The sequence below is a fragment of the Ornithodoros turicata genome, chromosome 2 (genome assembly GCF_037126465.1).
Source record: "Ornithodoros turicata isolate Travis chromosome 2, ASM3712646v1, whole genome shotgun sequence".
NCBI lineage: Eukaryota > Metazoa > Arthropoda > Arachnida > Ixodida > Argasidae > Ornithodoros > Ornithodoros turicata.
The window spans coordinates 29,578,653-29,867,010 of record NC_088202.1 but is presented as its reverse complement, the minus strand read 5'-3'; the positions used below and the strand labels follow the sequence as shown (position 1 = coordinate 29,867,010).

At 46.2% G+C, this 288,358-nt stretch overlaps 6 protein-coding genes, 2 long non-coding RNA genes and 7 other non-coding genes across 16 annotated transcripts; 11 read left to right on the top strand and 4 right to left on the bottom strand.

Annotated features, from left to right (window-relative positions):
- Positions 1-6,491: 6,491 nt before the first annotated feature.
- Positions 6,492-13,918, bottom strand: LOC135383289 (protein unc-93 homolog A-like). Its single transcript, XM_064612811.1, has 3 exons — positions 13,821-13,918; positions 10,456-11,650; positions 6,492-6,842 (listed from the first exon to the last, which is right to left on the bottom strand). The coding sequence occupies exons 1-3, from the start codon at positions 13,890-13,892 to the stop codon at positions 6,634-6,636; spliced, it is 1,476 nt and encodes a 491-aa protein (XP_064468881.1). The 5' UTR covers positions 13,893-13,918; the 3' UTR covers positions 6,492-6,633.
- Positions 13,919-29,094: 15,176 nt separating this feature from the next.
- On the top strand, positions 29,095-40,950 carry LOC135383288 (sodium-dependent phosphate transport protein 2C-like). Its single transcript, XM_064612810.1, has 10 exons — positions 29,095-29,224; positions 32,200-32,386; positions 36,092-36,309; positions 36,898-37,158; positions 37,248-37,436; positions 38,002-38,117; positions 38,185-38,291; positions 39,241-39,432; positions 39,566-39,762; positions 40,388-40,950. The coding sequence occupies exons 1-10, from the start codon at positions 29,170-29,172 to the stop codon at positions 40,831-40,833; spliced, it is 1,968 nt and encodes a 655-aa protein (XP_064468880.1). The 5' UTR covers positions 29,095-29,169; the 3' UTR covers positions 40,834-40,950.
- A 97,651-nt stretch (positions 40,951-138,601) lies between these two features.
- Trnas-gcu (transfer RNA serine (anticodon GCU)) lies at positions 138,602-138,683 on the top strand. Its single transcript has one exon. It is a non-coding gene; the product is annotated as a tRNA-Ser (tRNA).
- A 1,334-nt stretch (positions 138,684-140,017) lies between these two features.
- On the top strand, positions 140,018-140,099 carry Trnas-gcu (transfer RNA serine (anticodon GCU)). Its single transcript has one exon. It is a non-coding gene; the product is annotated as a tRNA-Ser (tRNA).
- A 3,415-nt stretch (positions 140,100-143,514) lies between these two features.
- LOC135384481 (uncharacterized protein K02A2.6-like) lies at positions 143,515-144,450 on the top strand. The gene has a single exon (XM_064613683.1). It carries the CDS (start codon positions 143,515-143,517, stop codon positions 144,448-144,450), a length of 936 nt encoding a protein of 311 aa, XP_064469753.1.
- An 8,504-nt stretch (positions 144,451-152,954) lies between these two features.
- Trnas-gga (transfer RNA serine (anticodon GGA)) lies at positions 152,955-153,026 on the bottom strand. The gene has a single exon. It is a non-coding gene; the product is annotated as a tRNA-Ser (tRNA).
- Positions 153,027-155,500: 2,474 nt separating this feature from the next.
- On the top strand, positions 155,501-155,582 carry Trnas-gcu (transfer RNA serine (anticodon GCU)). The gene has a single exon. It is a non-coding gene; the product is annotated as a tRNA-Ser (tRNA).
- A 203-nt stretch (positions 155,583-155,785) lies between these two features.
- Trnas-gcu (transfer RNA serine (anticodon GCU)) lies at positions 155,786-155,867 on the top strand. Its single transcript has one exon. It is a non-coding gene; the product is annotated as a tRNA-Ser (tRNA).
- Positions 155,868-162,553: 6,686 nt separating this feature from the next.
- LOC135385266 (uncharacterized) lies at positions 162,554-167,397 on the top strand. Its single transcript, XR_010420376.1, has 2 exons — positions 162,554-166,854; positions 166,917-167,397. It is a non-coding gene; the product is annotated as an uncharacterized LOC135385266 (long non-coding RNA).
- Positions 167,398-168,375: 978 nt separating this feature from the next.
- On the top strand, positions 168,376-168,457 carry Trnar-ccu (transfer RNA arginine (anticodon CCU)). Its single transcript has one exon. It is a non-coding gene; the product is annotated as a tRNA-Arg (tRNA).
- A 203-nt stretch (positions 168,458-168,660) lies between these two features.
- Trnas-gcu (transfer RNA serine (anticodon GCU)) lies at positions 168,661-168,742 on the top strand. Its single transcript has one exon. It is a non-coding gene; the product is annotated as a tRNA-Ser (tRNA).
- A 12,919-nt stretch (positions 168,743-181,661) lies between these two features.
- Positions 181,662-213,419, bottom strand: LOC135383287 (uncharacterized). The gene is made up of 14 exons (XM_064612809.1): positions 213,310-213,419; positions 211,873-212,010; positions 211,669-211,818; positions 209,523-209,881; positions 207,616-208,637; positions 207,114-207,156; positions 202,777-202,896; positions 195,789-195,905; positions 195,621-195,698; positions 195,460-195,540; positions 195,196-195,376; positions 184,941-185,102; positions 182,964-183,101; positions 181,662-181,934 (listed from the first exon to the last, which is right to left on the bottom strand). The coding sequence occupies exons 2-14, from the start codon at positions 211,975-211,977 to the stop codon at positions 181,833-181,835; spliced, it is 2,658 nt and encodes an 885-aa protein (XP_064468879.1). The 5' UTR covers positions 211,978-212,010; positions 213,310-213,419; the 3' UTR covers positions 181,662-181,832.
- Positions 213,420-219,613: 6,194 nt separating this feature from the next.
- LOC135383286 (uncharacterized) lies at positions 219,614-225,150 on the bottom strand. Its single transcript, XM_064612808.1, has 4 exons — positions 224,985-225,150; positions 223,275-223,364; positions 220,928-221,159; positions 219,614-220,675 (listed from the first exon to the last, which is right to left on the bottom strand). The coding sequence occupies exons 2-4, from the start codon at positions 223,362-223,364 to the stop codon at positions 219,870-219,872; spliced, it is 1,128 nt and encodes a 375-aa protein (XP_064468878.1). The 5' UTR covers positions 224,985-225,150; the 3' UTR covers positions 219,614-219,869.
- Positions 225,151-237,620: 12,470 nt separating this feature from the next.
- Positions 237,621-258,118, top strand: LOC135383285 (uncharacterized). Of its 2 annotated transcripts, none has more exons than XM_064612807.1 (5): positions 237,621-237,772; positions 238,543-238,691; positions 239,505-239,788; positions 257,763-257,883; positions 257,952-258,118. In XM_064612807.1, exons 1-4 carry the CDS (start codon positions 237,739-237,741, stop codon positions 257,839-257,841), a joined length of 546 nt encoding a protein of 181 aa, XP_064468877.1. In that variant the 5' UTR covers positions 237,621-237,738; the 3' UTR covers positions 257,842-257,883; positions 257,952-258,118. The 2 variants fall into 2 exon arrangements, with proteins under 2 accessions (XP_064468877.1, XP_064468876.1); XM_064612806.1 differs by having other exon boundaries at positions 237,622-237,772; positions 257,777-257,883.
- Positions 258,119-266,003: 7,885 nt separating this feature from the next.
- On the top strand, positions 266,004-266,438 carry LOC135383284 (uncharacterized). The gene is made up of 3 exons (XR_010419792.1): positions 266,004-266,080; positions 266,143-266,244; positions 266,351-266,438. It is a non-coding gene; the product is annotated as an uncharacterized LOC135383284 (long non-coding RNA).
- Positions 266,439-288,358: the final 21,920 nt, after the last annotated feature.

Sequence of the window (288,358 nt, the reverse complement as noted above, 5' to 3'; positions counted from 1 at the left end):
CGGATGTTAGCATCCCTGTTTCGTGTGTATGTCAAAAACTACGACGCTACGTTGCTGGATGAAATTCAATTCACTGAAACAGTATTTATACGTAACTCTCAATCGACTACAACTCTCATCTGAGAATCGTCGACGGCACCAGACTGTCCATTCAAACACACACATCGAGCAACGTGCGTATATCGTTCTCAGCCGTTTACGTATGCATTTTCTTGACGAGGCGCCATATATACTTTTGTGGAGAAGCACGTCATGTATAAGCAGCAGGCACACGGGTAATAACTGTCCTCACGCACGTGTACATGACTATGGACGTTCTATTCATGGACAGAGCAGTCTTTTACGCGTGGAGTTCCTTCAAGCCTCCAGATTTTAAGAATAGCCGATCTGTTTCTAACACGTACTTCAGGTATATGTACTACCCTGCTAAGTTGCTCCTACACGCATATTTCTAGGTTCTCTGCGTTAGCAAGCTTCGTCTCCATTTTCCAATAGGTAAACTGGTGAACTCGATCGCCTATATACAAGGTGTCCCAGAAAACGTGTCATTGAATTATAATAAAAAAACTACACCACCTACAGTCATGCGGTCAATGGCATTTGCTCTTACTGGGTTTTTGCCACCTCCTCATGTGAATGTCATGTGACGTAAGTTTAATTATGTAAATTTTTGCGAGCTTAAGTCGGAAATTTGCCTAGTAAAGGTCAATTTTTTACCCCACCAATGTGAAGAGCGTGTCTAATTTAGTCAAATTAATGATCATTGACAGGGATATTCAGGAGCTATCCCATCGGAAAAAATAGCCGAACATCATGCTCTACGGAGGTCGCACAGAATAGCGCACGATGAATTTTTCAGCGCAATCTTTGTCAGTCCGACGAAAGGAGGTGGGAAACCCAGCCCTCCCCGAAATCGCAGTAAGAGATAAAAGAGGCACGGCTTATCACGTCCGACTTTCGCTGGGATAATGCATTCCCTCTCCCAATTTTACGAACTGTTACTTTTTCTACTATCACTCTGTGGGCTGGCTTCAGAACCTCCTTTCGTCGCACTGAGAGTGATTGCGCTCAAAAAGTCATTGCGCGCTATGGTCCGGTGCTCCGAAAAGCATGATATTCGGCTATTTTTTCCGATGAGATAGCTCGTGAATATCACTGTGAATTATCATGAATTTCAGTAAATTCGGCACGCTCTTCATATTGGCGGGGTAAAAAAGTAACCTTTGCTTGGCAAATTTCCGAGGTCAGTTCGCAAATATTTACATAATTAAGCTTGGAGTACATGACATTCACATTAGGAGGTGCCAAAAACCTAATAAGAACAAATGTCATTGACCGCATGACTGTAGGTGGTGTAGTTTTTTTATTATAATTCAATGACACGTTTTCTGGGACACCCTGTATGGCATAGCCCATTTCACGAATCCCAGAGAGCACAACCATTGCTCGTGTGGAAATCATGTTGAATATATTGTGCTTATTTATATTCGTATTCGTATTCAATATCGACCCGAGGTCAAGGCTGCTCCACAACAAAACATTTCATTGAGTTTGTTGGTAACCAAATCCACCATACTGAAAGCGCTGAAATTTAAATTGAAGTTGAAATAGGCTGTTCGACAGTAGGCGCTCGATGTCTTGCGTGTTTCTGTCAGTATGGTGCGTGGAAGTTTAGCGCTTCTAGCATGGTGGATGTCAAAGGTGGGTTTTACCTAACGTCTCATTGAATCAGTTGATGCCTCTTTTACAGTTTCGTCTGGATTTGCCTGGATAACATGAACGGAGCCTCGAAGATCCCACTATTCATCGCCCACAAAATTTTCACCAGAATCATTGCCGTGAAGCAAGGAACGTGCCACTAGCATTCAAATGCAGAGCGATGTCAGCCGAATACATGTGTTATATGGTGTCTTTTTATTTCTTTTTTTGCGCGGCACCTATGCCAGCATGCAGGTGAAGCCTGCTGTACATCATACAAAGATATCACGCGATTGGAAGAGGGGATCGTTTGCAACACAAGCGGTCGTTGGTGCTGCCGTCGTGTAACTTCGTGATTCCCGTTTCGGGAAGATCTTTCGTGGGAAGAGAGGGTCGATGATTCTGCATGACGTCCTGTATGCCAGGATGTCGCACTTCAACTAGCTGTTTGTCGGCCATGTGCCTGTCGGTGTCGGCCGGAACTGGTTATGCAGACAATTCTCCATCGGTTACGCACGGTATCTGCGTTCACGAACTCGCAACTGTTGAAGATCGGCTCCAGGGAGGGCTCCAGTTGCGGTCACTGTAATCATCCGGAGACTATCGCACATATCCTGACAGAATGCCGCGCATACCATGCTATGCGGGAAACTCACCTTCCCCACGCGAGACCTGGCATACTGACGGACGTCCTCTTCCCCGAAGGTTCTTATGCAGAACGACTTACAAAAACTCGCGGCCTCGTCGGTTTCTTAAAGAAACGGGCCTCGCGGAAAGACCACTCTAGCGCACCTCTCATCTACAGTGTGCCTCCGTCACATCAGTATCGGTCTACCTGCCTATGCCTCGCTCTGAAATCGTCAGCTCTCCTCTCCTCCTTTTTTTTTTTTTTTTGCTATAGTCGTGACGATGCCCACTTGAGTGCGGCCAACAACGGCAAGCTACCTCGACTCCCCCCCCCCCCCCGTTTCGTGAGCTGTGATCAGGGTAGTACCTCCCGATCGAAAAATCCATTAGGCCAACAGTCCTATCGTAATTTCGGACATTTGCAATAGCACTAAAGGTTTAGCGGTCTGATGGAACCATCCACATAACACGCCCTGCGCCAATCATTGCCACTATATGATAGGGTTATATATGATAATTGACACAGAAAGGCGTACGCCCCCCACTCTCCTCGAATCCGAAGCGTTAACCCTATCATTCGTGGCAATGGTTACCGCAGGGCGTGCCGTGCGGTGATGTTCAGTCTTGAGAGTGCATAAAACGAAACGGACGTTTTTAGTAGAAATCATAATTTTTTTCTTTCTGCCTTTTTTAAACCTCTGTTCGCACACATTTTATTCCGCCTTGCTTGCCTTCTTAAAATGAAAATGCGCGCGGCCTTTTGGAAAGCAAACATAAAAATATAAAAGTTCGAGCTTGGGTTCTGCTGATCAGCAGAACCGAAGCCCAAAACGCTTGCTTAAAAATGTGTTTTGTCATCAAGCAGGAGAACTACCTACTTACAAAGGCAGTGTTCATTTCCTTCGTAAGACATAGAGCACAGATAATATATATGGCTTGTCTTCCGAGCTGGGTGGGGTGGGGTGGGATGATGTGTGGTGTCATCCTGCTCTGAAGTGGCAGCTCGTTGTACCCAGGGGAGGAAGAAGAGGTGAGGGTGAAAGGGAAGGGAGAGACGAAGGTGGCACAGGAGAGGGAGGGGTGTGTTAATCCTCTTGCACTGGGATTTGGGTAGTCCAGGAGTACTACCCACCACAGCAAACATGCGAGCATCCCTCAGTAGACTTCATTGGGATGCTCCCTTCGGCGAATCTGAGAGTCAAGTTTGCTGTCTCAGTCAAATAGAAGAGTGAGGTGTCTAAATTTATTTTATTTACTCACACAAACAACAGGAAGTGAGGAATTGTTTGGGGTATTTACTCAAGACCAACACAACGTCTGTGTTTCTTCCTGCTTTTGGTTTGAGACATTCTGTAGGTCCATCGAAAATCGAACTTCCGCAATGCAATCACGCGTTTCTTTCTCTCTCGCAACATATGCTCCATTCCATCAGGGAATTCGGAGAACTTGGAGAAATTTCGAAACTGCTGACACGCGACATCCAGCGGATATACGGCGTGGGACATTCATCTATGAAGCTCCCAATCGTATTATGGATTCTTATTCTAATGACAAATGGCTTGCTGTAGGCTGCGTGCGTCGCGCGATGCCCGATCGTCTTTATACACACTGTCGCGGTGGCACTATCAGTTTCTGACCGCAAATCTTACAGTTTTAGAGGGGTTACATATAATGAACCGTATTCTACTGAATTCCAAAGCAATATTGGAATATTCCGAGTCGCAATGAATCAGACAGCATAGACCATTAGCAGCCTGACGGTCGGCAGTGTATCGGCCCGACAGGACAGTGCGAGCTGCCATATTAAATACTCCCAAAGCAAAGAAACACTACAGGACAAGACTAGGACAGGACAGGATGAAGTTTCCGTCTTGTCTTTTGTGCTCATTTCCTTTAGTGTTCCCTTGCATTGAATGTTTTAGCGATTTTAAGCTATTCCATTCCTCTGATTGTCTCATTAGGGTACCTGACCCACTATGAGGCGTCAGGTGTTGGACCGCCAAGCCTCGCTGATGGGCCATTGGGTTCTCTTGTGGGGCCACTACGTCCACCTGATGGACTGTTAGATGCCCTTTGTCGTACCGCCAGGGGCCCTGACGTACAGTCAATAAAGCCCACCTGACGCACTCTGGGACAGCATTTGTTGGACCGCTAACAGTCGTGTCGAACCACTAAGAGTTGCTAAAGGGCCGTCAAGCTGGCTTGATGGTCCATTAAAATATTCTGATAGACAATTCGAATTCCTGATGGAGTCTTGTCGGATTTTTCGATCGGTGCCTCACTCATGAAGTTTTCCTTCATATCTCGTTCCCGCAATGGCATCCATAATGTGAAACAAGCATCAGAACAACGCATGTGATCGGCGGCTGCCAGCGCACGTGGTTTTGTTTTGCCAACGACCGGTTGCGACATCTGGCGGACATTTAGTCAAAGACAAGCTCTGACGTGGATTGCTTGCAAAGAGTTAGTCGTCACATTACGCATGTCCAAGATATAGGTGCCTACTCCTACATTCAATGGAGACAAAATGATTCAAACCTCGTTAATATGACCGAGGCCGTTCCCGCGATTTGCGATATTAACGAGCAACATGGATGCTACTCCAGGTAAGCACACTGTTTGGCTCTGTCTCCTTTATTGAAGACGCAGGTATTGCACGCACAATTCGATTTATTTATATATTTTATTTTATATATATTTATTATATATTATATTTATAATATATATTTTATATTATATTTTACCAACACTTATTATTTACAACCTTGCAATTTATCGACGAAAGAAATCTGTTAAAAGTGTTTGTTTAGAAAAACTGTCAATATGTAGCTTTTCCTCTGACTCATTTGCACGTGCGATGGCGAATACATACAGGGCGTACGTCAACCCTGGGCCACTGGACATGTGGGTCAGGAGGATGACTCGGTAGAAGCGGAGTAGTCACTTCGACATTTACCGCGCGTATGTTTTTCAGAGACCACTGGTCTTTGGGTCAGGAGCATGACTCGGTCTGTTGTGGACGGTCATAATAACGGGGGAAGAATACATGTGTTTTCCACAGCTCGTCCCCCGAAATGTTGGTCATAGTCGCATTATCGAGGCGTCATAATAACGAGGGGCCTTTACACAGGACCTCCATTGGGAACAAACGGTGCCCCAGAAAAGTGGTCATAAAGTAAGTATGCCATATTAACGTGAGTCGACTGTAATTAGGAATGATGGTTGCCTGCGAGCGAACAGTGAACTGTGTGTTGACCTAGTCTTCCACCCAACTTCAAATGTCTAAATCCACTTCAGATCCACTTGATGAGACAAACTGGCAAAAACGGTAGAAAGGATGCAAAATGGCAAATGGCTTAGAATATTTACATATTTTGAAGCGCATATGGTAGTAGTTTAACTGGCATATCACCAGCAACGAGGTGTGCCTTTGGAGGCCCGAACACGATACAGGTGTCTACTACTCGGTCCTAACTTCGCTGTTTGTGTCGCTCGCGTGGTTGAGTAGTGAACACGAAAGTCAAGACATTTCGAGCAGAGTCCTAGCACCGGCTCGGCAAGTCGACATAGTTTCGTACGAAGCCCGCCGTGGAACTATGGTCCTCTCGAGCAACATGATGCCTCATTATAGACCCGCCTATTCGTGGAATTTGGCTGTGAAGTGGTACAGCCACGAAACCTAAGGAGGTCTCTCTACCGCGGTATGTACAGTGGTGATTTGCAAATTTCGGCCATGATAGGACAATATTGTAATGTCTGTTCGTTGAGGGTCGTCGCGTTTTTCGTGCAGCGGTCTTGTCTCGGTAATGCAGCACAGAATCCCGCGAGTTGCCTAGCATCTGCTTGTGTTGTTTCTCGCATGTGGGCTCCACTACTCGGGAGAGTATACAGGATGTTCGCTGTAACGTATCCAGAAATTATATTTAAAGCCACCGATAAAAGAAAAGCAAGTGGTACTTTTCTGCCACTTAAGTAACAGGTACTGCTTCACTAGTAGCACCTGTTCCTTAGTGAAGTAGCTGAAAAGTAGCGCTCGTTTCTTTTATCGCTCGCTTTAAATAAAATTTCTGTACACGTTAGAGCAAATACCCTGTATAGTACATAGTACAGTAGTTCAGAGTGGTTCATGCGATTAGCACCAAATAGCTAAGTAACAGCAAGAGTACTCGAGTAACGAAGCCCTTTTTAGTTTTTATATAGTGCATACGTTGCAGTATATGTGGTTACGTACATCGTAAACCAAATCGTACAAACCAAACCACCATTACAAGCCGAAAGGTGTACGGAACATTAAAAATAATGGAAAAGTCAGATTTCCAGGAAACCGTTCTCGCGATATTCAACTACGAGATATCCGATTGTGGCCACCACCAGCATTGTCATGAGTACTACTATCTTGACGTACAGGCGAAGTGTACTTTGCACCGAAAACATGACGATGAAGCCCATGGACTCCCACAGCCTGTAGTTGGAAAATGCTGCATTTCTTCTACGGGAGAATAGAACGCCGTACAACGCTGGAAAGGAACACAGAAAGGCTTAAAATATTGCACTAATGATACTGAGCATTACACAGTACTGGTGTCTGGGCGTATTTTTGGGCCATAAAGGACACATATGAGCAATTTCCTATCGAAATTGCTTGGTCCCAGGCCCAATCCAGCCAAGCAACGCTCTGCGCTCAAAGCTCTTCTGACATTTCTGGACACCATCGGACTTCGATCGTTATTGTGAAGGAGCTCGTTATTTTATTCCCCACATTCCCACAAGCAAAGTTGTTGTTGTTACTGGTGCCTGGTGTGCCGTAGAATTCAACTGCAGAAACGACATCTATGCTGCCCTCATGGCTTTTTTTTTATAAAAATTCTGTAAAAAAAAAAAAAAGTATGTAACACGTGCAATTCTCGCTTGCCCAAGAAGGCACCAAAGACGAAGAGCTTATTTGCGGCGAACAATTTTCATGCAATGTCACTGCCCTTCTTGCAAATTTCAGTATTTGCAAATTAGTAGAGTTCAAATTGCGTTTCTCACTTTTTCAAGAATCGATGAAACGCTCCTATATAGTTACGAAACTTTTAACGTTACGAGTTTTAAAATTCATGATGGGCTCCTACTTTACGGCTGTTTTTTCTTCCATGTCGACGTCGGCAGACACTCTAACGTATTTCTATCAGGGAGCTTCATTACTGGCCTGTACACACTCTAAATCGTTTTACACCTTAAAGGGTGTAAATCAAAATGTTCATGGCGCACACCTTTTAATGTGTATTTTGACACCTTCATATGGCAATTGGGGTGTAAAGGGTGTAACGCCGAATAAACTGTTGGGTTTGTGGCAATATGCTGGTACCTGTGTTTTCACAATTACCAGCATATTGCGTATAATCACATTGAGGTCCATATACGTATGCACATCAAGGTGACTAAATATGTGTGTAAACATGCACAGCCGACATACAGACAATCATGTATGGCGTGGCAGCTGTGCATGGCAATGAAGCATGGCAGCTGTATATAGCTTTTCGTGAAACTGTAGAACTTCTCATGAGCAGGCACCTCCCCCATATGCATGTTCATTGTTTAGAACGCTGCATTTATTCGCTGCATATTTGTTCAAGGCTTTGCAGTGTTGTACCCACAGATATCTAACCCAGGGATTATCAACTGCACTTTTCACATGCACGGTCATGAATGTAACTCTGAATTGCTTCTGGGGCATGTAGAAGTAGTATCTCCTTGGAACCATTAGTAGATGTGGCATTTCTCATGAAGGGCTGCGACCACACATACATTTTATAAAATTGATGTCTTCTGGCTAATGAAAGGGTTATGTTCTTAAAACGTTGATTTTTTTCTAGCAACATCTTTAAAATGCCGGTGTTTCCCTTCGAAACGCATACAACCACACATATAGGAAAGGACCAAACATCCTGATGAGTCGTGGATAATGAACAACGTAGCAATATGCTGGTAACTGTGTTTTCAAAATTACCAGCATATTGCGTATAATCACATTGAGGTCCATATATGTATGCACATCAAGGTGACTAAATATGTGTGTAAACATGCACAGCCCACATACAGAGAATCATGTATGGCGTGGCAGCTGTGCATGGCAATGAAGCATGGCAGCTGTATATAGCTTTTCGTGAAACTGTAGAACTTCTCATGAGCAGGCACCTCCCCCATATGCATGTTCATTATTTAGAACGCTGCATTTATTCGCTGGATATTTCTTCAAGGCTTTGCAGTGTTGTACCCACAGATGTAAAATGCATTACGTTGTTCATTATCCACGACTCATCAGGATGTTTGGTCTTTCCTATATGTGTGGTTGTATGCGTTTCGAAGGGAAACACCAGCATTTTAAAGATGTTGCTAGAAAAAAATAGACGTTTTAAGAACATAACCCTTTCATTAGCCAGAAGACATCAATTTTATCAAATGTATGTGTGGTCGCAGCCCTTCATGAGAAATGCCACATCTACTAATGGTTCCAAGGAGATACTACTTCAACATGTCCCAGAAGCAATTCAGAGTTACATTAATGACCGTGTTATTCACGCAGAATCTATAGTCTATGTGAAAAGTGCAGTTGATAATGATAACACATTTGCTATTGGCTTGCCAAAGAATCTTCCGAGGAAGACTTACCCGTGTTCATTGAGATTGCAGGCATACATGTTATTAACTCTGATACCATTTTTCTCATACAAACATTAACTACAGTTGAGTATGATGAGCACTATCATGTATTTGTTCTGTCTTGCAATGAGCAGCAAAGTGTTTTAAGAAATTTAAGCACTATCTCAACAGATCTTCTAAATCTGCATGCATTCCAGATGGCAGACGTGTTGTAAATCCAGGGCATGCACTTTTGTAATGTAACTTCCTGCTCCCTGTTGTTGTATATATTTACTTTTGTTCATGTGAACGAAAACAGTTGTAGGGTGTGAAAGGGGTGTGATCGTTGTTAATACACCTATTTTACACCTTTAAAGGTGTGAAACGATTTAGAGTGCACGACAGCTTATTTCGGGATAAGGCTACGCATTAAAGTAGTACAGAGGGCCATCCAAAATATTTTCAGTTTAAGACATCTGATGAAAGTATATGCGTCTATTTGCCGAAGAGCACAATAGGCTTTGATGCATGCAGTTTTTCCCAGAAAAAAAAAAAAACGTACAGAGAGCCGCCATAATGCACTCTCGACTTGCCACCCGGGGTGTAACACGAAGGAGAGGGACGACATATGACGTCATAACGTCTGCGCGGTCAGTCGAGGTCAGCCCCTGTCTTTCCTTTGTGCGTTGGTACAGTTCGTTGGTGCAGTTGGTAAACCTGTTCCCTCTGGGGAGGGGGGGGGGCAGGAATTGAAAGGGTGACCGTGAGCATGGAGGATTTCAATGTCACGCGGGAGTTTCGCTGTGGGTAATGCTTCTTCATAGCCCTGAACAGCTGACTAGCAAACGATACTCGGAACCAATCAGCGAGCCCGGACGGTGCAGAGTCTGCGCAAGATCGTATACTGGTACTGCTCTCCACCACCGTTGCGCACGGGCGCTTTTTGCGGCGTACTTTAAATTCAATTTCCACAGTAATTATGGCTCTGTGAGGTGAATTACTTCTCATGGTGCATTTTACTGACTTACTTAACAGTTCTATAGACAGAAAACAGGGTGCTAAAAATGACTTCCGTGCTACTTTAATGCAGTAAAACCTCTGACATGAACACCCACCGGACCAGGGTTCATGCCCGAACAACAGCAGCAAGTTGGGTTAGTTAGTACGTACTGAACATGATGGTAGCGCGCCAAACAGTAGACGTGGAACAGAACAACAAGAATGGGACAGCACACACCATGATGTGCGCTGTCCCCTTCTTGTTCTGTTCTGTTCTGTTCTGTGTGGAACACGATGTTCAGTTCCACGTCTACTGTTTGGCGCGCTACCATCATGTTCGGTTCATGCCCGCTGAAGGGAGATGTCCGTACCCGAGAGGTATTTAGGGAAGAGCACTGAATCATGCTTGGGGAATATTCAGCTGTTTCCGGTAGAGGAGTATTCGCCCAAGAGGTGAACTATGTAATGGAAGATGTTTCACTGTACAAAGAGAGGTGGGCTCCCTACCATTAAGTTGAGTTTGCCAGGAACTGTCAGCTATACCCCAGATGATGGCGATGACGAAGTAGTTGTGAGACTCCGTAGGTGTTGGATGCCACTTCAGCATCGCGATCATCGCGGCAGAGTTCATTAGAGCTGCCATCAACATCAGGGGGATGCGCCCCACGATCTTCACCATGAACCCGAATGTCACTGAGCCAAGGGAGTCAGCCACACCGTACCATACCATCACAAATCCAACGTAGGGCACGCCCCAGGAACAACTGATGAATGCCTGAGTGTAGTCGCTCCAAATAAACGCTTGCTGCAGACCGCTGTACACCGTCACGGGGATTAGTAGTAGTTGATTGAGATTGCCCATCTGGCCTACGCTCTCCACGAGAATTTGTATTGGGGGATTTGCAATACGAACTTCGCGTGCTGTCGGATCCAAGAAAAGCAGCAACAAGGCGATAGCAAACACAACAATGCACGAGTACAGAGCAGCGAGCATGAAACGTTTGTCTTCTGCGGCGTGACTTAGTAGGGTCTGCTCAAAAAATAAGTCCCGCGTCGGGTGGAAAGAAGCACCGCAGAACTCTGTGAATGAAGGTGAGACGGTCGCTGAATTATTCGATGGTCGGAGAATCATGTAGGAGATCAGGTTCCCCCAGACCTGAGATGTTTGGAAGACCATAAAGAAGAGACCAAAGAATCCCGTTACAATCGGAGTGGCGTCCTTAAGGTCTTCGAGATCGGCGTATTTTTGGGCCATAAAGGACACATATGAGCATTTTGCAGTCCAGAGGGGTGCACCTCCCATGCCCAGGATGAAAGACGCTGGCAGGAGGGTTATCCACATTGGCTTCATGTTGGCGAGGAAATAGGTCAGGTACATAACCATTGATGCTGCCATTGTGTACTTGAGACCCAGGCGCTGGATCATATAGCTCGGCAAGAACATGCAAGATACGACTAGAGCGACATATGTGGTGGCCAAGGAGGTGGTTCCGAGTCCTCCGACGGCATTGATGCTACTCTGGAGGATTTGCAGGGACTGGTAGGCGATGAATAGCAAGAGGAATCCCATGCTGACTACAAAAAGGTTGAAATATATTTTTCCCTTGATGTTGAGTTTCTTCTGTTCAGGTGTCATCTGCAGGTCGCGTGGAGGCCCTTCTATTTGTGGTAGTCCCTCGTCCCTCATCGGAATGTCAGTCATCTAAAAAAATGCGAAATTGCTTCATGGGCCTATTTCACATTCGCGTACTATATTGAGAGCTCTACAGCGAACCACCCACAGCGCACGCCAAAACACTCTCGTGGGCAGCACAGAGGATCAAGAACCGTCTTGGGGGGGGGGGGGGGGGTCGACGAGTTCGCACAGTGTATCATGTGGTCCCCACTCCCTTCCACTCCCACTGGCCAGAGCCCATGTTTCGCCGCGCATTATGTCGAGCACTAGCGCTCTGCCGTAAAATCGACTTTCCATTGGAATGCGTCTCTTCTTGTCGTAGCTGCTACGGAATATCTTGTGGCTGCGGCCCAGGATACTTCTCGCCGTTAGCAGTGCACGAGAAGACATGACGTTGAGCACTTGTACTTACGCTGCAGCTAAAATCAATGACGTTTTTCGCGTCTTCCGCTTTAGTGTTCTGTGGAATATGGCTGGTAAGAATACACGGAATGGTGCGTTTTGCATTTCTCCCACTATATTCGTCCACAGTAACTGTCGCGTTCTCGTCTCTAGAGCAGCCGAGACTAGTTTTCCAAAGGCTGTCTCCATCTTTTTTTCACTTTCAAACATATGCGTGAGAATAAAAAATAAAACGAGATACAGCAGAAAGAGATAGAGAAAGACTCTGCCAGTATTTTGTGTGACCTTATGGACCGGAAGACTCCTTCTGATTTCGTAGGAGTTTTAATGGTACTTGAGGGCTGTTATCGGACACGGCTTGCGCGGTTCACATGAGTCGGCAGCTAAAACCTTTGTCATGTGGTTCGGTTTCGGATTGCAAATGATATTTCTAGGTAAAGGGATCCGTACTTGGAATAAAACGTATCTCCATAACGCCTAGTATTATTTGTCAAGAAAGCCGAAATTTATTATCCCAAAATCCCGGAATTTGGCCTCGCCAAATTCCGGGATTTCGGGATGAATCCCGTCATGATTCAATGTCATGATGAATGTCATGTATTATGGCGAAATCCCGAGATATCGGGATCGAGGTAACCGAACTATATTCGAGCGAATGTCGGCGTGGACACCCTCGCTGTTCTCCGTCCGTCGTTCCCCGCTCCAAGCGCGCCCGCTCGTTAGTGGGAACGTGGCCTAACAGTTTTGAAAAAGATCTATTTTCGTACTACTCTGAGTGGTCTGGGCATAGCAACTGCTATGATTACTGCTATTGTTAATTGAAGTTCGATTTTATACTGCAAATGTGTGTACAAAACTACGGCCGTATGCAAGATGGATTTGAGGAAGGTGCGGAGAGGAACAGCTGTAAAACTTGGCAGAACTTGGATAGTTTGTGAGGCTAGGTAAAAAAAAAGATACGTTAAAAGCTGTCATGGCAGTGACAAATTGTAGCTAGGCACACAAGTTTCATATTGGTGCGTTACATACCGGGAGGAATCTGGACTAGTCCTGGGTTCCATTATACCAAATGAACCTTTTTCCATACGCGTCGCATCATAGAGGCTCTCCAGCGAACCGCGCTAGGAGCGCGTCAGAACAACTCCACGAGGGTAGCACAAGGGACTAAAACTGCGCCGTTCGTGCGGTTTCCTCACTGACCCTCACTTCTGTCATCCCCATACTGCGCCATCTAATGAAGACGGAGATAACCCTCTCTGGCGCTTCAAGGTCATGCGCATGCGCGTAAGCCGTTGTGGAAAAGTTGACGTAAAATGGCTCGTACCTTCGCTCCACCAGCGTACGTACAGTGCTGGACAAAAGTTTACGGAACAGGCTCCAGCGCATTCCTTCCTCAGAGCGACACGCTAGCAGCGAACGGGACCGTAAGGACTTATACACATGTGCCTAGGTAACCCAGTCACCTGTTCGCTGCTAGCCTGTCGCTCTGAGGGAGGAATGCGCGGGAGCGTGTTCCGTAAACTTTTGTCCAGCACTGTACGTGCGCCATTCATGTAACCTGTCGAATTATATGTGCCTACTCACAACTTATGTCTTTGATGCTTTACCAACGATAGCTGCTCGACAACCCCTACATATGAAACGACAGCCGTTCACTGTTCTAAGCGTAAATCCGCACTAATTCCTTTTGGTTATTGGTGATGATTCAGTTCAGTATTTTGAGTGCGCTGCAAAATTTTAGTGCCAGGTAAAATACAACGAATCATCAACTGTGCGTTTTGAGCCGAAAACTTACTTTGTCCACGATAGCGTCCGAGGTACTAAGAATCACTGGCGTCGGCGATCTTCTTCTTCTTCTGCAATCCATAACCCGCGCATTCGCCTGGAGCTCGCGTTCTGCTGCTTCTTCTTCTTCCTCTTCGTCCAGTGGCCTTGATCCTTGATCGTCACTAGGGATGTCGCGAACCGGCCGCGGTTCGAGTTCGCACAGGTTCGAAGAAAAACGAACTTTTTTAAAAAGTTCGTCGAACAGTTCGAATAAAGTTCGACAGGTCTGCGCATGCGCGACTCCCAAATACTTGTTACTTGACTCAAATACTTGACTCGCAAATAATTGTTATTTAAATTATTATCACCTTAGGGACACGACGAAAACGTTTCTGCTAGGCTCAGGAACCGTATACTGCACACATAGCATGACATTGCAACAATTGCAACAATATTGCAGTTGACATCAGCGTCAAGTGTTGTGCCGCACCTGAGTCCTGAAGCGTAACTCGTTCTGTACCTATATGCATTGTAGTGTACAATTTATATGTACGAAAACGTAACTGAAATGATTCTATTCCATCGTTAAGGTTGTGGCACCATCTTTGGCGTATAGCTTATAGCGTGACTGCTTGCACCTTGCCGTTTGTGTTTCTTCAGTGGCATGTGCCATGTCAGTCTCTGTATTTCACCCCAATTGCTCACATATAGGATACTTGTTATTCCGTTTTGTGTTCGTCATTGTGTAGTGTCATTTTCTTATACCCTCCTCAGAGTTTGGGCAAACTGCTATAGAACGGTGATCCCGGTTAGCCGTGATCGAACTATACTTCTGAAGTCTTACATGTACTTCGACTTCTCAACGACATCAAGAGGTCAAAGGAAGCAAGAAAAAAAAGCCAATGCTTTGTTTCTAAAAAGAACATAAAAAATAAGTCGAACTTTGCGAACTTCCGCGAACCTGTTGAAAAGTTCGAAGGTTCGTCGAACCATTCGAACCCCCAGGTTCGAAACCGAACTTCGCGGTTCGAAAACGGTTCGCGACATCCCTAATCGTCACACACTAGGGTTCTTCTGCTTCTTCTTCTTCCAAGCAAAAGATGGCCGTGAGCCACTAAAGGAGATTGGCCAGGACAAAAGGACGTAATTACGTCTGTGTAGTAGTAGCCCGCCATAGTAGTAGTGATGACATGTAAGACCAGGTTTGGCCAAATTAAGGCAAGGTTCTTCTTCTTCTTCTTCTACCAATGAGGTAATGGCAAGGTTCTTCTTGCGCGAGCTTGTCGAATAATGATCGTGCTTGCTTCTTCTTCTTCCTCTTCCTCCTCTTAAAAGACGGCCGTGAGCCACTTGAGCCGTGAGCCACTTGAGGCAGATTGGCCAAAGCTTTGAAGAAGAAGGGTCTGAACCGTGCCACAGTGAATGTCACCATACGTCAAAATGTCATTGCGTACGCTGAAAACTTCAAGCTAAACAAAAATAAATAAAACGCTCAGCTCCAAGACCATCATGGATGGAGGCTCTCAGGGAACCACAAACGTCTCTTCGTGTACTCACGCGAGCGACATTCCCCGAGGAAGCGGAAGACGCGAAAAACGTCATAGCTTTTTGAGCGCGAGCGCTCAATGTCCAGTGTTCACGTACACTGCTAACCGTGGTGAATATCCTGCGACACATCCACAAGGTACTGTCACACACACCAAGCCACAAGTCCGTGAGGATGTCGCTCGTGTGAATACACAGTTACAAGAAGCGACGACAGGATCGTTAAAGGATAAACAAAAACGGGTCACCACGCTACCTCTACTGAGGGACAGCGTTATTCCTCTCTTTTATGGTGTTAGCATAAACACAGAAATAATTGCGTCTGCGTTTGCAGACAAATATTACAGGCCTAGATTGTACGTAGATGTCTCATGAGCATCCAGACATGCTTCCAGGGCTTGGCTTTCTTGAACTTCATCCACCCCGCCTTCTCAAGAACTGTTGTTTATATACAGGTCTGGCGGTGGTGGTCATGAAGGGAACACTGGAGCAAGAAGTGCTCTACGGATTCGTCCTGCTCGCGGTGTGCGCGTGCTGGGAATGAGTGACGTCCTAGCCCAGACAACCATCAACGTCCCCAGGACATCCCAGTTTGGTCATAACGTACAGATGGATGTCCAGTGGACATCCCCTGGATGTCGCAAAATATCCATAAAGATCCTGGATTTATCCAGTGTTGACGTTGCAAGCTGGACGTCCTGTAGATGTATATTATCGGACGTGTTGTGAAACAGCCAATGAGGCTTACAGCTTGCATAACAACGAAGGTGTGGTGCACTCTGGTCGCAACTAATAACTACATGCGTAAAATTACATAGCGCAACATTTTGATGCGGGATCTTGGCAGCTATGTTTTGATTGACATCCTGCGAATAATATTACACCAGTTTCATTTACTCAATAGCTCCATAAAATAACGTGCATAGAACTGCGACAGAACTGCGAGCGAGATACCATGGGATCAAAAAGCAAGAAACGTTGCCCGCCGTTCACTTCTGAGCGTCGTCTGCTGCATTAACTTGCACCGCCGCGCAAAGGCAGAAAGCGCGATGAGCATCGACAATAGCGCACGTCATCATCATCATCCGCTCGCCACTGTGACCGTTCACATTCCGTGGAAAAACTTTAGGATCGATACCACGGCTTCTAGACAGAAAAAATAGCAACAAAACCACAAAAACACCATGCGTGGAGGCTGATGGTAAAATCCTTATATTTTTCAAGGCAAAATTACTTTTAAAAAAGTGGATTTTTAAAATTTATTATACGAAATTAACCTTCACCGTCGCAGACCTTGCAGACCAAACAACAGTAATCCCGGCATCTATTTCTCACCCCTTCCTCACTACTTCAGCGCCACTATCGAGGAAAAAAGGAAAAGTATACAAATTTTCGAGATTATTATCTAAAAGCTTCGTATTTTTGGGACGTATTTTACATCGTAACCACTAAATAAACATATATTACACAAAACAACAGCAATATTTCACAGAATATCACACTTTTATAACATTTCTAACCATAGCGACAGTAAAGCAGACGACACATCTGGAGAAGCTCCGCAAATGTCCGTCATGAACCTCTTCACTCTCAGACGAATATTTACGGACACTGAAAGAACAGTGACATGGATTCACGACAAAGGATTGGTCCCTACCACCATGATGTGCCCCCGTTGTGGCCACCAACGAGTGTCAAAGCCGTGCCAGCGCACTTTCGGTCGCTTTCGGTGCCGCCGCAACCACCCGGAATTTTGCCAGTCCACCACTATCGGGACCTGGTCTGAGAACATTCGATCGGCGCCGGAGCAAGTACTGATACTCACCTACTGTTTCGCAACAAAAATGACCTTCCGGCAAGCAGTAACAGAAGCATCCCTGGACAGTACCATGTCCGAGGCGACAGTCACGAACTGGTATTCGTATTGCAGGGAAGTGTGTATATACTGACTCCCTTTCAGACGTGCACAAGGGAAAAATCGGAGGCACAAACCACGTCGTAGAAATCGACGAATGCAAAATAGGCCGACGCAAATACCAACGTGGTCGTGTTGTGGAGGGGACCTGGATCCTGGGCCTTATCGGTGTGGACACAAAGGAGCTCCGACTTGCCATTTGTCCTGACAACAAAAGGGACAAAAACACGCTCCTTGCCCTCATCGATGCCAATGTGGAAAAGGGGACCACAATATACACTGACTGCTGGAAGGGCTACTGTGGACTATCCGCTGAAGGCTTCCAGCACATGAACGTCAATCATCAGTACCAGTTTGTGGGCCCAGACAGCGGTGTGACCACAAACCACATCGAATCACAATGGAGGCCACTCCGACACAGGCTTGCCAGAGGAGGAGTGACCAGCGACAACATGGCACACCACCTCACCGAATACCTCTGGATGTTGGACTGTACAAACAAACATGAAGACCCTTTCGACAGGATGCTGAGTGACATTAAGCGCCTGTACACACCTCGACATCACACTGAAGCCTAGAAGTGACACTGTACATATTGTAAATATTTGTACCTATTTGACGGGCCCCTTTCGGGTGACCGTATGCGGTTGGGTACTACCCTGCACCGCACTGATGAGCCCCAATTAGGGCGAAACGGTCACCATAAAGCCACTCTTTCAACGTGTGAGATACATAAAAACCTAACCTAACCCAACCTTGATCAGTCTGGACTTGAGCACATTCTTCGCAAACTGACTGACTCTCCAACGTGTGAAATACGCAAAAACCTAACCTAACCTAACCTAACCTAACCTCAGTCACGACGGATCACAGTCTACATGGGCCTTCTCGACACATGAAATACGTGTTCACCAGACCCAACCTAACCTCAGTCACGACGGATGCACAGTCTACATGGGCCCTCTCGACACATGGAATAGGTGTTCACCAGACCCAACCTAACCTCAGTCACGACGGATGCATAGTCTACATGGGCCCTCTCGACACATGGAATACGTGTTCACCAGACCTAACCTAACCTCAGTCACGACGGATCACAGTCTACATGGGCCCTCTCGACACATGAAATACGTGTTCACCAGACCCAACCTAACCTCAGTCACGACGGATGCACAGTCTACATGGGCCCTCTCGACACATGGAATACGTGTTCACCAGACGCAACCTAACCTCAGTCACGACGGATGCACAGTCTACATGGGCCCTCTCGACACATGGAATACGTGTTTACCAGACCCAACCTAACCTCAGTCACGACGGATGCACAGTCTATACATGGGCCCTCTCGACACATCCAATACGTGTTCACCAGACCCAACCTAACCTCAGTCACAACGAATGCACAGTCTACATGGGCTCTCTCCACACATGGAATACGCACTCAGCTGACCTGACCTAACCTCAGTCGCACCCATTTCCTCTGATTCATTTGTGCCTCTGCTAATAATTTTCGATATTAAATTTCAATACATTTCAATATTAAATGCTGTATTCCAGACATCTACAAACAAAGCAGCATGCAGTTTTCTGTTTTACATCACAGCTGGCTCTAGGAGCTTTAACTATTCTATAATAACCCTGTTCTGCCTTTCAATTTCAAAAGAAGATATTGCATTGAATGTCCGTATTCACACGTATCGTCTGGCAACAATGACCGTAGCGTACTCCTGCACTCCTGCTAAACCTACATCCATCCGTGCGCTTCGGGATCGATACAAAAGTACAGCCGATCATGAAGGATCGTCGGGCTGCAGAAAAAAACTCTTTACGATTTCGGCTAACGCTCTGAGTACACAGCGCGATCAACACGAGTGTCGTGCCTCTTGATCCCAGGATCAAGATGAGGTCTATAGTAAATATATTGATTGAAAGTGATGAGAATTGTGAGTCCTCAGTAGTTCCTCCAATCACCCGTCGCAGGGGAGGTTGAGGAAACTTATTGTTCAACGTCAGAGACTGCTGAACAGTTTGAAACAAAAAGTACTCAACGTGATTTCCAAGACAGAAGAGAACCGAGCCTGGTTGTACATGGTTCGTTCACGAGCGATGTAAATGAAGTACCACAGATTTTCACTCCTCAGAGAGCGTACTGTAAAGCATACTGCTACCAGTGCCATCATCTCGAATGACATGGTTCACGCCCGTGAGATGTTGAACAAGGGAGGCGTACGCCTTTTTTTGTATCACTTATAAATTTCATAATGGTACAAAAAAGGCAGCGCCTCCGGTTTTCAGCAAATCAGGGGCGAGAACTCTGTCATTCGGGATTGTGGTTGGCTAGGAGCGGGCTATCAGGTAAAGTTCGTTTTTAAGAGGGGAGGTACCCGGGTTCGAATCCCGGTGCCGGCTGTGCTGTCTGGGGTTTTTCCTGGGTTTTCCTCAGACGCTTTCAGACATATGTCGGCACAGTTCCCCTAGAAGTCGGACCAGGACGCACATTTCCCCAGGGCGTCAGTCGTGACGTTGCCCACATACGTGAGGCCGACAACGGCAAGCCCTTTCAACATCACCACCACCACCACCATCGTTTTTAAGAAAAACAAATCTTCGTCAAAAGCTGCACAAGTTTGCCTAGAAGGAAATAAGACTACCAAGAGGTACCAAACACAAAATAAAACTTAACAGTGCCAACCCTGTGTTCCTTTCTACTCTTTTTTGTCAAATTTTTGATTTGGTGTATTGTTACGTATACGACATCTTCTGAACTTATGTACGGGGTGTAGTTCTTTTAGCTTAACTTATGCCTACTGTTTGCTGTGTTCTCCAGTTCCCGACAAAAGTTAACGGAACACGCGAGCTGGATGCTTTTTCTCTGGTGCTGCACCCAAGCGGTCTTCGGAAGCGGTTGAGTTCTTTGCTGAGAGAGGCGTGGATGAGTGGGCTGCTCGTATGGCGGGCTAGAAGCTAGCCCGCCATACTGCTCGGAACTCGCTACGGTAGTTTCGGTATTGCTTCTCTTGAACGTGCCCACGAAGCCCGTTGGATTTTACTTCAGTGCTGTCCAACACCACGTCACTGAAATACTGTGTATGTAAGCTATCATCTGGTCACATCTGATATTTAATATAATCACAGCTATGTTGTGTAACGATTAATGTGTTTAGAAGATATGTAATGCGTCTTTTAATACGTGCAACACACTATCGTGTTTCCACAATGACTTATTCTTATGTCCCCAATAATACCTGAGAGCTACCAGTCTTCACAATCTTTCAGTGACGTGGTGTTGCAGAACACTGCAGTGGTTTCGAACTCACTTCGAAGCACTATCGTGAGAAGCAATACCGAAACTACCGCAGTATGTAGCTTGCAGCATGCTCATCTACCCCTCTCAAACTCACCCGCTTCCGTCTGCCGCTTGGGTGTATTGGCGGAGAAAAAATGCGCAGCTCGCTTATTCCGTACACTTCTGTCGGGACCTGTACAGTTTTAGGAAAATTTTAACGATGTTGGTTAGTACGTGCATACTTTGTTGCTCGCATTCGATATGCAACGGCCAAGGCAGCTATGCAAGGTGTGCCGGGGACATTCTGTAGGAAGGAACGCAAAGACCAGGCAATGCCAGCGAGCAAGACATGTTTACTGTGCGGGTGGGCAGCGCAAAATTAGCTGAGAACTGAGGCAAGCGACAAAGTGCACGCCCGCCCGCAGTAGTTGTCGCTCCCTTCCAGATATAACGCCCTCTGCTAACACCACCTCTCGACAACTAGGGCTTAATAAGGCCCATGCGCTCTCTGATGGTCTCGTAGTGCTGTCGTGGAAGAGGCTTCGTCAATGCGTCCGCGACCATCTCGCCCGTTTCACAATATTCGAACTCGACGTGTCCGTGATGCACCAAGTCTCTGAGGTGGTGGTGGCGAACGTCGATGTGTTTCGTTCTCGCGCTCAAACCTTCTCCAAGCGCAAGCGTGATGCAGCCTTGATTATCTTTGGCCCATTTTTGGCCCATAACCTGTAGGAAGGAACGCAAAGACCAGGCAAGCCAGGCAGGCCGCTCACGTGACCCTCCAGACAGCACGGCGCCACCGGAGCAGACGACGCGAGCTGTAGTTGTGTCACAGTTCAGATAGCAGTATTACGCTGAACGCGTGCTTGCACTTTATTTCTGTATGTTCGAATGTTTACTCTTGTATTAGAAGACCAGTCACAATGTGCAGAACGCAAAAGGAGTACGCGGGACGGGAACCATCACGTGTGGCAACGGTGACTTCCAACGTATGTACTCGGAACAGTATTAATCAGATTTGTACAAGAACAGAGGATATGAAATGAACCTGCGGCACAGTGTCAGGTCCGAAACGAACACTTGAAGATGACTCGAACAGACACAGGCGACTAAAACAACTGACCGTGTACTTACGAACAAAATGTGTTCCCGTGACAGAGCTGCTTTCAGTTCAACGAGAGTCGCAGCCGGGACAGGAACACATTACCACACGTCGTTTCTACAAGGGTGCTCCCATTTTCAAAATCAATTACTTTTGAAAAGCAAAATCATACGGAGAGCAGCGCGAGAAACAAAGCCTTGCAAAACCGAGACTCTCGAGGGGATCACGTGGTGGACAGGACGTAATGGCGATTTTGAGTCGAGCGACCGACCGCTAGAGGGTGGCTACGCTAGTCTAGCGCGAAGAGCCGTATATTAAAAGGGAGTCTGGCCATTAATGGGTCATGCCTATATCTGAAGCTCCACCCACTTTTTCAGCTTTCCGACCAATAAAGTCTTGAAATATGAAGCACTATCAATCAGCCTATCCCCACTAAGTGCCCCCTTATCCAACATGGGCAGCGCCATTTTGGGTGGCAAGTGGATTGGATAGGATTGACATGGATACCTCTCGTAATCTGCAAAAGTAGTGGATTGTTGGTGCAAATTTGATGAGCGCCACCTAGAGAGCGTAAGGCACGTCGGGAATTGTCGTCTGCTTCCGTCGTTGTACCGCTGCCGGCAGCTGGGACACATTCTGTTGTCGGTATGATTTTTAAAGAAATCCACATGAATAGTTGGAATATAAGAGGCAAGAATGTTTATATCCATGAAATCCAGCAATTAAATATAAGATTGTACAGCACAGCGCCGTTTTTGTTATGGTTTCGTTGTGATCGCCGTGTTCACTAGGCCTAACACCGGCGACAAAACGTATTATTTTCAGTTAGATATCGATGGATGAGCATAAGTTGAAACCGATTTCCGAGAAACTTATATTAGGATGTACATTTGCAGCGTAAAATCACGTTAGTCTGTGAAAAATTTTTGTCACGAAATCCCCGCTTCACTGTGTTTGTTTTCGTCGCCATTTGGGGTGGCAGTATGGTGTCATGGCGACCCCCTTGGTAAAAAGCAAACCAATCAGAGGAGCGAAACTGTGATTGACAGGTCGAGCCTCTTTTTGTGACTCCTCCCAATGGCCAGACTCCCTTTTAATATATGGCTCTGTATATAGATAGTATATGGCTCTGGCGCCAGACTAGCGTAGCCGCCCTCTAGTGGTCGCTCGAGTCAAAATCGCCATTATGAAATCCCAGAATGAAATGCGAAGCCGGCTACGCTCGCCCCGATGGAAAACTGTCGGAGGGGCCGCTTCTTGTGTTTCCTTCCTCCATGGCGAAGACGTTGTTTCTTCGAGCTGACAAAGGTCTGAGAAGGTCGAAAACGGAAAGCTGAAGAAGGTCGTTTTGAAGGCATAGGCATGCCACCCTCGTGTAAACAGGCGGCGAATGATTTTCATCTGTGACACCCAAGCAACCACTCTGAATAGAACATTTTCAGAAAAAAAAGCAAAGAAAACACCGTATTGGATTTCGGTGGTCACTGTTAGGCGACTCATTATTCCATTCACCACATTGCCGCCAGCAACGAGGTAGAGCATCGACCCTGGCGATGAAACTCCCCAATCATCATAGTTAAATAATCAATGATCTAATCATCAAATAGAGATGTTGTTGTTGTTGTTGAACGACCACGACACATTCCCAGTGGGTCGTGCTGCGCCACGCAGAGGTGATGACTTTGCACATTATCTTACGCGATACTGGATGGGCTGAAAGCGATATAAGGGGGGGGGGGTGCAGATCAAAGACGGCCCCCACGCACGCGCACAAGAGGTCAGCAACAGTCATGCCTATGTGTAAGATGATGATGATGATTGCAGTTTTTATGGCGCATGAGCAACTAGACTATAATGCGCCAAAACAGTGATGTGTGTGGAAAGATAAAAGTAACTGTTCAATTAAAACCGAATTATCTCAGAATTTGAAATGTAAACCACAGTAAAAGGTGAAAGGGCAGGTGATATTAATAAAATTCTTTAAAATGGCGACGACGGTGATTTTCGTGTAATGGACATGTGACTAGGACGTGCACCACAGAGAGTTGCTCACCACAGCAAGTGCATTGGGGAGGCTCCTCTCCACGGAGTAAAAAAACATGCGTGATGAAAGTATGACCGAGCCTTCATCGAGCTAAAATTACTTCACGGAAACGGTTTCCTAAATTGTTTGGTTGATTCCCTATGGTATCCTTCGTTAGGCGGAGTTTGTTGAGGTGCTGTTGGTTCCAGTGTTGCTGCCATTTACTATTTATTATTGTTCTTAGGACCGCCACGAGGTCCTGAGAAGGAACATCGAATGGAGTCATGTTAAAAGAAATTGCAGCTGTAGCAGCTGCATCAGCACGTTCGTTGCTGGGTATGCCCACATGACTGGGTACCCAGCAAAAGTTTAAATGGAGATGTTTGCTGATTATTCTACTGGCAAGGCATTGCGCTCTCTGTACAAGCAGGTTCTTTGACATCTGTATGCTACATATGGCTTGTAGGCAACTAAGTGAGTCAGTGTAAATGACCGAAGAGTTGATGTGATGTTCTAAGATGTAATTGAGGGCTAAGATTACACCATAAACCTCAGCGTTAAAGATTGATAACCTATTCGGTAGGCGGTAAGATCTTGTAGAAGCCTCCGTTGTCATCGCACATGAAACTCCTGTACTGGTCTTCGACCCGTCTGTATAAAAGGCTACATGCTCTCCGAAACTTTGCTTCAGTGCCAGAAATTCCTGCTGTAGCACAACAGGCGGAGTATCCTGTTCCTTATATTTAGTTAATGAAGAGTTATGCTTTGGAATTGGCTGCCACGGAGGAACTCTCCCGCTAGCTTTTACAACCTGATAACTATATTCAGAAAAACCATATGACTCAACCTCGTCTTGAATACGCATGCAAAGCGGTGGGACAACAGCAGGCTTATGAAGGAAAAGCCGTTCGAAACGAGTACCGTTGATACTCGGCAAAGCTGGGTGGCATGGGCATGACTTTTAATGCATAAGAAGGTGCTAAGTAGAATCTCCGTCGACTCAATGACCACTCGTTACATTCCACGTAGAGACTTTCGACTGGCGAGGTGCGGAATGCTCCCAGTACCAGTCTCAGACCCTGGTGGTGAATGGGGTCTAGACATCTCAGGACAGATTGACGTGCTGAGCCATAAACCACAGAGCCATAGTCAAGTTTGGAGCGAATAATTGATACGTAGATTCGGTGTAGAGTTGCTCTGTCTGCTCCCCACGACCTGTGCGACAGCACTTTTAGAAGATTTAAGGATTTCATGCATTTTGTGCTGAGGTATTTCATATGAGACGAGAAGGTGAGCTTTCTATCAAAAATGACACCTAAGAATTTGCACTCTGACATGACTGATAAATCATATCCATTCATTTTCAACGTGGGTTCGGATGTTATCCCCCTTACTCTGGAAAATGGAACACATACTGTTTTGTCTGGTGAGAACTTAAAACCATTTTCATTGTCCCATTTGCTTAACTTGCTTATGGTTAGCTGCAGCTGTCTTTCGCACCAACCAGGGTCAACGGAACTGCAAGATACCTGAACATCGTCCACGTACAAGGAATAGCTGACAGAAGGGGGGGATGACCTTTGCAATGGAATTCATGTTAACGATAAGGAGTGTGACACTCAGCACAGAGCCTTGTGGGACACCGTTCTCCTGTATAAATGGGCGTGACAAGGCCGTGCCGAGTTGAACTCTGAATGTTCTCCCTTCCAGAAAGTCAGCGATGCAGCATAGCATGCGACCACGGATTCCAAAAGAGCACAGATCTCGCAAGATACCATAGCGCCATGTGGTATCGTAAGCTTCGTATCGAAGCTTCGTAAGCTATCGTAAGTCGAAAAAGACACAGAGGCAGTGTTGCCTTCTGACAAACGATTCCCTAATAACTGTTTCCAGCCGCACGAGATGATCAGTAGTTGAGCACGCAGCCCGGAACCCACACTGGTAACGGTCTAGACATTCGTTTTTCTCAAGGTAATAAACGAGACGATTGTTTATCATACGCTCAAAAGTTTTTCCTAGACAACTTGTGAGTGCTATGGGCCTGTAGCTTGATGGATTTGTTGGATCTTTCCCTGGTTTTAAGAAGGGAATAATGGTCGCAACCTCCCAACGGGAAGGAAGGTGGCCCTCTTTCCACACGACGTTGAAGAATTGAAGAAGGCCCTCTAGTGATTCCCTTGACATTCGGCAGAGCACTGAATATGTGATGCGGTCTGGTCCAGGAGCTGTGACTTTTGATGATGATAATGCTCTTAACAGTTCAGTCATTGTAAACGGCATATTATATGCATACTTGTCACCTGTTCCCTTTGGAATATTCTGTTTTTCAGCTTGCTTTTTTATTTTTAAGAACTCGTTGCTATAGTGTGACGAGCTTGAGATACTTTGGAAGTGTTCACCGAGCGCGTCTGCCTGTTGCTCTATGCCCCGACATGGTGTACCACTTATTTGCAGTAATGGCACAGAGAAGCTCGCGTAATCACCCTTGATCTTATTGAGTCTGTCTCATACAACTTTGGAACGTGTGTTATTGTTTAGAGATTATATAAAATTGATCCACGATTCTCGCTTAGCTTGCCGTCGGGTCCATCGTGCTTTAGCCCGAGTTTTCTTAAACGTAAGTAAATTTGCTGCAGTGGGGTACCTTCGGAAGACTCCCCAAGCACGATTTTGCTCTTTGCGTGTAGTCTCACAGTCGCTCGTCCACCAAGGCTTGGAGCGCTTAGGGAGGCGACCGGATGTTTGTGGGATTGACTGTTCAGCAGCATTTATAATGGTGTCAGTGATAAGATTATTGGCATCTTCTATATTTAAACCTTGGAAAGATGGTAGGATGTTGGCCTTCTCCTTGAAGAGAGTCCAATCGGCCTGTGACAGTTTCCACCGAGGTGGACGTGTAACTAAGGTATTTGCGGTATTATGCAGTTTCGGGACAACCGGAAAGTGGTCGCTACCCCGAGGATTCTGCTCTACTGCCCAGTCAATGGTTTGAAACATTGATAGGCTGCACAAGGAGAGGTCGATGGCAGAGAAAGATTGGTTAGCGCTGCTTACATACGTAGGACTTCCTTTGTTCAGAAGGCAGATAGACCTAGAAAGTAATATGTTTTCCACCATTTTTCCTCGACGGTCGACTCTCGAGCTGCCCCATAAACAGTTATGGGCATTAAAATCTCCCAGTAAGAGAAAAGGCGGCGGGAGCTCGTCAATTAAACTTTCGAGGCTGTTCTGAGCAACCACAGCTGATGGTGGTAGGTATACGGAACATACAGTTATGACCCCTTGGAGACATATTTGAACGGCAATTGCCTCGAGTGCTGTTTTTAGAGGAAGGTGCTTTGCAGGGAGGGTTTTTGATGTGAGGATAGCAACACCTCCAGATGTACGTGTTGCATCAAACCGATCGTTTCGGAACAAGTTCCATCTCCGGAGTGTATGTGTTCGATGTGGATTCAAATAAGTCTCTTGTAGTGCAAAACAGAGTGTGTCATACTTGTCCGAAAGATCATTGACATCATCAATATTAGTGAGAAACCATAGACAGTTCCATTGAAGGATCGCCATAATATAGAAAATGAGAAACGTGTGCACAAGAGGCGTTTTCGTGATAGGGAAGATACTACTGTGTAAAGAAACTTTCATTATTTCTTCTTTGGGGGTATTATGGGCTGCCTCGGAGTTTTTTTCCGAGCAGCCGCAAGTTCCTTGGGCGATATATCGGGGAGTGAGCCACTCCCCGAAATACTGCTCTTAGGCTTTCTTTGAGATTGTGAGCTCACGCTCGCGAACGAGCCTTGTGAGCTCGTGTCATCATCGCATTCCATGGAGCTTGCCTCCATGGTTTGCGATGACGAAAGTGGCGCCTGTGAGAGTGACGCCACAGAAGAGGGTTGAGAAGCTGTGGTTACAGTTATAGGAGGTGGTGTTTCAGAAAGAGGTGAACATGTTTCTTCACTTTGTGTTGTGTTCTCTGTCTGTGTCGCGCATGAGATCATCTTTGGTTTCTCTTTAACGACAGACGAAAAGGACTTCTGAAACAGGAACGGAGATGCCTTCTTTCTGGCTTCTGGGTAGCTTAGTTTCTGTGTGATTTTGATGTGCACGACCTCTTTCTCGAACTTCCACTTTGGGCAGGATCTCGAGTACGAAGGGTGGTCACCTGCGCAGTTGACGCAGTGATCCGGTCCTCTGCACTCCTTGGAGTTGTGATCCTGCTTGCTGCAGCGAGCACAGCATGCAGATCCTCTACAAGCATCAGAAGGATGGCCGAAGCGGTTACATTTGAAACACCGAAGCGGATTAGGGATATATGGCCGCACCTCTGCGGTCAGATACCCTACCTTCAACTTTTATGGTAAAGTCGGGCAGTGAAATGTGAGGATTGTGTTGCGTGTCGTTATATATTCATTGTTTTTCCTGATTTTTATTTTCTTTACATCAATCACCTTCTGTTTTTTTTAGATTTTCCAGAATCTCTTCTGAAGGGACATCGATGAGTTCTACTAGCGACACCACACCACGGCAAGTATTAAGAGTCCTGTGCAAGGTTGATGTTATGTTTATTCCGAGCATTTGCTGTGTATTCAGTATGCGCTCACAGTCGGCTTCCGAGGTGCATTTCAGAAGTAAGTCACCCGATCTAAGGCGCTTGATTTCGGTCACGTTCTTTGACAGGGATGCCACCGCCTTCTCAATGAAGAACGGCGACATTTTCCCTAGTGGAGTGCTTTTCTTAGTATCAGTGCTCACACTACTGACAACTATGTATTTAGCTTGGAAGGTGTCGGACACCTCTTTGAAAACTTCGGTCCGCGGACGCTTTCCGCCCGCGATCAAGGAGTGAGAAGAATGCTTAACCATGCGATGTTTAAGAAATGAATGTTCCCATTGGTCACCCACACTTCACATTCATACATGTGGGAAGGTCCCGGAGTCTTAAGGAAAACCCATCGGCCGGGGCTTGACCAAGACCCCGACCGCCACCGTTCAAGGCTTCTACCCTTCACCTTAAATCCCCTCGGCACGGTACGGTTAACACCTTGGGACTGGGGGCTGGGGTCCGTGGTGGCGCCACTCACCAAGCACCAGCCGAAGCCGGTGCCCCCTGCGGGGCCTATGTGTAAGAACGCTTGTTATTTGACGTACAACTAAACCAAAACCAAACGATGATGTCACGTGCAATCAAAAATGAAAACTTTATGGAAGGGTCTTCCACTGCTTTTTTATGTCGTCAATGAAATTAAGCAACTACCTTGGTGGTGAAGGCGGTAGCGTGCTACTTCCGAGTGGTCAGCCTGCACGCCTGACGGCTGCTCGAGGGGGGGGGGGTTCGTGCAGATACTTGCAGCATGTAGCGACAGACAGCGCGTACTCGGCAAAGCAAGTAAGTTTAAGCGCGCGAGCCACGTCTACATCTGCATTGTCATCGTAATCGTCACATCGCCTCACGTGAGTTGCCTGTAGAATGCGAGACGCTTGTCAGTCCCTGTGAAGGAATCATCTAGTAATGATCATCAGGAAACAGGAGCCAATGGAAGCCGAATCACAAGATTCTCAACCAGGTATGGTACAGCTGCGTATAGGACTAGTGAAATGGAATCTGGCTTTTCTCTGACGCTTCTGGGATTAAAGGGACTGTAAAGTGAATGGTAAACCTTTAACATGTTCTGAAAGCACACTGTAGCTTGGACGCTCCAGATGCGTATAGCTCTGTTGTACATTGAGCTGTGCTTAACAATAGAATTTCGAGATTTGCGAACTCTAAGACGCGGCAACCCACAGGCCACTCGAGCTTGAGCCCTGTACCATCCCCGGATGGAAGCGGATATCCGCGGATATCCGCAAGATACTTGCGGATTCGGAGGAAAATTCAGAACTTTCTGCGGTGTGTGGATCGCATGCGGATACGAAGGCAGCGGATCGGATGCGGATATACCATGTGCTGTAATTTTTCCACCAGCAATTTATTTGTATTGCGCTGCGACAGCGAGCGCATGCTCGGGTTCACCTTTGACCATGCACGGCCAAGACGGAAGAGAAGGCATTCTGGCATCTCGAACCGCGCGAGCACCGAAGAGGTAGCGTTCGGCGCGTTCCAGAAGTCTCTCTATAACGCGTTTGTTGAAATGTTTACCTTTGCTTGTCGTCGTGAGTCGTTCCGTGACAGCATGGAGGCATCCGAAATTATACCGACATATGCTTCCGGCAGTCTTTAGCGTCCTCCGAAAAGTGCGGTTTTGCGGATCGGATGCGGATGGTGCGTTTTGGTCAGCGGATCGGATGCGGATGTAAACTGTTGTGTGTGTTGCGGATGCGGATTGGATGCGGATAACGGTTGCGGGTCGGATGCGGATTCCAAAAATCTCATCCGCGCAGGGCTCTAACTCGAGCTCATCTATTGAGAACAGAAGCAACTTGCCCAGCTGGCAGTTCGTGACCATGAACGTGTGATCTGTGGTCGTAGCTGGACATGGTGCATCCCGGAACGCTACAACGTAAACCAGACATCAGTAGAAATCAGTAGACACAGGATGCATGGGGCCGGTTTGTACATATCTTGAAGCGAGGCGACAGGAGGTGAAGAACAACAATTTCGACGTCGATGTCTGTGTTGTTCTTCACCTCCTGTCGCCTCGCTTCAAGATCAGTAGAAATCGTCTGGATGCGAGGTTTTGCACATGGCAGGAGCACGAATCCACTTTCACAGTTTTCATCTTCTATAGCGTCAACCGTATATGACGGCTTTTTCGACGGAAAACCGGTCACCGTCACCGGTTTTCCGCTGAGCCTACGCGAACAATGGGTACGTCACAAACTTCCCGACGATAGCGGAGGGCAGAAATCCCGCGAAAGGCGGAAGCGGCCGCTCGACGGCAGCTATGACCACACAGGGAAATGACGTCAGGTGCCCGCTCGACGTGCGGACGCGGCGGGCATTTCGGATGCCAACCTGGGGAGCATTCGAAAGCTGAAGTCGCCGTCTGTGCGAATATGCCTTGACCGCAATAAGTTCTTCTGTGTGCCACTACAACTTTCTATGTGTAGCAAAATATCGATCAGTTAATTTGAAGTCTATATTTAACAGACTAACGAAACGTCCGCTTGGACGAAGTCCGCCGCTGTGGCACCGTCCGCTGCAGTGAAAATCTGTGCATGCGGTTTGTCCCGCCGTTTCTCCGCCCAATTGTCGTGCCGGTGAGCAAGTTGTCCGTTTTCCCGTCGAGAAATCGTCGCATGTGGTGGTGCTTAGTCACTCTACTCACGCCGAGACCGTGGATAATGGCAGAGGAGCAGACTACGCGGAGAGAGAGAAGGGCCAAGAGATGGTCAAAGAGGGCCAAGAGATGGGTTAAATGCGAAATGTTCTTAATGCGGAAGAGATCACGAACTCGATGAATTTATCGCATGCAGTGTTCTCACAAGCAGTAAGCATTAAAAAAAAGCGAGGTAAAGTATGAATAAAAAATCACGATCATCGTAACAAAGCTTATTATTCGGCTAAGCAACAAATGGGGTAAGAATATTTTAGAAAGCATCCTTGTCAAAAAATGTACCAGTGAGGTCGAAATGATAAGAATGAAAAAGCAAAATGACAGACAGGTACGCAACCTGGTCAGGAAAAATGCATTTCAAACCAAGTCTGATTTGCTCCTTTCACGCTTCGTGAAGTTTTCATTCTTCTGGAATAATCCAAATTGGTCTTCCCTCTTCCTGGCCTGGGCCTCTGTATTCTGTGACACGCACATGTCGTGTTAAGATGCTTTTAAGTTCACGGTTAATTGGAGTTAACGTCGAAGTTGGTACGTCCTCCATCATGAACAAAGCCTTAGTCTGGGCAGCGTAGAGACGCAAACACGCACGTGGTGTGCCTCATGTGCGTAATATTTGTTTCAGTGTTGTCTCTCATACGAGATGTTTCTCTGTGTTACTCAGAGCCTCAAACTCAGGCTTTATCCATGTCTTCTACCAGTCGACGTACACCATACGTACACATACACCGTTATGGGCAGAGGATTGTGAACAGGTTATTCACGAAAAAGCCGATGACTGCCGGCTCCAAGGGACCCTCCTGATTAAGGGTCAAGGTTGCTACCCTTACACCACACTGGCATGCAGTATTGTATTTGTCCCTAGATGGAGCTCGCCTCAGCTCATTTGCCTATCTGTTAAAGAGGTGATGCACAGCGCGCAGATATTCTCACAGCCGGGCTACAACAGTTTAAACCGAACTGCTCAAGAGTTGGTGGAATATGTCTAATAGTAATGAATGACCGCTCTCGAATGCGTTACGTAGTACTTCAATATCACGTGGCGCCTGTCGACCAATCCGGTGCGGCACGATCGCGAAATTACCAGTCTTTGAAATTCGTTAGTACGAAAAATATGGACTGAGAGACGTGATGGATCCCCCGCCCCCCGTGTATATCATCACAAAACTACGTTCTACCCGGTGGTACATTTCAATATGTTGGTTGCATTTCACTTAGCAGTACTTTGCTAGAGAACGATTACATTACATAATGCCATGTGTTTTCAGGTACCAGTCAAAAGTTGGAACTGCACGAGAGGGTTCTCGTAAGGCAGAGTTCCCGTCGTCCCGAGGGCTCATCCATCGCCATCGCACCATCAGCGAAAGATGGGAGGTCGAGGAAACAACAGCCACCAAGGAAGCCTGAGAGAAATAGCAGTAATGATGAGGCATTATCCCGTGGAAGGGCCAGCAGGTAATTGGCGTTGGTATCAGAATAGACTGCCGCTGTTCAGAAGTTGCTCCATGCAGAAGCACAAGTGTTTTAAACATTTCCCTCGCCAAAGAAGCAAAGTCCAGACAAAGTCAAAGCTCCGAGTAGCATTCTTAGCTTTTCGGTGATTGAATGCGGTATGAGGTGGCAGCCATAGCGGGGTTTGAATAGACAGAACAACAACAACAACTTTATTTTGAGATGATGAATGGGGAGTTTCATCGCCAGGGGCGATACTTTCCCCCTATTGCTACTGGTGATGTGGAGAATAAAATAATGAGCCCCTTCACAATAAGGATCCTATTGTGTCCAAAAAGGTCAAAAGAGCTTTGACGGCAGAGCGTTGGTGGGCTGGATGTGGCTAGGGACCAAACAATTTTGATATAGAGAAAGGGCGAGAGTCTAGATGATTAAGGGACCCAGAGTGCGCGGTTCGAGAAGGTTGGTAGTACGGCCAATGAAGAAGAATGTGCTCTAGATGTGTCGCAATGACTGAATCGGGGAGAGTCAACTTGTCTGAAGCGGTAACGACACTCAGCTGTAAAAGCCACATCGAGTCGCATTCGATGAACAAATGCAGCGTCTTGACGAGAGGTGTTTCATGGCATGCGGTAAGCGAGCGTTGGGTCAACTCTTCTCAACATAGGGAGGAGATGTCAGTTGTCCATTGGCGGGCAGCCATGGGTGTCACGAGACGTCGAAGCATGGAACGACGGTCTCCTCTCAGCAGTTTAATACGCGTCTGTCTACGGGATGGGAGAGTTGCACCTGCGTCGCTGTCGGCCTGTTCATTCCCTACGACACCACAATAGGCCGGAACCCACTGTATAACCAGACTGTGCCCTGCTTCGTATACAAGGCAGCAAACCATGAACACATCTGTCACTAGGGCAGCGGATGGGCCTTGTATGCCATAATTTTCAATAGCCTGCAGTGCAGATTTTGAATAGGTGAACACTGCCCATTCCCTCAAGGTAAAATCAATGATATATGCTGCAGAAAGGAAATGATGACATTAGAGTTCAGCAGTCGTTGAGGTTGGATGCGAAAGGCGTCGTCCTTCCAATACACTTTCGGATGGTATGACGAATGCCGAGGCGGGCTTGCCATTTCTGGATGTGCCATCTGTATATGTTGCTGCAGACGTGGAAAACCTCTCGTTTACCAGAGCATAAAAATGAGCTCGAAGGACCTGAGGGGAACCTGATCTCTCCGTTCCAGAAGGTTCGGAAGACTTACGAAAGGTGGGTGGTACCGGCAGAGACATGAGAACTTCCGGCGGCAATAGGGCGAAGTACTGATACTAATGCAAAAAAAGCTCTATAGAGAACTGCAGATGCACAATCATGGAACGGAGTGCCAGTCCCATATCTCACCAGCCCTTCCTGACTTAGAGAAATAACCGCGGACTAGCCGTGGAACTATTATTCTGAACCTAAATGGGCTTGAACTGTTCTAGTTTCTTCGCCGGTTAATGGACAAAGATCAGGGCTGTCATCTGGCAGCGCGTATATCACGTGATCAGCGCGGCATTCTCTCGGTCTTCGGAAGTGGGGTAACAGTACGTTCGGTTTGCACAAGCGGCCGTACACGAGGCCGCCGCCAAAAAAATGCGTAGTTTGAGGACTAAATGCATTGCCACAAAAAATACTCGAGAGTAAATGCACGGGAGTAAATGAATGTCAAAGAGAGGAGACTGCATTTCATGCTCGGCTCTAAAAGCACCAGGGACATAATTCGTGTGCATGCATGAAAATACTTTGAATCATATCGTCAGCCGTGATATATCGAGTGATATAAAATCTTGCGAACATACATACAATCTAAATCGTTTCACACCTTTAAAGGTGTAAAATAGGTGTATTTACAAAGATCACACCCCTTTCACACCCTACAACTTTGTTTTGGAAGTTCCTGAGGGTGTAACTTTGGTGTACTACACCCTCAGGGGAAATATGATGATAGTGTATTGCCTGGGTGTAGAAAGGGAGTATGTTTGTTTTCGTTCACATGAACAAAAGTAAATATATACAACAGGGAACAGGAACTTACATTACAACAGTGCATGGCCTGGATTTACAACAAGTCTACCATCTGGTAATACATGCAGATTTAGAAGATCGGTTGAGATAGTGCTTCAATTTCTTAAAACACGTTGCTCCTCATTGCAAGACAAAACAAATACATGATAGTGCTCATCATACTCAACTGTTGTTAATGTTTGTATGAGAAAAATGGTATCAGAGTTAATAACATGTATGCCTGCAATCTCAATGAACACGGGTAAGTCCCCCTCTGAAGATTCTTTGGCAACAACAGCCAACAGCAAATGTGTTATGATTATCAACTGCACTTTTCACATAGATTATAGATTCTGCGTGAATCTACTGGGAACCATCAGTAGATGTGGCATTTCTGATGAAGGGCTGCGACCACACATACATTTGATAAAATTGATGTCTTCTTGCTAATGAACAGGTTATGTTCTTAAAATTTCTTTCTTTCTTTTGTTTTTCTAGCAACATCTTTAAAATGCTGGTGTTTCCCTTCGAAATGCGTACAACCATACAGACAGGAAAGGACCAAACATCATGATGAGTCGCGGATAATGAACAACGTAATGCATTTTACAGGGGTTAGATATTTGTGGGTACAACACTGCAAAGCCTTGAAGAAACGAATAAATGCAGCGTTCTAAGTAATGAACATGCATATGGGGAGGTGCCTGCTCATGAGAAGGTCTACAGTTTCACGAAGAGCTATATACAGCTGCCATGCTTCATTGCCATGCACAGCTGCCATGCCATACATGATTGTCTATACATATTGTCTCCATACATGATTTTCATACATGATTGTCCATACATGATTGTCTGTGCATGTTTACATACATATTTAATCACCTTGATGTGCATACATATATGGACCTCAATGTGATTATACGCATTATGCTGGTAATTGTGAATACAGTTACCAGCTTATTGCCAAAACCCAGCAGTTTTATTCGGCGTTACACCCTTTACACCCCAATTGCCATGAGGGTGTTAAAATACACCTTAAAAGGTGTGCGCCATTAACATTTTGATTTACACCCTTTAAGGTGTAAAACGATTTAGAGTGTAGGGCACAATTTGCGAAGAAAGAAGCGTTGGAAAAGTTTGCTGAGCTATACAGCCTTATGGCATCAAATTGACCAGGAGCACATATTTACGTAGACTGTTGCATTCGGAAGACCATTCGCGAAGTACAGTCACAATTTGCAGTCCTGGGGAGTAAACTACGGGGTTAGGGGACTGAAATGGGGAGCAATTGCTGTCTATGGGACTAAAAGCTGCAATTGCTCCGTATTTTACTCCTTTTTTTCTTGCAACTGTGCAACTGTGTCTGAGTGAGTTTCGTCTGCGTGAAAGATTGTGAAAAAAGTGCGGTAGTAGAAATACTTTGCACGGAACCAAAGACTACACGGGTGAGCGTCGATGAGTTGTTGACGTCAGTGTAAGACAGAGAACCGGCCTGGGGCTGATGGGCACACATTTTTGTTTACGTTTATATGTACTTCGTTCAGTCAGCATACCAGTGGGTATTTTCGCCTTGGCCTTCTGTTCAGAACGTGGGGGGTAATGGTACACAGTACTGACCTATAACCCCGTTTATATACGGCGCGCAACCACAAAGCTTGCTTCGCAGGAAACTACCAGAAAACAGCGTGCCTTGTGGTGATTCGCCTGTCACGCGGCCCAAGACTCAAGGCCTAGTGGATGCGACTGAGATCTTTGCCTGCTCGTTGTCCCAAGAATCAATGCTTCATCCTTCCATCGTCTCCAGTGCTCCAGCAACTTTCCCGCCAGCTCGCTCCATGCAGTCTCTCATCCAAGTGGAAGACACTCGAAAGGCAATCAGTGAAGGCTAGTTTATTCAAATAACCACACGCGCGTGTTCCGAAACTGAGGCCATTGCGATTTTTTGAAAGAGAACACAAAACTGTATCAAGAATGCATATCTTACCGGATTTGGTGACTTGACTTGTAAGCAAAAGTAGTTTCAATTCCAAACTCGTGGGAGTCGTCATGTTGCCTTACACTTGTTATGTCATACTAGGGGTTGGTGTGGATAGCCAACTGACCCTTCTGTGGCTGACGCTCATAGTTACACCACCATGGTGGCTGCAATATTCATTCGGAGTCAAAGCAGGAGGATGACTGGACCTAAATAAAGACAACAAACAGCTGTCTTGATGAACTCGGCGGAAGGACATGCATGGTGTTTCTGGTGCATGCATTTCTGTGCGAGAGGTGCTCCCCGCCCTTAATATCCGTCGTCTATACTGCACACATTTCCTAAAATTTTTCCGAAAGGGACTCCGTCGAGAGTGCGCTTCGAAAGCACCTGTCACTGTCGCTCTGCGTGTGCCTCCCTATATGGTTTCTCCTAGGTAGTGAAATCACTCGCAAGAAAACTGCAAACAGCATAACCAGCTACTTCTCCGTTTACAGCCGACACGCCGCCGTACCTGCTGTCCACTCTGGCTAAGATGGGGTCCGTGCTGCTGTGTTGGTACATGTTCCTGGTGTCCTTGGACTTGATGAGCCTGGCGTTCCGCCTCTTCGCCGGTCGGCCCGCGGGCAACGCAGTTGTTCACAGCGAAGTCATCAAGAACCCCGTAGTTGGTGTACTCATGGGCCTTCTGCTTACGGTGCTCGTGCAGAGCTCTTCCTCTTCTACTTCCATCGCCGTCACGTTAGTGGGATCGCAATGTGAGTGTTTTATTCGCAAGGTCTATATTGTTAGAGAGTCTGTCAAATATTACACCAGGGTAGCTAATGTGGATGTCTCCCGTTCAAAGTGCTGACTGTGCATGACGCTATCCCAATCGTAATGGGTGCCAACTTGGGAACGTCTGTGACGAGCAGTGTGATGGCGTTGGCTACAAGACGGGAAGAGCCCTTTCGACCGGCTTTCGCAGCAGCTGCCGTTCACCAGCTTTTCAACTGGCTAACGGTGCTACTAATCATGCCATTTGAGCTCTCTTTCGGTAAGAACTCAATTAAATACAAGTGAATGGTCACCCTTGTTGACCAAATACCCATCGCTGCATAGGACCGAAATGCATCGCAATAGAAATTACGTGGCTGGAGCTCCTCGAAGCTCCAGTCGGGGTTCTACTGTACAAATCGCAATTAGGCTTGTTGAGGCTAGCTGAAGTAAACCACCACCATTGTACCATTGAGGCTGAAAGTGCTATGATGCTCTTATGTCACGCAGTGATTTCTACCCGTGCCCTGGGTTCTCGTGCAATTATTTAGCCGACGACCCTGTCGAATCGCCGAGAATATTTGGAAAATTCGAGTGTGCCTTTCATAGAGGCGTGGTTGACAAATACCTTGCAAGAGAACAGAATTTAGAGAGAAAAAAGGCGCCATAAGCTCTACTTGTTCACGTTTCACTTGCAAGGGACACAATGGTGCTGCTTTCCGTTGCTGAGAACACTTTCGGTCGGGAACAGCGCTTCGTGCGTCAGATGAAATCTGAGAAAGATGTTGATGGCGTGGCAAGCACTAATCACAGCGGGCAATGTAACTATGACTTCTCACTCCCAGCTTTCCTTGAATGGTCTTCGAAACTGGCAGTTCAGGCCCTGGACCGTAACCACAGGTTGAAGCGCTACGATCACGTACGTGCACTCACGAGGCCACTCACCAATTACATTGTTCAGGTAACCAAAATGTACAACTGGAACCGTATTTTAACTCATGCTTGCTCGATTCTCTGTGCGGTTACAGCTGGAGAATGTGGGCCCGCAGGATGATTCCGACGCAGCCTCCGTCAACATGAGCACAATCCGAACCTGTTGTGCTACAAACGGCAGCAAATGTGTTCAAGAATGTAGGTCCCACTTCGAAGACATTGTGGTAGAACAGTCCTTGCTGCTTTTGCTCTAATGTCTAACACCTATATGGAACCTACTGAAACTGCTGTGACCTTGGATACTGTACAAAACAACCAGCGACGTAGTGATCACTGCTTTTTTCGTCTCACATATACATTGTCAGAGCTCGGGACGTGCATTATGTGGTTTATTATACTGTGCGAAATGATTATCCTTGGACGCTTGCATGCACCGGGTGTTACCCTATAAAAGTCTACCTACGGTCTAAGTACGACAGCACAAAGCTATAATGCGAAACGTGTGATTCCCGTAATCGAAATATTAAGATAGCGGTGTTGCGAAGGGCAGTTGAGGCGCTGCTCCGCAGACGGCGACGCCACCAGCCGGATAGAAATTGTTTTTTCGCATTTTGCTCGTGGAATGAACAACGTGAGCAAAATGTGAAAACCGAATTTCTATCCGGCTGGCGACGTCGACGTCTTGCACGCGCCCAAAGAATTGCACGCGCCAATTTGCCGACGTAATTAGCAGTCAACCAAAACGTATATAGTTTACAAACTGAAAGACAGGCAAATAACAGTAGGGAGACGTTTCTGCCACAGCGACACGTCTCCGTCTGGACAGCAGCGTCGCAACTGCCCTTCTTAACACCGCCATCTTGATTGCTTTGATTACGGCAATTGCAGGTTTCGCGTTATAGCTTTCTGCTGTGCTGCTGTGTATCTTCTAAATTTACCAGAATTGAATTGAATGTCCTTCAGAGCTTTATACGTAGAAAGCACAATATTCCACTTCCACTGAGTAAGTGTAGAAGCGCGACACGCAGGCGGAGTGGGCTTCTATGGGGCAACACCCTGTACACCATCAGAACAGCTCTCCAAGGCTGCATTAGGAACCTGTAGTTGTGTGTATACTTCACCTATAAACCTCACCATTATTATTCAGGTAGGAGCGCCTTCACCACCTTTCGCATGGGAGACCAGTTGTCTGGTTTGGTCTTGCTATTTCTGGCCTTTCTTCTGTTGCTCGGGTGCCTGACCGCGATGGCCCGTATTTTAGGCACGGCCACCAGATTTCAGCTGCTCCTGGCTATCACCAAGTTTTCTCCTGCATCACAGCAAGCATCTGAAAGAGATACGTGGTACGCATACCTTACTTCCGGAGTCTTTCATAGCCAAATCCTAAATTATCGCCTTATGCAAGACGTAGGGAGGGAGAGGCAAAGCCTTATTCGGTCACTCCTCACCTTGCATGTGTGAAATATCTCCTTACAGCTGCGGGCGTTTGTGCTTGGAAGGCTACATCTGTCTCTGCCTCGGTTTGCTCATGACTATGCTTCTACATAGCAGTTCGGCGCTGAGTTGCATGGTTACCAGCTTGGCGAGCGGAAATCCAAGCGCTGGTGGCCTCGACCTCCAGCAGGTTGTCTACCCACTTACCCTAGGGGCGAACGTTGGCACCACTACAACGGGTAACTTTCCTTATTGGATAAGTCTCTCGTTAGGCCATGCCTGAGTATGCAACGGAGGTATGGGACCCGCACACAATTACACTGACGGAGAAAACAGAAAAGGTACAAAGGTTTGCCGCTCGTTTAATTTTGTCACGTTATTCCAGGACAAGCTCAGTCACGGAGATGCCCCAAGAATCAGAATTAAATCCCCTGCGTGCCCGTACAAAATCAAACAGACTAAAATTATTCTTTTTGTGGTATAATAGATCATTAAACACAGATGTGGACAAATTTAGGTTTCCATCTCGATCTTTAAGACATACACACTCCCAAATGGTAAGACCCATAACAGCACGAGTAGACTGTTTTAAATATTCATTTTTTTTTCAGAAACCATAGACAAATGGATTTCACTGCCTTCTGATATAGTTGAATGTAATACTGTCACTGAATTTTTGAGTGCTTTGTCACAGTGTGATATACTAGGTCCAATAAGTGTCTAACAGTATGTACAAACAAATAAATAAAATAACAAACCTCACTCCCTCATCGATCTAATCATCATCGAATTGTTGATCTTTGGAACATGCAATCCCTCTTTGGTGACTGTACATCTCCGTTTCTCAGTGTTTCATCCTCCTAGGAATTTTGGCTGCGCTGGCGGGAGACTCTGCCCAGAGAAGTGACGCCCTTCAACTGGCTCTCTGTCACACATTCCTGAACGTGTACGGCGTGCTGCTCTTCTACCCCGTCCCATTCATGCGCTTTCCCGTCATACTCGCGCACAAGTTGGCTAACACAGCAGCAAAATATCGCTGGTTCCCACTGGCCTACTTGCTTCTACTTTTCATCTCGCTCCCATGCGTCGTGCTCTTCATGTCGTTCGCTGGGACGCCCTTATTCAACGTGCTCAGCGTGCCTTTCCTGGTCGCCATAGTATTGCTCATCGCGCTGCACTTCATCCAGAGGTTGTCGCCCACATGGTTGCCAGCCTGGTTGCGCTCTCTGGCGCCACTCGACCGAATCGTCGAGGGAAGGCTACTGCAGAGATGTCCTCTACTGGATGCAGTCCTGAAGGGCAGCATATGATTCGTGACTTGATCACGCCGTCTTTTTAGGCGTGCGATTTATCTATTGCACGCGCCAAGTACGTTTAATTAACACGTAATTATAAATAAATGTTGGCGCATAAGCTATGACCAACCACTCACTGTCCGTTTGTTTACGTAATATGGGTTAAGGGTTGCAGCACGAAATTCTCCAAGCTCCACCTCCAAGCTCCGGTTAGGCCCTATATCCCCCAAATGCCCATTTCCGCCGACGTCCCAAATCAACCAAAAAGCTCATTTCATCCGAAGAAATGTTCCGGGCTTTCGGTTGATCTGGGCACGGAGGTGGTAGTGACCCATATCCCCCAAATGCTCTTTTCATCCGAGAGGCCAGAACCACCGAAAGCGGGTTACTTGAAGGAACACGCTTCCCCCGCTTTGTCAGGGAGAGGAGGAAGGGTGAGCGGTTCTTGGGTGTGCGGGAATTCAATGTACTTCCTGCAACTGACTCAGAAGTGAAGTTTGCCAAGGAAAGGTATTATTGATCGCGTTCAAGAAGTGATCCGAGGGAGAATTCGAATTCGGATCCCAGGGGAGGGATTCGGAAGGATCAGAGGGATCCGATCCGAATAGATATTTTTTCCATATGAGTGACTGGAGTCCAGTCACGGTGTAGGTCATGATAATGAAAAACGAATAGTAACAAAGCGCCCACGGCACAGGTCCCGAAAAAGGTTACAAAAAGGACCTCCTCCTTTACTTTTCTTCTGTTAATACAGTTTAGACCAGTGATGGCCAGTAGTTACTACATGTAGTTAAAGTACTAGTTAAACTTCCTGATTGCTTAAAAAGTAGTAAAAGTAGTAGTTAAAAAGTAGTTATCAACTACTTGCAGAAATGTAGTGGCAACTACTAGTTAAACTACTCTTTCGAGTAGTTAACTACTGTAGTTAGGTTACTGCAGAGGCCAACTAGTTCCAATTTTATCGCAAGCTTTACGGCACTATTGTGCTTCCGACTTTTACCTTGAGCTTTGCTTGATGAGAACGGAGGTGCAGAGCAATAGACCACTTCAGAAAATCCCAGTGCTCTTTGCGCACGCATTGCATCCTGGGCGCTTGCTGAGTAGGGGAACGCAGAATAATCCTTCAAGTTTCTCTTTCGGTGACCTTGACACGTCGTGGACAATGGACCGGTGGGAGAGACATCGAAACAGCCAGGAGGCCACCCGTTTCTTCCGTATTAGTAAACTCCCACAGTTCAAAGAGGCGCTAAGCACTCTGGGATTTTCTGAACTCGTCTATTGTGCCGTGCATGTGTACTAAACCTTCACTTTTATCACTGCTTGTGATTCATATTTAGGTGTCCATGAACACTATAGAATGGGATTGGTGTTGATGGACAACGTTAAGTAGTTATAAATGTAGTTAAAATACATTGCAGCAGTTAAAGAAGTAGATTTAACTACCTCCCCTGAAAAGTAGTTGAACTACCAGTTAAACTACTCCATCGCGAAGTAGTTAGTAGTTATAGTTAAACTACTGTAGAAGTAGTTAGTGGCCATCACTGGTTTAGACGTTCAGAAAACACTCAATTAACCGGCTGAAACAACCCCTAGAAAAAGCTTGCAAGCAGTATGAATGCATGAAGCCAACATATCGTCTGAACTGTCAACCTCCTCAAAAGGCGCTTGAGGTTTGTGTGTGTTCCGCCGTCCCGCTATATGTTCCACCCACAGGACATACCATTCCCATCATGTTCTTTTTCCGTGTCTCATGAGCTAGAGAGCGGATTTTCAGGCATATGCCTTTTCGTTGGGAGTCGTACGGATGATGCCTTTTGATGTTCTAAGCACGAATCAGGTCAAAGGGGACCCATTAGTACCCGAATGTTAATGCCTTTTTTGCCTTTTTTTTTTTCGATTAGTGCCTTTTTTGAAAATGGACGCCGATAAGTGCCTAAATGGGCACTTTACTTGCTGTTTCGTGTTTATTTGATAGTTTTTGCAACGAAAAACGGGGACACGCTTTGCCGCGCTACGTCACAGAATGCAAGTGTCTTCCCCTGTGGCAGAAAATAGATTATTTTTCGCCTGTATTCCTTGTACACGGTGCAACACCAGGTCTGCCCTTGCAGCTGTGCTTAGTGGTGACCAGGGCATGGCTGTATAAACTACTCACAAAGTGTAATTAACTGACAGTTACATGACTCTAAAAGTAACGAAATTACAGGAAAAGTTACCTATAGACAGAAATGCACCTCAGCTAGTCAGTTACTCGTGAAATGTTATTGAGTTACCTTTCAGTTATTTCCATCTACTCATTTTCAAGGTCACCATATGTAAAACTTTGACATACAGCGTATCATACATAATACTTATTGAAAACAAACTTCTGGAACGACCCACAACGTGCTTGGCAGTCGCGCTGATAATGCTGATAAATTTGTTCTTAACACCAGGACATTTTAAAGGTTATCATTGGAATCACGTTCCGCGCCAGGACCTAACACACACATGGAAACTCGATCGAAGAAGTAACTTCCCTAAGTGTACAAGTTACTCGAAAAAAGTAATTAAGTTACAGTTACGGATATATGTTTCAGTAAGTATTTGGTTACAATAATTAGTTACGCAAAAAGTAGTTACTTACAGTAACTCAATTACCTTTAATGAGTTACTTTACAGCCTGGTAGTAAGGCTCCTTCTTCTCCCGGCGATATCTTTCCCGAGTACCCGTGCTGTTACCGGCATGCATCGTCAAATAGGTCGACGTCGCGAGGCCGTTTTAGGCATGTAGGACAATTCGTAGACAGAATTTTACAACGGAACACGTTGAACTGGTGCTTGTCTTCTACTGTCTTCACGCTTTCAATAAGAAGATGCGTGCACGGTGCTTTCCAAAAGAAAGAGTGCCATGCGATCAGAGCGGTTTTCTGGACGCCGAAATCTCCATAATATTTTGCTTCCTATTTCTCTTGTGACTTTATGGAATCTTTGCAGTGCAACCGAAGAATCACATCAAAATTTATAATTGGAACATACTTTTTCTGAGCAGCAATTGCCACCGAAGTGCACACGATAGAATGACATGTTACCGTAAAGCAACCAATGCGCGCGGCATCGCTCGTAGTGCCGGTAGTGCAATATCGATAGTGCCTATTCCGAGAAAATTCACGCCTTTTTGGGACATTTTTAGTGCCTTTTTAGGCGCCCAAAACGCGTCCACTCTCTGCGACGCGGACCTCCACGAGCTTCCGAAGATAGTGATTCTCCTGTGAGCAACGTGCATATGAATAAAATTCATTTTCGAAATATCTCTCTGTTCAGATGACTTATTGAATGCGATCTCATTTGGACACACCGAGAGTCGTGTCATTTCTACCCACCCAAGCTCAGGCTTCTTTAATATAGATTCCGTGCATCAGCTCTCATTTTTACATCAGTCATATCTGTTACGTCTCGCGGAGGTGCAGATGCTAGATCTCTAAGGAGAATTATTAAGCACGGAAACGAAAGAAGCTGTAGAAGTCAGCGGACCGCGTGCATCACGTTACAGAACATTTCGAGCACCGGATGAGCAGCACCCAGGGACCCACGTGATGGCTAGGGTCACGTCATCCTCTCTGGTGAGCTGCAGAAAGCACAGCTCGAGGCAGACCTAACTGGAACGCGACTTCGACCGCCGAATCGGGAAGCCACCATGGCGGCGCTTAGGCACTGATGTACGGACGTCTCGGAACTATTTGAACTCAAACGCTTTGCTGCGGCTAATACCCAAAACGCACCGATGCAGGACCCGCATCGCGCGCAATCGTGATTAGGCAGCGATTGTGATCGCCCTCAGGTGCGGAGAAAGCGAGTCTCGGCGACAGAGATCAACAACGCAGACACTTGTCCCCCGTTCGCGAACATGATTACACACTTTAAGGAGGAAGGAGGGCTGGCGCAGGTGCAGTGGCTTCCTTTCACATTCGCCTCCTCGCTACTCGCACTGCCGGCACAGGAGGGCCACTTCGAGAGTTTCGCGGCCGCGCCAAGTGTGTCGCCACGGTAGTATCGATTGGGGCGCCATCACTTCGCAAGACTTCTTCTTCACAACAACAAATCGAGTTTTAAAAGGTGTATTTATTCTGTGAGTTATAAATAAAGTGTGAAGGTAAGTTGCTGCTGCTATTCCTGTTTCCCTTTATTTAAAATACGTCTGTCACATGATCGCTTCAGCAGGTGGAGAACTCCCCTCCCGCTCCTCTCGCGACCCAACCAATAGCGATGAATCCGAAACCTCAAGCGCGCGCTAGCGCGCGTGCTTTGAACCGTTGCGCTTTGAATCGCTTTGCCGTTGGAGAGTCTAAGCAGTGAGCGTTTCGGATGTTTGGGTTCTGCCTTTCTGCGTTAAAGTTAAGTGGCCGCTGCAGCTCTGTTGGTAGTAAAGAAGCTTTTCGGCATGATATGCCAAACGGGCCTGGAAGGCACATTAATTGTTGTGCCAAATGGTGCAGTTCTTTCGGGTCCCATCCGACGCAAGGTAAGGATTCTTCAAGATTCTTCTTTCATCAAAGATATAATCATTACACCTGTTATATTCACCTATTTTCATGGTATCAGTGAACTTTACGAATACGATTGATAAATGGAACTGTCAAATTACAAATCAGAAGTCTCTGCCAGACACTTGATGTGTATTGTTTGTTTGAGATAATTTTGGATGATTTACTTTGGTAGGGTCCTTGCTTAAAACATAAGTTGAACACTTTTTTGATTTGTTTAATTATTTATCCTATGAAATTCAAATGTTTGTCTACTAAGGAGAAAAAATATTTTCTTGTTTCTCTTATGTGGTCGTTCTCGATGTCTACAGGTTTTCACAGTGGCTGAACTATGCCAACAGGCATGATCTGCACTCGAAGTCCAAAGACCTTACACAGGGGCTACAGCTTGTGCTCCGCACATTTCACAAGGGCTGATTTCATGGACCCTGCATGCAGCAGGCTAAAAAAGACAGCGGTACCAACTGTCAAAGTGACGAATATAAGACTGGCGTTTCTTGTACGAAATGGTGAGTTACATGTGTCATGTTTACGTTTCTGTGTGTAGATCTCTCACACATGTATGCACAAAAATACACACTGATAATTAATGTTGGTATTTCATGTGCAGATGACATCCCTACAACCTGTGCAGAAGTGGCCCAGGAAGCTATGTCACTTGAGCATGACTGTGAGAACATGATTCCTACTCTAGCATGAATTTATAGCAAGTTTACAATATCCCAGCACTGGTAGGATAAGCTAACTAGTTCTCAAAGCCAGCCTTTTATGTCGCTTCACAATCTGCATGCACGTTATGTCTCACACATGTACGCACATATATACATGCTTGTATTAAATGTAGTTACTTTATGTGCAGATGACATCCCTACAACCCGTGTAGAAGTGGCCCAGGAAGCTATGTCACTTGAGCATGACTGTGAGAACATGATTCCTACTCTAGCATGAATTTATAGCAAGTTTACAATATCCCAGCACTGGTAGGATAAGCTAACTAGTTCTCAAAGCCAGCCTTTTATGTCGCTTCACAATCTGCATGCACGTTATGTCTCACACATGTACGCACATATATACATGCTTGTATTAAATGTAGTTACCTACCTTATGTGCAGATGACATCCCTACAACCCATGTAGAAGTGGCCCAGGAAGCTATGTCACTTGAGCATGACTGTGAGAACATGATTCCTACTCTAGCATGAATTTATAGCAAGTTTACAATATCCCAGCACTGGTAGGATAAGCTAACTAGTTCTCAAAGCCAGCCTTTTATGTCGCTTCACAATCTGCGTGCACGTTATGTCTCACACATGTACGCACATATATACATGCTTGCATTAAATGTAGTTACTTTATGTGCAGATGACATCCCTACAACCCGTGTAGAAGTGGCCCAGGAAGCTATGTCACTTGAGCATGACTGTGAGAACATGATTCCTACTCTAGCATGAATTTATAGCAAGTTTACAATATCCCAGCACTGGTAGGATAAGCTAACTAGTTCTCAAAGCCAGCCTTTTATGTCGCTTCACAATCTGCATGCACGTTATGTCTCACACATGTACGCACATATATACATGCTTGTATTAAATGTAGTTACTTTATGTGCAGATGACATCCCTACAACCCGTGTAGAAGTGGCCCAGGAAGCAATGTCACTTGAGCATGACTGTGAGAACATGATTCCTACTCTAGCATGAATTTATAGCAAGTTTACAATATCCCAGCACTGGTAGGATAAGCTAACTAGTTCTCAAAGCCAGCCTTTTATGTCGCTTCACAATCTGCATGCACGTTATGTCTCACACATGTACGCACATATATACATGCTTGTATTAAATGTAGTTACTTTATGTGCAGATGACATCCCTACAATCCGTGTAGAAGTGGCCCAGGAAGCTATGTCTCTTGAGCATGACTGTGAGAACATGATTCCTACTCTAGCATGAATTTATAGCAAGTTTACAATATCCCAGCACTGGTAGGATAAGCTAACTAGTTCTCAAAGCCAGCCTTTTATGTCGCTTCACAATCTGCATGCACGTTATGTCTCACACATGTACGCACATATATACATGCTTGTATTAAATGTAGTTACTTTATGTGCAGATGACATCCCTACAACCCGTGTAGAAGTGGCCCAGGAAGCTATGTCTCTTGAGCATGACTGTGAGAACATGATTCCTACTCTAGCATGAATTTATAGCAAGTTTACAATATCCCAGCACTGGTAGGATAAGCTAACTAGTTCTCAAAGCCAGCCTTTTATGTCGCTTCACAATCTGCATGCACGTTATGTCTCACACATGTACGCACATATATACATGCGTGTATTAAATGTAGTTACTTTATGTGCAGATGACATCCCTACAACCTGTACAGAAGCGGCATCACAGCCAAGCACGTCTTCAGAACGCAGATGTAAGAATATTAAGCATGTTTTTTTGTTAGGCAATTAAATATGCGGAATTTTGAAGTGGGACCCACATGCAATTCCATCTATAAACAGCTTCACACATGCAATAGAATTTTTTTTTTCTCTCTTGTGCGACTGACCATAACTTCAAGTGTGACTGCAAAAATTGGTGCAGATTATCATCACAGGAGAGACATGATTTAATAAGCCTCCTAAACTGTTTTCAGCTTCACCGAGGCGCAGCACATCTAGGATCCATGCTCGGAAACGTGTTTATACACCACGCACAGAGCGCTGCATTGCCAAGTTAAGAAATCAGGTCAGCAAATACAGGAAGGCACTACACCGCCTGAAGGCAAAGCAGAACCATTCTGGAAAAGAAGTGACAAAGCAAGATGCCCTGTTACTCCTAAGAAGGTTCATATCAAAAGAACTCTATTTGTTGCTGTCTAGCCATCTGCACCTAATTTCAGTGAAAAGAAATGGCAGGAGATGGTCTCCTGAAATGAAGAAATTTGCACTAAGCCTGTACTTTAATGGACCAAAAGCATACAGGTTCATCGCACGTGCAATAACACTGCCAAGTGTGCGATCGATTAGGAGGTGGCTGTCCGACATTGATATGAAACCTGGTATCATACCACATGTGATGATAACCATCAAGAAAGTAACTGAAAACTGGTGTAGAGAAGATGGGGTTTGTTGCCTCCTTTTTGATGAGATGAGCATCAACCAACATCTGCAATATGACATTAGGCGTGACGTGATTACAGGTTTTAGTGATGATGGGGTGGAAAGGACCGCCCACGTGGCGAACTCTGCTCAAGTTATTCTTGTCTCTGGTATTTCAAAGAACTGGATTCAGCCAGTTGCATTTGTTGTATCACGGCAAGGGGTGTCATCCAGCAAAATTCAGCATCTGCTTCTCACAATCATAGCTGAGCTCCAGCAGATCAACATATATGTCAAGGCAGTGGTTTGCGATGAAGGTTCAAACAATGTTTCTGCATCAATGCAGCTCAAGGTATCACCACAACAACCATACTTTGTCGTCAATGGGGAGAAAGTGTATTTTCTTTTTGACACACCTCATCTCATAAAGTGTTCACGGAACAATCTACGTGCTCACAAGCTGCAGGTTGGCTTAGAGGTTGTCGACTGGTCTCACATAGTTGCATTATACGAGAGCAAACATGAAATTCGACCACGTCTAGCCCCCAACTTGACTGACAAGCATATTTACAGGTTTCCCTTTGCAGACATGAAAGTTGAAAGGGCAGTGCAAGTGCTAAGTGCATCTGTGAATATGGCACTTCTTGTGCTGATCGCTGTGAATGACCTGCCACCAACCGCCAAGGCAACTGCAGATTTTGTTGAACAAATGGACAAGCTATTTGACGTCCACAACAATTCAAAAATAGCAAGAAAGGTACAAAGTTGTGCTATGCAATCACTGACCAGTCCGAACATCTGCAGTTCTTGGAAGAATGCCTCGCATGGATTGAAAAATTGAGGTTTGACAGTCCACGTCAGCCACATACGATCAGAGGATGGCAAATTACCATCAGGGGTGTGCTGATGCTGTGGGAGGAGTTACACAGGCATTTTGAATTCACACATCTGCTAACGCGACGACTGCAGCAGGATCCACTCGAAAATCTATTTGGTATGATTCGTAGCCAACATGGGTGTAACGAAAATCCAAACGTGTTTCAGTTCACTGCAGGACTGAAACACATATCCGTTTCAAAGATCATGAAGCTCTCAAAACAGGGCAACTGTGAGGAAGATAGCTCCCTCATGCTTACAGACCTAGCATGCAGTGGTAGTAGCTCTCAGACCACAGTGCCTGAACCAATACAAAATGCACAGACCACCGGTGCAGCATCGCAAAATTCACCACAGCGAGCTTTGGAAAAAGGCATTGTTGAAGACAATGTGTGCTATTACATAACTGGATGCCTTGTCAAGGAGTTCCTTATGAAGAGCTCACAGAATTGTGTTTGTGCACGTTTCTTGAAGCCAGAGGATTCTGACAGCTTCCACAGCAGTCACCAGTATCTTGCACTTCTGAAAGCGCATGACATACCAGGCGAGCTATTTGGCAACGTGACTGTGCCATCAGAACAGTGCTTTCAGCATGTTGAGGAGATGGAAAGTGTGTTCGCAGACATCATAGGATCCGTTGCACATTGTCAAGGTGTCTTCAAAGTGCTTTGCGCCTCACTTACGTTGGACACGAACATCTTCTGCAGTCCAAAATGTCAACAGGACTTTGTGGCGCTCCTTGTATCCAAGAGACTAAAGTGGCACCTGCGATTTGTGAATCGTTCTTTGAAACTCCAGAGATCTAGACATTCCGCAGCAGCAAGAAAAATGCACAAGCTTGCTGCAACCAGACCGCCCAGCACTAGCTCTGCTGGCGTTCGGCAACCAAGTACTAGTTGTGCCGCTTATGGGCAAACCTAGCTCTAGGTTTCCCATGACAGCTCTCGTACCACCACACACGACTGAAAAATTAGATATCTGTTCCAGTGTCATCGTATTATACTGAACAGAAGCTTATCCAAGGGATAGAATAGATAATGGAATTGCTTAAATTGCCATAGCTGTCTTCTTTTTGTGCCATTTAATTTTATATTTATGTACTCCAGCTCGCACAACGCTGTGCGTGATATAAGACATCAGTGGTATGTTTGTTTTATACTAGAATTTTATACTGAGAAAATCCATGCTCATGCAGTGTGCTGATGCTGCCAAAATGTCTATGTAGTGTTCTAAGTGTCTATGTACTTGCCTTTATACTGAAGCAAGTGTTCTCCTGTGCTCCATTCATTTTGAAGCAAAAGTTTTGCAATTTGATAATGAAGCAAGCATGCACATGAAAATGTCCTGGTGCAATAACCAAATATGTATGTTGTACTTGTAATTTTATACTGAAGCAAACATACTTGTTTTTGTTTCCAGTCTCAGGGTTACGATTATGCCCAAGTGTTGTGCTTATTTTGTATTTCATGTTATACTGAAGCAAGCATGCTCCTCTGTTGTGTTCCTTTTTTAAGTATTTGTGTTGCATTCTTTTTTGAAGTATTTCATTTTATGTTGAACCAAGCAAGCTCAAGTACGTGTGCTAGTGCAATCAAATAGGTCTGTTCTGTTTTCTTATAAGTATGTAATGTTACAGCAGAGCAAACACTATTGTCCATGTTCGGGTGGAATGAAACATGTGTGTTGTGCTGGTTTAGAAGTATTTCAGTTTATACTAAAAGAAGCATGCTAGTCAAGTGTCTTGATACATACAAGACGTCAGTTGTGCAACAGTTAATTTTGTATTCAAGCCAACAAGCTCATACAAGTGATACGATGCAATGAAAATTCCATTGTTGTGGCTGTTTTGAAGTATTTAATTTTATGCTGAAGCAAGTAAGATTCTAATTGTCGTAACGAAAGCGTAATGGCGCAAAGTTCTTCAGGCAGGCACTTGTGTCAAACAACAAATGTCGCATACATGTCTATAATTGGAAGTGAACGTAATTGACGAAAGCGAACTGTTCTGTTGCAAGCGAAATATTGTTGCATTCCCCAGACAAAACTACTGTCTGCCGATGTTTACTTACAAAATACACCATCAGAGTGTTTTGATTGCTGCAATCTTTTATTGACATATGCTTGCTCTTTAGTCACATTACACTTCGTACATACGACTTCCACGAAAGTATTGACAACGGTGTATGTATTTCCACAGCCCCAAATGTACTATTTCTATGCGGTCACATGAACGAAGTGCCATTACCTGAAGAAACAGAGTATCTGAATTTGCCCATATGTGTCACTCACTTATTTGCGTTGATCACACAAAATCTGCAGAAAAATCCAACATAAACGTAACAACAACCCCGGAACACCCCGAACGCACCGCCATGTTGGATATGTGGAGAAACAGCGCCTTCAAAAACACATGCGATATCTGAACCCCTATCCAACAAACTGCGCACGCGCAGAATTGATCTTGCAACCACTGGGGTCGTATTTGGCGCTGCTGCTGCCCGAAAAACGTCCCCATTGCGATCAATCGGAGTGTCCCACTCCCATCCCTGCTGCCGGTTCCGGGTTGGCAAGATGGCGGCGATGACAGCGGCCTGCACGAAGAAAACAACATCGACAAACGCCAAAACAGATGAAATCGCATTTGTATTAATGTGAATTTCTTTAAAGTAGACACCCTGGACCAGCGTTTTCTTTTAATTTTTAACTTCTGGGGGTATTGTGTAAAGCCTCCACCATACGGCTGCAAATGAAAACCAAGATCACGAACGTGAAGTGCGGACGGTACGGCGTGCCCAGCGGGATTACGCCGACCAGGATTGCGGACGGATCCAGATTGTGTGCGACAGTGCGTTTTGGGTATAAGTGTATCGTGGCCATACTGAGCCTGAAGTCTTTTGTGAATTTCAGACGACTTTACACCTTCGTTCACGAGAAACTTCATGACAATTCGCTGTTCGATGTGCGCGCTCACCTCGTTGTCGACCATCTTGTCCAGCATTTGTACACTCAGGAGACAGAAAGTCCCGGTTTGACTTGAACACCCCTCGTAGTTGGGCAACCCGCTGCTCGATAGTTTCGAGACCGCGCGAAAAAAAGTGCTAGCTGGCAAATTCTGGGCGCTCGGAAAGCGCCACGCGAACATGCGAGATTGCTTCGCTTCGACCAAACGAACGTGACTGTTCGGGATCTGGAAAAAAGTTGCCACGAAATGATCACCCGAATTCGCCATTATGCTGCGAGGATGTCCGCCTTGGCATGAGATGTGGACTCGGCATTACCCTCAACTGTGGTTATCATCGCGACGTTTGTTTGGGTTTGAGGCGATCATGTAAAGGTGCATGCTGTCCAATATCACGCGGATGCGATGCTGTTATCTCATTAACAGACAAATGTGGACACCAAATCCAATAAATTTGCCACTAGACTCCGTGCATCCTCATTTGTTTCATCACAAATCTGAAAATGCCCAACTGAGCGAACACGACAACCTTTGCGTGTATCAATGAGATAAAGTCATCGCATTTGTGCGATATCAGCCGACATGCACCTTCACATAATCGCCGCAAACACAAACAAACGTCGCGCTGATAACCACAGCTGAGGGTAATGCTGAGTCTACAGGCTACAGCTCATGGCAAGGCGGACGCTCCAGCAGCAGCAGTGGAACAATCGAAACACCGTTTACCTTTATTTCTCGTAAGAGCCGCTAGGGTTGCTCTCTCCCAGAGCCGTTTATAGGGAGAGTTTGGCCATTAGGAGGAGCCTAACTTGAAGCGCGTCATGCAACGTCACAGCTAAGCCACCTCCCTCGCCGTGCTCTATTGTTGTCCCGTTGTCAGCCGGTCGCCGACGCCATATTGATGCTGATCGTTGTTTACGATGCAAGCAGGGAAGACACGTGCGTACATTGTCCTTCGAAAGCCCTTCGTCCTTGAACTTTTTCAGTTTGGCAACAAAACCCCCCTTATCAGAAGCGGCTGTGGGTCATAAGCCGGTTATTCCTGTAGATTGCATTCATTGCGACAACAAAGCTGACGGACAGCATCGATATGGCGCGCATCAGATGGCTGATAAGCGGATTCTGCTTGGATTCAGTCTTTTTGGGCGGGGCAACGACGACTCTGACGTCAAAATAGGCTCCACCCACGAGGCGGCAAAAGATCAGAGAATGGCCAAAGTCTCCCTATAAATGGCTCTGCTCTCTCCCCGACATTAGCTCCGCCAGTCGAAGTGGCGTTCCAGTTAACTCCGCTTCGAGCTGTACATTGGATACCCGCACACTTAGGATCCGCTCACCCTTCCTCCTTTCCCTGTTAAACGGGGGAAGCGTGTCCTTTCAAATATCCCGCTTTCGGTGGTTCTGGGCGCTCGAATGAAAAGAGCATTTGGGGGATATGGGTCACTGCCACCCGCGTGCCCGGATAAACCGAGAGCCCAGAAGCTCCGAATATTTTGTCGGAGGAAATGAGCTCCTGGTTGATTTGGGACGTCGGTGGAAATGGGCGTTTGGAGCATAGGAGCTGCTACCCCAAGCTCTAGCACCAAATGCTCATAAGCTTCACGTGCTCAAAACCTCCAAACTCTCATATGCATCGAAAAAAAAAATTGGTGGCTTTGTACGTTGGTGGAAATGAGCAGGAGAGGAGAAACTGCTCATAAGCACCAAATGCCCAGAACCACCGAATGCTCATATGCACCGAAAGACTGGCAACAACAAAGGACGGGCATTTGGAACTAGGTCTCAGAGGGGACAAGTGGAACGAATGGTGTGAAGATTATGAACATTTCGCTTTTGTGAGTCAACGAGCGTTTGAACGATCACTGACAAAACGTTCCTTTTCCCTTGTCATGGGCTACCGGCATTCAGCATTTTCTATTTAGTGTCAAGTGCTATGAAAGTGGTTACGGGCACCAGCTGGCGCATCACACGGTAATGTCCCGCTTACCCTTAATCACAGGTGATAAGATGCAACTGGACTAATTCACAAATTACGGCTCATAATGCACATGCCTTCGTGAGCGTGGATGAATTTTTTTTTTTGATTGCGTGTTAGCGCCGCGAAGCAACCGTACAGACGTGGACAGATGGAGAAAGGACAGCAGGAAGGAGTGGGGGACATGGGGGGGGGGGGGTTAGTATGCAGACAGCAAAGCCGGCGGTAGGATTCGAACGCACCACCTCCCAGTCTTCAGCATGACCTTGATACCATCAACGAGCGGACACCTTAGCCCACTCGGCCATGCCGCTGGAGTGGATGAAAATGCCCGAAAGGAGATCGGGATGTGCTGGATATGGACGCTCATACTATATCGCCTCAATAAGCGTTCGGTGCAGACTAGAGCCCGGCTTGCTTATGCCATTACTTTCATCAAGGAATGCCATTACTCGGACATTACGTTCTCCCAGAAGTCTTCAATAACGCCCTGCATTATAGGTAACGGTAACATGAATAACCCCCAAATAGACGCAAGTGAATTTGCACAGAAACAATGCCTAAACTAAATATTGTAAATGTATCTACGTTCACGAAGGGTATTAATTTTTGCGAATTCCGCAATGAAGATATAATCGCGAAACACTGTACTCGGCACTAAAGTGACATAGACCGGACAGGAACTCGACAGGGCACTCACTGGACTGCCAATCGGGAAATCAAGTACTCAAGAATCTGCTTAAAAACTGACAATTTGAAGGTCCGCGATAAATCGTACGCGCGCAAACAAAAAAAAGAAGAAGAAGAAAAAAAAGGACTGTTAGAGTATAAAATTTGGTTGTGCCTCATATGCACCAAATACTCATAACCTCCAAACGCTCGAAACCTCCAAACGCTTATATGCACCGAAAAAAAGTTGGTGGTTTTGAGCGTTTGGTGGAAATGAGCAGGAAGGGAGAACCTGCTCATCAACACCAAACATCCAGAACATCCGAATGCTCATATGCACCGACAGGCGGGCGACCACAAAGTCTGGGTCTTCCTTTCCCGCATTTGGAACAAGGTCATAGGGTGAGAAAGGTGGAATGAATGGCGATTACCAAGGCCGCTTAATGTATCAGTTTGAAGTTTATGTAACAGCTTGGTCTAGCTTGTATGTAGCCAGAACGAATAGCGCCTTCTCGTTTATGGATTTCAATTTGAGCTCTATTTTCATAGACATGGAGGCAGCCTAGGACAAAAGACTTGATTCTAGCACGAAAGGCACTCGACTCCCAGTGCTGTAGCAACAAAGAGCGTGGTCCCCTCCGAACATATGTCCGGGTTCACTTACAGTGCAGGCGCTGGAATACGATATTTATATGGGGTTTATATTATGCATACATAGGCCTGTAGTGAACATTTGCGCAAAACCCTTCTTTCGAGCCTTGTTCTTCGCAAGTTTGTTAATCAATGCGTCATAGTCCAGAGATATGATAATCATGTTTTCGGTTGACTACGATCTCAGAAAGCCTGACATCTCTTATGGTTAATTGAGCGCAGGATATTCTTGATCGGTCAGTTTCATTGTGCTGAGACTTCTTTCAGCACCTGCGACAGTAGCTGGTGTGGTCAGAAAATAGAATGCTGACGCAAATGCAAGGATTCAGATATATCTCCTGGAGGCTTTCTTGTAGGTGTACGTTAAAAATTGTTTGGCGTCCTCTCTTTTTCTCAATGACACAAAAGGATATTCCATTATAAGTTCGTGGCATCGATGTCTACCATTTTTACTTCAAAATTTTTGCTGCGATTCTCCAGTTCAAGTTCCCATTGACACTGCCCCAAGTTGTTAGCGTTTTACAGAAATCCAAAGAACTTTTACCACTCCACGAGTTGGTCGACAAAACAGAAGATATGGCCTCATCAGTGAGAATAAGAAAGAACTAAGATTTGAATTTTCGTTCTGCAGAAAGACGACTCTTCCTTTTTATTTATTTATTTATTTATTTATTTTTCACTTTTAGGAGAAGGTAGCAGACATTGCAGAACTGCTTCATGATCTTGTCGCGTTGTCTGTATCTCCGCAAAATAAAGAGAGGAACAGAAAGAACAGACGCAATTTGTGCAATACAAGCGGTGCAGCAAATGGAACCGCTTTTATGTTAATTATTATGTATTAAATGGCGTGCAGCATTTATTGTTCATTAAGATTAATGTTAATTTAAAAAAGCATGTCTTCCAATTTCGAACAAATGAGGAGTGCGAATGATAGCACTTGATTGGCTATGATTCGGTTTATCAGATGTCCACAACGACGCTCCTGTATTTTTGGGCGCACGGAACCGCGCGGGACCAGTTCTTCCGCCACGCAACCAGGGACCAATTTTTCCGGGACGAACTTTTCCGGGACTATTTTTTTCCGAAACTCCATCCAACATGCTCTACCGACATTCTCGCTCCTATAGTTATTCTACCTTCGGTCTGGAAGATGACTGGCTTGGTTCTTTGGATGATTGGTTTTCAACTCATTTTTGTTTGCCCACCGTTTAGGCATTTAAGAACAACATTACTTCCTCTTATAAGTAGAACTCGGAAATTTACGTGCCAAAACCATGAAAATAGACAGATATTTAGACAAAAAAAAATACCTAAACAGGCAAGAACATGCAAAAACAGACACGTTGTAGCACATGCCAAAACTACTTCTAATGTACGCTTCACGACGCAGACTTTATACTGTGGAACTGTAGCAAATGCTACAGAACCATTCGATGACGCCAGTGCCTGACTGCGACGCTGTGCAGCGTCACTCCTCCTTCCTGCACCGCTAGTTCAAGCTCACTGGGTGTTATCGTTGAACCTCTAACATATATTCAGTTTAATGTTATTTCTTCAGTTTATTTTTACTACTCGTTTTCTCTTGTGTTTACTCGTTTATGTAGCTTAAGGCGCTATGGAGTAGACGGCGTTCCATGTTGATATCCGTTCATCGGCCACATTTTCTCTTACACGTTTTGTCAACCACACTCTACCTCAGGTAGGCGAATTTAATTCACTGTGGTGACGATGAAAGGTCTCGCCGTTGTTGGCCTCACAGAGGTGGGCAACGTCACGACTGACGGCCTGGGGGAATATGCATCCTGGTCGACTTCTATAGGAACTGTGCCGACATATGATTTGGTCGAAAGACATTTCATCGAAGATCGAAACGGTAGCGGTCGTTTGATCGATTTTTTATTGGTTCACTTGGAGTGTTGAACGCCGGAGGTCTAAATGCCGTTATCCTAAGCAACATTTAACTGCGTGTAACCCGTTTGCTCGTAAACACATTCCTCATGCTAACCCACTTTGTCAAATAATAATTGATTTCAAGTATTAAACATTTTTGGCAAATAAATAAAAAATAAATTAATGACATTTTTCGATTATTTATTCCTGTTGAATGTGGATAAATTTTAACAATGTATTATTGTTTCTGACAATCAACTGACCATTGTATAGGAGAAAGAACAGTTTTAGTTTATTTACTTTTCCCCTATGTGCAGGTGAATCTAAATTTAGTTCTTGCAACAGACATGTAACCGAAGAAGTCCTTCGAAACCTAGACAAGATAAGCAGGGCAGCAGATCTTTGTACTTTCTTTATTTTTTCGGATAGCGTGCATGTGTAGTGACCCAGATTGCACATGCATACACTAAACGAGGTTGAACTAAGGTTTTATATGCTGTTAATTTAATATCTTTCGTTGTGCCATGGCGAAATTTCCTTCTTAGCATCCACAGACTTCGAGTGGCTTTCGCGCACATATGGCTATCCCGTTTCAGACCGTTCCCTTTAAATATGTCACCAGCAATGAGAAGGGTGCTCAGAAGAAACACAGACTATCGGCTGCTCCCAACCTGGGCCAACTTTCTTCAACATGTGTCCGACTGGTTCGTAAATTACAAACGTCTGCAAGTAACCAGCGGTCTCCCTGCAAAAAAAAAGAAAAAGAGAAAGAAAAGAAAAAGAAATAATAATAATAAAAATGAAAAAAGCAGAGTACCCTAATTGCCAGCTCCGTATGCTCGAGTCAAAAGTTACAGAAAAAGAGGTGCGGATGACACAGTGCATGCAGTTTTGAACTCCCTTCGAACAAACGGCGTCGATCAACCGGCTTTCAATCAAACGGTTTTCGACCAAGCGGCGTTCGATCAAACGCCTTCGATCAAACGTCATTTGACCAAACGGCGTTCGACCAAATGGGCGGACACTACGGCGTTCAAACACCCATTGACTCACGATAGATAAAAATAAACTTCCATAAAAATTCGTTCTGACTACATACAAGCAGGACCAAGCTGTTACATAAACTTCAAACTGACACATTAAGCGGCCTTGGTAGTCGCCATTCATTCCACCTTTCTCACCTTATGACCTTGTTCCAAATGCGGGAGAGGAAGACCCGGCCTTTGTGGTCTCCCGCCTTTCGGTGCATATGAGCATTCGGGTGTTCTGGACGTTTGGTGCTTATGAGCAGCTTCTCCCCTCCTGCTCATTTCCACCAAACGCTCAAAACCATCAACTTTTTTTCGGTGCATATGAGCGTTTGGAGGTTATGAGTATTTGGTGCTTATGAGCTACTACCCTCCAGAATACCCCACGCTTGGTCCTCCTTCTTTGTGACCCCCTATAGTCATTGTTAAAGTTGTGTTAGAAAAACCAGGGTTTTTCTGCGCCTGGACACGTCACAGTGCCAGAACATTCAACCAAAGTAATGAGTATGCCCAAAACGTACTGTATTAAATGTAATGTCACAAAATGTAATACATTACCGCTACTCATTAGTCAAATGGCATTACGTTGTGATTCATTACTCCCCAGTATATATGCTTAGGAATGCGACATGTTTCGGCTTGCAATAAATATTTGACCTTACAGGAACAGAATTTCGGAATTTCTTTTTCGGAATGAGTGCAAAGATCTGCTTGAGACAAAGTTCTGTTAAAGATGAGCCGATGTCTTTTGCCTGGGGTGTTCTCCTTTTACCAGCGAGAACTGGGGCCCTATTCTTGTCAAAGTAATGTGCACGTGACTTCCTGTGCAAGCATCGGTCGACGAATGAAGAAGGCGTGAAGAATAGGAATGTGTCGATCAGGGCCGCGAGAGAAATTACGAGCCCCCGGGATGACTCCGGATGAGTCCTGCCCGGGCCCCGCTCCTCACGTCACCTGGTGCAAGCAGCCGTGCAGCCTTGAGGCGGCACGGCCCCGGGACTCCATCTCCGGCTACCTCACCTCTCGCCGGGGCTGTGTCGTCATCAGAAGCAGTACTGGTAATTTTTGGGTGCATTAATTAGGTAACTAACATCAGTGTTAGAGCCGCGATGCAACTGTGGCTATGAGCGGCGTACAGACGTGGACACATGGAGAGAGGACAGCAGGAAGGAGTGGGGGACAGGGGGTTAGTATGCGTCCTGGGCCGACTTCAGGAGGAATTGTGCCGATATCCGTCTAGAAAGTCTTCGGAAAACCCAGGAAAAACCTCAGACAGCACAGTACGTGACAGGATTCGCACCCGTGTCAGCTCCCAGTCTCAGCGTGGAAAGCGATCATCCTAAACACTATGCCACGGGAGCTACACGCGTCTAGCAGAAGGAGCGTATCACAGTGTGCTATTTTCGGAGTGTGCTCGAGCAAGAGTCTCGCACTTCGAATCGTCTTCGGAGGAAAGGAAATCGTCGTCGTGCATGGAACATGAAACGTGACGAAATTGCTTCGCTGGCGACCTGAGGCGCTGTTTCGCGGCAAGTAAAAGAGACCCCACTCCTTCCTGCTGTCATCCCTCCACCTGTCCACATCAGTTCGCCGCTCATAGCGACAGTTGCTTCGCGGCTCTAACACGGAATAAAAAAAATCATGTTGCATGGTGGCTCCTGGTGGACAGCTTGACAGACGAGGCAAGATTTCGAGCGATATTAAATGTCACCTCATTGCTCCTTTAAAGGCTTGTCGAAAAACAAATTGCCTGGGGTGGACGGAATAGGATGAAATTTCTACAAGTTGTGTTCTTCAGACATGGCCCCTATCCTGACCCAAGTTTTTACGAAGAAGGGAAAACTGTTGCCGCCCTCCATGCGGAAAGCACTAACGGCTTTAATACCCAAAAAAGACTGACAGCGAGCTTCCTCGAGGAGTTAAGGATTATCGTCCGATAAGCCTTCCCACAACGGACTACAAGATTATTGCAAAGGTCTTCGCACGTCGCCAGGGACTCGTGTTATAGGAGATACTGTAGGAGGTCAGGCCTACGGCATCAAGGGCAAAAGCATCTCCAAAAATCTTCACCAAATGCGCCCCATATAAAAAAGTGCCTGTACGACTGGAGGCAGGCTGGCAGAGCTGCAAGTGAACCTGAACCAGGCCTTTTATAGGGTACTTCATCAGTATCTGTTCATCCTCTTGAAGTTGGTCAATATATGCAGCAGTGGCTTTGTGTGTGTTACACGGACTGGACTGCCTCTCTGCGTATCAACTGGAGAAGAACCAAATAAATTCCGGTGGAAAGGTCAGTTCTCAAGGTATGTCCTCTATCGCCAATTCTTTTTGCTCTCTACCTGGAGCCGATATGCAGAATTATAATTGAAGACACGACGGGGTTTAAGTGTGTGCACTCAGAAACGAAGCTTCTGGCCTACGCCGATGATGTGGCAATTGTATGTTCTTCCCGAGATGGTATGAACAAAGTGTTCAACACATCGGAGCTCCCTGCAAGGTACGGTATTCGGGGCCAAATTGAATAGGTGGAAGACAGAGGGAAGTTGGATCGGCATTTGGGAACGAAAACTGGCAGAATTTCTTGTGTTAACATGGACGGCAGGCATCATACGTTACCTGGAAATCACCTACGAAGAACCAACGCGCCCAGAAAATCTACGGAAGAGGCGACTCAACAAATTCTAGGCTCCCCAGTTATAGTGGAGCGGGAGATCAATATCCCTGATGAACAGGAGCTACGTATGGAACACTTCAGTCTATCCGGCCGTGCTGTACTTCGCCCAAGTGTCAGCCTGTGATGATAGTACGAGCCATCGTATCCATTGGATGTTAAAACAGAGCTTCACAGCATTGCACGCTCCTAGCCAACCATCATCCGGAATGACAACGCTCACTTTCTTGATTTGATAAAAACGAGGGGGCGTACGCGTTTTTTTTTTTTGTGACAATTATGAACTGCATATAATGCCACAAAAATAGGGAACGTACGTTTCCCTCCCTCCTGTTTTCAGCAAATCAGGGCAAAGAACGGGGGGGGGGGATATATTTATTAGATGAAAGGAAAAAAAAAAAAACGGGGCACATGTCAGCTAAACGGGACGTCGCCTTGCTATTCCGCAACAAAAAGAAAACTAAGACGAAGACAGAAGATAATAAGTAAAAAAGAAAAGAAGAAGTATGAAGATGAAGAAAGAACAAAATAAATAAAAAGAAAAGAAAAGAATGCAGAAGAAAGAAAAAAAGGAAAGAACGGAATTGGGAAGTAAAAGATAGACCAACAAACGGTGAAAGAAGGATGAGACAGATTAAAGACGAAGATGACAAAAGAAATAAAGACTAACCAACAGTGAAAGAATGATGAGATGGATTACCGAAGATGACTAAAAAAAATAAAAATAAACATGAGGTTAATGCGTTGAGGGTGAAGTGGGGCACTGAAGAGTGAGATTGCACGGCTGGAGTTCACGGAAAGAACGGTGTCACTTAGGATGATATGGTTTGCCATAGGAGCGTGCAATGTGGTGAAGTTCATCATTCAGTGCAGGGTACGATTGGAGCTAGCAATTACACGCGAGATATAACGAGACCAGGAGAAGTTATCAGTACTTATATGAGGTGACACGTTCAAGAACAGAGGAGCCAAAGTGGTACTGAAAGGAAATGGCACATCAACAACACAGGTCCGTTTTTCGTGAGCCTCCAGGGCCGGCGTTGGGGGGGGGGGGGGGAGTAAGGCGCTTGCATAGGCTCCGCGCACGAAGTCCTCAACCAGAGATTACTTTTTTTTTTAAATATCAAGTATGCACTTAATCGTGTGAAACAGTCCCCGCGATGTGCCTTTGCCTCAGGCCACGCACACCCCTAGCACCGGCCCTGTAAGCCTGTAATACGTTTCCGTACAAAGCATTCGTCATTTGCTTATAGTTTCGAGTTTTCTTCTGAACGGATGTTCTCTCCACTGTACCAGTCGACTCTTCTAGAACAACACCGCCGCCCTATTCAACGCTTGGTGAGCCGACCGACATCAAGTGATCAAGCAAGGCCGTAAACTTCGACGTGAGATTACGCTAACCGGCGTACAGCTGCGTACCGTTGCCAAGGCCTCTAAACATGACGGCGGTGGTGCCCCACATGTTCAATGTCTGTACGCAGTCGGTGCGAGAGGGAAAAGTGAAGGAGTTCCCCGAACTCATTTGCTGGGCGAATATCATTCGCATGCATTGCCATTTGGTTTCATCGTGTGCCACGAAACGAATGTCATTCTGTGCGAATGTCATTCGCTGACAATGCCATTCAATTTACCGTGTGACAAGGGTCTCCATCTCATCACGTGCTCATGGCAAACTAGCGAGAAGAATCATATCGCTCTTGATGATATCGATGATAATATCGCTCTTGAATGATATCGCTTGATATCGCGCGTGAATCATTTCCTGAGGACGAAGGGCGTACGCCATTTTTGCAAAACCTTGTGTATACTGGGAGTGACTTGCCTTTCTCAGATTCGGGGGGTAAAAATCGGGCGCTATTTTTTAAATCTGTAATTCGGGGAGAAATCGGGCGATAATTGTGCATTCGGGTGTTATCGGGTGTTTTTGTTTCTCCTCTTGTCTATTAAGTCATTTCCTAATCTATCTTTTTTGTTTTTTTGTTGTTGTTTTTGCGGGATCCTGACCTTGCAGCGGTAATCCCCGAAGACATAGACAGTGTTGACACACATGGGTGTATTGCTGGGAACGTAAGTGACCCATTTTTACATGTGTTACACGTGGCGACCTTTGTTCGTCTTCAGTGGAAACGTCACTTGAGGATTTCATAGTGAGTGGAATTCGGGGAGAAATCGGGTTTAACCCGAATTGGTCGGAGGTCAGTTCGGAAGGGAATAACCGGGCGGAATCGGGTTTAACCCGAAAAAGTCACTCCCCATCAGTATACATAGTGTTTGTTTGTTTTTGTCTCATTACACACATTTATTCAAATAACTATACTCTCTGGCGCATTGCCAAACGCGTATGAAATGCGATAGCATTGCAACAGACGAAGGGCGACGACTCCATTTCGGATTTCGTTTTTTGGAGTTTTAGCATATCGGCAGCACTCTACGGAAAACAACGTGATATAAGCCACTTCTAAGGAATCGGGCGATTGACTTATCATGTTTACTAAAACTCGCTATTTATTCCTATGGCTATGAACCTGGCTATGGCTATTCCTATGGCTATGAACCTGAACGTATGTGTGGCACCGTACACGATCACCCGATCAGTTCCTCTTCGTCTGGGTGGTCTTCATTTCTGGCGATGGAGAGATTGGGTTTGTGAATACTGTTGTAGGGGATACAGTCCATGCCGCGTATAAGGCTTGGTTCACGTAACTGTGTTTCACTGCGCGCAGGCACATGCGTGCTTGTACGTACGATATAAGCAATCCGCTGAACTGTTCACATACACGCGGGCGTCGCAAGTGTCAGCGAATGCGCGTGTTTCACGAAGCGTAATGGCGAAAAGTTTGAAGTCCATGTTTGAGCTCGGCGTAATGCAAACTGCAGTTAGTTCGGGTGTGTTAAACCTGCATCTTTCTTTCTTGCACTGTCCATGCACTCAATGTTTGTTGCGGCCATTTTGAAATTCATATCACAGAGGAGGAGAACCGCTTAAGCACGCAAGGGTAGAAGGCGGCGATGGTTCCCGCTTGCGGCTCGGTGCGTGCGTGCATCGGCGAAAGTTCAGCTCGGGCGAACTCCTTGCGTTCTGTTGTGGAATATCTCGCATGCGTCTTCTGCCATGATAACTAACGTTCGTTCGCGTCTGTACGCAATGCAACGCAGTAGCGTGAACCGTGCTTAAGATTTCTCGTGAACACACAGTCTATCGTTGTACCGTTACATGTGGTTGGCACATTCACATCACCCACGATGTCCAAATTGAACGTCTGGATTGCGCGCCGACGTTTACGTTCGACTTCGGCCAGTGTGCGTATGGCGGTTCGTTTCTACAGTACTAGTAAGCAGGTAACGAATTATACGGAAATATTTCTAGGTTTAGTATGGTTTAGTATTTATGCAGTGTCACGCCCTTCCTTCGGCAGCAACGGTAGTGCACTTTGCCGCACGCCGATTCCCGGCATTCTCGGCGGAACGTCGCTTGCGTTCATTGTCTTCAGCGAACGCGTCTGCATCTCCCGAAGCAGTGGCGGCAAATCTGCGAGCTCTTCACTTCCGTGAATTTCCCAAGCTCCATAGCAGTTGGAGCTTGCAAGTTGGAGTTGGAGTTGGAGCAGTTGGAGCCGTAAGTAGGAGCTCCATAAAGCTCCAACCTCCAAAGCGTCCGGAATGACAGGTAAACGTGGTTCGGAATGGGGAGAATGAACAGCTAGAGCATTTGTGTGAGGGCTGGGTACACTGTATGTTTACACGGAATCGTTTACACTGTAACTACGTTGTACCGGACGACATTGACGACATTACATGAAACACATTGTGCAGGCACTAGAGAGTTCGTTCACACACGTCATTCTACGTCATTGGCGACATAATCAAAAGAGAAGAAAAAAAAAAGGTGGCTGGTCCTCAGTCATTGGTCCAGTTCCGGAGGTCACGTGAGATTTCCACTACAATAGGTTTCTATGGCAGCTTCGGGCTCCTGGTTTGGTGTTTGGCTGTTGCAGAATTCGAAGTGCTTCAAGCGAGGAACGCTGGCTGTGAATTCATCACAAAACAGCTTCCGTCTTATCATGGCCTCTGCAATTACACTGGGAAGCATTCAACCCGATTATTTATTTATTGTTAAGAGGCGAATAAGACGGGAGAGACAGGAAGCTTAGCGTGTGGTTTTATGGCAGCCAAACGAAAGAATGCGGGTGATATGAAAACTCGCGCTAAAGGGCTGATGGCGATGAGCATGGCTATGGTTCCCACCCTAGCGATTTCTTCTTGGACAACCTGATGAAGGCGCGAAGAGCCTCTCGGGTTGTAGAGTCCATGAGTACGGCTGATGAGATAGAGGAAGATAGCCGAAGATTTTTCGCTTCTTGGAGTTCCTTGCAGAGGGCTATGACATCTTGGACAGAGGAAGGGGACTTCAGAACGAGAAGGTGAAACGCATCAGGTGCGATCCCCTTGAGAATGTGCTTGATCTTCGCGGGATCCGACATGGTGGAGTCGACGCGATTGCACAAAGACAGAATCTCCTCAATGTATGACGTAAACGTCTCGTTTGCCAGTTGAAGTCTCTGTGACAGCTTATGCTCTGCGTCGGCTTTTCTCAGCGCCGGTCGTCCAAAGAAATCAGTGAGGCGGGAGCGGAACACAGACCAAGAGCTGATTTCGTTTTCGTGGTTCAGAAACCATGTTCTTGCGAGGTCCACCAGATAGAACGCCACATTATTTAGTTTCGAGGAGTCGTCCCAGGCATTGAACTTGCTTACTCGTTCGTAGGCGGCCAACCAATCATCAATGTCCTCAGTGCCCGTGCCGGAGAATACGGGCGGATCACGTTGCCGTGCTGCGGGAGCGTTGCGTTGTCCCACGGGCGTTGGCGAGGCGTCGCCGGTTGAGGCATTGGGAGAAGCCATCGCGCGAAGTGAACGTCCAGAACGCAACTCCAGTACGAAGTCGGGAGATCAAAGCGGGGGTTTGTGACGGTTGGGTAGCGAAAGGGGGGATGACGAAGTCGCACCTCCACCAAATGTTAAGAGGGGAATAAGACGGGAGAGACAGGAAGCTTAGCGTGTGGTTTTATGGCAGCCAAACGAAAGAATGCGGGTGATATGAAAACTCGCGCTAAAGGGCTGATGGCGATGAGCATGGCTATGGTTCTCCCTCACATTATTTATTTATTTACCCTCAGGGCATAAGCATTACAGAGGGGAGTGGAACTAAACAAGAGAAGAGAGAAAAAAATGTAAAAAAAACCTGTAAAGACTAAACAGTGTTTAAACACCAACAACTTTATATTGAGATGATGAATCCATCCATCGCCAGGGGCGACATTCTGCCCCATTGCTGGTGGTGATGCGGGGAATAAAATAAAGAGCCCCGTCACAATAAGGAACGAAGTCCTATGGTATCCAGAAAAGGTCAAGAGAGCTTTGAGGGCAGAGCGTTGGTGGGCTGGATGTGGTCAGGGACTAAGCAATTTTGTGAGAGATAGAGGGCGAGAGTCCAGCTCGTTAAGGGATCCGGAGAGTACGGTTCGGGAAGGTTGGTAGTGTGGGCAATGAAGAAGAATGTGCTCTAGATCTTCTACAGCACCGCAGTGACTGCAGTGGGGAGAGTAAACTTGCCTGAAGTGGTAACACCACTGTGCTGCGAAAGACACATCGAGGCTGATTCGATGAACTAATGCGACATCTTGACGAGGGATATGTCGAGGCACGCGGAAACCGAGCGCCGTATCAACTCGGCTCAACATGGCCGGGGGGAGAATGTCAGCGGTCCATTGGCGGGTAGCCAGAGGAGTCACGAGGCGTCAAAGTACAAACCGACGATCTCCTCCTCAGCAGCGCAATACGCGTCCGTCTCCGAGACGAGAGAGCTGCTTCTACGGCGCTGTCGGCCTGTTCATTGCCTTCGACACCGCAATGGGCTGGAACCCATTGGAGAACCAGCCTGTGCCCTGCTTCGTACACTAGTTTGCAAGCCATTAACACATCCATAACCAACGGTGCGGATGAGCCTCAGATGCCAGAATTTTCAATTGCTTGCAGCACAGATGTTCAGTCAGTGAATACGACCTAATAACGTGGGGTAAAGCGAACGATGTGCTACAGAAACAAAAGTATGGCATAGAGTTCCGCAGCTGTGGATGAGGTTTGATGCGAAAGGCGACGTGCGACGTCCTTCCACTACGCCTTCGGATGGGATGACGAATGCCGACGCGGACTTGCCATTTCGAGATGCGTCATCGGTGTATGCGGCGGCAGAGGTAGAAAACTTCGCGTCTATCAGAGCATAAAAATGGGCTCGAAGGACTTGAAGAGGAACCTGATCTCTGCGGTCGTGGGAGTCCCGAAGACGTGTGAAGGTGGGTGGCACAGGCAGAGACCAGGGGGCGTTCGGCAGTGTGACGTCCTTGGCTATAAAGCCAGTGAGAGGCTGGCGTGTCCTCTGCGCTACGCGATAGAAATCATTTTCAGGACGGTATCGAATTTTCCTGAGGAGTGGGTGACGGGGAATGTGCGCACGCAAACGTAGGAAGGGCCGAGCCGTTTCACGATCACAAAGAACCTCCACTGGGAGTTCACCAGCTTCAGCCAGGACTTGCCGTGGTTCAACCATTCTGGGAACTCCAAGGCAGCGACGAAGGCTGCTTGGTTGCCCTTACTATTTAAACAATGTTGAAATAGTAACAGAAATACCGAAAATATATAGTAAACATAGTATTACTCATTGACAGTGCCGGTACTCATTTATTATACCGTTTTATGGACAGTCGGTGCTTGCGTAGCGGACACATTTCGAAGGGATTTGTGAGTTGCTTCATCGTGCGTGAGCTAATCGACGTAACTTGTTGCAAAATCAATTTTCGGCTTGAGATTTAGTGGGCAGATAGACTTCGAAAAAATAAAAGCATTTCTGAGGGCTGAGGGCTTTCTGATTTTTCTGTCTTCCAGCGAGAACCACTAGCGACAGCAGAAGTACACCTCCAAAGCGTCCGGAATGCCCGGTAAACGTGGTTCGGAATGGGGAGAATGAACAGCTAGAGCATTTATCTGAGGGCTGAGGGCTTCCTGATTTTTTTTTTCCAGCGAGAATCACTAGCGACAGCAGAAGTACACCTCCAAAGCGTTCGGAATGCCCGGTAAATGTGATTCGGAATGGGGAGAATGAAAAGCTAGAGTATTTCTCTGAGGGCTGAGGGCTTTCTGATTTTTCTGACTTCCAGCGAGAACCACTAGCGACAGCAGAAGTACACGTCGAAAGCGTCCGGAATGCCCGGTAAACGTGGTTCGGAATGGGGAGAATGAACAGCTAGAGCATTTCTCTGAGGGCTGAGGGCTTTCTGATTTTTCTGTCTTCCAGCGAGAACCACTAGCGACAGTAGAAGTACACCTCCAAGGCGTCCGGAATGCCCGGTAAGTGTGGTTCGGAATGGGGAGAATGAACAGATAGAGCATTTGTGTGAGGGCTGAGGGCTTTCTGATTTTTCTGACTTCCAGCGAGAACCACTAGCGACAGCAGAGGTACACCTCGAAAGCGTCCGGAATGCCAGGTAAACCTGGTTCAGAATGGGGAGAATGAACAGCTAGAGCATTTCTCTGAGGGCTGAGGGCTTTCTGATATTTCTGTCTTCCAGCGAGAACCGCTAGCGACAGCAGAAGTACACTTCCAAAGCGTCCGGAATGCCCGGTAAATGTGATTCGGAATGGGGAGAATGAAAAGCTAGAGTATTTCTCTGAGGGCTAAGGGCTTTCTGATTTTTCTGACTTCCAGCGAGAACCACTAGCGACAGCAGAAGTACACCTCGAAAGCGTCCGGAATGCCCGGTAAACGTGGTTCGGAATGGGGACAATGAACAGCTAGAGCATTTCTCTGAGGGCTGAGGGCTTTCTGATTTTTCTGTCTTCCAGCGAGAACCACTAGCGACAGCAGAAGTACACCTCCAAAGCGTCCAGAATGCCCGGTAAACGTGGTTCGGAATGGGAAGAATGAACAGATAGAGCATTTGTGTGAGGGCTGAGGGGTTTCTGATTTTTCTGACTTCCAGCGAGAACCACTAGCGACAGCAGAAGTACACCTACAAAGCGTCCGGAATGCCCGGTAAATGTGATTCGGAATGGGGAGAATGAAAAGCTAGAGCATTTCTCTGAGGGCTGAGGGCTTTCTGATTTTTCTGTCTTCCAGCGAGAACCACTAGCGACAGCAGAAGTACACATCCAAAGCGTCCGGAATGCCCGGTAAATGTGGTTCGGAATGGGGAGAATGAACAGCTAGAGCATTTGTGTGAGGGCTGAGGGCTTTCTGATTTTTCTGACTTCCAGCGAGAACCACTAGCGACAGCAGAAGTACACCTCCAAAGCGTCCGGAATACCCGGTAAACATGGTTCGGAATGGGGAGAATGAACAGCTACAGCATTTGTCTGAGGGCTGTGGGCTTTCTGATTTATTTTACTTCCAGCGAGAATCACTAGCGACAGCAGAAGTACACCTCCAAAGCGTCCGGAATGCCCGGTAAATGTGATTCGGAATGGGGAGAATGAAAAGCTAGAGTATTTCTCTGAGGGCTGAGGGCTTTCTGATTTTTCTGACTTCCAGCGAGAACCACTAGCGACAGCAGAAGGTCCGGAATGCCCGGTAAACGTGGTTCGGAATGGGGAGAATGAACAGCTAGAGCATTTCTCTGAGGGCTGAGGGCTTTCAGATTTTTCTGTCTTCCAGCGAGAACCACTAGCGACAGTAGAAGTACACCTCCAAAGCGTCCGGAATGCCCGGTAAGTGTGGTTCGGAAAGGGGAGAATGAACAGATAGAGCATTTGTGTGAGGGCTGAGGGCTTTCTGATTTTTCTGACTTCCAGCGAGAACCACTAGCGACAGCAGAAGTACACCTACAAAGCGTCCGGAATGCCCGGTAAATGTGATTCGGAATGGGGAGAATGAAAAGCTAGAGCATTTCTCTGAGGGCTGAGGGCTTTCTGATTTTTCTGACTTCCAGCGAGAACCACTAGCGACAGCAGAGGTACACCTCGAAAGCGTCCGGAATGCCCGGTAAACGTGGTTCGGAATGGGGAGAATGAACAGCTAGAGCATTTCTCTGAGGGCTGAGGGCTTTCTGATTTTTTTTACTTCCAGCGAGAATCACTAGCGACAGCAGAAGTACACCTCCAAAGCGTCCGGAATGCCCGGTAAATGTGATTCCGAATGGGGAGAATGAAAAGCTAGAACATTTCTCTGAGGGCTCAGGGCTTTCTGATTTTTCTGACTTCCAGCGAGAACCACTAGCGACAGCAGAAGTACACCTCGAAAGCGTCCGGAATGCCCGGTAAACGTGGTTCGGAATGGGGAGAATGAACAGCTAGAGCATGTGTCTGAGGGCTGAGGTCTTTCTGATTTTTTTTTACTTCCAGCGAGAATCACTAGCGACAGCAGAAGTACACCTCCAAAGCGTCCGGAATGCCCGGTAAATGTCGTTCGGAATGGGGAGAATGAACAGCTAGAGCATCTGTGTGAGGGCTGAGGGCTCTCTGATGTTTCTGACTTCCAGCGAGAACCACTAGCGACAGCAGAAGTACACCTCCAAAGCGTCCGGAATGCCCGGTAAACTTGGTTCGGAATGGGGAGAATGAACAGCTAGAGCATTTGTCTGAGGGCTGAGGGCTGTGATTTTTCTGTCTTCCAGCGAGAACCACTAGCGACAGCAGAAGTACACCTCCAAAGCGTCAGGAATGCCCGGTAAATGTGGTTCGGAATGGGGAGAATGAACAGCTAGAGCATTTGTCTGAGGGCTGAGGGCTTTCTGATTTTTTTTACTTCCAGCGAGAATCACTAGCGACAGCAGAAGTACACATCCAAAGCGTCCGGAATGCCCGGTAAATGTGGTTCGGAATGTGGAGAATGAATAGCTAGAGCATTTGTGTGAGGGCTGAGGGCTTTCTGATTTTTCTGACTTCCAGCGAGAACAACTAGCGACAGCAGAAGTACACATCGAAAGCGTCCGGAATGCCCGGTAAACGTGGTTCGGAATGGGGAGAATGAACAGCTAGAGCATTTTTCTGAGGGCTGAGGGCTTTCTGATTTTTCTGTCTTCCAGCGAGAACCAATAGCGACAGCAGAAGTACACCTCCAAAGCGTCCGGAATGCCCGGTAAACGTGGTTCGGAATGGGGAGAATGAGCAACTAGAGCATTTGTCTGAGGGCTGAGGGCTTTCTGATTTTTTTACTTCCAGCGAGAATCACTAGCGACAGCAGAAGTACACCTCGAAAGCGTCCGGAATGCCCGGTAAATGTGGTTCGGAATGGGGAGAATGAACAGATAGAGCATTTGTGTGAGGGCTGAGGGCTTTCTGATTTTTCTGACTTCCAGCGAGAACCACTAGCGACAGCAGAGGTACACCTCGAAAGCGTCCGGAATGCCCGGTAAACCTGGTTCGGAATGGGGAGAATGAACAGCTAGAGCATTTCTCTGAGGGCTGAGGGCTTTCTGATTTTTCTGTCTTCCAGCGAGAACCACTAGCGACAGCAGAAGTACACCTCCAAAGCGTCCGGAATGCCCGGTAAACCTGGTTCAGAATGGGGAGAATGAACAGCTAGAGCATTTCTCTGAGGGCTGAGGGCTTTCTGATTTTTTTTTACTTCCAGCGAGAATCACTAGCGACAGCAGAAGTACACCTCCAAAGCGTCCGGAATGCCCGGTAAACGTGGTTCGGAATGGGGAGAATGAACAGCTAGAGCATTTGTCTGAGGGCTGAGGGCTTTCTGATTTTTTTTACTTCCAGCGAGAATCACTAGCGACAGCAGAAGTATACATCCAAAGCGTCCGGAATGCCCGGTAAATGTGGTTCGGAATGGGGAGAATGAACAGCTGGAGCATTTGTGTGAGGGCTGAGGGCTTTCTGATTTTTCTGACTTCCAGCGAGAACCACTAGCGACAGCAGAAGTACACCTCGAAAGCGTCCGGAATGCCCGGTAAACGTGGTTCGGAATGGGGAGAATGAACAGCTAGAGCATTTCTCTGAGGGCTGAGGGCTTTCTGATTTTTCTGTCTTCCAGCGAGAACCACTAGCGACAGCAGAAGTACACCTCCAAAGCGTCCGGAATGCCCGGAAAACGTGGTTCGGAATGGGGAGAATGAGCAACTAGAGCATTTGTCTGAGGGCTGAGGGCTTTCTGATTTTTTTTACTTCCAGCGAGAATCACTAGCGACAGCAGAAGTACACCTCCAAAGGGTCCGGAATGCCCGGTAAATGTGGTTCGGAATGGGGAGAATGAACAGATAGAGCATTTGTGTGAGGGCTGAGGGCTTTCTGATTTTTCTGACTTCCAGCGAGAACCACTAGCGACAGCAGAAGTACACCTCCAAAGCGTCCGGAATGCCCGGTAAATGTGATTCGAAATGGGGAGAATGAAAAGCTAGAGTATTTCTCTGAGGGCTGAGGGCTTTCTGATTTTTCTGACTTCCAGCGAGAACCACTAGCGACAGCAGAGGTACACCTCGAAAGCGTCCGGAATGCCCGGTAAACCTGGGTCGGAATGGGGAGAATGAACAGCTAGAGCATTTCTCTGAGGGCTGAGGGCTTTCTGATTTTTCTGACTTCCAGCGAGAACCACTAGCGACAGCAGAAGTACACCTCCAAATCGTCCGGAATGCCCGGTAAATGTGGTTCGGAATGGGGAGAATGAACAGATAGAGCATTTGTGTGAGGGCTGAGGGCTTTCTGATTTTTCTGACTTCCAGCGAGAACCACTAGCGACAGCAGAAGTACACCTCCAAAGCGTCCGGAATGCCCGGTAAATGTGATTCGGAATGGGGAGAATGAACAGCTAGAGCATTTCTCTGAGGGCTGAGGGCTTTCTGATTTTTCTGTCTTCCAGCGAGAACCAATAGCGACAGCAGAAGTACACCTCCAAAGCGTCCGGAATGCCCGGTAAACGTGGTTCGGAATGGGGAGAATGAACAGCTAGAGCATTTGTCTGAGGGCTGAGGGCTTTCTGATTTTTTTTTACTTCCAGCGAGAATCACTAGCGACAGCAGAAGTACACCTCCAAAGCGTCCGGAATGCCCGGTAAACGTGATTCAGAATGGGGAGAATGAGCAACTAGAGCATTTGTCTGAGGGCTGAGGGCTTTCTGATTTTTTTTACTTCCAGCGAGAATCACTAGCGACAGCAGAAGTACACCTCGAAAGCGTCCGGAATGCCCGGTAAATGTGGTTCGGAATGGGGAGAATGAACAGATAGAGCATTTGTGTGAGGGCTGAGGGCTTTCTGATTTTTCTGACTTCCAGCGAGAACCACTAGCGACAGCAGAAGTACACCTCCAAAGCGTCCGGAATGCCCGGTAAATGTGATTCGAAATGGAGAGAATGAAAAGCTAGAGCATTTCTCTGAGGGCTGAGGGCTTTCTGATTTTTCTGACTTCCAGCGAGAACCACTAGCGACAGCAGAGGTACACCTCGAAAGCGTCCGGAATGCCCGGTAAACCTGGTTCGGAATGGGGAGAATGAACAGCTAGAGCATTTCTCTGAGGGCTGAGGGCTTTCTGATTTTTTTTTACTTCCAGCGAGAATCACTAGCGACAGCAGAAGTACACCTCCAAAGCGTCCGGAATGCCCGGTAAACGTGGTTCGGAATGGGGAGAATGAACAGCTAGAGCATTTGTCTGAGGGCTGAGGGCTTTCTGATTTTTCTGACTTCCAGCGAGAACCACTAGCGACAGCAGAAGTACACCTCGAAAGCGTCCGGAATTGCCCGGTAAACGTGGTTCGGAATGGGGAGAATGAACAGCTAGAGCATTTCTCTGAGGGCTGAGGGCTTTCTGATTTTTCTGTCTTCCAGCGAGAACCACTAGCGACAGCAGAAGTACACCTCCAAAGCGTCCGGAATGCCCGGAAAACGTGGTTCGGAATGGGGAGAATGAGCAACTAGAGCATTTGTCTGAGGGCTGAGGGCTTTCTGATTTTTTTACTTCCAGCGAGAATCACTAGCGACAGCAGAAGTACACCTCCAAAGGGTCCGGAATGCCCGGTAAATGTGGTTCTGAATGGGGAGAATGAACAGATAGAGCATTTGTGTGAGGGCTGAGGGCTTTCTGATTTTTCTGACTTCCAGCGAGAACCACTAGCGACAGCAGAAGTACACCTCCAAAGCGTCCGGAATGCCCGGTAAATGTGATTCGAAATGGGGAGAATGAAAAGCTAGAGCATTTCTCTGAGGGCTGAGGGCTTTCTGATTTTTCTGACTTCCAGCGAGAACCACTAGCGACAGCAGAGGTACACCTCGAAAGCGTCCGGAATGCCCGGTAAACCTGGTTCGGAATGGGGAGAATGAACAGCTAGAGCATTTGTCTGAGGGCTGAGGGCTTTCTGATTTTTTTTACTTCCAGCGAGAATCACTAGCGACAGCAGAAGTACACATCCAAAGCGTCCGGAATGCCCGGTAAATGTGGTTCGGAATGGGGAGAATGAACAGCTAGAGCATTTGTGTGAGGGCTGAGGGCTTTCTGATTTTTCTGACTTCCAGCGAGAACCACTAGCGACAGCAGAAGTACACCTCGAAAGCGTCCGGAATGCCCGGTAAACGTGGTTCGGAATGGGGAGAATGAACAGCTAGAGCATTTCTCTGAGGGCTGAGGGCTTTCTGATTTTTCTGTCTTCCAGCGTGAACCACTAGCGACAGCAGAAGTACACCTCCAAAGCGTCCGGAATGCCCGGTAAACGTGGTTCGGAATGGGGAGAATGAACAGCTAGAGCATTTATCTGAGGGCTGAGGGCTTCCTGATTTTTTTTTTACTTCCAGCGAGAATCACTAGCGACAGCAGAAGTACACCTCCAAAGCGTCCGGAATGCCCGGTAAATGTGATTCGGAATGGTGAGAATGAAAAGCTAGAGTATTTCTCTGAGGGCTGAGGGCTTTCTGATTTTTCTGACTTCCAGCGAGAACCACTAGCGACAGCAGAAGTACACCTCCAAATCGTCCGGAATGCCCGGTAAATGTGGTTCGGAATGGGGAGAATGAACAGATAGAGCATTTGTGTCAGGGCTGAGGGCTTTCTGATTTTTCTGACTTCCAGCGAGAACCACTAGCGACAGCAGAAGTACACCTACAAAGCGTCCGGAATGCCCGGTAAATGTGATTCGGAATGGGGAGAATGAAAACCTAGAGCATTTCTCTGAGGGCTGACGGCTTTCTGATTTTTCTGACTTCCAGCGAGAACCACTAGCGACAGCAGAGGTACACCTCGAAAGCGTCCGGAATGCCCGGTAAACCTGGTTCGGAATGGGGAGAATGAACAGCTAGAGCATTTCTCTGAGGGCTGAGGGCTTTCTGATTTTTCTGTCTTCCAGCGAGAACCGCTAGCGACAGCAGAAGTACACCTCCAAAGCGTCCGGAATGCCCGGTAAACGTGGTTCGGAATGGGGAGAATGAACAGCTAGAGCATTTGTCTGAGGGTGAGGGCTTTCTGATTTTTCTGACTTCCAGCGAGAACCACTAGCGACAGCAGAAGTACACCTCCAAAGCGTCCGGAATGCCCGGTAAATGTGATTCGGAATGGGGAGAATGAACAGCTAGAGCATTTTTCTGAGGGTGAGGGCTTTCTGATTTTTCTGACTTCCAGCGAGAACCACTAGCGACAGCAGAAGTACACCTCCAAAGCGTCCGGAATGCCCGGTAAATGTGATTCGGAATGGGGAGAATGAAAAGCTAGAGCATTTCTCTGAGGGCTGAGGGCTTTCTGATTTTTCTGACTTCCAGCGAGAACCACTAGCGACAACAGAAATACACCTCGAAAGCGTCCGGAATGCCCGGTAAACGTGGTTCGGAATGGGGAGAATGAACAGCTAGAGCATTTGTCTGAGGGCTGAGGGCTTTCTGATTTTTCTGACTTCCAGCGAGAACCACTAGCGACAGCAGAAGTACACCTCCAAAGCGTCCGGAATGCCCGGTAAACGTGGTTCGGAATGGGGAGAATGAACAGCTAGAGCATTTCTCTGAGGGCTGAGGGCTTTCTGATTTTTCTGACTTCCAGCGAGAACCACTAGCGACAGCAGAAGTACACCTCGAAAGCGTCCGGAATGCCCGGTAAACGTGGTTCGGAATGGGGAGAATGAACAGCTAGAGCATTTCTCTGAGGGCTGAGGGCTTTCTGATTTTTCTGACTTCCAGCGAGAACCACTAGCGGCAGCAGAAGTACACCTCCAAAGCGTCCGGAATGCCCGGTAAACGTGGTTCGGAATGGGGAGAATGAACAGCTAGAGCATTTATCTGAGGGCTGAGGGCTTCCTGATTTTTTTTACTTCCAGCGAGAATCACTAGCGACAGCAGAAGTACACCTCCAAAGCGTCAAGAATGCCCGGTAAATGTGGTTCGGAATGGGGAGAATGAACAGCTAGAGCATTTGTGTGAGGGGTGAGGGCTTTCTGATTTTTCTGACTTCCAGCGAGAACCACCAGCGACAGCAGAAGTACACCTCCAAAGCGTCCGGAATGCCCGGTAAACGTGGTTCGGAATGGGGAGAATGAACTGCTAGAGCATTTGTCTGAGGGCTGAGGGCTTTCTGATATTTTTTTACTTCCCGCGAGAATCACTAGCGACAGCAGAAGTACACCTCCAAAGCGTCCGGAATGCCCGGTAAATGTGATTCGGAATGGGGAGAATGAAAAGCTAGAGTATTTCTCTGAGGGCTGAGGGCTTTCTGATTTTTCTGACTTCCAGCGAGAACCACTAGCGACAGCAGAGGTACACCTCGAAAGCGTCCGGAATGCCCGGTAAACCTTGTTCGGAATGGGGAGAATGAACAGCTAGAGCATTTCTCTGAGGGCTGAGGGCTTTCTGATTTTTCTGTCTTCCAGCGAGAACCGCTAGCGACAGCAGAAGTACACCTCCAAAGCGTCCGGAATGCCCGGTAAACGTGGTTTGGAATAGGGAGAATGAACAGCTAGAGCATTTGTCTGAGGGCTGAGGGCTTTCTGATTTTTTTTACTTCCAGCGAGATTCACTAGCGACAGCAGAAGTACACCTCCAAAGCGTCAAGAATTCCCGGTAAATGTGGTTCGGAATGGGGAGAATGAACAGCTAGAGCATTTGTGTGAGGGGTGAGGGCTTTCTGATTTTTCTGACTTCCAGCGAGAACCACTAGCGACAGCAGAAGTACACCTCCAAAGCGTCCGGAATGCCCGGTAAATGTGATTCGGAATGGGGAGAATGAAAAGCTAGAGCATTTCTCTGATGGCTGTGGGCTTTCTGATTTTTCTGACTTCCAGCGAGAACCACTAGCGACAGCAGAAGTACACCTCGAAAGCGTCCGGAATGCCCGGTAAACGTGGTTCGGAATGGGGAGAATGAACAGCTAGAGCATTTCTCTGAGGGCTGAGGGCTTTCTGATTTTTTTTACTTCCAGCGAGAATCACTAGCGACAGCAGAAGTACACCCCCAAAGCGTCCGGAATGCCCGGTAAATGTGATTCCGAATGGGGAGAATGAAAAGCTAGAACATTTCTCTGAGGGCTCAGGGCTTTCTGATTTTTCTGACTTCCAGCGAGAACCACTAGCGACAGCAGAAGTACACCTCGAAAGCGTCCGGAATGCCCGGTAAACGTGGTTCGGAATGGGGAGAATGAACAGCTAGAGCATGTGTCTGAGGGCTGAGGGCTTTCTGATTTTTTTTTACTTCCAGCGAGAATCACTAGCGACAGCAGAAGTACACCTCCAAAGCGTCCGGAATGCCCGGTAAATGTCGTTCGGAATGGGGAGAATGAACAGCTAGAGCATTTGTGTGAGGGCTGAGGGCTCTCTGATGTTTCTGACTTCCAGCGAGAACCACTAGCGACAGCAGAAGTACACCTCCAAAGCGTCCGGAATGCCCGGTAAACTTGGTTCGGAATGGGGAGAATGAACAGCTAGAGCATTTGTCTGAGGGCTGAGGGCTGTGATTTTTCTGTCTTCCAGCGAGAACCACTAGCGACAGCAGAAGTACACCTCCAAAGCGTCAGGAATGCCCGGTAAATGTGGTTCGGAATGGGGAGAATGAACAGCTAGAGCATTTGTCTGAGGGCTGAGGGCTTTCTGATTTTTTTTACTTCCAGCGAGAATCACTAGCGACAGCAGAAGTACACCTCCAAAGCGTCCGGAATGCCCGGGAAATGTGATTCGGAATGGGGAGAATGAAAAGCTAGAGTATTTCTCTGAGGGCTGAGGGCTTTCTGATTTTTCTGACTTCCAGCGAGAACCACTAGCGACAGCAGAAGTACACCTCGAAAGCGTCCGGAATGCCCGGTAAACGTGGTTCGGAATGGGGAGAATGAAAAGCTAGAGCATTTCTCTGAGGGCTGAGGGCTTTCTGATTTTTCTGACTTCCAGCGAGAACCACTAGCGACAGCAGAGGTACACCTCGAAAGCGTCCGGAATGCCCGGTAAACCTGGTTCGGAATGGGTAGAATGAACAGCTAGAGCATTTCTCTGGGGGCTGAGGGCTTTCTGATTTTTCTGTCTTCCAGCGAGAACCACTAGCGACAGCAGAAGTACACCTCGAAAGCGTCCGGAATGCCCGGTAAACGTGGTTCGGAATGGGGAGAATGAACAGCTAGAGCATTTCTCTGAGGGCTGAGGGCTTTCTGATTTTTTTTACTTCCAGCGAGAATCACTAGCGACAGCAGAAGTACACCCCCAAAGCGTCCGGAATGCCCGGTAAATGTGATTCCGAATGGGGAGAATGAAAAGCTAGAACATTTCTCTGAGGGCTCAGGGCTTTCTGATTTTTCTGACTTCCAGCGAGAACCACTAGCGACAGCAGAAGTACACCTCGAAAGCGTCCGGAATGCCCGGTAAACGTGGTTCGGAATGGGGAGAATGAACAGCTAGAGCATGTGTCTGAGGGCTGAGGGCTTTCTGATTTTTTTTTACTTCCAGCGAGAATCACTAGCGACAGCAGAAGTACACCTCCAAAGCGTCCGGAATGCCCGGTAAATGTCGTTCGGAATGGGGAGAATGAACAGCTAGAGCATTTGTGTGAGGGCTGAGGGCTCTCTGATGTTTCTGACTTCCAGCGAGAACCACTAGCGACAGCAGAAGTACACCTCCAAAGCGTCCGGAATGCCCGGTAAACTTGGTTCGGAATGGGGAGAATGAACAGCTAGAGCATTTGTCTGAGGGCTGAGGGCTTTCTGATTTTTTTACTTCCAGCGAGAATCACTAGCGACAGCAGAAGTACACCTCGAAAGCGTCCGGAATGCCCGGTAAATGTGGTTCGGAATGGGGAGAATGAACAGATAGAGCATTTGTGTGAGGGCTGAGGGCTTTCTGATTTTTCTGACTTCCAGCGAGAACCACTAGCGACAGCAGAAGTACACCTCCAAAGCGTCCGGAATGCCCGTAAATGTGATTCGAAATGGAGAGAATGAAAAGCTAGAGCATTTCTCTGAGGGCTGAGGGCTTTCTGATTTTTCTGACTTCCAGCGAGAACCACTAGCGACAGCAGAGGTACACCTCGAAAGCGTCCGGAATGCCCGGTAAACCTGGTTCGGAATGGGGAGAATGAACAGCTAGAGCATTTCTCTGAGGGCTGAGGGCTTTCTGATTTTTTTTACTTCCAGCGAGAATCACTAGCGACAGCAGAAGTACACCTCCAAAGCGTCCGGAATGCCCGGTAAACGTGGTTCGGAATGGGGAGAATGAACAGCTAGAGCATTTGTCTGAGGGCTGAGGGCTTTCTGATTTTTCTGACTTCCAGCGAGAACCACTAGCGACAGCAGAAGTACACCTCGAAAGCGTCCGGAATTGCCCGGTAAACGTGGTTCGGAATGGGGAGAATGAACAGCTAGAGCATTTCTCTGAGGGCTGAGGGCTTTCTGATTTTTCTGTCTTCCAGCGAGAACCACTAGCGACAGCAGAAGTACACCTCCAAAGCGTCCGGAATGCCCGGAAAACGTGGTTCGGAATGGGGAGAATGAGCAACTAGAGCATTTGTCTGAGGGCTGAGGGCTTTCTGATTTTTTTACTTCCAGCGAGAATCACTAGCGACAGCAGAAGTACACCTCCAAAGGGTCCGGAATGCCCGGTAAATGTGGTTCGGAATGGGGAGAATGAACAGATAGAGCATTTGTGTGAGGGCTGAGGGCTTTCTGATTTTTCTGACTTCCAGCGAGAACCACTAGCGACAGCAGAAGTACACCTCCAAAGCGTCCGGAATGCCCGGTAAATGTGATTCGAATGGGGAGAATGAAAAGCTAGAGCATTTCTCTGAGGGCTGAGGGCTTTCTGATTTTTCTGACTTCCAGCGAGAACCACTAGCGACAGCAGAGGTACACCTCGAAAGCGTCCGGAATGCCCGGTAAACCTGGTTCGGAATGGGGAGAATGAACAGCTAGAGCATTTGTCTGAGGGCTGAGGGCTTTCTGATTTTTTTACTTCCAGCGAGAATCACTAGCGACAGCAGAAGTACACATCCAAAGCGTCCGGAATGCCCGGTAAATGTGGTTCGGAATGGGGAGAATGAACAGCTAGAGCATTTGTGTGAGGGCTGAGGGCTTTCTGATTTTTCTGACTTCCAGCGAGAACCACTAGCGACAGCAGAAGTACACCTCGAAAGCGTCCGGAATGCCCGGTAAACGTGGTTCGGAATGGGGAGAATGAACAGCTAGAGCATTTCTCTGAGGGCTGAGGGCTTTCTGATTTTTCTGTCTTCCAGCGTGAACCACTAGCGACAGCAGAAGTACACCTCCAAAGCGTCCGGAATGCCCGGTAAACGTGGTTCGGAATGGGGAGAATGAACAGCTAGAGCATTTATCTGAGGGCTGAGGGCTTCCTGATTTTTTTTTACTTCCAGCGAGAATCACTAGCGACAGCAGAAGTACACCTCCAAAGCGTCCGGAATGCCCGGTAAATGTGATTCGGAATGGTGAGAATGAAAAGCTAGAGTATTTCTCTGAGGGCTGAGGGCTTTCTGATTTTTCTGTCTTCCAGCGAGAACCACTAGCGACAGCAGAAGTACACCTCCAAATCGTCCGGAATGCCCGGTAAATGTGGTTCGGAATGGGGAGAATGAACAGATAGAGCATTTGTGTCAGGGCTGAGGGCTTTCTGATTTTCTGACTTCCAGCGAGAACCACTAGCGACAGCAGAAGTACACCTACAAAGCGTCCGGAATGCCCGGTAAATGTGATTCGGAATGGGGAGAATGAAAACCTAGAGCATTTCTCTGAGGGCTGACGGCTTTCTGATTTTTCTGACTTCCAGCGAGAACCACTAGCGACAGCAGAGGTACACCTCGAAAGCGTCCGGAATGCCCGGTAAACCTGGTTCGGAATGGGGAGAATGAACAGCTAGAGCATTTCTCTGAGGGCTGAGGGCTTTCTGATTTTTCTGTCTTCCAGCGAGAACCGCTAGCGACAGCAGAAGTACACCTCCAAAGCGTCCGGAATGCCCGGTAAACGTGGTTCGGAATGGGGAGAATGAACAGCTAGAGCATTTGTCTGAGGGTGAGGGCTTTCTGATTTTTCTGACTTCCAGCGAGAACCACTAGCGACAGCAGAAGTACACCTCCAAAGCGTCCGGAATGCCCGGTAAATGTGATTCGGAATGGGGAGAATGAACAGCTAGAGCATTTTCTGAGGGTGAGGGCTTTCTGATTTTTCTGACTTCCAGCGAGAACCACTAGCGACAGCAGAAGTACACCTCCAAAGCGTCCGGAATGCCCGGTAAATGTGATTCGGAATGGGGAGAATGAAAAGCTAGAGCATTTCTCTGAGGGCTGAGGGCTTTCTGATTTTTCTGACTTCCAGCGAGAACCACTAGCGACAACAGAAATACACCTCGAAAGCGTCCGGAATGCCCGGTAAACGTGGTTCGGAATGGGGAGAATGAACAGCTAGAGCATTTGTCTGAGGGCTGAGGGCTTTCTGATTTTTCTGACTTCCAGCGAGAACCACTAGCGACAGCAGAAGTACACCTCCAAAGCGTCCGGAATGCCCGGTAAACGTGGTTCGGAATGGGGAGAATGAACAGCTAGAGCATTTCTCTGAGGGCTGAGGGCTTTCTGATTTTTCTGACTTCCAGCGAGAACCACTAGCGACAGCAGAAGTACACCTCGAAAGCGTCCGGAATGCCCGGTAAACGTGGTTCGGAATGGGGAGAATGAACAGCTAGAGCATTTCTCTGAGGGCTGAGGGCTTTCTGATTTTTCTGACTTCCAGCGAGAACCACTAGCGGCAGCAGAAGTACACCTCCAAAGCGTCCGGAATGCCCGGTAAACGTGGTTCGGAATGGGGAGAATGAACAGCTAGAGCATTTATCTGAGGGCTGAGGGCTTCCTGATTTTTTTTACTTCCAGCGAGAATCACTAGCGACAGCAGAAGTACACCTCCAAAGCGTCAAGAATGCCCGGTAAATGTGGTTCGGAATGGGGAGAATGAACAGCTAGAGCATTTGTGTGAGGGGTGAGGGCTTTCTGATTTTTCTGACTTCCAGCGAGAACCACCAGCGACAGCAGAAGTACACCTCCAAAGCGTCCGGAATGCCCGGTAAACGTGGTTCGGAATGGGGAGAATGAACTGCTAGAGCATTTGTCTGAGGGCTGAGGGCTTTCTGATATTTTTTTACTTCCCGCGAGAATCACTAGCGACAGCAGAAGTACACCTCCAAAGCGTCCGGAATGCCCGGTAAATGTGATTCGGAATGGGGAGAATGAAAAGCTAGAGTATTTCTCTGAGGGCTGAGGGCTTTCTGATTTTTCTGACTTCCAGCGAGAACCACTAGCGACAGCAGAGGTACACCTCGAAAGCGTCCGGAATGCCCGGTAAACCTTGTTCGGAATGGGGAGAATGAACAGCTAGAGCATTTCTCTGAGGGCTGAGGGCTTTCTGATTTTTCTGTCTTCCAGCGAGAACCGCTAGCGACAGCAGAAGTACACCTCCAAAGCGTCCGGAATGCCCGGTAAACGTGGTTTGGAATAGGGAGAATGAACAGCTAGAGCATTTGTCTGAGGGCTGAGGGCTTTCTGATTTTTTTTACTTCCAGCGAGATTCACTAGCGACAGCAGAAGTACACCTCCAAAGCGTCAAGAATTCCCGGTAAATGTGGTTCGGAATGGGGAGAATGAACAGCTAGAGCATTTGTGTGAGGGGTGAGGGCTTTCTGATTTTTCTGACTTCCAGCGAGAACCACTAGCGACAGCAGAAGTACACCTCCAAAGCGTCCGGAATGCCCGGTAAATGTGATTCGGAATGGGGAGAATGAAAAGCTAGAGCATTTCTCTGATGGCTGTGGGCTTTCTGATTTTTCTGACTTCCAGCGAGAACCACTAGCGACAGCAGAAGTACACCTCGAAAGCGTCCGGAATGCCCGGTAAACGTGGTTCGGAATGGGGAGAATGAACAGCTAGAGCATTTCTCTGAGGGCTGAGGGCTTTCTGATTTTTTTTACTTCCAGCGAGAATCACTAGCGACAGCAGAAGTACACCCCCAAAGCGTCCGGAATGCCCGGTAAATGTGATTCCGAATGGGGAGAATGAAAAGCTAGAACATTTCTCTGAGGGCTCAGGGCTTTCTGATTTTTCTGACTTCCAGCGAGAACCACTAGCGACAGCAGAAGTACACCTCGAAAGCGTCCGGAATGCCCGGTAAACGTGGTTCGGAATGGGGAGAATGAACAGCTAGAGCATGTGTCTGAGGGCTGAGGGCTTTCTGATTTTTTTTTACTTCCAGCGAGAATCACTAGCGACAGCAGAAGTACACCTCCAAAGCGTCCGGAATGCCCGGTAAATGTCGTTCGGAATGGGGAGAATGAACAGCTAGAGCATTTGTGTGAGGGCTGAGGGCTCTCTGATGTTTCTGACTTCCAGCGAGAACCACTAGCGACAGCAGAAGTACACCTCCAAAGCGTCCGGAATGCCCGGTAAACTTGGTTCGGAATGGGGAGAATGAACAGCTAGAGCATTTGTCTGAGGGCTGAGGGCTGTGATTTTTCTGTCTTCCAGCGAGAACCACTAGCGACAGCAGAAGTACACCTCCAAAGCGTCAGGAATGCCCGGTAAATGTGGTTCGGAATGGGGAGAATGAACAGCTAGAGCATTTGTCTGAGGGCTGAGGGCTTTCTGATTTTTTTTACTTCCAGCGAGAATCACTAGCGACAGCAGAAGTACACCTCCAAAGCGTCCGGAATGCCCGGGAAATGTGATTCGGAATGGGGAGAATGAAAAGCTAGAGTATTTCTCTGAGGGCTGAGGGCTTTCTGATTTTTCTGACTTCCAGCGAGAACCACTAGCGACAGCAGAAGTACACCTCGAAAGCGTCCGGAATGCCCGGTAAACGTGGTTCGGAATGGGGAGAATGAAAAGCTAGAGCATTTCTCTGAGGGCTGAGGGCTTTCTGATTTTTCTGACTTCCAGCGAGAACCACTAGCGACAGCAGAGGTACACCTCGAAAGCGTCCGGAATGCCCGGTAAACCTGGTTCGGAATGGGGTAGAATGAACAGCTAGAGCATTTCTCTGGGGCTGAGGGCTTTCTGATTTTTCTGTCTTCCAGCGAGAACCACTAGCGACAGCAGAAGTACACCTCGAAAGCGTCCGGAATGCCCGGTAAACGTGGTTCGGAATGGGGAGAATGAACAGCTAGAGCATTTCTCTGAGGGCTGAGGGCTTTCTGATTTTTTTTACTTCCAGCGAGAATCACTAGCGACAGCAGAAGTACACCCCCAAAGCGTCCGGAATGCCCGGTAAATGTGATTCCGAATGGGGAGAATGAAAAGCTAGAACATTTCTCTGAGGGCTCAGGGCTTTCTGATTTTTCTGACTTCCAGCGAGAACCACTAGCGACAGCAGAAGTACACCTCGAAAGCGTCCGGAATGCCCGGTAAACGTGGTTCGGAATGGGGAGAATGAACAGCTAGAGCATGTGTCTGAGGGCTGAGGGCTTTCTGATTTTTTTTTACTTCCAGCGAGAATCACTAGCGACAGCAGAAGTACACCTCCAAAGCGTCCGGAATGCCCGGTAAATGTCGTTCGGAATGGGGAGAATGAACAGCTAGAGCATTTGTGTGAGGGCTGAGGGCTCTCTGATGTTTCTGACTTCCAGCGAGAACCACTAGCGACAGCAGAAGTACACCTCCAAAGCGTCCGGAATGCCCGGTAAACTTGGTTCGGAATGGGGAGAATGAACAGCTAGAGCATTTGTCTGAGGGCTGAGGGCTGTGATTTTTCTGTCTTCCAGCGAGAACCACTAGCGACAGCAGAAGTACACCTCCAAAGCGTCAGGAATGCCCGGTAAATGTGGTTCGGAATGGGGAGAATGAACAGCTAGAGCATTTGTCTGAGGGCTGAGGGCTTTCTGATTTTTTTTACTTCCAGCGAGAATCACTAGCGACAGCAGAAGTACACCTCCAAAGCGTCCGGAATGCCCGGGAAATGTGATTCGGAATGGGGAGAATGAAAAGCTAGAGTATTTCTCTGAGGGCTGAGGGCTTTCTGATTTTTCTGACTTCCAGCGAGAACCACTAGCGACAGCAGAAGTACACCTCGAAAGCGTCCGGAATGCCCGGTAAACGTGGTTCGGAATGGGGAGAATGAAAAGCTAGAGCATTTCTCTGAGGGCTGAGGGCTTTCTGATTTTTCTGACTTCCAGCGAGAACCACTAGCGACAGCAGAGGTACACCTCGAAAGCGTCCGGAATGCCCGGTAAACCTGGTTCGGAATGGGTAGAATGAACAGCTAGAGCATTTCTCTGGGGGCTGAGGGCTTTCTGATTTTTCTGTCTTCCAGCGAGAACCGCTAGCGACAGCAGAAGTACACCTCCAAAGCGTCCGGAATGCCCGGTAAACGTGGTTCGGAATGGGGAGAATGAACAGCTAGAGCATTTGTCTGAGGGCTGAGGGCTTTCTCATTTTTTTTTACTTCCAGCGAGAATCACTAGCGACAGCAGAAGTACACCTCCAAAGCGTCAGAATGCCCGGTAAATGTGGTTCGGAATGGGGAGAATGAACAGCTAGAGCATTTGTGTGAGGGCTGAGGGCTTTGATTTTTTTTTACTTCCAGCGAGAATCACTAGCGACAGCAGAAGTACACCTCCAAAGCGTCCGGAATGCCCGGTAAATGTGGTTCGGAATGGGGAGAATGAACAGCTAGAGCATTTGTGTGAGGGCTGAGGGCTTTCTGATTTTTCTGACCTCCAGCGAGAACCACTAGCGACAGGAGAAGTACACCTCCAAAGCGTCCGGAATGCCCGGTAAACGTGGTTCGGAATGGGGAGAATGAACAGCTAGAGCATGTGTCTGAGGGCTGAGGGCTTTCTGATTTTTTTACTTCCAGCGAGAATCACTAGCGACAGCAGAAGTACACCTCCAAAGCGTCCGGAATGCCCGGTAAACGTGGTTCGGAATGGGGAGAATGAACAGCTAGAGCATTTGTCTGAGGGCTGAGGGCTGTGATTTTTCTGTCTTCCAGCGAGAACCACTAGCGACAGCAGAAGTACACCTCCAAAGCGTCAGGAATGCCCGGTAAATGTGGTTCGGAATGGGGAGAATGAACAGCTAGAGCATTTGTCTGAGGGCTGAGGGCTTTCTGATTTTTTTTACTTCCAGCGAGAATCACTAGCGACAGCAGAAGTACACATCCAAAGCGTCCGGAATGCCCGGTAAATGTGGTTCGGAATGGGGAGAATGAACAGCTAGAGCATTTGTGTGAGAGCTGAGGGCTTTCTGATTTTTCTGACTTCCAGCGAGAACCACTAGCGACAGCAGAAGTACACCTCGAAAGCGTCCGGAATGCCCGGTAAACGTGGTTCGGAATGGGGAGAATGAACAGCTAGAGCATTTCTCTGAGGGCTGAGGGCTTTCTGATTTTTCTGTCTTCCAGCGAGAACCGCTAGCGACAGCAGAAGTACACCTCCAAAGCGTCCGGAATGCCCGGTAAACGTGGTTCGGAATGGGGAGAATGAACAGCTAGAGCATTTGTCTGAGGGCTGAGGGCTTTCTCATTTTTTTTTACTTCCAGCGAGAATCACTAGCGACAGCAGAAGTACACCTCCAAAGCGTCAGAATGCCCGGTAAATGTGGTTCGGAATGGGGAGAATGAACAGCTAGAGCATTTGTGTGAGGGCTGAGGGCTTTGATTTTTTTTACTTCCAGCGAGAATCACTAGCGACAGCAGAAGTACACCTCCAAAGCGTCCGGAATGCCCGGTAAATGTGGTTCGGAATGGGAGAATGAACAGCTAGAGCATTTGTGTGAGGGCTGAGGGCTTTCTGATTTTTCTGACCTCCAGCGAGAACCACTAGCGACAGGAGAAGTACACCTCCAAAGCGTCCGGAATGCCCGGTAAACGTGGTTCGGAATGGGGAGAATGAACAGCTAGAGCATTTGTCTGAGGGCTGAGGGCTTTCTGATTTTTTTTACTTCCAGCGAGAACCACTAGCGACAGCAGAGGTACACCTCGAAAGCGTCCGGAATGCCCGGTAAACCTGGTTCGGAATGGGGAGAATGAACAGCTAGAGCATTTCTCTGAGGGCTGAGGGCTTTCTGATTTTTTTACTTCCAGCGAGAATCACTAGCGACAGCAGAAGTACACCTCCAAAGCGTCCGGAATGCCCGGTAAACGTGGTTCGGAATGGGGAGAATGAACAGCTAGAGCATTTATCTGAGGGCTGAGGGCTTCCTGATTTTTTTTTACTTCCAGCGAGAATCACTAGCGACAGCAGAAGTACAGCTCCAAAGCGTCCGGAATGCCCGGGAAATGTGATTCGGAATGGGGAGAATGAAAAGCTAGAGTATTTCTCTGAGGGCTGAGGGCTTTCTGATTTTTCTGACTTCCAGCGAGAACCACTAGCGACAGCAGAAGTACACCTCGAAAGCGTCCGGAATGCCCGGTAAACGTGGTTCGGAATGGGGAGAATGAACAGCTAGAGCATTTCTCTGAGGGCTGAGGGCTTTCTGATTTTTCTGTCTTCCAGCGAGAACCACTAGCGACAGAAGAAGTACACCTCCAAAGCGTCCGAATGCCCGATAAATGTTGTTCGGAATGGGGAGAATGAACAGATAGAGCATTTGTGTGAGGGTTGAGGGCTTTCTGATTTTTCTGACTTCCAGCGAGAACCACTAGCGACAGCAGAAGTACACCTACAAAGCGTCCAGAATGCCCGGTAAATGTGATTCGGAATGGGGAGAATAAAAAGCTAGAGCATTTCTCTGAGGGCTGAGGGCTTTCTGATTTTTCTGACTTCCAGCGAGAACCACTAGCGACAGCAGAGGTACACCTCGAAAGCGTCCGGAATGCCCGGTAAACCTGGTTCGGAATGGGTAGAATGAACAGCTAGAGCATTTCTCTGAGGGCTGAGGGCTTTCTGATTTTTCTGTCTTCCAGCGAGAACCGCTAGCGACAGCAGAAGTACACCTCCAAAGCGTCCGGAATGCCCGGTAAACGTGGTTCGGAATGGGGAGAATGAACAGCTAGAGCATTTGTCTGAGGGCTGAGGGCTTTCTCATTTTTTTTTACTTCCAGCGAGAATCACTAGCGACAGCAGAAGTACACCTCCAAAGCGTCAAGAATGCCCGATAAATGTGGTTCGGAATGGGGAGAATGAACAGCTAGAGCATTTGTGTGAGGGCTGAGGGCTTTGATTTTTTTTTACTTCCAGCGAGAATCACTAGCGACAGCAGAAGTACACCTCCAAAGCGTCCGGAATGCCCGGTAAATGTGGTTCGGAATGGGGAGAATGAACAGCTAGAGCATTTGTGTGAGGGCTGAGGGCTTTCTGATTTTTCTGACCTCCAGCGAGAACCACTAGCGACAGGAGAAGTACACCTCCAAAGCGTCCGGAATGCCCGGTAAACGTGGTTCGGAATGGGGAGAATGAACAGCTAGAGCATTTGTCTGAGGGCTGAGGGCTTTCTGATTTTTTTTACTTCCAGCGAGAATCACTAGCGACAGCAGAAGTACACCTCCAAAGCGTCCGGAATGCCCGGTAAATGTGATTCCGAATGGGGAGAATGAAAAGCTAGAACATTTCTCTGAGGGCTCAGGGCTTTCTGATTTTTCTGACTTCCAGCGAGAACCACTAGCGACAGCAGAAGTACACCTCGAAAGCGTCCGGAATGCCCGGTAAACGTGGTTCGGAATGGGGAGAATGAACAGCTAGAGCATGTGTCTGAGGGCTGAGGGCTTTCTGATTTTTTTTTACTTCCAGCGAGAATCACTAGCGACAGCAGAAGTACACCTCCAAAGCGTCCGGAATGCCCGGTAAATGTCGTTCGGAATGGGGAGAATGAACAGCTAGAGCATTTGTGTGAGGGCTGAGGGCTCTCTGATGTTTCTGACTTCCAGCGAGAACCACTAGCGACAGCAGAAGTACACCTCCAAAGCATCCGGAATGCCCGGTAAACTTGGTTCGGAATGGGGAGAATGAACAGCTAGAGCATTTGTCTGAGGGCTGAGGGCTGTGATTTTTCTGTCTTCCAGCGAGAACCACTAGCGACAGCAGAAGTACACCTCCAAAGCGTCAGGAATGCCCGGTAAATGTGGTTCGGAATGGGGAGAATGAACAGCTAGAGCATTTGTCTGAGGGCTGAGGGCTTTCTGATTTTTTTTACTTCCAGCGAGAATCACTAGCGACAGCAGAAGTACACCTCCAAAGCGTCCGGAATGCCCGGGAAATGTGATTCGGAATGGGGAGAATGAAAAGCTAGAGTATTTCTCTGAGGGCTGAGGGCTTTCTGATTTTTCTGACTTCCAGCGAGAACCACTAGCGACAGCAGAAGTACACCTCGAAAGCGTCCGGAATGCCCGGTAAACGTGGTTCGGAATGGGGAGAATGAACAGCTAGAGCATTTCTCTGAGGGCTGAGGGCTTTCTGATTTTTCTGTCTTCCAGCGAGAACCACTAGCGACAGCAGAAGTACACCTCCAAAGCGTCCGGAATGCCCGATAAATGTTGTTCGGAATGGGGAGAATGAACAGATAGAGCATTTGTGTGAGGGTTGAGGGCTTTCTGATTTTTCTGACTTCCAGCGAGAACCACTAGCGACAGCAGAAGTACACCTACAAAGCGTCCGGAATGCCCGGTAAATGTGATTCGGAATGGGGAGAATGAAAAGCTAGAGCATTTCTCTGAGGGCTGAGGGCTTTCTGATTTTTCTGACTTCCAGCGAGAACCACTAGCGACAGCAGAGGTACACCTCGAAAGCGTCCGGAATGCCCGGTAAACCTGGTTCGGAATGGGTAGAATGAACAGCTAGAGCATTTCTCTGAGGGCTGAGGGCTTTCTGATTTTTCTGTCTTCCAGCGAGAACCGCTAGCGACAGCAGAAGTACACCTCCAAAGCGTCCGGAATGCCCGGTAAACGTGGTTCGGAATGGGGAGAATGAACAGCTAGAGCATTTGTCTGAGGGCTGAGGGCTTTCTCATTTTTTTTTTACTTCCAGCGAGAATCACTAGCGACAGCAGAAGTACACCTCCAAAGCGTCAAGAATGCCCGGTAAATGTGGTTCGGAATGGGGAGAATGAACAGCTAGAGCATTTGTGTGAGGGCTGAGGGCTTTGATTTTTTTCTACTTCCAGCGAGAATCACTAGCGACAGCAGAAGTACACCTCCAAAGCGTCCGGAATGCCCGGTAAATGTGATTCGGAATGGGGAGAATAAAAAGCTAGAGCATTTCTCTGAGGGCTGAGGGCTTTCTGATTTTTCTGACTTCCAGCGAGAACCACTAGCGACAGCAGAGGTACACCTCGAAAGCGTCCGGAATGCCCGGTAAACCTGGTTCGGAATGGGTAGAATGAACAGCTAGAGCATTTCTCTGAGGGCTGAGGGCTTTCTGATTTTTCTGTCTTCCAGCGAGAACCGCTAGCGACAGCAGAAGTACACCTCCAAAGCGTCCGGAATGCCCGGTAAACGTGGTTCGGAATGGGGAGAATGAACAGCTAGAGCATTTGTCTGAGGGCTGAGGGCTTTCTCATTTTTTTTTACTTCCAGCGAGAATCACTAGCGACAGCAGAAGTACACCTCCAAAGCGTCAAGAATGCCCGATAAATGTGGTTCGGAATGGGGAGAATGAACAGCTAGAGCATTTGTGTGAGGGCTGAGGGCTTTGATTTTTTTTTACTTCCAGCGAGAATCACTAGCGACAGCAGAAGTACACCTCCAAAGCGTCCGGAATGCCCGGTAAATGTGGTTCGGAATGGGGAGAATGAACAGCTAGAGCATTTGTGTGAGGGCTGAGGGCTTTCTGATTTTTCTGACCTCCAGCGAGAACCACTAGCGACAGGAGAAGTACACCTCCAAAGCGCCCGGAATGCCCGGTAAACGTGGTTCGGAATGGGGAGAATGAACAGCTAGAGCATTTGTCTGAGGGCTGAGGGCTTTCTGATTTTTTTTACTTCCAGCGAGAATCACTAGCGACAGCAGAAGTACACCTCCAAAGCGTCCGGAATGCCCGGTAAATGTGATTCCGAATGGGGAGAATGAAAAGCTAGAACATTTCTCTGAGGGCTCAGGGCTTTCTGATTTTTCTGACTTCCAGCGAGAACCACTAGCGACAGCAGAAGTACACCTCGAAAGCGTCCGGAATGCCCGGTAAACGTGGTTCGGAATGGGGAGAATGAACAGCTAGAGCATGTGTCTGAGGGCTGAGGGCTTTCTGATTTTTTTTTACTTCCAGCGAGAATCACTAGCGACAGCAGAAGTACACCTCCAAAGCGTCCGGAATGCCCGGTAAATGTCGTTCGGAATGGGGAGAATGAACAGCTAGAGCATTTGTGTGAGGGCTGAGGGCTCTCTGATGTTTCTGACTTCCAGCGAGAACCACTAGCGACAGCAGAAGTACACCTCCAAAGCATCCGGAATGCCCGGTAAACTTGGTTCGGAATGGGGAGAATGAACAGCTAGAGCATTTGTCTGAGGGCTGAGGGCTGTGATTTTTCTGTCTTCCAGCGAGAACCACTAGCGACAGCAGAAGTACACCTCCAAAGCGTCAGGAATGCCCGGTAAATGTGGTTCGGAATGGGGAGAATGAACAGCTAGAGCATTTGTCTGAGGGCTGAGGGCTTTCTGATTTTTTTACTTCCAGCGAGAATCACTAGCGACAGCAGAAGTACACCTCCAAAGCGTCCGGAATGCCCGGGAAATGTGATTCGGAATGGGGAGAATGAAAAGCTAGAGTATTTCTCTGAGGGCTGAGGGCTTTCTGATTTTTCTGACTTCCAGCGAGAACCACTAGCGACAGCAGAAGTACACCTCGAAAGCGTCCGGAATGCCCGGTAAACGTGGTTCGGAATGGGGAGAATGAACAGCTAGAGCATTTCTCTGAGGGCTGAGGGCTTTCTGATTTTTCTGTCTTCCAGCGAGAACCACTAGCGACAGCAGAAGTACACCTCCAAAGCGTCCGGAATGCCCGATAAATGTTGTTCGGAATGGGGAGAATGAACAGATAGAGCATTTGTGTGAGGGTTGAGGGCTTTCTGATTTTTCTGACTTCCAGCGAGAACCACTAGCGACAGCAGAAGTACACCTACAAAGCGTCCGGAATGCCCGGTAAATGTGATTCGGAATGGGGAGAATGAAAAGCTAGAGCATTTCTCTGAGGGCTGAGGGCTTTCTGATTTTTCTGACTTCCAGCGAGAACCACTAGCGACAGCAGAGGTACACCTCGAAAGCGTCCGGAATGCCCGGTAAACCTGGTTCGGAATGGGTAGAATGAACAGCTAGAGCATTTCTCTGAGGGCTGAGGGCTTTCTGATTTTTCTGTCTTCCAGCGAGAACCGCTAGCGACAGCAGAAGTACACCTCCAAAGCGTCCGGAATGCCCGGTAAACGTGGTTCGGAATGGGGAGAATGAACAGCTAGAGCATTTGTCTGAGGGCTGAGGGCTTTCTCATTTTTTTTTTACTTCCAGCGAGAATCACTAGCGACAGCAGAAGTACACCTCCAAAGCGTCAAGAATGCCCGGTAAATGTGGTTCGGAATGGGGAGAATGAACAGCTAGAGCATTTGTGTGAGGGCTGAGGGCTTTGATTTTTTTCTACTTCCAGCGAGAATCACTAGCGACAGCAGAAGTACACCTGCAAAGCGTCCGGAATGCCCGGTAAATGTGGTTCGGAATGGGGAGAATGAACAGCTAGAGCATTTGTGTGAGGGCTGAGGGCTTTCTGATTTTTCTGACCTCCAGCGGGAACCACTAGCGACAGGAGCAGTACACCTCCAAAGCGTCCGGAATGCCCGGTAAACGTGGTTCGGAATGGGGAGAATGAACAGCTAGAGCATGTGTCTGAGGGCTGAGGGCTTTCTGATTTTTTTTTACTTCCAGCGAGAATCACTAGCGACAGCAGAAGTACACCTCCAAAGCGTCCGGAATGCCCGGTAAACGTGGTTCGGAATGGGGAGAATGAACAGCTAGAGCATTTGTCTGAGGGCTGAGGGCTGTGATTTTTCTGTCTTCCAGCGAGAACCACTAGCGACAGCAGAAGTACACCTCCAAAGCGTCAGGAATGCCCGGTAAATGTGGTTCGGAATGGGGAGAATGAACAGCTAGAGCATTTGTCTGAGGGCTGAGGGCTTTCTGATTTTTTTTACTTCCAGCGAGAATCACTAGCGACAGCAGAAGTACACATCCAAAGCGTCCGGAATGGCCGGTAAATGTGGTTCGGAATGGGGAGAATGAACAGCTAGAGCATTTGTGTGAGAGCTGAGGGCTTTCTGATTTTTCTGACTTCCAGCGAGAACCACTAGCGACAGCAGAAGTACACCTCCAAAGCGTCCGGAATGCCCGGTAAACGTGGTTCGGAATGGGGAGAATGAACAGCTAGAGCATGTGTCTGAGGGCTTTCTGATTTTTTTTACTTCCAGCGAGAATCACTAGCGACAGCAGAAGTACACCTCCAAAGCGTCCGGAATGCCCGGTAAATGTGATTCGGAATGGGGAGAATGAAAAGCTAGAGCATTTCTCTGAGGGCTGAGGGCTTTCTGATTTTTCTGACTTCCAGCGAGAACCACTAGCGACAGCAGAGGTACACCTCGAAAGCGTCCGGAATGCCCGGTAAACCTGGTTCGGAATGGGTAGAATGAACAGCTAGAGCATTTCTCTGAGGGCTGAGGGCTTTCTGATTTTTCTGTCTTCCAGCGAGAACCGCTAGCGACAGCAGAAGTACACCTCCAAAGCGTCCGGAATGCCCGGTAAACGTGGTTCGGAATGGGGAGAATGAACAGCTAGAGCATTTGTCTGAGGGCTGAGGGCTTTCTCATTTTTTTTTTACTTCCAGCGAGAATCACTAGCGACAGCAGAAGTACACCTCCAAAGCGTCAAGAATGCCCGGTAAATGTGGTTCGGAATGGGGAGAATGAACAGCTAGAGCATTTGTGTGAGGGCTGAGGGCTTTGATTTTTTTCTACTTCCAGCGAGAATCACTAGCGACAGCAGAAGTACACCTCCAAAGCGTCCGGAATGCCCGGTAAATGTGGTTCGGAATGGGGAGAATGAACAGCTAGAGCATTTGTGTGAGGGCTGAGGGCTTTCTGATTTTTCTGACCTCCAGCGGGAACCACTAGCGACAGGAGCAGTACACCTCCAAAGCGTCCGGAATGCCCGGTAAACGTGGTTCGGAATGGGGAGAATGAACAGCTAGAGCATGTGTCTGAGGGCTGAGGGCTTTCTGATTTTTTTTTACTTCCAGCGAGAATCACTAGCGACAGCAGAAGTACACCTCCAAAGCGTCCGGAATGCCCGGTAAACGTGGTTCGGAATGGGGAGAATGAACAGCTAGAGCATTTGTCTGAGGGCTGAGGGCTGTGATTTTTCTGTCTTCCAGCGAGAACCACTAGCGACAGCAGAAGTACACCTCCAAAGCGTCAGGAATGCCCGGTAAATGTGGTTCGGAATGGGGAGAATGAACAGCTAGAGCATTTGTCTGAGGGCTGAGGGCTTTCTGATTTTTTTTACTTCCAGCGAGAATCACTAGCGACAGCAGAAGTACACATCCAAAGCGTCCGGAATGGCCGGTAAATGTGGTTCGGAATGGGGAGAATGAACAGCTAGAGCATTTGTGTGAGAGCTGAGGGCTTTCTGATTTTTCTGACTTCCAGCGAGAACCACTAGCGACAGCAGAAGTACACCTCCAAAGCGTCCGGAATGCCCGGTAAACGTGGTTCGGAATGGGGAGAATGAACAGCTAGAGCATGTGTCTGAGGGCTTTCTGATTTTTTTTTACTTCCAGCGAGAATCACTAGCGACAGCAGAAGTACACCTCCAAAGCGTCCGGAATGCCCGGTAAATGTCGTTCGGAATGGGGAGAATGAACAGCTAGAGCATTTGTGTGAGGGCTGAGGGCTCTCTGATGTTTCTGACTTCCAGCGAGAACCACTAGCGACAGCAGAAGTGCACCTCCATAGCGACTATCATGTGAGTACCCCGCAATGCCGTAGCGCTTAGCGGAAAGATAAAAAAAAAGCGTCTTTCTTCCTTTCTCTCGCCTCTCTTTCTTCGTACCTATTGCAGCTTTTGAGAGGAAAGTGATAACGCTCCTGGCTGAGGTCAAGCAAGAAATCGGATGTGTTTGCACCCGATTGACTAAGCTGACCATGGTGCAGCTGACATCAGGAGAGCAAAGCCCATATGTCCCTCGAGCCCATAGAACTTTCATAATAACCAAAAACCCAAGCCAGAGAAGGGGGGCATCTCAACTTGGGAACCGCCATGATCGCTACGTTAGTCCTAGCGTGTTACGAACGGTGTCTCCTACGAGTTCCGTGCGCAGTTTTTTCAACCTCCCCACTCTCCATCTCAAAAGTCCATCTCAGTTGTTCTTTGTACATATATGTCCGCAACGGCAACACTGATCTTATTCTGGTGTGCACGGTTTCGTTCATGTAGGCACAGTTCCTAGCACGCATTGGAGGAGTGACATTGGCCTCTTCTCTGAACTTGGTCATGAACAGGCACCTGGCAAACGATCTTGCGAGCAAGTACAGTCTGAAAGGGTTGCAGAAGAAAGCATTCCGGCAGCTGGGTGTCTGCGGGTGCATTGTTGGTGTGATTGTTTTGCAGGTGAATGGTGGACTGGGCTTTTCAGATGCCATACAGCGGAGTTACAGGTCGGCTACCGAACTGGAAATAGGGCAGAGAGTCGGCAAATACTTAGCAGAGACACCAGATCGGAACGTTCGGAGTGAGGTCCGTAGGCACGGGACCCAGCGAAGGCAAACCGAAGAAGAGGCTGCGGGTACTGAGTGAACGGGTTCAGAAGGGTGGGGAGAATGATTCCGTGTTTGCGCCGCGAAGCAACTGTGGCTATGAGGCGTTGTGCGAAGTGTGCACCCAAGTGTTCCTGAGTTTTGCAAGTTTGGAGAACATACCGTGATAATGTGCTGTGATATCTATAGTTAAGCGGTAAATAAATTTTAGAACATTCTGTGCGGATCCATGTGCATTTTATTTGGAGCGATGCTGCTGGCTTGCTGTTGGTGGAAGAGTTCTCCTTCCTCTTCCTCGACCCCTGCACTGAATGGGAGACGGAGCGTCCGGAAGTGGAGGCGGAAGAGGAGTATGCCTTCGTCGCTCCTCTTCCGCGATCTCAAGGTCCCAATTTTCCGTGTTGGGGAACGGGGAGGGTCTCTTTGCCGCTGTCTGAGGTAAGGAAACCTCCTCTTTACACATGGCCATTGTCTTCTCTATCACTTCTCTGTAACAGCATTTGAAAAAACAACATTTTAATGATCATGATTGGGGAGTTTCATCGCCAGGGGCGATACTCTACCTCATTGCTGACGGTAATATGATGAAATATGGTAATGAGTCGCCTCACAGTAAGGATCGTAGTCCTATAGTTTCCAAGACGTTTAGAAGTGCTTTTAGGGCAAAACTTTGGTGGGCCGACTTTGACAAAAAGGAAGAAAAAGGAAAGCATTCAAACACAGAACTTGACAATTAATCCAATGGCCATTCGATCATTGAGGTATTTGTCATCATCCGTGCCCAACTGCTCCATAGACGAAAGCTTCGATGCATAGTGCGCATTTCCTGCTGTAGCAGTTTGCTTCAGATTGCAACCGTGTTACATAGATAAAGGGGGATAGAAATACGAGCTCTCAAGTAATTATCACACAGAATGATGGTTCTGTTAGTCATCGAAATAGGTTGCATATAAGTGACTTTTTACGCACAATATAGCTTTGAAGTAATTGAGTTTCCTGCACGCAATAGACAACCTTCTGAAGCACTGTTCACAACACACGCATTGGGCTCCACTAGGGCATTTTCCCGGTACTAGGGCAAAAACTGCCCTTCAACCTTCGGGGTGAAGTCGATCATCTGTGGTTGGCTTAAAGTGCTGAACAGATCCAATCCCGATAGGACAACGGCCAATGAGGTGGGGCTGTTTTCTCAGGGCGCCTTTGCAAATTTTATTGCGCAGTGGCAGTCCACCCCCACAGCGAAAATACTGTGTGCAGCTCCTGATAGTGTGTTTGATGAATGAAACAGGGTTTCGATTCGAGCGATGAAAAATGTCACTTCCTTGCTCCTTTAATCTTAACGGGTCCTTTAAATGTCATTTCCTTGCTTCTTTAATTTTAACGGGTCCTCTAAGTGTCATTTCCTTGCTCCTTTAATTCTGTAGCACATTATCTGGAGTCGTAGTCGACGAACTGCACGAACTCATGGCTCTGTTCACTGCTGTATATTCCCAGAAGCTGTAGACGCCGGTTCCTGTTGGTACAGAAATGTTTACGACCTTCCCCTACAAAAATACTCTTGACCTATACCTTTCGCTGTGAACGTTGACCAAATAGAGATCCGTTCTATCGACATTCTACCGTCAGAGGACACCCGAAACACATCGGCACGGCCCCCCCTTTTCCGGCGCACATTTTCCCGACAAATCCGCGCGCTCCGTTACAGGAGCGCATCCGCATTCGAGCAAACTGACCTTCCTCGTACCTTCCCCCATGCAGATTTAACAAAGGGGCTGACAGTGATTCATGTCTTCTGGAAGTGATTGGAAGTGATCTTGTTCAGTGATTCATGTCGGAGCCGCCCTGCTACGTACGCCCAAGTGAGGAGCATCTCGACGGAAAGTATTGACACAACTTTCAGAAAATGCCTTAGTGAGCCGCTCTGTAATATTTCTGATGTTAGCTCCCCTTCTGTCGAATAAGTGATGTCCATTTTCACTGCATTAAAGTCACCACTGATATTGTATATGCATCACTCGTTTACTGCACAAATCAGTCGCGTCGTATTGCCCACGGATATCCTGCCGGAAAATTTTCAAAATATTCATAAAAACTGGTCTGGTTGCCTTAGTTTATTCAACTCGCGCGACCCGCGAGTCGGAGCTGTGACATATGAGCGTCATCGTACGTCATTGACTCCAGCGACCTGCATAGAGAGGAGAGTCGCCGTGAGTCTAGGGAGTCGATTCTCGAGCACCTCTAGTGTTGAATCCTCCAATTTTAGAACGGGAGTCACTGCCACAGAGCCTCTATGTTCCACGCATGCTTCATCGCGTTCGTTTATTGGACTGGAGCAAGTCAGGTGCCGACTCTTGGTGAGCAAAAATGCCGCTGTGCCGCTCCCGCGAGGTCATCTCCGTGGCAGTGACTCCCATTCAAACATTCGACGATTCAGCACTAGAGGTGCTCCACAGTCGACTCACAGCGACTCTGCTTTCGATGTGGGCCGCTGGAGTGAAACGGACACGACCTGTATAGGGACCGTGCGACACCTAAAGGGGGCGCGCTGCTCCGTCGCGACAGCGCCGCCAGTGGCGGTCTTGGAAGTATCCGACGTGATACCATGCCGCCCGTTCTATGCATTCTCAAGTGGAACCGTAGCTTGCGTGGCGACCGCCGTAATTAGAATGGCTAATTTTCGAAGTGCAAATAATGTGGAACCTTACTGGGGCGCGAACGAAGAGAATGGAGACAAACTGCACAGAAGCAACCACCGTATTCATAATGTATCTAACAGTGAGGAAGGAGAACAGCCACTCGCGTCTGTCTGGTCAAAACACCTGTAAGTGATACGTCGAGAGGATGGTTATTTGTCGACTCACAAAATCTTGGCTTGCTAGCGAAGGCTATATACGTGTATTTCTCTGATTCCAGCCACTTGTAATATGTTTTGACTGAGTCTTGTATTCCTTTCGTCCTCTTTGCACATACATAGCTTCGTCATTGAAATCTACATCGTGCATCCGTTTTATCCATACAAATAAACACGTGAGGTCACAACTTATTGTCTAAGCTTGTACTGCAGTTTTTCCAGTATCTTCAGATACAATAACGCTAAAGAGATCCTCAAAGAAGAAATTATATGAGTTTTTACCTCGGCTACCGCCGTAGGCTTGCGGCACGACAGCTGTGAAATGGTTGGTGCGTAAATACTAAAACTAAACCTTTTGGACAACGTAGAACTTCCGTTCTCGCTGTGAGACTCGTCAACCAGATTACCGGGAGCAATATCGGCTCTGGACACTGGCGATGAAACACCTCAATCAGTATCACGATCCAGTGGCGTTTCACCGTCACGAAAGTGGCAACTGTAAATCATTGATCATTTCGCAGGTCCTCATTCAGTTTCATTGAAACTAGAACAAAAGAAATAGAATATGTTGTGCACACCTCATGCAATGGCCGAACGCGCATCACAAACGCTATTCGCTGCCAGTCTAGTGCCCTCGGTGGTATTGGAAGCATAGAAATCACGAGAAATGAAACATCAGGTCCCTAATATGAAGAGTTCTTTTACGTGCTGGCACAGTTAGCGATGTAACAGTTCCAGTGTGACAAAAAAGACACCCGCAGTGCACATGTAAACAAAGCTGGCTACCCGGCGGCTATCACGCAAGGTACTTTCTCCGGAGGCCGCATCGCGGCGCCACCAGTTTGTCGCACACTCCCTATAGCGGTGACACAGGCGCCGGGAGGAGGAATCACCATCGCCTCCTCGCAGTGCGCGACAACCTGACCAGTGCCTCCTCTATAGTAAGACTCCCTGCCAGTCCTGTCAAATGGCCATTCCTTCACAGGCATTGTTTGCCTCCATCCAACACCACACTATATCCTGATTGACCCTGGAATCCGTGCTGTCTTTAGAGGCGAACTGCGGAGTCTCGTGTGAAATGACTATGCAGCTGACCAGTGTGTTACATATACCCCCCCCCCCCCAATCCCCAGAGAAGCTTCCCTAGATTCGCCTCTGTGCTATGACCGTATAGTGCAGCTGAGTGTGCTATGACCTTATACAAGACGTTTTCTACGTCCTTTTAGTGAGGATACTACGTTGAAACAAAATATCTGAGGCATTTACAATGCATGTTGCACATCAAACTTCAAAGTGACCTTTAATTTCTTGTGCCATGGTGGCAGGGCCCCCCAACGGCGTCTACACTGAAAAAAATTTCGGCCGCCTTTTACAGAGAAACTTCCGGGAAAAAAAAACGCACAGAGCTCTTCTGTTCTTCGTTTTTACAGAAATATGAAAGCAACAGAATCCTGTAAATAGTACAGATGCTCTGTACTCTTGGTAACGGAAAACCTACACGTAAATAACAGGGTCTCTAATATACTTACAGGCTTCGGCATTACAAGTTCGTTGAAACCGAGATAAAGTTGCACTTATCAGCACACGACATCGCATTCTGTCTCGTCAAAGTGTTTGTTTTTCGCCAGCGTGCCCGTGACGCCATCGGCAATACTTTCCTGACATCACACATGCGGGCTGTGTTAATGACAGCACAGGCATGCTATAATAAAAGCGAGATTGTGCACGGGTCAGGCGGTGAAGTGTGCTGGTAACAGCGGAAGTATTGGGTCGAAAAATGCGAAGTAGAGATTGAGGTTTCCTGTTCGGTATGAACACGTACACGAGAGTACCACAGGTGCGCTCTCGCACTGGAACGAAGCTAGAAACGTTGAAAGCGGGAAGTATAAAACTTTATTTTGCATAGCCTCAATTCATCGTTCTGGGCAGCAAAATGTCACATCTCTGTCAAACCAGTCAAAAGGATCCACCACATAGGGCTACCAGGGTCAGCACCTCGGCAGTGACTTCCCCCATGCTGCTTGTCTTCCTTTTACATCGCACATCAGGGTTTGATTCAAAATACGGAATAGAAGCGCAATTTTTTTATATCTGCTTATATACGAGTTATCGCTGATTAATACAAAGTTATAAACACAAAAGTGACAAGTATTCAAATTTATTTGCGCTATTTCCACCACAACAAACGCCAGATCATGGTTTGCTTAATCACTGTAACACATAAAAAATGCCAAAGTATGGTTGCCTTCTGGACCCAAATCATATTTCTGTAAGACCTAAAATAGAGTGCAGAACTTTCATGTGAACAGCCATACAGTGAGCCTGAATAGTGGTGTGGCAAAGTCTGTGAAATTTTGTACCTGTTTTTTGTGTTCAACGGCGCAAATACCTCACACACTGATCAACACAAACGCACAACACAATATTAGATTGTCATGTACACCATCCCATAGACATGATTCGGCAAAATTATAGTCTGCAACTCCATTTCTTTGCTTGTGTAGCAGGTGGCTGTTTTGCATATCTGTTACCACACGCTCAAGTGAGTAAGGCAAGTTTGTACCACCGAGGTGGGGCACTCACAAAACGACAACCAAGCAAACAAACTTTTTTTTTTTTGCTTCAAACTTCGCCGCAGCACAGTGGCTGCTCCCTCATGCTGGTCCTCTTCCTTTTTCCTCTCACTCAACAGCAGCGTTTATATTCAGGGAGCGCCTGAAGTACACATAATTGACATAGAGTAGGGTTCATAAAAATACAGCAATCAGCAAAACACATTATGTAATGTTACACCGTTTTCATAAGCCAGCCCTTAAACCGAAGCATCCAATATTTGACAAATGTGACCTTCCACAGTGCTAGCAACGTGTTGTTAATTTGTAATAGAGTACAGCATGGAGTACAATACTCCAAAATTACCAATCAGTGAATCCCGGGCTATACATCGCAGCTGTAGGCAGCAAGAAGGGGAGAGAGACGCACTGTGGTATCGATCATGGCCATTTATGGCCGGCAGGAAGCGAGAAGGTGCGGCCAAGTGTATGCTCTGCACACAGCTGATGAAAAGTATCTGATGACATTTTCTCCGACAGTGGTGCAACACTGCACGCAGTATCAAATATCACCGTACAGGGAACCTTGCAGCACGAAAATATATAGCTTCTTCACACACTTGTGTTGACGTCCCACAAAACGGATAGGTGTAGAGCAGACAGAGTCGTAATTCGTGCTCCTGTGTACCCTCCTTCGTGTTCAAATAACTGAGTGGTTTCTGGAGCTATGTGTTCTCCCGGATGGGCACCTGCAGGTCCTTTCTTTTAAGCTCCTGCGTAATTGCGAAGAGGTGACTTGAAAGCTCTGACGAGGGCGTCAACGTTTCGTTCAGTCTCTCATTTTCACGTCAACGTGAGAACGGCTTAATAGTGGTTGACGATACCGCTGTCTTTTATGAATGCGCAGAGGGCTTTCATTACTTTCTCTTGCTGCTGTTTGAAGCGCCAGTAACCAAATAGTTTGCACAAGCTGAAAGGTGTGGAGTCAAGCTTATCAAGCACAGCCTGAAGTTCTCTGTGAGTGTTGTAAAATGAACACTGCATGATTATGTGAAGTGTGTCTTCCTGAGTGTACCAGGTGCGGCATAACAAAGTTGATGTGAGCTCCATTCTGTAGGGTGTTGTCCTCGAATAGAGCTGATAGGTGGATTCTGTGGGTGACTCTTTGCAGTGGTCTCTCCAGGCTTCCTAGGACGATGGCTGTCAAATTGGGATCGACAAAGCAGATATAATAAGTAGGGCGGGGGCGTGCCTTCCAGAGTTCTCTGGGTTTTTGGGCTGCCGTTTTCCAGAGATAGGCTTTGGAGTCGGCTTTCGGGAAAGGTATGGCGCTGAGCTTCGTCTTGCTTAGTGCTTCCTCGGCTGTTTTGTCTGTTGCTTCATTCCTTGATATACCACAGCGGGAGGGGATCTGCTGCAGTGTTACAGTGTTACACTGTATGGATGTGTGACCTGACTGATGGCATCGCTAACTGTATGGCATCGCTGAGAGAGGTGATGATTTTGTACACTAGGTAATTCAAATCACATAAGTATTTTGATGATGGCTTCTATGGAGGACTTCGAATCTGTGCTCGAATCTGTGCTGTGTGTGGCTCGATCTTCAACTTGTCCGTATCCCATAACACATCACTTCTGCTCGTGATTCGCCACGAGATCTTGCGCGAGCCAACCAGCGCGGCTTTGGAGCGCGCGAACTTTAAATATAACGATAACGATCGCTTTTTGAAAGCTCAGGGTCGGGGTCCTGATGAGCCAAGTTTTCTTGTGAGAGTTTTTGATGTGGCATCGTGCTTTGAATATACCGTGCAGTTCAGTAGCGGTTGATGCGGGGCCATGTGAGAGCTTGTTTCCCTTCTGCATGGTTTCAGTGATAAAACAGTGTAGATCTGTATAGATGACTGCGCATGATGAGAAGGTGTACTGAAGGCACGCTAGCGACAGTGTCTTGAGCACAGAGGCGTCCGTTTCTGATTTCTTCTTGATTCCAGGAATTTCACTGTATACTTCCCTGTGCGGCATGATACAAAATGGCTGTTCTAGTTGAAGAGTGTGAACTTTTTTAGGCAGATTTCTTTAGAGTTTTCCTACTGTCTGTGCAGCATTGTTTTGCAGCGATCTTCCAGTTTTCTGAAAAGATGATGATTGCACTGCTGGGTTAGGAGTCGGATAACATGTCTTTCTGTTTCTTGGCATTTCAAAGCTACAGAATGTGGTTCACGTCCATCCGTCAGGAGAAGGCTGACCTTGGTACTCCCAAACAGATTCCGAGGCGGCTTCCCAAGATGGAATTTAGCTCGGCTTCTTGACGGGGAGTGACGGTGTACATGTACAGTATGCTGTAAGCAAGTGTTTCTTTTATATGGGCTGTGTACCGATTTCAGCGTTTGGGTACCTGGATGGAATTTACGCTTATAATACCTTCATGTTATCTTCTTTAGAACACAAATTCTCCTCGGTTTTACTCGTGCGACTAAATGACCATCAATATTAAGTAGCACAGCGAGACAAAATGGAAAACAAGACTGAGACGCGCAGTATCAGAAACTACAAAACAAAGGCGACTTCAGCTGTTTAGTGATACACCCTAACTGATGCTGCAAGGTCCATCACAGCAGGCATGCTGTCATCTACACTCCAACACATTCAAGCGGGCGAGCGCTGATCTTGCATGTATGCTGCAACCAGCGTCAACGCTACATGTCACACAGCACTTGTGCTGCAAGGAATCGTTGAACACTTATATGCGCTTTTTCCGAAATCCGTTTAGACTGTACGCAAAATTGTGAGGTACTACAACATGCGAGAAAATAGTAAACTGAAGCCACCTTAGTAGATGCCGTAAGGAAGGAAACTGGGGAGCGGCGCGGACAGCTGACCTACCACCTACTTGCATAGCGTGTTGCACACTGGCCCCGTTTACATGGGATCTCTTAGACGGAACCGAACCGAGTTAGCGAACCCATGTAAATGCATCAGGGCGCTCCCAAATGCGCATCGATTCGGTTCGCATCTGAGGGTGGATGGAGTCGGTCTCCTTCCAGTACGTGGCGCTATGTAGATTTCTGTGCGCATTGCGTAAGAAGTAAAATTTATCCATCGATACTGCATAAATATTTTTGTTATCGCAGGATAATCGTTGAGAGCAAAGACTACTTCAGCCCCGGTGGTAAAATAAATAAATACTGTCCTCCGACCACTTTCATTCCGCTTTTCAAATGCTTCGGCATCAAGGCTTTAGAGGACAAAATAGTTACTGCGGCGTCACGCTGTTCTTTCTGAATATGAGTGATAACTAAAGATGAGTGCGGTGCAGGTATACTCGCGGATACTCGCGGGTATCCGCACAAGTTTGTTCTTCGCGGGTATACATTTATTTGCGTGTTATTACATATTTACGTGCCATCGTGGGTTGCGGGTAAGGTGCGGGTACACTCTTAAAAATGAACTTCTTGAAAATGAACTGCCTAGCACGTTCCTAGCCAACCATCATCTGGAATGATATCGTTATCTCCCCTGATTTGTTGAAAACGGGAGGCGTACGCCTTTTTTGTGACAATTATGAACAACATAAGTGTCACATAAAGGCGTACCCTCCCGTTTTCAACAAATCAGGACAGATGACGATATCATTCCAGATGATGGTTGGCTAGGAACGTGCTATGCGGTGAAGTTCATTTTTAAGAGTGTAGACCTGCACTGCCTCCGCGGATTACGCTGGTCTACCCGCAATACACGCAGGCGCAAAACGAGCCTGTGGTCCCGGATGCTCACTCGGTAGCTTGTTCGCCTTCTGATCCCGAGATCGCGGTTTCAAATCCCGCCGAGGACGCCAGCAACTTGGTGGCAGGGTACAAGTTGCTTAGACACGCAGTCTTCCGCATTGACGTTAAATACGGATTGCAGTGTAGTGAGCTGCCATCGCACATTAGAGATCCCTCAGGTGGGCAAAAGCAATCCACATAGACCGACCGCTGTGGCGTCGCTCATGATCTCAGTTGTCGCAACCCCCCGCGACGAAAACCCCCGATTAATTATTTCGCGCTGTGACGATCATGTGGCATAAGTGAGACATGTGTACGCATTGGACTGCGGGTGCACCTGCGGGTATATGGGTACCCGTCGGGATGTGCGGATGCGGATGCAGGTTGCACCGGTGCTGCGTATGCGGTTGCAGATGCGAGTCGTGCTCTCGCGGTTGCGGTGCGGATGCGGGTACGAATTTTCATACCGGCACTCATCTCTACAGGTAACTGCATTCCTCTTCAAATCTCGGTTCTTTCTGGACAGTTACATGAGCATTGGATACCGTCTGGTAACGTCGGTGAAAGAAAATATAAACGGTTGCCGCGATTATAGCGAAATACATGCATTTGATAAGGAAGTAATAAGTCATCAGAACTACACTTACTGAAGTAAGCAACTAGCTGGAGTTGAAACTTACCCTCTGAGGAAAAGTAATTAGTTACTAGTTAATTTCTCAGAAACTAGTTACTAGGCTACTGCTAGGGCTCCCGGTTTTCGGCGGTTAATTTTTCAGAGATCCGGTGGGGCAAATCGGTGGCTATTTCGCTCACGAGGAATCGGTGTCTTTCGGTGGTAACATTTTGAAACGTGAAGACACCCGGTGGAAACTAACGAGGAACGTGACGGGGGTTTCCCATACATACAGTGAACCTTGATGTCCTTGTCTTTTTTTAAATTACAATGTCAACTGTTAAAATCAGGGGTTGATGAGCTTGTGAGGATCATGTTAACGATGCAGGTGACATCGCACACCGCTCTTTTCACTGTAAGGGCTTAGCATCGGAGCTTTCTTGTGGAAGGCAAATCTTTCAGTCGGTCCGTGTCCTATTTTTCAGTGTTTGTGCAATAGGCGAATAGTTCCCAGTGGTACACTCCATGATCTCTAGGTTCTAGCTGGCGCACTTACTGATCGAACAGACATGTTCTAATTATGCAGATCTATGTGGAACTGGCCTGGATACTGACTATCGTTAGCATTAAGAACCCGTGTGAAGCTAAATAAGAAATACCTGTTTTCTCAAGAACGACTACATGTCCACTGTCCGCTGCCAACCAGTTCAGAGCGAAGGGACAGGAAATGAAATCAAGACATTTGAAGTCGACATTTCGACGACATACGTTTATCGATGCTTTTCGGTAAATACAGAAGACCGGGAACCCTAGTACTTCCCTAGTCTGGCAAAAACGTCACATCCTTCTACCTTCTCCTCAAGCTTCGCACCCTCTTTCCTAGCCGCTGGGGGTGGCCCACGTAAACGCAAGCGTTCCGATCCCAATGTCGGAGCGCTCTGACTCGGTCGGCCACTAGCGGGCTCATGTAAACGGGGCCACTGAGACTGATGTAAATGTAAAAGCTTCGGCAATGATCTTAACACTGATAAAGGACTATATTGTTACCTAGGAATGTCTGAGAAACGAGTAAGATTCAGTACTCACCAGAGTCAGTTAAAAAATAAAAAGAAAAGTCCTCCTCGTGGAAATACTTGAGGGCCGACTGCCTTCGAGCCAAGTTTTCACTGTCTCCGATTGTTGGAGAGGTCAGATACCTCAGTATTCTTTTCGGCATCTAAATCTGCCGATTTCGTTTTTCGTCGTCTTGATCGTAGTGACACTGTGACAGAAAGTGCATTTCCTTGTCCTCGATATTACCCCCCTCCCTCTTTTTTCTTATTTTTTTAACGACAGCGACAAACTCCACCAGATTCAACAGTGTCGGACGGCGGAATTCAAGGTCAGCGTTATTGTTCCCTTTCCCGCTCGTTTTGAATACGTCATATTTACACACTGAAGAGCTCGCCAAGCTCCCAGCAGAGCTCCCAGAATCCAGTTTCCGTACCGCAGGCGTTGTTCATTGTCACCTTAGCAAATAGGACTTTTCCGGAGTGAGTTGGAAAAAGCGGCGTCAAAAATTACTTCTTGAATACGTTATAGGAGATTCGACGTCCACCTTCTTGTCATTTACTGTCTATTTTTTCGTTCTTTCGAGCGGGAGAGCTCTTCTATTTTTTTCTTACATTTCTTTTCACAAAAGCTACAGGTCCCGTGTAAGGAGGTACATTTAAAAAAATCTCCAAAGCAGACATCTTCGGTTATGTGATCATTTTTTCATTTGTAACGCGACATTTTTCCTTCGAGAGCTCTTGAAACTCAGCGGTTCAGATCTAGATCTACAACCAGCGTTAAAATTCTTCGTTACTTGCTGCCTTATCAGCCCAAATTACTTACCGGTACGGACACGATTCAAGGTGCCGTTCGTATTCCTCGTTAGCGATGAGATGAGAGGGCCAGTAGGGACATTTTCTGATGTCGGTAAAAGGATGGTTCCGGCGGCACTTCATCAGGTGAATCTCCAGTCTACCTTCTTTCACTCTATGTGCGGGGTTATACGGGCAGCTAACAAGCCCTTCCTCCGCTTTCACAAAGTTTGCCATTGTGGTATAAATGTTGTTAGTGTTGTTCTTCTTCTTCTTCTTCCACCTCAGAGCAATGGCCGTTCTCCTTGTGCGTACACTATGCCATATACGTACACGAGACGGCTTCTTCGTCTACAGTCCAAATAATAATGAACTGCGTTCACATTATTCCCATTTATGGTTCTCCTAGTGCTTATTTTCTTTCTCTAATACGTATAGCTTACTGCGGTCAATAAATAAAACTGAGGTATACTAAGATACAGACTCTAGTTTTTCGTTACTATTACTGTTATTTTTGCGTTGTACGAGTGGCGTTCATAAAGTTCGTTTTATCGCTGAAAAAAAGAAAAAAAAAGCGAATCGAGATACAGCACAGGTTTCAGCAGAAGCGAACGTGCCTGTAGTATTGTATTGATAATGGTACCGTGATGTTACACGTAAGGTTACTCTGCGCAGTGTGGCGACATGTTTCACGTGCCGCATGGTAGGACTGCGGATAACTTCGACCGTCTGGGGTTCTTTGGACGTGCGCCGGAAATCTCTGACACACGGTGCTGGAAGCAATGTAGTATTGGAACATTAGAGACATCGCGCCCTATAGTACCGCAGAACGCCGCTGGGGCGTCAAATCCGAAACGGCACCTCCGTGAGGGGGAGTTGAAGCACGTGCATAGATCCGTTTTCTGCATTTGAAGAAGAAGAATGAAAAGGATATCCGTGATGAGCTTACGGCGGTGTACGGGAACATCACCACAGCGTATGACACCGTGGTTAAATGGTGCAAACGTTTGCAATGTGTTCAAACGACCCTCGAAGAGTAAGAATGAAAAATGATCAACCGTCGGTAGAGCTCGCAGACCTGCAGATCGTTGTCCAGGGGATAGTGCAGCAGGATTCACACACGTTTTGGTCCGGTGCACAAAATTCTTCACCATAACTGAGAGGATGGCTTCGTATGTGTGTTCGTCTTTTACATGTCCTCAAGCAAAATGTATTATTATTTTTGTTGCACTATGTATTCTTCACGATGACCTGCATATAACGAAGGTTGCCGCGCGCTGGATCCTGGGGTTGCTCATGCCCATGCAAAAAGCAAAGCCCAGGCTGCGAAAGGAAGCTGCCGCGGAAATGTTGCAGGTGTGCGAGAACGACCCTGACAACTTCTTTGATTGCCTGGTCGCCATGCAGGACTGTTGGGTTCAGCACTAGGGTCAATAGACCAAAGCACAAAACAAACGGTGACATCATGTGAGCTCAGCACACGCACGCACCCACACAAAAGTCAAAGACGTTGGCGTCGTTAGGGAGGGTGATGCACAGCGTGTTTTGGGACTGCCGTGGTTTGTTCCTGAAAGAATATGCCCGTAGCGGCCAAACTGTTACGGGAAAATATTATGGTTAGCTCCTGACAAAGTTAGGCGAAGCCATAAAGGCAAAGCACCGCGGGAAGATCACAAGGGGTGTCCGTCTGCTCCACGATAATGCACCGGAAGTTGCAAATTCCTGCAATGCAAAATTCTGCACAGGAAAAGGTGAAACATGCGACCTCCTTGGGTTACGAAATTTTGCCTCATCCCCTGTGTTCTCTTGACCTTGCGCCTACTGACTTTTTCCTCGTTCCACGCACGAAGGATCTACAGCGTTGAAAGCGTTTCCAGGGAAGAGATGTGAAGCCCCCCCTCCCCCCCCCCCCCACAAAAAAGGAAATTTTTGTGGAAAAAACGGTTCTTTTTCGTTTTTTTTCCTCGTCTCCGGAAAAATAGCCAAAAATTTCCAGGCGACAAAATTAAAAAATGTAAACTTTCGTGCCTTTGATGCGTTCCAATGCGCCAACAGTGCCTTAGGTGCCTCTAATCCGCCAACAACCACTTAGAGCTCCGTCTGGCCGCTCCAAGCGATCGCTATCGCGTTCACATAATGTCGCAGTTCTGCTCGGAGTGGACGAGTTCTTCTAATTACCTATTACTCAGTAGACAGCAGTCTCATGAGATGCTCTGCTCTGCATTTATACCTCCAGGATGAGCACTACTAAAATTTCTAGCTCATTGTATGCTGTGGTTTGGCCGGCAATGCTTCGACTCAGCAGTAACCGCGTTTGTTTCCTTTTTTTTTCATTTTTTCGGAAAAACAAAACAAAAAAACAACGTTTTTTCGAGCGATTCAAAATTCCCGGAAATTTTGCATCTCTATTCCAGGGACGCGTTCCCCGACATGTTACGGCTTCGTAGGTTCGCTTTTGCTCCGCCTTCGCCTGTGCAGAGTAGGAGGCCGTTGATAGGACAGGTGCGTATTCAGTCACGTCCCATATTCGCAAATTTGCGTTGATTCCGCTCATCATCATAGCAGCAGACGGTCCACTTGTACGCTTCGCGGGGTGAGCGCTAAGATCCGTTCCCTGCCAGCCCGTCCGCCTATGATCGTCACCGTTCGGAGAGGAGAGCGCACGACCAAAAATGTGTTCGACGTTCGTCGTTCGCGTTAGAATGAATCTTTATGCGTTCTTAAATAAGGAAGGTATTGCTGATGACAACCCAGTGGACAAACAACCCGATCATGGGATGCTTTCGCTACCATGTGAGGAAAACGGAATAAACAGAGCATGGTGACAAAAATATGTTGAATCAATAGTGCTAGTTTCTTAAATTTTGTATTAATACTAAACTTGCACACAATCCGAGTAGGCTGTGTATCTTGCCATATCCTGACAAATGCCTCAACTTGAACATCAGTCTGAACCTGCATTAAAGCTTCCATGCAATATTTTCATAAAGCTTTAGAGATCGCGAATAAGAGATAAATAGGCAATGGACGATTATGTAGAACATAATGTTTTGTTCTCCACGCACTCTCGTGCGGCTCAACAATTGGAGACGGCACGCGCTCTCGTGCAGCACGACAGTTGGTTGGCGGCGGCGATTGAGCCTGTGGCGGCCGGTGGACAACGACGAGGGCACAAATACAGAGGCACAAATACAGATTGAAGGATTTCAATAGATACTCCGTGCACTGGGTTCAATGTGCGATAAAATATAGCTTGCTAGATCTTTGATTGTGGTCTTGTTGCCATGAACATCCGAGCAAGATTCCTGACAGGATGCTACACGGAGCATTTCCGTCGATGATACAGAAAACTGACGGCATAGTATAGGGCTGTTGTACTGAAGTTTGCACAGCGCCATTTCGGGCCCAAACGGCCGCGGATCCCAACAATAAGGAGTTCCATCAGCGGGTTTTGCATGGTGTGTCAAACGGTATGGTGCCAAGGAAGCTACAAAACCTGTAGGAAATCAACAGAAAAAGCGATGCTTCTTGAAAAGCGCGAACAACTCGAAACCGTGTACTTGAAAGTGCCGCGTCGTCTGCTAAACTGGGGAGTGTTGCATGATTTGGGGCGCTGATGTTGCTGCTCACTCGCGCCACCTGGCCCAGAGCAACAGGCCCATAGCGCTTGCTTGACTTTCGATGGTTGTTTTAAATCGACTCAGTAGGAAACACGGACGTTAGCTTGGTTGTAACCAATACTCCAAGGAATTCGTCACTGCAGTGTTGAATGAAACTGAACATGAAATTGAATTAAACTTAGGTACCTCACCCTTCGTTTTGACTGAGATGCTAGATGGACTCTCGCACATGAGGGAGTTCGCAAGACAACCAATATCTGCGAAAAGAAATGCCACTGCCGCGTATTTCTTTCAAAGTGGGCTTCCTTAGATTTAATGGCACAGGACCTATTATATTTTTTGCTTTTTATACCGCGGCACCCATTTTTCGTCATCGAAAACAATCGAAGAGGAGGAACGGAAAATGACAAGCTGGTAGTGGCCGAGGTTGAAAAAATGCAAGAGAGTTGGTTTCTGCTGTAAACGTCTGCTCACTTCTAAAAAAGAGAAATTAAAGAAGATTCACTATAACTACATGCAAAAGAACAAGATCTTATAGTGCTCCTGAAACTATCCCATTTTTCTCTCCAGATGATGTCCCTAGGATCATCTCTGGAGTATCATTCCAACCCTTTTCTATCCAATTGAGGATCCTGTGGGGATATTACCAGGACGTCATTTCTGTCCCACAGTGAGATCTTCGGGATGACTGAGGGATGTCAGCGTGTTCTTGGAGACGCAATATGAACGCGACATACGTTATTGTATAGACTAAAGAGATCGCCAACGATGACAAGCGCAGCTAAAATAACTAATGAATGAAGAGTGCCCTATTTGCGATATTAATCACTGCAAGGTTGATCCTCCTCACTTATTCTCTTGAATTGTCGCCAAGAGTTCGTCGTCATCGCTGTCCAATGAGCTGGAAAGAAACTACTACACCAAGCAGCACGTGTACGGATGCCATGACGTACGTGTGCTATACGGCGTCTGCTGCTCTCGCCTGTCGCAATGCTTCTTGGGATTGCGCTCCGTCGCCCGACCGATTTTCTCGGTGCACGTCGGGTCAACTCGGTGACACACCGAGCGAGTGCATCCCGTCAGTCGAAGACGTCCGTTGCGACCGAGTGCAGTTTACCGAAGGTGAGCTGCCGCAACAGTGCGCAGCGGTTCAGTATATCGGAGATGATATATGTCTAGGTTGCGCCACCGACTTCAGATTCGTAGGCGTAGTCAATCTCCCTGATTCCCAGTAGAACGTGAGAAACACACATTTTTTGGTAAGACAGCAAGTGTGAAAATGTAGGGAGTTTTATAAGACTTAAAAGTTTCACGATATCGTTTCTCAAAATGCGATAAAACGAGAAACATGGTAAGCCTGTCTCATGATTCCTTTGGAGTGACTGACATCACATTGCTGACATCTGATTGAATGACAGTGATACGGAGTCTGAATCGGAGTGCGCTCACGATTTCCTAAAACTCCATAGTCTGTTCCTCCAACACGCCTTTTGCACTATTCCTTGGCAGTTTTCGCATTTCCCATATGGCATCATCATTTTGACGTAAAACACTCGAAGTCATTGAAAGCCGGTAGTTGCTGAGTTCGAAAGGTTGTGGACATACGTCGTCGGGCGGGACGAAGACTGCGAAGATCGGGTTGCCTTGAGGATTATCACGAGCTTCGCAGGATAAGGATCACTAATTCGCACTCATCTTCAACGTCTGGCCAAGCAGAGATGGAGAGCAGTCTGTTCTACATTATTTCCATACACACCTACCGGGCATGTCTGGCGGATCATCGAGGGCATAAGCTCCCCGGTTGAACAAGTGAAGCCATTTGGAGCACTGGCCTTTCAATAAGGCACGACCGAAAAATCTAAGACTTTTGAAGGAAGACTAAGACTAAAAGGAAGACTTTTGTGGGCTTTTTATTAGGCTCTCAGATGCGTCATGCACAACATCCCACAGAGACTCGGCACAAGCCGTGTATAGGGCGGTTGATTTTAAAAGGCCGGCTGCCATCCACCTGTCCACGAATCGGTCAGCTCCGGGGCCCGATGGGGTCTCATACAAAGCTATAGCTTCCTTGGGACGGACGTCGCGCACTTTACTTTTGAATCTGATCAACGACTCTTGGAGACGCGGTTTTGTCCCCCCGTCATGGAAGACGTCGCAAGTTGTGCCTGTCCTGGATCCTGGAAAATCACCCAGAGAGTCGACGTCATTTTGACACCTCAGTCTTACAAACTGCTTGTGTAAGATGACGGAAAGTATTATCCTACGCCGAATAGAGTGCTTCTTAGAGTTCCAGCGTCTGCTGCCTCCTGAAATGGTAGGCTTCAGAAAGGCACGGACCTCGATGGACTGCATCATAAACTTGGTCACTCACATTGAAGAAGCTAGATTTCGCTGTGAGCTTACAGCGGTTGTTTTCTTGGACATAAAGACAGGATATGATACGACGAGCTACAACCATGTCCTTCACGACCTATACAATTTCAACATCACTGGCCGTGCTCTTCGCTGGATTGCTGAATTTTTTAATGGTCGGTCCATTATTAGAACAGCAGAAGGCGACACGAGTTTACATACACTGTCAGCCGGTGTACCACAGGGGACCATACTCAGTACTTTACTTTTCAATGCTGTCATGGCTGCCCTGCCTGGTCTCTTGCCCCGAAGGGTATTTATTAGTCTCTACGCGGATGACGTCTGCATATGGTCATCGGGAAAGCAGTGGACTGCTTTACAGCGTCGCCTTCAGACTACACTTGACCGCGTAGTGCACTTCCTCCTGGAGAGAGGCATGAACCTGTCTTCAGAAAAGACTGTAATGCTGCTTTTTATGCGTCGCCATCTTAAGAGATTTCAACTAGATATTGATCATCATCAGATACGTCGTGTACCACATCATCGCTTTCTCGGCGTTACTCTCAATCGGAGTTTGTCATGGGTTGTGGAGGTGCGCTATCTAAAAGCAAGAGCTGAGAGTCGTCTTAATGTTCTTCGTTACTTATGCGGTTCCCGGGGGGGGGGGGGGCACGTCTCCTCGGGCAATGCTCAGCGATCACCGATCTCTTATGTCAGATCTCTTATTAGCCAGATGGTTGCTCATCACATTCCCCTGCTTCACAACCTCCCTGTTACCACCGAGAAAGTATTAGAGTCCATCCTAGCAAAGGGCGTCAAACTCTGTCTTGGCCCTCCTCGAGCGACGTTAGACGCCATAATGATGGCAGAAGCACGGGAACCACCCGTATCAGCTCTGAGGATGCAAGGAACTTTCCGTCACTACGTGCGGTTGGTAACGCGTCATCCTCGCCATCCTCAGCTTCGAGCCATTATGAGTCGTCACCACTCTTCCTTTACCCGAGCTATCCAGACACAACGAGGGTCTTATTCCGAAGCACAAGCCACATGCATTACCGTATATCTCAACATGGGTTCTACAGCCTCCTGACGTAAGAATTAATGTTCCTGGACTTCCGGGAAAGAAGGATATACCAACGCATGTACTTCGTCAGTTCAATATTAAGTTACCAAGCAGCACTGCAGGCAGAAAACAGATTTTCACGGATGCATCTACGACATCATCCGGCTCCTCGTGTGCATTTGTTATTCTGGAGGCGAATATCGAAAGAGCGGTGCGGCTCTCTCACGTCACCTCTGCTTCGGCCGCTGAACTTTATGGAGTCCTCTTGGCAGTAAGTTTTATCAACTTGCAATCTTCAGTTGCTCGCTGGATCATCTATAGCGACTCAAAATGTTCGTTACAGACTAGCTACCATATTTACTACGTGATCTCTGGAGTCAGCAGCGCAAGATGTCTTGCACACATACCATGCGGCAGTTGTAAAAGGTCATGACATCCAAATGCAGTGGATCCCTAGTCACTGTTGCATTGCAGCAACGAGGCTGTGGACGCTGCTGCACGCAGGGCTCTTCAACTCAGGCGCGTCCAAATGATGCCCATTTATTTCACCAAGGGTGACGCGGGGCGAATGCTGAACGAGCTCAAGCAACAAACATGCGACACCTCCTGGATAACAGGAACTGCACGGGATTCGCTTCTGTACCAGGTTGACCCAGAGTTACGTTTTCGAGTACCACCTTCCTTCACGCGACAAAAAAGACGACTGTCCTACATAGCCTACTGCTCAATGTACCGTACAGCGCACGTCTCCTCTTCAAACTTGGAAAGTGAGACTCTCCAAACTGTAGTGAGTGTAGCGTTGTAGAGGACGCAGAACACATCCTTCTCACGTGTCGGAAATACGTTGATGCTCGAAGGGTATCAGAGACGAGCCTCTCTCGTGTGGACTCCCGAGCCTTCGACATCGCGAAACTGTTAGGTCTTCCGTCGTCCGACAAGGCCCTGAGGGCAGTTGAAGACTTTCTGCCTACGACCGTGTGCTTGTGGACATTCTATAACACGTTGAATGTGTGCTGTGTGTGCCTCCAGCGATTCCGACATTTTACACTACCGGAAGTGAAATTCCTGTGCGTGTACACTAGAGCTGTAGCCACAGCACTGTCGTAACTTTGCACACGCTTGCTTCAGCTTCCTTATCTTAACCAGTGCCCTGAATATAAGACATGCAAAAGACACCCGTGTTTCATACGAGGTCGTTTCAGAGACTGTGTAAATAAATGCGTAGTTGTAGGGTTGCAAAAAAGACGAGGTTGATGAGCGTGTGGTGGCCAATCTTTCACAGCTTCAACATGCCGCGACATTGGACTATTAAGTGGGAAACATTCAAACAAGATGTGAGAGCCTTTGCAATAGAGAGAACAACAACAACAACTTTATTTCAATAGAGAGAAGTAACATGCTAGCCTACCTAGAAATGTATGAAGAGAACAAGAACTCACAAGACTGGAAGCGAAGAACCCTGGAACATTCTTGGAAGATTTAAATGAGATTCTTGTACTTTTGTCTTGAACCGTCTTGAACTTTTCAACAACAATCGGTACGAAGGTGCGAGAGTTCGATCAAGAACAAAGAGGTTTTTGCCGGATACGGTCCCGTCCGAAAGCCATGCTGCACAAGAGCGTAAGCACACTGGCTCTCGACTCATCACGCGGTTGGTAGACCAAGGACATATTGTCACAGACCTTGAACGCATGAAACAAATCCTTGTTGACTACTATGACAACTTGTTTGGGAGGCCAACTGCCACGGTGGATGACAGTTTGATACAGTCGTTTCTCTCTCATATGCCCAAGTTAAGCGAACAAGGGAAAGAACTCCTAGATGCAGAAATTACGGACGCGTAAATCCATTCTGTATTGCAGAGTTTGAATTTAAACCGTTCTCCTGGGCCAGTCTTGGGAAAAGTTACTTTGAAAAGTAACTAGTTATAGTTACAATTACCCGAGCCCAAAAAGTAGTTAAGTTATAGCTACAGTTACATCGCGAAAATAGTGACTGCTTAAGTTACAGTTGCTAGTTACAGTTACAAATTACAGTTACTTTCAGAAAATTTAGCAGTGAAGATGACGTATCAACTTTTATCGCAGAATTACTCTTATTAGACAAAGTATCTGTAAATATTGCACTTAGGGAGCAGCTGCTATTCGAAGTTCGCATCACTGAGTTTGCCTCTCTTAATTGCGAAAATATCCCGGTCCACGCTGAAAAGCCGCTCAACTGGGGCGCTGGAGGGAATGCCGGTATTATATTTAACGAATATTCTTCTTATAATTGGGAAATTCTTCAGGGCAGCTAGGGTGCTGCGGCTGCCTTCTTTCCACCTCTCGAATTCCTCGGTGGCCGATGCCGTGTGAATGTTGAAGAACAGCATAACCGCAGAGGCGATCAAAAGTTCGTTAAAAAGAGAAAAACGAAATGAGAAGAAAAATGAAGTGTGATGCGAGGCGGCTCCGAAATGGAAAATCTGCGATTTCGCAAAGCAGTACCTAGTTCCTGTAACTAGTTACCCAGAAAAGCACCTAGTTACTGCTAAAAGTTACATTTACCGTACCAGTAACTGGTTACAGTCAATAGTTAAATTTTTTGTAACTAGTTACCTGTGTGGCAGATTTCTTATCTGCCCGATATGCGGGCATCCCGTGCTACGAACTCGTGGGGCGTGACCTTTTCTTATTTAAGGCTGGTAGCCTGACCTTGTGGGGCATTCTTGGCCGTGGTAGAATCGCGGCAAGAAGGGTTCGTCGTTTGCTCGCCTGTTCGAAGGGACAATAAACCTGGTATGTTGTTGGATAGAATCTGTTGTGTCGCTTGCTCCTTCGTGCGCGGAACGAACGGGCTGACGCCCCGAGGTTGTGGGAACTGAGGTTTCCACAACTGACGCCTAGCGTTTGGGGCCCGAGCTCGTCTGTTCCGTGACGGGGAACACGCGGCACCGGGTTTTGCATAGTTTGTAGTTTGCAGTTGTTAGTATTTCGTTACTGTTGGTTTTTCGTGTTCGCGTGTATTTTTCTTTTTGCTTTTCTTGTTGCTTTTGTTCTGTTCTTTTTTATTGTACCCTATGACTTGTACGTAGGTTTGTAAATGTGTTTATTATTGATATATTTAATGCTACCGGGGGGTTGGGACCTTTGTCAAGTCCTTTGGGCTTTCTGTCGCAACTCCCACCCACGAGAGTGGTAAATAAAGGTTTTTTTTTTTTGTTCGAGCTTTTTCAGCTCCCACCTGGTGGACGAGCCCTTGGAGCTGATGACTGACGAGGGGAAGGAGCCCACGCCGCGGTCAGACGCCATTGCAACAGCGCAACTCCTGTCACGCATGACGGAGTTGTGTTCGTTAGTGGTTCAACGCCTTGATGTCAGGTCGGTTTCGCCGCCGCAGGCGCAAGCGCCTCTGCGACTCAACTTACCGGTGCCCACCTTCTCGGGTTACACGGATAAGAAGTCTGTTGCCGATTTCCTGGACGACCTTTATTCTTTATTCCAGACGTACCCTACATAGCCCGAAGGCGTATAGTAGGGGGGTTACAAACTTGCAACAAACAAATCAACATTTGCAGAGCACACTTGCGACTGCGACAACCGATTCCACTGCGCAATGGTTTTAACGAAAAAAGAATTTGCATACATGTTGGTTCTGGCATGGATATCCCTAATTTTAAAGTTATGGTCTAGTCGCCGCGATAGATAATGTGGTCTCTCTAAATAAGTATCTTTATTAATACCCGTTTTGTCGTTTATTATTAAATCTAACAATTTCAAACGAAGTTTTTTCCTCCGGGAAGCGAATGACTCCCAATTTAATATAGTTTTCATTCTCGTGCAACTGTCTCGTCGGCCGTAGCGACCCAACACGAATCTGGCTGCCCTATTTTGAATTTTTTCTAGTTTATTGCTCAGCATTATTTGGCAAGGGTCCCATACTGCACAAGCATATTCCAAGACGGGCCTCACACAAGTCAGGTACGCTGTTTCTTTTAACGATTGTTGCGAACACCTTAAATTACGCTGAATAAGACTTAGTGCCCTTCCCGCCTTGGAAACCACATTATCTATGTGGGCGTCCCAGGAACAATCACTTGTAATCGTAACACCTAAGTATTTAGCAGAGCTCTTTATTAGGTCAATGGCCTCACCGTTTATAAAATACTGCGTTCTGATTGTTTTTTTCTTGCGTGTAACTGAAACGTGAACACACTTTTTAGGATTCATAGTCATCATCCAGTCATTACACCACTTCTGGACACGCTCTATGTCGTTTTGTAGTTGTACACTATCGTTTAAATGATCAATCCGACGGTACAAAACACAGTCATCCGCGAACAAGCGGATACAGGAAGAAATATCACTCGCAATGTCATTAATATAAACTAAAAACAAAAGCGGGCCCAGGACGGATCCCTGCGGAACGCCAGATGTCACTTTTACATAGGAAGAACTTTTGCCATTCAGTACAACGCACTGGGAACGATCGAATAGGTAGTTCTCAATCCATTTTGTAACAAACACATCTATGTTTAGCATTTTAAGTTTATACAACAAATGCGGATGAGATACGGTGTCAAATGCTTTCCGAAAATCTAAAAAAATACAATCTACTTGTCCTCCAGTATCCACTTCTTTTGCAATATCATGATAGAATTCAACAAGTTGTGTGACACAAGATACGCCCTTGCGAAATCCATGTTGTTGTCTGGTCAGTAAATTATTCTCCGTCAGGTGCTCCATTATCGCTTTGTACAGAGCGTGCTCGATAATTTTGCATGACACAGCCGTTAATGAAATTGGCCGGTAATTTGTGGCTTCCTTCCGGGAACCTCCCTTATGTATGCGAACGACGCACGCCTTCTTCCAGTCATCGGGTAAAATACTCGTGGAAAGTGATCTTTCATACAACAAGTAAAGGTATAACATATAGGTCGCGCACAACGACGAAGCACCCTCGGGGATATACCATCCGGACCACATGCTTTCGTTTCATCTATCGTTTCGAGTAGTGCCTCGATTCCAGCTACGCTCAACTGGACCGGTTGCATTAATGGAATGTGACAAGAGGGTAAGTCAAAAGGACAAGAAGTCTCCGCTAGAAACACAGAACGGAAGTAGTTATTCAAACACGTAGCTATTTGAACGTCATCTGTAATGGCGACATCTTCATGAGTAATTTCACTTATTCCAATAGGATCCTTCCTACAACTTTTTATGTACTTCCAAAATTCTTTATTTTTAGGATTTGTTTTCATCTGCTCATCTAACTTATTAAAATATTGTTCCTTGGCTATTATAATTTTTGACCTATATTCTCTCGTAACATCGCGTAAGCTTTGGAGATCTTCATTTCGTCCAGTTTTTTTTTGAAAACAAGATAGGCCTTTCTTCTTCGCTTAACAATATTTAATACGTCTTTATTAGCCCAAGGCTTCTTGCGTTTACTGAGTTTAGATGAATCCACATTTGGTATATGCTGGTTTACCAGTGCTAGTAGTTTTCTCTTAAATAACTGCCATAGCTCATGAATGCTATATTCTTCGGACAAGCACTCAAACACAGGCAGGTAGTCAAAAAGTTTTTCTGATATACTCGCGTAGTCCCCGTTATCAAAAAAGTAGACTCTTCTGGACGTTGCTACCTTATTACGTACACTCCGACTATTCAAAGTAACCACAACAGCTTCGTGATCACTAATGCCAGGAATAGCGTTGACGCATTTAACAGTATTTGGACAATTGCTAAGAAAAAGATCAAGTATATGGTCTTCACGGGTAGGTACATTCACGTATTGAACTAAACCAAAAGTGTCAACAATACATTTCATTTCATTATTTACATGACTACCAACTCTTGCAAGACACGAAGAACCCTGCCAGCACAAGTCAGGCAAATTAAAATCACCTGCTAACATGATAGTACTATTAGGAATCCCGGATATAATATCAAAGAGCGAGTGCAATAGTCCAGCATCCGATCCAGGCGGGCGAAAGAAAACGCCCAGTGCATGTGAGCAATTAGCAAAACTAACTGTACACCAAACCGTTTCTGCGGTGTTACCACCAACATCGAACTCTGATGACCTTAAGGATGCGTGAACTAAAATAAACACACCTCCGCCTCGGCTGGTCCTGTCTTTTCGATAAACATTGAAGACTTCAGGAAATACCTCCTCGTTTTGAATACATGACTTTAACCATGATTCTGTTCCAAATATTATGTCAGCTTTTACGGACTCAATGAGACCTGCCAGGTCCTCAACTTTATTTACGACGCTCCTGCAGTTTATTGGAAGTGCAACTATTTCACTAGGCAGAGGAATTGTTTTGGTTCGTCGTCGTCACTGAGTTTTCGAACTGGGAACAACTTCGCCTTTTTCTTTATCCCACACAAAAGTTTTTCCGTCAACGACAAGCCTATCGTGTTTAAGATTTACACGGCTATCTTCCCGGGCTCTCACTGCTTTCGCATATTCCCAAAGTTTCTTTCTAGTGCGTCGCGTTTCAATGGAATAATCCTGGTCGACGCTATATGCCGTTCCCTTGAAGTTTCTTGCTTTAGACATAACTTCCTGTTTTTCCTTGTAAGAGGCAAAGTTCACAACGACTGGTCGCTTAGATTGTTCTTTATAACGACCGACTCTATGTGCTCTCTCGATGTTTCTTAAATCTATCCCCAAGTTTGCTTTACAGATCTCTTTTATTAGTGATTCACTCTGATCCCATGTTTCGGAGCTGTTGTCTTCAATGCCATAAAAAACTAGATTCTGTCTTCTACTTCTATCTTCAATGTCAGCATTTTTATACTGTAGTTCCTTAACTTGGTGATGAAGCTTTCCAAGATCGTTTGCCTGATGCGCTACCACTTTCTTCAAGGTTTCAATCTGCTCTTCTGCTCTACTCAGCTTACTGCTAATGTCCGTTAACATCGTTTCATGCGCCGCTTTCTTAGAATCGATATTATCTAATTTAGTCATAATAACCGTTTGACCATTCTGTAGGCATTTGAGTATTTCTAACCTATTTCTACCTTACCGCCTATCAGACGGGTATGGGAATTTCGGACGTAGTTCTAATCCAACGCATCCTGCAGGTTGCTTTGGTCGTAGACTCCGCCCGCTGGCTTCGGTTGCAATCGGAGTTTAAGTTCCTTCAGGACTTTCAGAAGCGGTTCAAAAACAAATTTCTTCCCCTGGATTACGCATACCGTGTCCTAGAAGAATTGCATAGGCGTACTTAACATCCTGAGGAAAGCTTATAGGAATTCGTTCGGGCATTGCAAGATCTGTACAGCAGAGCGGGTCCCACTGCTACAGAAGAGTAGCGCGTCGCACGGGCTATCCGTCAGTAGGCGCGTTTACATGAAGGCGACAAAGGTCGACCTAGCCAGATAGGTCGACCTCCCTCCTTCATGTAAACCGGCCTACGTAGACTGAAAAGGGAAGTCGACGCAGAGGAGCGAGGTCGCTAGGAGGGCCTAGTTCAGTCGACAATGGTCGACTTACCTTTGCCATGTAAACCGGTTCAGTCGACCTAGCGATCAGTGTCCGTTACGTCATCAGCGAGCCCTTCCCATATTGCCCGCGAAATTCTGAATTCTCGGAGGAAAGCAAGCATGGCGATGGAAGCAAGCGATGTTCCCGCTACCCCTTCGAACCCACCGCAATGCGTATGGACCGACGAAAGCACTAAATTAATGTTGTTCATTATTCGGGAATTAGACATCACATCGCAGCTGGATTCGAAGCGGCAGCGGAACCAATCTATGTTTCAGGCTATTGAACGAAAAATGGCAGAGGAGATTCCGCGAAAAGCCTGTAAAATGCGTTATAAGACACTTCGTGAATAAATATACTGCGAAATATATTTACTTCCGAGATAACATTTTAACGACGTGGCGGCGAGTAAGGTCGACTGAATTTCGGGAGCGCTAAGGCGCCTTATCTAGTTGCCATGTAAACCGTGGACGGTCGACGCTCCCGATCAGCCGGCTGGGGTCGACGTTCGCGCCCATGTAAACGCAGCTAGTGCCATCCGCGCTTCCGGCCCTACTAAAGAGCCCATCGCTTTACTACCCTTGAGGCGTTGGCCCAGGAGGCTCGTTCAATACAAGGCGACCTCCTGGCAGAGCTCGAACACCGGCCCCCTCCGCTCCCGGAGCTAGCGTTGGAACCACGCTGTGCGTGGTCGGGAGGAGCCGCCTCGGTCGATCGCCTGCATGCAACAGGTTTGGGTGACAACCCCCCCCCCCAATTAATACAATGCGGAGTCATCCCACCGAGCCCTAGATCCTTTCCTCTATGACCAGAGGACGATCCCTGCAGGAACGAGCCTTGACAGACCCATCCCGCCCCGAAGTCGCGGTCAACCTGGCCTTTCAGCTAGCGAAACGCTACGGCAGCGGGAGAGGCATCATCCTGCGCTCCCGCAGACACGAGCACTCAACGGCCGTTGGAATTGCGGCAGCCCTGACCATTTTCGTGGGGAATGCACGCGACCACGACCAAACCCCCGTAATGTGCCATCGGGAAACGGTCGCAGCCGGCGTCCATGAATGCTCGCTCAACGACGTCGGCAACTTGCATAGGTGGGCATTTTCCTGCGGCCTCACTCATCCTCACCTCACGAAGCACGGACTTTATCAGCCTCACTCACCCTCACCAAATTTTCCTCACCAGTAACTTAACCTCAGTCGCCCTCACCCTCACATTCCATTTCAAATTTTTCCCTCACGAACCTCACTGCAGAGCATCTGGATCCCGAAAGTCCTCACCATCCTCATCCTCACGTGCCTTCACCTCATGAGGCTATTCACGACCCTCATGGCCTCGCGTATCTTCACCTCATGAGGGTCCTCATCCTCACTTGTCCTCACCTCATGAGGGCTCTCATGGCCTCAGGAGTCCTCATCCTCACGTGCCCTCACCTCATGAGGGCCCTCATGTCCTCACGGCGCCTCACGTACTTTCGCCTAATGAGGACCCACATGGCCTCACGTGTCCTCATCCTCACGTGCCCTCACCTCATGAGGGCCCTCATGGCCTCACGTACCTTCACCTCATGAGGACCCACATGGCCTCATGAGCCTTCAAGTCACTAGGAGACACGTGAGCCTCAAAAGAACTTTCCGTCATATTCACATGAGACGTCGGCGTTTATCTACTGTGTCGGTAGTTGGTACTAATGATACTGCGCGGCATTAAACTGTTTACAGGGTTTTGTGCTGTGCTTGGATAAATGTGCTGACAGTTGTTACTGTCACAGTGAGGTTTAACGTTAGTGTTTGGCATCAGTAAAGTGGAGCCCGAAATACTACAGTGCAGATGTACCGTTACGGAAATGATCGGGTGGTGGCGGTGAATAGTGCTTGAAGAGATCCTGTACTCGATTCTCAGAACCGTATGACGCTGCGCCAGAATCGGAGGATACGCTCACAGCTGAAGTGTTTGGGCACAACGATGGTACTTAATCGGACCTGCAATCAGGTCGTGATTCTTGTTGTTATTCTTTCTTCTCCTTCTTTTACATTTCAAAGGCGCGCTACATTCACGGGGATTCCAGTTTTCCTGGCTTCGTTTCGAGGAGACAAAGAACGAATTTGAAAATTCTTACAACTCCATGATGAAAAACCCGAGACTGGGGAAAAGACGAAAAACAGATGACGCACACAAACTCTCAATTTCAACGTCTGTTTTTCGTCTCTTCCCCAGTCTCGGGTTTTTCATCATAGATCTTTTTGATTGTTATTTGTTTGTTCTGCTTTGTTAGTTCCTTCCTTAGTACTTCCTTCATTATTGCTGTCGCACAGACTTTGGGGAGCCCGGTAAAGGCTGCTTTATATTGAGCTTTATGCTGTTAAGAACAAGAGATGTCAAAATAAAAAGAAAGCCTCGTTACATTCCCAGCAGCGGTAACCATTTGTTTAAAAAGAAAATACAAAAACACCGCACATGGCACCTTTGGCACGGCACAGCACGCGTGTGTCCATTTGCAATCATTCGAAATTAGCGGGGGAAAGCAGCTGCACGCGCTTTTGAAAACGCGGTACAGGGCCTCTCCAAACGAGGCTGCTATTCCGGTAAACAGGCAGAAAAAACGAACCCATAAGAGGTAGTGTGGCGCTCAAAACACGACTTCGAAATCGTGTTCCCTATTCTCGGGGTTTTATCTTATGCAACAAAATAACGTGACCGCCTAAAGGGCGAAACCCATTGGACGTTTTCTCAGCGTCAAAACGTCGCGCGTACGCCATGGCCCTGCACACGTGGCGAAGAAACACCAGCGAGGCGACCACCCGAAACGCATGGGACGCGAACGGAGCGAGTGACGCGCGCCACTGTTGCTATATTCGTCGACCACAAATATCTGTTAGAACGTGCAGCTGCTCTTCTTTCCTGTGGTTCCTGTGTTCCTTCATTCCAGATACCATTAAAATGTTCACGTAAATTTAGTGTGATGGATAATGTCCCAAAAATTTATGCGAGCTGCTCATACGCCACCTTGTCTGCCGCACGACGGCCATGGTTATGTCTACTTCTCGGAAAACGCGCCCAGACGCGCTCGAATATCTGTAGTCGACAGATTCCGGCGTACGCCCTCCGCGCGCGTTGAAAAACTGGTTTTTACCAGGTCACACGCACGCCGAGCGCGCGCGCGTCCTGAAAACGTCGGAAAAACGCTCCATGCGTTTAGCCCTTAAGAAAGTCATGACTTATCTGTAAGGTCACCCATGAAAAAGTCGCATGCCCCTTTGAAGTGAGATTCTTCATGGTAGCCTTCATATAAGGTGGTCCACCGACCCTGATAGAAATTCATAGTAAAAAACGTAGGTCCTGAAGAGACATGCGGTGAAGGGATTTTTTTCTGTCAGTAACTTTTGTCATATATTTGTAATATTTTTATTTCATTTCAATTGACGGAAAGTTAATTTCTTGAATTGAACTCCGAAATTTCCCAAGGCAATCTAACGTATTCTTTGCGGAAATGGGTTCCCCGTCGTCATTTTACTCAGTATAGCGCATAACCCCACTCGTTTCCTTTCCTTTCTTTTTCTTAATAAACATATCCCCCCCCCCCCACTCGTAATGCAATGGCAATTGCCGAAATAAATTCGCCGAAAATCGTGGAAATGAGAGCCATTGGCACACATTGGAGCAAGTTTGAGCGCAAAGCTGCGAAGAAAGGAGGTTACGTTGACACGCAGAAGAGTTCCGCTGACAGGTATCAGCTTTGCCCACGTCAGTTTCAGGGTCGCGCTCTTTTTCCTTTATTCGTGTTTTGCTCAGTGTGCTTGTTTGCTTTTGGGTGCGTACGCGGCAGTTTTCACTATGACCGCTGATAGCGGTCTCGTAGTTCTTCTGCACTACCTTATTGTCATGAACCTGTGTATGTGTGTGTGTGAGAGAGAGAGAGTTGTATGCACGAACTCTTGTCAGCTCTCGTCTTTTTTCAATTCGTTTGTTTCAACATGATACGGATTTCTTCACATTCAACACACTTCCTGTGTACTTTGATTAGGTTATCGTTAGCGTAAAAGCGTTCGAAGCGTTTGCCATCTGCTGCAATGCACAGGTGGGCTCTCCGAATTGTATCTTCCACGGCCCTTTTTACGAGGGGCGTTCAAGTCAAACCGGGATTTTTCATTTTTTTCAACAGTAAAATGAACTTACAGGCGAGAAATTAGTTTATTTTTCCACGTAATCTCCAGCTGCACTAATGCACTTGTCCCAGCGTTTCACGAGGGCTTGGATGCAAGCAGCGTAGAAATCCTTACCAGCGCGTAGCAGCCATGGTCGGACCGCATTCTTGACCTCGTCGTCGCAGCTGGGCCCCAAGGAACGCCTTCAATGGCCCGAAGAGACGGAAATCGCTAGGGGCGAGATCTGGACTGTAAGGGGAATGTGGCAGCAACCCCCAGCCAAGTCCCTGTAAGGTGCGTGTCGTGAGATGTGCGGTATGCGGTCGTGCATTGTCCTGTAGGAGGAGGACTCCTTTGGTGATGAGGCCCGGCCGATTTGGCTTCAGCGCCTTACGCACACGCCTGAGAATCTGGCAGTAATATGCACTATTGATATCGAGACATGATATCCGTCGGTTCTTGAGGATCAGGCACTCCACAAGTTGGGTGTTCTGAGGAACTCTGACACTGGGCTCTGAGCCGCCCCGGCCGGGGTTGTCCTGCACTGATGTACGGCCATCTCGGAACCGTTTGCACCACTCAAACGCTTCGTTGCGGCTAAGTGTATCGTCGCCATACTGAGCCTGAAGTCTTCTGTGAATTTCAGATGACTCTACGCCTTCATTCACGAGAAACCTCATGGCAACTCGCTGTTCGATGTGCGCGCTCACCTCGTTGTCGGCCATCTTGTCCAGCACGTGTCTTCTGTTTTGCACAAACTTTGGACTACCACGTGGTGAACGCGGAGGCCTGTCGCGTGTGAATACCGGAATGGAAACTTCCTGTTGTGGACAGTCTCACAAATGCACGCCTTGTGGTACAAGAGCTCACCACCCTAGTTCCTGGAAGCATTTCACTGTATTTGAGGACTGCTCTGTCATAGTCCATACCTGCAGCCCCCAGAGCAATGGTCATCCTTGTTTTTTCTTGGTTGGAATACACGGTGCTTGCCATCGCTGCCGTTTACTTCTTCACTACATTCACTGAGACCCGAGTGCAAAACGGTCCAAAAATGATTTACTTCCCTACCTGTGAACACGTCGGGTGACCTCATTTTTGGTAAGACAGCTCTGATTCCCGCACTCACCGCGGGTGCTTGTTCCGTGGGTAAGGCTTATAACCATTTCCCCCTTCGTGTGGCGTGTCAATGTAACCTCCTTTCTTCGCAGCTTTGCGCTCAAACTTAGAGCCGTCAAAAAAGAGGCGGAGCCAAGGGCTCAGTCTCCACGCATTTTCGACGAATTTATTTCGGCAATTGTCATTGCATTACGAGTGGGATTATGTGCTATACTGAGAAAAATGACCACGAGGAACCCATTTCCGCAAAGAAAACGTCAGATTGCCTTGGAAAATTTCGGAGTTCAATTCAAGAAATTAACCTTCCGTCAATTAAAATGAGATAAAAATGTTACCAATATGTGGCAAAAGTTCTTGGCGGAAAAAAAATCCCTTGACCGCATGTCTCTCTGGGGCCAACGTTTTTTTACTATGAATTTCTATCATGGTTGGTGGACCACCCTGTATATGAAGGAATGAAACCTAAGAACGGAACATGGCGATCCTTGAAGATCTTCGAATTTCCATTGGCCCTTCGCGCAGAGTGATGTCATCTGCCGCACACCTTCTCCAAGCGAGGGGATACAGTGGCTTCCCCTTCATCCGTGAGGCTCTTCATGAATGGACCCATGACCTCATCCGTGAGGTTCCTCACAAAGGGCCTCACGGCCTCATCGGTGAGGTTCTTCACAAAGGGCCTCCCGGCATCATCGGTGAGGCTCCTCACAAAGGGCCTCACGGCCTCATCAGTGAGGCTCCTCACGGAATACGTTGTACCCTCACGTACTGATGGCCTCACGACGACTGGCCTCATGAGGGCCCTCACGGCGTGCCTCATGAGGGACAATGCCTCACGACTGTCCTCATGAGGAACTTTCAGCGTAGTCTGGCCTCACTCATCCTCACCTCACCGTCGTGAGGTGAGGGTGAGGCGTCCTCATGAGGGTCCTCATGAGTGAGGCCGCCCAGCTATGGCAACTTGCAAAGAAATCGAGCAAACGGTTACTACCTGTGGCCTTGATCAGTCAAAAACTAGCTTTGCAAGCAGTAAGATAATGCAAAGAGATGCTTTGGCTCCTCTTGCTTTTTCTGTCCGAGATTTCATCGAGGATAAGAAACCAAACACCGCTGTTCGAATATCGGGTTGAGATTACATCGCCCTTATCGACACGGGAGCTACGCTTTCCCTTATCGGGGACAGTGTGTACGAGCATTGTGTATCACGGCATGTGGAATTGCAATCCACAGATGTCACTCTTCGTCTTGCTTCCAATGGCTCCGTTCCAGCACAGGCTGCAGTTGTGCTCTGGATACGTTTTGATGGCAGACTACGAAAGCAGCGCTTCGTGCACCTTCCTGGCCTTGTAGTTCCTGTTATCCTGGGCAGAGACTTCATCATCCGGCAGAAGTTTGTGCTGGACCTGCCCAATACAGGATACGTGTACCACGGCTCGTCGGGATTTTTCCGCTTCGCCGCAGCACGGGAACACTGTGTGCACAGCAAGCTGTGGCAGCGTCCATTGAAACGTCTGGGCTGCCGTCTATCTTGGGGTCATTCCATGGTCCCGAGGAGCAGCGCCGTCAACTTGAACAAGTACTGCGGCAGTTTGACGGAATCTTTACGGAGACACCGGGTAAGTCGTCTGTGTTACAGCATAGCATAGACACCCGCAACGCTAGACCTTGGCGTTGTAATCCGCGACCATTGAGTGTTCATGAGCGTGCCTTATTAGACGCTGCTCTTGACGAAATGCTCCAAGTTGGTGCAGTACAAAGGTCCCAGAGCCCTTAGGCATTTCCTGTTGTCCTGGCTCCGAAACGTGATGGTACGGCTAGGTTATTCGTCGACTACCGTCGACTTAACGCAGTAACTGTAAGGGACTCTTACCCCTTCCCGTCCATTGGGTCAATAATGTATTCCCTGGGCAATGCAACTGCGTTTTCAACACTTGACTGTCGTAGAGACTGTAGTACATCTGTAGTTCATCTTCTCGAAGTTCTCTTTCCTGTGCCCCTCTACCGTCAAATCTCCTCCGGCTGGCATGGCACGGATGTATTGTGCAGAGTCAAGAAGATGCCTGCCAAGCCCAACATGAAGTCCCTTTTCTTTAAACTACACACGTCCACACTTCCCGTGAAAGCTTGGCTTCACCAAAAGGGATTCTATGTTCCGTGGTCCGTGAACTGCAGATTTTGCAATACGCCCGAGACTGTCGATAATCTTTTTCTGGACTGCACAGAAGCTTTATTCTTTTGGAACGACTTACAGTTCGAGGTCCTTAAAAGTCAGATATGGCGATTTTGAAGTGCCACAGAACTGAGCGATACTCGCGCTGTGTGTTCATTACCGAACACTGAATATGTGTGCGAAATATCTTGCTCCAACTGTTCGTAGTTTTTTAGAAAAGTTTTTTTAGTTCCCACGCCCGGCCGTCAGACCGTCGGCCAACCCTGCGCACGGGCGCACCGACGTCACTGCTCTCGGTTTATCTGTCTTTGGCTTTGCATGGACTCTTGGCTTGGCCGCTTGGCTTCTTTCGTTTCGTCCTCTGTGCATCGTACATAAGCGAACAGCTGTTATGTTGTTGCTAAGCCGGAAACAAAGCATGTGAATATTTTTTTGGGGGGCACGGCGTCGTTTAGAAAGTGCATTTCCTTGTTCAGACCTTGCCTTTTATGGGATGGAGCGATATGATACGTGATATGCCACGGCGAAGTTGTCGAAGATGCGACGGTGCTACGCTGTTGGAACAATTCATCGGAGCATTCAAGTGTTAACTATTATAAGCTGCCAAAAGACCAAGCAGTGCGAAGCTCTTGGCTGACAGTGGTGCCTGCTAATTTCCACTGCAAGGATTTCGTCCACGAATGTTATCATAGGTTACGCGCGACTCCAGTGGCAATTTGGAATCTCGGCACGAAATCGTCTGATGAAAATCTGAGGTGCCCAACACACAACATTTTGAACGTGCCACGGGAGGATGAAGGGAAAAAACGAGAGCAAAAAACGTAAATCGAGGTTCAGATATAAAAAAATAGCAAGCTTAATGAATCGATTGTGCAGCTGTCCTACTGCGCTTACTCTGGTATAACCACGATTCACAACACAATATTATTGATAATCTAACTTCTGAATTATCACAGGTGCACGCTGAAGGCGGAAATGAAGCAGGATCTGGCTTGCATCTGGTGCATGAAGAAATTGCTGACACGTTAGTTGCAGTCTACCTCCACCAACAGGTATGACAATGTGATGTTATAATTTGAGTATTCACCTATGTTCAACTTTTCATGTGCGCTCGCATGCACACATCTTGACACCACTTTTAAATCTGCCCTCAAAGTTACAACCTGTGCTTTCAGGGTGGAAAACAAAGGTCGCCATTCCGATTAGCTGCTATCTCCCAGTTCAAGCACTTTTGCTGTTTGGACACTGGTTCCTCTGGGTGGGGTGTTACAACCTTCACTGTCTGATATAGAAGGTACGTTACATTAGTTCAGTGAATTTGTCTTTTGCACATTTTTGTTACTGTTAGCTGGATTACTGTTGGACATACAATCCTTTCTGACACGCAGAAGCTGATGTCGCCTCTGATAACGTTTTAGAATTTTCAGTGTCATCATCGTCCATTGAGGAAGGTGCCTTTACTATCTGTGAATCTTTAATTGAAGAATAGCCCAGAATTCATGTTAACGTTGTCTACTCTTATTAATTCACTGTCTGTGTTCTGAGAGCTAAGAAAAATGGAAACTATTTATTTGTCACAACTTCACACTGGATGTGGTACTGGATTGACATGTAAGCTAAAATACCTGGATTCTACAATAATTATGTGGAACTTGGTGCGTTACCGTGGCCACATTCATTACATTTTTAGTGGGTCCGGTGCACAAATACTGTGTGCATACTGCATACATACATACTGTTCGATAGGCAAAAATACCTAAGCAGTGCTGTGTAGTCTTTTTACCCAAAGTCCATACTCTTACTGCAAAGTCACAGTACGTAGAACAGCAATGTGCAGGTATGCTGCGATAGAGATTCACAACAGAAAGAAGACTGTTGAGAGCATCTAAATTTTAATGAGACGAGACTTTCGTGCACATGGCTGCTCTTGTTAAAGTCTAATATGAAGTTACAAATCCCAGAATATATAAATCATGTTGTAATGTAGAGAGCGAGGGATGGTACAGACATAAAAATAATTATACAATCATAAATAATAAAATAAAAAGGGGGTACAACTCCCCCCTCAACTCAACTCGAAAACTCAATAACTCCACTTGTTCTCTACCTTACAACATGTCTTATATATTCTGGAATTTTGTAACTTGATGTTAGACCTCAAGAAGTACAGCCTTCTGTGCGAAAGTCTTCTTTCTGTTGTGCACAATCATTATACAGTAAATACGACTATCCGACTACATATATACTACTTACCACTATACGACTACATACCACTATACGACTTGTCATTAAATGCTTTTTACTTTTTTTTTCTGCAGTGATGAGCATCCATAAGGACACATGCCAGAAAGAGAGTCTCTTTGGGATGACAAACCCTCATCACCTCATGAGGATACGATGGTTGACGAATAGTTCTCAAGCACATCGAAACTTCAACAAATAATTCATGAAAAAGCCAGTCAGTGCTAGCACCAGGAATTGAACGTGGACCGTCCTGCTACCAGTCAGACATGTTACATTTCAGGCGCTCATTGACTTTTGGTGAATTACTTGTTGACTTTGTCCCAAGGTGGAGCTCGCCACAGCTCATTTGCCTATCTGTTAATGTTGTGGCGTGTGTTGCGTTTTTCTCTTTGTGTGTTCCAGACTCAGAACGGTTAATTTGGGTGAGGTCAGGTATGTTTCGTTTAGACATGGCAAACATAAAGTGGTGTTTCTCAACACAACTTAGCAGTGGCCTTCATGCATTACTGCTACGGCCATTAAGCGTGAATGGAAAGCTGCACATTATGCATGATGTAAAACCCAAAGGGACAGACTAAACTAAAGGGGACAGACACAAACACGTCCCTTTGTGTTCCCTAGTCTTGGGGGTTTTACATATTCATCATCTTCACCAGCTCGCTTGCTTCCTAGCCATTTTTTCTGCACATTATGTTCACTCTACTTTTATCGTGTGCTATATAATCTTGTTCAAGTTCTGTCAAATGACGTGTAATGCTATAAAAAATTCAGTACACTGTTTATGTGGGTTGAATGGTAGCGCATGAATACAGGAAGGAAACTGTCATGTTATGGCAAGTGTTTACGTATTGTACATTTAACTACTAATTTTATTGGTTAGCTTTCGCCGGCGTATCATGTCAAGCCATGTTATATTATTTTGGAACATGTTCTTCTTAGTAGCCAGAGCAGCTGATACACAGTGAGAACATAGCCCGTGTGTGTTTGTCTTTTCCACCGCAGCCCTTGGGTTTCCTCCCTGATGGCTACACATGTCAGGGATAGGTTTCAGAACCGGTAGTTCCGGCCAAGTGTGAATTGCTTTTCAGGGGATCATCACGCTGGCAGATGAAACATATCGTTTAAATTATTTGCAGAACAGGAATTGCGTAGCTTCATACAAATAATACTACTACTACGACGTAAGAGTGGTTTCAAATCTAGCTTTTTTGTGTTCCTGACATTATTGCACAAGATGTAGTATCCACTATGATCCTTTATATGGGGGGTATGTACAGTGCAATCAACAGATGCTATTTACAAATCTGTGTTTTCTACTGTGTTGAAATGGGGTAGCTTGTATCTGAGAGCCATAGTGAAACATAGGCAGCCAAGGACAGACTTTTGATGCCCTCGAGAAACATGGCAACACATTGCAGGGACTCTGGATGCTGCCTAGATTTCCAACAACAGCAACAACTTTATTTTCGGCCTTGGAGAGTGGGGAGTTTCATCGCAACAGGCGGTACTCTACCCCAGTGCTTGGTGGAATGGGGGGAATAAAATAACGAGCCCCTTTACAATAACGATCGAAGTCCGATGGTGTCCAGAAATGTCAGAAGAGCTTTGAGCGCAGAGCGTTGCTGGGCTGGATTGGGCCAGGGACCAAGCAATTTCGGTAGGGAGAAAGGGCGAGAGTCCAGCTGACGAAGAGACTCGGAGAGTGTGATTCGGGAAGGTTCGTAGTGAGGGCAATGAAGAAGAATGTGCTCCAGATCCTCAAGAGCACCACAGTGGCAACAGGTGGGAGAATCAATTTGTCTCAAGCGGTAACGCCACTGAGCTGTAAAGGCCACATCGAGGCGCATGCGGTGGATTAATGCAGCATCCTGACGAGATGTGTTTCGTGGCATGCGGAAAGCGAGCATGGGATCAACTCTGTTCAACATAGAGGGGGGAAGAATGTCGGTTGTCCGTTGGCGGGAAGCCAGGGGTGTCACCAGACGTCGCAGAATTGAACGGCGGTCTCCTCTGAGCAGAACAATACGGGTCCGGTTCCGAGACGAGAGTGCTGCTTCTGCGGCGCTGTCGGCCTGCTCGTTCCCCACGACACCACAATGGACTGGAACCCACTGGAGAACTAGCCTGTGGCCTGCGGCGTAGATAGTGTGGTAAGCCATTAACACGTCGGTGACTAGGGGTGCGGATGGGCCTCGTATGCCGGAAGTTTCAATTGCTTGAAGTGCAGATTTGGAGTCTGTAAAGACTGCCCATTCCCGGGGTGGAAAATCAGCGATGTGTTGTAGAAAGAAAAGGATGGCATAGAGTTCCGCAGCTGTGGAGGAGGTTGGATGTGAAAGGCGTCTTCCGTGCACGACGCCTTCGGATGGAATGACGAAGGCTGAGGCGGACTTGTTGTTTCGGGATGCGCCATCAGTATATGCTGCCGTAAACGTAGAAAACTTCTCGTCTACCAGAGCATGAAAATGGGCTCGGAGGACTTGAGGGGGGACCTGATCTCTTCTTTGCAGAAGGTTTGGGAGGCGTACAAACGTGGGCGGTACCGGGAGAGACCAGGGGGCTTCCGGCGGTATAGTGTCCTTAGTTATGAAGCCAGTGAGAGTCTGGCGTGTCCTCTGCGCTACTCGATAGAAGTCGCTTCCAGGGCGGTATCGAATTTTCCTGAGTAGCGGGTGGCGGGGAATGTGAGCACGCAAACGGAGGTAGTGCCGAGCCGTTTCCCGTTCACGGAGAACTTCAAGCGGGAGCTCACCAGCTTCAGCCAGTACTTGTCGTGTTTCAGCTATTCTTGGAACTCCGAGACATCGACGAAGGCTTCGAGCAAACAGGGACCGAAGCGTATTTAATGAAGTTGTTGATATCCTGTGCAGAATAGGAAGGCTGTAAAGCACAGTTGCCCTCACCAATGCCGCGTGAACCGCGAGCAGGGAACGCTGATCACAGCCCCATCCTGGGCCAGAAAGATGTTGGATTGCGGGGAGCCATCGCTGCACTTTAGTTTCAAGGTGTTTAATGTGCCGAGCCCAGCGCAAGTCCGAGTCGATTACCACGCCAAGGAAGCGGTGAAAGCGTACTGGTTCTAGCTTCTTTGAGCCAAGCCAAAGTGGGAAATTGGCCATAGCTTTACGCGTGAAAGGGAGCTCGACACACTTTTCGGGTGAAAGGTCCATCCCGAGGTGCGTCAGGTACGTATGGATATTGTTTAAAGCGAGCTGCAGGCGGCGCTGGAGAGCCGGGCGTGATTTTCCTACTGTCCAAAGGGCGACGTCATCTGCATACACGGAGAACGACACTTGGCGAGGAATTACTGATTGTAGGCCGGCCATCACCACGTTAAACAGTGTCGGGCTGAGAATGCTTCCTTGGGGGACTCCTTGGGGAACAGGATGCTGAGGGCTTTGGCCTTGGGACGTACGGACAGCGACAGTCCGGTCCGTAAGGAAGTCTTGGAGCCAGATGAAGAGCCGACCGGATACTCCAAACGAGCGCAAGGCATGCAGCACACAAATGTGCGAGACGGTATCATAGGCGCGCTTGATGTCGAGGAAGACCGATCGGACGATCCGTCGATGGGCTCGAGCATGTTGAACTGTAGAGACTAGGTCGAGAACTGGATCCATGGAGCTTCGGTGGCGACGAAATCCAGCCATTTCGTGAGGGAACGCACGTCGTTTTTCGAGCCACCAGTCGAGGCGATGCAGAACCATTCCAGAACACACAGCTCAAGGCAGCGATTAAATAACAAGTGGTTAGAGAAATCCAAGACAGTTGCATGTGTAAGCAGTCCGCTGTTGGATTTGCTTCTGTCCGAGATACGTTATCTCAAAGGGAACGCACGGACACACTCAGAATGATACTAGGGCTGCCTGTGAAATAGAATGAGGAGAGGGGAAGATATATAACCCTTTTTTCTTGTCTGTTATTCTATTGGTTAAATTGTCATTTGCTAGCAGCATATATGTGTATATTCCAGAGTCTGCTAATAAATATCAGTTTAGAGCTAGCAGTCGCATTGTAGATGTCTCATCCTGTCCTTGGCTGCTTGTGTTTCACTATGGCCATGCTTGCTCTTGCAAAAACAGAAAACAAAAAAGACAATAAAAAAACACGAAAAGAGCGACCTAAAAAGCTGCCTGTTCTTGTGCTCACATGGAGGCAATGCAATGAGGTAACATGTTCCATTCATGAACTGTGCATAGTATCACAACGGCAACCGATTATTCAGATTTTTCTTGAAGTACTTTGTTTTTTGCAGCTTTGTTTGCACAGTCTATTATTGGAGCTTTATGTGATTCCCCTCTTGAGATACTTTAAGATTGCTGATGCTGTGCAGTTTGTTAATTTTGAAACTGTACTGTGCTGAGGTACAAAAAGAGAATTGTCATATCTGCATTTGAGTACATAGGAATAATTTGTAAATACTTTCCTTGTTGACATTAATATTTGAACCAGGTCACAACATTGTTGATTGATGGAAAATGTAAATAAATATATTTATTTGCTTGCCAAACAATGCACAAATGTCTTCTTTTCTAGTGAGATATTCCCGGTTCACCAGACATAAATGTGGAAAAGTTAAAGGGGCACACTGATGGTAGAGTCTAGAGTTGCTTTTTGCCACTTCACATATATTCACTGTTATTCGTGTGCACATATAGGAATAGGAAGGTAGAGCACGCGCATAAAAAATTTCGTATGCAGCCACACATATGGTTCAGAAGATTAATTAGATGATGTCCAAGCATATATAATTGTGCTTCATGTGCAATGGGTATGCTAATGCATTGCTTCCATGAAGCCTTTTTATTTTTTTATAAATTATTTTTACAAATGTTATTTTTTATTTTATATAAATTTCATATTACATATTGTATACTTATATTTTTATAAATTTTATAAATTAAAAACTCAAGTTACACGGCCCCTGTAAGAGTGCCCTTTGCAAATGGTTTGGTAACGTGTCTCTAACTGTAAAGGTAAGAGGCAATCGAGAATGCTGCAGACAAGGTTGCAACTTACATATTGCTTATTATGTCCTACATACAAAGTGATTTGTACAATAATTCCTGAGAACGGAATTAATTCCGAGGCTGGCCAGTGATGTCACCCAGGACGACAAGTCACATAATTGCCTCTAACACTTTTACACCCCATGGGCTGAGTTGTGAATTGAAAGAGCACTCTACAGAAGGATAAGGTGCACCTGATTTCACGGATCTATGCTATGCCCTAACTCTTCAGACACCACATTTCTAAAAACACCATTTCTAAGTGGCAATATGTGCTCTGGTACTTCTTTTGCGTCTGCATAGTGTGCAACCACATGGCTACTGGAGCTTTCGTGTGCATGTTTTTGTGCGACGGTGCTCATTACAAACAATATCCAGATGTTAGACATAAAATGCAGTAGTTTGTAGCGTGCCACACAACGCAGCGTGACATGGGAGTGTGTGATTCAAAGAAATCTTCTGGAAAATGCACAGAATCCCACAAAAAGTTTAAAATGTGATTTGTATTTCGTTTTACGTCTCTCGTCGCTACATACCATCGTCGACGCTGTTGCACATTGATAAATCGTACGTAAAACTTGTCCCATAGCAGTATGCGGTTCCTCAAATACATAGCACAATTTCTTCCTGCAGGAATAAAACGCTGTCGGCATTTTCTTGCTAACACGGCTGTAGAAACGTCAGTCTCTACAATGCGCAAGTGCTGTAAAGGGGCTGACGCAGACGCGACTTGATACAAAGTGTACGTGCTCACAAAACACAAACGACGAATTCCAGTCACAACATCGCACACAGGTTGGTTCGCCAATGAGTTCGCAGCTGCTGCACTGTTTACTTATCGCGGAACGGTGGAAACCGGCTGTCCGCCATCTTCAAGCACAGATACGTGAAGCCGCGAGAAGCCGTTGCTGAAATCCACTGACAAGTACGAAGGCGCGTACACGTCACAATGCCCGTTCGGGTGCATCTACGTCATTAAAATGCCTGCGCCCATGTGTGTTTCGGAATGAATTATCTATTTTTTTTTTACATGATACTGTACCGAACTGAGAGAATGAAGGTGCGTTTTGGGGAGAGCTGGATGTGGGCTTTCAGAATATTACAACCGTTTCGACTATTTGGGATATCGGCATAGCTGACCTTTAAGCGCAGTCTTTCGCTTAGCCCACATACTATCCGTTTCCTCCCATTACGCTCCGGAGAAATGTGAGATACGGTATCGTTCTTCTTGCTGCCATGTACCGTTTGTGGAAGCTTCGTAAGGCCGATAGGAACGAAGAGCCGTTGTGTCCTCCTATGAAATATTTCAAAGCCGAACTGCTGCAGATTAAGTTAGCTCGTACTCAGCTTTTAGACGTGGCTAGATAAGATCTGTGAAGGGCTGTCCGCTTTGTAGAAGTTGCGTTGTCGATGTGTCCAGTATAAAGGAGAAACACCGTACTCTTTCTGTTACTGTGTTGTAACTGACCGCTCAGAAAAATCAAGGTGGAAAAGAAAAAAAAAGACAAGGTCGCCGAGTGGTTAAGGCGTTGGACTGCTAATTCAATGGGCTCTGCCCGCGTGGTTTCCAGTCCCATCCTTGTCGAGAGTGGCTTACCGGAAGTGAACTACCTGTGCGTGTACACTCAAGCTGGAGCCACAACACTCTTTTAACGTTACACACAGCTACTTCCCTTCCTTATCTTAACAAGTGCCTTGAATATAGGACATGCAAGAGACACCCGTGTTTCATATGAGGTCGTTTCAGTGACTGTGTAAATAAATGCGTAGTTGTAGGGTTGCAAAAAAGACGAGGTGGCCGAGTGGTTAAGGAGTTGGACTGCTAATCCAGTGGGCTGAACGGGTTTACCTTTTGCAAGTCTTGCAATGCCCACGCAAAGTAGTGCACGCCTGTCACAGGATTTTTGGCACCACAATCTGGTGCTCTATATTTGAGAGGATGCGTCGCGACTATCTTTTTCGAAAACTTCGTGATGGAGGTCTCGGCCTACAGGACCTCTTTGTAAAACAACTGGTCATGAGACTCTGGTTTATTCGTGAGGAGCTGCATCCAGTTCTCGAGGGAGTAAAACGCATTCTTACATATAATTACATCCCGGAATTACACGTCACGTTCACAGAGGGAACGATGCGGTTAACAGACTTTTTCAAGGAGGTCGTTGAGTGCATGCTGTTTTTGAAAGCCAGTCTTGAATACCTCTTGTCTGTCAACAAGAAAACGCTGGCGCCCACTTGATCGACACATTGTTCCCTGTGCCTGTCTACCGAGATATTCCACCCAGTTTGCCAGGCAGGGATGTTTTGGTTCGAGTCCAAAGGATGCCAATCAAACCAAACATGAAGACATTCTTTTACAAACTTCATACGTCAATACTACCTGTCAAGGCATGGCTCGCGCAGAAGGGCATATACGTGCCCTGGTCTGTAGACTGCAGATTCTGCAAAGTTCCTGGAACGCATGACCACCTTTTCTTAGACTGCACAGAAGCCCAGTTTTTCTGGGACGATCTCCAGTATAAAGCTTTAAAAACTCGACTTCTGCTTAACCCACACACCATACGGTTTCTCCCATTACACCCGAGGGAAACAGTCAGGTACGATATTGTCATGCTTATAGCCTTGTACTGTCTGTGGAAACTTCGTATGGCTGACAGGAACGAAAAACCGTTAATGCCTCCCCCTATGAAATACTTTAAGATAGAAATATCTCAACTTAAGCTGTGCCTTATGCGATGTTTCGAACTGCCAGATTGGTTAGAGACATTGTTTGATGCCCTTACGTACTTGTAAAATTGTTATATACAAATTCAAAAGGTATTCAGTTTTCTCTTTAGACGTTCTGTAATGGCCCTCGGCGTTGCAACCGTGTGACGTACCTGTACTTGTGTGTATTTGTTAATAAAAGGTGGGGAAAAAAAAGACGAGGTGGCCGAGTGGTTAAGGAGTTGGACTGCTAATCCAATGGGCACTGCCCGCGTGGGTTGGAATCCCATTCTCGTCGAGAGTGGCGTACCGGAAGGGAAATACCTGTGCGTGCACACTGGAGCTGTAGCCACAGCACTCTTTTAACTTTGCTACTACCCTTCCTCATCTTAACAAGTGTCCTGAATATAGGACATGCAAGAGACAACCGTGTTTCATACGAGGTCGTTTCAGAGACTGTGTAAATAAATGCGTAGTTGTAGGGTTGCAAAAAAGACGAGGTGGCCGAGTGGGCAGATTCTACTTCCGGATGCGATAGCATACGGACGTTGTTGTCATAAGCTCGTCGCGAGCGGTTCCAAGGGCTACGCCTAGCCGGGATGGACAGGACGCAGCAACGAAACATGGGTACAAGGTTATACTATCGACGATACTGTTGTGTATTGTTGCGTGGTGTATGATTCAGCCAGGTGCGACGGCGCCGCTTTGGCGCGAGAAGATCATGTATCGCGGGGAAGCGTGTGTTCTCTGGTTTCAGGGATCACACGATGCGTTCACTCTGATGCCCAGGTCTGGCGTATCCTTTCTTGCAAAACAGACATATGTAGTCCAGAAAGCAATAAAGTTCGAGTTCATCGTGATAAACGGAGTCTCAATCTTCCCAAACTCAACCTTGGCGACGAGGATGGGATCTACTGAGCCTTCTCCGGGGAAGATTGACTTTCGTACGTGATCGCGCCCGATTCACAAGTTCACGAGACATCAGATGGCAGGTATTGGAACAATCAGTGAGTTCGATGTTTCCAATCCTTCTTCGTGGGATGTCTACGCGGATCAACTGCGCTTCTATTGCGAATCTAATGCTATCACGGATGCTACAAAAAAGTCTTGATGCTACAAAAAAGCGTGCTACGCTGCTGGCTGTTTGTGGTATCAAGACGCTTGGAATCGTTCGATCCCTCGTTTCACCAGCGTCTCCATCCGAAAAGTCCTACGATGAACTGATCGCACTGCTGAAAAGTCATTTCACTCCGAAGCCATCGGTAATATACAGCCTCTTCCAGTTCCACAAACGCGTGCAACGTTCCAACGAAAGGATCACTACATACGTGACTGAGTTACGCCGGCTAGCAGAGGACTGCAACTTCGGATCCACACTGAGTGAAAGACTACGTGATCAGCTTGTGTGCGGCATTCGTGATGACGGGTTATAACGGCGTCTGCTTGCCGAAACGGAGTTAACCTTCGAGAGCGCTAAAGCAAAACCCCTCGCTGCGGAAGCAGCGGCCGACCAAGCGAAGGAAATACAAACTCATGGGTTAGCTTCCGCAGCCCATCACATCAATAATGATCGCCGGGATCGTAACCGCAAAGGATCCACAGCGGAGTCCCGACATTCAGGATCCCCGAAGACTTCGTGCCACCCACGGATGTGGAGCGTCACATGACCGTGACCGGTGCCCGTTTCGAGAAGCAATTTGCCGTTACTGTCACAAAAAAGGACACATTGAACGCGTGTGTCGTGCAAATAACTCTCGTGACCAGAAAGTACAAACACCTGCCCGACAGCAACAGCGACAGGGTCAAAAGTCTTAGCCAACAACGCATGCAGTTGGACAGCCAGAAGAACATGTCTCAGATACTGCAAGTATCTATCACATGAACAATGTGAACGAAATAGGAACATCCACTCTCCGGAAGCAGTACACCAAAGTGAGAATAGATGGGTCTGAATGCCAGATGGAAGTCGAGTCAAGATCCGATTATTCTATTATTTCTGAAGCTACATACAAGCGCCTATGGCCAGAGAAGGGCCCAACTATTCATCTACTCTCCATTTCACGACGCGATTTCCAAAAGCAGCCTATTCCGCTGCGTGGCACATGCTTCGTTGATGTTTAGTATGGATCCTTCAGGGGTCCGCTGCGGCTTCTTATCGCTGACGGAGAACGAGTGAGTCTACTGGGGTACGAATGGTTCGCACCATTGGGTATCAAGTTGACGGGTGTTCACTACATGGATGCCAACCCCCTAGAGCAAGTACTCAACGACTTCAAAGAAGTATTTCAGGAAGGCCTTGGAAATTACACAGGACCTGTTGTTTCACTTCCACTAGATCCTTCTGTTCCACCCATCCGACTGAAGGCAAGGAATGTTCCACTGGCATTACGTCCGAAAATCGATGCTGCACTCGATCGTCTTATCGCCGATAATGTTATAGAAGCAATTTCAAATCCAAAATGGGCTACTCCTGTTGTTCCTGTCATTAAACCGTCAGTAGAAGTAAGACTGTGTGGCGACTACAAAGTTACTATCAACACCGGCATGCGTGCTCATCCATACCCCATTCCTGCAGTCAACCATCTTCTTTCAAGCTTGTCTGGTGGTGGCTGCGACGCAAAAATAGATCTCGCACAGGCCTATCTTCAACTACGTGTAGACGATGATGTTGCAGAAGCACAAACCATCATCACACACCGGGGTGCTTTTAAAGTGAAACGCCTCCAGTACGGTGTGAATCTAGCTCCAGGACTTTTCCAGCACTTAATTGACGAACTTCTCGTGGGACTACAGGGAGTAGCGCCCTATTTTGAGGACATCTTGATTCAAGTTGCTAACCAGGACGAACTTGCAAGACGATTGCGCGAAGTGTTACGTCGACTTGCCCGTGCTGGCCTGCGAGCCAGAAAGGACAAATGATTGTTTGGTGTGTCATCCGTAGAATTCCTGGGGTATCTTGTCGACGCTAACGGCATTCACCACGCAGATTCCAAGGTTACAGCGATCCATGATGCACCGCGTCCGAACAGCAAGCAAGAGCTTCAAGCTTTTCTTGGTCTGCTGAATTTCTACAATTCCTTTCTGAAGGACAAGGCTACCGTTGCTGAGCCGTTGCGTCGTCTTCTCGACAAGGACGCAGAGAGGAACTGGACTACCATCCATGACAAGGCTTTCCAGCGAGCAAAAGAACTTCTCTCATGAGATAGCGTTCTTGTACCATTCGACAAGAAACGTTCTATATTCCTCCCGTGTGATGCATCACCTTATGGTGTAGGGGCTGTACTAAGTCAGCAACAGCCAGATGGACGCGAAGCTGCAGTTGCATTCTGTTCACGCACGTTGACAACTACAGAGCGTAACTACGCACAAATCGACCGTGAAGCTCTCTCCATTATCGCTGGAGTAAAGATATTTCATCATTTTATCTATGGACGTGCACTTACAATTGTGACTGACCATCAACCACTTCTGGGAATATTCACAAGGTCAAAGCCCACTCCGATGATAATCTCACCAAGAATGCTTCGTTGGTCTCAGATGCTAATGCTTACGAGTTTGAGCTTGTTCATCGACCTGGGAAGAAAATCGCTAATGCAGATGCTCTAAGCCGCTTGCCTCTTCCCGTCAAAGACGAAACTATACCGTGTCCGCCTGAAGTGCTGTTCACCGAAGAGCTGGCCAGTCCACCGCTTCACGCGAAGGACATTGCAAGCATGACTATACGCGATCCTCAACTTTCCCGAGCTCTCAACTGGGTGTGGAAGGGTTGGCCAGATGACAAAGGTCCAGATGAGTTCAAGACATTCTGGTCGAAACGCTATGAGTTATCTGCTCATAAGAACTGCCTCTTGTGGCGAAACAGAGTAATAATTCCCAAAGAGGGTCAACAGCAAGTGTTAGACAAGCTCCATCTGGGTCATCCAGGGATTGGACACATAAAAGCCCTTTCTCGGTCGTACGTATGGTGGCCGAAGCTCGATGAGGACATCGAACAGTGTGTCAAGAGTTGCACCGAATGCCAATCCACGAGGCATGCACCACCAGGTGCGCCGATACATTCTTGGGAGGTTCCACACTCTCCATGGTCTCGTCTTCACGTGGACTTTGCTGGTCCATTCTATGGACAATCATTCCTCCTAGTAGTTGACGCCTACTCAAAGTGGCTAGAGGTAAAGCTCATGCCATCTACATCTGCCGAAGCTACTGTCAACGCACTACGGGAGATCTTCGTTACGCACGGCATTCCAGATGTTGTGGTCGGCGACAACGGACCTCAGTTCACACCTGCTCACTTCCAAACATTCCTTCGAAGAAACGCTATAAGGCAAATTCTCGTGGCTCCCTATCACGCTGCAAGCAACGGACAGGCAGAACGAATGGTACAAACAATGAAGCACACAATGAAACGTATTGTACATGGCAGCTGGCAGCAACGACTTGCTCGTTTCCTCTTGCATCAGCATACCACTTCAAACTCATCAACAGGTTTTAGTCCAGCCGAACTCCTTATGCGACGCAGGTTGAAGACTTGTCTGGACAGATTGCATCCCGACGGAATAAGTAATCGGCAGAAGGTACAGGAAAAGCAGGCTCCCAGACCAGCCGTAAGGACCTTTAAAGACTGTGACCCAGTGTATGTGCGAAACTAAGGCCATGGGCAGCCACGGATCCCTGCAACAATTGAGAAGCCTACTGGACCTGTGTCGTACAGAGTTACATTCTACCAGTTCGCTGGATTTCTACCCATCTACGTTCGCTACTGACGATCCGATGGCCTCAGGAGGTAAGCAACCCGTCCTCTCTTTCTCACATGTCGCACTCCTAGGGGATAGCTGTTACAAGTACATCCACGAACACATCCCACACGGAGAACATGGACCTCACATACACTTTTCAAGCGGCGCAAGAATACGAGACATCATGACACATGTGACCGCCGCCCCACCGAACATCACGCACTTCATACTCCACGTAGGGACCAACGACATCGCACGGTCGACAGCACAACATGTCATCCAGGAATTCGAAGCACTAGTTTCCTTCATCACAAACAACAGACCAGGCGCTGAAATAGTACTGACAACGATACTTCCCCGAAGACAGAACAAACACCGAGCATACATATACCAGGACACATGGCTACACGAGTTCGACAGGAAGGCGCACGCTGTCAACAACCACCTCATCCACATGCGTCAGGTACACACCAACGTTATGGTTATCACACACGCACCTTTCGAATACCACGCTGAAGCACATCTCGCTCGGGACGGCATCCACCCAAACCACGCAGGCGTACGAGCTATGGCACACAACATCAAACACCTGATGGTCCATAGATGCCGTCCTGCACTGACAAACGCTCAAACACAACATCCTCAACCAGCTTACACTTTAAGTGCCAGCACCGCAAACACGCCAGAACACACGATGGCATCAAAGGGGACCACAACGACCACTGCACCCACGCATACACACGCGGCAAACGACAACACTCCGAACACAACCCGCACACACACAAAGTTCGCGCAAACTGTGACACGGAAAACCACAAGCACGCAAACACAGACAGATGACATCGAGGAACACAGCGAGTCTCCACAGCCACTGACCCCACAGCCACCGACCCCACAGACACGACGCACGCGCACATCACGCAGAAAACACCGTTGACTATCTAATCACCAGCCCACCATGCAGTCAACGAACTTTCTATGAATGCGAAAACTCATGGAGAAACGTAGCCGATACCTACATCATCTACGGATCTACACCCACCACCTGGCTCACAACACAGTACCTAAAGGCCTCACCCCTAAAACAGTTCCTGCATTAGGAAAACTGACACCTGAACTAGAGCTAGAGTGGGCATCAGCCCTTAACAACACAGCCCGTACGTTTCTAGAAATATTAAAGAAACAGTGCCACGCGCAACTTGCTACGATCCAGGCCCATATGAATAATATCAGTCTCACCGACGCGGAGGCAAACACTCTCGAACTACACATTCAACAACTCAACCACGAGCTAGCTAACAAGGAACACTCAAAACTCGGAAAACCTAATTCCAACAACGACACGGATACCGGACCCACTAACACGACACACGCAGCAGCCGAACAAATAATTTCCAGCACCACAACCACAACTCCCCGCAACATCGCTGAGTCACCCCGAGAAAACGCTGACGCAAGCACCGTAATAGATATATCACGCTCACTAACCAGCAAGGAACTACAAGTCCTCTCTAGGGGGTTAACATTCTGCCCTACACTCAATTCTGTTAACGAATACGAAATCCACAAAGACATATCAGACTTTGCGAGACGGCTACGCCTTAGAGAATTCTTCGCTCATTCAACACAAGAAAACAACAACGACTTCCGACTACCATCAACCTGGACACCAAATCACGGCCGAGAACCCGCATTAGACCTGTACTTTAAACAAGTAAGCAACGACATCCTTCGCGGTATTTCCCAAAGCTCGCGTGGTCACAACCTCACTAAAACACAGCGTGACATCATCAAAGCGCTAGCTGACAGAGATGATATCATTATCAAGCCCGCAGATAAGGGTGGGAGTATCGTCATCTGGCCCACAGATAAATATATTTCTGAAGCTCATAGGCAACTCAACAATACGCAACACTACCTCAAACTGGACCATGACCCAACAAAGGAGTACACGGCGCTAATAACCCATACCATACAGGACCTCCACGAACGAAAGCTCATCACACGTGATGACCTCAGATATCTCACCCCATCAAACACAGGCGCAGGTCGTTTCTATTTACTGCCCAAAATCCACAAGGTACACGCCAACGAGCTCTACACGGCTGACATCCCCGGCAGGCCAATTGTATCTAATAACAACACACCAACAGAAAGACTCTCGAAATTCCTGGACCACTATTTAAACCATATTCCGACAACACTGCCATCGCATGTACAAGACACACCCCACCTCCTCAGAATAACCAGAGATATAAACAACACTCGTACATTTGGTAGGGACACAATACTAGCCACGCTGGATGTGACATCACTGTATACTAACATCCCACACAACGACGGAATCACAGCCCTCTGCAATACCCTTTCTATAACAAACACCAGAAAAGACACGGAAACCATACTCGCTCTAATAAACTTGGTCCTTAAACTGAACTACTTCGAGTTCAATTTTGAACACTACCTACAAGTACACGGTACAAGTATGGGCACACCTGTTGCACCCACATACGCAAATATCCTAATGGGGTTCTTAGAAAACAAAGTTCTCAGCGCCCTCTCATTGAAACCCACTGTGTACCTTCGATACATCGATGATATACTGATAATATGGGAACACGGGGAACATGAATTTCAAAAGTTCATAGATCTACTGAACACCGCACATAGCAACATAAAGTTCACATCACAACAGTCAACTCACTTAATTAACTTCCTCGACACCACAGTATCACTAGACAACGGCAACCTCATCACAACCCTGTACAAAAAGCCAACTGACAAACAACAATACCTTCACTTCAAGAGTCACCACCCGCGTCACTGTAAGGTTGGAATTCCTAATGGGCAGAGTGTAAGACTACGCAGTTTGTTCAAACGACACAGATTACGCTGAGAAGCTTGACGAACTCTGCAGTACACTTGCCAAAAGGGACTATACAGACTCCCTCCTAACCGAATTCCGTCGCAAGGCACTCACACTCGATCGAGACGAGGTTCTGGAAAACCGAAAAAATCCTGACGCGTGCCAAATAAGCTTCATCACAAGATATTCCAACGCACTTCCAAACATCAAAGCCATTTTACAGAAGCACGAGCCCCTCCTTCAAAGCAGTGACCGACTTAGCAATATATTCACAAATCCCATACAGGTGACATACCGACGCGCAAAAAACCTGGCGGACTCCTTGGTCAATGCCAAAATCAGCAAAACAAGCACCCCGTACACGGGAACACGACCCTGCAACCTCCCGCGCTGCAAAACATGCAAGCACGTTCAACACGCTAACTCCATCAAAAGCACTGCAAGCAATTACACGAGGAGGAGGAGGAGTGTCGTTGGGAGGAACCCGAGAGGTCTGCCTGCCTGATTAGGCGGCATGTTTCTCGGGAAGGGAAAGGTGGTGGAGAGGAGGAGAGGAAAGGGTGAAGTGGAAGACCGAGCGGAATCAGCTAGGGGGGAGGATAGCTGCGTCCATGGGCCGACTTCAGGGGAACTGTGCCGGCATACGCCTATTACACATCTGAGGGAAACCCAGGAAAAACCCCAGACGGCACAGCCGGCCCGCGGATTCGAACCGCGGACCTCCCAGTCTCCAAGCGCACGCGTTACCGCTGCGCCACCGGACCCACCCCGTTAACCACGCATTCACATGCACAAGCTCCAATGTCATATACTGCATTGAATGCGGCGATTGCTCTATGCAATACATTGGTGAAACCGGCCAACAAATGAACAACCGCCTTACCGGACACAGAACCGACACGTCCAACAAACTCCCCAAAGCAGTCGCCGAACACTTTAACGTTCCTGGTCACAATTTTGACAACATTAAACTATATATTCTAGAAACCGGGTTTAAATCCACACGTGACAGACGTGATAGGAAGTCTTATCTCATATACAAGTTCAACGCTCTTCACCCGTCCGGTATCAACAAATCACAAGGCACCCTAGAAACACTTCACAAATAAAATATGCTTTTCCCTTCTACCTCCATTATCATCTGTTATGTTCTGCATGGCCACTGCTTTCTACTTTCTTTATTGCATGCCACAACTTTGCATTACAATAATAATAATAATAATAAAAAAACCGTTGTTGGTTCTGGAATTTTCCCCACGTAATCACTAACCTCCTTATCTTTCGCTATGCTTGCCAATTCTTGCCTGTTGTCCCGTTTCGTCCACGTGTTCGTGAACCTTCCATTTTTCTGTAACCGGTCTGTAGCCTAGATCACTACGTTCACATAATCCCCTCCACACTCTAACAAAGCAGCCATTCACTCCGGCCGTAAAACCCCGTACGGAACCTTTCTTCCCTCCGGGCTGTTGACCCACAATTCGCATGAACCTTTAAACACGTCACACCTAACCCTTTAAATACCATGCCAATGATGAGGACGGTGCCCAGAAGAAGAACAGTCTCTGTTCGAAATATCGGCGGCTTCTGTCCTGAGGCAACTCCTTCCTACATTCTACCGGTTCGCTGGATTTCTACCCATCTAGAGTTATAACTCAGGATGGCAGGGTTGTGCGACGCCATCTAAACCAAATGAGAGGTCCCGCCACACCAAGCAACGGACTGCTAGAGTTAGTTGAGAACCCGACTGATGTTTCTACAGGCGACTGTGTCCCACAAGGGCTTGTAACACCTACATCTATTCCAATGGATCAAGCACTATATAGCTAGTTCCCCAGCTGTTCCAGAAGCCAGTGCGTCTTCACCGCAACTTAGTGGTCCTATCTCTACACGACCACGCAGAATACGTCTGCGATATTTGGACGATTTTGTCAGCTAGAGGGAAGGGGTGTTGTGTACTGTTGCGTGGTGTATGATTCAGAAAGGTGTGACGGCACCGCTTTGGCGCGAGAACATCACGTATCGCGGGGAAGCGTGTGTTCTCTGGTTTCGGGGATCACGCGATGCGTTCACTCTGATGCGCCAGTCGGGCGTATCCCTTCTGCAGAACAGACATATGTAGTCCAGAAAGTAATAAAGTTCGAGTTCATCGTGATCAACGGAGTCTCAATCTCCCAAACTCAATAGATACCTCCAGGCAGCGTGTCACTTAACACGCTTTTGCTGCACGCTGACCCGACGGGAAGACCTTACAACGTGGACCACTTCGGCAACGCACTGAAAGATATTGTTTCTAAAGAAGAAGTCGCCGGGTTCGGGGCGTATCAGTTGAACCATGTATGGGCAATAACACTTCATACAACTGTTCAGAAGGAAAAACTGCTGGCTCGCCAAGATGTCATCGTATCTGGAAGACCGCCGCTTTGTCTCAAGTGTAAGAAGGTTGTCCATATAAGGAAGCAATGTCAAACGCCCTGGTCCAAAGCCTGTCGTACTTTTGGGCACGTGGAAGACGAATGTGTCAGCACCTATGCTTCGAAGCTACGGAGCTCCAGACATGGAACGACGGAGTATTTTATCGAGGACATAGCAGATAGCCCGGAAACCAACAGAAAAGAAGGATGCAGAAGTCATGGCACCTGTAGACGACGTGAATGAAGAAACTACGGGAGATGTGACAGCAGGGAGTAATCAAGAACCGGAAAAAGACGCCAGTGAGGAAACAACGAAACGACGAAAGTCTAGATTCAATGTATCTGAAGGATGTGCAGAAAGTGGACAGCAACAGCGTGATACTACGGATACAAAAAAAAAAAAAATTGTGAGAGTGTCCCTGTTAGCAAAGTAAAGAGAATGAAACCGGAAAGCAAGACCGTTTGTGGTCCAGGGCCCCTGGAGGTGGGGCAGTCAATGCTAGACAACATGGACTTTACTGATATTTGAATTGGACTATGTATTGCAAAAGGACGCCTGACCTTCACAAATATTTAGAGGTAAGATAAAAACCGCCCTGCAAATATGGGAGATGTAACCAATTCCTCAGTGCAATGAAGGGAAGGCAATTAAGAATTACTTTAAAAGCGATAAAACCCCCGTGCCGGGGAACAAGTCAAAAGACGACACAACACACAGGCACAGACTGACAAACAAGGATTTATTATTATCAAACCTGGTTTATATCCTCTAACCTAACCAACAACGCCTTCTTCAGCAAGGTTCCCAATCACACCCTCAGCATGCCTATATAGTGACTTTATCTTTATCAAAAGCACAGGACTTATCTTGCGTCCCTCCTGTTTGCATCTTCCAAAAACTTCTCGACTGGAGCAGTTATCAGCACTGAAGGCACACTCACACACCTGGACCCCGCATTTTTTGTACTTAAAGCTTCACGATATAATAAAGCACCGCCCTTATTACTCTTATATAAAATTTTTGTCTCATGAAATTTAGCAACACAACCCTGGCAACTTTTTAAATGCTCAACCAAGTTTCCATACCCCCTGCTAAGAATTACAACACTTAATGTCCGGGGACTTTCTGGGAGGAAGAAACAGTATCAGCTAAGAAGGTACCTAGATACGTGTCCTGTGATAGAAGTGTTGGCGTTACACGAAACCAAAATTAGTACTCATGAGGGGACCAAAGAGCTACTGGAAAAAATTTTTCCTGTCAGAGTACGAAGCTGTTGTTAGTCGCTCCGTTGAAGGGTCAGGAGGCTGTTTATTGTTGGTTAGAAGGTCAGTGGATTACGAACCAGTGGTTTACGTTGCGGATAGCAATGGCCATATGGCTTTACTGGATATTGCGTTTGATGACGAAGTGTGGCAACTAATGTGCATTTACGCACCAAACGATGATAAAGAGAGAGAGAGACATTCTTTTGTTCTTTACAAAAGTACATAGAAACAGATCGTACTACAGTCGTGCTTGGTGATTTCATTTGTGTTCTCAACGCGAAAGACAGAAGCCATGGAAGATCACAGCATGATAGGAGTGTGGATGTACTGAGAAATATTGTGAGCCTGTGCAACCTGGTAGATATAGCAAAATGTGTGAAAGAAACGATGAGGTACACGCACTACCAAAGGGGCAGCGAAGCACGACTTGATCGTATATATGTGTCGGGGAAAAACGCAACGGAGTTAGTAGGTACAGTGTATTACCAGTTCATTTTAGTGGTAACTGTATGGTTCTTGCAACGCTTGGTGATGTGGCAGATAAGACAAGAAACTGTGGGTGGCAACAGTGGAAGCTCAACAACGAACTGTTACAAGATGAATTACGTTGTAAGACAGCTCATTGTACAGATGAAACATTCGGAGCAAGCGTATGGTGTACAGTGGGAAATTGCAAAACAGAAAGTGCGCGAAACGGCCATTGAAAGATGTAGTATAACGTCATATAAAAAGAATGAAGAAAACACATTGAAGAAAAGATTGTGCAGTCTGATCAAGATGGAATCTGAGATGCCAGGAGAATTCTTTGAAGATATTCAGGATACAAAGCTCGGGCTCAGTCTTATCCAAGAAAGCAAGTGCCAGGGCGCCATGATAAGAGCAAGGTCACAAGGATTCTTGCCGGATGAGCGGCCAAGCAAATATTTTCACCAGAAAGAAAGAAGGCATTCCGTTCGGAACAAGATTACTAAAATGAGTGACGGTGGACGGAAGATTGATACGCAGAAGGACATAGAAGAATCTTTCTGGAATTATTATAACTCTTTGTTGGGAAATGCACGCCCAGCTGGTGGTGGGATGACTCAGGAACGAATTCGGGAGTTGATGCCGCAACTAGATGACCAAGAGAAGGAAGAACTAGAGGCGCCGATTTCAAAGGATGAAGTTCGTCAAGCCATCAAAGCACTGCAGAACAATCGGTCACCCGGGCCCGATGGTATCAGCGCTGAGTTCTACAAGAAACATGTTGACTTGCTGAGTGCAGTGCTAGTGAAGGTATTTAGTGAGACTGAGACTAACAACATTCTACCGTACTCAATGGAACGTTCAAGTACAGTGCTCATCCCAAAAGAAATCCCTGACGGATCCGTTCCAAGAGTGACAGATTTCAGACCGATAACCCTCACCAACGTCGACTACAAAATATTCGCCAAAGTCATTGCAGCGAGGATGCAGAAAGTAATGCCAAAACTAGTGGGTGAACATCAAACCTGTGCTATACAAAGATTAGTATTCAAAGCAACATACATGTGGCAAGGACAGTACTGGACAGATGCAGACTAGAAGGAGACCAGGCAGCTATGATGCAGTTCGACCTGTCCAAAGCGTTCGATCGGGTGAATCATTTCTTTCTGTTTTCCATCCTTGAAGCAGTGAATATGGGTCCTATCTTCATAAACAGGATACGCCTGTCTTACGCAATGGCTGAGACTCGTCTGGTCATCAATAAAATCCTGAGCGAACCCATTGCACTGCAGAACTCAGTACGTCAAGGCTGCCCCATGTCCCCACATCTGTTTGACTTATACTTAGAACCCCTGTGCCGAAGCATAAACAAGTGTACTGACGAATGGAAACAACTCAGGGAAAAGAGGTGCTGACGCCAGGAATCGAACCTGGGTCTTCTGATTTCCGGTCAGATATGCTAACCGCTACACCACACCAGCACGCCGTTTCCCTTGAGCCATTGAGTGCCTCAAGTACGGGGGGGGACGGACAACCAACCACGCTATTCCCATTCTCTCTTACATCTTTCTCACTCACTCTCTCATTCAGACACGAGGCAGGGCGATTGTAAACGACGTAAACAACGAGATTTGGCCGAGGCAGACCAACAATTAGGGACGACACAGACAAGTAAGCCTCAAACGCCCAGAAATTTCTGGGCGTTTGAGGCTTACTTGTCTGTGTCGTCCCTAATTGTTGGTCTGCCTCGGCCAAATCTCGTTGTTTAAGTGTACTGACGTGCACGCTAACACTTGGCAGCACGGAGATAAAGACGCTTGCGTATGCGGATGACCTGACCGCGTTGCCAAGCGTTGCCAAAGTCATGGAAATTGTCGAAGGATACTGTGAAGCATCAGGGGCACAACTAAACAAAGATAAATCTGTCGGTGTATGGGCAGGCGAGTGGGGATCCAAGCCTAAGGAATATGAGGGCATGACATGGCAGACAAACCTACCAAAATATCTGGGGGTGCCTTTGGAAGATAGTATCAACACGAACCATGTGTGGAAGACGGTAGCGGACAAGGTGCGTAAGCAGGCTTTCACGTGCAAACCAAGCGAACTATCTATATTTCAGCGAGCAAAAGTCTGCAATATGTTTCTGGTTGCGACGGTTGTGTATTTATTGCAGGTTCTCCCGTGTGCTCGCAAGAACATTCATGTGCTTCACAGGATTTTTGCAACTTTGATATGGTGTTCCAAATTCGAGCCAATGCGACGAGAAAACCTGTTCAAAAGTGTCACAGACGGTGGGCTCGGACTACATCATTTGTTTGTAAAACAGATAGTCATGAGACTGTTCTCTCTCAGGAACGCTTCCCACCCTGTCTTGAGACCTATGTTACAGTGTGTGACTGGAGAGCACCTGCCATGCATAGCGGTTCCTGTAGTTAAACTGAAGGCTAAGCTTCTTGGATTTTATAATGAGGTTGTAGGATGTGTTAAGTTCTTGCTTTGTAGATATTCTGTGCAATATGTTTTTGAAGTCGACAGAAAACGACTTGCAAGTGATCTTATCGATTCCTTACTTCCAACACCTCTGTATCGTGCGGTATCGCAAGAAGGGAAAGGGAAAGATGTTTTGTGCCGTGTAAGCAAGATGCCAATTAGAGCGGATTTGAAGACTTTTTTTTCCGACTTCATGCAGGTATTCTTCCTGTTACGGCGTGGCTTGCATCAAAAGGAATTTTTGTACCGTGGACTCTTAATTGTCGCGTGTGTAATGTGCCTGAGACGACTGACCACGTATTTCTGTACTGCAATGAGGCTATGTTTTTTTTGGGATGGCGTACAACAAAAGCTGAAAAAGACACTGTACTTAAACGAGCACACAAGTAGGTTTTTGCCATTGGCTAGGGGGACGGATACCAGATATGATATGATCATTGTAATCGGCCTGCACGCACTGTGGAAGCTCAAGATGCTGAGTCGGAATGAGGAACCCTTAAAACCCCCTTTTGAGTATTTCCAACAAGAAATGTTGGAAACCTTCAAAATAGCACGATACAGGGAAGACGTACCCGAGTGTTTACAAAATAAGTGACCGGGAGTGTATTCCCTGGATGTGACTGGGAGTCACATAGAGCGTTTTACATTATTTTTCATTATGTGACGTGTACGAATGTATAAGACTTGTGGAATAAAAGGAAAAAAAGAGGTGGCCGAGTGGTTAAGGCGTTGGACTGCAAATCCAATGGGCTCTGTACCTCTTTTCTGTCGCCAAGAAAACATTGGTAGCTCATCTTCTCGATGTACTCTTGCCTGTGCCCATCTACCGTCAAACGACTCCGGGTGGCATGGCACGGATGTATTGTGCAGAGTCAAGAAGATGCCGGTCAAGCTCAACATGAAGTCCTTTTTCTTTAAATTACACACGTCGACACTGCCCGTGAAAGCTTGGCTTCAACAGAAGGGATTCTATGTTCCGTGGTCCGTGAACTGCAGATTTTGCAATACGCCCGAGACTGTCGATCACCTTTTTCTGGACTGCACAGAAGCTTTATTCTTTTGGGATGATTTACAGTTCAAGGTCCTTAAGCGCCGTCTTTCGCTTAGCCCACATACTATTCGTTTCCACCCATTACCCCCCGGAGAAAATGTGAGATACGATATCGTTCTCCTTGCTGCCATGTACTGTTTGTGGAAGCTTCGTTTGGCCGATAGGAACAAAGCGCCCTTGTGTCCTCCTATGAAATATTTCAAAGCCGAACTACTGCAGGTAAAGTTAGCTTGTATTCAGCTTTTAGAAGTGCTTGAGTGGTTAGATACAGTCTGCGAAAGGCTGTATGCTTTGTAGAAGTTGTGTTATTGATGTGTCCGGTATAGAGGAGAAACACCGTATTCTCTCTGTTATTGTGTCGTAAGTGACTCAGAGTAGTAAGCTCAGAAAAATAAAGGTGAAAAAAAAAAAAACGACGAGGTGGCCGAGTTGTTAAGGAGTTGGACTGCTAATCCAATGGGCACTGCCTGCGTGGGTTCGAGTCCCATCCACGTCGAGAGTGGCGTACCGGAAGTGAAATACCTGTGCGTGTACACTGGAGCCGCAGCCACAACACTCTTTTCACTTTGCACACACGAACTTCCCTTCCTCATCTTAACAAGTGCCCTGAATATAGGACATACAAGAGACACCCGTGTTTCATACGAGGTCGTTTCAGAGACTGTGTAAATAAATGCGTAGTTGTAGGGCTGCAAACAAGACGAGGTGGCCGAGTTGTTAAGGCGTTGGACTGCTAATCCAATGGGCACTGCCTGCGTGGGTTGGAGTCCCATCCACGTCGAGAGTGGCGTACCGGAAGTGAAATACCTGTGCATGTACACTGGAGCCGCAGCCACAACACTCTTTTCACTTTGCACACATGAACTTCCCTTCCTCATCTTAACAAGTGCCCTGAATATAGGACATGCAAGAGACACCCGTGTTTCATACGAGGTCGTTTCAGACACTGTGTAAATAAATGCGTAGTTGTAGGGCTGCAAACAAGACGAGGTGACCGAGTTGTTAAGGCGTTGGACTCCTAATCCAATGGGCTCTGCCCGCGTGGGTTCGAGTCCCATCCAGTCCCAGCGAGTGGCGTACGGGAAGTGAAATACCTGTGCGTGTACACTGGAGCTGTAGCCACAACACTCTTCTTTGCACACACCTACTTCCCTTCCTCATCTTAACAAGTGCCCTGAATATAGGACATGCAAGAGACACCAATAGTATAATTATATGTCCTATAGCCAAGCGTTTTCTCTAATCCAATTCCAATCCAATTCGAATCCAATTCTAATCCAATTCGAATCCAATTCTAAGCCCTAATCCAGTTCTAATCCAACACAAGCCAAATCCAAAGCCATCTGATTGGCCGCCATTAGCTCCGCCCAGTTCACGCTGAATGGCCCATGCTAAGCCTACTGATCATTGATTGGTTGACTGTAGCTCCGCCCCTTTATGCTAATTACTCGGCTCTGCCAACTTCACGCTGATTGGTGCATGCGTGTCGCTGAGCACAGCTCCGCCCCTTTATGCTAATTAACTGGCTCCGCTGATTGGTTCATTCGAAGCATACTGATCACTCTCCACATTTTCCAGACTTTCTAAGCGCTCTGGTTGGCCGTCCCCAATTTAAGCCTACCGATTGGCCCGTTCTAAGCCCACTGATTGGCTGACTAAGCCCGCTGAACATAGCCTTCGTTAGCGCCCGCCAGATGGCGCGCTTGGCAGCGACCCTGCTGCGGCTTTATCTCATACGTCCAAACTTACCTCGTGCCACCAGATGGCGCGACTCAGGTGCATCAACTCCGCACGGTTCCACTTTGAGGCATCACACGAGCGAGAGAACTTTGTCGAGATGTGCTGCAACATATTGCGCTCCCGTTTCACCGCAAACAAGTTGCGGGACATCATACGCGAAATCTTGGATGAGTACCTGTCGGCTTACAGGAAGCAATCACTGCGCGAGCTTCAGGAACTACGTCAGGAAGAAATAAGAGACCTGCAGACGATCATCAATCGCGCTAGGAGCTATGGATGAAAATAAAGATGCATCACACCTCGCTACACAGTCTGCTCAAGTTATTCCACGATGCGCATGCAGTTCCAGAATCCCGCTCGAATTCTTATCTCAAGCGCGTCCATGTGTGGCAAGACGGTGCTCACGCAGAATATAATGAGACACCCCGAGTTATTTAGCATTCCACCACAGAAGATACTCGACGTACGAAAGTATGCAGCCGGATGGGAAAAGGATATCGACGGCGTGGAGTTTATGGACAGGATACCCACAGATTGGGATGAGCGATATCCCACTCTCATTGACGATCAAATCACGGAAAAGAGGGGTCTATCGGAGGTAGAGTCGCTGTTTGTGAACTGAAAATGAGGACAAGTATTACCTAACTTTCCTCATCTTGAAGACAATAGTGAAACATACCTTTCTCGTTGTGCGCTTCACCGGGAGTCGACCGACGGAAGTAGCTTCACAGACCTCAAATGAGTTGTATATATCGCAACTTTTATATAAAGCGCCCCTGGAGGAGCGCATGGGTGGTGCGATTTTGTTTACACAATCACGCAGGAACAGCCGGTCATATATGATGCGCGCGCGCGCGCGAAGGACATTTGGAACTTCTTGGAAACCAAAGTGGATAAGCGAACCCTTTGTTTTTGGTTACAGAAAGCTTGTTTCTGCATGTGGAAATGAGAGGGCTATAACAGGCAGTCCACTTTGACGTGGGATCGTAGAGATTTTTTTCTTAAGATAGACTTGCCTTATTAGGCACAACAGTTTACTTTTTTAATACGCGTGGCCTCGGGGCGTGACTGCCGAAGCTAGATGACTTCATTTCTCGAAAAACATGATTTACGATCTACAAACTGCGAGCTCTGATATAAAACAGATGGCCCAACTTGTTGAGACATGCAGCGCGGCGGCCGAGGCTCCATGACCTCATTTCTTGACAAACGTGATTTACGACTTCCAAAGCATGGCAGTACGCGAGCTTTGATATAAAACAGATGGCCCCAACGTGTTGGGATGGCCCATGAAGCTCCGTGACCTCATTTCTCGGAACACATGATTTACGACCACCAGAGCATGGGAATACGCGAGCTTTGATATAAAACACATGGCCCCAACGTGCTGACACGTGCACCGCGGCTGCGGAGGCCCCTTGACGTCATTTCTCGGAACACATGATTTACGACTACCAAAGCATGGGAGTACCCAAGCTTTGATATAAAACAGATGGCCCCAACGTGTTCTGACATGCAGAGTGGCCGATGAAGCTCCGTGACCTCATTTCTCGGAACATATGATTTACGACCACCAAAGCACGGGAGTACACGAGCTTTGATATAAAACAGATGGCCCCAACGTGTTCTGACATGCAGCATGGCCGATGAAGCTCCATGACCTCATTTCTCGGAACACATGATTTACGACCACCAAAGCATGGGAGTACACAAGCTTTGATATAAAACAGATGGCCCCAATGTGTTCTGACATGCAGCATGGCTGCTGGTTTATAAACCACGAGAGCGCCTCAGGGGGGAACAGTCTGCTTCAACTCGCTTCAAAAGTAAGTTATTCGCCTCACTTGTTGCGCATTTCTTACGGCTCCTTTTACTTTCAGTGCCTAGGTGTGTATACTGCTTTTTTGACCCTCACGATATCGAGGATGAGTCGGAAGAGAATTCTTGGGACGACGCACCTCCTACACTGTGTGCTCATGTGATGAGATTGCACCCCGACATGGATATATTCTTCCTGCCCTTCTTCCAGACTGACAGTGCATTTAGAGATGCAAAACACAGCGCGAGAAGACACAACGGAAGAAGAGAGGACAGGACAGGCGCTGACTCCAACGAACAGTTTAATAATACAAAAACCAGTACGCAGGCGCACAGCCGCCAACCCAGTCACCCCACCTTGGTCCAAGAGCGCAGACGCTCAGACAGACACAATCACTACCGTCTCGACAACATCCTCCTCTCCCCCGATAACAAAGACACAGAAGTTTGGCTCACACACCTACCGCCTCTATCCCCGATGAAAAACGCTTCAGATAACTCCCGCGCACCCTTATCTCTGCTCCTAGATAGCACAACAATCTGACTAAATAGCGGAGTACACTTGCATTTGGTAACATGCATAGGCAAATGACGCGTGTCCGCACTAGACAAAGACCTTTCATGCTCTCGGGCCCTGTCGTTAACACACCGGCCAGTCTGGCCAATGTACACCCTATCGCATGTGAGGGGGATCTCATAAACTACCCCCACCGCACAGCTAACGTACTGGTGCTGATGACTCTTGCCACAAGAGACTTTAGGCTTACTACGATCAACTTTCGAACAAAGGCCCGAGAGCTTGCAAGGTGCCGAAAATACCATAGGTACACCGTACCTATTAGCCACTCTTTTCAAATTGTGCGATACTCTGTGCACGTACGGAACAACCATACATCTAGTGGAACCCCTCGCGACTTCCCCCCTAGGTTTCCGCACCTTTCCTTTAACCTTTTGGAGAAGGCCTTCGGCTACACTCGCCAACAGCCTTGTGGGGAATCCAGCAGCACCCAACCTGTCCACCTGGGCCGCGAAACTCTCCAACAAAACGTGCTCACAAGACTTCTTTAAAGCGGATTCCAAGCAGAGCAAAGCAATAGCGCGCTTCACAGTCTTAGATTGGGCCGAGTCAAAAGGCATCAGGTCCTTCTTTGCCCTCGGGTGGAAGGCCCAACACAAGCGATTCTCCCCAACACGGATATTAAGGTCCAAGAACTGTATACGCCCATTCGCCTGTAGCTCTGACGTGAACGACAACCCTTTCCCTCCACAGTGAAATTGCTGTAACACACCACTAACAATACTCTCATAGCAATCATCAGCGCGCCGTCCCACAACAACCAGGAAATCGTCAACGTACCGACAAATTCTAAGCACAGACCCATCATCCAGAACAGATCTGACCCCTCTATCCACCGCGGAAAGAAAAATGTCGCACAAAACCGGCGCAACACACGACCCGATGCAAATACCCCGACGCTGCAAAAACAGCCTATCCTCATGCTGCACTACTGTCGCCCCCAAATAGAACTCCAAAAGAGTCATGAAGTTATCCACGGCAAGCCCAGAAGCATTCTGAAAGGCGATCACACCATTCACCTCAATGCAGTCCCTGACAGCACAAAACAGTTCCTGGTGAGGCACAGAATAGAATAAATCCACCACGTCCACGGAGAACAGATATCCCACTGATGTCAATCCCTCCAGCAGGCCGATGACCTCACCAGAACTCCTCACCACGAAGGGGTCCCCCAAGTCAAGCTCCCGCAAGTGCTTAAGCAGAAATCGACTCACATGGAGCTGCCAAGTGCCCTTTTCGCTGACAATTGTCCGGAACGGTACCTCAGGCTTGTGCGTCTTGGCTGTGAAAAACATCGCCAACGTCCCGCTTTTGCTGCCCTTCACTGCCTTAGCAAGGCGTTGCAATTCAAAAGACTCACACAACGCTGCCGCCCTCTTCCTGGCCGTCGATTCACAGACTTGGACTTGACGGAAGTTCTTCTCCACAGCGCTCCCGGCCTTCTCTGCAAATACACCCTCCGGGAGCACAACAAACCCGCCTTCCTTGTCAGACTGCAGAAGGCGCACCCATTGCTCCGGCAAAACTCCACCACCTTGCCTACGCGGCATATGCCTCTTTGCGGAGGGCGGCGTACGGTTCTTTCCAACACCTCAACACCCTCTGCGGTGCACCTACCCTTGTCCTCCTGTTGGGCCCTCTCAGCCACACGACGGTTGAGGGCCAGCAACTCATGCGTGGGAATGACGGGTTCAAGGCTATACTTGGGACCTTTCCTGAGCACAGAAGAAACTTCCTCTGGAAGACTGACATCACCCAAAACCACCGGGTCCTTACGCCGTACCGGTGTAGGCATCTGGGCCGTGGTCGCCCTAAGGAGCGCTGCCAGCTGAACGCCCCACAAGGCCTCGGTCGTACGTGCAACCTGTGCTCTCAGCGCCTCATACCTTCTGACTGCCACCCACGCTGGAAGCTGCTCAAAACAGTTCACCCGCAACCAATCAGCAAAGGTTCTGACTTGCCTCCAAAACTCGGACCTCAACACCTTACAGACGCGCATGGCATGACCAAACGACGGGGACATCAGGCCGAACAGGGTGTTAATCTCCGGCGGTACCAACCTTTTTCTGAGGCACCAAGTGATGACTCTAGCCCGGCAGGCTGTGGCCGCCATTGCCGCCATAATTGCAGCCATATCTGGCGCTCTTGATGAAACACAAAAAGAAGGGCCCGATGTAGAAGAAATGTAATCCAAGAGGACTCGCTGTTGGGCACGTTGGTAACTATACATGAAGATGCAAAACACAGCGCGAGAAGACACAACGGAAGAAGAGAGGACAGGACAGGCGCTGACTCCAACGAACAGTTTAATAATACAAAAACCAGTACGCAGGCGCACAGCCGCCAACCCAGTCACCCCACCTTGGTCCAAGAGCGCAGACGCTCAGACAGACACAATCACTACCGTCTCGACAACATCCTCCTCTCCCCCGATAACAAAGACACAGAAGTTTGGCTCACACACCTACCGCCTCTATCCCCGATGAAAAACGCTTCAGATAACTCCCGCGCACCCTTATCTCTGCTCCTAGATAGCACAACAATCTGACTAAATAGCGGAGTACACTTGCATTTGGTAACATGCATAGGCAAATGACGCGTGTCCGCACTAGACAAAGACCTTTCATGCTCTCGGGCCCTGTCGTTAACACACCGGCCAGTCTGGCCAATGTACACCCTATCGCATGTGAGGGGGATCTCATAAACTACCCCCACCGCACAGCTAACGTACTGGTGCTGATGACTCTTGCCACAAGAGACTTTAGGCTTACTACGATCAACTTTCGAACAAAGGCCCGAGAGCTTGCAAGGTGCCGAAAATACCATAGGTACACCGTACCTATTAGCCACTCTTTTCAAATTGTGCGATACTCTGTGCACGTACGGAACAACCATACATCTAGTGGAACCCCTCGCGACTTCCCCCCTAGGTTTCCGCACCTTTCCTTTAACCTTTTGGAGAAGGCCTTCGGCTACACTCGCCAACAGCCTTGTGGGGAATCCAGCAGCACCCAACCTGTCCACCTGGGCCGCGAAACTCTCCAACAAAACGTGCTCACAAGACTTCTTTAAAGCGGATTCCAAGCAGAGCAAAGCAATAGCGCGCTTCACAGTCTTAGATTGGGCCGAGTCAAAAGGCATCAGGTCCTTCTTTGCCCTCGGGTGGAAGGCCCAACACAAGCGATTCTCCCCAACACGGATATTAAGGTCCAAGAACTGTATACGCCCATTCGCCTGTAGCTCTGACGTGAACGACAACCCTTTCCCTCCACAGTGAAATTGCTGTAACACACCACTAACAATACTCTCATAGCAATCATCAGCGCGCCTTTTGACTCGGCCCAATCTAAGACTGTGAAGCGCGCTATTGCTTTGCTCTGCTTGGAATCCGCTTTAAAGAAGTCTTGTGAGCACGTTTTGTTGGAGAGTTTCGCGGCCCAGGTGGACAGGTTGGGTGCTGCTGGATTCCCCACAAGGCTGTTGGCGAGTGTAGCCGAAGGCCTTCTCCAAAAGGTTAAAGGAAAGGTGCGGAAACCTAGGGGGGAAGTCGCGAGGGGTTCCACTAGATGTATGGTTGTTCCGTACGTGCACAGAGTATCGCACAATTTGAAAAGAGTGGCTAATAGGTACGGTGTACCTATGGTATTTTCGGCACCTTGCAAGCTCTCGGGCCTTTGTTCGAAAGTTGATCGTAGTAAGCCTAAAGTCTCTTGTGGCAAGAGTCATCAGCACCAGTACGTTAGCTGTGCGGTGGGGGTAGTTTATGAGATCCCCCTCACATGCGATAGGGTGTACATTGGCCAGACTGGCCGGTGTGTTAACGACAGGGCCCGAGAGCATGAAAGGTCTTTGTCTAGTGCGGACACGCGTCATTTGCCTATGCATGTTACCAAATGCAAGTGTACTCCGCTATTTAGTCAGATTGTTGTGCTATCTAGGAGCAGAGATAAGGGTGCGCGGGAGTTATCTGAAGCGTTTTTCATCGGGGATAGAGGCGGTAGGTGTGTGAGCCAAACTTCTGTGTCTTTGTTATCGGGGGAGAGGAGGATGTTGTCGAGACGGTAGTGATTGTGTCTGTCTGAGCGTCTGCGCTCTTGGACCAAGGTGGGGTGACTGGGTTGGCGGCTGTGCGCCTGCGTACTGGTTTTTGTATTATTAAACTGTTCGTTGGAGTCAGCGCCTGTCCTGTCCTCTCTTCTTCCGTTGTGTCTTCTCGCGCTGTGTTTTGCATCTTCATGTATAGTTACCAACGTGCCCAACAGCGAGTCCTCTTGGAGTGCATTTAGAGGTGTCGTTAAAAGGTACGTGCTATTGGCATCTGTTCACGATCAGGGAGTAGAGGACTTGCGACAATATTTAATGAGTCACTTTCACGATATGGTCGCTATATTGAGGGCGCAACGAATACCCTTTAGTTTTTGCATTTGTTCTGACGTTTTAACGATAAAGGAAATTCGTGGGGAGATGATCGCGCACATCGCCCACTTTATGGCGTTTGCTCGCGAAGTCCACAGTGACGGAGCCATCGCGAATACCTAATAATGGACGTGATTCAGAAGCCCACAGGGCGCGTAGAAAATAAATTATCAGCGGGAACAGAGCGGGTTGCTGTCCTACGACGTCCAAAACGTTGAAATATGTATTTCCGCAGTGAAAACGAAAAAATTCGGATGCAATGGGGCGCTTCCCGATCATTTGGCTAAACGCAGGAACGTACTAACAAATATTCATTTACCGGCACGTAAGGAGGGTGAGTGTTTTAAATACAACACGCTCGCCCTCCTGCATGCACAGAGTTGGAATACATGGTCAAAAAAATATAAAAATTACGCCGCGGAGTACTGGTAGCCTAGTCGCTTCCCCGCTTCCTACTCTGACCTGGACGAATTCGAAGACAAAAACATGATATCCGTGTACGTATACGAGTACGTCGATCAGGGAGTGCATGTGTCGTGACCCCCAAAACTCGAGTATGAAAAGAAAATTCACTTATTGGCTATAGACCAGCATTTTTTTGGAATCAAGTCCCTCGAGCGGTTACTAATTAGGAAAGACAAGCGTTTCGTATGCGAGTGTTGCACGCGCTCTTTCCTGAAGGAAGAGAGCATGGCGAAACATCGTCGCCTGTGCGCAGACGTAAACGAAATCATATTGGAATTTTGCGAACCGGGCAAAAACTTTGTAGAATTTACTAAAATACAGTACAAGCAGCAGTATAACTATGTCGTCGCGTTGGACACGGAGAGCGTACTCGCACCCAGTGGTGTTGGCATGAAGCGCCACGTCATCTCTAGCTTCTGTGCCGTGCTCGTGCGCACTCACGACTCGAAGGTGATGCGCATCAGGACGCACCATGGTGAAGATTCCGCGAGGCAGTGCGTGAAAGCTTTGATGGAAATGCGGGACGAGATGATCGCCCTGAACGCCTGCCGCGCGGAAATGGTGCTGAATGATGAGCAACGAGCACGACACACAGCCGCCACCCACTACGCGTGCTGTGAGCGGGAGTTCGCGTAACATTTGCCACGTGTCCGGCACCACGACCATTCCAGCGTTGTACTGCCAGCGAGACAAATTACATCGCGACGCTGTGCAACCCCTGTAACGTGGCGTGCACGACGCCGGAAAAACTGCTCATCATGGTGCACAATCTGGCCTATGATTTGGATGGACTACTGCAGGAATTTCACCTTCTCGGGTGGAAGCGAGCTCCCTTCATCGTGGCCAGTTCAATGGAAAAAATCCGATCGTTCGAAATCGGCACCATCCTATTCAGAGATACCATGCAGTACCTAAATTTGTCGCTGGGAGAGCTCGTGGAAACCTTCAAATCCATGGGGGGCGCAGAGGCGTTCCAATGCCTGAAGCAGGTATTTGTCGACGACTACGAAATTTTGCTTCGTAAAGGTGTATTCCCGTACAGCCACGTTAGCTCGTTTGCGGTATACGACGAATTTGCTCTGCCAGCAAAATCCGCCTTCCGAAACGATCTGACGGGGGAGGATATAAGCGACGAAGACTATCAGTACGCGCTGCACGTATTTGAACATTTTGGATGCTCGAATCTGAGGGATTATAACGCATTGTACCTGAAAACGGATGCCCTGTTACATGCTGATGTAATGCAGCACTTGGCGCCTGTGCTACGACGCGCGCGAATTGGAATTGCTTCATTGCGTTTCTCTGGCATCCTATTCGTGGCAATGCTCTCTAAATTACACGCAAGCAAAATTGGAACTGATCATCGACGAGGACATGTACCGAACCATTGAATCGGGTGTTAGAGGCGGGCTCTGCCAGGCGATAAGGCGTCATTTACGGGCTAACAACCCGCTGTGCAGTGGCTACGATCCCGATAAAGAACAGGTGTACATATCGTACATAGATTACAACAATCTTTACGGATTCAGTATGATAAAGCACCTCCCCGTCGGCGATTTCGAATGGGTCGAGGATTTTAGCTCCGTGGATTTTATGCGTCACCCCGCAGATTCGGAGGTGGGATACGTGTACGTGTGTGATTTGGAGTATCCAAAATCTATCCACGCGCTGACGCAGTACTTCCCCCTGGCTCCCGAGAAGGCGGTCGTCCAGAAGGAATGGCTCTCACCATTCCAGCGCGGGCTCCTCGAAGAGTTAATGTATCAGCCAGCGAACAGCAAAAAGCTGCTGCTCACGTGCAAGGACAAGGTCGAGTACCTTGTTCATTACGAGCTGCTCGCGCTCTATTGTAGACTGGGCATGAGGGTGACAAAAATTCACAGAATTCTAAAATTTTGTGAGGCACCATTCCTGCGTCCCTAGATCGAGGAAAATGTTGCAAGACGCGTTGCCTCGAGCACAATGTTCGAGAAAAATTTCTATAAAATCTCAAATAATGCGGTCTTCGGGCGTACGCTGCTAAATAAATTTAATATGCGGGACATTCGAGTAGCCTTCGATGAGGAGACGGCGAGTCGCCTCGGGAGTCGGGCGGAATGCGTGCGAATGGAAATTTCGTTCCCCGATTGCGTCATGTACGAAATGCGCAAAAGAAAAGTGCGATGTGATTTCCCCCTGCAGATTGGCTTCACGATTTTAAAACTGAGTAAGTTAACCATGTACTCGTTCTACTATGAAACCCTGCTGTGTAAGCTCACTTGTCCAGTGATTACCTGCTACTTTGACATGGACTCTCTGATCCTCGGCCTATTCTGTAAGGACTACAAAGAACAGTTACGAGCGATCGCCGACGAACATTTAGACTTGTTTTCCTTCGATCGGGATCATCCGCTGTACAGTGAGAGGAATCGCGGTAGGCTTGGCGCGTTCAAAAGTGAAACGGGTAGCATACCCATCGAGGAAGTAATATGCTTGAAATCCAAAATGTAATCCATCAAATTAGCCGGAGGAAAACAGATAGCAAGAGCTAAAGGGGTCAAAAAGAATGTTGTGCGGAAACACCTCATCCATGATACGTACCACGATACTCTATTCAAGCACACCAGCGTATCGCACAAACAGGTGTCAATAGTTGGAAAGAAACAGTGCATGTACACCATCAGAAATCTGAAAAGAAGTCTGATGGCGTACGGCGACAAACGATACCTCTACAATGACGTTGACTCCTACCTGTACGGAAGCTGCGAATATGGTAAGCTCGAGTGGATGACATAGATAGCGGGATTTCACTAGGCATTCTTTCCCCCCGCACAGATAATGCAGTGGATGAGAAGGAGTAGCGTCATTTGGACTGCGTCACTGGAAGGATGTGGTACCTCGTTCTCTTCTCGCTAGTCTCGTGTGCGCTGGCGCTGGACGCCGGAAACTGTACGGCTATCATCAAGCTGGAGAATGATAAGCACACGTATGCGCACGAATGCCCTGGCGACATCTTGGCCATCAGAGAGTGGCACGTGGTACCTATGCGGTCCGGCATTAACCTGGACAGGAACGCTACTGGATCGCTGCGTACGTGCCTTCACTTGCTGGACGTGAGCGACAGCTACGAAGATATCCAGTGCACGTGGAAGTGTCAACTCACGGAGGACGGAATTTTTCTCAGCCGCTGTCCCCGAGACGTGTACATGATCCGTCACTTCCGCGGAGCCACGCCCAGCATCAAAGGAATCAATCTCTCCAAGACCGCCATGCTTTTTCTCAAACATGTACTCAATAAACGTTGAAATGTATTTTTTTTCCCTGTCTGTCAGAGATAAAGCCGCAGCAGGGTCGCTGCCGAGCGCGCCATCTGGCGGGCGCTAACAAAGGCTATGTTCAGCGGGCTTAGTCAGCCAATCAGTGGGCTTAGAACGGGCCAAGCGGTAGGCTTAAATTGGGGACGGCCAATCAGAGGGCTTAGAAAGTCTGGAAAATGTGGAGAGTGATCAGTAGGCTTCGAATGGACCAATCAGCGGAGCCAGTTAATTAGCATAAAGGGGCGGAGCTGTGCTCAGCGATACGCATGAACCAATCAGCGTGAAGTGGGCAGAGCCGAGTAATTAGCATTAAGGGGCGGAGCTACAGTCAACCAATCAATGATCAGTAAGCTTAGCACGGGCCATTCAGCGTGAACTGGGCGGAGCCAAGCGAACTAATTAGCATAAAGGAGCGGAGCCACGATCAGCCAATCAAAGATCAGTAGGCTTAGCATGGGCCAATCAAAGTGAAGTGTGCGGAGCTAATGGCGGCCAATCAGATGGCTTTGGATTTGGCTTGTGTTGGATTAGAACTGGATTGTGTTGGATTAGAACTGGATTATGGCTTAGAATTGGATTGGAATTGGATTAGAGAAGACTCTTGGCTATAGGACTTATAACTATACTACTGACACCCGTATTTCATACGAGGTCGTTTCAGGGACTGTGTAAATAAATGCGTAGTTATAGGGTTCCAAAAAAGACGAGGTGGCCGAGTGGTTAAGGCATTGGACTGCTAATCCAATGGGGTGGGCTCGAGTCCCATCCACGTGGAGAGTGGTGTACCGGAAGTGAAATATCTGTGCATGTACACTGGAGCCGTTGCCACAACACTCTTTTCACTTTGCACACACCAACTTCCCTTCCTCATCTTAACAAGTGCCCTGAATGTAGGACATGCAAGAGACACCCGTGTTTCATACGAGGTCGTTTCAGAGACTGTGTAAATAAATGCGTAGTTATGGGGTTCCAAAAAAGACGAGGTGGCCGAGTGGTTAAGGCGTTGGACTCCTAATCCAATGGGCTCTGCCCGCGTGGGTTCGAGTCCAATCCATGTCGAGAGTGGCGTACCGGTAGTGAAATACCTGTGCGTGTACACTGGAGCTGTAGCCACAACACTCTTTTAACTTTGCACACGCCTACTTCCCTTCCTCATCTTAACAAGTGCCCTGAATATAGGACATGCAAGAGACACCCGTGTTTCATACGAGGTCGTTTCAGAGACTGTGTAAATAAATGCGTAGTTATGGGGTTCCAAAAAAGACGAGGTGGCCGAGTGGTTAAGGCGTTGGACTGCTAATTCAATGGGCTCTGCCCGCGTGGGTTCAAATCCCATCCTCGCCGAGCACGACAATGTCATGCGCAGCGAGACCTGAAAAGGGCAGGCAAAGGTGTAACATGTGTTCGGCAGGGTCCTGACTTGCGACAAGGATGTCATCGATGTACGCGAAGAGGAAAGCGAGGCCTGTGGTTACCGCTTCTATAAATCGCTGAAACGTCTCCGCAGCGTTGAGAAGGTCAAACAGCATGCGGATGAATTCGAAAAGACCAAACTGGGTGCTGATGGCAGTCTTCGGAATGTCCTCTGGACCAACTGGTATTTGATGGTATGCCTTCGTAAGATCGATCTTGGAAAATATCTTCATCGATCCAGGACGTTAACCAGGTTCGGAGTGCATTAATCCCCGCATATAAAGTCCCCGGATATGACCATATGAAGGGCCGAGGACCAACCAGCAGAATAAGGTCGTGCGATGCCAACGTCAAGCATTCGCACTTAGCTTCGCAATTTGCAGCTTCTCAGGACCCAGGGGACTCGTACGGGAGATAACGGGTTCACTCTTGGTGTCGATGGTGAATCACATCGTGATGTACGGGCTTCAGCCCAGTCCGAGGGCTACGTAAGCGAAGGGTACGCCTGGAGGAGGTCTGTACGTGTAAGTTGATGACACGGAGAGGTGGGAAACGACACGGACGGCAAAGGTCGGCGAAGGGACGGTGGAGATGGCTCGGATACAGAGGTGGGTGTCGTCGTTGACATTAACAGAAAGGCCGAAGTGGTGCAAGAAGTAAGACGGGCTACGGTGCCAAAATGGCGGCAGCCGAACGGCGATGTGGCCAATTGCATGTGAGGTTGGCTCGAAAGTTTGGGCAGGAGGAGGAGCAGCGGCAGGAGAAGAAGGAGGTTCCTCGGGTGCGGCTGAGCGATCGCGAGATGTCCATGACGTGTTCTTTCCGGTCACCAGATTGTGGTAGCGAAGCCACCAGCATAACTGAAGGTTTATTCGGCCAGGTAAGGTCCGTGAAAAAGGAAGAACGTGGAAACATGCCACGAGAAGGCATGGTGTCAACTTCGTCGAAGTTGGGAACCGCAAGTTCACGGCAGAATATGTGGAAAATTGTGGGGAAAAAAATGTCGACCCTGAGCCTCATCTGGCCCTTATTGCGCGTGCACGGCACGGCTTCTTCGCACGTGGGTTGCAAGGTCTGATTTTTTTTCTCATGCTAAATATATGTCATGAAAGACAACGGAGAAGCGCATTTTTCACAGCGAAAGTTCAATGGGTTGTGTCTGCGTGTTTTGTGTGTTCTTTTTGTAGTGTCATTCAATTCTGCATCAGCCTTCCAGAGAGGTGGGATTTTGCATACTGTATGTTATGGTGCTTGGAGTGCAACCACTGCGTGCAACAATTAAAGGGGTTGCGACACTTCATTATTTCGGAGGACATTTATTTGATAAATGTTAAATAATTGTTAATATCGATGTGAACCTGCGATGAAAGTTTTACAGCAAAGGGGGTAACAGACGATAAAAAAAACGGAACTGCGAATACCGAAGCGCACGTTACTCTGGCGTCACAGCAGGCGAGTGAGGAAGAGAGAGAGAGGTCACGTGCTTAGACTACCAATGAGAATGGCCAGACCTTGTCGAGTACATCTGTACAAGAAAAATTATTCTTTCTTCTTCAAAACTCTACTGTGCAATACTCTACTCGTCTACTGGATGCAATGCCTGCACGATGTAATAAATCACATCTATCGAAGTGTCAAACATGCCACAAAAGCTTGGTTGGTTGGTTGGTTGCCACAAAATGTTGGAATTCCGAAGCCGAACATACCGTAACGCAAAACTGGTGTGGAGTAACTTGAATAATGCACTTGATAGGAAAGCAAGGAGTTCCGTACTTGGACGTATGAGTGTGGATGATAAAATAATAGAAGGCCGTGACTTAGCGGAGTATTTTAATGCGTATTTTGTTAATGCTTGTCGTACAAATCTTAGACAAACCCCCCACAGTTCATGTGAAAACCCACGGTATAACCAACAGCATACGATATTTCTTACGCCTGTAGATGAAAATGAAACGTATTCTACTATCTTAGTAGTATACGACTTGTGTTAAACTCAGACAATGAGAAACTCAGACATTGCCGCCAGGGCAGCGACACTGTCGCGTCTGGTTCGTTCCCGTATTTTTCCCAGCGCGGCGCGTGTGCGGAGGGTTGTCCGCGCGCTTATCGGGGAGGGTGGGGAGGGCTGCGTGCGCGCTTTTTTCAGCCTGGGCCGACTTCCTTCATCATTTTTCAATTTGCGACGACTTCCCTCACATTTTTTTTCGATACAATAGGTGTGCGGTGGGCGGTTTACATGCAAAGGATAGCCAGTGAAAATATATTTATTAAAGTCATTAGTGTCAGGAATTATGTTATGACTCTGTGTGAAGGAGAAAAACTTAGCCAAAAATCTGATGCAATAGCATTGAAGGGGTATCACAATTTTTTATTAGTGATAATCACGCAAGTTTTCAATTAAGAAGAAGGAGTAGCACATTTTAATCAAAGAAGATATTTTTAATCAATACGATTACAATCAAGATTAAAAGTTTTATTATAAAAAGTCTAACATGAACACCCTAGCGGAGTTTTAATTACAAAGTTCTGACAGACGTCCGTAACTTCATGCACAACAGCTAATGTTCCATTATGACACATTTAATCAAAGAAGATATTTTTAATCAATATGATTACAATCAAAATTAAAAGTTTTATTATAAAAAGTCTAACATTATTATACGTGACCACCATAGTGGAGCTTTAATTACAAGTGCCAATAGATGTATGTAGTTAATTGTGGACAGCAGAGAACCTGGAAGATCATGGGACAAGAATGACACGAACAAAAGAGGAAATCAAATCTATAACACTACATTTAACCAAATAAGATATTCTTAATCAAAACAGCAGAGGAGGAGAATAATCTATCATTTTAACTATCATAAAATCATCCTCGTGACTTAATCTAGTCGAACCCCATACAATTTTCATTCTAAGAGACGCTACAAACCTTACTTTGTTTTATGAATCCAACACAGAAAATATATTTAAAAAATGAACTTCACCGCATGGCACGCTCCTAGCCAACAACCAGCTCTAATAATATCTGCCCTGATTTGTTGAAGACGGGAGGCGTACGCCTGTTTCGTGACAGTTATGAACATTTTCGAGCGCAATAGGGAAGATAAGTTGAATATTCCAATATTACACAACTTTTAGTTAATCAATTTCTTCTTTAGTAAACAGCATAGACATACGGAAATAATGAGAAACAAAACGATCAACAGCTAGCATTAATAGAGAGCTAAAACAATGCGCAATTCAACGTGTAAACAAGAGACACATGCAGGAAAATAATTGAAAAAGAATCTATCAAAACGAGAAACATGCACGGATGAATAGCAGAGAAACACTTTGAACGGCACATGATTAATTTAATACAGCACAGAGCTAACGCTGAATAGCAGAGAAACACTCTAAACGGCGCATCTGCCAACGTGTAAACAACAGACAGGAAAATATTATTGAAAGAAGATCAACAGCTAATAAAGTGCCAAAATCCAACACATAAACAAGAGGTACACAAAGGATAAATAGTTGAAGAACAATCTATCAAAACGAGAAACATGCACGCACTTAACACTGAATAGCAGAGAAACAGTCTAAACGGCACATCTACCAATGTGTAAACAACAGACACATGCAGGAAAATAATTGAAAAACAATCTATCAAAACGAGAAACATGCACGGATGAATAGAAGAGAAACACTTTGAACGCCACACCATCCACACGTAAACAATAGGTACATGCAATGAAATAATGAGAAATACAATCAACAGCTAATAGAGAACCAAAAAAATGCCAAAGCAAACAAGAGGTACACAAAAGAAAATAATTGAAAAAACAATCTATCAAAACGATAAACATGCACGGATGAATAGCAGAGAAACGCTTTGAACGATGCATCTGCCAACATGTAAACAACACACAGGAAAATAATAGCGAAACAAACTATCAAACATTACAAATTGAAATGGAAATAATATATCTTTTGAACTATCATAAAATCAACCTTGCGACCTAACAATATAGAATTTTCATCCTACTCAGGCACTATAAACATTACCTTGACAGAGGTATCCAAACACGCAGCACAGCTATGCTTTACACAGTCCAACCAGACTCTAGACCGGTGGGGTCACTCTCTCCCTCTATACACCCCAAAAGCAAAGAAACCGCACATCCTTTGTCAATCTATGGGGTGGGGAAACCCTCTCTCTTTTTCACATTCTTTCCTCCAAAAGGAAATATTCTTAGGACTGGTGTACAGAGACGAAATTTTTTATTGATCGCAAATAGACATTGGAATTATTCGATTCTCAAGAACACGATAAGAATTCTATCAACAAACAATAGCACGCAAAAAACCTAAGAATAGACTTTTATGTCAGTGCAAACTGGTATTAGAGAAACATTATCTAAGCAAACGAGAAATATTATCGGCGCAAACAATACTCAACCAAAACGAGAAACGCTGCATTTTAATGTATTTCAGATCTGACACAACTATTATGCATACATTATTCTCAACTCACAAAATATCTGAAGCAAAAAGAGAAAGTTAAATTTATTCAATGATAGAAACAATACTCATTCGAAAACGAGAATCAAATTTAATTACATCGTTTTATGATAACTTTGCAATAGTAATTTCTACACGCAGAAGCCGCAGACAACTCATCTGAAATGCAAATTAATGTAAAAGTTTGCTACAACGAAAATCAACGCACACAACTTAAGAATACTTTCCCAACTAGTAGAAAATCTTTATTAATATCAATCGAGCGATCATCTGAAGCAAATTCAAAGCAGTAATTAATTTAGTGAAACACGTACTTTCTGACCAAGCAGTGCGATACGTCACAGGAACACATCTTTTTCATTCAGAGCCCACTAATAAAAAAAAGAACGAGTGAGAGAGGGAAGCTGAGCTCCCATGCACTTTCTCCAAGGTTACGCCCCGCAAAGAGAAGGGGGATCCCACAATGGTCGTGGTCAAAGTCATAAACAACTCCAACAACTAAAGCCGGGAATTGAGGGTTCGCGTTTTTCTCGCTCATCACATCTTTTTTGTAAATTGACTTTCATAATTCTCACGTCAGGTGGATATTAATAACATTCTAAACGCGATAACATAATAAATTTTTCATAAATAAACTTAGCACCGATATGATTTAATTAAGTGTCGAGGCACACTACAAAACAGAACAGACAATTGGTATACATTGAAGAGATGGACGGATTTTGTACTCGTTACCATGGGTCATGGGAGGACCTGATAAAAAGTTGCTTCGAAAAGGAGGAGCCTCGAAACGATTCAATTATCGCTGCATTTCAATACGTCCAAGACATGGTCGTATTCGGAGATATGGTGCAAATTATGGAATTCAAGATGCGAGAACTTGTATGCCGAATCTGCAATAGTTATAGAAATATTTGCACGTCAACATCGGAAGGACCACTGGGATTGATGGTGGAGTTTTTGAGGTTTGCTAACGAAGAATCGAAATACACTAGACCAAACATAATTGTAATCATTGCAATGAGCATTGCATTAATCAAGAAAGCAATCAGATCAAATTATCCTATACAGGCAGTCTATATCGCACGATTCATTACGAATTTGTTGAAATTACACCTAACCGTTGAAATGGAAAGTACATAAAAAATCTTATCACGTGATATATTCCACCCTAGAGCCTCTACACATTTATTTTATTCTACCAGTCAATGATGTCGAATGAACAGAAGTTCAATATTGTCGTGCAAGGTCTGATGTATGACCATTTATTGAAACTCAACAAACATATCAACTGCGGTGGACCACCGGACGATTTTCATCTAATACTCTATTGTACGCCATTCAAGAATCTTCATACAAAGAAAAGAAACATCAATAAAAGACTGTGCAAGTTCATCGCGACAAAGTGCAAGTTGTTGAAGCAATACAAACACGGCGACAACATATCACCTGCGTTAATCAACGTTGGATTCAAGCGCCCAATAATCAGAATAAACTACTTGATGTCTTCGGAATTCATCAATCAAGACAACAAACGGGAACTTCAGACTTTGGAATAGAACTGTTATTTTTCGAAATAAACAAGTGTATAACTGAAATAATAATTGTATTCTTTGTCATCATTGTAATGTATTCTACACATCGCAACGAAAACAGCTTATGATTAGATTGAAGATTGCTAAGGAGACGTTTATTCCACACTATGTACAAGGATCTTCGCATGGAATCAGCACTGGCAATCAAAGAGATTTTACACGACAACACCGACACACGAAGGAAAGAATTGTAGAGGAATCGCTAATAGAAAGTTAGAGGCATGTTACATCAATATTTGTTCACAAACAAGGATCACTAATATTTTGCGAAAGCTTATTTTATGAATTAAATTGCACAGTGTATATATTTTCTCAGACGATTGGACAGTTGACAATACTATATTGAAAGGAATCTATTATCAAATGACGCGATGCAATTGATGGACAAGCATGATGCGCAGGCGGTGTCTACAATTCTTATCATCATAACATGCGGCACACAGTTCCAATAAGATTTTGGGAGAATCGAATCACACAACTGTCATCAGAAATATTTAACCACTATACAATGAAGATGAGCACTATGCATAAACACAATGGAAGATACGTAATTATAATAAGTAAATATTCCTTTTGCAAACTTAACCAAAGCAGCACAACAAACGTAGCTCCAATTCACAGAATGTATCCGAGGTTTTTTCATTAGCCATACTAAAAAACTATGAGTCTATTCATTATGTCACGGCATATGAGGCACTACAAATGGGAAGGACATACTTTAATTTTACAAGATGTTAGCTCATAATGAAACAAAACGCAAACTCCAACACCAAAGGTTCTTGTCTAAATTTTCAAAGTCAAAACTGTACACTCTTTCTTACAATTTTTTAAGATATAGATTAAAAAGCTGTCTATATAGTCACACATTGTATACAAGATATTTACTTATTATAATTACGTATCTTCCATTGTGTTTATGCATAGTGCTCATCTTCATTGTATAGTGGTTAAATATTTCTGATGACAGTTGTGTGATTCGATTCTCCCAAAATCTTATTGGAACTGTGTGCCGCATGTTACGATGATAAGAATTGTAGACACCGCCTGCGCATCATGCTTGTCCATCACTTGCATCGCGTCATTTGATAATAGATTCCTGTCAATATAGTATTGTCAACTGTCCAATTGAATATATACACTGTGCAATTTAATTAATAAAATAAGCTTTCGCAAACTATTGTCTGAACCAAAGTCTGAAGTTCCCGTTTGTTGTCTTGATTGATGAATTCCGAAGACATCAAGTAGTTTATTCTGATTATTGAGCGCTTGAATCCAACGTTGATTAACGCAGGTGATATGTTGTCGCCGTGTTTGTATTGCTTCAACAACTTGCACTTTGTCGCGATGAACTTGCACAGTCTTTTATTGATGTTTCCTTTCTTTGTATGAAGATTCTTGAATGGCGTACAATAGAGTATTAGATGAAAATCGTCCGGTGGGCCACCGCAGTTGATATGTTTGTTGAGTTTCAATAAATGATGATACATCAGACCTTGCACGACAATATTGAACTTCTGTTCATTCGACATCATTGACAGGTAGAATAAAATAAATGTATAGAGGATCTAGGGTGGAATATATCGCATGATAAGACTTTTTATGTACTTTCCATTTCAACGGTTAGGTGTAATTTCAACAAATCCGTAATGAATCGTGCGATATAGACTGCTTGTATATGATAATTTGATCTGATTGCTTTCTTGATTAATGCAATGCCCATTACAATTATGTTTGGTCTAGTGTATTTCAATTCTTCGTTAGCAAACCTCAAAAACTCCACCATCAATCCCAGTGGTCCTTCCGATGTTGACGTGCAAATATTTTTATAACTATTGTAGATTCGGCATACAAGTTCTCGCATCTTGACTTCCATAATTTGCACCATATCTCCGAATACGACCATGTCTAGGACGTATTGAAATGCATCGATAATTGAATCGTTTCGAGGCTCCTCCTTTTCGAAGCAACTTTTTATCAGGTCCTCCCATGACCTATGGTAACGAGTACCAAATCCGTCCATCTCTTCAATGTATAGCAATTGTCTGTTCTGTTTTGTAGTGTGCCTCGACACTTAATTAAATCATATCGGTGCTAATTTTATTTATTAAAAATTTATTCTGTTATCGCGTTCAGAATGTTATTAATATCCACCTGACGTGAGAATTATGAAAGTCAATTTACAAAAAAGATGTGATGAGCGAGAAAAACGCGAACCCTCAATTCCCGGCTTGAGTTGTTGGAGTTGTTTATGACTTTGACCACGACCATTGTGGGATCCCCCTTCTCTTTGCGGGGCGTAACCTTTGCGAAAGTGCATGGGAGCTCAGCTTCCCTCTCTCACTCGTTCTTTTTTTTTTATTAGTGGGCTCTGAATGAAAAAGATGTGTTCCTGTGATGTATCGCCCTGCTTGGTCAGAAAGTACGTGTTTCACTAAATTAATTACTGCTTTGAATTTGCTTCAGATGATCGCTCGATTGATATTAATAAAGATTTTCTACTAGTTGGGAAAGTATTTTTAAGTTTTGTGCGTTGAATTTCGTTGTAGCAAACTTTTACATTAATTTGCATTTCAGATGAGTTGTCTGCGGCTTCTGCGTGTAGAAATTACTATTGCAAGGTTATCATAAAACGATGTAATTAAATTTGATTCTCGTTTTCGAATGAGTATTGTTTCTATCATTGAATAAATTTGACTTTCTCTTTTTGCTTCAGATATTTTGTGAGTTGAAAATAATTTATGCATAATAGTTGTGTCAGATCTGAAATACATTAAAATGCAGCGTTTCTCGTTTTGTTTGAGTATTGTTTGCGCCGATAATATTTCTAGTTTGCTTAGATAATGTTTCTCTAAAACCAGTTTGCACTGACATAAAAGTCTATTCTTAGATTTTTTGCGTGATATTGTTTGTTGATAGAATTCTTATTGTGTTCTTGAGAATCGAATAATTCCAATGTCTATCTGCGATCAATAAAAAATTCCGTCTCTGTACGCCAGTCCGAAGAATATTTCCTTTTGGAGGAAAGAATGTGAAAAAGAGAGAGGTTTTCCCCACCCCATAGATTGACAAAGGATGTGCGGTTTCTTTGTTTTTGGGGTGTATAGAGGGAGAGAGTGACCCCACCCGTCTCGAGTCTGGTTGTACTGTGTGCCTGAGTAGGATGAAAATTCTATATTGTTAGGTCGCAAGGTTGATTTTATGATAGTTCAAAAGATATATACGTTGGCTAGATGCGCCGTTTAGAGTGTTTCTCTGCTATTCATCCGTGCATGTTTCTCGTTTTGATAGATTGTTTTTCAATTATTTTTCTGCATGTGTCTGTTGTTTACACATTGGTAGATGTGCCGTTTAGAGTGTTTCTCTACTATTCAGTGTTAAATCGTGCATGTTTCTCGTTTTGATAGATTGTTCTTCAACTATTTATCCTTTGTGTACCTGTTGTTTACGTGTTGTATTTTGGCACTTCATTAGCTGTTGATCTTGTTTCAATAATATTTTCCTGTCTGTTGTTTACACGTTGGCAGATGCGCCGTTTAGAGTGTTTCTCTGCTATTCAGCGTTAGCGCTGTGCTGTATTAAATTCATCATGCGCCGTTCAGATTGTTTCTCTGCTATTCAGTGCTAGCTCCGTGCATGTTTCTCGTTTTGATAGATTATTTTTCAATTATTTTCCTGCATGTGTCTGTTGTTTACATGTTGGATTGTGCATTGTTTTGGCTCTCTATTAATGCCAGCTGTTGATTGCTTTGTTTCTCATTATTTCTGTATGTCTATGCTGTTTACTTAATAAGAAATTGATTAATTGTGTAATGTTGGAATAATCAACTTATCTTCCCTATTACAATCGAAAATGTTCATAACTGTCACAAAACATGCGTACGCCTCCCGTCTTCAACAAATCAGGACAGATATTATTAGAGCTGGTTGTTGGCTTGGAGCGTGCTATGCGGTGAAGTTCATTTTTTAATATATTTTCTGTGTTGGATTCATAAAACAAAGTAAGGTTTGTAGTGTCTCTTAGAATGAAAATTGTATGGGGTTCGACTAGATTAAGTCACGAGGATGATTTTATCATAGTTAAAATGATAGATTATTCTCCTCCTCTGCTGTTTTGATTAAGAATATCTTATTTGGTTAAATGTAGTGTTATAGATTTGATTTCCTCTTGTGTTCATGTCATTCTTGTCCCATGGTCTTCCAGGTTCTCTGCTGTCCACAATTAACTACATACATCTATCGGCACTTGTAATTAAAGCTCCACTATGGTGGTCACGTATAATAATATTAGACTTTTTATAATAAAATTTTTAATTTTGATTGTAATCATATTGATTAAAAATATCTTCTTTGATTAAATGTGTCATAATGGAACATTAGCTGTTGTGCATGAAGTTACGGACGTCTGTCAGAACTTTGTAATTAAAACTCCGCTAGGGTGTTCATGTTAGACTTTTTATAATAAAACTTTACTTGATTGTAATCGTATTGATTAAAAATATCTTCTTTGATTAAAATGTGCTACTCCTTCTGCTTAATTGAAAACTTGCGTGATTATCACTAATAAAAAATTGTGATACCCCTTCAATGCTATTGCATCAGATTTTTGGCCAAGTTTTTCTCCTTCACACAGAGTCATAACATAATTCCTGACACTAATGACTTTAATAAATATATTTTCACTGGCTATCCTTTGCATGTAAACCGCCCACCGCACACCTATTGTATCGGAAAAAAATTGTAAGGGAAGTCGTCGCAGATTGAATAATGATGAAGGTAACCGGCCCACGATGAAGAATGTGAGACGGTAAGCGCGCACGCAGCCCTCCCCCCGCCGATAAGCGCGCGGACAACCCTCCGCACACGCGCCGCGCTGGGAAAAATACGCGAACGAACCAGACGCGACGGTGTCGCTGCCCTGGTGGCAATGTCTGAGTTTCACATTGTCTGAGTTTAACACAAGTCGTATACTACTTATCTTCAATCTAAATAATACCACAAGTCTAGATGTGTATAATATGCAAATAAGTCCCATGGAACGAGTTCTTCGTTACATAGTAGGTCCCCTAACTTACCTTATCAATCAATGCTTTTTGTTTGGTTCCTTTCCACAAAAACTCTAAATAGCTAAGGTGTCGGTTTTGCACAAAGGCGGGGCCATAAGTGAAACGTCGAATTATCGGCAAATATCAGTGCTTCCTGTACTGTCGAAATGTTTTGAAAGGGTGATACACAATCGCTTATTATCGTTTTTAAATGCTCATTCGATTATTACAGATTCGCAATTCGGTTTCCGTAAACAACGCTCGACAAAAATAGCGCTACTTAAGCAAAAGCAAATTATATTGAATTACTTACTTATATTGAATTATATTACTTTGAAAATAAGAATCTTATATTAGGAGTTTTTATTGACCTTGCCAAGGCCTTCGACTCTATGGACCAAATAATTCTAGAATATTTAAATTATATCGTTATGGCATTAGAGGTGTCGCACTTTCATTAATCATATCGTGCAGAAAATACCGGTACCAGTGTGTCGTAATAAATAATATAATGTCAAGCCCTATGAAAATTGAATGCGGGGTACCGCAGGGCAGCATACTGGGGCCTCTCCTTTTTAACGTGTATATAAATGACATTGTAACGGTGAGTTCTGATGCAGAATTTATAATTTACGCAGACGATACCAGTATTCTCTTCTCCAGTACCGAAGGTGATGCCCTGGTAGCACAAGCCAATATGCTTTTACGTAAATTAAGCCTATGGGCAGAAATAAATTGTTTAAAGATAAATGTGAAAAAGACTAAAGTAGTACTGTTTAAACCAAAGCACAAGAAAGTTGTTTTAACCCCAAATGTTCAAATTGGAAGTGACATTATTGAAACGTGTAGCGTGGTTAAGACTCTTGGTGTGTATTTTACAGAATCAATGTCTTGGTCATATCATATATCGAACAAGTGAGACTGAAAATATCGAGGGTTATTGGCGTATAACATAGGTGTAGGTACTTACTCACCCCAGGAATACAATCACATCTGAATTACTGTCATTTGGTTTGGGGTACGGGGAGTGGACATGGCAGTGTATTCCTCGCCAAAAAACAAAAAGTACCTCGTATACTAGATGATATTCCATCCCGCCACACTACAAAAGGTATTTTTGAAAAATATAGAATTATTAATATCTGGAGACTATACAACTACATTCCGTGCAGCAATTAAAGTAAAAAAGTATTTTTGTCATTATTTAAACTTTCCCGCTCACTGCACTATTATCCTTTTCGTCTTGGCCGCGGTTGGGTTATTCCTCGACCCCGAACCAATTATGGTAAACAAATGTTAGAATTTACTGTTTGGTGCTTCTTAATACAACTGATGATGCAGGTACTGACGTTGTGTATAGTAAGAAGGGTGACATTGTCGATTACATTGTGTTTTTGAGTCGTTCTAATTGCGTTTTATGACCATTTGCTAGTGTAAGCTTTGTGATTTTGAGTAAGTGTTTAGTGTAAATGCTTTGTGCTTTTTTTACGTTTTATTATTATTACTTGCTAGTGTAAGTTACACAGCCTTTACATTAATGTGTTCACTAGTTGCTTTCTGCTGCTGCACTGATGTATGGGAGGTGAGCCTCGTCAAGTCGCACCCTGCGGCTTTTTGTTCATCTCCTTTTTTCACGCTTTTGTGAATAAAAAAACATTATTATTATTATTATAATATGAGTGATCGGTCCACAGAAGACAATGAACCCGTTGGCAGGATTTTTTATTGCCTCTGCAAATTGTAGTAATAGTTGATTTCTCAACAAATTGCTATGAAACATGCAGAAGTACATCGTTATGTCACTGAGTTGAGTGTGGGACTTATTGCGATCCTCCCACTGCTTCTCGTGCGGGTCGCCTATAGTTGTGAGAGGACTTTCTAGGTGATATCAGAGAAGGACTCCTCCAACCACTGATACACACCGATGGAGACGACCATGAAGCCGGTGGTGACTATCTTGAGAAATATGCTTGGCATGACCTGCGGGACACCACAGGAAGCAAGTCACAAGTACTGGTAATCGTGTGCTAACTGCGACCACGCAAGATATGTCACCAAAGGTACCAAGTTAATCAAATAGACCCCTAGTTCAAGAAGTTATGCGTTTTTAAAAGACATAACTATAATCACGTGTTGAAGTATAACAGAAGCCGGTGCTAGTATGCGATCGTTACCCTAGTTTGTGGTGGATTTCGGTGACAGTGTTCATCTATGTTAAAGGAACAAGTGGGCGTATACACTGTTCTCTCTTCCAATCAGGAGTGATGACGGTATCATTGTGCTCCGTGGCTGGCCTCCAGCGTGTCATATTGTATCGACGGCGAGGGCGGCGAGCCCATTGTACGATTCTCATTTTGCTGATTAAACGCATCCATCATTGTGACGCTGCGCTGCCTTACATTTGGTGGAGGTTGCGAGACGTCCTCCAACCCAAGCGCTGCCGCCGTTGCCATCAACGCCACAGCCCCGACGCGGAAACGCAAAACGTAGGAACCCCCAGCCCCGAAGACCAACGACGCCCGCGGTGGCAGCGTGCCTTCGAGGACACGCACCAGGGCTGAAATGTTTCGTGTGGCAGCGCGGCATCGTTTTCACCCTTCGGCCAGTCATTCCCATCGTCACCTCGTGAGTCACCTTTCAACGTCACCCGTCTCTACACCCACCATCGCCATCTGCGTTGTCTCGGACTTTCTCCACCTACCCTGCTGCCCCCTGCTGCCCCTGACGGGTCGCGCCTTCGGAGGGGGCAGTGTAACCACGACGAGGGCGGCGCGCCCATGTCGCCACGATCGGCCATTCCCATTGTACCATTCTCATTCTGCTCATTAAACGCATCCATCATCGTGACGCTACGCTGACATACAATATGGTGAAGTTCTGTTTTGAGACTATAGGAGCCATATAACTGGAATGGCCAAATGACTGAAGCACGGGCATGCACGACTCCCGTTCTGTTCCACTGGATTGTCCACTCGAGAAAGCACGTATAAAAGACAGATTGGAACTGACCATTTCAATCGGTTCCACTCCGGCGTAATGGGAAAGGAAGATGAGGGTGGTGCTGGTGAAAAGCATGAAGAATGTGTAGCAGGATATGACAGCAACCGGCAAGGCGATGTTCCACAGCTCAAATCCGGATGTCTCCCACTGCATGTGTACGCAATGTATCTCAACTACAACATTCAGGGAAAGTACCTCCAGTACCATTTTACAACAGAAACGACACTACTAGGAAAGCTCCCTTTGGATATACAGTCACGTCGCCTTTACTCCCTGCACCAACCGGCACCATTGAAGAGAGCTAGTTTCTAGCTCTACAGAATTCGATTTTTTTTTTCCACAAAATCACCATCATTGGCGATGTACTTTCGATAGCGATCAACAAGAGCCTGAATGTAAAAGTCTACACCAGCACAGTGTTCAGCCACTTCCTCACAGCTGTGGTTACGGCGTTGTTGCCAGGGAAACCTTCCCTGCGTGGTACATACTTAATGGACTCGAAGCATTAGAAATCAGAAGGGTGGTCCACGAAACTGTCGCCTTCAGTCTCGTATTGGTTCAGCAGGTATTTACACATTTGCACTCTGTGGTCGTTCTGTTCGTCTCTAAGGTTGCGTTGGCACCCACCTCGCACAAAGTTTACCTTGAAGTCGACCTGAAGCTGGTGACACATTTCCCTGATCGTAATACACCTGTTTGTGCGATAAACAGGGAAAGTTTGTGGTCATGTCGTCGGAGGAATTCTGTCAGAGCGCCGAGGGCCAAAAGAACTTCACTACTGCTAAGGGCAATCCCTCTAGGAGCGCAAAAGCACAGACGATAATGAAGCGTGAAGTCATGGGCCTCACGAACGTATATATCAAAAGGGCTAAGCAATAGCAATGAGTTCTACATCAGCCTCTCTTTCAGTCTTCCTTTTAGGAGAATAGCCTTTGATAAGGGTACTTGACAAAAACAGCTCAGTGGGTTTTTAAAGAGGCGTCTGAAAGAAATACCCATAGAATACCCCTTCATCACCAATAACTCGTTGGAAGTCAGTGCTTTGTGTTCGTCTGGTGCGTCCGTGCCATGTAATCGCACTCCGCCGTGTTCCTCGTTATGTTGGTACGGATACCCTCCTCGGTAGCACATTCGGTAACGTGTTGGCCTGCTGAGCTGAGATCGCGGGTTCAAACTCGGCCTAGGAGGGCAGCAATGTGGGGGAGGTAAACATTGCTTCCAGCACCATGTGTCGGAGATTTCCGGCTCACGTCAAAAGAAACCCAGGTGGTCGAAATTATCCGGACTCCTACCCTGTAGCACATGTAACCTGTCACCATACTGTAGGCAGACAAACCTTAACATTACGGCACCGTTATTATTTTGGTACGGATGAGTTGGTCGAGGAACGACGACTGTGCCGGGCCGCCTAGAACGTACTTGTCTTTCATATCACTGCCGCCACCCCTCACTATCCTCACACACGTTCTTTCTTCCCCATAAACTTCCAGCAAGCATGAATGCATCTCAACAGGTACCACTTTCTTTGCATGGAGGGATTGAATCACACACATCTGCTTAGTACGTACTGTTGGGCTGCTACTGTTCTGCCATGTGCAGGATGGAAACTGAATTTACAGGTAATACCGGAAAAATTCGAAGTGAACTGCACACGAGAACTGCGAGCTTCTTCCTTCAATGTCGTGGGCGCAGAGTATCAATTAGGAAGCATAATTTTCGGAGCGACCGTCGTACATACACATATCTATGGGCGTAGGACATAGAAAAATACGTTCCTTTCCAGTCGAACCGGGTATTCTGAATCCACCCTTTATTACCGCGCCAAGTGCCCCTCCCCGTCAGGGTCCTTCAAGTGGGTTACTTGAGGGAAGGGTGAATCCAATTCTGGATAAGCCCTCGGGACCATTTCAGTGTCTCAAAAGAAGGCGTCCCCTGGTTTGCTGCTGGCGTAGGGTGTTGCGCATTGTAGCCCTCAGCAAAACTTACGTATTCCGGAAGACATGGCAAAAGCCGGTCACCAAGGGATTCAGGGTCAATCTCATTGATGATGGACGTGCCCAGTAACGCGCACGTAAAAGTGACCAGGCTGCCAACACCTCGCACTGCTGGAACTATGGTCTGGAACAACCACGGTCCGAGATTAGCTGCCTGCGTACCAAAGTTGACGTGTAGGAACTTTATTGCACATTTTGTCCAGTATAACCGAAATTATCAATCTGGTCAGTATAACGACATCCACAATATACCCCATAGTCATTAGTGAGGCCGGAAGACGTATTATTATCAGATCAGCGGCCATCAGGCTGACGCCTTTTTCTTCTTTCTCTGTTTTTGTTGCCTCTTGTCGGCAGCTGACAAGAAAGGTTATCGAGACATTCGGAAAATTATTTGTGGGTAAAGTTAGAATGCCTGGAGGTTTGACGTGCCTCCATTTGCGCGTGCGCAGGGGACAGCGACAAGTTGGCAGTGTTCCAATACTCCAGTAAGTACTGGCACGGTCCCTTGATAGCTATCAAGGGACCCTGGTACTGGTCTGATACTTGGCGGTCTAACCGGAAGTTCCGCCATGTTAAGTTTCGTTCCAATTCCCGCTTAGACTGCTATGTAGGAGTCTTTCGCCTAGTCTGCATTGATGCAGACTAGCTATGCGTCTGAGTGGTTGTCGTTGACAGCACCCGTGAAACTTAATACACTTGTCGACGACATTCGATGTTCTTAGGTCTGGTGTGTTTACGGCGTTGAACAATAAGTCCAAAAAAGTGATATCTTATTGAACTTATTTAATGTAGTACCATAAGGGCCCAGGTTTAATATATGGGGGAGTAAAGTTTTGCCAAACGTGAAGAACAGTGCAGTGCAGAGAACACTGACGAAATAGAGACACACACGAATGATACGAAGACATCAAGAAAACACAAGAACGCGTATTTATCGAAAGACTAGGCCGTAACAGCAATGAGCCGTGACGGCATTTTTGCAGGTCATTGCTAACTAATGATACGGAGGTCGCAAGGTGTTCTGCAATATAACGGTACGCAGGAAAGATGCATGGAGATGTGAGCTGAATTGTTTCAGCATTTAATAATAAATTACGCGGCGTTTAAATAAAATGCAGAATTAAAGTTCCTACGGGCCATGACAGATGGTGACAGCGGCGCTAAGTCCGCAAGGCTGTTCCAAATCTCCGCCGATAAGGCTTCTACCTATCTGTCCACTCAGATAGCTCCTCCTGCACCAAGTATTGGAACATAGTCGTTGTTTCGTGTTTTTGTGCAATACGGCTTTCTGTTGCTATAGTAGGGCTGTGTCTGTCAACTCCTTACCCACACTCTTAAAAATGAACTTCACCGCATAGCGCTCTCCATGCGTGCCATGCCGCCGCGGGAACGTGCCATGCAGTGAAGTTAATTTTTAAGAGGCCATACCAGTCGGGGAGCAACTCCGATTCACGATTTTCCCGATTCTAGATGGCGCCACGCTCGCCGTCCTTATCACGCCGTTCGCCTCCGACTCCGAAATAATCCTCATTGTGCATGGTTGACGTCGCGAGTTTAAGGCACCACGAACCGGACTTTGACACGAAAGGTCCGTAGTTCGATTCGAGACATTCACGTCTTTTTGCTTGTCCCCTATTGCTACATGAGTACTTTGTTATTTTGTTGTTATATATTTATGCTACAATTGTTGTTTTCACAAGTCACTGGCGTCTGTACCGGCTGATTATGGAATGTTTAGTTGCTCTTTGTATTGTTTTACTAGTGCATACTTACTTGTATGCCGACGTACAAGTGCGATCGGATATTACGGATGGCAATATGGGCAGTACACACACAGATGGTATTATAAACGAATGTTGTCAGAAGGAGTCTGAGCACAAGTCGATTGCCAATTAAGAAATCAGGAAATTGCCAAGGAAAGGTAACTTCATATGCTATCAAAGCTCGCCCGAGATGTCGGTATCTCGGAGACTCTCAACTGGATGTACCAGCGGCTGTAAATTAGGCTATAAACATTGCCTGCACACATCGCTTACAAAATGCAAAATCGCTTTGCAAATCGCTTACAGTCTGGAAAATCTAGTGCCCGAAACAGTATCCCCTTTTTTTTATGCACTCGCTTACATGCAATTTACCTTGATAATAACTCTATTATTCATGCAAAAATGACATTTTGGTTATATTTCTGGTAAGTAAGCATTATCAAATATTTACAATATACAATATAATAATATATGCAATATATATATATATATATATAATATTTACAATCAAATTCATTTACAAGGCGTCGGTGCAAAATACTTTTCAAAATTTCCGTCGCAGAATAGTAACATATTTGCAAGACTCCTTTCCCCCATGTTCTCCCTTCTTTTTCTTTCACATTACACCGGCTCAGAAAAATGATGCCAGTCGACAACACCCCAGTGACAGGGGACTCCCTTTCTTCTCGGCTTGGTGTGCCAGTTTGCAAGACCGCACAAAGGAGGTGAAGGGCGATAAAGGCTTCGGGTCGACACACAGGAAAACAACCAAGGAAGATATGGAAAGGTGGAACGGCGTGGCATCGCAGCGAAAGTTGCGATATTCCCAACACATTTTTTTTTCTGGACGCCAAGAGGAACGATTCGACAAAAAATAAAAGGACACAGAGTAGAAAAATAATAACAATGGTCACCTGACAACACACATAACAGGTTCTTGTTTGAGTGTTGCAAAATGTGCAGTTCGGCCTCCTTATCATGTGGGACAGGAAAATATATGCTTTCTTTCTTTCCTTTTTTTATAAGAACTTCTGAAGCGTAAATTTTTACTCAAGATTTCGTTGTGTTGGATGTTGAGGTCTCAGTTAATTCAATCCAAACTTGAAAACGTGGAATTCGGTCGTGGAAAAGCTGAAGAACTGGACACCATGTGACCCAAATTTATGCGTATTTTAGGAAAATCAGGAGAAAAGGAGAGGACACTGATTGCCTGCTCCATATGTTCGAGTCAAAAGTTACAGAAAAAGAGGTGCAAAGGACACGCTGCGAGCTTCGAACTCCCTTCGAAGAAACATCTTTCGAACAAACGGCGACGATCAACCGGCTTTCGATCAAACGGCTTTCGACCAAGCGGCGTTCGATCAAACGCCTTCGATCAAAGTCGTTCGAGCAAACGGCGTTCGGTCAAATGGGTGGACACCACTGGCTAACGCTAAAACGCTAAATCATTGTTAGGCTTAGCAAGGTAATGTTCCGTATGAAAGTTTATAGGCGACACCATAGGGCGCCGACTGCGGGGGGGGGGGGGAGGACCCTTGCCCCCCCGGAACATGAACTAGGGGGGGCGCCGCCTCCCCTGGGAAGTCCCGCTAAGAGACTGACACCAACCTTTGGGGCTCGGCGCGCCCGGGTCAAAAGAGCGAAGAGGCACCAACCCCAAAAATGCATCTTGCAATTTGTAAAATATGTATCCGCCCACCATACTCATTATCACAGTAGAAGGTGAGGCGAAGAAACACAGACGATGACACAACACATAGCCTGAATTTCGCCCAAAGCAATCAGATCAATGAAACGAGGCAGTCGAAAAGGTACCAGCAGCTTGCCAGTGAGGTGTAACGGTAGGGTCTTCGGAACACATATCCGTTCGGAGCGGGTTCCACTTCCGCTGCTCCATTTCATTGACCATATTCGTTATATTGCGCGCATTTCGGGTCAAACACCGAGGATTCAATGCATTTTGTTCCTTTTGCACTCAGTTTTCAAAAGCGTAATGCCTTCAGTTGTGCACATGTTCACTGTTTACGTTCTTTCTGCTTCTTCTTTTTTTTTTGTTTTTTTTTTCCTGTTCTTCCTTCCTCTTATTTCTATACCAGTTCTACATACATCATAGGGTCAAGCCAGAGTGTGTGATTCTTCAGCTTTAGTTTTGTGTTCTTCATTTTTCTTTTCCTTTTCGTTCCTTCTTTGTCTTGTTTTGCTTTCTTCTTTTCTTTGCTTTTTTTGTCTTCCCCTTTCACTTTTTTTAAATAACAAGCCGACATCCATCTGGCTTACGTTTTCTTTATTCTTTTTCTTAATAAACATATCCCCCCCCCCCCAGTCAGAGTACTTACTTCGCGGTGCGCCTTTGCCCCCCCGGGAAAATTAAAACTCTCCGCCTCTGGGCGACACGATGTTCTTTTCGGCGGAACATGCTGTTATGATGTTTCTTGCTCATGTTTGTACTGTTATCAATTACTTTTCTTCAAATAACAGCTTAGGGTTTCGGAATATCCAGTTACAATGTGATGAGGACGATGCGATGGACTGTGGACGGTGGACTGTCAAAAACAAGCCTAAACTAACCTAACCTGTGAAAACGAACCTAGGACCCGGTTCTAACCTATGTTCCCACCGGGGACGATTTCTCCGGGAACGATTTTTCCGTATCCCGGAAATTACAGGAGTGCCGTTGTGAACAGCTGAGCAAACGGATCATAGCCGACCAAGTGCTATTATATTATTTGTTTAAATTGGGAAACGGGATTTTTTAAATAAACATTCATGCTAATGCATAGTAAAACCATCGAACAAGGAACATAAATGCGGTTACGCCCGCTGCGCCGCTTGCATTGTGCCGATTACATCTGTTCTTTCTGTTCCTCTCTCGCAAAGTTTGCTGAGTACAGAGAACGCGGTAAGATTAGGAAGCGATTCTCCAACAACAAATAAATCTTGACTATGACACGAGGTGATATCATCACTGGTGATTTTCCAAGGTCCTGCTACCTTTTACTTATTTCTGGCAGATATGTTGGAAAAATAGTAGCCGCGTTCTTTTATAAAGGGGAGTGCTACAGAGGTTCCGTGCCACTACATCCAACGCGCCGTTACGTCCATCGTGCTCTTACATCCAAAAACGAGTCGTTACATCCACCCTGCTCTTACATACAAACGACCGCTACATTCAACGAGACTTTACGTCCATTTCTGGCCGATACATTCATAACTCAGTACATACAACGAGCCTTTGCATCCAACGGAAAACCATACACAACGAGCTGTTACGTCCATTGCGCCATTACATCGACAGACGTAGGAAAGTGTGGGACAGTGGTTCTAATGCCAGCGCAAAGAACGCAGGTGTCGCTGAATATAGACACCTGTGTCAAACATAGATGCCAACGCGGTACCTCACGGTTACTTCTTTGAATAGGAAAAAAAATAACTAAATAATAAAAAGTGACCTGTAATACGGATTGACATTGATTGGTTCATAGACAGCTGCTATATTGGTACAACCACAAAACGAAGGTCGTTAGGATATCAGGCATGTTATGAGTTCCCTATTTCTCCCTATTATTTTTTTCGTCAACATCAACATCAACTGAGTTCTAAGCAATGCGCATGTGTGGAGCAACGCGCATATTAATAAAATGTTAGGTGTACAGCAGATAGTTTTTTGTATTGTCAACGGACAGCACTTTGAAAATAGAAAAATCGCAATACTGCGTCTGCATTCCGGAAAGTTATCTTTGTCGCTGCTTTGTTGTCACTTTTATCGTTGGCTGCCTTCGCGCCATTCGTTGTCGTAAAGCCGTGTTGGTGCTTTCTTACTTATGCCCAGTCCGGCAGTGCTGCCAGGAGGTTTTGCCTGGGTTTCCCCCGACGATCACATGCCGGTACGGTTTCCTTGGAAGTCGGCCTAGGACGCGCGCTGTTGCGTTGGTCGTGACGAGCGGCCCGCCCTCAGCGAGGCCAACTACGTACGGCAAGCAGAATATGACACACACGACCAGAAGCTTTTTTACCTAATGCGCATTTAACTTTTTTACCTAATACTATACATAATACTATATATACTATTATTTCGTGAATATTTGGGATTGAATATTTGAGATTTGTGGATTTCAACTTGTGGAGCAACCTCGTAATTTAGAACCTGACCTAATTTATTCTCTCACGACAGCAACTCTGTCCGTTACTTGTGAACATATCAAATCATAAGACAACGTAATTTGACGGACTCTCATTAAACAAAAATCATCATCTCTGTTTTTCATCATCTCATCATCTGCTTGTGTAAGAGTACTGGGATAGCCAGTTCGACGTCGTCGAAACTCACATCCCCATTTTTTTTTCTTTATCACATCACATCACATCATGAAAACAAACAAACAAAAACATTCCGAGGATACGCCGCGAAATATGTGTTACGGAGTGACTGATTCCAAAACTACATCGATGCCATATTAGTTTACGACCGACATATCCTGAAGCCGCTTATCCATCTAGTATTTACATCCAAAAGATCACCAGTCCACCGTGCGGTTACATTCAACGTGTCGGTACATCCATACTGTGCCGTTATAGCCAACGAGCCGTTGCATCCAATGCGCCGTTACGTCCACCGATGGATGTAACGTCTGGTTGGACGTAGCGACCCCAGACCTGCTACAGAATACTGAGCGCAATGACACATTACCTTCTGTATTCGTACTAATGAAATGAGACACATATGCCCACTATCCTGAGGCTTTGACTTCACGCTCGCTGAACGCGGGTATCGTCGGACGTAGTTTCCAACTGAACCGGAATACTAGTATTGTCATATATAGTTCTTTTTTGTTGGTAGTGGTGGTCAGACAATGATGTTGTAGTTGTTCTCTAATACTTTCTATGTTGATGAACCGTATTTTCAGCAGAAGTGGAGTTGTAAGGGCAATGAAACGACTGAATAAGTGGGTGTAGAGCTTTTATAACCCATAACATCGGCACAGAAAAAGATGTAAGGACAACTGTAAAACCTGTGTCTGACCGACACTACAGAAATACTAGCATCCAGCGAACGAAATCGCTAGCGAACTAATGCAGCGAACTATATCAATTTTATGTTGCTTGTTGAATGGAATGTAGATTTAATTATTCATTAACACGTGAAGAAAATACAGAAGCCGACACTGAAGATTTTTGTTTAAGTTTAATTTGTACAAGCTTTCGCGTGGAGGTCCACGCTTCCTAGGAAGCGTGGTCCACGCTTCCTAGGAAGCGTGGACCTCCACGCGAAAGCTTGTACAAATTAAACTTAAACAAAAATCTTCAGTGTCGGCTTCTGTATTTTGTTTATGTGATCTACAGGACTTGACTCCCCTCTTCGTATACGCATCTAACACGTGAAGAAAAGAAAAAAGCACCCTATGTCTCCCAATTTCAACAAATCCGCAAAACGAACGATAACACTAGGTCGGCTATGATGTGCTTCATCGGCTATCTAGATTTCAGTTCTTACTTGCATCTATATTTAAGGGGCTTTTAGTGCACAATTATCCGCACTTTACCCACCACGCGCTTTCTTTTCGTAGTAAACATGCTGTAGATTATTGTTTTTCATCTTCACTGGCTAGTCTATTTGCGAGCACCAAATGCTATGCATTCCAGTTATTTGATTTCTAATAGAATAGCCACAAAACTTTTTTGATAATCTACACCATCCCATTCAGTGGTCATTCACTGGAGTACTCACCCTGTGTCTCTTTGGCCTGTCCATTTTCAGCCTTCTGATTTTAGGCGTTCTGACAGTTCGGCGTTATGATTTTCCGCCTTTTGATAGGCTCACTCAGTCAGCCTAAATGCATTGCATTTAGCAACAGCTATTCAACAACAAAAAAAGGGGAAGAAGAAGAAAAAGGTGAAGAAGGAAGCTCCTAGAACTCCTTGAACTCAATCTTTATGTATAAATGAACAAGATAATATGCAAGGAACTTCGCGGGAGGTCTCGGAGCACAAATTCCCTCTCATAATGCGCTGATTATTACCCGGAAACTTCAGTACTACATTTTTAGACACTCCTTGGCTTTCACAGGGTACTTCACATTACACCAGACCTTTCGTTCAGCGTAGAGTCACTAGTTCAGCGGAGAATCCCCAGTGACTAGGGTTGCCACCAGGCCGGTTATTTGGTCGCTCTGCCGGTTGCCGGTAGGAAGGTGATACCGGCAGCCTGGGGCCGGTATTTGTAGCTTAAGGCCTTTCATAGTGGCTCTTGCTGGGTTTTCCCTTCAACCTTTCGCTACAGCTTGAATAAATCGAGAGCACAGACCCAACTCCGCAGTCACCAGTCGTTTTCTTAGTTATTCATTATTATTATCATTGTTATTCATTAAGTCTTGTGTTCGGAGGGGGCAAGAGCAGTGTTTGTGCAAAGCTGTTGGTGGTTGTACCGAGCCAGCCAGAACTTAGGCCGTGTACAGCCATCATAAGATCTCCGCCTGCAAAGAAGGGTTTGTCTGCGTCGATGCGTTTTTCAAAGTAAGTGGCAGTCCTATCCGGTTGCTCCAATACGATCCAGTGTGGCGTTCATGCTTGTTGATAGCAATTTCTAACATCAATGATCCAGCCACACACAGGAACATGTTTCCTCATATTATCTTGAGCGACCACGCTCGCTCCTTCTTTCTCTGTGTGTGTGTGTGCTTGTCTACCCCTCGCTCTTTCAACGTTACGAACATTACAGGGCAGTCCTATTGAACGTTACTGGAATGTTTGTAAAGTCGGCCTTCCACTAACCGTAAATACGAGAGATTCTCGTTAGCCTTATGAGAGACTGAGTAAGCACAAACCCGAAACGGCAAAATCGGGCAAATTGACGTTTCATGTGAAGCTAATAAACTCATCTCACTCCTCTATACGCGCACCGAAAAAAGAAGAGGGTTGTTGGTCTCGGTGTGCTTTTTCTTTACGTTACGCGGGCCGCGACAATGCTGGCTCAGACGATAATCTCTTTACGAGCAGCTAAGTAAGCTTTTGTTGTGGTCTCTAAGGCCATGCCCTAAGTCAGCGGTCCATGAAAGTAAAGAGGAGACAAGAGCCAGCAGTACGGTGCGCATGCGCACCGCTTGCTCGGCGGAAGGATACGGTCCGCGCGGTTTTCCTTTCGCGTCACCAGATGGCAACACAGAATGACGTGTTTCACTGGGCTTTCAGTCGGTGTTTATGCGTACTCACATTTCATGTTTTTTTTTTTATAAAAACGAAAAGTGGTAGACATATAAATTCGGTGTCTATCGATTCCTGAAATATTTCGAGAGAAAGTAAATGGGAAATTTTTTGCGAAATGGCTATAGAAGTTTAATAAAAACCTGGTCAAAGAGGGAGGAGAAAAATTGTGTATTTTTTTCCCATGCGTGATGTCGCCGTCAAATACATACGACATGTATCAGAAATGTATAAACGTTATCCGATTCATCTCGTCTTCCTCTTTATAGTGAAACACCCGCGTTAAAGTCTGCGATGTGGTTACCGAGAAAAAGCATAAAATAGGTTCCATAGGAAATACATTGGGACGGAGAGCTGGTATGCCCTCTTAAGAGTGCAGTCATTCTTCCATTTGAGCTCTTGCTTTAAGATGAATCAGCACAAAATATCCTAATGTTTATATTCCAGCCTTCTCATCTCAATTGCCACAACGACAGGAAGGTTCGCGAAATGAGAAACTGGGGCAAAAGGAAAATGCATTCGAAAGACAGGCACATAGAAAAGAAAGACATGATCGTGTTGATCCGTTCTCTGAAACGCTCTCAACATTTGATAACCACATCGTGATGAACCGCCCGGCGGAAAGCTTAATATTTGACGGAATGCTTTGGGCATGCCACTTCTGGCGTCTACTTCTCGCCCCCGGGGGGGACAAGTGGAAAATTTGCGCCCTTCCCCCGTATTCTTGCTTCCCGAAAGGTGTCTTTTTTTGCGCCCCTCCATGCGGGTTGAGAGTGGGGGGGGGGCATTTGCCCCCTACCTCATAGACGCCGGCCCTGGAGGCAGGCTATCAACCCCCCCCCCACCCCGGGTCCACCACACCCACATCCGCAACTAACCAAAGTTTTTAACTGCACCACAACTAAGACTCAAATTGTACAGAGAGTCCCACTAGCGGATCCCCGTGTATTGGGTAACGGAATCATTAGGTGTAAGAGCGAACGCTTCCACTTGCGATTTTTGTTGCCGTTACCTTCAGAGTAATAATCCAGATTTCAAAGTATATTCGGGAGTTTGTTGGCTTTCGTCTTTTCCTAATATGTTTGAATATTACAACATTTAGATTCCCTTACTACTTATAGCGGGTATATCTTATATGCTGGTACTACATACGGCATTTCATCGTTACTGCACACGGCATAACGAACACGGAAGTCCGTTCCTCACACAGCACCTCCCGATTCTCTCTTCTCCGTTGAAAAATAACCACTGCATTCGACATTCCTGACACTCTACAGATCTTACCACCATAGTGTTGGCGAGGGTGCCTCCTCCTAACCTGAGGACAATTAAGTACCAAGGAATTTTGGATACCAGGACTGTCGACATCAAGGGTTCACCGTGGAGAAAAATGCTCGTTCGTTCGCAGAGGCCACCGGCTAACGGAAGCAGCGTCAGGTACACAATAGTCGTGTCATTGATATATCTGCAGAAACAATCACATCTATAACTACACTGTTTCTTCGTCTCTGTGCGCGGTCGTTATGAAACGACTTCAGGGGAACTTACTCAGAAGTGAAGGCCATATGGTACAGAAAGATCATGACGATCAGAAAAAGAAAGTAAATTATGTAGTAAACATCCACCGTTCTGCAAGAAAGGCGAGAAATAGGTTCGGATATGGGAAATGTAAATAAATATACACATAAACATGTTCAGCAACAACTCACCTCAGAGGTCTCACAGTGCGATGAGCCTTCAGAAAATCCGTCGCTATCTCGTTGTACAATCCATCACCCATATAGGCGCTGCTTGAAAAGACGACTAAGATTAAACTTACAAGGGCGTGCGAGGGTTGCGATCAAGCTTCTGTCTTGAACGATGCATTATGCTCTTACTATTGACTTAGATATATCTTGTAGAGGGCGAACCACAGAACTGCAGCGGACCCCAACGAAGCTGGCAACGTGATGGCAGTGAATCGGAAGTATTCCACTGGGTTTTGCTCCTTCCGGCTATAAGAAAGAAGGTTGATACTATTGCAATTGAATTCTCTACAGGCTACCATGCATGTAATCACTACGGAACTATAGGAAAATCACACAGAAATTGCCATGTCCTTCCCTAGCTCCACTATTCCGAAAATGACGTTTCATACTTGGTATCAGTAACAATATATTTCTCAAGAAGATGTCGAGCTTTCGGGTACATTTATGGGTATGTCTTATTTAACACGTTTTGTTAAAGGTCAGATATGCCGATTTTAAAGTGTCGCAGAACTAAGCGATATGCGCGCTGTGTGTTCATGAATATGTGTGTGAAATATCTTCGTCCAACCGTTTGAAGTTTTTTAGAAAACATTTACTTTAGTTCCCCGCTCGCCCGTCAGATCGTCGGCTAACCCTGCGCACGGGCGCATCGACGTCACTGCTCTAGGTTTATCTGTTTTTGGCTTTGCATAGACTCTTGGCTTGACCGCTTGACTTCTTTGATTTCGTTCTCTGTGCATCGTACGTTAGCAAACAGCTGCCGGAACAGCTGCATTAGCTGTTATTGCTAAGCCGGAGACAAAGCATGTGAACATGTCTCTGGCACGACGTCGTTTGGAAAGCGTACTTCCTTGTGCTGACATTGCCTTTTATGAGCTGAAGAGATATATGATATGCCACGGCAAAGTTGTCAAGAATGCGACGGTGCTACGCTGTTAGAACAATTCATCGGAGAATTCAAGCGTTACCTACCATTAGTTGCCAAAAGAACAAGCAGTGCGAAGTTCTTAGCTCACAGCGATTGATTGCCGCGCGGAGTGAGTTTCACTACAAGGATTTCGCCAACGAATGTTATCATAGGTTACGCTCGAAATCGTCCGAATGGTGATGCCTGGCACACAAATTTTGAACGTGCCGCGGAGGATCTCGGCAAAAAACGGGTAGTAAAAGGTAAGTCGAGGTAAGTTCATGTTTATAGGGAAATATAGCTCCTAAAGATAAAAAGGTATAAAAATAGGAAGCTTCGTGAACCAATTGTGCAGCTGTCCTACTGCAGTTCGTCAAACATAGCCACGATCAACAACACAACAGTATTGATAATCTGACTTGTGAATTACCACAGGTGCACGCTGAAGGCGGAAATGAAGCAGGGTCTGGCTTGCATCTGGTGCGTGAAGAAATTGCTGGCACGTCACTTGCACTCTAGCTGCCACCAACAGGTATGACGATGCGATGTTATAATTATAATTATGTTATAATTTGAGTATTCACCTATATTCCACTTTTCATGGGCACTCTCATGCAAACATCTTGACACTACTCTTAAATCTGCGCTCAACATTACAACCTCTGCTTTCAGGGTGGAAAACAAAGGTCGTCATTCCGATTAGCTGCTATCTCCCAGTTGAAGCACTTTTGCTGTCCAAACACTGGTTTTTGTTGATGGGGTGGTACAAGCCTTACTGTCTGACATAGAAGGTACGTTACATTAGTTCAGTTAATTTGCCTTTTGCACATTTTTGTTACTGTTAGCTGGATTAGTGTTGGAGCTACAGTCCTTTCTGACACGCAGAAGCTGATGTCGTCCCCGATAACGTTTTAGAATTTTCACTGGCGTTACGGTCCATTGAGGAACGGGCATTTACTACTTGTGAATGTTTCATTGAAGAGTAGCCCAAAATTCATTTTAGCATTTTCTACTCTACTGTTATTAATTCACTGTCTGTGTTCTGAGGGCTAAGAAAAATGGGAGCTATTTAGCTATTAACTTCACACTGGATAGTGGTACTGGATTGAGCGAAAATCATTCTGCAATACTTGTGTTGTACTTGGTGCATTACTGTAGTAGGCAATGCCACATTCATAACATTTTTAGCGGGTCTACTGCACAAATACTGCGTGCATACTGTATACATGCCGTTCACTAGGCAAAAATACCTGAGCATTGCCGTGTAGTCTTGTTATCCGAAGTCCATAATCTTACTGCAAAATCATTATAGTGTGTGGAAGAGCAATGTGCAAGTATCCGGCAATAAAGATTTACAACAGAAATAAGACAGTTGAGAGAATCTAAATTTTAATGAGATGAGACTTTCGTGCAGAATACAGCACTTCTTCATGTCTAACATCAAGTTACAAAATTCCAGGGTACATAAGATATGTTGTAAGGTAGAAAGCGAGGGTTGGTACAAACATAAAAATACAAATATAAACATATATAATAAAATGAAAAGGGGGTGCAAGTTCATCAGTTTCAGATAGACAAGGGATGAGTTGACAAGACACTGTAGCACTGTTTCCAAGAATGTTGCCCGTGAACTCCTTTTGTGCCAAATAATGACCTCGCCACCATGATCATTCATGTATTATGCTACAGTGTCTTGTCAACTCAGCCCTTGTCTGTTTGAAACTGATGGACACGTACCCCCTTTTATTTTATTATACTATGTTTGTATTTTTATTTTATGTTTGTACCAACCCTCGCTCTCTACCTTACAACATGTCTCATATATTCTGGAGTTTAGTAACTTGATGTTAGACATGAAGTGCAGCCTTCCGCACGAAAGTCTCGTCTGTTTAAAACTTAGATGCCATCGACAGTCTTCATGTTGTGCAAAATCATTATAAAGTAAACATGACTATCTATTTCTTGTCATTAAATCTTTTTTTTTTCTGCAGTCGTGAGCAACACTGAGGACACATGCAAAAAACGGAGTCTGTTTTGCATGACGAACCCTCATCATCTCATGAGGATTCAGTGGTTCATGAATGGTTCATATTCTCAGGCACATGGAAGCTTCAGCAAATAATTAATGAAAAAGCCAGTGAGTGCAAGCACCAGGAGTTGAACATGGACCATCCTGCTATCAGTCAGGGATGTTTCATTTGAGGCACTAATTGACTTTTCGTGAATTACTTGTTGACTTTGTCCCAAGGTGGAGCTCGCCAGAGCTCATTTGCCTATCTGTTAATGTTGCGGCTTGTGTTGCGTTTTTCTGTTTTCGTTTCAGCCTCAGAACAGTTACTTTGGATCAGTTTAGGTACATTTCATTTAGACATGTCAAACAGGAAGCGGTGTTTCTCAACACAACTTTCAGTGTCCTTCCTGCATGCATTACTGCTGCGGCCATTAATCGTGAACGGAAAGCCACAAATTACGTTCACCGTACTTTTATTCTGTGCTAAGTAATGCTGTTTAGGTTCTGTCAAAGGAGCACGTAATGCAACACAATGTAGTAATATAGTTCAGTACTTCCTTGGAGTGGGAGGAAAGGCAGCGCATGAATGCAGGAAGGAGAGTGTCATGGCAAGACAAGTGTTTATGTATTGTACATGTAACTGCTTATTTTATTTCTTACCTTTCACCTGCGTATCGTGTCAATCTATGTTGTATTAATTTGGAACATGTTCATTTTAATAGCCAGAGCAGCTGTTACACTGTGAGAACCAGAACATGGCCTGTGTGTGTGTTTGTCTTTTCCACCGTGCCCCTTGGTTTTCCTCCCCGATGCTACACATGTTAGGAATAGGTTGTAGAACCGATAGTCCCAGCCATGTGAGAATTGCCTCTCATGGGATTATCGTGGAGGCGATGAAACATACCGGTTTAAATTATTTGGTGGACAGGAATTACGTAGCTTCACACAAAAACTACTACTAGCACTACGAAGTGAGAGTAGTTTCAAATCCAGCTTTCTTGTGTTACTGACATTATCACACCAGATGTAGCATCCACTACGATTTTTTATATGGGAGGTACGTACGTATACAGTGCAAACAACATATGCTATTTACAAATCTGTGTTTCCTACTGTGTTGAAATAGGGACATGGGGACAAACCAAGGACTCCCCAAATTTCCACAACACGGAGATCAAGGCGGCGTTTAAACAGCAAGTGGTTAGAGAAATTCAAGATAGATGCATGTGTAAGCTGTCCGAGATACATATCTCAAAGGGGACGCACGACCACACTCAGGGTGATAATACGCCTGCCTGTGAAATAGAATTAGGAGACGGGGAAGATATATAACCCTTTTTTTCTTGTCTGTAATTCGATTGGTTAAATTGTCATTTGTTTAGCAACATGTGGGTGTATATTCCAGTGTCCTAAACCTATCAGATGAGAGCAAGCAGTTGTGTTGTAGCTGTCTCATCCTGTCCTTGGTTGCTTGTGTTTCACTATGGCCACGTTTGCTATTGCCAAAAAGAGAAGATACCATCGAAAAACACGAAAAGCGTGACCTGGAATGCTGCCTGTTCTCGTGCTCACACGGAGGCAACGCAATGAGGTAACGTGTTCCATTCATGAACTGTACATAGTAGTACACATTACAATAGCAACCAATTATTCAAATTCTTCTGGAACTATTTTGTCTTTTGGAGCTTTGATTTGTCCAGCCTATTATTGGAGCTTTATGTGATTCCCTTCTCGATATATTTTAAGATTGGTGATCCTGTACAGTTCGTTAATTTTGAAACTGTACTGCGCTGAGGTACAAAAAGAGAAATGTCATATCTGCATTTGAATATATATAGGGATAGTTTGTAAGCACTTTCCATGTTGACATTTTTATTTTCACCAGGTCCCAACATTGCTGATTGATGGAAAATGTAAATATTTATTTGCTTGCCAATGCACAAGTGTCGTCTTTTCTAGTGAGATATTCCCTGTTAAGACATAAAAGTTGTAATGTTAAAGCGGCACAATGATGGTAGAGCCTAGCATTGTTTTTTGCCATTATATCTGTGCACATGTATCACTAGGAAGGTACAGCATGTGCATAAAAAATAATTTCGTATGCAGCCACACATGTGGTTCAGAAGATTAGATAATGCACTACATAATAGATGTCCAAGCATATATACTTCAAGCATACTTAATGTGCGATGGTTAACTTCCATGAAGACTCAAATTACACGGGCCCTGTAAAACTGGCCTTTGCGAATTTGGTAACGTGTCTCTAACTGTAATGGTAAGAGGCAATCGATAATGGTGCAGACATGGTTGCATCTTACAAAGTGCTTATCAGGCTCTACATGATAAATATTAAATACAAAGCGATGTGTACAATAATTTCTGCAGACGGAATCAACTTAGAGGCTGACCACTGATGTCACCCATGACGACAGTCACATAAATTGCCTCTAGCACTTTTATACCCCATGGGCTGAGTTATGAGTTTAAATAGCACTCTACGGAGGGATAAGGTGCACCCGCTCATTGGATTTCTAGGACCTATGCTATACCATAACTCTTCAGACCCCCGAAACAACATTTCTAAGTAGCAGTATGTATGTGCTCTGGTATTTTTTTGGGTTTGCATGGTGTGCAGCCACATGGCTTTTGGAACTTTCGTGTGCATGTTTTTGTGCTCATTAAAAACAAAATCCAAATGTTAGACATGAAGTAGAGTAGCTTGTAGCGTGCTACACGACACCGAATGACATGGGAGTGTGTGATTCAAAGAAATCTTCTGGAAAATGCACAGAATCCCACAAAAGTGTTTAAAATCTGATTAGTATTTTGTTTCACGTCGCTTGTCGTTCCATAATATCGTCGACGGTGTTACACATTGATAAATCGTACGTAAAACTTTTCCCGTAGCATTATGCGGTTTCTCAGATACACAGCACGCGTTTTTCCTGTCAAAAAAGCGTTGTCGGCATTTCGTTGCTAAAACGGCTGTCGAAACGTCAGTCAATTTCCTAAGATACTTATCCTTACACTGGGCAAGTGCTCTAAAGGGGCTAACGCAGACACGAGTTGATACAAATTGCTCGAGCACACAAAACACAAACGACGAATTCCAGTCACAACATCGCACAGAGCTTGGCTCACGAATGAGTTCGCAGCTGCTGCACTGTTTACTCATCGCGGAACCAGCGGAACTCGCCTGTCCGCCATCTTCAAGCACAGATGCGTGAATGCCACGAAAAGCCGTAGCTGGAATCCACTGACAAGTACGAAGGCGCGTACATATCACAGTGCCCGTTCGGGTGCATATACGTCATAAAACATGGCTGCGTCCATGTGTGTTTCAGAATGAATTACTCGTTTTTTTTTTAATTGTACTGTACCGAACTGGGACAATGAAGGTGCATTTTGGGGAGAGTTGGATGTAGGCTTTCAGAATATCACAACCGTTTCGACTATTTAGGACATCGGCATGGCTGACCGTTAAACTTCTCTGGGCATGCATCCAATCACAAACGCCGTCGCATGTCGTTCGCCCTGCACGGCCAGGGCTTCATTCGGAACCCTACCATGTAGTGTCTTACAAACAGGAAGACACTAGAGACGAGGAGGACACCTCGTTACTATGATTTGAGGCATTTTATACGGGAAAGTGGAATCGGTTCGTGGCATCTTCCAGCACATTTGTTCATCGCTTTCACCGCTTCTAGGTAACGTAGTCCATGCAGCGCCTGTATACTTTCTCATTTTTCACGTGCACCCTCGCATACTCACGCACACTGCACTGGACCTCTGCGTCTTTTTGTCCACCCCCTGTGCGCACGCATTTATCATCAACGTCGACCATAGCTAGGAAACAGTCACATTTGGTCCATAGTTTATCCCTGTTCAATATCTCTTGGTGGACGACTCAGCGAATGACGGAGGAAGAAAAGAAGAACCATTTCAACAATATTGTGGAAAAACATTTGAAATACTGAGATTTACAGGCATCTAAAGAGTCACGTAGAACGCTTAATGATCTTGCAGTTGTATGTGCATTAAGAACTTCGATATGTGTGCCATAAACTGATGCTTCGTTCTTCCTCATGCCAAACCCTTTGACTCGTCGCACTGTTCGCTGCACTGTCGCACTACGAATTCACAGCAGTCAGTAGTCTGTCAAAGCGAGCCCTTCAACTCAGTACGGCAATTTACACCACCTGTGGTAGAAATTGGAGAGAATTCCTCTTGCACGACTGGTGCTGTAGTTACATTCGCCGGCGATAATGGATGTGTAAGCAACGCCGAACACGAGAGCCTTTTGAAGATTGTTGTACATCCTGCAAGATAAAGGAATGATCACGTAATGCCTCCTAGTGTTTTAAGTATTCCGAACATTAGCTTCCGTGCATTCTACATATTAGACTTTGCCGTTTCGCTGACAAAGGTTTGTCCTTTGCCTCAAGAGAGAACTCTGAATCACACGCAGAAACATCTAACAACTCTATGTCACGCTGCAGGGGGCGATGCTATTACACATAGAAGGACAAATGCAACACAAGTGTTACAACGCCCAGTTGCATGGACACAGTCTGTGTGAATGTGGTAGCGACTGGAAATAATGTAAGACAGAATGCGTTGAGGGCGAGTGCGCGTCCCCGTGTTTGCTATGGTTTCCAGTGTTTCCCCGTATTTCAGAGGGTGTGGGTTCGAATCCCACTGCTGGTGCCTTTTTTTCAACTGCTATCATTCAACGCTATCTCAGTTCTGAAGCAGCATGCTGAGGGTTCCTCACTGTAGAAAATGCGTCATGGACTAACATCCAGGATAAACGTGTAGACATCATTAGTAAGTTTCGTCACAAAAGACAAAGAGAGATAGAGAGAGAAAAAAAAAAAGAGTGTCATTTCTAGATGATGACATGGGACATGCCTGGCGATACTGTTCGATTCTTCAGTTAAACTCCAGCGGCTTCGAGGTGTGGGTATGTTATTGGGGATTATTTGGTACCTATCGGATCAGTGCGCGTTTCCCCCTTTGTGTTCTGTGCTTTTCTGTGTATTTTAATGCTGAGCATTAGAACCCCCATGAACGCAAAAATTGAGCGTCAACGAGTCTGTCTAAGGCCTCGACATTGGATTGGATTGATAATTGGAATCCTAGGCGAAACAGCTCTGAGACTCCCGAACCGTTTAATGTGGCAGATACGCTAAGATGCTAACGAATGGTAACACATATAATTACCGCATGAATTTCATTGATAGTCCTGATCAATTTTTGATGCTTTTCGTTTACTGTAGGTTGCTCTTGTTATGCCATGAGTTGGAAGCTACTGTGAGCGCGTTTATGACATTTGAGATTCTGTTTCGCAACATAATTGTTCAGGGCAGGTAAACAAAATGTAGCGTCGAGTGGAACAGGAACACGAAAATACACTGGAAACATGACAAAATACCTTCGTACTCGTTGTCACCCCAAAGGCACTCTCCTTTAGCTTTAGTTTCACACTGGCAACAACTTTATTTGATGATGATTGGGGAGTTTCATCGCCGGGGGCGACACCTTACCCCATTGCTGGTGCTGACGTTGTTGGATGATGGGGGGGGGGGGGGGGGGGGGGGCATGGCCCCAAATCATTCCGAGTGCATGTCAAAAGACGGTTTTTGCACCAATAGGGACCAATGTTTGACAGCAAAGCGGGTAATATATGGGTATAAAAACAGGCACAACCAATGTCGAAACTTAACGCGGCTATGCCATAACAGTAGGTTGATGCGCCCGCGTGGAGGCCACGGGAAAGGTGACGTGCTTAGGAGAGCCAATGTGAATGACGGAGGCACTCGCTCCTCTGACGCTCGAGCTCTGACGACACGAAATTGTCGTGAAAGGTTTGCCGTCTAGCCAATAACGACACCTACACTGTAACAGCAATTCACCGCATAGCACGCTAGCCCTGGTCAGCAATGATAGGATTATCGCTTCTCATTCGAATAGTGAGGGCGGTGTACATCCTTTGTCAATTATCACCAGAGAGCATATTTTCAGGCGCTAACAGGGGGTGCTCTTGACCGCATAGCACGCAGCACGCCAATCATCATCGCGGATGACATCGCTCCGTCTCCCGATAAACTGAGAAAAGGGGAGCGGGGCGGGGGGCGGGGTTGGCTTAGGACGATTTATGCGAGGAAGAGCGATACTCGCTAGTGCCTAAAAATCGGCTATATTGCCGCAAAAAAGGCGTACGCCCCACCCCCTTTTGCTAATATTATTCGTGGCAATGGTTAACGCTACAGCGTGCTATGTGGCGCACTTCTGTTTTTAGAGCCTAAAAATGCATTTTTCCCTTAACATCCCACGTGTTATACAATGCGTGCATGATGTGATGAACCACATAGGGGATGTTTTCTTGATTCGTAGAAACTTTTAATAAAAAAGCAAGACACCACCCCATAGGGGATGTTTTCATTACTGGTACAAATTTTCCCCCCGAAGGGACCCTGAAAAAGCTACATGAGAACAGCACGCATGCCGGTTTGCCAGGTTCATTATACACTCTTAAAAGAGAACTTCACCACATGGCACGGTGAAGGCCTAACCACCACATTGAATGGGCGCGCAAAGTAGCGTCTCTGCAGAGCGCGCGCTGTCCACTCTGTCCCTCTGGCTCCGGAGCATTTGGTAAACGGGTTCCTAAAGGGGTTGTGAACCCAATCCCGATCATTACACTACACAAAATTATGGTTGAAATGTAGGTTTATGGGTGCTAAACGTCTCGGTCGAAACGCCTTCACGCCGCCCTCCCGCGTCACGGAGTTATGGCACTTTGAATATGAGGAGCGATCTTTTCATTCTTGGCTCGCCTCCTCCACGCCCGATATCGATATGACGGAGTGCCGATGTGCGTAGTTTGCCGTCCTCGTGACGACGCCTGTAAACACGGACGCGGCGAACGTTGAGACGTGGGGCGGCGAAGTGCTCGGAACGGAAGCGGAAATGAGCGGAAACGCTATGACATAGAGCCACAGAGCAACCGGTCAAGGCGTATCATTTCCCGCTATTTCAGAGCTGACGCCACGGTCGGCGGGGGCCTCAACAATGGGATATTTTTAAAACTCAGTAGCATAAAAAATAATAGGATATGGGGGATGGGACTTTGCGTACGACGTGCGTGGAGTGAGGCGTACAGACCCTGCCAGTTCCCTGCCAAGTTCTATCCGTGTGAGCGTCTAGTGTGCACGTGATGTGTTCACGTTTCGTGTGCAAAGCGGCTCTGGGCCTCTGGGTTTCACTGAATGTTCTCTTCCGGAAGAGCCGTCTTCCGATCCGGCTGTCTGCAACCTTCAAACGATTAATTAAGATGCAGGTGGGTCCAACCGGAGAGGAGGGTGGAGAGCGCGAGAAGCACTCCGACTTGTGGGTGGGAGCGCGGGAGTAAAAGGAGATGTCCTGTTTAGTAAAAAATAACTCTCTCTATGCGCTCCGGAAGCGCTACTTAACGCGCCAAATGAAATAATACAGTTATCGCTCCTGGACTGTGGAAAGCGTGGGGCGCACGCCTTTTTCTGACAATTAACATAACTGCGTAAATGCCACAAAAAGGCGTACGCCTCCTCTTTTTCTAACCAATCATGGGACAGAAAGATGACATTCGGAATGGTGGTCGGCAAAGAGCATGTTTTATGTCGAGTTCCGTTTTAAGAGTGTGCGGCCAGGAGGACATCGGCTACAAGCATGTATCACAGGATCACTAATTACAAAGAACTCCTTCATTAACTGTTTAATTAGAGGGTCTCAAGGAAAAAGGGAGTATACTGAGTTTTGGAACCAGTCATTATCCAAAGCCACTCCAGTTTTTAAAAATCGTAAAAGAGCAAATTCGTTGAGATATCTATCGCCAATCTTTTCTATGAAAATGTGCGGAAATCGTGCACATCCTGTGCGCGGTACATTTCTGGCAAAAACTCACTGTCAAGAGAAAAATGTGTTGATTGTCAGGACGATTATTTGTTGTAATAATAACATAGATCTAGAAACTCAGGTTATTCGCTTTTTTCCGTCTTTTTTGTGAAATAACTGCACCCGTTTGAAATAAATAAACAGGAGGCACTATACTTTTCACTATAGAATACAAAACAGGTGGTGCGTTGTTATGTTAGTGCCGTATATAGTAATGTACTAGTTTACGCTCAGTGAATCTCAGTAGCAGAACTGTACAGTATGGAAGACAGTACAGTGGCTTGGCTAGCATTGCCATGTCGGTTCGGTGTCGTTCGCTCACTCTTAAAAATGAACTTCACCGCATAGCACGCTCCTAGCCAACCATCATCTCGAATGGTATGGTTATGTGCCCTGATTTGTTGAAAACGAGAGGCGTACGCCTTTTTTGTGACACTTATGCTGTTCATAATTGTCACAAAAATGGCGTACGCCTCCCGTTTTCAACAAATCAGGGCAGATAACGTTATCATTCTGGATGATGATTGGCTAGGAGCGTGCTATGCGGTGAAGTTCATTTTTAAGAGTGCTTGGTGACGACATACGACTCAGAACTACTCACAGTTTGTGATAAGCACTCTGAGTCTCTCCTGCAGCTTCAGAATCTGCAAGAACAATACAATATTTGAAAGTGGTTCAATGAGACTCTACTTACACATGCATTACGTTTCATTCACGCCGAGAAGTTTTTCTCTCTCTCTTTTTGCGTGTATTTTGTGAAACGATTTACCGATCCCAGTACTGCAAAGCATTCTTCTCGCAATATGAAGGACGCCGTCTCATTGGTCTCGGCAAACGATTTCTCCAACCACCTCGATATATCGCTTGAGGAGACCAATCTGACGCAAAGGGAAAGCCCTACTTAACGTGGGCATCTATGTGCACGCCAGTAAGAATAGACTAACTCAGGAGCTCCATATAGTGAAGCCTGAGTGTGGGCGATAGAGAGATGGGACAGAACATCATCTGTGCACACGCTCAGGCTTCTTCAATATATGGAGTTCCTCCATTAGGTTGACTATATGTTATTGAAGTACGAATGACGATGACATTGAAACACCTACCTAGTATGATGAGGACCGTTTGTGAATGGCTCCTTGACGTGTGTGCAGAATCGACTGCCTCGCTTCTTTTTTCATAGAATATTCTCCTGAAGAGATTGCTGATGGTAGATAGAATACTTGAGGAACCTGTAACGTCCTGGTTCTCTTGTCCAGCTATTATGTCAACGGAAATACTGCTGGTAGGCTCGCCGTTAGATGATATTGACGATCGGTGGCGCTCTTTTCGGTCGTAGGTGCTATAACCGCCTTGTGACATGCTCCTACCCATGCCCTTCGTATCGCGCGACGTGCTCTTCACTTGGGCCGTTTCCCGGATGATTTCAATATTGTCCGAAGGAGAGCTTGGAGATACGTTGATCTCATGAAAGGAAACCGAAGACACCCGTCGCTGTTTTTGGTCATAGCTACTTAACGATCCCCCGGAGGGACTACGTCGTCTGCTCCTGCTATCCCGAGACATGTTCTTCGATTGGGCCGCATCAGCGGTCAGAGTGAGCGGCGCGACGGTTTTTGGTATACTCACTTCTTGTGTAAGCGTGGACGGCGCTCTTGTTTTCTCCTCCGTGTTCACCTCGGCGCCTGACGCCATACGAATCGGTCTCGCTGGAACCCCATGGTGATTACAAGGCTGACCTACGCTCGGATTTGCCGACGTGCATCTGGAGTCACTTTTGCTGCCAGCCTGGTTTTTGGTCGCTACACCCTGTCCGGTCACGTTTGTTATACGCTCCTTTTCCCTGTCGTTGACGCCAACTTTGGTAGAGACTTCTTTCTTCGCTTCCTTCGGCGCTATGGCATTGAAACTCTTGGCTTTGCTCTTGTTGGTGTCTTTGGTCTCGTTGCTTGTCTTGTTGGGACGTTTCTTGACAGGTTCAGATAGCGATCTGCTTGATGTTCCATCCTCCTCTGAAAGATCTGGCAGAGAGAAGCTGATCCGACTTTCACGTCTGACGGGTACGCTGAAGGTACGTTTCATGATGTCACTCATAACTGCGTCGATCTGGTGCGTTGGTTCACCGCTCCTACGACAGAAATTGATACGTATGTGACTATTGTGGAATATACAAGGACTATACGCCGACATTATTGTGGAGTATTTTCATAACATATGAAATCAGAAAGTATTCAAGGATAAAGTTATACTGATAAAGTTAAACTAAGCGCTGACGTCGAACTCTACCCCGCAGTAACGTTGCTCAGGCGCGTTCGCGCTTCAGGTCAGGTATATGTACTATTCCCAATCCTATACCTGAGTGTGATATGCAATGAAGCAGAAGAAACTCGTCGCGACAGTGGAGCTGCGTGGAGGTCTTCGAGAAGTGTAGGATTTACAGACTATCCCCGATTAGCTGGGCATGGTACTCGATCACGTCCCATCCACAATGAAAACCTTCAGACTGAGAAACACACAAACCACACGATACAAATCTGAGACAAGATTTGAGGTTTGCGTCGAGTCGTTTGTGTCCCCCTCAGGCTCGCAGTTTTGATCGCGGATGTCAGTCATCGCCAGCCCGTCCTGCTGGCTTGCCTAGAAATCACGCACAGTCGTCCATCGTACGCTTGGAGAGTCGTCATGAACAGTCGCGCGCAGCACACAGCGGACACTGTCAAGAACGGCGTAAAAATGCTACCAATATTCTTCAATATATAATTTAAAAAAAAAAACCTCGCTGCTACTGCGACCTGTGCCGTCAATCCACATGTGCGCCTTTTTCTAATATTTCGGGGGAAGGCCGTGATTACCAAAATGCATTCGATATATCTGAAGGTACCAAAAATGCTGAATGCTCACTTATCTGGTTTGTATCGAAGATAGATTACCACGAATGTTTCGTCGTGATTCGATTGATTAGGTTGGATGCGTGTGATGAGGAGGATTATTATGTGCGAGTATATTAACTCACTTGAACTTGGAACGTGGTTTGAGTTTCTGAGATAGTGTCTCCAGCAGCGTGTCTGCATCAAGTTCTTCTAGCCGTTGCCTTTCGGCAGCTCGTTGAGCGCAGCGCTGTCTTACTGCAGCCACGTAATCCTCCTGTATATGATGTATGAGCTTGATGATCATTATAATAAGTAACAGGGCAACCAGCGCAGATGGCAACAAGCAACAACCGATGAACGTCAGCCCCATCATCTTGTAGTACAGGGGCTTTATACAGGCTCCGAACCTCCGAAGCAGGAACAATGAGATGCGGGTAGACAGCCTTCTTGAGTACGTCGCTACGTAGAAGCAGATGAAGCCGATCACAGGCAGCAGATCAGACTTGGAAAAAGGCAAATAATTTTTTTATCTCCGTGCTTTCGTGTGGAGGTTTTACGTGATCGGTGACGGGAAACAGCGCTACAAAGAACACCAAAGACAGACACAGCACACCTACTACTCGCGATCATTAAACGTCTCCACGGGACGAAGAATGCCCAGTGGCGTAACCACAAGAGAACTTCCCCATAGTTCAACTGCCCCCTAAAAAGGAAATCGTTCATTTGTTTATGCATTTAGAAGGGAGAAAAAGACGACCGAATCCTCCAGTTCCCGTAGACCCCCTCCCGAAATAGTTTTGGGGTTGCGCTACTGGAACCGCACACACAATTCCCCACGCAGAGCTGAGGCTCCGAATTAATTTAGTATTTCAGATGCGGTCGACTATGACAGGAGGTACGGAAAGAAGAGCGGGCTCCAGCAGTCTTTTCAGGACTACAACGTGGTGCGTGGTTGCTTGGTTCGATCGTGGCTCCGTTGCCGAGCAGTCAGTTCGCCGATTTTGCGTCGGCCGAAAAAGCGAGGAAAAGCAACTAGACAGTACAGCCGGTGCCGGTATTTGGGTCACCTCCCATCCTGGACTACGGCGGTGAAATGAGGTATATTCAGAAGGTAAGAAATATTTGACTGCTCAAGACGTTCTTACACGGTCTTACAAGCTAGTCCTGTATAGTCTTACAGTATTCAGTCTTTCACAGTTCTTTAGAGGGACGGTCGCGTCCGTTCCAGTTGATTTCGAAACTATGGTGTCGCTTTGTTCCCCGTGGACCAATGACCACGACATGGAAAATCGCAAGCGAGATAGTGGCGTAGTACGTCTGTTATTTGATGGAATACATGACATGGGTACACGCTGGATGTTGACACTGCCGGAATTCCCTCTCTAGACAAAAATTGAAAACTTCACTTCCTAACTGCTATATCTTCACTGCGACTTAGTAGAAACTGATTGTGCATATGTATGAGCGAGAGTACGTGAGCGAATGACCGTGTGCAAGCACGCAAGCAAGTCTTTGCTGTATATACTAAATAACAAGTATATTTTGTTTATTCTATCACCTATATATCGTGATAGTTCGTGTTTATTTATCATATGGCCCACTAGTTAGGTCGCCGTGGAGCGTTTCGCCCTTGTTTTTAGTACATCGACTGACTTCTACTGAATTTTCTGATGCCGACCTCCTGAATTTCCGCCTTAGTGACCTGGCAACACTGCACCGCCCTCTTACTCCTCGGCTTAGGGAGTGACATCACGCCGCTGGAGCCTCTGCAGCCGCGGAAGCACCGCTGATCTTTAAACTTCGTTTATTTCATATCTAACCACTTTTCGGACGAAAAAAATTAGCCAAGTGGATTGGCAGCCGATGCAGAACATAGTGGTTTCGGCTTCACAGGAGAGGTTCCGGATACTACGTCCCTTTAACATGATCCAGATAGATCAGCCTGTCCTGGTTTCCGGTGCTGCTTTCTTTCGCCTGAACAATAATACTGAGTGCGTCACGTGGAGAAATTGGGGCGCTAGATGAAACGGTTTACGGGAGATATTCGGCGATATGCAGTTATTTATTTCAACACGACGCATCACTCCAACAATTCATAGCACATAAACCTCACATGCAAAGACCCGAGAAATGACATGCAGAACAACAATGTGCTGTCTTTATTCGCATTGCCAGTCTCGATTAACTCTATGCACAATTGTCACAGGCGTAATTCTCGATTCATCTTAAGTGTTTTAACGGTCCTGAAATGTATCCGGTACAGATTTCGCCTCCACATATAGGACTCACGTAGGTGGCTTCAAGTAGCGGGTCACGTGACGGTAGGTCTTCAAACAGGCGAACGAACACGATCGGAATGAGGGCAACGACGGGCACTGGAAGAGTCCCAAGCGTCATGGTGCAGAACATGAGAAGAAGGCAGTATGCACACTTGGCACTCTGTAATGACGCATGTGATGTCATAATGTGTTGCCAACTCTTGGGAATACGCACCGGTGTCCCAATGAAAAGCATGGGCGACAGGCACAGGGGTGAGGCGATGGCAACGAAGAACTTCACTTTCGACGTCCAACGGGTTTCCTTCGGAACGTCTCCCATCTTTCTTCTACGATCGTTTCTTCTATCATCCAGCTGAAAGATCGCGTGGATGTAATTCTGCACCTGGACCACTGCTTTTTTGACGAAATAATGTAAACACAAAGAAAAAGGAAAGGAAAAAAGAGTGAAAAGAAATAAACATCGAATGTTGTGTGAAACATACATTATCGCCTGTTGCACAGAACGATCCGCCATGTTTACTGAAGAGGCAACAGCATTTTGGCGGTACATGCAGGCACTTCTCCCCTCCACCAACGCAAGACACTGCCCCCCACGAATGTGACCCTAACATAACTTACCACCATATACACAATATAAAATGCTGATTTCACTTCACTATTTTTGATGAGACGGCGGCCTCCAAGCCAGTTCGGCTTAGGAAGGTCGCGTCTTTGCTGTTGCACAAGTGCTTCATATGGTGTTATACAAATTCATTAAAGATGATTCTAGACCATACAATTTCATAATCGTATGGTCTAGACACATCTTTGTATGTCTATGACTCGTCTTTGACAATTGTATGTCTGGCCACGATACGCTGGTATACGGTACGCTTCTATCCCATACACACTCTTCAAACTGAACTTCACCGCATAGCACGCTCCTAGCCAACCATCATCTCAAGTGATATCGTTATCTGCCCTGATTTGTCGAAAACGGGAGGCGTACGCCTTTTTTGTGACACTTATGTTGTTCATAATTGTCACAAAAAGGCGTACGCCTCCCGTTTTCGACAAATCAGGGCAGATAACGATATCATTTGAGATGATGATTGGCTAGGAGCGTGCTATGCGGTGAAGTTCAGTTTTAAGAGTGCATGTCAAATGCGACCATAGTTCGTTTCTTCACACCACACGTCTATGAGAAACTGCACGGGTATGCACTCTTAGAAATGAACTTCACCGCATAGCACTCTCCTAGCCAACCATAATCTCGAATGATATAGTTATCTGCCCTGATTTGTTGGAAACGGGAGGCGTACACCTTTTTTGTGACAATTATGAACAGCATAAGTGTCACAGAAAAGGCGTACGCATCCCGTTTTCAACGAATCCGGGCAGATAACGATATCATTCGAGATGATGGTTGGCTAGGAGCGTGCTATGCGGTGGTTAAGAGTGTGGGAACTGGTAGCGTAACCACGCAACCCTTTCTTATCGAGGTTTCACAGCGGCAGTTTACAAGTGCAACTGCATTGCCTGCGTTTGAAAACACCTCTTGCAGGAGTGTCGCCCCAAAGAAGCGTAGCAAAAATGAGTACGCGACAACTTGCCATGTGCTTCACAACAATGCGTTCATCAAGCCGTGTAAACCCAATGGAAACTTGCCTACTCGTTGAAACTTGACACTTTCAATTCCAAGGGTTTGTTCCGAGTCTCTGCCCTTGACGTAATGAAATAGAAGATCCCTCAAGCAAGAATCGTCCCTCAGGCACGAGCTAGGGTTGCGATATGATTATCTTTTTCTTCTTCCTGCCCTCTCTCGGGCCTTGATCCACCAATGGCTATCGTCGCGAACAAATAGCTACACCTCCACCAGTTTCGAGGACACCCCACAATGAACCATTTCCGACAACGCGTATGCGCATGCCCAGCCCTTGAGTCCGTCATTTTTGAGCGGAAAACATCGCCATGGACCCACCTGCGGATGACTGTCATGTTCATGGTGGGGAGATAATCGGTTTCAAGGTTACGACTTACGCCGACGTTTGAGGTCTGGTAATGAGTACAATGCGCTTTCACTCTTTCTGCATTCTTCTCTTGCTACTTTCCCACGCAACGTACGTGCCAGTTCGTAAAGCGTCACCATTATTGGGGGGAAAGACACGACGTTCGACATTCTGCCGCCAGGGGCGTCGCGAATATGGAAAAGGAAGAGCCATTTATAGGGAGAGTTTGGCCATTCATTGATCTTTTGCCGCCTCATGGGAGGAGCGTATTTTAACGTCACAGTCGTCGTTGCGCCGCCCAAAAAGCCTGAATCCAAGCGGAATCCGCTTATCAGCCATCTAGTCCGCGCCATATTGATGCTGTCCGCCAGCTGGTGGACGGTTGTGCCTCATATGCACCAAATGCTCATAACCTCCAAACGCTCAAAACCTCCGAACGCTCATATGCACCAAAAAAAAGTTGGTGGTTTTGAGCGTTTGGTGGAAATGAGCAGGAGGAGAGAACCTGCTCATAAGCACCAAACGTCCAGAACATCCGAATGCTCATATGCACCGAAAGGCGGGAGACCACAAAGGCCGGATCTTCCTCTCCCGCATTTGGAACAAGGTCATAGGGTGAGAAAGGTGGAATGAATGGCGATTACCAAGACCGCTTAATGTGTCAGTTTGAAGTTTATGTAACAGCTTGGTCCTGCTTGTATAGCCAGAACGAATAGCGCCTTCTCGTTTATGGATTTCAATTTGAGCTCTATTTTCATAGACATGGAGGCAGCCTAGGACAAAAGACTTGATTCTAGCTCGAAAGGCACTCGGCTCCCAGGGCTGTAGCAACAAAGAGCGTGGTCCCCTCCGAACATATGTCCGGGTTCACTTACAGTGCAGAAGCTGGAATAAGATATTTATATAGGGTTTAAATTATGCATACATAGGCCTGCAGTGAACATTTGCGCAAAACCCTTCTTTCGAGCCTTGTTCTTCGCAAGTTGGTTAATCAATGCATCATAGTCCAGAGATATGATAATCATGTTTTCGGTTGACTACGAACTCAGAAAGCCCGACATCTCTTATGGTTAACTGAGCACAGGATATTCTTGATCGGTCAGTTTCATTGTGCTGAGACTTCTTTCAGCATCAGCGACAGTAGCTGGTGTGGTCAGAAAATAGAGTGCTGACGCAAATGCAAGGATTCAGATGTATCTCTTGGAGGCTTTCTTGTATGTGTACGTTAAAAATTGTTTGGCGTCTCTTTGTTTGGCGTCCTCTCTTTTTCTCAATGACACAAAAGGATATTCCATTATAAGTTCGCTGGCATCGATGTCTACCATTTTTACTTCAAAATTTTTGCTGCGATTCTCCAGTTCAAGTTCCTATTGACGCTGCCCCAAGTTGTTAGCGTTTTACAGAAATCCAAACAACTTTTACCACTCCACGAGTTGGTTGACAAAACAGAAGATATGGCCTGATCAGTGAGAATAAGAAAGAACTGAGATTTGAATTTTCGTTCTGCAGAAAGACGACTCTTCCTTTTTATTTATTTATTTATTTCACTTTTAGGAGAAGGTAGCAGACATTGCAGAACTGCTTCATGATCTTGTCGCGTTGTCTGTACTCCGCAAAATAAAGAGAGGAACAGAAAGAACAGACGCAATTTGTACAATACAAGCGGTGCAGCAAACGGAACCGCTTTTATGTTCTTCATTAAATGGCGTGCAGCATTTATTGTTCATTAAGATTAATGTTAATTTAAAAAAGCATGTCTTCCAATTTCGAACAAATGAGGAGTGCGAATGATAGCACTTGATTGGCTATGATTCGGTTTATCAGATGTCCACAACGACGCCCCTGTATTTTTGGGCGCACGGAACCGCAAGGGACCATTTCTTCCGCCACGCAACCAGGGACCAATTTTTCCGGGACGAACTTTTCCGGGACTATTTTTTTCCGAAACTCTATCCAACATGCTCTACACATTCTCGCTCCTATAGTTATTCTACCTTCGGTCTGGAAGATGACTGGTTTGGTTCTTCGGATGATTGGTTTTCAATTCATTTCTGTTTGCCCACCGTTTTAGGCATTCAAGAACAACATTACTTCCTCTTATAAGTAGAACTCGGAAATTTACGTGCCAGAACCATGAAAATAGACAGATATTTAGACCCAAAAAAATACCTAAACAGGCAAGAACATGCAAAAACAGACACGTTGTAGCACATGCCAAAACTACTTCTAATGTACGCTTCACGACGCAGACTTTATACTGTAGAACTGTAGCGAATGCTACAGAACCATTCGATGACGCCAGTGCCTGACTGCGACGCTGTGCAGCGTCAATCCTCCTTCCTGCACCGCTAGTTCAAGCTCACTGGGTGTTATCGTTGAACCTCTAACATATATTCAGTTTAATGTTATTTCTTCGGTTTATTTTTACTACTCGTTTTCTCTTGTGTTTACTCGTTTATGTAGCTTAAGGCGCTATGGAGTAGACGGCGTTCCATGTTGATATCCGTTCATCGGCCACATTTTCTCTTACACGTTTTGTCAACCACGCTCTACCTCAGGTATGCGAATTTAATTCACTGTGGTGACGATGAAAGGTCTCGCCGTTGTTGGCCTCACAGAGGTGGGCAACGTCACGACTGACGGCCTTGGGGAATGTGCATCCTGGCCGACTTCTATAGGAACTGTGCCGACATATGATTTGGTCGAAAGACATTTAATCGAAGATCGAAACGGCAGCGGTCGTTTGATCGATTTTTTGTTGGTTCACTTGGAGTGTTGAACGCCGGAGTTCTAAATGCCGTTATCCTAAGCAACATTTAACTGCGTGTAACCCGTTTGCTCGTAAACACATTCCTCATGCTAACCCACTTTGTCAAATAATAATTGATTTCAATTATTAAACATTCTTGGCAAATAAATAAAAAATAAATTAATGACATTTTTCGATTATTTATTCCTGTTGAATGTGGATAAATTTTAACAATGTATTATTGTTTCTGACAATCAACTGACCATTGTATAGGAGAAAGAACAGTTTTAGTTTATTTACTTTTCGCCTATGTGCAGGTGAATCTAAATTTAGTTCTTGCAACAGACATGTAACCGAAGAAGTCCTTCGAAACCTAGACAAGATAAGCAGGGCAGCAGATCTTTGTACTTTCTCTATTTTTTCGGATAGCGTGCATGTGTAGTGACCCAGATTGCAGATGCATACACTAAACGAGGTTGAACTAAGGTTTTATATGCCGTTAATTTAATATCTTTCGTTGTGCCATGGCAAAATTTCCTTCTTAGCATCCACAGACTTGGAGTGGCTTTCGCGCACATATGGCTATCCCGTTTCAGACCGTTCCCTTTAAATATGTCACCAGCAATGAGAAGGGTGCTCAGAAGAAACACAGACTATCGCCTGCTCCCAACCTGGGGCAACTTTCTTCAACATGTGTCTGACTGGTTCGTAAATTACAAACGTCTGCAAGTAGCCAGCGGTCCCCCTGCAAAAAAAGAAAAAAAGAAAAGAAAAAGAAGTAATAATAATAAAAATGAAAAAAAGCAGAGTACCCTGATTGCCAGCTCCGTATGCTCGAGTCAACAATTACAGAAAAAGAGGTGCGGATGACACAGTGCATGCAGTTTTGAACTCTCTTCGAACAAACGTCTTTCGAACAAACAGCATCGATCAACCGGCTTTCGATCAAACGGTTTTCGACCAAGCGGCGATCGATCAAACACCTTCGATCAAACGTCATTACACCAAACGTCGTTCGACCAAATGGGCGGACACTACGGCGTTCAAACACCAATTGACTCACGATAGATGAACTTCCATAAAAATTCGTTCTGACTGCATACAAGCAGGACCAAGCTGTTACATAAACTTCAAACTGACACATTAAGCGGCCCTGGTAGTCGCCATTCACTCACCCTGTGACCTTGTTCCAAATGCGGGAGAGGAAGACCCGGCCTTTGTGGTCTCCCGCCTTTCGGTGCATATGAGCATTCGGATGTTCTGGACGTTTGGTGCTTATGAGCAGCTTCTCCCCTCCTGCTCATTTCCACCAAACGCTCAAAACCACCAACTTTTTTTCGGTGCATATGAGCGTTTGGAGGTTTTGAGCGTTTGGAGGTTATGAGCATTTGGTGCTTATGAGCTACTACCCAGTGATAAGGGGGGCTTTGTTGCCAAACAGAAAGAACAGAATCCAAGGACGAAAGGCTTTCGAAGCAAGAAGTACGCACGTGTCTTCTCTCCTTGGGTTGTAAACAACAATCAGCATCAATATGGCGTCTGCGACCGGTTGACGGCTGAATAACAATTGTGCACGACAAGGGAGGTCGCTCAGCCGTGACGTCGCATGACGCGCTTTAAGTTAGTCTCCTCCCAATGGCCAAACTCTCTCTATAAACGGCTCTGGGAAAAGGGCCATTGAGCCGGAATGAGCTAAAACTGCCAGGGTCTTCTATTAAAACCCACGTTGAGCTGCACGTGCCGAAGAGATGGACTGCGGATAACTCTACAGCCTGGCTAACCTTTTCAGCAACTTCCTTCTTTCATCACTAATGTCTTAGGCACTTGAGGCTTTGTGTTTGTCCTTTTTATGTGTTCCAGCCTCAGCACATCCAGTTCCCATCAGGTGACCTTCCTCGCTGACGGACTGCCTTGCTGCAACCTTGGCGAGTAACAAAATGATACAAGTCACGTTATGCCTCTTGTAGGGGGTGCGTCTTGCGGCCGCTCGAAGCATTTCTTTTTCTTTTTTTTCTTTTAACGGAGCATGCAAAGGACTTGTAACATATACTTTTTTTTAGATCATCATATGAGCATAGTACCCTGAGGAACCGTCCCGCAAGATATTTGATTTGGGAAGTGCGAAATTACTGAGAAAATTGCTTTGCAAGGAAGCGCGCAGCGGCGACAACCTCGCCTCGGCTTCTCGCGTCTCTTGACGTCAGTTTGGCAGCGGACTCTTTCTTGATCACCAAGAATCATCAGCTAGCGACAGCGACCAGTCGAGACGCGTGAATGGCGGCGCAAAAAGCGACTGCAAAAAGAAGAAAGAAAAAATAAGTCGCTCGACTCAGTATTGGCGATGCACATGAAGTTGCAGACTGGCAGCCGAGGAGATCAGGTTTTCTGACCTGCGAGATTGAAAGCTCGTTTGCGCTCCAGGGTATCGCACTGCACTCGCAGCTTTTGTACGAATGTCCAGGGCTTGCAATCCTAATTTCTAGTTCTCTCGACATATTTCTTTCTCGAGTCTTTCCATGCTCCTTTAACACGAGAACTGCACCGGCGTTGAATGCAACATCAAAAAATAAAAAAGAAAGGAAAAGGAAATCGGATATCGGATAGAATCGAGTATTTCAGGCTCTCATTGAGAACCATTCTCTACCGAGAACTCAGATTTTCCGGGAATCTCTTCATGGACCCTTTAAGTAGATCATTTAAGTTACGCAGAAGTCTGCTGTGGAAGCCCACGAATAATCTTGTTCTGGTCAGACACCTATTGAAAAGCACCTATAAAATGTTTATTTCCCGAAAAGAAAAAAAAAGAGTGAAAACGATGAAACTGCTCTGTGTACGTGCTTCGGGACAGAGCCTGCAGCTGAAATTTTCAGTCACCAATATTTCCAATCTTTCAACCATGCGCGCAAAGCTAGTGCACCTGTACATGAGCTAAAGGGATACTCCTCAACATTTTCGTTACACGAACACGCACTCCTTTGCACGAGCCGCAAGAAACAAACTCTGTCACATTAATAACCCCACCTCTTGCTTGCATCCACCTTAAGTTGCATTCGTGGCGTTTCCCAGTGGTCCAATCGTCATTACAACGCAATGGTAGATTTGGAAGGTCTGCTTCGATTATCCACCAATCTTCTCTATTTGCGTGCATGTGACAGTAGTAGCAGCAAGCAATAGTATGCTCAGCACGCATTGTAATGGGAACAAACAACGACGACAAGTGGTGGTCCAAGATTTATAGCATACCAGTACAACTTCTGAAGGACTTCAGAGAAGAAAGGAAACAACAGAAAATTAGAACAGAACATGCAAACCTTGTGGTGTGTTTACTTTTCTCCGGGATTTTGTCAAATCTCGGTGGCATTTTTCGTCGTTCGCATTACTGGGCATCGTAACACACCCTCTACTTGGTTGAGTACCATGTTCTTTGCATCACTGTCAAAAGCGGACACTTTCTCGCCGTTGTACTTATATATATTAGATAGCCCACTGTTTCTTCCGTTTTTCGAGTTCTTCCTGGAGATCTTGAAGCATTTGTTTTGCTTCTCGAAGCTCGTGCTTGTAGGCGGGGACGTTATAATGGTGAATTTTCTTCAGTGCTTGGATGTCCTGCTCCTTTGTTTTGACAACTCCTTTCTCATCGGGCGCTGCGTGGGCAACATGATGCATCTCGCCGACAGCGTTTGTTCTTTCGTACGCCCACTTTCGTTTACTCTTTCTGTCAAGTTGTTCGACAAGTTCCCTCATCTCTGGCGGAAGCGAGACCGCGTTCTGGCGTTCTTCGTGGCCTTCCAAGGATGGTCTTTCTCTTCTAACCAGCGTGCGACTCGTATCGTTAGCTGCAGATGCTTCTTCAAGGAGGTCTACCAAACTAACGTCAAGGTTGGCCAACAGGTTGTTCAAGGACGACAACAGTGATGGCGTCATATCTGCAGATGCGTTCGTTGAACTGTGCTTATTTGCTTGTCCTCCGTTTTCGTCATGCTTGTCCCTTGAGACGTTGGGGTTGCTTTGTGCCATGACTGTGTGAACCTCCCTGTTCTCGTGGGGAACTGATTCAAGGAATTCAGCCAAGTGGCCACTAACACGAGAGTTTCGCTTAGCTTTATCTCTCATTGCGAAATCCAAAGATGGGATCTTGACGCGCACGATCTCGAGGTACCTTTTCAAGCGATGTGACAACCTTTTGTTTCTTTGTTGGCGGTCACTTTGGCTATCTGTGTCCTCGTCTTGCCTGAAGTTCTCTCTGACGTCGCTTTTCGAGGTCCGTGATCCGCCATGGCCTGGATAGCAAATGCTGTCCATAAGTGCTCGTCGTACGGTCAAGCTAAATGGCTCTTTGGGCCCAAATAACGTATTGTCCCGTGCTATTTGCTCACTATCCCCATCTTGACGCCACACTAGACCGACCGGATGTTTTTCATCCAGCACGGGAGTGTCACCAATCCCATTCCCAAGTCCTTTTTCTCGGGTATATCCTTTGGATAAACTGTCTAAGAGCGCTTGTCCAACGGGAGAGTCGAAGAGATCCTCACCTGTATCCGTTTCTCTCTTGCGTCTTTGCTGGGTTTTCTTCCTGTGCAGTTCAGTGAGTCGCTGGAACATGGTGCGTAAGAACGGCAGACGCCATCTCCGATGTTGGTTGCTTTGAAAGGCAGAAGTGATGTTTCCGGACGGTGTGCCATTAAGTGATCGTCCGGGAAACGGTGTTGCTTTAGTTGGCAAACCCACAGGTGAGGAACGGACATCGCTTGCGTCCCTTTTAACCTTAAATGCAAGATTTCTAGAATCAGGGCAAGTTCCCTGCACATACGAACTGCACCCATGCCCCAACCTGCTTGGGTAGACTCTAAAAACAGAGGGGGGGGGGGGTCGAGGTAGCTTGCCGTTGTTGGCCGCACTCAAGTGGGCATCGTCACGACTATAGCCAAAAAAAGGAAAGTGGGAGAGGGGAGTTGAACTTCATGTCATAGCACGTTCTTAGCCAGTCACCATCCTGAATGACATCGTCCTGCCCCCCGATTGGTTAAAAACGCTAGGCGTACGCCTTTTTGGAACAGTTATGCAGCTTAAAAAAAAGCGTGCGCCCCGCAGTTTCCACAAAGCGGAAGTGATAAAGGTACACTCTTAAAAATGAACTTCACCGCATAGCACGCTCCTAGCCAACAATCATCCCAAATGACAACGTTCTCGTCCCTGATTTGCTAAAAACGGTAGGCGGAGGCTATTTTGTGGCCATTATGCACGGCACAGAATAAGCTCCGCCTCCTGTTTTCAACAAATCACTGGCGAGAACGTTGTCATTCGGGATGATGGTTGGTGAGGAGCGTGCTATGCGGTGAAATTCATTTCTAAGAGTGTACCATCCCGGTCAATGGTTCGCCTTCACCGCGCTATGTAGTGAAGTTCTGCTTTTAGTGTGTAGAGCCACATAAAAAGTCCGGACACGTCTCTGCACTTGCATCCATCTTATTATGCATAGGCCGCGAGCTCGACCAGCGCACTGATGTGCTCGTAGTGCTTCCATTTTGTAGTGAGTGGGAAAAATGTGTTGGGCTTGCGGGAACATTTTATCAAAGTTTCGTCCCACTCTACAAAAAAAAAAAAGAAGAAAAAGAAAAGGGAGGATGGCAGGTACACTCTAAAAAGAGAAGTTCACCGCATAGCACGCTGTGCGCCAACCATTAATTGCCACAAATGATAGGGTCGGATTGGTAGTGATAGGGCGTTGATGGGATGGGAATACAATGAGAGCAGAATGATAGAATTATCGCTTGTGATTCGAAGAGAGAGTGGGGCGTACGTCTTTTTGCGTCAATTATCATATATCCAAATTGACACAAAAAGGCGTTCGCCCCCTCTCTCTTGGAATCAGAAGCGATAACCCTTTGTGGCAATGGGAGGGCGCACAGAGTGCTGTGCAGTAAAGCTCTGTTTTTCGAGTGTACACTCTTAAAAATGAACTTCACCACATAGCACGCTCCTAGCGAACCATCATCCCGAATGACAACGTTCTCGCCCCTGATTTGTTGAAAACGGGAGGAGGAGCCTATTTTGTGCCATTATGCACGGCACAAAATAGGCTCCTCCTCCCGTTTTCAGCAAATCAGGGGCGAGAACGTTGTCGTTCGGGATGATCGTTGGCTAGGAGCGTGCTATGTGGTGAAGTTCATTTCTAAAAGTGTACCAGCTCTTGAGCAAATGGTATGCCTTCGAGCCCTTTTAAGTTGAAGAAACGTCATATCACGGAATGTTGAAACTATAAAAGTTAATTAATGCTTTATTTTTGTTGGAAGAGGAAAATGCTATAGAGTTATATCAGATATTAGTGGTCATACACACACTACCAACCTTCCCAAACCGTACTCTCCGGATCTCTTAACGAGCTAAACTCCCGTTCCCACTCTCTCACAAAATTGCTTCGCCGCTGGCCACATCCAGCCCACCAACGCTCTGCCCTCAAAGCTCTCTTCACCTTCCTGGATACCATAGGACTTCGATCCTTATTGTGAAGGGGCTCATTATTTCATTCCCCGCATCACCACGAGCTATGGGATAGAGTATCATCCCTGGCGATGAAACCCTTGTATTCACCATCTTGTAATGAAGTTGTTGTTCAATTACGGGCAATGAAGAAATTTGACGAAGAAATCGAAACGAGTGAAAAATCCTGGTGTGAGGGCGCCAAAATAAGAGTGGGAAGTCGAACGAAGTCCTCCTTCTCTGAACCACGTTGTGGTTCTTGGTTGGATACAGCAGTTGCGCGGGGGTAGCAAATTCCCAGAATAGAACTAAGAGGGGCTTCGGCCTTCTGTTAAGCTACTACGTTACACGTGAATTATAAAGGCTTCTATCCTAATTTACGGTCATTGCGTTTCCCACCTTGTGTCGAGCGATTGTGGCACAAGATGGAGAGCTGATCATCCATATCACGGTCAGTATGAGAACAATCAAACTTGATCCGCGACTCATCTGCAAAAGGTGAAACGTTGTCAGCCTTTGTTCATGCCATTGAAAGATGAGAAGCAACGCGCAATCGGCGCCACATTTATGGAACCTATGCAGAAATTATTTGGTGTTTGCTTAGTAAAGTACAGGTACACGTGAAGTGCATCACGTGGCTACACCTTCTCATACCTTTCTGTTCAATAACCTTTAAAGTGCATTTATTTATTTAATTAGTTAGTTATTCACATACCCCAAAGGCACTCACAGGCATTACATGGGGGGTGGCACATAGAGGCTAGTAGGTACAATACAACTTCAATTGTAAATACACGATTAAACAGAGAAAGAGAAATGATTAGATACTGCGGTGCGAAATTGATGAGGGTCAGTAAGTTCGACTATGTGATGAGGGAGGCTATTCCACGAAATGGCCGTTTGCGGAAAAAATGAGTTCATGAAACGAGACGTACGGCACAGTTGTCTTTCTACTTTATGTGTATGGTCAATGCGTAGAAAAACTGTTCGCGCTGGTGTTATATAATGTCTACAATGAGAAGGATTGTGATAGAACCTGTGGAATAAGCATAGTCTGGCAATGAACCCACGATGTTGCAGAGATGAAACACCTAATGATGATTTCATGCCTGTGACACTTGATGAATATGAGTAATCAGAAACAATGAACCGGACTACAGCGTTCTGGATGGATTCGATACAGCGTGTCAGGTATCGTTGCGGGGGATCCCATATTGCTGATACATATTCCAGTTTCGGACGAACAAAAGTAGTGTATGCGATATAGCGAACTTCAGGGGAAGCAAGCTTCAAATTACGGCGAAGGAAACCAATGGTACGAGGAGCATTGCTGATAACAGAGGAAACGTGAGCATTCCATGTGAGGTCAGAAGAAATAATGACTCCAAGGTATTTGTACTGATTATTAATAGGAACCGCGGAGCCGCATAAGGTGTAGGAATGGTTGAAGGTTACCATAGTGCGAGAAAAAGGGATGTAGCAGCATGTAGATACGTTGAACGAAAGAAGCCACTTATCACACCAAGTTTCCAGAGCCTGTAGGTCACGATATGGATGATGTTTATCGTTTGGTGAGCGAATTGAACTGTAGATGATGCAGTCGTCAGCGAACAGGCGTATACTCGATGAGACGCAATCAGGGAAGTCGTTATTATAGATAGAGAAGAGGAGGTGACCTATGACCGTACCCTGTGGGACACCAGATGATACATGAGAGAAGGACGAGGAATGATTGTTCACCAAAGTGGACTGAATATACTATGAGTATACGAGTATACACTGAGTATATTGCACTCATTCAAGTACCCTTCAGAGCTGTCAGCAAAAATTCAGAGCTCTCTTTTTGCTCCGACGGTTAGGATGCAAAGAGTTACCACCTGAAAGTTATATGCTGGAACGGAAATTTATCGCCTAAACTGATTTAGTGCGTCTACGACATGAGGCACTGTTTCTTGAGCAAAGCCGAAGTTCCATGTCGGCCGTATTTCAGCAGACGCGGTAGCAGAAACAGCAAAGCATTTGGTAAGAGCCCCTATCCATTGTCCAGTGCTATTGACGTAGCTCTCATTTTGCGCGACTTGGCATCTTGATGAAGAATATATTTTATACCTTACAGTTGTGTTCGAACACGACGTGATGAGTCGGACATGTGAAGCCCAAGCTTCGGCAGAGACGCAGTCCCGGGGAGACTCAAAAGTCCTTGTGCCGGCTGCCGCTGTCGCCGCTCACTCAATGTGCATTACTACAAGAATAATGGCGTCAAGCCACGAGCACTTTTACACAATTTCACCACATCATCTTCGTTCGAGACAATTATTCATGGGAGAAGTAGACGAAGACACGACAGAAAAGCTACCAGGACAGCAGCCGTAACGATGACCCTCATTAAACTTGCCAAGTAACAGAAGTGCCAGGCAAGATCAAACTTACAGCAAACTGACTGACCTCACTGACCACAATGCCTAGGGTTTGACGCCATAATTCTCGACTATTTGTTTGTCTTGCTATTCGTACTGGAATGATATGCTAAAGAGGACTACACCCACGAGAGTGCGAAGTGGCAACCTAGACGACCTGAAAGCCTGATACAGCAATCTTTTCGCTAGCTTGTTACTTATTGGGGGAGGTAAAAGCTCCTTACTTTCTGTAAAGATAAAGACACATTGAGACAAGACTCAACTAAACGAGGAAGTCTGTTGTCACACATCTCTCCTATTTACGCTTGCATTCTGACAATGTAACTGTTCAGACGGGATGTGCAGAGCACGTTTAATAACACACATGAAAGACGACTCACACGTGCGGACCATACTGTTTCAGGCGTGTACGTGCGTCAACATTCAAGTTCCAGCAGGATCAGTGCAATACTTGAAGGCGAGCACATCCCTTGTGATTGGTGGAGATTTCAGTGCTCGTACCCACAGATGATTCCTCGCTTTGCTGCAGCAAACCGAGGAAGTATCTGTACCTGTAGACTGACACAGGTGTTACATCTTTTGAATAACTCGCGCAAGAGGCTGCGACGCATGAACCTGTTGCCACTCGATCATTCCTCACTCCAAAAACAGATGGTGTTAGTGGTGGTGAATGGGCTCGCCGTTGTCGGCCTCACAGAGGTGAGCAACGTCACGGCTGATGCCCTGGGGGAATGTGCGTCCTGTGCAGACTTCTAAGGGAACTCTGCCGATATATGCCTGAATGCGGCTGAGGAAAACCCAGGAAAAACCCCAGACAGCACAGCCGGCCCCGGGATTCAAACCCGGGTACCCGCGTAGCACTCCGAAAGCCAATCATTGTACAGAATTATACCTTTACCACTTTTGATTTGTTGGAAATGGGAGGCGGAAGCCTTCTGCGGGACACCTCGCGAAAACGCGAACTCCCCTCGCTTTCCATCAGTGTTGTACCCGCTCCCAGAACTAACAGAACACCGATACCCGCTACTCCACAGAAAAGTAACGCAATACTAGCGTCGTTACAAATTTGAAAAAGTAACGAGATACCTCTACCTCTACCAAATCAAGGTAACATAAATACTGTGCCGCTACTTATCCGCGACCATACTCTTCTCCATGCAACATCTCACCGTACGCATCTCGTTGTCGAATGTGTCTAAAGACGGTGCAATATTCAAGTTCCCTGACATAGCTGGCATGCAGTATAAAGTATACAACTACCTACAGGCAATATATGTATATTATTTAATGCACACAGCGCATGTGTGCATATAATAATTTTCCCGTCAGAATGTTTGAAGCACAAAACGATTTTTGTGCAGTGATAGTATTTTGTCCGAGATATCCGCAGATCCCAACCTCAAACTCTTCAGTCTGCTTCCTGTCGACGGATTGACCAGTGTGATCAAGTGGCGGTACTGCCATGATAAGCGACGCATTGAGTCATCAATAATTGGCTACCACGAGGTGAAAACATCAAACGAATGACATAATGTTTGGTGTCGCTAGGGCCAACCAACGCCGTGTAGTTGGCATACTGCACCAAAGCTTAGATCTCACAGGAATTAGGAGTTAAAGGTTGTTGTGTACCCCCTTCTTCCCTTCTTCCAGTCACACGATGGCTTCCCTTACAAGGTGTGCAGCGCGCACTGACTCCAGGATAATATTATTATTATTCATTTTGTGTGGCTCATATGCCCACAATGTAACCTATGTAATGTGAGAAAATAACTAGACCGCGTTCGGCAACCTGTGTAAGCTTAGGTAATTCTATCTCGCCAGAAATGCTTCACCTGAGGCGCGACACCTTAAAGCAAAGTCGGCGGTACGTTTGGAGTGCAATGCATTACTGTAACGATATCTCATTGTGTTTCCGATATATTTTCGCATTCCTGTTCCAAAAGACACGACGCTTTGTTTATCTGCTCCGAATAATAAAGCTGCAAAACACAGTTTGAAGTGTGCTATCAACACGCTCACACTAGTTTTGCAACTGATTTTATGACGGAAACTAGCTTCGTAGCCAATATTATGCAGTATGTTATACATACCTGGGGGTGTTTCGCAAATGTGAGCAAGGTTAGCAAAAGCACAGAATAACACAAATTGTATTCCTAACTACTCAAGTGCGCTTAGCTTACGAAAGTGAGTGAAATTGAGGAAGGTCGTCACATCAGTCTGCCTGATTAACAACTCAACAACTAAAAGGAATGACAAGAAGAAATTCTGCTTCATCCTTACATCAGTTTTTCTCTTTGTGTTCCACGTCTCCCATATTATCGGAAGTAGTCGTAGCGGAGAAAGAGTCCGCCGCTACCTGTATTTGTAGCGGAAATACCTTTTCCGTTACCAATTTAAAATGTAGCGAGATCGCTACTCCGCTACTGAAAAAAGTAGCGAATACGGTGGCGAACCAACGAACTGTGTCCTTCGATCTGTGACACGGGCGAAAGTCATCGCTTGGCACTTCAGACGTGCCTTCATACTAATGATAATTGTCAGTGGCGCAGTAGTAAACGCACACAACAAAATAGTAAACAAAAGCGGTCGCCATCTTTCTAACAAACTTCAAAGTTCGCCACTATCTATCCTTGAAGTTTTCTCTGTGGGAAAAAAGGAGCGCAACGTCATTTTGACGTCACGGAACTCCTGCCAAAAGCTGCATTTTCTCTTTCCTTGAACTTTCGTTTGATTGACAACACACGCCGTCACGTGGACCACAGAAACGGTCCAACGGCTGTCTTTCCCCCCATCTCAAGAAATGTTTACATTGTCTAAATCTGCAAAAACACCATCCTCCCGAGCATCCAAAACGCCATTTTGACGTCAGGAAAACATTTCAACGTACGCGCGTTTCGGTAACCTTGACCTGAGGTTTGATTGACAGTCAAGCACGCTCACGCGAGCACACAGAAAGCATCCAATGGTTGCATTCCTTCACATCTCTTGAACTTTCTTCGAGTTCCAAGATGCGACGAGCCTAGCACCCCTGGACTACGCTATTAAGACGACTCCGCCGAAGAGCTCCACGTAAAAAAATCGCAGAACTCCTCATGTAACGCGCTTGATGAGGTCCACAACAACCAAAAAAGACAGTGATTCTGGACTCGTCTCTCTTCGTTTTCGACAGAGTGTTCGACCATACCTCTTACAATACCTCTAACCATACATTACCTGGGAAAATATCGGGGACTGGACTCATGAGGCCAAAGTATACACTAATGGCTCCTTTCTGAAGGCTGCCTCCACGTAGAAGCAGTTACGTGCTAGGCCCGATATGCTAGAAGTCTTTGCGTGCTGGAGTATTTTATTAAGGTAAACTCTTGCAACGTTCTTCCTCCACCCTGTACAGTGCGCAGTACACCTGTTTGGTGAACCCGAATGGGACGCCGCAAGTTCCCCGGTAGTCATCCGCGTGAAGACCAAACACCACAACGCCTGCAAGTCTATTGGAGAAGCGCTCGTTTATGGCCTCAATCACTTTGGGGCTGGACACAGTCATTGCTGTGCTTCCCTTACGTAGTACTTGACACATGGTCGTTTTATCGTGACTTGTGTTCCAGGCTCTTCGTTTGGCTTCCTTAGGCTGACAAAACTTGTCATAACCACGGACTTTCTTTCCTGTGAGCTGGAATGGCGGTACTTTGCCATCAGCGTATTCAAAGACCGCCATATTAAATGTAAACAACGTTCTACGCCACAAATGGCTCGCGTACGGCCCAGGCGCATTGCCCGTTTTCGGTGTCCAGCCGAAACGTTTTCCGTGGACAATCGTCATGGCGCCTCCCAAGGAACGGGTGCTGTTTCTGAGCTCGAGCGGACTTGGACACACCATTTGTCTGTCGCCCTCAACATGCGGTCGCTCGTAGTGAGATAGTCGAATGAAGTATGCGCCCGAACGCAATACCGGCTTAGTTATGGAAGCTTCGAATGCTTTGTCGTACTGTGGAAGGGAGATCATGAAAATGCCTCCTGTATCTCGTAACCTACGTGCGAATAGCTGGACAAGCACCACGTACTGTAATGGAGATGTTTCGGGGTCATAGACAGGCATGTAGATGAACAAACCAACACCATTGCCGTGTTTCTCCAGCGCTGTACTCACGGTGTCCACAAGCAAGGAAACATTGTGTGTTCGTCGGAAGGCAGTGCGAAACCAGGACAACCGAGTTGTGGCTGACAACCCAATGACGATTCTTTTGCGAGAAATCTTCTGGTCGAGTGTCTTCGAAGTCCGCCATATTATCTTGTCGTCCAGAGACTTTTTGTGCAAGCAACAGACGATGAAGTGGCTGCAGTAGAGTGTAGGGAAGTCGTTCAATGTGCGGCGGTACTCGAGTGCTTTACGGGGATTGTACAAGCAGGCCAGCACCTTGGGCCGCTTACCTGGTTTCGCGAAGAGGGGCAGAGCAGCTTGGGCCTCTCTCCTTTCAACGGAGTATCTCAACATCCCCATGCAAAAGATTGATAGAACGATGGTGACGGTGCCAATAGCGCAGACGATCGCGAACCTGTTTTTGGATTTTTCGCTGTCTTCCGACACGCACTGCCTCTTCGGTGAATCATTCTTCATCTTGCCTTGACTGGTGTATCGTTGACCCCGCCAGTCCGGCGTTGTAGAACCTCTAGGCAAGCGCGGTGGCACAGCAATTGAGTGTGTTTTTTTTTTCTTCTCTTTCAGCTTCACGTGCGCACGTTACGTCAGGTTTCAGCGTTTTTCAGAAGAAATAAATAATGCTAATTGACTAGACGACCTGCCACTTTCGCAACAACCATCTCGTCCACTCTTGGGTGGTAATGGAAGTAATGGAGAGTAATGGGCAGAGTTCCCGTAGAAGTGGGCCCAGGACGCGCATTCCCTCCAGAGCGTTCGGCCTGAGGTTGCCCACCTCTGTCAGACCGACAACGGCGAGCTCTTTCACTAGCACTATCACCACCACCACCACCACCTTGGGTAGTAACCAAGTTAGAAGTATAACTTGGAACTAAGTTATTCAGGTATGGGAATATTTTCGTCGCGTCAGTTCCCCAGTGTCGTTTCGTCAGGGCTTCAAGTACATACACACTGCCATTTACCAGGAATTCCTTGAATTTCGTCGTCTGATACGCAGCCACGATAGCCATAAACGAACTCACCAGCAGACGAACCAAAAGCGGTAACTGTAGTTACTTTTGTAAAAAAGAAGTAACTATTTCCGCTTTTGGTTCGTCCGCTGGTTAAAGTAACAGTAAATGTCACTGTAACTAAGTTCCCTAGCGTCGTTTTATCGAGGCTTCAAGTATACACTGCAATTTACCAGGAATTCCATGAATTTTGTCATCTCATACGAAATAGTTACTTTTTTTTACAAAATTAACTACAGTTACCGCTTTTGGTTAAAGTGATAGTAAATGTCACTATAACTAAGTTTTTCAGGTGTGGGAATATTTTCGTCGCGTCAGTTACCTAGCGTCGTTTTGTCGAGGCTTCAAGTATGCACTGTCATTTACCAGAAATTCCATGAATTTCGTCATCTCATACGCAGTCAGGATGACCATAAACGAACTCACCAGCGGACGGATGAAGGTTCGTCGGGGGGAGCAAAGCGCTAGAGGGCTCGCTGAGGAAGACCCGCCTTCTGCAGAAAGAGAATAAGGTTCCTTGCTTTAGCGATGCTTGCTTGCTTTAGGTTTTGCTTTTTCTCCTAGGGTGTGCTCGATTGTTTCAGGTTGTTGACAGTGGCCACAGCAGGCGTCACCCCTAGAGCCGATCTTGAATAGCTGAGAGTTGGTGAATGCAGATCCAGTGCGGAGCGTGTGCTACGGGACATCATGCATATTCAACGCCCCCTTCTTCACATGAAAACCCTTCATCTTAAAAAAGAACTTCACCACATAGCACGCTCCTAGCCAACCATCATCACGAGTGACATCGTTCTTTCTCATGATTTGGTGAAAACAGGGGGCGTACGCCATTTTTGTTGCATTATGCATTTGACAAGTGCCAAACAAATGGTGTGCACCCCCATGAACCCCGCATTCTCGACCGTGTTCAAACCCGCCATCTCGGGATCAGAAGGTGAACACCCTACCGACTGAGCCACCGAGGCCGGTGCGGACGAACTGAATAGGATGTTCGAGACTGTTTAACGTGTGGTGGCGGATCAGGATTACGAACATGTCGTCAATGTAGAGGCGATAGAATTTCACGGGGCAAGGTTTTGTCGTGCCGTTTCTTCAGTATGTTCCATCCCGAGGTTAGCCATAGGGACGGACACAGGACTCCCCACAGGGCACACTGTCACTTGGTGATATTTCTGGCCACGCAAAGTAAAGTAGCACCGATTGAGGCGAAAACGTAACAGAGTTATGATGTCCTTCACGGTTAGAGATGTACGAGAAGAGAAGATGCCATAATTCAGTAGACGCTGTTTCGGCAACTTTTGCAGCAACCGTTGTAGGCACATTCGAGAAGAGGGAAACCACATCAGACGATACCATCAAGTCATCTTCTTGCAAGGTATAATCTTGGACGAGTCCTGCAAATTCTCGTGACTTAGGGATAGTCAAGCCGTTTCCTCCTGTCAGTGGGGTGATGACTAGGGCCTGGGTTTTTGGGCACCAACAGGTGGCGCTCTTGACCGCATAGCACGCAGTATGCCAATCATCATCGCGCATGATATCGCTCTGTCTCCCGATAAGCTGAGAAAGGGTATGCGCACCGTTTTATGTATCAACATTCCTTCCAATCGGAAGATACAACAATACGGTTCTGAAGGTTTGTTGGCCTAGAATGATTTACCCAACGAAGAGCGCTACCTGTAAGTACCTAAAAATCCGGGCCCTAGTGATGACTTCGGTCAGGTACCTCGACAAGTTGTAGGCAGGAGCACCAATGAAGGATACGATAGGGCGGAGTGGGCAATCTTGCTTATGAACCTTAGGGAGTCCGTATAGTCCGTATATTCTACACGAACTGACCCACTCCCCAACGTGTGAAATACGTAAAAGGCTCTCCTTACCTAATCTTGGTCAGTCTCAACGGGTGCATATTCTACATGAACTGACCCACTCCCCAACGTGTGAAATACGTAAAAGGCTCTCCTGACCCAACCTTGCTCGGTCTCGACGTGTGCACATTATACATGAACTGACCCCCTCCCGAACGTGTGAAATACGTAAAAGGCTCTCCTGACTTAACCTTGCTCGGTCTCGACGGGTACATATTTTACACGAACTGACCCACTCCCCAACGTATGAAATACGTAAAAGGCTCTCCTTACCTAATCTTGCTCAGTCTCGAAAGGTGCATATTCTACATGAAATGACCCACTCCCCAACGTGTGAAATACGTAAAAGTCTATCCTTACATAATCTTGGTCAATAACGACGGGTGCATATTCTACATGAACTGACCCAATCCCAAAGTGTGAAATACGTAAAAGGCTCTCCTTACCTAATCTTGGTCAGTCTCGACGGGTGCATATTCTACATGAAATGACTCACTCCCGAACGCGTGAAATACGTAAATGGTCAGTCTCGATGGGTGCACATTATATATGATCTGACCCACTCCCCAACGTGTGAAATACGTAAAAGGTTCTTCTGACCTACCCTTGGTCGGTCTCCATGGATGCATATTCTACATAAAATGACCCACTCCCCAAAGTGTGGAATACGTAGACGGCTCTCCTTACCTAATCTAGGTCAGTCTCGACGGGTGCATATTCTACATAAAATGATCCACTCCCAAGCGTGTGAAATACGTAAATGCTCAGTCTCAATGGATGCACATTATATATGAGCTGCCCCACTCCCCAACGTGTGAAATACGTAAAAGGCTCTCCTGACCTAACCTTGGTCGGTCTCTACGGGTGCAAACTGTACATGGACTGACCCACTCCCCAACGTGTGAAATACGTAGAAGGCTCTCCTTACTTAATCCTGGGCAGTCTCGACGGGTGCATATTCTACACGAAATGATCCACTCCCCAACTCGTGAAATACGTAAATGGTCAGTCTCGAAGGGTGCATATTATACATGAGCTGACCCACTGCCCAACGTGTGAAATACGTAAAAGGCTCTTCTGACCTAGCCTTGGTCGGTCTTCACAGATGCACATTCTACATGAGCTGACCGACTCCCCAACGTGTGAAATACGTAAAAGCCTCTCCTAATCTAACCTTGGTCGATCTGGGCGTGCGCATATTCTACATGAACTGACCCACTCCCCACCGTGTGAAACACGTAGAAGGCTCTCCTTACCTAATCTAGGTCAGTCTCGACTGGTGCATATTCTACATGAAATGATACACTCTCCAATGCGTGAAATACGTAAAAGGCTCTCCTAATCTAACCTTGGTCAGTCTCCACGGGTGGATATTTTACATGACTGTCACAAGGCCCGGTAGGGAATGCTCCGTTTGGTGAGCCAGGTGAACCGAGCGGGAATGCATCGGGACTAAATTCCGCGACGACCGTCCAAACGAACACTACTGGCGTAATTCTCCCGAAGCACACCCTACCTCGTGAACGAAAACAAAAGAAAGAGGTTTGGACCCGCCAATGTCGCACCGTACGGCACGTGTGAATCCGAGTCTGTGAAATGAGGGGAGTCATAAATGGCTGTCTGCGTTCATCAAACAATTGTATATTTCTTCGTTAACAATTAAAACAAACGAATAGCTCCAAGTTGCGGGATACACACAAATTAAAAATAGTAACACACCGCTATGGAGTCACAGAGAAGTAGATTTTAACAAGAAGCTTAGAACGAAGACTTAGATTAACAATTTAAGCAAAATAATCAGAAATGGAGAGAGTCTTATCTGGGCGATGGGGTCTTGGAGCTCGGTGTGGTCGGGTCCCAATCGTTCAGTCGGCGTTCCCGGGCTGGATGTATGCACACGCACGCACACTCACAAGGTCCCAAGACACTTATGTTCCGGTGTGACGACCTATGTCGCCGCGACACCCGTCGTTGTCACTCGTCGATACAAACTCCTGCCTTTAGCGGCCGATAAACACACCCGCCGCCGTGTCCGAAAACTCTGAAGTCCCGCCAAACGCCGAACAGACTTGTTACGCTACATGCCACATTTGACTTTCCAACTCGACTCCCCCCTGGTCACGCGGGGTTAGCCTTTTACGTTAAAGGTTTTCTGTATGTTTTACCTTTTTCAACACTGAACAGATACACGAATTCATACGCCACAAGTGTTGGCATTGGCCTCCCAAAGTCCACATTAGGCCACTCTTCCCATCGGAAATGGTTTTTCCATCAGTGTCGGCGTGAGCACGCCAAGAGAAACGTTTTCCCTATTCAGTGTAACCTCCCTTGGAACAAAAGGTCATCAGACTGTCCGGCGACGAACGTGTCAGTAGTTAGACACCCCATTCCTGGGACCGCCACCCCTTCCGTTACCAATAAGCCGCCGGCGATAAGAAATTCGCCGGGCGCTTGACCGTCCTCAAGTGGTCTATGGGACTCGTTGCGCCGTCGCGCCGTCGGAGCGGCCCTCAAAGGGACAATTATGCACGGTTGGGGATCTGTTCACGAAAATGTTTGCAGGTGTACGGGATGGCAGGCCATGCTCTGTGACAATGACCTGACCCACTCCCCAATGAGTGAAATTCGTAAATGGTCAGTCTCGAAGGTTGAATATTATACACGGGCTGACCCACTCCCCAACGTGTGCAATAAGTAAAAGGCTCTTCTGATCTCACCTTGATCGGTCTCGACGAGTGCATATTCTACATGAACTGGCCCAGTCCCCTACGTATGAAATACGTAGAAGGCTCTCCTTACCTAATCTTGTTCAGTCTCGGCAGGTGCATATTCTACATGAAATACCCACTCCCAAAAGTCGAAATACATAAAAGGCTCTCCTTACCTAATCTTGGTCGGTCTCGTCGGGTGCATGTTCTACATGAACTAAGCCACTCCCCAATGTGTGAAATACATAAAAGGCTCTCCTTACCTAATCTAGGTCAGTCTCGACGGGTGCATATTCTACACGAACTGACCGAGTCCCAACGTGCGAGATATGTAAAAGGATCGCCTGACATAACCTTGCTTGGTCTCGGCGGGTGCATATTCTACCTTAACTGACCAAATCCCCAACGTATGGAATGCGTAAAAGGCTCTCCTTACCTAACCTTGGTCAGTCTGGAAGGGTGCATATCCTACATGAAATGACCCACTCCCCAACGCGTGAAATACGTAGAAGGCTCTCTTACCTAATCTTGGTCAGTCTCGACGGGTGCACATTATACATGAGCTCACCCACTCCACAACGTGTGATATAGGTAAAAGGCTCTCCTTACGTAATCTTGGTCAGTCTCGACGGGTGCACATTATACGTGAGGTGACCCACTCCCCAACGTGTGAAATAGGTAAAAGGCTCTTCTGACCTAACCTCGGTCGGTCTCCATGGGTGCATATTCTACATGGAATGACCCACTCCCCAACTTGTTAAATACGTAGAAGGCGTTCTGTCGTTTCGTCATTTCGAATTAACTGCTGTAACAGCTGTTGGTAAGAACAGCTTTGCTTGTAGTTAGCACTCACAGTCACGCTGTATTTGCTGCCGCTGTAACCACTCAGTCCAACTGCACTCAAAGACAAGGCCGTGTAACCTGCCACACTGGGCGTGTAACAATATTTGCTTTTCTACTTCCCTTTCTCCCTCCCTTTCTACTGGTATATATACGTCCTGTTGTACGGCTGCTCTTTAACCTGATGAAGTGCAGGCTCTGCACGAAAGCCTTGGTCGTCTTAGTTGTAATAAAGTGTTCTTACCCGTATTACCTTCCCTCCGATGGTGTCCAAAAAGGTCAAAAAAGCTTTGAGGTCACAGCGTTTGTGGGCTGGATTTTACAAGGGACTAGGCAATTGTGAGAGAGATAGGGGCGAGACTCCAGCTGATTGGTAGTGTGGGCAATGAAGAATAATGTGCTCTAGATTCTCTGTTGACACAAATTCATCATCCTCACGAATCATAGCTAGTAACTAATAGCTTAGCCTTGCCCAATCTCCCTTGGTGGATAACGGCCAGCCGCTCAGGTGGAGGAAGGAGAAGCCTCACAGGGAGTGGGGAAGGAAGAAGGAGGAGGAAATCGAAAAGGATGGTGGTGGTGGTGGTGAAAGGGCTCGCCGTTGTCCGCCTCACAGAGGTGGGCAACGTCACGACTGACGCCCTAGGGGAATGTGCGTCCTGGGCCGACTTCTAAGGGAACTGTACGATATAGAAAAGGAATATACCTTCTAGGCACTTTCTCGCTTCTCTCATACATTTTAATTCACGTACGCACATTCCTACATATATACATACTCATTTGTACATGCATAGTCGTCATATGTCACATATATGTCAGGTATCACCCGCATAACCTGGCGTTGCATCTCATCAGACATCGTCCAAAGAGACGTAATTACGCCAATCTTTTGCTTGGACGAAGAAGAAGATGAAGACCTCTTGGCTTCCGCTGTTAACACAACTCTAGCTCAGGATAGTTCATCTTAGCATCCTTCAGTGGAATTGTCGCAATGTACTTTTTTCCCTTATCACCTCAATGCCCTACTTTCATTGTATTCCCCTGATATGTTTCTGCTCCATCCATTCGTGTCTTTTACTATTCCCGGATACAGCGTTTTCCGTATTAATAGGAATCTCAGGCGTGTGGTGGTCTCCTCACGCTTGGAAGATCTGCTCTCCCGCTTACTTCTAGTGTGGTGTTTTCCCTTTGCTCCTCGTCCCTCGAGGTTCTCACAGTTTGCCTAAGCGTCCCCGGCAGTCGACTCTCTTTACATTACTAATGCTTATTGCCCCCTGGGGTTATTGACTCGACGCCACATGACTGGGCGCTTCGCACTCTTCCTCTGATTTCCTTCTTCTTGAGGATTTTAACTTTCATCATATTGCATGAGGGGGGGGGGGGGGGTTATGCATGGGATTCTCGCGCTGACCTATGTGGTGCTCAATTGCTCTCGTGGTTCGCCGGTGACAGTCTTATTTTAGTGAATGCCGGGCAGACTACGTTTTTCCGTGCTTCCCAACGCTCTGCTATTGATCTTTCCCTGTTTGCATGTAATTATCTCATTTCGTCATGGTAGCGCCTTCCTAATGGTTATGGCAGCAATCATGTGCCCATTCTTTTTTCGCTTGACTCTGACTTAGTCTTTTGGTCGTATCGCGGACTCTTCCGTCCTATCAGCTGCTTTCCATGCTGTGGTATCGTTCATCTCGTCATCCCACCGCTTTTAGTCTTTAATATCATCCCATCATCCTGGCTTACACCGACACATTGATCCCTGGCCTATTGCCGTTGGTTGTGGGCCACACCGTGTAGAAGAAGAAGAGGAAGAAGTGGAACAAGTGTAACCTGCTTGGTGTTCTACCCGTCGCCGTACACGTTAGCTGAACCCATGCAGCGAGAAAATAACCGAGCGATTGATATTGGTGAGATGCCTATTGACACATTTGGTAGCTTAGAAAAGGTAGATGGGACACTGAAGAGCGCGACTCATATGTTGTCCGTTAACATTAGCCTTGCACGCAATAGTGCTACTTCGTGCCATTTATTCGCCTAGAGAGGCCCTGTTCCCATATTTCAGACCCGTTGTAGTCTCAGTGGTGGCCATTCTCAATATTCAGGCGTCATCGGCTTTTCTGCCCACAATGTAATGCAATTGTTGAAACAGCTGTTCAAAGATATCGCGTAGGGTTACCTTCAGTAATGATGAGGAAATGTATCTCAATTTATTTTCACGTTTGTATCCCTGTGGTGCATTGCCATGCTAGTCGATCGAAAGAATTTATTCTCACATCCGTCCAAGGCATCCTCATTAGCCTACGATGGGTCGGTTCGCCAATTTGTATCCATTTACCCATTTGGCGTTCTGTCTAGGGCACCCGAACCCTCCCCCTAACACACGTACACGAAAAGGATGGCTTTAACCGCCACTGTACAACGTTTGTTCACGGCAGCCTACACACGTATAATTATCACGATCCTAAGCATCTATTGGTTAACAACGTGGCACAGTGAAGCCGCACTGGGGCGGTGAGACAAACACCCAGAAGGGATGTCGAGTACATTGCCAACCCTATGCGTTTCGACATCGCCAGGTTACACATGCTACTATGAAACTTACCAAGCCTTCAATGAGTCAATGTTTACGTCTTCTCTGCCGTAGCGCAATGTCAATGGTAAAAAAACTATTGTGCAGTCAAAGATCCTGCGGTTATGGGGAACATAGAGCAGTACGTGCGTGAGCACTTCGGCGTCACTGGGGCGGCTCCTGCCCCTCAACGGTCCGTCGCCTACATTCATCGTACCCCAGGAATTGCCTCACCAGAAGGAAACCGTCCATTGCCAGTGAGTACCACCAAGACCATCTCTTTCAACGGTGGCTGTGGACGCGGGCCAAGTAGGTTTTGTTCGAAGAGAACACTTAGGCCCCTGCAAGTAATAAGAAAGTTACGATATAGGTTAATTTTCGGTGATGCTGTTAAGTTCCGCGTAGAGATCGAACTCAGTATCATGAACAAGAGACAAAACGCAGGCTAACGGGTGGTACATGATGAAATTTCACTGAAACCCGAGACAAGGAAAACACAGATGATCACAAACACATTCTCGAACCGAATGTGTTTGTGGTCGTCTGCGCTTTCCTTGTCTCAGGGTTCAGTCAAGTTTCATCAACATCGTGGTCGTCTGCACAAATGGAGCCGCAAGTTTGCTAACACACACGAGTTTTGAGCTGGAGTTATCGCGGTCTGAAGTTTCAAACAGAACACAATCACTATTGAAGCCATCGCAAGGCTAGGGGAAGAAAGATGATGGACCTCAACCTGTTGATCTGAATGGCTACTGTATGCTGGGAGCTGCTCTTAGGGTTCAGCACAAATACGAGTATCTGCTGCGTTCTCAATTTGCCATTTATTTGTCTTGTTGGTTACGGGGATGTTGTTTTCGTGTCCCCTGTTTTCGAACGCATTGGGATGGGTATTGCGTGTAAGTTGCATCTCTGAAATAATGTGGACTCATGATACACACTCGTGGAAGGATCCAAACAGCCGTCATTTAGCAGAACTGAAATCACTGTGGTTCTGCACGTTGCACGTAGATCGCTTTCATAACATCATTGGTTTCCGATCTGCCTCTATTTGAAGAAAACATTTTTCGCAGACGTCACAAGAAAAAACACCAACGTCGATGCCTGCTTCTGTAGTGCCTATTGCCGCCAAATCACCTCCGACAGCCTCGGGCAAGAGGAGCCCGTGTTTGTGCAAAGCCAGGCTCGTATACGGTCATCTGGAGCTTGTTCCGGATGATGACGTTGGCCAGGGACTTTCTCCAAGGGCGTCCAGCAGGTCTTTCACTCCAAGTGAGGCGGCGTCTGCACTGCGGACTCCCAACGCGAGTAAAAAGAAGTCAGGACAGTCCCTTAAGAAACTGCTGAAAGCTAAAGAGTAAGTTGTCACTATATCTGCTTATATACGGCTGTCCCAGCTAAATGCGAACACATTTTTTTTTAAAATATATATCGCTTATTTCGAGTTGTGGTCAATTGCGATATAGCATATGCTAAAGGGCATTCATTTAGAGGGCATCAACAAACTCCTAAGGCGATGTCCTAATTACCTTTCAACAATTAATTTCTTAATTTTAAAAGCTAGGAAGTTGTCCCTATGAGAACATCTGGTCCCTTCGGTCACGTGATACCGTAGCCATTTCCCGAACAAAAATCCGTTCGATATATCCGTAAAAAAATTCGTGAAGGAGCATAGTGTGCCGTCTCATGCGTCGAAGATGAGCTTTAACTTGCGGAAACAAAAACAAAGCAAATGTTCCGGGTGACACTATCGGAACAACAACAACTTTATTTTGAGATGGAGAGTAAGGAGGTTCATCGCAAGAGGCGATACTCTACCCCATTGCTGCTGGGGAGGTGGGGAATAAAATAATTACCCCCTTCACAATAACGATCGAGGTCCGATTGTGTCCAGAAATGTCAAAAGAGCTTTGAGCGCAGATCGTTGCTGGGCTGGATTGGGACAGGGACCAAGCAATTTCGATAGGGAGAAGGGGCGAGAGTCCAGCTGACTAAGGGACTCTGAGAGTGCGGTTGGGAAAGGTTGGTAGTGGGGGCAATGAAGAAGAATGTGTTCCAGGTCCTCAAGAGCACCACAGTGGCAGCAGGTGGGAGAGTCAACTTGTCTCAAGCGGTAACGCCACTGAGCGGTAAAGGCCACATCGAGTAGCATTCGGTGGTTTAATGCAGCACCTTGACGAGAGGTGTTTCGTGGCATGCGGAAAGCGACCGTTGGATCAACTCTGCTCAACATAGATGGGGGGGAGAATGTCGGTTGTCCATTGGCGTGAAGCCAGGGGTGTCACCAGGCGTTGCAGAATGGAACGGCGGTCTCCTCTCAGCAGAACAATACTGGTCCGTTTCCGGTACGAGAGTGCTGCTTCTGCGGCGCTGTCGGCCTGCTCATTCCCCACGACACCACAATAGGTTGGAACCCACTGGAGAACTAGCCTGTGGCCTGCTGCGCAGACAGTGGGGTAAGCCATTAACACATCTGTGACGAGGGGTGCGGATGGGCTTCGTATGCACGAATTTTCAATAGCTTGAAGTGCAGATTTGGAGTCTGTGAAGACTTCCCATTCCCGCGGGGTAAAATCAGCGATGTGTTGTACACTCTAAAAACAGAAACCAGCGGCATGGCCGAGTGGGCTAAGGCGTCCGCTCGTTGGTGGTAACCAAGGTCGTGCTGTAGAGTGGGAGGTGGTGGATTCGAATCCTGCCACCGGCTGTGCTGTCTGAGGTTTTCCTGGGTTTTCCGAAGACTTTCCAGACGAATGTCGGTACAGTTCCCCTTGAAGACGGCCCAGGACGCATACTAATCCCCCTGTCCCCCACTCCTTCCTGCTGTCCTCTCTCCGTCTGTCCCCATCTGTACGTCGCTCATAGCCACAGTTGCTTCGCGGCGCTAACACGCAATCAATAAAAAAATAATAACTAAAAACAGGGGGGGGGGGGTGTCGAGGTAGCTTGCCGTTGTTGGCCGCACTGAAGTGGGCATCGTCACGACTATAGCCAAAAAAAAAGGAAAAGAAAGTGGGAGAAAGGGGAGTTGAGGACTTCAAAGTGATGTAGAGGCAGGATGACCGGTACTGATGGGACGGAAGCACACTGCAGGTGAGAGGTGCACTAGAGTGGTCTCTCCGCTAGGCCCGTTGCTTGAAGAAAACGCACGAGGCCGCGAGTTTTTGAAAGTCGTTCCGCACAAGAACCTTCGGGGAAGAGGACGTCCGTCAGTATACCAGGCCTGGCGTGGGGAAGATGGGTTTCCCGCATGGCATGGTATGCACGGTATTCTGTCAGGATATGCGCAATTGTCTCCGGATGATTACAGTGTCCGCAACTGGAGTCCTCCCTGGAGCCGATCTTGCACAGTTGCGAGTTCGTGAACGCAGATACTGTGCGTAATCGATGGAGCGATCGATAAAAACAGAACTTCACCGCATAGCACGCTGTGCGCCAACCATTGCCATGAATGATAGGGTTATTCCTTCTGATTCGAAGAGAGAAGTAGGCGTACGCCTTTTTGTGGTAATTTGAATATATGAAAATTGCCACAAAAAGGCGTACGCCCCCATCTCTCTTCCAATTATAAACGGTAGCTCTATCATTCGTGGCAATGGTTGGCGCACAGCGTGCTACGCGGTGAAGTTCTGTTTTTGGAGTGTAGAAAGAAAAGGATGGCATAGAGTTCCGCAGCTGTTGAGGAGGTTGTATGTGAAAGGCGTCGTCCTTGCACTACGCCTTCGGATGGTATGACGAATGCTGAGGCGGACTCGTTGTTTCGGGATGCGCCATCTGTATATGCTGCCGTAAAGGTAGAAAACTTCTCGTCTACCAGAGCATGAAAATGGGCTCTGAGGACTTGAGGGGGGACCTGATCTCGTCTTTCCCGAACGTTCGGAAGGCTTACGAAAGTCGGCGGTGCCGGCAGAGACCAGGGGGCTTCCGGCGGTATAATGTCCTTAGCTATGAGGCCAGTGAGAGTCTGGCGTGTCCTCTGCGCTACTCGATAGAAGTCGCTTTCAGGGCGGTATCGAATTTTCCTGAGGAGCGGGTGACGGGGAACGTGAGCACGCAAACGTAGGAAGTGCCGAGCCGTTTCACGTTCACGTAGAACCTCAACCGGGAGTTCACCAGCTTCAGCCAGGGCTTGCCATGTTTCAGCCATTCTTGGAACTCCGAGGCAGGGACGAAGGCTTCGAGCGAACAGGGACCGAAGGGTATTTAATGATATTGTTGATATCCTGTGCAGAATCGGAAGACTGTAAAGGACAGTCGCCAGCACCAACGCCGCGTGAACTGCGAGGAGGGACCTCTGGTAACAGCCCCATTCTGAGCCAGAAAGATGTTGAATTGCGGGGAGCCATCGCTGCACTTTAGTTTCAAGGTGTTTAATGTGGCGAGCCCAGCGCAAGTCTGAGTCGATGACCACGCCAAGGAAGCGGTGGAAGCGTACCGGCTTAAGCTTCTTGGCACCAACCCAAAGAGAGAAATTGGTCATAGCTTTGCGCGTGAAAGGGAGCTCGACGCACTTTTCGGGTGAAAAGTCCATCCCAAGGTGCGTGAGGTACGCATGTACATTATTTAAAGCGAGCTGCAGGCGGCGCTGTATGGCTGGGCGTGATTTTTCTACTGTCCAAAGGGTGACGTCATCTGCATACACGGAAAATTACACTTTGCGAGGAATTACTGATTGTAGGCCGGCCATCACCACATTAGAGAGTGTCGGACTGAGAATACTTCACTCTTAAAAATGAACTTCACCGCATAGCACGCTGCTAGCCAACCATCATCTCGAATGATATCGTTATCTGCACTGATTTGTTGAAAACGGGAGGCGTACGCCTTTTCTGTGACACTTATGCTGTTCATAATTGTCACAAAAAAGGCGTACGCCCCCCCGTTTTCAACAAATCAGGGCAGATAACGATATCATTCGAGATGATGGTTGGCTAGGAGCGTGCTATGTGGTGAAGTTCATTTCTAAGAGTGTTCCTTGGGGGACTCCTTGATGAACAGGATGCTGAGGGCTTTGGCCTTGGGACGTACGGACAGCGACAGTGCGGTCCGTAAGGAAGTCTTGGAGCCAGATGAAGAGCCGACAGGATACCCCAAACGAGCGCAAGGCGTGCAGCACAGACATGTGCGAGACAGTATCATATGCCTGCTTGATGTCGAGGAAAACCGATAGGACGATCCGCCTATGGGCACGAGCATGTTGAACTGTAGAGACTAGGTCGAGAACTGGATCCATGGAGCTTCGGTGGCGACGAAATCCAGCCATTTCTTGAGGGAAAGCACGTTGTTTTTCGAGCCACCAGTCGAGGCGATGCTAAACCATTCTCTCCATCAGTTTTCCCCATACAGCTTGGCGAGGGCATTTGGGGGCTTGCCTGGTTTCAAAATGGGAACAACCAATGCCTCCTTCCAGGTAGGTTGTATAGATCCTTGTTGCCAAGACGTATTTTACACATGAAGAAGAGCTTGGAGTGACCGGCCGTCAAGGTTTCGCCGTGCGGCATAGGTGATTTTATCGGGTCCCGGGGACGAGCCGGCGTTCACAAGCTTCAACGCTGCCTTTAGCTCGATTAGTGTGAAGTCGCGGTCCATAACTTCCGGTGGACGGGGCCAGTCTTGGTGAAGTTCAGCCGTCAAATTGTGGACAAAACTGCGGTGTAACGGTGTCGTCGAGGCAGCCGCCAGTGTCGTTAGTACCACGCAGAAGTCCGTCGCTAGCGTGTTTTCGTCTACACCCTGAACGATAGCCAAGGCCGCGAGAGGATTCTTTTGAGGGGGCCGCTATCGGAACTGCCCTTATCTTGGGTTGCATTTTCTGTTTTCTTTTAATTTTTTTACAGGACGCAAGAGGCGATAGTGTGCTCTTTCACAATCTCACATTGGGGGTGAAGGCAAGACGCGTCTCCGAAGATGCTCAATGAACAACATAAAGCAAAAAATGCCCTTCACGATTTTTTTACGGACGATCTATCAAAGGGATTTTTGTTCTGAAAACGACTTCGGTATCAGGTGACCAAAGAAACTAGATTTTCTCATTTGGACAACATCGTAGCTTTTATAATGAAAAAGTTAATTATGGAAAGTTAATTAGGACAATGCATTAAGAGTTTCCTGGTGCCCTCTTAAGGAGTGCTCTTCAGCATGTACTACATTGCAACCGACTTCATATCGAAAAAAGTGGTATACAGGGTGTTTCCTTTTATTTGCAACAAATTTTCATAAAAAGGGGAGCTGCCTTAGGATGGTTTTACTTTTGTCATTGGATTACTCGCTTCTACTAGGAAACCAATTTCTTGCTCAACTAGGGGACTAATTAACAGAGATATTTTGATCAACCTTTTAATTATTGACTTTAGGGAGCCCATTGCAATTGCAATATTAAAGCCTGGTCACCACATAATCCGCCCGAACCACTGATGAAGCACTATAGTAACATGAGCGCGTGCTATAGACCTGAGTATTTCACCTCGGCCGCCCGCTGGAAACAAAGTGATCGCCAAAAGAGCGCCGGTGACGTCGATATCTCCGCCCTCACTTACAGTCACAGAAATACGCAATGCTTCACGATCTTTCTTTTGTTTTGTTTTTCTTTTTTGCTTGCAAAGAACTTTATGCATCACCACTATATATCAACGCTTATCGTACCGGGGAAGGGCAAGAGCTGTGTCTGGCCAGCGCCACCTAGATAACACGAGGCCTCTTCATGCTTCCCTCTCCCTGCGTGTGACGTAACGCTAGTTGCACGAGCCTGATCCGGAGTCCGATGGCCCGATGCACACAGATGCAAGCGCTGTGAAACTTTCCGGTCATCTCTCGATGCTTCTAGCGCCTGTTTCGTGAGATTTTGCCTGTGCGTGGCGTACTGCATTGTCAGGTTTCTCGAGTGACAGGTACGTGCGCTTTTGGAACACTCTCGTATGTAGAGATAGGCAGTGTCCGTTAACTGAAACGATGTTGGTGAGTCAGTTCCACATGGGCCGGTGCTGCGTTCCTCGCTGTCGACACAACAACTACGAGGGCCCAAGAGTGCATGTGTTCTCGTTTCCAAAGGATGAAGCTCTCAAAGAATCATAGCGGAAGGCGATTCCACGCTCAGATTTTAAACCGACCATTCGCTCCAAGGTATGTGAGTAAACTTGAAGCCACTGCCGCTGGAACGCGCTGTTGGATCTTGCTTGCATGTTTGCTGTAATACGGTTGTCCTCGTTCTCTCGCAGGTCTACGAACTGCATTTTCAGCAATCGGAATTGTCGCGAAACTCACGCACAGCGATGGGGCCACTGGGAAGACGACTGAAATCGAAAGCGATCGACTACGACTGGTGCTAGATGCTGTGCCTTCAGTTTATTCAAACTGCCCGGCCTGCATGTCATCTACGCGTGCTCGTCGCGAATCAACGAACTCCAAACGCGCCAGGATGAAGAACACGACCCTTCAGAAACCCCTACAAAATTCACTAGGAACCAGAAGAGAAGAAGCGATGAAGAATTCAGTGTCTTCTATGAATATTTCAAAAGCAAGTTAGGAGGCACCTGCAACACCTTGTTTTGGACAATGAGCGTGACCGACAAGTGTGTGATGCTTCTCCACATTGTAAGCAACCCATCATCGCACTTAAGGTTTTTTGTAACCATTCGAAGGAGTGTTCGAAGGAGTAAAGTAGTATTTTCAACGTTCCGATAAATATATAAACTTAGAAGTGCTTCATTCACCAGTTGGCCTTGTTCCTCAGTTGATGCTAAATTCCATCACATTCGTTAAAACATCCCTTTCAACAACAAGAGCGCGACGTGGCTTGCTTATGCACGCTCTGGCGACCGTCCAAGTATCAGAGGGAAGCACGAGAGGGACAACTAGCGTGACGTCACTGCGTGTATGAAGAGGCCTTGTGTTATCTAGGTGGTATTGGTCTGGCAGGATGAAATGACTGATACGGCAAGCGACTGTATGCACATGAAAGAACGAAAGGAAGGAAAAGGAAAAACAAAACAAAGATAGTGAAACATACCGCGACGAGGAAGGGAGTTGCCTCAGGACAGAAGCCGCCGATATTTCGAACAGAGACTGTTCTTCTTCTGGGCACCGTCCTCATCATTGGCATGGTATTTAAAGGGTTAGGTGTGACGTGTTTAAAGGTTCATGCGAATTGTGTGTCAACAGCCCGGAGGGAAGAAAGGGGCCGTACGGGTTTTTACGGCCGGAGCGAATGGCCGCTTTGTTAGAGTGTGCAGGGGATTATGTGAACGAAGTCATCTAGGCTCCTGACCGGTTACAGAAAAATGGGGGTTTACGAACACGTGGACGAAATGGGACAATAGGCAAGAATTGGCAAGCATAGCGAAAGATAAGGAGGTTAGTGGTTACGTGGGGAAAATTTCAGAACAAGCAAGTTTTTTTTTTTTTTAATATTTGTAATACAAAGTTGTGGCATGCAATAAAGAAAGCAGAAGGCACTCTAACAAAGCGGCCATTCACTCCGGCCGTAAAAACCCGTACGGCCCCTTTCTTCCCTCCGGGCTGTTGACACACAATTCGCATGAACCTTTAAACACGTCGCACCTAACCCTTTAAATACCATGCCAATGATGAGGACGGTGCCCAGAAGAAGAACAGTCTCTGTTCGAAATATCGGCGGCTTCTGTCCTGAGGCAACTCCCTTCCTACATCTCTACCGGTTCGCTGGATTTCTACCCAACCGCGATAAGGGTTCCCCAACATCGCGTATGACGGTTTTCTGTGACGTTAAGTGATTTTTTTAATAATTGGGTGTTTACGTCGCGAGACAACTGAGGACGTTAAGTGAGGCCGGAGATATCGACGTCACGGTCGCCCTTTTTCGGATCACTTTCAGTTTCCAGCGGACGGCCGAGGTGAAATACTTGGGTCTATAGTACACGCTGAGATTATTCTACTGCTTCGTGAGCAGGGATGGGCGTTTGTCCTCACGAGCCTCGCCCTCACCTCAATTTTCTGCGAGAAAAATTTTCCTCACCTCACCTCAAAAAATTTTTGAAATTTTTTCCTCATCTCACCTCACCTCAACATTTTTTAAAATTTTTCCTCACCTCACCCCACCTCAAAAAATGTTTTGAAAATTTTCCTCACCTCACCTCACCTCAAAGGAGTTTTTGAGACTTTTCCTCACCTCACCTTAATTTTTTCAAGCTATTTGTGTATTAGATGTGACGTTCGCAGGGATTGAAGAATCTTCATTAAAGTCGCTTGGCTTTGAGTGACTGCCAATGAACTGTGAAATTGCTTAGTCAATGTAACATTTTTTTTTTGCTGGCAGATTTGGCCAAATCAATCGCAGAAAACGCTTCGTGAAATGATTGTTATACCCTTAAAAGTTGCGCGTATCACTGGCGAGAGAGGACAGTCCCCGCCCAGGTGAGAGGCAGAAGCTGCTAAAAGAAGGAACGATATCCCGTGTACGCGCGGAAAAAGTTTCATAAAGTGCGCGTTCATGAAGTTTTCCTCACCTCACCTCAATTTTTTGTGAAATTTTTCCTCACCTCACCTAGAAAAATTGAAAATTTTCCTCACCTCACCTCAAAAATTTAAAAAAAGATTTTCCTCACCTCACCTCAAAATGTTTCTTGGAAATTTTCCTCACCTCACCTCAAACATCACCAGAAAAATTGGCCCTCACCTCACCTCAAATCAGGGTGTCGAACCGAAACGTTTTTCGTTCCGGTTTTCGTTCCGGTTATATCATAAACGATCCGGTACCGGTTCTGCTCCGGAGCAAAAAAATAACGGTTCATACCGGTTTTTAACCGGTTCCGCTTCTGCTGGGAATATTCATCCCCCCAACAACAAATCAATGTTACAAAATGTAAACCAGTTTATTCCGCATACATGGTATTTAATATTAATAGACAGCTGTGAAATTGGTAGCTCCTGGTTCCTGTAGGTTACTGTCTGTTCAAATGGACTTTCTCCTTTCTTGAAGCGCATGCTACAAACGGACTTGTTTGTCGTGATGTCATACGTAAAGTACTTTCTTGCTGGGTTGGAGCGATCTCGTCCCATCCGTCTGTTGCTACTGTCTAGCCAGCAAGCACCACCGCACGAGTACGACGCAAATCGAGGAACACCTTCACTCACAAACGCGCTCGACGGCCCCGTTTTATTTTCTTCGTGTCCTGTCCACAAAAGAGTTGCCACTTCGCACGGGCTTGCCCTCGCGTATACGTAAATGTATTCAACTTAGCTGCTATCAAACAAGGGACGCGTTGCGCGACATTACCGATAAAGAAGCCGTTATGCAGCCCTCTTGGGTCCAGTGATTTCCCCAGATATTCACTGCTGAGGGGGTGCCGAGCTTTCAAGGGGGGGGGGGTATGCTTGGTGAAGGTTCCACTTGCGAAATTTTTCTTAGACACGGAAATAATCGTGGCACAATGCTGACATATCTGGACAGCTTTCCCGCTTTATTTGTACATGTTATTACGTTAGAACACAGTATATTAGAATACAGATTCATTATGAACGGCATTTCAACATTAAGATGCATAATCACACGACCGACAAAGAAAAAAGACCAGCGCCTTGTCTCACGAAGCTCAATGAATACCTAATAGATAGAATGAATACCTAATAATAGAGTTTGAGGGGATCATATTAAAACGAACACTACGGCACATTGCGAGAGAGTCACATGTACCTCTAAGTCTGTGTGCGTGCGCGAACGATAAACCATTACAAAGGGAGCCTAAGGGTCATAGTATACCGACATACATTCCACCGTAACCGTAACCCTCGTATAGTATTCATGACATGACTTCAGAGCACACGACGTCTGTTTCATTAGCCTATCCGTAGTTCAAACCAGCGAAGTTTTTTCTTGTACCGAAAACCGTTAAATATATTTTTCGGTTTCCCTCCTGAGCGAAAAAAACGTATACGGTTTCGATTCCGTTCCGGTTCGCACCAAAATAGCGTTTTTTTTCGGTTCCGGTTTTCGGTTCGCTCCGACACCCTGCCTCAAATATCGTGAGGTGAGGGTGAGGGAACCCTCACCCTCGCACGCCATCGTGGTGGTGCCCACCTCTGTTCGTGAGTGGTTCCAGAGGGTCATGTGGTGCTCAGAAATTAATATTGCAATTGCAACGTACTCCCTAAAGCCAATAATTAAAAGGTTGATTAAAATAGCTCTGTTAATTAGTCCCCCAACTGAGGAAAAAATTGAATTCCTAGTAGCAGCCCCGTCGAGTAATCGAATGCCAAAAGTAAAACCACCCTAAGGCAAGTCCTCTTTTTATGAAAATTTGTTGCAGATAAAAGGAAACACCCTTTGTATATATATATATATATATATATATATTGTTTTAAAGAATCTGTTCGCATTTACCTGAGACACCCTGTGTGTATGCTCCACACATCAGCGCAGCGGAGATTAGACGTGGACACGGTGACATTCCTTGAGATTGGGGAAGAACAGCGGTCGAACATGCGTAAACAGGATTAGATATTGACGCGTATTTTACGCAGCTTCCTATTGCTCTTCCGTGAAGAGCATTTTTATATCAGGGGCTTCCATAATTTCCTCACGAACAACCGCGTTTACACTAGTATGGTGATATTGTTGGGACTAACTAGAACAACAATGCCGGTCGGATCCGGTATTGCATGACTATTTTCTTTTGGCGAACATTCATTTTTTTGTGGGCTACCTTAACGGGGACAGAATATCGAATTTACCGCTCAATGTGAGACATGTGAAAAAGGAAGATAACATTTTGAGACGTTGTTCGGAGTTCGCCGTGTTTATCTCGTTCACCTGGCACCGCCCATTAGCCCGCCATACGCCCATGAAGCTCGAGTAACATCTGATGTCACGCACTCCCCAGCTTCTCCTGCAATGCCTTGCGACAGCGGGCGCGTTCGGTTGAGACGACGTCCGCGTTCCGTTCGGACGAGTCCAATCAGGGAGCTATCAGCATCGTCAATGTGCTACTATCGCTGGGACTTCCCTTAGTGCGAATTGTTAAAATTCGTTTATCTAATATGTAAACTGTATTCGGAAGAGAAATTTGGCCAAGTAACTGTGAAGCGGTGCAAAACATCATTGTATCCTTGGGAAGGGAGGCCTTGAGCCTGAGGAGGAAGCACAAGACATCCCAAGCAGCACAATGTACTGAAAGTCGAGTGCAATAGGGGTGGACGGGTAGGTGGAAGGCCTTGAACAGGCTCGTGCAACTAAAGGGTATTGATAAGACACATACCGACCACTCCTACTGAACTCGACTTTCAGTATATTGTGCTGCTTGGGATTGGTCATACGTGGTACATAGAAACACGATTGGGCGGGACGAGGCACAAACCAGCAAAAACTTTATTACACGATAAAGAAAAAATAAAATAAAGAAAAGGAGGTGTACGTGTGGGAGGCAAGGAGAAGTTGCTACCTTAAGTGAGGACAATAGGGAACTAGCTCTTTTCACTCAAAACAGGTTGGTGACGCTAGGCGTCTTTCTTGATTTTAGTAAGTATTTCGACTCGTCATCGCGTCAAGTTTGCTACATAAGCCGTTTCAGAAAGTTCTGGAGAGTTATTCCGTGTAATCACGCGAGTCAGGTTTGTGCCGACAGCAACGAGATCACTACGCGTCTGAAGACTCCTCCAGCTCGTCTTCTAGCATTCACAGGAGTCAGTCGGTCGTGAGTTTTCCGATCCCTTCTGCTTTTGTCTTCGCGGTTGCATCTCGTTTGTGTGTATAGCGTAGGATGGACCAGTGAGAGAGAAAACTGATTGTGCTTGCGGTCCTTGTGGATTGTGCGGAGTGCAGCCGCATGAAAAACCGAGACAAGATACGGGCAAAGGGATGGATACTAAAGAAGGGCCATGGAATCTAAAACAGATATTCGTGTGGGCGACCCAAACGCCTATCGGAGTATTTTGAGAATGGACGTCGCGACATTCGATTTAATTCCTCACAATTTAGAGAAGCGTATCTCGAAGCTGAACACGAATATGCGCGACAGCGTGATGACAAGTGATAGACTGACGATGACGCTGCGATATCGGGCTACAAACAGGCAATAATTATATAAATTAAATTAAATTAAATAAATTCAATCTATATTTCTTTCTTTTGGAAGGGTAGCTTCCAATTATCTATATATACATGTTTTACAAGCGAACGATTATGTGTAGTCACGGTGCAGTCAAGTTTGTTCACGGGAAAGAAATATCAGTTTTCATCAAGTTCGTACTTTGTGTTCCATGTTTGTTTCGCCTCACGGAGAGAAAAACACCTTATGCAACACTGCGATGAAGGTATCCATCTATGCATTGCGTAATTGTTCCGAAGCTGCTATATTATCTGTGCCGCACTACTTTCAGCGAAAAACCTTACATCGTTCCCGTTCCAATTCAGAATTGGCCACAGTGCAGATAAATGTCGTTCTATTCTTCGGGACACACGCACAGCAACCCTAATCAAACAACGCGCAAACAACAGACTGGCAACAAAGAAAGAAACGCGCTGGTCGTGCTCCGTGCCCGCTGTGTCGTCATCTGCCGGCAGGAGACGCCGTCGTTCGTCAGAATCTGTGCCGGGAGGACGGGATCTCCAGCTGCCTCCAGCTGGCGCTCGCAGTCCAGAAAGTAGTGTAACGGCGAAAAGACCGGTCACATGGCACCAGACAGCGGTGGCGTTCCCTGAATGTCAGCTGGCAGAGAACTGACCAGTGTGAATACACGGTTGCTCGCGTAAGATCAAGCGGGGTGTTCCACAGGGTAGTCTGCTTGGACCTCTACTATTCTGTATTTATATAAATTATATCACACAGACAACAAATCAGGCATATTTCATTATATACGCTGACATACCAAGTCTGTTTTTCACTGACTCAGCTCCTGACACGATAGTTACGAAAGCGAACGAAACACTCTCGAAGGTCGTATCATGGGCTGTTACAAACAACTTACGCATCAATGCACACAAATCAAAAGCAGTGTTCTGACGGCCAAAAACAAACATGTGAAGGTTACAAGGAATCCTGTGATCAATGATTCAACTGTTAACACAGTTGACAGTATGAAAACCTTAGGTGCCATCGTTACCTCCACTCTTACGTGGACGCTAGCAGATATCAATGAAGTTCGTTCCAATGCGTCACACATCTTTGGTTTTCTGTATAGACACCGGGCATGCATGAGAAAGCGTGTTATGTTAATTTACTATGCACTGGTTCACTCTCATTTCAGTTATTCTCATCTTGTATGGGGCACATAGACTAATTCTAACCTAGGTACGTTGTGCAAATTACAAAATAACTTCATTCGCATTTTAAATGGAATTCCATATATCAGCACAACTGCAGGATGTTTGAAAAAAGAAAAAAAATGACGTAATGCAGATCTATGATTTATATTGGTACAGGCTGCTTTGCTTATACCAAACATCATCTCGAAAACTCATTGACAAATGTTCTAGAAATGTTTGGCCGAAAAGTTCATCGGTATCGTTATGAATGTCGAACGCAGCGACATTGGCAATTACCTCATATGGCACACAAAGTGGGGCTTATCAACTTCCATGTTTTCTCAGTCACTTAAATTGTGATCCGTTACCCATGTCACGGAAGTCTGTCCGCGACCTCTGCGTAAGGTAGTTTGAAATAATGTCACAAACTTTTTTTCGTTTCACCGTTTTCTTCTCTGTTTTTGTTTCTCTTCACTGCGTCTATCTTTACCACTGTATTGGATTTGTGCTTGGTTTTTGGTTATTCCTGTGACAATAGGTTTCTTTGTAATCTTTGTAATGGTTTGTAAAATAGTCTGGGACCCTATTCCGAGCGACTGTTGAGCGCCATCGACATTGTTGACAGAGTGGTAACGGGGCGTTTATGTTTATTTGCTCGGAGGCGCTCGGACTCCTAGTGAATACCGAAACGGAACAAAACTTCCCATGGTGTTCCTGGGGATATCCTTTTCCCGGAAATTCGGATCTTTCTGGGAGACAGATATTTTTCCGACGGACGTCCCTCACATCTCCGAGTGGCCACGATTTGGACTTCCCACAAATATCCGTCGTTTGTCCTCACAGGAAGTTACACGGAGACGGACATACTTGCGTACGTGCTCAGGGCCCTGCATTTTCTCATTATTATTCATACTGCTTTATTGAGTTGCCGCGCAAGTGGACAGATTCTTACTAGGCCCGTAGGCGTTTTTTCCCGCCAATTTGTTTCGGGTTCGGCCACTGCTTCGTTGCTCCTTTTCGTTTGTTTCTCGTATTTCCGTCACGGACAATGAGCACGAAGTTTCAAAAAACAAAAATAAAGACGTGCATATAGAATCTCTTAGAACCATGAAGATCACTTAGAAAGGCAGTGGCATACCTTTCCAAAGTGAAAACAGATACTATATATTGCTTGTCTCGCGATCTTCCACAAATTCGAGAGTCCAGTTTGCCAGCGAGTGAAACTAAAAGGTTGTGGTGTTGCGTGTTTAACGTGATTGCGTATACCAATAACAGTGGACTGAAGAACTGCTTGGCGCATTAACTCATTATGATGCAACATTTGTGTTTCTTACTCCTTTTGGTGTAAGGCGTTTAGTTCATTCATCGAAAGTCGAACTCACGCCGCGATGCGCCTTGCCATGTTTCTCTCTCTCCTGCGATAATGCTCCACGTAACATCCCGTCAGGGACAATTTGGACAATTCTTCAAACGGCCGTCCAGGAATGTCCATTTATGTAGCTCCGAGGGATATCCACCTGACATCCATTTCAGGACATAGACGTTAGAATCTATTTCGGACATCCGCAGGAGATAGTGTTCTGTCTGGGTACACGCCTTGGAGCGCCTCCGAGCGAATAAACATAAACGCTCTAGGTAGATAGCGATTACGTCCACTGGGAGTGATATCTGCTTGTTCAGGTATTCGCAAGTTGCCTTTAATAAACCATTATCGTTATTATTAGTAGTAGTATAGTCGTAGTAGTAGTAGTATAAGGAAGTCACCCACTAGTTTTTCCGCGACAATTAATGGTGTCTTATCGCATATTTAGGTCAGCGACGATGGCAGGGGTTTCTAAAAGAAAACTGAGATAATTTGCTCAGCAGTGATAAAGGGACGTGGCGTTTTCAAAAACAGGGAATCAATACTTAAGGGCACCCGCATATGACGATTTCTCGACGCAAGAACGCCGAGCGCTCGATTTTTTTACGTTCAGCTCCACAAACAATAGCCGTCGAGCGAGGACCCCGACATCTGAGGTGAACAGATCTGAGCGGCAAGCGCAGGAAACGTGTCCGTCTTAACCAATCGCGTGCCCGGCCGGGAACGAGCGTCTGCACAGCCGCTCAGATGGACGGTGTGGTCGCGAAGTACGCGCAAGTGGTAGACAAAATGAAGTGAACCAGGCAGAATTGGCTGCTAATGAGAATAATGGACCATTTCCATATTTGCGTCGCCCCTGGCGACGGAATGTCCAACGTCGTGTCTTTACCCCCAATAATAGTGACGCGCTTTTCGGACTGGCACATTGCGTGGGAAAGTAGCAAGAGAAGGTTGGAAGAAGAACGCAGAAAGAGTGAAAGCGCATTGCACTCGTTACCAGACCTCAAACGTCCGCGTAACCTTGAAACCGATTATCTCCCCGCAATGAACATGACAGTCTCCCGCAGGTGAGTCCATAGCGATGTTTTCCACCCAAACATGGCGGACTCAAGGGCTGGGCATGCGCATACGCGTTGTCGGAAATGGTCCATTGGGGACAGCGACAAAACGCATACCATCCCACTTGCTAGCTACTGTTCGATTGTCGTTTCCCTCTGACCTAGAAACCGTTGCACCGGGTAGAGTGTCCTGAACGGTCTTCTTCAATCCTTCTCACGCAACTGTTGTCGCTTTCTGAGAGGAAGCAGCTTCTTTTTTTTTTTTTTTTGCTGCAGCAGCACTTTTCGCCTTTCGTCCAGACTGGGAGACGCGGGAGAACAGCGGCCGGTAGTGGAAGTTCAAGCAATTGATTTCCACGTTGATGGCCGGCGCACCGTGTTTGTTGCCTTTGGTCACCAGATATTGTATTTATACAAAGTTATACTGCCATGTTTTTCAAGTGATATCTGTCGCGTATGTTATGCCAGCCTATAATAGCTCGCACTCATGACGAGAAATGCAGCCAGGGGCCCCGAGTACAAGCTTTGCGCCGGCTCCTAGGCTGGGCCGAGAAAACGCCGTTTGCGGGTGGGCTCGACGTTTCTCCCTCGGGAGTGACGTCACAACCTCAAACGACGACCGCGGCGTATCTGCGTGGAGAAAACGTCGTATGCGGTTCCTGCTTTACGGGAGGCGATACGTTTTGCATGTACTGAGGACTGAGAGCAATTCTTTTTTAGGTTGTTTTTGCGAGTGTTTGCACTCCTACCGTTGAGTGGTTACGTTCGTGCTCCGAGTTTCGTACGTTAGCGCTCTCTTCACGCACCAGCTTTTGGAGGGTGCACGAAAAGTGGGTATCATGCTCCGTCATGTGACCTCTTCCCTCCTCTCCACGAAAGCGAAGAAAGAGAACGCGGGACATCGGCGACAGCAGAGCAGAGAGAGTAGGAAAAAGACCAAGTGAGAAACGGCAGCACAGCGAGCGTGTTCAAGCGTCCAAGTGCGGTTTAATAGCTGCTCCAGTAGTGCGAAACTTGGAGCGCCCGAGAATGAGTAAGAGAGCAGCTACGTAACGTGCTCATGGTGTTTCTTAAGGAGTGTCTTTCCAGTCTGGCCGATATACGTCGAGCCAACGGTAAAGAAAATATCAGATGTATTTATTTATTGTTTTTGTCATTAACGTAGAAATACGTTAATGACAAAAACAATAAATAAATACATCTGATATTTACAGAAATGTAAATGTTTTAGGTTACAGGGATCTTTCTCGTGGGCAGAGAAGGTGACCTTTGGTTTTGGTTAGAGACAAGTTTAGCACGATAATGTGGAAGGCTGTGGAAAAGGGGTAACACTAGAGTTCGTTGGTCGGAAGGTTGAGCGTTAATGGAGGTTTTTAGGAGTGCAATGTAGGAATGCAGACGCTGAATATTGTCGGAAGTATAGCCAGCTTCCAGAAATCGTTCAACTTGCCTCTGCACCGCAACCGCAACCATGGCATTACGGATACAATACTTTTGTAGCGCGGCTGTGAGAACAGATCTTATGACGCCACTTTTTAGAGCCTCAGGGTGACAACTGTTCCGCTGGAGCAGGGGTTTCTGGTCGATACACTCTTATTAATTCCCGGCAGAACCCGTCTGTTGTTTATATAGTTATGTCAAGGAAACGTAGGTTACCACCTTCCGGACACTCTGTCGCGAAAGTTAGTTCAGGACAAGAACTTTGAGCGTGATAAAGGATTTTGTTCTGGGATGCAGAGTCAGAGACCAATACAAGCCAGCTCGTCAGCATACCTACGGACAATTGTAATGCTATTAAAAGAAGAGGCAACTGGGAAGTTCGCAGCCTAGATGTGACAAATAAACTTCGCTTACTTGCGAGCGATAATGGTACCGATACAGACACCTCTTTGCTGGGTATAGAATTGCCCTGGGAAAATAGTTACCGGCGACGAAAGATAAAAATAAACTAGCTCCCGGAAAGAGGAGACGGGAACACCATAATATTGAGAGGTCATCCTCAGTGGTGTTCCTGCGACGGGAGAGCAAGATATAGGTGTTTAGAGAAAAGTAGGTGTTTTATGTCGATTGAGAGGGGGAGTATTTTTCCTCTGCCACCCCAAGCAGCACAATGTACTGAAAGTCGAGTGCAACAGGGGTGGACGGTATGTGTATCATCAATGTTCTTTAGTTTCAGGAGCCTGTTCAAGGCCTTCCGCCTACCCGTCCACCCCTATTGCACTCGACTTTCAGTACATTTTGCTGCTTGGGACCTCTGCATCGTCGCTGACCCAAATGCCATACCAGCCGTGACTTATCACGGAAAAACGAGTGTGTGACCTACTTATCCACACTAAAGGTCGTAACTAGGATCCTTTTGTCCCCCCCCCCCCAAAAAAAAAGAAAAAGCAGTACCACCTTACCTCCATTTGTCCCTTTGTTGCTTGTAATAAAGTTATTGTTGGTTTGAGCCTAGTCACGCCCGATTATGTTTTTATGTACCAGTGTCGCGTGTCATACTCATGCTCAAGGATGTGCTTCCCATTTCGAATCTTCACAGCTTGCTTGCGTACTCACATTTTGTTCAATCACTGTATCGGTCTCATAGACATGTCTCCGGATGTGATAGTCCATTTAGACCTGTTACGTGGCCAAGTAACGCATCTCGAGTGATGCGTGTCGAATACTGACGTCACATTTATTCTGATTGTGTCAAAAGATTGGTTTTCGCAGGAAAGTCAAGGAGCGCCAGTGGAGAACCAGCGTACGCATCATCTGCGAAGTCAGCGTCTGCATAGTGCTCATCCTCGTGATTTTGTATTTCCTCTTTCCTACCCGAGGTATGTCACATCATGCATTGCACGACACACATGTGTTGTGCAACATCCCTTGTTTTCGCCCGTTATAGGTGCCTCCAAGGGATAACGTTACACTCTTGTGGCAAAAAAAGTACAATGTGGCTTCTTCGACAGCTCCCAGCGAATCGTCAGAAAGGGGAGTTTACTAGCAATGGCACTATATGTATATATTATAATAAATCGTTTCCTCGTGAAATATTAAGCAGAAAAGACTGGATTCTGTGTGTTCTTCCGTTGTGTGCATGTAATCAGGAAGGGAGCTATATATAGACCAGTTCGCGCGCCCGCGTCACACCCTAGTGGTGGCGCTGCAGTCAGTAGATCGTCTGGTTGGTGTGTGCAAAATAGCAAACAACTGGAATGATCGTTTCATGCGAAGTGGGCATGCCGCGAAGCCGTGGCAAAGCCGTGGCGAAGCGCGCGGCAAAATCACTTTTCATCAATTTCCGCGCAACGCAGAACGATGTGTTTGATCGCTGCAGTTAAACGGAAAGATTCCCTAACATCGCCTTTGTGAGATCCACTGGTACCTGTGTACAAATAAACGGCGCTAACATGAATCGGTGCAGGGGGGCAAATCGGCGCTCTTTCAAAAAAAATCCCCGATCAAACCGCTCGCCAAAGGTGAAGTAATTGTGTGCTTCCAGTGCCTTATACGCTTGCACAGTACCAGCAGTGAACTGACTGGGTGAAATTTTTAGATAAACTATAATGCAATTGTGATCGGCGGCATGTTCTGTAGCTGGGCTGTCCAGTTGTTGATGTGTCCAGTCGAGAGCTGTGTAGCAGTGCAACATGGTCGATGGTGCACTTGCGGAAAGCATTCACACGTTGCGTTCAGCATGTTTTGCCCACACCAACCCCGCGCATAGACGCATGCGTAGACGCCGAGTCTTGTTTGTAAACAGTAAATTGGTTCATGCCAGAGTTGTACCTAACTCCTTTCTCAGTAAGCAGTTACATTTTTGGTACCGAAGTAACGACCTAGTTACTTTTCTAAAAATTAATTAAAAATTAAAAACTAATAACGTATTCAGTTACAAAAATCGGTAACTCGCAACTCACGTTACTAGTTCCTTTCCTTCGTTTACGGACATCAACATGGACAACATGGACGACATGGTCAATTACTATGTGGAAATTCCGTACGCTTCTAACACCAGGTGCCCTGACCTGGATGTTGAGCTGCTGGGAGCCTCTGGTCGATAGTCATTCTTTTGTTGAGCCCTAAAGTAACCGGCATGACGAAAGCAAGAGCGCTTTGAGGTCTTGTCATTGACCATGAAAGCATTATTGGAAGAAGTCCCTGGATTTCATTATTTTTTATTTATTTTAGTCGGACCATGAGATGGCATTGGCATTCTCTGCGGATTCGCCGTGGGTTTAGTATATGGAGTTCGTGCGTGTCATTAGTCTAGCAGCGTATCCCGGGAAGAAACCTTAGTCCATGTATTTTCTCTCCTACCTCCACACTTGTGGGCTTCATTGAGGATCACTCGTTGGATTATAAGATGGGACAGGTGGTAATCACGTCAGTGTGGCCTGGGTTGGACGATATGTTCAGGGCAAACCAAAATGACTCAGTACATCCCACACGTCGTATTCATATTTGAAGAAGCGTGCTCAGGTGGGCGTCTTCACTATTTTTGTTAGCTATAGCAGTTACCGAATCGAGCCTTATACATTAAACGCACTGGTTTTCACTAATCAATCGAATACCTTGTGCAGCCAATGCCGTGAGGAGGTAGTCCAATAACTTTGGGTGATTTGATAATTTACAACGGGTGGAGGGGATATGTTTATATAAAAGAAGGCTATACAACGGCTTATAGACGTTGGTGTAGCGTTTATCAGTTCACATAAACGCACAATCGCGCTGACGACGTGTAAACTCCTCACGGTGGTGCAAAAATATGTGAATAAAATCAGTTGTTGTGCTTCAATTTACAGAGAAACGTGGAAAATCGTCCTCGTTACTGATAAGGCGCAGCCCATTTCCAATACACGCATCGAACAAAGGTGGCTGTATTTGATGCAGCCATGCCTTAGCACAGCAATTTTTCAGTCTTGCCACAAAGGCTCTCTCGAGGAAACGCACGAAAAATAGCCGATGCTTATTTCGAGCCACCTATTCTTCAAAGCGAATTCCATGTAAATTCTCGACCCAAATGAAGCCTGTGTCAATTTTGATTTTGACATGGCTGTGGGTAATATGGTGTCAACGTGACGTTTTCGCGGTCTTATGAGAGTTACTTGTTCAACGCGCTCAACCTTCGTCGTCTGCTAGTGCTGTATATTTCTCGGAAACTGCATGGCTATTCTGAATGAAACTTTCGGTGTGGTGCATCTGTTAGGGCTGTGCGAATATTCGAATTTTTCGAATACCGAATTGCGACATTCTATGCACATTGTATCACAGTTTCAAATAGAATCTCTCGAATGTCTGTTGTACGAATGTACAACAGAATGTACACTGTTGTACACTGAAATGTACAATGTCTCTTTTTTGTTGTCAGTATTGAGATGATTGAACTGATACCCACAGTATTGAAACTCACACAGCAGAGTTTCTTGTTTGTCTCTTGTTGTGACAAGAGCATGAGCACTCGTCATGAATGAGTGTAATACCCAGTTACTCAAGCAAATCCACAAAACCTTTTCACTTTGAATAGGCTGAGAAATATATATATATATCTTTCCTCTCCCTCGTCACTTTACTTTGGTATGGTGGAAGAAAACCGTCGAGACAAGACTCAACACAATACAATGGTTTTGCGTCTTCCTCTGTCTCTGGGTTTCTTCCACCATATATAACCAGCTAGTCTCAATGTTATGTCTTCTACATTACTTTAGTATGAGGTGAACACAATGATTCGTGGTCAAATATTGTTAGCCATTGCTTCATGTGTGGATATCATAGTATGAATTTTTATGCCAATATGTTTATTCATGCGGAAATGGTATAGTTTCAGTGTAGAATGAGCCTGTTATGCTGCTCTTTTTGTGAATGTCGGTGTTTCCCATACTATACTGTTCCTCGTGTTTACTAGTGAGATCATTTTGTTACATCTTACAATAAAACAGCTTCTGTGAAATAATGTGCACTAATTTCTTTTCAAAATCTGCCCCTTTCTCTATTCTTGTTCTGTTTCAGGGCTACGTATGTAACCTATAGAGTATTGTGGGTGTTATTACCAGCTTATGCTGCCAAGAGTACTCACGAGGATCAGTGTGTCTTGCAGGCAGCCAAGGTAACCATGCGGGGTAGTTGGTAGATATCCATTCGTGGTAACTTCAGCAGTTGGACGAGGACACAGGAGAGAGGCCTGAGTTTGTGCCTCTATAGTCTCTCCTGTGTCCTCGTTCAATTGCTGGAGGTTTTCCACGAACGGCAGGCGACCCATTATGTTTTTACTGGACTGACAGAAAAAAAAAAGTCACAAGTTAAGATAACAGGCCCTTTCACAAGTTTTCAACTACAGGATAGTTTTTAGAGAACCTGGTCTGATGTTGACTAAGCAATGCACAGGCTTACATTTGGCTTGTTCGCAGGGATTCTACAAGCTCAGAACGAGGTATGGCATTCTCCTCCCTGAAAAACAATGTATTACACTTAAATGGTTATCCAGATACTAGATTCCATGAAACAACCCTACACTGTTAAATTCAAAACACCCTTTTAGGTGTGATAGCCCGCTTGAAAAATACAAAAATACAACAGAACTCCAGCAGGAATTCCTAAGGGCTTTAAGGGTCCGCCAGGAATTCTTGACGACTCCTTAGCGGCCCCTTACGGCCCCTTAACGGACCGCCAAGGGAGCTTGAGGGACCATTAGAGGTGCCTAACAGCCCGACAGGGCTCCTAGCGGACCGACAGATGGCCTTTTGACGGGCACTAGTGGAAACAGGCTCTCCACAAGGGCATCCAACGGTCCACTAGGAGCAGTTAGGAAAGCCCTGCGGCACATATAGCCGCTCAGTATTCCATTAGGATTATCCAATAGCCCATACAGATTGTGTGACTGTGTTATCAGATTGACTTGGTGGACGTGAACCAGACTGTATGCTGATTATATACTAATATAATTGGGCCCAATTATATGCTTAAGATCCCATATACTCCATTTGCATGTCGTCCACGAACAACTTTTCTAGCGCACCGCTGTCCAGTATGTCATTAAGCTTCCACAAAAACTACACTTGATAAAAATTTGTGTTTGCATGTGATTGTGTTCGCTTTCCGTATATCCGCTAGATGTCGCTTGTCGGCAGTTTCAAAAATTTTCCTAGTCTTGACGGAATTCTCTGATGGAATGGGGTGTTGCGAGAGAGAAAAAAAAACGCACGATTGCACTGCAGAAGAACGATTCTCGATGGATCTACAGAATGTGTAAACCAAAATGAGTAAGAAACACGGACGTTGTGGTAGCCTTGAGTTCATACCCCGAGCCATTCCTCGCGTCAATGTTGCGTGTGTGAGTAAAATAAATTTAGACACCTCACCTCTTCTGTTTAACCGCGGCAGAAAACAGAGCGATCGGATTCGCCAAATCACGGAAGACAAGCTATACCTATAGTATATGTGCTGTCTGCATCCAGTTCCGTTTTGATGGCATCAGTGCATCAAAGGAAATTGACACTGCTATCCTAAATGAGGTTTGGCCGTTCAGCTCTAGAGAGCGTTTATTTTATTTTACTTTTCACTTTTTCTGTTCACTTCTTGAAATGCTGCGCGCATTGTACATTTTGAAAAGTGTTGGAAACGAATGTGAGAACTGAAGCAGGAGAAACTTAATTCTGTCATGACAGGTGTCGGAAAAGACAAAGATATAAATTGTGTTTTTTTTTACATTTTTTTCTTTTGTACAGCTCCCATCAGGCCGTTAGGCACTTAGGTCCTAGTGATTCCATCAAACCGCTAAACAGTTGGTCCTATTGGAGATGTCCCAAATTACGATAGGCCTATTGGCCTAATGGTTCCATTAGGATTGGCTCTGATGGATTTTTCGATCGTGAGGGGAGTAATTAGGGTGTATCTCTAGCCTTACTCCCTTTTTACCCTCACTGGAAGAACTTCTTTGTCTCGAGGGTGTGAAATGGGTGTGAAAAGGGTGTAAACAAGTCAAACGTGGCCAGCTCTGCAAGCATATCATGCAGGATATCTTCTGTTCAAAGAATGTACAGATGCGCCTCTGACCTCACGGCCAGAGCTTAAGCAACGAGTAAGTCTTTTGCCACATGGTGACTAGCTAAATAGGAATTCTAAGTAACAAAGCTAACAGTGCTGTGAGCATGCGGAACACGAGAACAGGAACAGACAGGGACTGACTTCTGGGCAACAGGGTATGCATGCTTGCACCATTCGACCCATATAGTTTTCAAGAAACGCAAAGCTGATGATGCCTGTGATACTGAATAATTAAGTTGCTTGGGGTTATACATTTCTTGCATGAACATTCTATGCCAACACCCTTTCATCCCCTAACTCGGTGTTGTGGATAACTGTTGGTTAGCTTATATGCCCTTGTGCAAGCAAGAGCATAAACAACAACAAGAAATAGCTTGTCAGAGCTGTGCTTAGCTGCACTGCATGGCGCAAAAAATTCGTACATGCGGTTGATACAAGTCCTCATTGGGATGTGTTTTCCTGAGAGCTGTGACTATAGTATCACTGTTGAGAGCATCTACTGTAACTCGCTACTTTCGAATTGTTATTTAATTAATGAGTGTCTGGCAAATGAGCTGCCCCTCGTTGAGATTTCAGTGAGTGCCTCAATGATACTAAGACAAAAGGGCTGTTGGGTAGCACTATTCAGTCGGAGAACCTCCGTAAAACACATTGTATGCACGGCAAGAAAGTAGACAAGCTGGTGCCTATGTAGATCCATGATAAAAACCCTGAGGTCAGTGAGGAAAGGAAAAGTGTGAAACAAAGTGGAACAGCATATGTCACACGCATGCTCTCACTGAACAGCATTGCACTAACTGTCATTTTTGCATTTTCGTGTCCTTGCAGGATGACACTCTAGAGAAAATACACCCTTCTATTGAGGGTGTAAAGTTTCCTAGGGGTGTACATTTACACCTAAAAGTGTGTTAGTTATCGAACTCTCTAAACACCCAAAAGGGTGTACTACACTGGACTAAAAACACCCTTTCTGAAGGGGGTATTTTTTTCTTGTGGGTGTTCACACTTTAAAGGGTGTTACTTATGGTATAGCGTGATTACACACTAAAGGGTGTTTCGAATTTAACAGTGTACCATACTCATAAAGACAACTGGGGGTGGCACAAAGTACTAGGTGAAGTGATCCCTGACAATTGTCACCACACCTGACATGATATGACAGGGACGAGATGTACGACTGCAGAGGTGAAAAGCAGGTGACTGACATGCAAAATTGTGTGATGTACTCATATTGCAGTGCTCCCCACTGGCTTCAGTGCGCCCTCCCAATGGTAGACATTACTGAAATAGACATCTTATATTTGTACCCTTGAAATTATTAAAAACTTTACTAAATTTCTTAGCTTTCAGATCAGTGTCACCCCCTTCACACACATCAGACAGGTGAAAGGTTATGTCCATTGGGTGACATGTGCTGGACATGGGAAATTGAACAAATATGGAATGATGCGTGATAAATACCCTATATTAGGCATGCCTGCACATGTTCTGGTCTTGAGACTTTTTTCTTGCATATCTGTATCATCAAACATTTATGAAGTCTGTACAGTGATTTCCCCAGAAATTCACTACTGGGGGGGTTCCGAGCTTTCAAGGGGGGGGGGGGTCATGCTTGGTGAAGGTTCCACTTACGGAATTTTTCTTAGACACGGAAAGAATCATGGCACAATGGTGACATCTCTGCACAGCTTCCCCGGTTTATTTGTACATGTTATTACTTTAGCACACAGTACATTAGAATAGAGATTCATTGTGAACGGCATTTCAACATTAAGATGCATAATCACACGACCGACAAAGATAAGAGACCACCATCTTGTCAACGAACACCTAGCAGTCAACGGTGAAGACCTTAGAATAGCTCGCTTGGTTGAGTTGGGCACAAACGGCTCTTGATGATCCACATTGAGTTTGCGTGCCCGCACGCATTTTTGCTCGTACATACGCGCAATATATGCATTGCACAGTCACTTTCAAATGATTTTGGACAAATGCATGGTACGATCATCTACATGACTGTGGTCCTACAGCCCAAGTTTGAGAGTACGGGATGTAATTCGCTGCGCCGGACTCACTACCAGAACGTGTTGGTGGCCGAGCTGGGTGGGGTCACCTGAGAAATTTCAGGGGGGGGGGGGGGTGTTGCAAAAATGCAGGGAGGGTGTACACCCCCCCTGAGGGGGGTGTAGGGAAATCCCTGAGTCTGTACAGTTTACCCTTCAGATGGTACAGCGGTATCAAGCATGTATAGATACGGAAAACGTTGCTTGACACTGTGCAGTGCTGATGTGTTGTGAGTAGCAGTTGTTTACAGTTGCAGCACCCCTGTACAGGTGTCCTTTGTGCCATAAATTACCAGGGCACTGAGCTGGTCCGATATTAGGGAGGGCACACAGGAGGGATTGAGACTCAAGCCAGTCTGTCTTGTGGCGTTGAATGAAGCGAGTCTGGGCAGCTGTGAAAGAAAGCACTGGCATAATGTAATTGATATTACATAAATCACAAGCAAATTGCAGGTCAGGAACTGCTGTTTGTGTTGTCCTGTGCACTTGCTTTGCTTTTTAATGTCGCTCCTGATGTGACACAATGGACCATTTCCGACAACGCGAATGCGCATGCTCAGCCTTACGTCCGCCATCTTTGCGTGGAAAACATCGGTATTGTTTACTGCCGGCGCTTGCGTGGTTCTTGATGGCATATGAAATATCTGGCGTGTGACACACGATGCCTGAGAAGTGTTGTGTCATCCGGTGCCGAAACATGAAAGGAATAAGTGTTGGTGTACGATTTTTTCGCGTCCCCCTCGAAAAGCTTCACCGAAAGAAGCGCGATCTGTGGATTGCCGCTATTGGGCGCACCAAGAAGGACGGCACGGTCTGGGAACCGGCAAAAACCACTCGCGTGTGCCCACATGCGTGAGGCCGACAACGGCAAGCCCTATCACCACCACCACCACCACCACTCGCGTGTGCGGAGAACACTTTCAGAAAGGTAGGCATATGCGTAAAGGTGAGCCATGTGCTGACGTTAAAAGCTGCTTCGACATGCTTCAGGCGAACCATCGGCTGTACCGTCCGACCCTGACTACGTGCCAAATGTGTTCGGAGTTCCCCAAACATCGTCCTGCGACTTGGAAAATCGTGCCGAAAATGACGGTGAGGCCCTCGGAAGACATTTTTGAGTTACAGTCGTCAACCACACTTGTTTTCAGTTCTGCACAACGGCCGTTTAATGTTTTGTCGTTTGTGCTTCTAAAAACAGGCACGGGAGGAGCTCTGGCGAGAAACGCCCCTGCAAAGCACATGGAAGGGCGCGAAAGACAGCCGTTCCGCCATGGTGAGCCCCCCTCCCCAAAAAGAAAGTTAGTGTTTCACATGAATATCATTGCATTTCAATAACAAACCTAGAAGTCAGAGACAGTAGAGAGAACAGAGGCCAGGTGCAGGGCTTTTATCACCATCCTTATGCAAGTATGTATTGATCACCTGATAGCTTTGTAGACATGAAACAACTACCCACAGCATCTGGATTTCCATGCTGATGGTGGTAGGTACTCGTGGTATGTCATTGTGCACAAGTAGCAAACTATTGCAGGGGCGCCTTATAACAGACTCACAATAACACAGCAAACACCACGTCAAAAGGAAAACCTACGCCAAAATGGTACGTTTTTGTATTAAATATTACAAACATATTTCTGTTCACTGCATACATATATTCCAGCCATGGTCACGTCTACTCCACGTGCTCCGCTTGGGCTGCTTTCTGAGCGTCACACACTCCCATCATTTACGTTGTCGCAACGGGACGTATGTGATCAAGGTGAAGTACATACTGAATGCCAAATTTTTTCCACAGTTCATGTAGTCTTGTTAAATATTTCTGTTGCAAACCTATTCTTGTTCACTGCATACACATATTCCAGGCATGGTCACATCTACTCCACATACCTCATCTGGGCCGCTTTCCAAGTGTTCCATTTTTGAGTCTTCAGCGTTGTTGAAGGAAGACGTATGCGATCGAGGTAAAGTGTGCCGTACATATCGATTTCCCATTTTTTCCCCACGGTTCATGTCTTCTAATAAATGTTTCTGATGAATACATGTTCTTGTTCACTGCATACACATATTCCAGATATGGTCACATCCACTCCACATACCTCACCTGGGGTGCTTTCCAAGCGTTCCATTTTTGAGTCTTCAGCGTTGTCGAAGGAAGACGTATGCGATCGAGGTAAAGTGTGCCGTACATATCGATTTCCCATTTTTTTCCCACCGTTCATGTCTTCTAATAAATGTTTCTGATGAATACATGTTCTTGTTCACTGCATACACATATTCCAGATATGGTCACATCTACTCCACATACCTCACCTGGGGTGCTTTCCAAGCGTTCCATTTTTGAGTCTTCAGCGTTGTCGAAGGAAGACGTATGCGATCGAGGTAAAGTGTGCCGTACATATCGATTTCCCATTTTTTTCCCACCGTTCATGTCTTCTAATAAATGTTTCTGATGAATACATGTTCTTGTTCACTGCATACACATATTCCAGATATGGTCACATCTACTCCACATACCTCACCTGGGGTGCTTTCCAAGCGTTCCATTTTTGAGTCTTCAGCGTTGTCGAAGGAAGACGTATGCGATCGAGGTAAAGTGTGCCGTGCATATCGATTTCCCATTTTTTTCCCACCGTTCATGTTTTCTAATAAATGTTTCTGATGAATACATGTTCTTGTTCACTGCATACACATATTCCAGATATGGTCACATCTACTCCACATACCTCACCTGGGGTGCTTTCCAAGCGTTCCATTTTTGAGTCTTCAGCGTTGTCGAAGGAAGACGTATGCGACCGAGGTAAAGTGTGCCGTACATATCGATTTCCCATTTTTTTCCCACCGTTCATGTCTTCTAATAAATGTTTCTGATGAATACATGTTCTTGTTCACTGCATACACATATTCCAGATATGGTCACATCTACTCCACATACCTCACCTGGGGTGCTTTCCAAGCGTTCCATTTTTGAGTCTTCAGCGTTGTCGAAGGAAGACGTATGCGACCGAGGTAAAGTGTGCCGTGCATATCGATTTCCCATTTTTCCCCACCGTTCATGTTTTCTAATAAATGTTTCTGATGAATACATGTTCTTGTTCACTGCATACACATATTCCAGATATGGTCACATCTACTCCACATACCTCACCTGGGGTGCTTTCCAAGCGTTCCATTTTTGAGTCTTCAGCGTTGTCGAAGGAAGACGTATGCGATCGAGGTAAAGTGTGCCGTGCATATCGATTTCCCATTTTTTTCCCACCGTTCATGTTTTCTAATAAATGTTTCTGATGAATACATGTTCTTGTTCACTGCATACACATATTCCAGATATGGTCACATCTACTCCACATACCTCACCTGGGGTGCTTTCCAAGCGTTCCATTTTTGAGTCTTCAGCGTTGTCGAAGGAAGACGTATGCGATCGAGGTAAAGTGTGCCGTGCATATCGATTTCCCATTTTTTTCCCACCGTTCATGTTTTCTAATAAATGTTTCTGATGAATACATGTTCTTGTTCACTGCATACACATATTCCAGATATGGTCACATCTACTCCACATACCTCACCTGGGGTGCTTTCCAAGCGTTCCATTTTTGAGTCTTCAGCGTTGTCGAAGGAAGACGTATGCGACCGAGGTAAAGTGTGCCGTACATATCGATTTCCCATTTTTTTCCCACCGTTCATGTCTTCTAATAAATGTTTCTGATGAATACATGTTCTTGTTCACTGCATACACATATTCCAGATATGGTCACATCTACTCCACATACCTCACCTGGGGTGCTTTCCAAGCGTTCCATTTTTGAGTCTTCAGCGTTGTCGAAGGAAGACGTATGCGATCGAGGTAAAGTGTGCCGTACATATCGATTTCCCATTTTTTTCCCACCGTTCATGTCTTCTAATAAATGTTTCTGATGAATACATGTTCTTGTTCACTGCATACACATATTCCAGATATGGTCACATCTACTCCACATACCTCACCTGGGGTGCTTTTCAAGCGTTCCATTTTTGAGTCTTCAGCGTTGTCGAAGGAAGACGTATGCGACCGAGGTAAAGTGTGCCGTGCATATCGATTTCCCATTTTTTCCCCACCGTTCATGTTTTCTAATAAATGTTTCTGATGAATACATGTTCTTGTTCACTGCATACACATATTCCAGATATGGTCACATCTACTCCACATACCTCACCTGGGGTGCTTTCCAAGCGTTCCATTTTTGAGTCTTCAGCGTTGTCGAAGGAAGACGTATGCGATCGAGGTAAAGTGTGCCGTGCATATCGATTTCCCATTTTTTCCCACCGTTCATGTTTTCTAATAAATGTTTCTGATGAATACATGTTCTTGTTCACTGCATACACATATTCCAGATATGGTCACATCTACTCCACATACCTCACCTGGGGTGCTTTCCAAGCGTTCCATTTTTGAGTCTTCAGCGTTGTCGAAGGAAGACGTATGCGATCGAGGTAAAGTGTGCCGTGCATATCGATTTCCCATTTTTTTCCCACCGTTCATGTTTTCTAATAAATGTTTCTGATGAATACATGTTCTTGTTCACTGCATACACATATTCCAGATATGGTCACATCTACTCCACATACCTCACCTGGGGTGCTTTCCAAGCGTTCCATTTTTGAGTCTTCAGCGTTGTCGAAGGAAGACGTATGCGATCGAGGTAAAGTGTGCCGTACATATCGATTTCCCATTTTTTTCCCACCGTTCATGTCTTCTAATAAATGTTTCTGATGAATACATGTTCTTGTTCACTGCATACACATATTCCAGATATGGTCACATCTACTCCACATACCTCACCTGGGGTGCTTTGCAAGCGTTCCATTTTTGAGTCTTCAGCGTTGTCGAAGGAAGACGTATGCGATCGAGGTAAAGTGTGCCGTGCATATCGATTTCCCATTTTTTTCCCACCGTTCATGTTTTCTAATAAATGTTTCTGATGAATACATGTTCTTGTTCACTGCATACACATATTCCAGATATGGTCACATCTACTCCACATACCTCACCTGGGGTGCTTTCCAAGCGTTCCATTTTTGAGTCTTCAGCGTTGTCGAAGGAAGACGTATGCGATCGAGGTAAAGTGTGCCGTACATATCGATTTCCCATTTTTTTCCCACCGTTCATGTCTTCTAATAAATGTTTCTGATGAATACATGTTCTTGTTCACTGCATACACATATTCCAGATATGGTCACATCTACTCCACATACCTCACCTGGGGTGCTTTCCAAGCGTTCCATTTTTGAGTCTTCAGCGTTGTCGAAGGAAGACGTATGCGATCGAGGTAAAGTGTGCCGTGCATATCGATTTCCCATTTTTTTCCCACCGTTCATGTCTTCTAATAAATGTTTCTGATGAATACATGTTCTTGTTCACTGCATACACATATTCCAGATATGGTCACATCTACTCCACATACCTCACCTGGGGTGCTTTCCAAGCGTTCCATTTTTGAGTCTTCAGCGTTGTCGAAGGAAGACGTATGCGATCGAGGTAAAGTGTGCCGTGCATATCGATTTCCCATTTTTTTCCCACCGTTCATGTTTTCTAATAAATGTTTCTGATGAATACATGTTCTTGTTCACTGCATACACATATTCCAGATATGGTCACATCTACTCCACATACCTCACCTGGGGTGCTTTCCAAGCGTTCCATTTTTGAGTCTTCAGCGTTGTCGAAGGAAGACGTATGCGATCGAGGTAAAGTGTGCCGTACATATCGATTTCCCATTTTTTTCCCACCGTTCATGTCTTCTAATAAATGTTTCTGATGAATACATGTTCTTGTTCACTGCATACACATATTCCAGATATGGTCACATCTACTCCACATACCTCACCTGGGGTGCTTTGCAAGCGTTCCATTTTTGAGTCTTCAGCGTTGTCGAAGGAAGACGTATGCGATCGAGGTAAAGTGTGCCGTGCATATCGATTTCCCATTTTTTCCCCACCGTTCATGTTTTCTAATAAATGTTTCTGATGAATACATGTTCTTGTTCACTGCATACACATATTCCAGATATGGTCACATCTACTCCACATACCTCACCTGGGGTGCTTTCCAAGCGTTCCATTTTTGAGTCTTCAGCGTTGTCGAAGGAAGACGTATGCGACCGAGGTAAAGTGTGCCGTACATATCGATTTCCCATTTTTTTCCCACCGTTCATGTCTTCTAATAAATGTTTCTGATGAATACATGTTCTTGTTCACTGCATACACATATTCCAGATATGGTCACATCTACTCCACATACCTCACCTGGGGTGCTTTCCAAGCGTTCCATTTTTGAGTCTTCAGCGTTGTCGAAGGAAGACGTATGCGACCGAGGTAAAGTGTGCCCTGCATATCGATTTCCCATTTTTCCCCCACCGTTCATGTTTTCTAATAAATGTTTCTGATGAATACATGTTCTTGTTCACTGCATACACATATTCCAGATATGGTCACATCTACTCCACATACCTCACCTGGGGTGCTTTCCAAGCGTTCCATTTTTGAGTCTTCAGCGTTGTCGAAGGAAGACGTATGCGATCGAGGTAAAGTGTGCCGTGCATATCGATTTCCCATTTTTTTCCCACCGTTCATGTTTTCTAATAAATGTTTCTGATGAATACATGTTCTTGTTCACTGCATACACATATTCCAGATATGGTCACATCTACTCCACATACCTCACCTGGGGTGCTTTCCAAGCGTTCCATTTTTGAGTCTTCAGCGTTGTCGAAGGAAGACGTATGCGATCGAGGTAAAGTGTGCCGTGCATATCGATTTCCCATTTTTTTCCCACCGTTCATGTTTTCTAATAAATGTTTCTGATGAATACATGTTCTTGTTCACTGCATACACATATTCCAGATATGGTCACATCTACTCCACATACCTCACCTGGGGTGCTTTCCAAGCGTTCCATTTTTGAGTCTTCAGCGTTGTCGAAGGAAGACGTATGCGACCGAGGTAAAGTGTGCCGTACATATCGATTTCCCATTTTTTCCCCACCGTTCATGTTTTCTAATAAATGTTTCTGATGAATACATGTTCTTGTTCACTGCATACACATATTCCAGATATGGTCACATCTACTCCACATACCTCACCTGGGGTGCTTTCCAAGCGTTCCATTTTTGAGTCTTCAGCGTTGTCGAAGGAAGACGTATGCGATCGAGGTAAAGTGTGCCGTGCATATCGATTTCCCATTTTTCCCACCGTTCATGTTTTCTAATGTTTCTGATGAATACATGTTCTTGTTCACTGCATACACATATTCCAGATATGGTCACATCTACTCCACATACCTCACCTGGGGTGCTTTCCAAGCGTTCCATTTTTGAGTCTTCAGCGTTGTCGAAGGAAGACGTATGCGATCGAGGTAAAGTGTGCCGTGCATATCGATTTCCCATTTTTTTCCCACCGTTCATGTCTTCTAATAAATGTTTCTGATGAATACATGTTCTTGTTCACTGCATACACATATTCCAGATATGGTCACATCTACTCCACATACCTCACCTGGGGTGCTTTCCAAGCGTTCCATTTTTGAGTCTTCAGCGTTGTCGAAGGAAGACGTATGCGATCGAGGTAAAGTGTGCCGTGCATATCGATTTCCCATTTTTTTCCCACCGTTCATGTTTTCTAATAAATGTTTCTGATGAATACATGTTCTTGTTCACTGCATACACATATTCCCGATATGGTCACATCTACACCACATACCTCATCTGGGGTGCTTTCCAAGCGTTCCATTTTTGCGAAATTGACGTTGTCGCAGGAGGATGTATGTGATCAAGGTAAAGTGATACATACTAAATGCCAAAGTTCTTTACTTTGTACCTTTCATTGTGCACCTCTAGCCATAATATGTGTAATTCAAACTTTTCGGCTTGTTGGTATGACATTTGGGACGGATCAAGTGTGAAGACAAGGCAAGGACACAGCGGATGGTCACACGGCACTCACTACTAACATTCACTGCAAATACCATGGTCACTCAGTACTCTTTCTGATTAGGAAACTTCACTCCAGCCGAATAGACAAGGTCACTGACGGACAATCTTCTTAGTAAAAAAGCCTGAGCATCTGTCAAATACTGAAGGCGACAGGACAAGACCATATCGGAGCTTGTCTGCATGTATGGTGTTTTATCGATCGCTAAGGGACCATACTTCCCACTCGATGACAATCGTGTCATTTGGGGAGGACACCCCTGTGGAATAGATGATGTTTTTGTAGCACTGCCTGTATTGAGCGAACGCTGAAGCAGTTATTTTATCCTGTTGCAGGCTGCTCATTATTTTTTTTGGTGCGTTTTGGTTCAGCCTCAGAGCAGAAATAGTTAGCACTTGAGCCAGTTCAAGATAGTTGTGGTGGTGGTGAAAGGCTCACCGTTGGTGACCTCACTGAGTCACCTAGGATCCATGATGTTTTTTGGGCATCTGGGACATGCTACAGCCATTAAAAGGAGGGGTGTGGACTGTAGCAGTGTCATGATCTGACTTAGTACGACCCCGTTCAGTGAACCTAATTTTTGGTCCATTGACTGAGCATAGATTGCAACTTACGTTGCCATCTTTTTGTCACCTAAGCAACATAGTTAGTTACATTTATACTGACACTTAACTTTACAGTTACAGTTAGCACAGGATTGGCTGTTTCAAGCAAGCATTCCGCCTGAAATCTTTTACGAATTGGCAGCTGCATATGATCTTGTCTGATAAATAGACAAACATTTGTTCGATTCCAGTTGTTCTTGAACAACAAAAATGTCATTCGATCTTCCTCGTACAAAAGAGTTGGAACTACTGAAGGATGTCGTCAGGTGATAACCTCTGTGGGATCGGTTCTGCAGGCGCACCTTGGGGGACTGTGGGGGGATTTTTTGTATTAGTGAGCTGGTTTCATTTCCAGATAAAATGTTGGTAGTGACTGCCGTACGTGTATCCTCCTGCCACGTCCTTGTCTTGTCTTCGCACTTGATACATCCAGGTTAAGTGAGTAATGCGTTCTGTGAGTGCTCATTTCGAAGCATTAAAAGACGACGTATTGCGCCTTGTACAAACATGCTGTGCAGCTAAATTTCCTACTTCTTGCAGGGGTATCCAGTCATAGCACTGATGACCAACTGTCAAACCCCAAGGAGAAGCCGTCTGCAGCGAAAGAACTAGAGGTGGATGAGCTCCACCTCTACCACCCTCCACCTCTCCACCTCCACCTCTAGGAGGCAGATCGAATACTGGAAATCTGAGTGCGTCAGACTGAGGAGTTGTTTGTTGCGCCTGGATACTGTAGGCGGACATGATTTTCAGCATTACACTGGGCTGCCTTCCCGCGCAGTCTTTGACTGTTTAATGCGACATATTGAAAGTCAGATGAACAAAACATGCAAGGGCCGTTTCTCGGCCATGTCGCATGAAGAGTCATTTTTTATGGTTCTTGTACGACTACGCACTGGAATGCCAGTGAAAGAAATGTCTAGGAATTTCGGAATTTCCATTTCGTCATGCAGCCGTATTTTTTCAAAATGGATTGTTTTTCTGCATAGTGTCCTCAAGGACATAACTAAATTTCCTACCCTCCGGCAGATCCAAAGGCAAATGCCTCATCATTTCATACACTTTCCAAACACCCGTGTTGTTATTGACGCAACTGAGATTCGCATGCAGAGGCCATCATCACATGATGCACAGAGACAGACATTTTCAAGTTATAAACATGGCAACACTCTCAAAGTTTTGGTATGTGCCACGCCAGACTGTTATGTAACCCATATTTCAGCATCTTGGGGTGGAGCAGCAAGTGATAGACAGATGTTGGCCGAGAGCGGAATATTGGAGCAGCTCGTACCGGGTGACGCAGTCATGGTCGATAAAGGGTTTAAAATAGACTATATTATTCCAGCAGGTGTTACAGTCCACATTCCTCCTTTTAAGGGTGCTAACATGTACCAGATGTCCAAAAAGAATATCGAAAATACTAGAAAAATAGCAAGTGCAAGGGTGAACATTGAGCGGGTAATTCGCCGTATTAAGGAGTTTCATATATTGGACAATGGATACAAAGTAAATATGGCTGATGTGGCAGACTCTGTCGTAGAAACATGTGGTTACCTCAGCAACTTCAGGCACCCACTGTGATTATACGGTGTGGGCATTTGTGAACTATGTTATGCATCAGGTGGTGTACTTTAGTTTTGTTACCGCCTCTATAACATTCCTGAGTTCGGGTTTTACGTTTTTTATAAACCAGGGAAGTAAAAACAGTGAAATCTGGCAATCTTGTGTGAAAAAAAAAAATAGTGCACTTATCACATTTTATGCGAATGTAAGATGCGGAATATAGCATGCTCTATTTCCGATATCCATGGCTGAATTTGCACTTGTATGAATTTGCACTCATGTATAGTATTTTATCTTTGACAACCCTGTAGATTTTGCGCACATACATTATGATTTTCATCTGCAATAACCTTGATCTTGTGATTATTCTTCGTGCTTTTACTACAAAGTCAGACATTTTCTATGGTTTTGCACCACTGATGTGAAATGTTTATTAAACCATGGGCCACACCTTCATTGCACTGTATTTGTCTCTGTATTTGTCTCTGTTTGCAGTGACTTGAGGACTACAGTGTGATGGTCAAATTTCTCTCCGTGTCTTACAAAAAAAGTGTCTGCACAACTAACGAAATTAGTGCCACACAAATGAACATTTCATACTATATGCAATATTCGTGTGACTAGCGGCATGACCAAACGATTTAAGGCATCCCGCTTGTTGGTGGTAGCCAAGGTGATGCTGAAGACTGGGAGATTGGGGGGGGGGGGGGTTCGAATCCTACTACCGGTTGTGCTGTCTAAGGTTTTCCGTGGGTTTACCAAAGACTTTCCAGACAAATGTCGGCATAGTTCCCCCATGAAGTCATCCCAGGATGCATACTAACCTCCCTGTCCCTCTCTTCTTCCTGCTGTCCTCTCTCCATCTGTACACTGCTCATAGCTGCAGTTGCTTCAGAGCCAACATAAACATACTAACTACTAAAACATACTAACGTAAGTTGCTAACACAGAACTTACAAACAAAAAGATTGTTCTTAGAATACACTGTACATAGTGGTGAAATGCATAATTCGTGCATTATATGCATAGGTCGGCGCAATCATGATCGCAATGCCTATACTGCCCTATACTGTAAATAGGGTATGTAGCCTGGGCTACAGTCGTAGAGTGGGCTACCACTGCGAACCCTTCGAGTGAGAATCTCTGGCACCACGGCAGTCTTGTAGAAGTACAGAAGTCCTGGGAGCACATACTCGTTCCAAAATGTAGCATTGAAATAAATCCTTTCAATAGCTACACTGCGCGCAGGATCACCATTGTTCGTGAACACCACAAAATCGCACCACGCTGCACCTGTTACAGCAAGCAGTCACTGTACTTGGTAGTAGTACTCATGCGTTTTCTTCAAAGTCACTTCAGCACCTTAAATTGTGCAGCAAAATTTCTTGTCTGTGCAAGCTTCCTTTGCGGTCATTCCCTGTTTTGATGCAGGACACTTTATTTCAATAATTCCAGTCTCATCCCCATCTACCACAATTCCATCAGGTGACCCTGCGATGAAGGGGTACGTTGTATGGACGTGCAGGCCAGTGCTCGCAACTTTGATGTCTCTGTCATACAGGGCCATCAGTTCAACGTACTGTGACAGAGCAATACGCTCCATGACATGGCCGTAAATTCTTGGGTCATTCCCTTTCATGTGTCTTGCCTCCACACCATACAAGGTGCATCGCACGTAACCATCAGGTTTTCGGCAATGGACTATTGCCTTGAACCTGGAAGCTGTGAGGCGCCCAGCTCTTGCCTTAAACCACTCCTTGTTCTCGGCCTGGCCAATTGTACGCAGTCTTATCTCCTCTCTGGCCTCAGGACTAAGGGGCTTTAATGAGGACATGTAGTCATTGCACTGCTTGAGAAAGTCTGAGTCCCGTAAGCCTTTGCAAGTACTAGCAGGTTCAGCACTTGTTTGTTTATGACCCTCTTCGTCGTCACTGGTGTACCGTAGCCATACTAAGTCTGGGTCTGCCTCCTGCAGTGCTGTCCGAAAATTCTCGACTTCCTCAGTTGTTGGTGGGCCATTGTACATTGCTGTAGTCTTTCGTTTCTTGGGCGATGAAGGGACATTTCTTCCGTTCTGCACCTTCCAGAAGTGAATCTGACTGAGGGGTTTGGGTGGAGCCCTCTGACGTCCTGTAAATTGAACAGTCATGTCAATGACCCATTTTACTATCCTTTCGGAAACATCATTGCTTCTGCAACTTCACTGGCAGTGGTTGTGTGGGACAGCTCTGTTGACTGTACTAAAGCTTATAACTTACCTTGGTATGGCACCACCCATTTGCAGGGAGTGTCAGTACAGGATCCTTTGACAAGTCCACCATGTAATAGTGCAGCAACATGCTGACAGGTTTCACTCAGGCTTTAAATAGAAAGGGTTAACAGTGAGTAGTCTTACTTAGTGGCCATGTTGTTGCTGAACATACATATTAAAGACAAGTATTTGTGACGAGATGTCTGAATGAAATAACACGACTTGATATTCTATTAGGTGCGTCCCATTATTCATTTTATCCTTTCCTTTTTTGATGTAGCTACCCCAGCTAAAAATGTGTGCAATCTCAAGTGGTTTATGAAAGGGTTGCCACTTGAAATCACTTTGTATGTAAGTGGTTGCAAGTAGATATCCGTTCATAAACCACTTGGGATTGCAGACATTTTTCACCTGGGACAGGTTTTCCGGCTACGTTCATGTCTCGTTTTAAGTGTTTCCTACCTCATACATCTATTTTTCTGGCCTAAATCAACCTAGTTTGAAGAGGGAGGCAATCACTCTAATTTGCACGTTGAGTTTTTATGGCACTTCGATTCACATGGTGACAGGACTGTGGTTTAGACAATGTTTCTCAGTTGGAAAAGGTCTGCGATCCCATGTGGTTTATGAAGCCATTTCCAGTTGATACCACTTTGAACCACTTTGTACGTAAGTGGCTTAAACTGGAAATGGTTTCATAAACCACCTGGGGATTGCAGATTTTTCCACCAGGGATGGTGCAACTGAAAACAGTAGCAAAGGTGAATGCTTACAATGATATGCTGACAGACTTAGTTTACACAACTCACCCTGCTGTGCATTCACAATATGCGTGCATAATCTCCTTGTTGGCCGTGTCCAACATCACGAGCTGCCTGTATATCCCGCTTCTCATTGACGGAACACAGCTGCTTCTCAGGAAACATGTAGCTTCTGCACCTTTCAGGTATTCCACTTGCCTCACGTATTTTTCCTCTTTAAAGTTCCAGCCCCGTGCCAGCTGTCTATCAAAAATCTGGGCCGTTTCGAAGTATTCCGAAACCATTGCAGCATCAAATATAGCAACACCACGCAAGTCTTTCGACCATCCTTTGGACTTTAAAATATCCCTAAACTCGCCGCAGCTTGCAGACATCCGACGAAACGAACGTAGATTGCCACACGCGATAAAAACTGTAAAAAAAGAAGCTTTTCTTCAGAACTCCCAATGACGCACGAGGAAAATCGCAACAAACGCACGTGGAATGCCCGGAGAAAAACAGGAAAGGAGGAGACTCTCCTCCGCCAACTTTCGAACATCGCGCATGCGCTTTCGGTCTGCCCGCGTGCCTGCTTGTTCTCCTTCACCACACGGCATGAACGTCGCCATTTTTGAATGGAAAACACGGGTACTTCGGCTTTCCGACGCTAGGGGCAACGCGAATATGGAAATGGTCCATTGTGCTGAGGAATCCACACTGGCTTACAGATTGGTCCAGTGCTACAACTAAATCTACACTAGAAAACGAAAATAAGAGGCGTAAAATAATGATTTCATGCGCCGGGAAACGAAAACGGCAACTGGGAGTGACCGCGTCAAAGTGCTCCTGTCAATGGCTCGGTATTATAACTACCGGTAGTTTCAATTCAGTTAGTGTCCACGAAACCTCGAACTCATGTACTGCAGAAAGTCTAATGCTTATACTTGTCACTGTGTCACGAGTGCGAATGTCCATCGATGTGCTTGGAATATGCATGGGTTTCATTCTGAAAGCAAAAGAAAGCAACAACACAAGTTTACAGCGCTACGATTACTTCAACGCAACGTCATCTTTACCTCGTGAACGTAAGCGGCCACAAATGTACGGTAATCTTACCTTCATATATCCTCGGCACAGGAGTCATAAAAAGACGGTCGGCACAACATCGCTTTTAGCGACTTTTGCTTTTATTCTTTGTCGGTGGCACGGTTTTGCTTTGAAGATATCGCTACGTCGCACTACGTACGCATCGTCTGAGAAGGGCATCGAACATACACGAGACGCTGTTTTCAGTTTTATCCCACGGTTGATAGCACGCACCAAAGTGCAAGTTGGGGCAATCAGTAATAATAGCACGCAGTCGTAGGTTACCACTTTCGCTCCATACATCGTCGTCTTGGGTATAGTAAAACGAAATGTTCGAATTCCTCGTTGAGGTATTCTTGCAGTAAGGCACACTGCAGACATTATCATCCGGCATCCTTGACAACAAATGCCGCGTGCAGCAATTAGGAACACTTTGAATCTTCGGAATCAGGACAGAAGCAGACGCCGGAACACGAGCAGTACGTCGACTGCTCAGGTACCATCCGGGGCCTCTCAAACAACCAATCAGCTGAGATTCCGTAGAACGTAACTTGTAGTTGTTGTTGCCAGATGACTTTTGTGTTGAGAATGCGGATATGATTATCTGAAAATTAATTTTCTCGATAACAATGCAGTTCTTGTTTCTTTCTTTTTTTCTTTTTTTTTGCGGCAAATAGGCCTACATTTCAAGCTACGGGTAATCGAACGGTGATATCTTGTAAGGCGAGTTGCTGCATGCTACTATACCTTTAAACTGCAACGAGGTAGTGTCGCATCACGTTTCTTTCACCGTACAAGAATACACTCCGTGCTTCACGTCTGTTGCTGTGCTTTCGTTTACCGGTGTCCGCCGTCCGTCTCGCAACATTCAGTGTATGCTGAATAGCCCTGCGAAGCATGCAAAAAAACCAACCCATGCCGTCTCTGCTGGGCGGGTTTGTCAGACTGCTAGCAAGGTTCGAAGAAGCCTTAATTCGATACCGTCCTCAAAGCGATTTCCATCGCGTAGCGCAGAGGACACGCCAGGCTCTCACTGGCTTCATAGCTGAGGACATCACACCGCCGGGCGCCCCCTGGTCTCTGCGTGTGCCACCCACCTTCGTACGTCTTCCGGACCTCCAGGAACGAACCGATCAGATTCCCCCTCAAATCCTTCGAGCCCCTTTTTATGCTCTGGTAGTCGGGAAGTTTTATACCTCTGCTGCAGCATACACGGATGGCGCATCTCAAAATGGCAAGTCCGCCTCGGCATTCGTCATCCCGTCCGAAGGCGTAGTGGAAGGACGTCGCCTTTCGCATCAAACCTCATTCACTGCTGCGGAACTCTATGCCATACTTTTCGTTCTGCAGCACATCGTTGATTTTACCCCGCGGGAATGGGTCGTGTTCACTGACTCTACATCTGCGCTGCAAGCAATGGAAAATTTCGAGGCTCATCCGCACCGTTTGTGTTGGATGTGTTAATGGCTTACAAGCTTGTCTACGAAGCACGCCACAGGCTGGTTCTCCAATAGGTTCCGGCCCATTGCCGTGTCGAAGGGAACGAACAGGCCGACAGCGCCGCAAAAGCAGTTCTCTCGTCTCGGAGACGGACGCGTATTGCGCTGCTGAGAGGAGACCGCAGTTCTGTCCTTCGACGCCTCGTTTCTGGCTTCCCGCCGAAGGACCACTCACATTCACCCCCCAGCCGTGCTGAGCAGAGTTGATCCAGCGCTCACTTTCCCCATGCCTCGACATATCACAGTAAATTTTTTTTACGCCCTTCCCGGTGTAAAAAGGGTGCACTATGGGGTCACAAACGAATTACACTTATGCCAGAGCCGTATATTAAAAGGGAGTCTGGCCATTAATGGGTCATGCCTATACCTGAAGCTCCACCCACTTTTTCAGCTTTCCGACCAATGAAGTCTTGAAATATGGGGCGCTATCAATCAGCCCATCCTCACTATTTGCCCCCCTATCCAACATGGGCAGCGCCATTTTGGGTGGCAAGTGGATTGGATGGGATTGAAATGGATACCTTTCGCAATCTGCAAAAGTAGTGGATTGTTGGTGCAGATTTGATAAGCGCCACCTAGGGAGCGTAAGGCACGTCGGGAATTGTCGTCTGCTTCGGTCGTTGTACCGCTGCCGGCAGAACCACCCGCTGGGACACATTCTGTTGTCGGTATGATTTTTAAACAAATCTACATGAATAGTTGGAATATAAGAGGCAAGAATGTTTATACCCATGAAATCCAGCTGTTAAATATAAGATTGTACAGCACAGCGCCGTTTTTGTTATGATTTCGTTGTGATCGCCGTGTTCACTAGGCCTAACACCGGCGACAAAACATATTATTTTCAGTTAGATATCGATGGATGAGCATAAGTTGAAACTGATTTCCGAGAAATTTATATTAGGATGTACATTTGAAGCGTAAAATCAGGTTAGTCTGTGAAAATTTTTTGTCACGAAATCCCCGCTTCATTGTGTTTGTTTTCGTCGCCATTTTGGGTGGCAGTATGGTGTCATGGCGACCCCCTTGGTAAAAAGCAAACCAATCAGAGGAGCGAAACTGTGATTGACAGGTCGAGCCTCTTTTTGTGACTCCTCCCAATGGCCAGACTCCCTTTTAATATACGGCTCTGACTTATGCTACACTCCACTAAGCACCCGTGTTGGCGTAAAAAGGGCGTAATGCACCAAAACACCCCGATCGCACTTATATTACACACCATGCTAAAGTTTGGAACACTCATATTTATTTATTTAGCATACCTTCGAGCGGCCATAGGCCATACAAAGGGATGGGCACTCATAACACACCCATACACAGAACAAAGAAGAAAACACACAGATGCTAACACTACATAGGGTCAAAATGAAACAAATAAATAAAGAACACTTCTATTACTTAATAAACAGTGATACTGCTATACATAGACTGAAGATGATAGATATAATAGAACACACGTCTACTGCGTAGTAAATGTTGAGAAGGTTATGCTGGTATGTTGGGGGCAAAATATGATGTAACGGCGGTGACAAACTGGCTGCGATCAGTGATAGTCACAATGTTGGATGGCAGCTTGTTCCATTCCAATGCTCATTACGGGAAGAATGAATTAGAAAAGGATGTTGAACAGGGGACGAGGTATATCGACCTTATGCACGTGATCGACACGACGTGAAATAAAATGTGCAGGAGTAATGTACGGTGGCATGTGACGTCGGATGTAACAAAGGCTACGACTAGCATCGGAAAGGATATTAGTGATATGAGTGTTCCAGGACAAGTCAGCCGTAAAGTGGACCCCTAAATATTTATACGCTACGACGCGTTCAATTGGCGCATCGCAGACTGTGTAAATGACGGAGGACGATGTTCGCCTTCTAGTAAATCGAATCAGTTTGCATTTGACGGGCTAGGAAGCATACTCCATGTGCTACACCATTCACCAATCATGTCGAGATCATTCTGCAGGATCCGGTTGTCATCGTCAGAAAGATGGCTGCGATAAACGACGCAGTCATCCGCAAAAAGACGCACTTTCGATGAGATGCCACGAGGTAGATGGTTGACATAGATTAGGAATAATAATGGACCGAAGACTGTGCCCTGTGGCACGCCAGAAGTAACAGGAGTGAAGGTGGAAGATGTGTTATTCACGAAAACCTGCTGATGGCGGTCTGTTAAAAAGCTATTTATCCACCTGATGACGAAGGGATCAAAATTAAGCGACGAGAGCTTGGCAAGAAGATGAGCATGAGATATCTTATCAAAAGCCTTTGAAAAGTCTAGAAATACAGCATCAGTTTCAACGTTATTGTCCAATGCAGAAGCGATATCATGTGTGAACGAGACAAGTTGTGATTCGCAAGACAATCCTTTTCGAAACCCGTGTTGATTTGGAAAGAAAAAGTTGTTATTTTCCAGAAAGCGCGCAATGTGAGCGTAGACAATGTGTTCGAGTAGTTTGTAGAGAATACTCGTCAGGGATATTGGCCAATAATTAGCCGGACTATGTCTGTTACCAGACTTAAAAATAGGGATTACCCTACCTAACTTCCAGTCCCGAGGGACCCATATCAGTGCAAAAGGGGTGTATTCCAGACAATGCTCAAAGCTCGTGTAGTTTTCTTTTTAACTAAATGCACATGGCGTACAGGCTGCTCTTGCATTGTCCACTTGCCCCCTTAACCTTTAATAAACTCCCCTTTATTAAAGATTAAGGGGGCATGTCGACGATGCAGCAGCAGCCTGTCTTCAACATTCGCATTTAGTTAAAAGAAAACTGCATGAGCTTTGAATTTTCTGTTCGCAATCTCAACAACTAAATTTAAGCAGTGTTCAAGCGGGAAGAGCGTACATAGGTCGTGGTAAACTTCTCACGCGAAAAAGAAAAAAATAAATGCACAGCTGTGATATAATGAATGCTAACTCAAGCTTCCAGAGTAGCGGAAGCACTTGGTGTGCTCCCAGTAAACACAGACTGTTGGTGTAACGTAGAATATACGTTGTCTAATATTGACTAATGTTGAACAATGCTATATGTGACTCAATACGGCTTCAGCTGTACCTGGTCAATGGTGGATAGTGAACGTAAAGAAAAACGTTGATTTTCCACGAGCCCCAACTGTAGATATACGCAGCAAATATTTGCGTTGATTCTACATTGTACCTTCAATACATTGTCAACCTTGATCACGAATGGAAAAGTCATGGAGTCTTCAGTCAACATACTGCGCGCCCAATTTGTTCTCAGTGTATGTTATTTTTGCATTCTAATGTGCCGTTCGCATGCGTAAAATAAGGCCTGTTTGATGTGGTATTCATCTCGCGCGTACCTCCATTAATAATATTTATTTTATACCCTCACAGCTATAACCTCTTTAACGATATTTATAAACGACTCATCACGTACTGCACGATAGTCAATAAACAAAGAGAAAAAAAAAATTTTACATTTTCCACGGGAATTATAATGATCGGTCATGTAGGTTGAGGAATATAACAAGAAACGAAGTTCTCAGCAAGCGCGAACCGAAGCGCAACTACGTCTGCCTCATCACCATCGACATTCTCCAACCACCGTTTCGAAGTGACGAGACGCGTCGTCGTGGTAGCCGTGGCAGCTCCACCAACTCCCCATAGTATATAGGAGGATATATTAGAGAAAAAAATTTACTGTGATACCTCTCGTCAAGATGCCGCATCACAGTAAAGTTATTTACACCCGTATGAGCGTAAAATGAGTGCTAGACCCCATGGGTCTAAATGCTACACCCCAATGATGGGTGTAACAGGGGTGTCACATATTACACCCAAAAGAAGGCTGTTTATTGGGTGTATTGACCCAAAAAATGGCAGGTTTTGAAAAAAAAAAGGGCTCGCTTTCAAAATTTACGGAACACTAGTTGCACTGATGCACTGCAACCTGCATTTGCAGTGTCAGCATCTTAGCTATCTAGGCCCTTAGAGCTTTTTTTTATTTCCATGTTGACGCCGCGAAGCAACTGTGGCTATGAGCGGCGTGCAGGCACGGACGGATGGAGAGAGGACAGCAGGGACAGCAGGTCCTGGGCCTACTTCATGGGGAACTGTGCAGACATTCGTCTGGAAAGTCTTCGGAAAACCCAAGAAAAACCTCAGACTGCACAGCCGGTGGCAGGATTCGAACTCAACACCTCCTAGTCTTCAGCACGACTTTGGCTACCACCAGCGAGCGGGGCGCCTTAACCCGCTCGGTCAAGCCGCTGATTAAGAACAATGAATCAAGAAGGAAGGCAACCCTGGACGTCATTAGACAGGCGCGTTAGCTTAGCTCAATTGGTAGAGAGTAATCTAGAAGACGTGTGTTGGAGTCCTACAGCTGCCTATCCTTTTCAGTGACTCCCTTCCTTCCTCACACATATAACATGCCCACTTTTTTTGAACGCTCAAAAGAAGTTAGCTCCAGAATACGTTGGCACAACTAATCGGCCACTGCGTGTCCATTTTCTCTCTGGCTGGGTTTTGCAATTCCTGCGAGTCAACACATGGTCTGTTTTTAGAATCCTGAGTTTGCGTTCGCTTTGTTACACTGTTAATTTCAAAACACCTTTTTTTGGTGTAATTTGGGCGTAATCTGGGTGTAATCGTTTCAAACCTCCTCAATTACGCCATTTGTGGAAACGATGTTTTTCGTCTGGGGTGTAAAATAGGTGTTACAGCACAATAACTCCACCTTTCCAGCATATTTAGAACCATGTAAAAACCATGTGTAAAAATAGTGTTTGCAGTAGACACAAAGTCCAGTTCAAATGGCGGCTGCCCTTTTTTTTCTGCAGTAATGCAAAAATACGATGGGAATTAAGGCACGCTATGCATGACTGCGAGAAGTTTCTTTACTGCTCACTGTTTCTTGCAGTACCTCATTTCCGAAACATTTCCATTCGGTGTCACGAAAAGTTAAAAACTGGATGTAAAGACACAAATGAAGAATCGAGATGATTAACTCAGTGCATGATGATGCCGGTTGTGCACCTCTCCAAAGAAGCGGGGATCAGTGGGACGAAGTACACAAACGTTACACGGAAGCGAACACCGTTAGACAGCGGGTATACAGAACCGTTCCGGAACGAGGAAGCTGCCGACTTGTGAGGTACACAGCAGGTAGAGCACGGTACACCGCATGAAGACGACTTGCGCCTGATACCTTCAAGCTTGCCTTCGAGCAGGGATTTCCCCAGTACCCCCCTATACCACACCAGGCACGCAGAGTCGTCGAGAGGCGAGTTTGTACCCAGGACAGGCCAAATCTGAAGCACCCACCCCCTCGCCCGTTTTCATCAAAACAAATAATACTAATAACACGCTTACTTGCACTGCCGAGATCGTAAATTCAAATTAACTTTATTCACGCTTTATACTGTCCAACCAACTTGCCAGAGCCTGCCGTTCGGCGCCCTCTCTAGCGAGGGCATCCGAGGCGGCTGCCCCTCTCGCTACGGCTCTGAGGACACGCACAAAAATCTTGGAATACCCCTCCAAATTTTCTGCCAGAAAGGCAAAAAAGCCAGAAACGCTGCAAATATGGGTGCCCCCCCCCCCTACTGAACACTAACACATCCACCCCAACGCCCGAGACGAAAATCCTGGGAATATCCCTGCCTTCAAGCATCTAGTACCGCACACACCCAATTCGCGGATACCTCGCCTCGCCACGGAAGAGCCATCGCCACTGATATAACCGGAAAGTTGCGCAATTCATTGTAAGATTGCAAATTGTTCCGACAGGCGTTCCAACGGTGCTCGCTCGGATGGAGAACAAAGGAGCAGAGTTCGAGGTAACTCGTTACAAGCAACTCGTTACTGTAACTAAGCTCCTTTTTTGGTAACTTGTAACTTATCTCGGTACATTTGCGCCGTGGTAACTTTCAGAGGAGCTCGTTCCTTTTTCAGGTAACTTAAGTTCCAAGATTAGTTCCAAGTTACTTTTAACTCGCTTTTAATCATAAAAAGCATTAAGCACAAGAATAACCTGTACAAGAAAACCCGGCTGAACCCCACGAATCGCGATCTCCGCGCCAGGTACACGAGATATAATAACATCCTAAGAGACATCCTTCGGCTTGCAAAGCGTAAATATGTCTCGTCTAGGCTAGAAAGCTCCTCTGGAGATCCGAAGGCTATTTGGCGTACCATAAATAGCGTCCTGTTAAGGAATACAGAGAAAGTCAAGAATACACGCACCTGGTGCGTGCCTACTCGCGCAGGATGGAGTTAAGACCAGCAGTCCAAAAGATATTGCAAACATATTTAATGATTACTTTTGCAACGTTGCTAGTCGTCTTAGACCTCAGACTGATCCCCCTGCAGACGTCCCTCTTCCTATCTGTAACGCCACATCCTGACACCTACATTCTTTCTGCATCCATTTCTTTCTGACACCTACAAGTTGTTATAAAGTGATGTCTATTATTGATGGTCTAAAGCCACTAACGTCGTCTGGACACAATGGCATATCTTCCACATTTCTCAAAAGGTTTCGTAACTACCTTTCTCAACCGCTAGCAGAATTGTTTAACGAATTTTTTCTGCACGGTGTTTTTCCCGAAGAACTGAAGATAGCTAAAGTGTCACCCATTTATAAAAAGAGGAATCGATGTGACACTTCCAATTATCGTCCTATTTCCTTGCTTCCGACTGTTAGTAAGGTGCTAGAGAAGATAATTCTGCAACGCTTGGAGAGTTTTTTTGATTCAAATCAGCTGCTAAGTTCATCCCAGTATGGATTCCGGAAAAACAAATCAACCATGCTTGCGTTAATCCATGCAACGAAAAAAAATTATGAATATCGAAGAAAAAATATTGTCTCTGGGCATTTTCGTTGATCTAACCAAGGCTTTCGATTTAATTAACCATAAAATTTTACTTCAGAAGCTAGACAGATACGGCATTAGAGGCACCCCTTTAAAATTAATAGAAAGCTTTTTGACCCAACGGAAACAGTATGTCATTCAGTCTGGCTGCAGTTCCGAACTCGGAACGCTCTCTATGGGTGTCCCCCAGAGTTCAATATTAGGTCCCTTCTTATTCCTCGTCTACATAAATGACCTGCCTGGCTTTCTTTCAACTACTTGTTTCCTTTACGCAGACAACACCACTATTTTTGTCGAATCTAAAAACCTCACAACACTATTTTGTAAAGCGAGCTCTGTTCTCGATAAGCTTAACATGTGGCTATCACATAACAAACTCGTTGCTAACTCTAAAAAAACGTCGTATATGGCATTCCGACCGTCTCAACAGAGCCTGGATTTCACTAATTTGCAGCTTTCCTTCGGAGGGAATATCCTTTCTCGTGTATCTGTCACCCGGTTTCTGGGCGTCTTTTTGCAGGAAAACTTATCCTGGCACCATCATATTAACCATGTGCGGAGTAAAATCTCCAGTGGATTGTATGCTCTAAGCAAACTCAGGAACCTAGTCCCAACTAGCATACTTTTAACCATATACTACGGCCTGATTCAT

Coding starts and splice junctions, on each gene's coding strand:
- LOC135383289 (XM_064612811.1), bottom strand. CDS start 13,892: ATGGATTGCAGAAGAAGAAGAAGATCGCCGACGCCAGTGATTCTTAGT. Junction 11,651..13,820: donor CGGACGCTATCGTGGACAAA/GTAAGTTTTCGG, acceptor GCATTTTTTTAG/ATGACTGACATTCCGATGAG. Junction 6,843..10,455: donor CTGGCAAACTCAACTTAATG/GTAGGGAGCCCA, acceptor GTTCCTTTCCAG/CGTTGTACGGCGTTCTATTC.
- LOC135383288 (XM_064612810.1), top strand. CDS start 29,170: ATGATCATCAGGAAACAGGAGCCAATGGAAGCCGAATCACAAGATTCT. Junction 32,387..36,091: donor TCCCGTGGAAGGGCCAGCAG/GTAATTGGCGTT, acceptor CTTGCTTCGCAG/GAAACTACCAGAAAACAGCG. Junction 38,292..39,240: donor AAATGTGTTCAAGAATGTAG/GTCCCACTTCGA, acceptor TTATTCAGGTAG/GAGCGCCTTCACCACCTTTC.
- LOC135384481 (XM_064613683.1), top strand. CDS start 143,515: ATGACTATACGCGATCCTCAACTTTCCCGAGCTCTCAACTGGGTGTGG.
- LOC135383287 (XM_064612809.1), bottom strand. CDS start 211,977: ATGGGAGACGTTCCGAAGGAAACCCGTTGGACGTCGAAAGTGAAGTTC. Junction 208,638..209,522: donor AAACCACGTTCCAAGTTCAA/GTGAGTTAATAT, acceptor TTTCTGTCGTAG/GAGCGGTGAACCAACGCACC. Junction 185,103..195,195: donor CCCTCGCCAACACTATGGTG/GTAAGATCTGTA, acceptor TTTGGTACGCAG/GCAGCTAATCTCGGACCGTG.
- LOC135383286 (XM_064612808.1), bottom strand. CDS start 223,364: ATGAGTCGCGGATCAAGTTTGATTGTTCTCATACTGACCGTGATATGG. Junction 221,160..223,274: donor CCACAATCGCTCGACACAAG/GTGGGAAACGCA, acceptor CTTGCATTTAAG/GTTAAAAGGGACGCAAGCGA. Junction 220,676..220,927: donor CAAGAGAGAAACGGATACAG/GTGAGGATCTCT, acceptor TTTGCTATCCAG/GCCATGGCGGATCACGGACC.
- LOC135383285 (XM_064612806.1), top strand. CDS start 237,739: ATGCAGCGAGAAAATAACCGAGCGATTGATATTG. Junction 237,773..238,542: donor TAACCGAGCGATTGATATTG/GTGAGATGCCTA, acceptor ACTATTGTGCAG/TCAAAGATCCTGCGGTTATG. Junction 238,692..239,504: donor AAGGAAACCGTCCATTGCCA/GTGAGTACCACC, acceptor CATTTTTCGCAG/ACGTCACAAGAAAAAACACC.